This window comes from Hyperoodon ampullatus (genome assembly GCF_949752795.1).
Source record: "Hyperoodon ampullatus genome assembly, chromosome: 5".
In the NCBI taxonomy this organism is placed as follows: Eukaryota; Metazoa; Chordata; class Mammalia; order Artiodactyla; family Ziphiidae; genus Hyperoodon; species Hyperoodon ampullatus.
The window spans coordinates 137,370,328-137,658,685 of NC_136918.1; the positions used below are offsets into that span (position 1 = coordinate 137,370,328).

Genomic DNA, 288,358 nt, shown 5'->3' on the forward strand with positions numbered 1-288,358 from the left:
TCTCCAGTTTTAAAGCTTTTGCTGGAATTTCACTTGTTTCACTTGGTTAAGGATATAAATCTTGGGGGGTAGGGGGCAATTGGTGGGAAGAACCTAGACGTGCCCCATCCAACACAGTAACCGCTGGGTACATATAGCTATTTCAATTTTTTTTAATTAAATAATATTGAAAATTCAATTCCCCAATCATACAAGCCACATTTCAAGTGCTCTTGAGCCATATGTGGCTGATGGCTACCATACCAGACAACACAAGGTAAAACAATGCTATCATTGCAGAAAGTTCTATTATATGATACTAACCCAGGCAGAAAACTGAAGAGGCTCATTATATACCTGTTACAGATCTAAAGCTTTTGTCTTAAATTTACCCATTCTATTGCAAATTATACATTGCAGTGTTTTTAACTGTTACCAATAAAAAGATCACATGTTGCATGAATGTATTTAGGAAAGTTTTCATTAATCCTTCAAAGTCCAGATTCCTAAATTACCATGCATTCTACTCAAAATTTCAGAAAATGTTAAGACTAAGAGCATCCTTGTCTCTACTCAGGCCAATGAAAATACACCAGCCCTCTTACAAAAGTAAGCCAGGGGAAAAAAGTCCAGAACTTACTGTGGGTTGAGAAACAATACAATCTTCCAACCTTTATAATTTGGAAGCCCCTTATGCTGAGGATCCCCCTCACACTGTCCTCAGAAACCCACCCAAAACACAGACCCCCTATAACATAAGCCAGAAAACAGTTCTCAGCCCCCATGTTGGCCTCCGCTCTTCTATGCCAAACAAAACCAACTCTCTCATACCGTCGACAGCTCTTCATAGCTGAAGGGGAATTCAAGCAAGTACAATAAGGGTAAAAACAAAAGAGTAAATAGAATTTGTCAAGACCTACTACAACGGAGGAGAGTGGACCGTCATGAGACAAGGCGCTCAGCCGTGATTTACATCTATTACCCCATTTAATCCTTATTTTCTACTAAGGTTAGATCAGCATTCAAACCCACAACACAAGCAGCCTATTAAAACCTTAAAAATGCAGCTTACAATGAATTAAGAACCAACTTCATAAAACAGAGTAAACCTTTCCAATCATTTCAGATATTTGTTAGCTACATGAAAGGGATGGGTCCTAATGAGCTATGTCTTGGACGACACACTCTCCAACGATATAAACTTTAAAGGAGAAGCACTTGCCCGAGACAAGCAGGGGAGCGGTCACTTACTTAGCAATATACGCCCCTAAGTAGCTTCCAAGCACTGTGTCCGTGGTGAGCAGGCAACTCTCAGGCAATGAGATGATCATCCGTCCCTCCTTGCCAAAAAGAAAGTAAAGTTTAGGACATCCGTGCTTCGGGAAGGACCTGAAAGCGTCTTGAAAGTCCTTGATTCCACAATCATCTAATAAGAACCCAGCAGAGCCCAACCACAGCTGACCGAAGAGCCCTCAGGGGATGGGCTCCCCAGTTTAAGTCAGCAGATGCAGGCAAGGCTGCTCCCACGCCAGGGATAGACACTACATCCCCAGCAAGAATTAAAGGTTAACTGTGTGACTGACACCCACCACCAGTCAACCTTCCACCAGAAAGGAATGTGGAAACACTCTGACAACTCGAATCACATTATCCCTTCGTTTTCTGACACCAGGAAATAGTGCTACCTATAGGCAACAGAGAGAAACCACTCCAAAAACTTCTTCCAGTGAAATCCATGTGTCCAGTGACTATTGCCAGCAATGGCCTACTCGCCCTATAACCTGTGCCAAGTGGCTGAAGAAAGACGGGCAGCCCACCCAGCACAAGGGTCTCATGTGACCACCTGCCGAAATACAGCTTTCAGTTTCTCCCACGGAGACAGAAACGTAGAAGGAAAAATCAAGATGTCAAGGAAGAGACATCAGAAAGAAAGCACTAAGAAGCCAGATATAAGATCCTGCTTTCATCATAACTGGCATCTAAGTTGGTTAAACATCACCAAAAATCTCCTGGGTTCAATTTCTGGTCTCCTCATCTGTGATTCAAGATTGAGTTGGGATGGTCACTACAGTCCCTTCCCGCTTTGACATTCCACGACTTTCTGATTTAAAAAAAGGCACTTAATAAAATGCTCTATGTCTTGACTGGGGTAAATGTCTTCATCATCAAAACTCATCAAACTGGACACTTTAAATCTGTGCATTTCACTATGTGTAAAATACATCTCAATTTTCAAAAAGTTTTCACAAAAAAAGCCACATTTGAAAGTACTGTAAAGCAACTGCCAATTATCATTTCATAATCTAAACAAAAACTACCCATAGTCACTGCTATATTCATGAGAGGTATATTTCTCCCCCCAAATTCTGCTACAGAATGAAGTCACATACGCCCCCTCAAAAAGAAAAATACTGCACAACAATGTTAATGTACTTAATACTATTGAACTGCACACTTAAAAAGGGTTAAGATAGTAAATTTCATGTTGTGTAAATTTAACCACAATTTTAAATGTTTAATAAAAAAAATTAAGATAGCATAGTAGAATTACAACATTAAAAGCTACCATTCTTGGGCTTCCCTGGTGGCGCAGTGGCTGAGTGTTCACCTGCCAATGCAGGGGACACAGGTTCGTGTCCCGGTCCGGGAAGATCCCACATGCCGTGGAGCAGCTGGGCCCGTGAGCCATGGCCGCTGAGCCTGCGCGTCCGGAGCCTATGCTCCGCAACGGGAGAGGCCACAACAGTGAGAGGCCCGCGTATCGCAAAAAAAAAAAAAAAAAAGCTACCATTCTTTAGGCTAAAGATATATACACAGCTGGGTTTTTTTATAAGTTAAATTAAGGAAGTAAAAATAAATTAAAACAATTTTGAAATAGAAAATTAAGATCATTACAAATAAATTAAGGAATTTCTAGCTTTACAGAAAACTGTGCATTAGAGACCCTTTAAGTAGCACAGAGGAACTAAAACAGACCTTGGAGAGCATCCGCATCACTTACCTCCCGCCTTCCAGGTGAGGAGACAGAAGCCAGGAGGGTTAGCAGCCTGCTGGGCTGCCGGGCTGCACTTACTATGGATGCTCAGATTCCAGCAGCTCCCTTCCAGCCCCAGCCCATCCCCAGCGCATTTAAAATATGATCCGATTTACAACACCCGCTGCGGCAGAGACTGCTGGCCACAGCCCCAACACGCGCTCCCTGCTCCTCCTCCCCATGCAGTCCCACCTGAAGGGTGCGGGGTCGTGGCAGCTGGGAGCTGGAATTTCCGGGGAGAGGGGAAGCCTGCCCTTCCTCACCCCTTGCACCGTCCTGCTGCTCGAGCTCCCGGAGCTGCACCCTGGAGCTCAGGGTGTGGGGCTCCCTCTCAGAACGTGGATAAGAGCTGGACAGAGCCCGAGAGACCAGCACACCAGCCCAGGTCTGCCTGTCCACGCTTGTTTACATGACAGCACGAGACACCTGCGCCCTGTTACCTTGGGTTTGTCTCTTATACGCTGCAAACTTAATTCTAACTGACAGAACTGTATTCAAAACTACCCATTAAGTAAAAAAAAAAAAAAAATCTGTATGTCTAAAATATTTTTAATTCACTTGATTGAACCACAAAAACAAAAACAAAGCAGCAAAATCTACTTTGGGTTTCAAGATAAGAGAGAAATTCTCACCCGTAGGGATGTTTTGCTCATCAGCCCTCTTCCTGTACCTAGGAATGCAAAGACAGAAAAAGGGTAAATCCTACTCTTTCTTCAAGGTCTTAGAGATGCTATTTTGCATAAAAGGTGTGGATGAACTTCAAAATTACACAAAGCTGAAGCTGAGTGTCTCGCATCCTCTGACTCCCAGGGGAACCAAAGGATCAAGAAGCTATTCTGGGGCTTCCCTAGTGGCGCAGTGGTTAAGAATCCGCCTGCCAATGCAGGGGACACGGGTTCAAGCCCTGGTCCGGGAAGATCCCACATGCCGCGGAGCAACTAAGCCCGTGTGCCATGACTACTGAGCCTGCGCTCTAGAGCCCGCGAGCCACAACTACTGAGCCCACGTGCCACAACTACTGAAGCCTGTGCGCCTAGAGCCCGTGCTCCGCAACAAGAGAAGCCACCACAATGAGAAGCCCATGCACTGCAACGAAGAGTAGCCCCCGCTCGCCGCAACTAGAGAAAGGCCGTGCTCAGCAACAAAGACCCAATGCAGCCAAAAATAAATAAATTTTTTTTAAAAAAAGAAGCTATTCTGGAAAATGGCCCGACCTCCTTTTGGGTTTATAATCTTGAAGGGCAAAGTCCACTTCAGAGTCAACACCTAAAGATCATCACCTTTAGGCAGATCTGCTGTTGGGTCTCTTACAGGAAACTTGAGGCTGGACTCTCTCCCCTGGGGCTCACCAGCCAGGGTGGAGCCTAACCCTAACGCCCACCCAACCTCAGAGGCTGGACCCGCAGGCCACTTTTACCCACTGCCAGACCCGGCCTTCCTCAGTAATGATGTCGAGTCTTCGACCGAATAACCAGTAAAGCTCACTCAGGTCCCACAAAGCCTGAGGCCTACCCCCTCCCCACCCCAGCCAGGCAAGCCGTTAGCCACGCCCTCCTTGACCGGAGGAGCTCAGCAGGGTAGATCCAGGGCCAGCTGCTCCCGTGAGCCAAGGCCTCGGCCAGAGCACACTCACAACACTAACCTCCGCAGCAGCTCTGTCAACTAACCTCTGTCAGCAGCTCTGTCAGTCCTTCACTGCTCCAATCCATAGACAGATTACTTATTTTCAGGCATTCGATTGAAACCAGATGCCAATTCCTGCTTGACAATTTTAAACCTACCCTTCTTAAGGCAAAGTGATACCCGAGGAGTAGGCAGGCCTTAGGCACAGCAAGTCCACTCCTGACACTACTTTCCCTTGATCATCTCATAAAGAACTCCATCCAGTAAAATCTAAGAGTGTGGTTTATACTGACCGTTCCTTGACACACAAAAACAGAAAGTTAAACATTCTGTTAGAGGCTGATACATATGGTTCACCATCATAAAGAAGGAGCAATCCTAATAGAACTTGGTTCAAATCAAGTATTTTAGCCCAAAGTCATCATGTATAACTGACACATAGGAAACAATTTTACACACATCACCTCACTGGATCAGGGGCACACATGGTAAACCATTTATCTTGGGTGATATATAAGGAAGTTAGTTTGCTCAAAGGTAAATTACCTAATGGGTACTTGAATGATCATTTTAATCGCCAAGTGAAGCATTCAGAGGCATATGATCTAAATATTCTACAAGGTGAAATGTCTGCACCTGCCCTGTGATCCAGAACTTCAAGGCCCTCAGCACATAACTGCCTCTGTGCTACAGCAGATCTGAGGCACAGAGACAGGTGGTCCTCTCTGTGGTTACCGCAAGCCCACTTGTGGACAGCGCTGGGTCACCTTGGATGCAGGCACAAGCCCGTAACAAGCTGCCCAACTTCTGTGAGAGAATGTTCCGGAAGAGAGTGCTAACCCAAACTCCAGGACAAGCTCGTCAATTTTCAGAAAACAATGTCAATCCAACCTTCACAGCAAGCTCCTCACCTTCCAGAAGAGAATGTTCACCCACCCCTGTTCAGGTGACTGTGGACGCCAGGGCCACACAGGGGCTCCTCCTCCAACACTCGGGGGGCAATACCGCTGAGGTCTCCCTAAGGGCTCCTCTCCTGGAGCCACCCCCAGGGACCAAGCACCTCTGCTGGTTCTCTGGAACCCCTCCCCTTAGAAAACTACGGTGATGCTCCTGAGCTAAGGGATAATCCCATCAGCCTGCATGGCTTGAAAATCCCATGAAATCACCACAAGCAGGCTGATGGGGACACCAGTCCCCACATTACACAACGTCCTCCCAGAAAAGCCCAGTGAAGATGTTTCCCTCAGGTCTAAGTTCCAGAAATACCTGTACTTCTGATGAGTAAACAATTTAGCTGTGTTTACAGAACACTAAGATTCAACTAATTGATCATATACATTGGGCTGCTGGAAAGGTGAGTCAAATGTGTAGCTCACCTCTGACAGGGGTACAAAATTTCATAATCATAGCTTTTATGTGTTATCCTTATCCCTGCCTTCGTCTTATTTTTCTATTCTCATTTCCCTTTTCTAACTTTTAATTTTATTTCACCATTTTGGAATTTCTCTCCACAAGCCACTTAAACTCATTTTTAGAATAAGGTCAAGTAAATATTACACCTACAAGGCAGGAAGGCTGCCACACAACAGAAGATGTTAGATATTTTTTTTCGGGTTGAGGAGATGATATGCCCCCAGAAAGAATGCAGCCCACCTGCAAGAATCACCCCTGCTTTCCTACCACCTGGGCCCACATGTCTCTCATGTGAGAGTTGAATGCCAGACCTTACCTGGAAAACGAGCAGGTATTAAGTTTGTATCTTCAAACTTCCTAACCTTCAGCCACTTCTTAAGCTCTATAAATTCAGGCTTGTAGCTCTCATTCACTAATGAAGAGAGGAAAGAAAAACTGGTGATTAAAATCACTATATAATCAGATCACCATTTAAAAAGTAAATCTCTGATGAACTGTCTCAGACAGTCATATCATAAAAGGGAATAAATTTTAAAACATGCACAAATAATGTAAGCTAAAACAGAAAAACCACAAGATCATCTGAAAGATGCAGGAAAAGCATTGGATAAAATCTGGCACTCATTCCTGATAAATACTCCCAGCAAACAAGGATAGAAGGGAACCTCCTCAACACGACAAAAAATATCTAACAAAAAACCTACAGCTGACTTACTTAAAGATGAAGAACTACGTGCTTTCCCCCTAAGATCAGGAGCAGAAGAAGGATGTCTGTTCCCCCCACTACTATTCAACACGACACTGGTTCTAGCCAGTGCAAAAAGCAAAGAAAAATAAATAACAGGCATCTATTATGGGTTGAATTGTGTACCCCAAAATTCATATGTTGAAATCCTAACCCTCAGTACCTCAGGATTTGACCTTATTTAGAGATAGGGTCTTTACAGAGGTAACCAAGTTAAAATGAGGTCATCAGGGTGGACCTGGATCCAGTATGACTGGTGTCCTTATAATAAGGGAAATTTTGGACACAAGAACAGAGGGAAGATGATAGAAGAAACACAGGGAGAAGACAGCCAATGACAAAGCCAAAAAAAGAGGCCTAGAACAGACCCTTCTCTCACAGCTCTCAGAAGGAACCAATCCTGCTGACACATGCTTTATAGATGAATCCTCAGGGCATTATTGAAAGTGAAATAAGCCATTCACAAAAAGACAAATACTGTATGATTCCACTTACATGAGGTATCTAGAATAGCCAAGTTCATGGAAACAAAAAGTAGAGTGGTAGCTGCCAGGGGCTAGGGGGAGAGGAGAATGAAGAGTTATTATTTAACGGGTATAGAGTTCCAGTTTTGCAGGATGAAGAGAATTCTGGAGACTGGTTGTACAACAATGTGAATGTACTGAACACTACTGAAGTACACTTAAAAACTGTTAAAATGGTAAATTTTAGGTTACATGTAATTTTACTACAATTAAAAATTTTAAAAAAATTTTTTAAGATCTCAAATCAATAATCTGAACAAATGGAGAGATACATCTTGTTTATGGGTTGGAAGATTCAACACTGTTAAGAAGTCAAGTTCTCCCCAAATTGATCTATAGATTCAATACAATCCAAATCAAAATGTAAGCAGGCTTTTTTGTAGAAATTGACAAGATGATTCTAAAATTCATATGGAAATGCAAAGAACCTAGAAGAGCCAAAACCACTTCGAAATACTGATTTCAAAACTTTTTATTACTATAAAGCTACAGTAACTAAGACTGTGTGATACTGTCATCAAGACAGACAAAGAAATCGATGGAACAGAAAAGAAAGTCTAAAACAGACCCACACATATGTGGATAACTGGTTTTTCACAAAATGCAAAGGCAATTCCGTAGAGAAAGCATAGTTTTTTCAATAAATATTGCTGGAACAACTGAAGTAAACAAATCATGTAATATGATCAGCAATAAAAACGAATGATCTATTGATACACACAACAGAGAATTATCTCAAAATAATTATGCTGAGTAAAAGAAGGCAGATAAGAAAGAATGCATACTATATGATTAAATAAAACTATAAAACAAACACATCAGTAGTGAAAGAAAGCAGATCAGTGGTTGTCTGAAGATGGAGGCAGGGAGGGTTCAAAGAGGGCAAGGTGAAAGGATTACAAAGCGAAACAAGGAAACCTCTTGGGGTGATGAATATGTTCATATCTTGATTTCGATAATGGCTTCCTGTGCATATACATATGTCAAAGTCTATCAAAGTACACACTTCAAATATGTGACATTCATTATATGTCAATTATACTTCAATGAAAGTGTTTTCTAAAAAAATACATGATCCAAAATCTAAGGCTCCTAAAATACATTATCACAACCTAGAGAACAGAGTTTACAGCAAGAACATTTAATAAGCAACTACTACACTCCCAGCACTATTAACCACTGTGGAGAGCCTTCAACATGTTCCTCACCCTCAAAAAGTTAACATTTTAGTTGGGGAAAGAAGACTTCCATGAAAAACAACTGGAAAACCATAGCTCTTAAAGAATAATACCCAATAAGCATGATAACCCAGTGACGTTAGTGAGAATTGGAAATGGCATTACCAAAAACATAAGATCTCAACTCAGCCTCGAAGGTTAGAGAGAAACTGAACAAGCAGGGAGAAGGGAAGAAAGATGTTTTGGCTGAAGAAAGACTTTGAGGAATGGCAGAGGTGGAAATGTGGGAGGTGTGCTCAGGAAATGGTGAGCAGAGAACATACTGCCAACACGGGGAGTGGGGCGGCGGAGCCACTTAGAAAGGCAGTTGATGTCAGGCAGCAGTTCAGAGAGCACACACAAGAGAATGAGGGGGACATCCCTGGCGGTCCAGTAGTTAAGACTCTGTGCTCCCAATGCAGGGGGCACGGGTTCAATCCCTGGTTGGGGAAGATGCTGCATGCCGTGTGGCAAGGCCAAAAAGAAAAAAGAGAGAGAGAGAGAATGAGGATCCTGGAGGCTCCTAAACCTAAAAGGCTACATCCCTTAAGTTAGACTGACAGTGACAAATGGAACAACCAGCAGGGAAGAAAACAAGAATGTAGTGAATCAGCCAAGAGCTGGCTAAAGTCATCTCTGGGTAGAACAGAGAGGGGGAAGTTAACCTAAGAAAGGCCAGGTGAGAGTTAGGACATGGGCTCCAGAGAGCAAAGAAGGATACATAGTCAAAGATTACCTCCATGGTGCTGACATGCTGGGGGTCAGCTAGGAGGAGTATTATTAATTTTCATGAAAAATAACAATTCCATTTATGTAGTACTCTCCAGTGGGCCAAGCACTTTCACATATGGTATCTCGTTCAGACTGGGTTACACTGAACTTGAAATGATAAATTTACATCCAAACATTGATATCCTATAGGTAGCTAGAGGTCAGCAGAGAGGTCAGGACCAGAAACAGAAACCTGGGAGTCATCCCCAAAGAAGACATAGTTGAAGCAATATATCTGTATTTCTACAAGGGTTTAAAAGAATATAATGGCACTATTTAAAAGAATATTCTTTAAGAAGTATTCTCTATGAGCATTGCTCATGGGCTTCCCTGGTGGCGCGCTGGTTAAGAATCCGCCTGCCAATGCCGGGGACACGGTTTCGAGCCCTGGCCCGGGAAGATCCCACATGCCGCGGAGCAACTAAGCCCATGCACCACAGCTACTGAGCCTGCACTCTAAGCCCGTGCTCCGCAACAAGAAAAGCCACTGCAGTGAGAAGCCGCGCTCCGCCGCAACTAGCCCACGCGCGGCAACAAAGACCCAACGCAGCCAAAAATAAATTAATTAATTAATTAATTAATTAACATTGCTCATGTGCCTCTGAGAAAAGCTATGTGTTAATACCAATCAACAAAGGATTCCTTTTTTTCATCACTGGCACCACAAGAATCAAAACTGTACCTCCTCTTGATTCAGAACTTGTGAAGAGTTTTCGTCTTCTGATTCGGCTTGTTCTTCCACCTCCGTTCTTCATACTAAAACTGCAGTTTCCGCTTAATTGCCCAATCTAAAATAAAAAGCATTTTCTTTGCCTTTCTTTCCAGCTGTATGATAATCACTGTTGTTTGTACCTATAAGGATTTAAATATACACATGTAACTATTTAGTAAACCATTTCTCTAAAAGCGTTTTTCTATATAAATTGTTTATACTCTGAGCTAAATCACATGCAGTAATGGAATGCCCATTATATTGGTCCCTCTAAAACAGTTTTATCTTGAGGTCCTACTAAATGCTGATTAATCATAGAAATCCTCATAACTGATTTCATAATTGTGTGCTTTGGTGACGTGTACATCAACGATAATCAACACTTACTAAGCACCAACCTATCTGTACTGTGAATAAACAGTAGTCCTGAAGCCCCCATCTGCTAGGAAGTCTTAGAGAAAAAAACCAAATCCTCTTTCAGTGTGAAGTAAACAATGATTTGTCCTTAAAACCAGCATCCTGAAATAAATATAAACTAAGCAAGGGTTTTCCACAGATTGGGGAGAAAATGAGAGCCAAGAGAGCAGACAAAACAAAGAGATGATAAGAAAATCTAAAATGACTACAGTTTCTATACGTTACTTCCTTGGAAATATAAAAATGAAATCTATTAAACACACCACCATGATCAGATAATGGAGTGGCCTACTATATGAAGCCATTAAAATAGTAAGTATGCGCTAAGATGTAAAAATGTCCAAGATATATTACATGAAAAAATTAAGTTGCAGAACAAATTCAATGATCCCTTATGAGTTTGATACTGTGCACATTTTATGTTTATAAAACAAGAGGCTTTAAGGAAGGATATTAAAAAATATGCACGGGGAGGGGCCTTTTACTATTACTTCTGTATCCTCCTAGTCTGTGCCTTATGTATGTATGAGTACATAAGTGACATAATATGAATATTACTTACGTGCATATATATGTGCATTTAAACCATACCACTGTTTTTTAAAAACTAAAAGCTACCTAACTGAAATTAATAACAAGACACGAACTCCAAGCCCTATTATACTATCCCACCCCAACACTGGAAGGTTCACTATTTGATCGACCCGAAGTTGCCAAGTCCGGTCCCAGGGCCACCGGCGGCTCGTCCCCTCCGGGTCCCCAGCGCCCCGCCCGCGAACGGGCCGAGACGCGTCCACAATGACCCCCGGCCCGGCCGCAGCGTCCCAGAGTCCGGCGAGCGAGCTGTGCACGTGGCGCCAGGGCGACAGCACGGTTGGCCGCACTGTCTTCGCCCCCAGTCCTCAGCCCCTAGACGTGAGGCCGCCCCACAGCTGCGACAACACCCCGCCCTCCCCCGCCCCCTCCGTTTTCCGGCCGCCGGGTTGGCTGGGCAGAGGGCGAGCTCAGACCCCGACCAGTTACAGACTCGCGACCTTAGGGTCCTTCGCGCCTGCACAGCGGCTTCTCGGGTCGACATTCTCTAAATGAACGATTCCCAGATAACGGGGGGTGGGGGGGTACTGTAATGAGCAGCATCATGCCAGGCCTGGCGGGGGTAGGCCATCCGAACTCAGTTTTTTGTTTTTGTTTTGTTTTGTTTTGTTTTTTGCGGTACGCGGGCCCTCTCGCTGTTGTGGCCTCTCCCGTTGCGGAGCACAGGCTCCGGACGCGCAGGCTCAGCGGCCATGGCTCACGGGCCCAGCCGCTCCGCGGCAGGTGGGATCTTCCCGGACCGGGGCACGAATCCGTATCCCCTGCATCGGCAGGTGGACTCTCAACCACTGCGCCACCAGGGAAGCCCTCAGTTCTCTTTTTGACCCCCCAAAATTAAAAATATGGAAAGCTCCGGCAGGAGCAGGTTCCAGTTACCTGGGCAATGGCAGGCCCAGCCCCGGAAGTCGACCCGCTCACCTTGGCACAGCTTCAAGATGGCGGTGGGCGGGCCCACGTAGAAACCCAGAACAGCGCGCCAGATGCTCGCGAGTTAGAGAAGCGAGCCGCAGCAGCAAGGGGAGGGACAGAGCGCCTCGAGGCCCGCCTCGAGTCCCCAGTGACCCACACCCTCAGTCGCCAGGCGGAGCCCTCTTTCCGCCGCGGGCTTCCGCCTCTCAGTGTGCGCATGCGCATTGTGTTCTGGAGGCGCCACAGCCAAAATCGGCTGGGGTCACAACGCCCCAAAACTGGACCGGGGCGCCGGGGGAGATGGAAACCCTGTGGTCCGCGGACCGGGAACTGCGCTCTGAAAAGCCGACCTACGGAGTCCTTCCGTACTACCAGGGGAGGAACCACCAAGTGCGCGCATCCCAGAGCGGATCCCACCCCGAGCCTTGCCCCGCCAGCTTCCGCCTCGCCCCGGGGCCTTGCAATCCCGGACCTTCCCCCACTTCCTGGCCGAAGTTGCTCGACCCCGCCCTGCCACGGGCCGAAGTCCGGCCTTAACCCGTTGCAGGGCAGCCCAGCCCCACTTCACCCTGCTGTCCCTGTTGGCGTACGTGTCCCAGGATCAGCCTAACAGGAAAATTCCAGTCGTTTATGTAAATACGCCTCGCTACAGGAGATGGGACTCAATCTCTGCCCCACCCACCCCACCTTGATTATCTCTTGCTTCCAAGACAGCCCAGCATGGAAAGGAGGGGAAAGTAACTTTACGGTGGAGAAACATGGCCGACACTGTCTTGGCCAAGTGATAAGGGTTAGCATATCAGCAATAAGTTATGTTGATTGCGGAGTTCCCAGCTATAGGAAGGGTACTTCACCTAACATTTGGAGATGTTACTCTCCAAAACCCATAACCCCAGTTCTGTAACACAGAAGAACAACCTGGCTCTCTATTGGATCTATTCCTTTAACTCTAACGGTTGTGTTGTTGCCTGTGCTTAGTCATGCTGGCTCACAGCCTGAAATACACATAATAGTCTTTCCACAAGGCTCTGCCTCCCAAGTTTGCATTTTAAAGGCATAACACTTTTCATTTGTATAGAGATTTAAAAGTTGCAGAACTTGTTGAAGGTTTATGAGAACATCATGACCAGATCAACCGTGGACAGCTGCAAGAACAAAGGATTATCACACCCCTCTGAGTCTGGCCAGTACCGAGGGATCTGCAACAACCAGCCACAACCCCTCCCCTTTTGGTATAAAAGAAGCCTGAATTCTAACTCAGGTAAGATGGTTCCTTAGGACACTAGTCCGCCAGCTTCTCCGTCTGCTGGCTTTCCAAATAGTCACTGTTCGTTGCCTCAACACCTCGTGTCTCAATTCATTGACCTGTCATGCACCAAGCGGTACAAGCTTGGACTCAGTAACAGTTCTTCCTTGAGAATAACATGAGACAAACCCACAAACACCTGACCAGTACAACCGGCCCTCTGTATCCACATCTGTGGATTCAGCCAACTGCAAGTCCAAAAATATTAGGAAAAAAAAATTGAGAAAGTTCCAAAAAGCTAAACTTGAACTTGCCACACACCTGCAACTACTTACATAGCATGTACATTGTATTAGGCATTATAAGTAATCTAGGGATAACTTAAAGTATATGGGAGAATGTACCTAGGTTATATGCAAATAGTAGACCATTTTATATTAGGAACTTGAGCATCCCAGGTTGTTCGTATCCACAGTGGGGTCCTGGATAACAAGGGACGACTGTACTCCTCAAAGCTGTCAAAGTTTGTGAAAAGCAAGTAAACTCTGAGGATCTGTCATAAACCAGAGGAAACTAAGGAGACATGACAGTTAAATGTAATGTGGTATTCTGGAGAGAACCTTGGACTAGAAGAGGGATATTAGAGGGAAAAACTAGTGAAAGCCACATAAAGCATAGAGCTTAGTTAATACTGTTCCAGTGTTATTTCTTAGTTACAACAAATGTACCATCATAGTGTTTGTTTCCAAACTGAACTTGGGTCCACTCGCCCACAGCAAAACCAATTTCTGACAACAAGTTGTGAAGGAAGGTACAGCATTTATTGCAAGGTCCAGCAAGGAGTACAGGCAGCTCATGCTCAGAAGACCTGAACTCCTCAATGGTTTTCAGGGGAGCATTTTTAAAGGCAACATTTGATGGTGAGGGCTGCAGAGTTCATGACTTTTTTTCCGATTGTTTGGTGGTGAGGTAACAGGGTGATGTTTCAGGAATCTCAGTCATCAACTTTGTGGTTCCAACCAGTCTGGGGTATGGTGCTTGTGCTCAGCATGTAGTCACCATCCTCCACCTCTGGGGGTGGGGATGGGGTCTTAGTTCCCAAAGAACAATTCAATGATATCCATCAAGTTGTTACGTACATACCTTGGGGAGAACTAGGACTCTGTTTTATCACTGAACTGTTGTCGTTAGTTTTCTTATTTAACTGCTTTTCCTTTGTTTCTGCATTCCCTCACTTCCCTAATTAGTAACTGCATGTGCCTGCTCTTTGGAACCCAGGGAAGACCTAGGAGACTAAAACCTTTTACTACAAACAAGAAACAGGGGACATGGAGGAGCTTTTGTACGTGAGAGTGCCTCACAGTGTCCCACTCAGTTTCAATAGTCAGATGTTAATAATAGGGGAAATTTGATGTGGAGTATATGGGAATTTACTGTACTGCATTTGCAACTTTTCAGTAAATCCATTCTAAAATTTAAAGTTTATTGAAAAGCAAAGGGGGGCTGGAAATAGATGGTTCCAGATTTGGACCCATGAGTCAGTGATGTCATTAAAAATCAAAGCTCTTCCTAATTTTCCACAGTACCATCCTTAGGGAATTGGCTAACCTCTTAGTTTGTTTCCGCATGATCTCAAAATAGTTGCTGCAGCTCCAAGCATCACATTCTCATTACAAATGCATTCAAGACAGAAGAAAAGGGGTAGATAAAACAGGTATTTTCCTTTTATGAGGGAGAAAAATCATGTATACTCGCGTTTTCTAGAGGGGAATTGACAATGATTCTCTTCTTGACCAAGCTCTAGCCAGTCTCTTCCAAGCCCTCTTTTCAGTTAGGCCTCAGCCTGGGCCTATAAAACCTACTGACTCGGCACTAATGATTTCATCCACTCCCCCACCAACCCCCACGTTAAAAGACTTAAACACTAACATAGTTTCTAATAGGCTGTATCACTAGCATGACCTTAGTTCCCCCTTAATGAGCTCCAGGCTGCCAGAAGAATTTACTATTTGTTCTAGCCAACACCTGACAAGAGGTCCTTTACTACCCTTTCTTAGAGCGTTTCCTAAAAAAGAACTTAAAATTTGTGAATTCTTCCTCTGTCCATTTGCAATATATATGTATCTCCTACAACTCAGGACCTGAGTCTTTCTCAAGGACCTGAAAGCCATTCCTTCGAAAGGTAATTATCAGATAGGATAGGACCTCTGTCTCCCAGTCTCTTTATAGCCCTGATGGGCATTTACACTCACCAGGCCTTCATATAATTTTCCCCTGACTCTACCCAAGTCCCTCCATTCCCCCTGCCTACTCCCTCAACTTCTCTTTAAAACATCCAGTCACCTCTGTACAAATCCAAGTTGAGTTCAGTTCATGCTGGACACTCTTCCCTACGACAATATAATACTGATTAAAATCTGTCCTTACCACTTGAGGGAAGGTAAGTTGGTGCAGCCACTGTGGAAAACAGCACTGTATTTCACACACTTACGCAGAGTTAAAGTTAATCCGATTGTTAGGTTTGTGGTCAGTTACCTATATCCAGTACTTCTGGGTGATCTTGGTGGATTTCTCCACTCCAGGGCTCTAATTGGAAGGCCCTTAGGCCACAATTGATACGGACTCCCTCACTTGGCCAGTTAATAATACCTGCTCTGACCCTGGCCATAAGTATGAATTTTTCTCTTAGGGTCACTCAAGCTCAATCAGAACAACCGACTGAATCACAGTCGAAAACCATAACCTCCCTCAGTTACAGGATGGATTTATGTGGTTAACACCAGGCTATGGTCATTTAAGTTTAAAGGCTCCTTTATGTTAGAAACAATAAAAGCATACTAAGGATAACCAGCCTAGTAACGCTAGAAAATTGGGCTGGGTGCCTTATGAACAATGCCAATATATCATCTCCCTTAAAGGTAAGGATTGATATGGAACACGACCAGCGATACTGAGACACACGTGATGGAAGTTCTTGGCTTAAATTCTTACCTATGACCTTACTAATACTACTAACTGTATTACTTATATTTTGCATGTTTTACAAAATTGTTGTTTCTTGCATTACCAAATGTGTGGCTAAGCCTTTGATAAAATGATGACAGATGATTTAAAGCAGTTGACCAGATAGACAGTTCTATATAGATCAATGATTGTAATAGTGTAACTCTAAATATGAGAAGAAGCAACCAGGGGGAGTCTTTTCCTGGATCATAACAGACTAATAAGAGAGATGGTCCAGAGACTTTTGACTACTGTTAATAGAACCTAGTCCAGTAATAATACATTGAGTGGCTTATCAACGAAACCTTCACCTGACCTAAGAATGAGCATTCCTAACACTGTGGGACAAAATGGTCATTAAATGTCTCCCAGGGACTTCTCTCGTGGTCCAGTGGTTAAGAGTCCACCTTCCAATGCAGGGGACTCGGGTTCAATCCCTGGTCAGGGAACAAAGATCCCACATGCCACGGAGCAACTAAGCCAGCATGCCACAACTACTGAGCCTGCATGTCTCACCTAGAAAGAGAAAACCTGCACGCCACAACTAGAGAGAAGCCCACACGCCGCAGTGAAGAGCCCACGCACCGCAATGAAAGATCCTGCATGCTGCAATGAAGATCCCACAACTAAGACCCAGCGCAGCCAAAAATAAAATTTAAATTAAAAAAAAAAAGTCTCCCAAACCATGGTCGAATTTATGACCATGAGGGTACCCTGCCAACTAAAAATTTTCGCTTGCTGCCTGGTTCTATAAGAATGGAGTGGGCTTCCCTGGTGGCACAGTGGTTGAGAGTCCGACTGCCAATGCAGGGGACACAGGTTCGTGCCCCGGTCCGGGAAGATCCCACATGCCGCGGAGCGGCTGGGCCCGTGAGCCATGGCTGCTGAGCCTGCACGTCCGGAGCCTGTGCTCCGCAACGGGAGAGGCCACAGCAGTGAGAGGCCCGCGTACCACAAAAAAAAAAAAAAAACAGAAAAAGAAAAAAAAGAATGAAGTCACTAGCCACTGCAGTCACTGACCTTCAACACACCATTTAGGGAAGGAGTTCAGGGCAGAGATCAGGAATGAGGCACTCTGTGCTCTGGGAAAAACTGACAGAACAGGCCTCCAGATAGATATTTTCAGAAGATTTTTGAGCCCAATTTCTTGCATCTTCTCATATCTAGAAAAGCAGTAAAATCTTTAATGGAGACCTCTGCTCCTTGTGACTTGCAGCAACCTCCTTGTAAATAGCAGTAACCTTTTGCCAAAATGTGTGCCTGATTGCACGTACCTCCCTTCACCAAAATCACATCTGTACTGACCTCCCCCCTTACCTATTCAGAGCAGTTCCTCAGAGCTATCTGAGAGGCTGTCTCCCAGGCTATAGTCCTCATTTTGCCTCAAATAAAACTTAACTTACAACTCTCACGTTGTGCTTTTTTTTTTTTTAGTCAACAATAATATGCTTAATTTTTATTACTACATTATACTGTATATTCTGTATTTGCCCCATCGACCTGTCAATCCTTGTGTTGGTACCAGTGCTAAAATGATAAACAAATCAGGCTGAAAATCATGATTTGTAGCCCTCGTAGAATTTGTCTTTTGAAACAGCAGGGCCCTCACCATGCCTAAAGTTCCCTGAGCACCATGTGCTATCGCTGAATGACTCTCTTAATGAATTTAACCCGTCCCACTTCCTTCTGACACTGGCTCACCCCAGCTATAGAAGAAAGTAGCTACTAGTGTGGAAAGAGGAGAGCAAGTGACAGAACAACCATACACTTGGATAAGGGAGAGAAATCCAAAACAAAGCTCTTAATTATCCTGAGTGGAAAAAAAAACAATCCCAAAAGGTTACATACTGTACCACAGCAACTATGTAACATTTTTGAAACAATAAAATTTTAGAAATGGAAAAAAAATCAGTGGTTGTCAGGAGATAGGATTGGGGGGTGAGGAGCAAGAGAGTTTGGTTTGGTTATGAATGGACAACAGGAGGTATCATTGTGCTGATGGAAATGTTTTATATCTTCTTGATAAACAAAATCTGCACATGTGATAAGATTATATAGATCCAGACACACACACACACACACACACACACACAAATAAATAAAACTGAGGAAATCTGATTATGTTTGGTGGATTATTTTGATGTCGATATCCTAATTGTGACATTGTGCTATAGCTTTGCAAAAATATTACCATTGAGGAAAACTGGGTAAAGTATAAGGAATTTCTGTATTCTTACTACTGCACATGACTCTACAATCATCTCAATAAAACTTTGTCAAAAAAAGAAAAAAGCAGAGGTCTTTCCCTGGTTATTAGTTTTGTCTTTTGCAACTGATTGGAAAAATCCCTTGAAATTGCAACGTAATTGGAGACTATCTAAAATATAGCTGTTCAGGAGAACTTTCTGCACTGATGGAAAGAAATATCTGAACTGTCCGATACAGCAGTCACTAACACGTGACTATTCAGCACTTGAAGTGAAGCTAAAACAACTAAAGAACTAATTTTAATTGTATTATTTTGATTAAAATTACATTTAAATAGCCACTAGTAGCTTGTGGATACCATAAGAGTGTGGACAAAGAATGTTGCCTACCATTTCAGTAAACAAAGGATCAAGCCATCAGCCACGGCAGCGGACTGCGCTGGTGCACACGGAAGGGAATTCAGGATGGAGAAAAACAGGATACTGGCTCTAGATGGTTCAGGTGCACATCAAAGGAATAATTTCAGTAAGCCCAGACTCTTGCATCTTCCCATACATTGCAAAGTGCTAAATTCATTAACTTGAGATGTCTGGTTTTCTTTAATGAGCAGTAATTGATGTTCCCACTACCTGGGTTGTTTTGTTTTGTTTTTGCAAAAACTCCTACATATCCTGCCTCCTCCCTTACCTCTTCAGAACAGTCCCTCAGCTATCTGAGAGGCTATATCCCAGGCTTAAGACCCCTAGGTTGTGCATTTTCTTTCAGTCGACAAGAGACAGCACAGAAATGAAAATGATCTTATAGACCCCCTAATTCCTCTGTTTTAAGTGGTAAATAGTAAGGAAGAAAATTAATTTCCCACCACTGAGCTAATTTATGAACTTTCTGAGGATCCATTTCCTCGCTTGAAAATGGAGATAAGAAGATGCATCCTGATGAGTTATTTTGAGTGTGAGAAAGGGCTGCAAAGCCCCTTTGCACCTGTACACTTCAGGACCTGCATACAGGTAACCTGACAACCCTGGAAGTATCTAGTGAGGTAACCCTATGATGATTCAGTAAACACTCCCCACTAACACGTGAGAATTATCCAAGGATAGGGCAGTAGCTTGGCTTTCACAAACTTACGGGAGGAAGCAACACACACTTGATCCCTACCATGTTCTCCCAACTTATTCCACAACTCTAGGTTACAAAGACTTCAGTTCGAGCAATATTTTTCAAACACCAGGAAAAACGAAGTCTGCACAAATGACCCATTTCTTCAAGCGCAACCGCGAAGAGTTGAACATCTGGGTGAAAAGGAGGAGAACAGAGGATAGGGTTCAGTTTAAACACAGGCAACACAGCTAATCAGAACGATTCTCTGACGCCAGGCACAGTCGCCAGCAGCGACTTTTCAGCAGGGCTGTCCGGCAAACTTGCCTGATGGCCCTTCTCTACGTTCCCTGCAGCGCTGGGAGGGCGCCGGCGAGCCCAGCCCTGATGGGGCGGAGCCTGCGCTGCGCTTGCGCGCTCAGCCTGGCGGCTCCGGGCGTAGGACCTTCAGGAGCGGGCTCTCGAAGCTCCAGTTTCCGGGCAGACACTCTGACGCGCAGCGCCGTTGGGAAAGCAGAGCGGACTCGGCTCTCCACCCAAGGGCACCGCACGCCTAGCACCCGGCCATGTCGTCCTGCGCCCGCGTGGCGCTGGTCACCGGGGCCAACAAGGGCATCGGCTTCGCCATCGTGCGTGACCTCTGCCGGCAGTTTACGGGGGACGTGATCCTCACGGCGCGGGACACAGCACGGGGTCAGGCGGCCGTGCAGCAGCTGCAGGCCGAGGGCCTGAAGCCGCGGTTCCACCAGCTGGACATCGACGACCTGCAGAGCATCCGCGCCCTGCGCGACTTCCTGCTCAAGGAGTACGGGGGCCTCGACGTGCTGGTCAACAACGCGGGCATCGCCTTCAAGAGTAAGGGGCTGGGTGCTCCCAGGCGAGGCGTTCACCGCCGAGCATCTGCATCCGAGATGGGCCATATCTGTCGGGGAATCGCTGCGGTGGGGCTTCTCCCGCCTGTGGGGTCCAGAATGACTCCCTAGGGAACGAGAAGGGAAGGGGGGAGGGGTGCAGCGAGAGCGAAGTCTACAGGGAATTGGATGCTTTCTAGCCATAGGGAACTTTGCTTCTTTGGCTCGAATCCTGGGGACCTTTTCTAGGTTGCCCCACAGCCTCTTTCAGATTGGACTTTGGGGCAGTTGGGTTAATTTTTAATGCATTTTGAAATAAACAAGAAAATTGCAAAACTGATGCACGGGCAGCCCCCACCCCCCGCAGTGGTGCCATCTTACAAAACCATAGGCATTATCAAACCCCGAAATTCACACTGGCACAATACTACTAACTAGACACAACTTTTACACAAAATTCAACAGATTTCACATGCACTGTTTTCTTTATATCTTCCTGTAGAATGTTATTTGAGGGCTTCCCTGGTGGCGCAGTGGTTGAGAATCCGCCTACTAATGCAAGAGACACGGGTTCGAGCCCTGGTCCGGGAGGATCCCACGTGCTGTGGAGCAGCTAGGCCCGTGCGCCACAACTGCTGAGCCTGTGCTCTAGAGCCCACGAGCCACAACTATTACAAAAAAAAAAAAAAGAATGTTACTTGATGGCTACTATTTATTCACTCAACTTTTCTTTTCTCCTAAAAGATGTTGATTCCACACCGTTTCATATTCAAGCAGAAGTGACTATGAAAACAAACTTCTTTGGTACCCGAGATGTGTGCACAGAGCTCCTGCCTCTAATAAAACCCCAAGGTGAGTCTGATGAAGAGCCCAAACTGCAGTGTTTCTGGCAGGATCTGGGCCCTGCCTGCCTCTGGTCTCATCTACAGGCCCCCCTACCTCTCCTGCTCAGGTACACTGGCCTCCATCTGTGTCGCCATCCGGCCAGGTGCCCTGAGGCCTCAGGTTCCTCTAAACACTGCCCAGGTCATGGGTGCTCTCTGTCCAGCTGCTCTTTGCACATCTGGCTCTTTCTTTTTCCCATCTTAGCTCAAAGGTCTCCTCTGAAAGGCTCTTGACTTGCTCCGTGCCCCTCACAGGTGGCGTTCCCTTAGGAGCCCATCTCAGGCCTTCTCTCCTCTGACCCCCTCTCAGAGTGATCTTACTCAGGCTAGTGGAGTCTCTACTCCCACCAGTTCATTAGGCCTCACTCAAATCTGTCACCTGCCTAGAACATTCCCAGAACTCCAGGCACACATTTTGTCTTCTTGCCTCTCCATCTTAACCTGATTCCCATCCTTCCTCCCCTGAATCCCCCCACCTAAAACAAATATTTCCAAAGACTCGTCCTTTCCCCAAATCATCTTGGTCACTGATCCCATCATCCATCCACCAGCATCCTGGAGGTCACCACGCCTGCCCACTTATTACCATTTACCAGATCCTAAGAGTTGTCCTACTGATTTTCTTCCCAGGCCTTCACCTCTATCCCAGCTCTACAAACGGGCCCTCAGCTGTCATTTCTAGACAATTGTAAACTCTCCTAAGGGACCCTCCCTGCTTCTTGAGTCCTTTGCTTTCTGGGCATTCTCTATACTGTGCATGCTCACTCCCCCTCCCAAAACTCCTTCAGGAGTGAAGTCCAGGCCCTTAGCATGACCTGTAGGGATCTCCGTAATCCGACCTGCTGAACTCCAGGTCCATTTTAAGTGCCCTTCAATCTGCTCAATGTTTCAAACAAAACAAACTCTCATATTCCTTTGGGTTAAACTACTGTAATACTTACCCCCAAAGTAATGGGCCAGGAGGGGAACCACCACCCATTAAACATACCAAATAAGACAAGCAGATACTTTTAGAAAGGTTAAGAGGCGTGGCTGGAGATTTAGTACATGCATTTACAATTTACACTCAGCTTCTGCTCTGCTTCCCCATCCTGTCCTCCTGGAAAGTTCTTCTAAGAATTGGTTCACTAGGACCTAAAAAGTAAGCTCTTTAGAGTGTCACCTAATTCCTCCACTCGTCCCAACACTTGAGGGCTGCAGTGGAGTTCCCTGTGTCAGCTGCACATGCTGTATTCCTCTTGGTCCTTGTGCTGATGACCTCTGGCCCACCACTTTTCTTACTTAGCTGGGCTGTTTCTTGCTATGTCTGGGCTTCGTCCAGAAGGAGGAATGAGTACCCTCCAGATGTGCTAAGGCAGAGCCTCTGTTTAACAGTTTGTCTTGCCTCACGAAAGCTAGAGTGAATGGAATTTTAAATACATGCTATAGTCTCAGTATGAGTGCAGCAAGGTTTACTTGCCTTTTGAAATAGGAGAATTCTTGTTTTGTTGGGGAAAAGCTACAGCAGTTCATGTTATCGTGACTTAATCGAGCGTGTGATTCTCTTCTGAGTCTACAGTCTCACCTAGTTGGGAGGAGAGGGCTCCAGGTGTCTGGCTCTAACCCCTGGGGATCCAGTCAGTGGGAGGGGCTGGCATGGAACACATTGGGAAGATGAAACAGCCACATCTAGGAGTTTATTACCTTGAGAGAACTTTGGATCTTCTGGTCAAGCTTCCCTAGTACGGTTTAGTATTTTCACCACTGATTCTAGACTTCCTGAGGTAGACTAGTTAACACAGAATTAAAAAGGTTGTCATTTGATTACTGATTATAACCAACCTAGAAGAAGTTAACAGTATTTCTCTGTCTACTGTCCAGGTTGAAGACCCATGAAAAAAATGTCAAGGCCCTTTTATTGATAGTAATATAGCTGCCTTTCCCATTTACCAGTTAACCATTCTGACTTCTGCTCCTGCAGGCTTCTTTTCTTTCTTTATGCCTTTCTATATTTTGCATTTTTAATTCATGAAATATGTGTTATTTTTGTTGTGAGAGAGGCTTGGTCATGCTTTTGAGAGCAAAATAAGTTATCCTAAATATAGCATCTCTGGTGCTTACTCCAACATTTTGACAGATTGGTTCTATTCTATCTTAAGGACAATGTCATTTCTATTAATTTACTAGTTGCTTCTTACTCTTTACATGTTCTAGATTAGAAGGAGGACATGGAATAATTGACCCGTTTCAAAAATGTGTTCATCTTAGAAGAATGCCCAGAAGATTAATACGGCAATTTCTCTAAATCAGTTTATGTATTTCAGAGAATCATTGAATGGGAGTCCTAATGCCATCTACTAATTTATTTGTTGATATTTTCTGAACTTCCAAACCTTTAGTGGGATAGACATCAAAGCTAACTGACTGTGGCAACATGACATGCCATTTCTGTTGCCACATTTTTCCCCATGGAAAAAAAGAGTTTAACATTTTTGTCCATGCCTGGTAATTTTTGGTTGGAAACGGGACATTGCAGAATTTTATAGCTACTCTTGCTTTTAGACCCTACTTCCCACGGGCTTGTGGTTGTTATTTGCTTATTTGTTCAGTGACTGGCTACATTATTTTTTAAAGTTGAGTCTCCGCCCTCCTCCCCTTGCAGTGTGAAGTTTCTGATGTTTCATCGCAGAAAGTACAGCCTAGCTGAGACACACAGTCACACTGGGATAACTGTGGGTTTAGCAGAACTCTCTTTTGCTGTCTTTTTCCTGGACTGCACCCAGCTGTTAAGCTCCACTACTTGCTGGCTGATTACTCCACTGTTTTTTTGTTTTGTTTTGTTTTGTTTTTTAAATGTTGAGCCTTCTTTTAGTTTATTTTTATTTTTGGCTGTGTTGGGTCTTTGTTTCTGTGCAAGGGCTTTCTCTAGTTGTGGCAAGCGGGGGCCACTCTTCATCGCGGTGCGTGGACCTCTCACTGTCGCGGCCTCTTCCACTGCGGAGCACAGGCTCCAGGCGCGCAGGCTCAGCGGCCATGGCTCACGGGCCTAGCCGCTCCGTGGCATGTGGGATCTTCCCGGACCAGGGCATGAACCCGTGTCCCCTGCACCAGCAGGCGGACTCTCAACCACTGCGCCACCAGGGAAGCCCTCCTAATTGCTTTTCAGCACAACTTCCATTGTTTTTGAGAGTGTCCTTAGGGTCGAACTTCCCCACACTCTGTTTCGAATGAAGTCACATCCTTTTGGGAGAGCATCAGACCTCTTGGTTTTTATGTCCTGACTCTTTGCCCGTCTTGTGCAAAATCTCTAAGCCACAGGTCTGAAGATAGAGGCAGGGATGATGACATTTCTCTTTGTGACACTCCTGCTTTAGGAGCTAGGAGGGAAGAGCAGCAGTGGTCTCTGGTCTTCTCAGCTTGCCTCTCTTTGCGTGATACTTCTGCCTTACAAACAAGCTGGGGAAAGGGCGGTCTGGGCCCCAGTATTCTCAGGATGTCCAGCCCAAGGTAGAGCCTTTGTCCCACAAGTGAGGGCTGGGTCACCTCCTAAATGCACTTGTCAGGAACTGAACCTCTGAAACAGGTAGCTGAGGAGCAGCATGAGAAATGCTGATGTCCTACCCATCTTGGGAAGATACAATAGTCTTGTGTTCTCAGATGCACCATCCTAGAGTGAAGTTTCCATTGTTATGGCCAGCAAGGGGGAAAGGAAGGAGCAGGTCATGGTTGAAATACCACAGAACAGACTCTGTTCTTACCTGAGTTGTTGGAGATATTCGGGAATAAAAGTTTCTTCATTTGCTGTATGCCCTCAGGACCATTACCAGAGACTTTAAATAGTTAAGTTTTTAAAATAATTTTCACAAGTTGTTCTGGGTAATAGATTCACAGAATTCTTCCCATTGTCTTTACTTATTTCTTGAGTTTAAGTGAAATAGTCCATTCCTGTAATTTTCAAAATAATTATGTGTAATTTTTAAAAACATTAGAAATAACAGATTGTTACTTATAATAATAAAACAGATAAAACCCAATGAGTAACCCCCTCCCAAAATACATTCTCTTCCTTTCCTAATGTCCTCTTACAAGAGGACATGAGGACATAAATCCTGTCCCAAATTTGGCATTCATTGTTCTAGTGCTCACCTTTCCATGTAATGACTTCTGTTGTATTTTAGGCAGAGTGGTGAATGTGTCTAGCTTTGTGATTATCAGCTCTCTTAAAAAATGCAGCCCCGAACTGCAGCAGAAGTTTCGAAGTGAGACCATCACGGAGGAGGAGCTTGTGGGGCTCATGAACAAGTTTGTGGAAGACACAAAGAACGGGGTGCACAGGAAGGAGGGCTGGCCTGAGACCGCATATGGGGTGACGAAAATTGGCGTCACGGTGCTGTCCAGAATCCAAGCCAGGAAAATGAGTGAGCTGAGAGGAGGAGACAAGATCCTCCTGAATGCCTGCTGCCCAGGGTGGGTGAGAACTGACATGGCAGGACCCACAGCCACCAAAAGCCCAGAAGAAGGAGCAGAGACCCCCGTGTACTTGGCCCTTTTGCCCTCGGATGCTGAGGGCCCTCACGGACAGTTTGTTTCTGAGAAAAAAGTTATACAGTGGTGAGCTCCCTCACAGCTCCACCCATGGGCCCGATTATGTTCCTGTCCCAATTTCACAGAAAGGATATCCCTATGCAAAAAAAAAAACAGAAGAAGAAAAAAAAGAATCAAAATACCCCTATCAAGTCCTCACTGGGAAATGGCTACTAATTCTGTGAAGCCGTTTATGTTTCCTTCTGTGATCACGGGGGAGGAAAAGTGGGATGGATGACAAATAATAAATAAAAGTCAATAGATGAATAAATAGCTCTTTATAAATGTCCATTTATGCAGACCCTTAAAGGCTGAACCAGCTCAAGTACTCACAATTGTTGGACCTACTTTGGAGGACATATGGGTATCCACTCTACTATTCGTTCTACTTTTCTGTTTGAAATCTTTCAAGGCAAACATCTGAAACCAAAACGTCCTGGCTCTGCCGCCTTCCTGCATGACCTTGATCAAAATACTGCATCTACTGTATCCCCTCAAATGTAAAATGGGGGTAATAGTCATAGGATTGCTGTGAAGATTAATTGCCCCTATATAGGTGACAATGTTGAAATCACATTGGAATTGCACAAGTGTCCTCTATCACGAGTCCCTGTGAGAGGGGCCCAACACCACCCAGGGCAGTGACGAGAAGCTTCGTACTGCCCAGCACCACGCCTGGCTTCCCCAAGGCCCCAGGGACTGTCCACCACATTCCCTCCCTTCACAGAAGCACTCCATGTTGTACAGACGCCTCTACTGTCATGTTATTTGTCACTTTTCACATCTGATTCTCAGACTTGGGGAGGTGAAAAGTGACAGCCCCTGAAGGCAAGTGTGGAACCCTTATTTGAAGAGTCAGGTTTACTTTACAAGTGTTTCCCTTCAACTAGGCTGTTAGTTTCCTCTTGTTATTTTATTTTTCTAAACTGCCAACAGAGGATTATCAATGTCTAGATCAACACCATAACATCTGAACTACTAGTTTGGAAATGGACACGGGGATCTTAAAGATTTTTTTGTTAATTCCATAAAATAACACCTAACTCTGTATGCCACTTATTGTCTATGACCTAGGACAAACCAGAATGCAGACACTTTTAGCAATTGTAAGGATTGGATAACCATTAAATAAAACATTCCAATTAATGACTTGGCACACAGTAAGACCTTCGTAAACAACCCTCCCACCTGGGAGCACACTGGGAATCCCACAGGGTTAGGTTCGCTGCCCGCACTTAAATAACAAGGATTGTTGAGGGTGTGGAGAAAAGGCAACCCTCATACACTGTTGGAGGGAATGAAAATTGGTGCAGCCACTATGGAAATAGTATGGAGATTCCTCAAAAAATTAAGAATAGAACTACTGTATGATCCAACTATCCCACTTCTAGGTATTTATCCAAAGAATACGAAAACACAAATTCGAAAACTTACATGCATCCCTGTGTTCATCTTGGCATTATTTAAAATTGCCAAGATATGGAAACAAACTAAGTGCCGATCAACAGATGAATGGATAAAGAAGATGTTATACACACACAAACAGAAACACACAAACGCATAATGGAATACTACTCATCCATAAAAAAAGATGAGAATATTCCCATTTGTGATAACATGGATGGACGTTGAGGGTGTTATGCAAAGAGAAATAAGTCAGACGGAGAAAGGCAAATACTATATGATTTCACTCATATCTGGAATATAAAAAGCAAACAAACAAAAGAAATGAACAAACCAAACCAAACACACAGATACAGAGATCAGAGTAGTGGTTACCAGAGGGGAAGGGGCAGTGGGGAGGGTGAAATGGATAAAGGGGATCGCCGTATGGTGATGGGTGGAAACTCAAATTTTGCTGGTGAGCACGCTATAGAGTATACAGACGTAATACTATCATACACTTGAAACATACAATGTTATAAATCAATGAAAATTTTTTAATTGAAAAATTTTAAATTTTTAAATAAAAATGGCTTCCAAAGATATATTCATTTCCTAATCCCTGGAAATGATTAATATTACCTTATTTGGTATGCTTGCTTATTTTTTGTGTCACCTTTCATGGGCCACAGTACCTAGACTGGTCAAACACCAGACTGAATGTTGTTGTGAAGGTATTTTTTCAATGAGATTAACATTTAAATTAGTACACTTTGGGCTTCCCTGGTGGTGCAGTGATTGGGGGTCCGCCTGCTGATGCAGGGGACGCGGGTTCGTGCCCCGGTCCGGGAGGATCCCACGTGCCGCGGAGCGGCTGGGCCCGTGAGCCATGGCTGCTGAGCCTGCACGTCCGGAGCCGGTGCTCCGCAACGGGAGAGGCCACAACAGTGAGAGGCCCGCCTACCGCAAAAAAAAAAAAAAAAAAAAAAAAAATTAGTACACTTTGAATAAAGCAGGTTATCCTTGTAATGGAGATGGGCCTCATCCAGTCATCTCAAGGCCTTAAGATAAAATAGACTGAGGTCCCCTGAGGAAGAGGGAATTCACTTCCAGACCATCTTCATCAATGTTTCATCAATATATTTATGTGCTGTGATACTGGGTGCATATATACTTATAATTGTTATAGCTTCCTGATGAATTGAGCTTTTTATCATTATATATTGACCTTTTTTGTCTCTAGAGACAGTTTTGGGGTTTTTTTGTTTGTTTGGTTGGGTATTTTTTTGCGGTACGCGGGCCTCTCACTGTTGTGGCCCCTCCCGTCATGGAGCACAGGCTCCGGACGCGCAGGCTTAGCAGCCATGGCTCATGGGCCCAGCTGCTCCGCGGCATGTGGGATCTTCCCAGACCGGGGCATGAACCCGCGTTCCCTGCGTCGGCAGGCGGACTCTCAACCACTGCGCCACCAGGGAAGCCCTAGAGACAGTTTTTTTTTGTTTTTTTTTGTTTTTGCTGTACGCGGGCCTCTCGCTGTTGTGGCCTCTCCCATTGCGGAGCACAGGCTCCGGACGCTCAGGCTCGGCGGCCATGGCTCACGGGCCCAGCCGCTCCGCGGCATGTGGGATCTTCCCGGACCGGGGCACGAACCCGTGTCCCCCGCATCGGCAGGCGTACTCTCAACCACTGCGCCACCAGGGAAGCCCACAGTTTTTCATTTAACCTCTTTTGTTTGATATAAGTTCATCCACTCCTACTGTGTATTGGTTACCATTTGCATAAAGTATCTTTTTCCATCTCTTCCCTTTCAGCCTACACCTGAAAGGTGTATTTCAGCCTTTAGATTCAGTGTGGAATCTAAAGTGAGTCTCTTGTAGACAGCACATAGTTGGGTGCTATTTTTATCCATTCAGCCACAACTGTCTTTTGATTGGAGGGTTTAATCCATTTATATTTAATTATTGAGAGGTAAGGACTTACTAGAGTCATTTTGTTAATTGTTTTCTGTCTTGTAGTTTTTTGTCCCGTTTCTCCTTTCTTGCTCTCTTCCTTTGTGATTTCTTGATTTTTTTGATTTGATTTGATTTGATTGCTTTGATTTCTTTCTCTTTTTCTTTTGTGTTTCTTTTATAGGTATTTTCTTTGTGGCTACTGTGAGGCTTACATAAAACATCTAATAGTTATAACAGTATTTTAAGCTTATAAAAACTTAACTTCAAAAAAAAAAAGCTTCAATCACATATAAAAACTCTACACTTTTACTTCTCCCCCACCACAAACTTTTATATCACAATTTACATCTTTTATGTTGTGTATCTATTAACAAATTTTTAGAGTTATTCTTAATTCTTTTGTCTTTTTAATTGTTAGACTTGAATCGTGATTACATACCATCATTACAGTATTACAGTATAATGTATTTGTCTGTATATTTACCTTTACCATTGAGTTTCTTACTTTCATATGCTCTCGTGTTACTGCTTAGCATCCTTGTATTTCAACTTTAAGACCTCCCTTTGGCATTTCTTGTAAAGCAGGTCTAGAGGTGATAAACTCCCTCAGCTTCTGTTTGCCCAGGAGTCTATATCTCTCCTTAAGTTTTGAAGAATAGTTTTTCCAGGCATAGTATTTTTGTTTGGTAGGTTTTTTTTTTTTCCTTCAACATTTTATATATATCATTCCACTACCTCTGGCTTGCACAGTTTCTGCTAAGAAATCTACTCAAGGGAGTCTTATGGGGGCTCCCTTGTATGTGATAAGTTGCATTTCTCTTGCTACTTTCAAAATTCTGTCTTTTAATTTTGAAAATTTGACTACAGTGGGTCTCCATGTAGGTTCATCCCATCCTGGGTTCATTCTATTTAAGGTCTTTTGGGAATCTGTATGTCCATTTCCCACCCCAGATATAGGAAGTTTGGGGCCATTATTTCTTTAAATAAGGCTTCTCCCTTTTTTTCTCTCTCTTCTACTTTTGGGACTACCATGATGTGTATATTGATTTGCTTTAGGATATACCATAAGTCCTTTACTTTCTTCACTTTTTTCTTTTTGGTCCTCTGACTGGATAATTTCAAGTGACTTTCTTTGAGCACAGTGATTCTTCAGCTTTATCAAGTATGCCCTCTAGTAAATTTTGAAATTCATTTGTATTCTTCAGCTCCAGAATTTGTTTCCTTTTTATAGTTTCTGTCATTGTTGAACTTCTCGTTTTGTTCATGTGTTGTTTTCCTGATTTCATTTAGTGGTCTATCTGTGTTCTATCATAATTCTCTGAGCTACTTTAATATGATTATTTTGAATTCTTTGTCAGGCAATTTGTAGATCTCCATTTCTTTAGGATCAGTTACTGGAGCTTTACTTTGTTCATCCGATTATGTCGTGTGTCCTTGAATCTTTGTCTTCTTTGTAACTTTGCACTGGTGTCTATATTAGAAGAAATAGCCACCTCTCCCCGTCTTTGCGGACTGGCTTTGAAAGGGAAAGGCCTTCACCACTCGGTCTGGCTAGAGATTCTGGGAGCCTCTCTGACTTTTTCTATGGATGGGCCTTCTCTGGACTTGTGTGTATAGATTCCAAATTAGAGGACTTATCGGTTTCTAGTCCTGCCCTCCAGGAACGTGAAATCTCTTCTTTCTCTGGTGTCTGACTGCTGCACTGCTGCCGGCCAGGATATTGGAGGCATGGTCCATGCCTCTTCCTTCTTCCCTGTGGAGAAGCTTCAGGTTCCGCACCTTCTCTCAATCTCACAGAGCTGTGCCAGTCACACCAAATCCCCACCCCTTTTCCTTTGTCCTTAACTGCACCCAGGTGTCCCAACTCTCCTGGTTCCATCAGCACTCCATGTGAGGCAAGGAAAGCCCCTCGGGCAGTGCACTGAAAGAGCAGAACATTTGAGGCACACTACATTCCATCTTCCCCCACAAGGGAGAATTCGAGGGTCATGGCCATCTCGCTCAGCGCTGAGCTGTGCTGGCTTAGGGGAGGGCCGAGGTGCATAAAGTGAAATCGCTCTTCTTATGCATCGCATCGCAGCTTCTCTCAGTTCTGGGCTCCTCTGGAGTATTGAAACTAGATTCTGGTCCTCTGTCAAATTGGTGTTTCTGTAGGGAAATGAGGACTGGGACTTCCTATTCTGCTATGTTACTGATGTCACTCTCAGGCCTGCTGGCTGACCCTGATGATTGTGTACTTGCCAGCCTCCATAATTGTGTGGGTCAATTCCTTAAACGTCCTTAAACTCTCTCCCCACCTCCCTTCCTCCCTCTCTCCTTCCCTCTCACTCTCTATATGTGCACACACACATACACGCACACAAGCACAGACACACATGCACACGCACACACTATTGGTCTATTTTCTTGGAAAATCCTGATTAATTGACTAATACATATGGCAAAAGGACAAATATTACTTTATATTGCAAAAGGTGTGATTAAGTTAGAATTCTGAGCAAATTTATCCTGAATTATCTGGGTGGCCTCTAAATGCCATCACACAGGTACCCTTATAAGATCAAGACAGAGCAAGTTTTGAAAAACAAGAAGAGGAGGCATTGTGACCACAGAGGCAGTGATTGGAGTGATGCAGCCCCAAGCGAATAAACACCTGCAGCCACCAGAAGGCGGAAGAGGCAAGGAAGCGTTCTCCTCTAGAAACTTCAGAGGAGGAACAGTGCTACAGACAATTTGATTGCAGACTTCTGGCCTCCAGAGCTTTGAGAGAATAGATTTCTGTGGTTTTAAGCTGCCCAGTTTGTGACTGTTTGTTTCGGAAGCCCCAGGAAAGTAAGACACTCATGTTCCTTGCATGTTTAGCAAACAGTTTGGCCACATTTGTGATTCAGTGTAAGGTCTGACAGATCACCCCAGCCATCACAGATGTAAAAACCTCTGGCGTCTCTTGGTGACAGCTATCCCTAGGATTCCTGGCTGTACTGAGGTGTTGCTGTTGGAGAACAGAGAACTCAGGAAGTTCCTTGCCTTCAGCCAAGGGCCACAACAACCAGCAATCATGCTTCTTCTTTCGTGTGTGCTTTTGGTGTATGTGGTAGCGTTCCCACGTCTCCCCACAGATGGGACATGCTATCCAGTGGTAGAGAATGCTGTTGGCTCTTCAGGAAGTTCAGGAAAGGAGAGGCTAATACTTATAATGGAAAAGACTCATATATATGTACATATAAAAATATATATATATATATATCTGAATCACTTTGCTGTACACCTGAAACTAACACAACTTCCTAAATCAACTATATTTCAATAAAAACTTTAAAAAAAGAAAGAAAGGAGAGAGTACCACATGGACCTCCTTCCAGGAGCAGGTGACTTGAAGCAGCTGCAGGAAGATGGGCTGATCTCTTGCCCATCAGTGACCTGTGTTATTTCTGAAATGCAGGGCCTAAACAAGGTCAATCCACTGCAAAGAGATCAAGGAGAAAGAATTGTTGGGAACAAGAGAGGTTTTGTGCTCTGCGGGTTGAGTTAACTAACATGCTCTAGTGGCAGTATATTAACTCAGCGTAAAGAGGTTGATGGAGAGCCATGCGGACGACATGGCGATATAACAAAAACAATTCACAAAATTGTTCTGTAACTTCTTCTGGAAATTCTGGACCTCTGGCTTCTGCTTGAGTTCTGCCAGTGGAGCCCAAGCTCCTTCCCACTGGGCTCAGCAACAGCTTGCTTGGTTTTGTGTTCAAGAGAGAAGACTATTGACAAACTGTAAGCCAGACTATTTCAGTAACTGGTCTAATTTACAAATTCTTATCAATCTCTGCCCTCATCCCAGGCTAAATGATTCCTGCCTTTAAATTCCCCCCATGATGGGCTTCCCTGATGGCACAGTGATTAAGAGTCCGCCTGCCAATGCAGGAGACACAGGTTCGGGCCCTGGTCCGGGAGGATCCCACGTGTCGCAGAGCAACTAAGCCAGTGCGCCACAACTACTGAGCCTGCACTCTCAAAATAGAGAAAGCCCGCGCAGCAACGAAGACCCAACACAGCCAAAAATAAATTCCCCCCCGTGACTAACTCCTCACCAAAACAAAACAAAACTTTATAAAACCCAAGTGCTTGCTATTTACAATAGCCAAGACGTGGCTCTACCATCTAGATTAAGATACCAATGCCTGTTTGCCTTCTCCAGGGAAGGACAACAGTTATGCCCCAAGAGTTTACAGAAGAAACCCCTTCTACTTTTTACAAGTTTTAAATTCAGATCTTAAAAACCTTAAATTTCTCTAGGATTTCTCTTCTCCAGTATGTCTGTGGCATTTTGCTATGTTCTAAGGATTAAGATAAGGTCCAAAACAGATTAATTTACCTACTTATTTTTTTTCACAAAGAATATAAAGTTTCTAGAGGTAAAGTATTATCTTGGCAGAAACAAACCACATTACATAAGCCTACCCCAGGAAGGTTCATTATAAGCCCTTCAGAACTGCCCTGTCTTGATAGTAAAAGACAATTAAAGAAGATTTGGGGTCACACTGGCTATCGTAAAGTGAGTTCCTAACTTTTTTTTTTTTTTTTTTTTTTTGCAGTACGCGGGCCTCTCACTGTTGTGGCCTCTCCTGTTGCAGAGCACAGGCTCCGGACGCGCAGGCTCAGCGGCCATGGCTCACGGGCCCAGCCGCTCCACGGCATGTGGGATCTTCCCGGACCGGGGCACGAACCTGTGTCCCCTGCATCGGCAGGCGGACTCTCAACCACTGTGCCACCAGGGAAGCCCGAGTTCCTAACTTTTTTGTGATCACCACATTTCTCTGACTTAAATGAAGTCCTCAATGTCATAGTGCCCTGTTCTCGGGAGCAGTAGTGTATTTAACGGTGGCCCCCCAAAGTTGTAGTGTATTTAACGGTGGCCCCCCAAAGTGATGTCCACATCCCAGAACGTGTGATTGTGACCTTCCTTGGTAAAAAAAAGTCTTTACAGATATAATTTAGTTAAGAATCTTGAGATGAGATTATCCCAGATTATCTGGTTGAGACCTAAATCCAATGACAAGTGTCCTTATAAGAGACACAGAGTATTGACACACAGAGAGAAAAGAAGGTCATGTGAAGGGGGGCACAGATGGGAGTGATGCAGCCACAAGCAAAGGAATGTCTGCAGCCACCAGAAGCTGAAAGAGGCAAGGAAAGATTCTACTCTAGAGCCTTCTGAAGGAACACAGCCAACAACTTGACTTCAGACTTCTGGCCTCTAAAACTGCGGGAGAATAAATTTTTGTTGGTGCAAGTTACTAAGTTTGGAGTAATTTGTTATGGAAGCCATGGGCAACGGATACAGGAACCCAAACATGAGAAGGCATTTTGTAACCTAATGCTAGCCTTCCAACAACTTCCATAATGGCTCTCCATTCATTCAGTCACACACAAAGCCTTCCAAGTTTTACCCAGCATCCTGAGGACTTGAGGCAAAAACTTATGCCAGCCTTTTTCTTGATCCAGTAGCAAAGGCTTATTCACCATGCCTCAGAGCAGCAGCAACAGCAGCCCAAGAATCGGGAGACCCACCAACTTACCCCCAGGATCTCCTTTTACTGTAATGATCCCTCATGCCATACAATTCTTTCTGCTCATTGAAAATAGTCAATATTTCTCAGCAACCACACTCACCTCCCATGAGATTTTATGACTTTCTCCCTCACCCATTTATATCTGCAATTGTATTTTCTTGACCCCTAATACACTTGTCCTTTATCTAATAAGGAGAACCCTCTGATGCTTAACCTCTGCTCTGATGGTTCGGGAACCATCTATCCCTCAAGCAGAATTGTTGGAGACTGCCATAGAAAGTCCATATTTGACATTGTTTGTGGAATTGAAACAGTAAATGCACAGGCTCTATGTACTCTAAGAGATTTTAACTAATCCTTAGAAGAGACCCTCTACTTAAAAGACAGAAGTATCTACTTAAACTTGTCACATCACTAGAGCTTGCCGATTGGCTGTGGATAAAATATATGTTAATACATATACTGAAAACGTGTATGTCTTTGAGTTGGTTGGTATGATTTGGGGATGTTCTGGAAACAGTGAAGGTTCATGATATCTGCAGGAATTCAAATGTAAAATGGTCACTAGTAGATTAAGAAACTCCTAAAAGCCCTGATGTTTTCTATGGAAATGGCTACTAGAAAGATAGAAACATACTCAATAAAAGAACAACCTGAAGCACAAAAGAAAAGCTCTGTATGGACACCATACCGAGTAGGTAGCCCTTACTAAAGTCATGGTCCTTATAGCTTCTCAGAGCCAAATATCTGGACTAGCTCAAAGTGACCAACACACCAAATGTCAGAAAGTGGCTCTGAAATTGGAAAAAAAGATCTCAGGAAAGAAGTGACTGAAGGTGGTTAGAGAATGATCTCTAGTGCCCTCAGGGTAGGCTCTTGGTGCCAGAAGACCTCAAAAGGAACCCTGGGAGGTCTTTACATGAGGTTGGCTACTGTCCTTGGTCAGTGTTGGTAGGGAATTTACTAAAGCGACCAAGGACGTTTGTAGCACATGCCTCATCTTTTACCCAAAATGCTGGGAAACTGCAAAGATGGGACATGGACAAAAGCCCAGGATTTAGCATCCCTCAGAGCACTTCCAAATGGACTTGATAGAATTATTGCCTTCAAAGGGTTTTGGATACATTTGGGTCATATTTTGTTTATTTTTGAGTTGTCTGTTGGCGATAAGACTGTCAGCTTCAGGCAGCCTTTTCTCACCTCCTCCCAATCACTTCCTGGGATGACCTAAAACCTGAGACCTGGGCCTCTAGAAGGGACCTCAGAGGAAGGAGCTCCCAAACCTGATGAAAAGGCTCCTACCGGGTTCTGCCAACCACCACACTATGATCAGATTACAAAGAGTTGATCCTCAGATTCGCGTCACCCAGTTAGGAAGACAAAACGCTACCTTACACCAGTGAAAAGCCATCTGAACTGGAGATCTCAAACTAGATTCTTAAGAATCCTGCAGATGCCAACAACCTGAGGAACCTATGGCCTCAAGTTATGTGAAGTAGACCTTCCACCCTAGACATTAGAACTAGATCGCAAATGCCTAGAACACTGTCATTCATGTCTTCACATGTTTCATTATTTCTTTACCTAGTTATGTTTTCTCTCTCTGCTGCCTTAAGATTCTGGATAGTGAGTAGATATTTGTTGCCTCCTAACTATGGCACCCATTTAGGCCCCTATTCTTAATGCTGTTGTTTGCACCCTAGTCACTCCATGACTCAAACATATAATTCAACCAAACATTGGCTTTATAACCACTTTCCTTTGAATGTCACCCAGTTTCCTATAGTACCAATCCCTTGTAGTGAATCAGTTGATTTCTGGGTGGTAGAACTTAACTCCTGTGTGGTTTTATAGATGGCAAATATTATAACAAGCCAGATAGCCAAAAATCTAAGACCCTCTATCATGTCACCCAAAGAGTGGGAATTTTCTGTCTCCGTTAAAATGAAATATAGGGGGCTTCCCTGGTGGCGCAGTGGTTGAGAATCTGCCCGTCAATGCAGGGGACACGGGTTCGAGCCCTGGTCTGGGAAGATCCCACATGCCGCGGAGCAACTAAGCCCATGAGCCACAACTACTGAGCCTGCGCGTCTGGAGCCCGTGCTCTGAAACAAGAGAGGCCGCAATAGTGAGAGGCCCACGCACCGTGATGAAGAGTGGCCCCCGCTCGCTGCAACTAGAGAAAGCCCTCGCACAGAAACGAAGACCCAACACAGCCAAAAATAAATAAATAAATAAATAAATTTTTTTTAAAAATGAAATATAGGTATCTCTCATAGCAATTAACACTTCAACTAAACTCACAAGTCGAGTATGGTAAGAGACTTATTATGCAAGTGGAGAGATCTGTATCTCTCTTACAGATCCTACAAGGAAAAGCTAGTCTCCTTGACCATGGCTCTACCTTCTGATCTCTGCTGTATATCTCACTGAATGGTACTCAACTACACTGTTGTCTTGTCTCAAAGCTGTAGGACCTAATCAGACAACCTCATCGGGGTATTTTGGCCAACAGTGAGTCATTGGGTGCCCCCAAATGACTGATATTGGATTTGTTCTACCAAAAGAAAAAGCCTATTGGCTACTGCCCACAAATTGGACAGGTACTCACCATCTCAATAAACTAATGCCTACTCTCAGGAAATTCCCTGGTATTACTCTGGGTCCATTTGGCCTATTAATTTCCCCTCTAAGAAAAAGCAGCCTTTAGGCATCTTAATTCAAGAAAGAGAAAAATGTGAGCCTCGATTTAAAACCAGAAATCTTAACCTGTGAGGAACAGTTCTGGGGTGCTTTATTCTGTCCTCAGGCATACCTATTAAACACCTTAAAAAAGGTCCAAAAAGTGGTGCAAAAACCCCTACATACTCTGGTTCAGAGAATGACTGAGAACCAGACAGTGTCACTAAGGCCAAACATCTCCTTGCCTGAGAAATTCACAAGATTGGACTGGCAGTGTGTTAAAAAATAGCTATCCTGGTCATATTAATACCTTCTCAATTTTAGAGAAAGAATGTTGCATTTCCACCCTTATAGTCTTTTCAGTGATCTTTAAGTTTGCTTTAAGAGATCTGGAAAACAGTGGCATGAGAAAATTTGGTAAAAACAAGGCTCTTGGGACTTCCCTGGTGGCGCAGTGGTTAAGAATCTGCCTGCCAATGCAGGGGACACGGGTTCAATCCCTGGTCTGGGAAGATCCCATGAGGAGCAAGTAATCCTGCAAGCCACAACTACTGAGCCCATGCACCTCAACTACTGAAGCCAGTATGCCTAGAGCCCATGCTCTGCAACAAGAGAAGCCACTGCAGTGAGAACCCCACACACCGCAACCAAGAGTAGCCCCCGCTGGCCACAGCTAGAGAAAGCCCACACACAGCAATGAAGACCCAATGCAGCCAAAAAAAAAAAAAAAAAAAAAAAACGGCTCTTCATATTATTTTCTTGGCTTAAATTGGACACATTTGGTTCCTGGCTTAGAAGTAGACTATCAACTCAGTGTTTGTCACTGTTGCAATGGTCAAATATTGGTTCTAAAAAATCTTAAGTATTGCACACAGCTGCTCTTTTATCAAATGATCTTGCTGATAGAAGCAAGAAGGTCTAACATCAAGTGAAACTCCTCAAGTGACCTCCGTCATGACCCTTTACTTAACATCAGTGATCTGATGTAGACAGATCATCTAGACAAGGATGTGGTCTGTCCCATAGACGTGGTTGAAGTATGATCCAAAAATTGTGACTGAGAGATAGAAACATGAAGCAATTACATCTTGTCAACTAGATAAACTACACAGAAACTAAAAACGTAAAATACAGAAAGACTGTTTAACCTCAAACAGCTCAGGCAACAGTTTACATGGCAGAGATGTGTGTTTCTGAAAGATAAGCTCACAGATAAACTGTTCAAATCCAAACCATTTCAGCAACTCTCTAAGTTTACACATTCTGACCAACCCCAGTTTAGATCTCAATTTCTAATTTCTGCCATGTGACTAGCAATTCAAACACATGCTTGTGAAACCCAAGAGTTCAACACTCTAGTGGAGTCCATTGGATGGAATTCATTCAACAGTGGCTTCCTTGGCTGACAATTTCTAATAAACGTAGGCTTTTATTATTTTTTTTAATGACCACAAGTTTCTCTGATGGTCCCATATGGGGTCTTTGACAGCTCATTGGGTGATAGTCAGGAAAAAGTAAATAGGGCTTTTTATTTCCTTAAACTAGCTTTCCTCCATACTCTTTATGGCCAGTGATTCTGGGATGGGGAGTATAAGAATGGGAAAGTGGTTTTCTGAAATAGCATATTCCCTCACTTTCCCCAGTCTCTAACAAGATCCTGCTATGCAGCTCAAAACTGAGAAACACAAGTGCAGTAGCCCCTGTCAGTAATGGAGGCATAGTGCATCTCCTAGTAATGCTGGAGAAAAAGCGTTGAAACCACTGGATTATAAATCACCAATGCAAACCCACAAAAGTAGGAGATACGATAATATAAGTTAAAATAACTGATTTTTTTAAACTATGACTCCTTTTTTAAACTATGACTTCAAGAAGTCATAAACTATGACTCCAAATCACTGCTCCCATCTCTCTCTTTCATGTAATATCACCTGCCTCGTGGGTGGGTGAGAATTGTGTGTGTGTGTAGCAGGGGAAGGACACAGGGTAGAAACACCAGAGGTAGGAAGGTCACTGGAGGTGGGATGAGGCAACATTGTGCTGTGGGACCTGACGCTGCCACCATTATTCCCATTATTGGTGCTGCTGATGCTGGTCCCCACCCCAGTCCCGTGTCCAAGCTCAGTGTCCCTAAAGCACCCCTGCCCTTCAGGCACAGCCACTCCATGCTAAAAGCCTTGAAGAGCAGCTACCCCCAGAAATATAATCAGGCCCTTGGCAGAGCTGGTCTTTGACCAGACAGTAATAAAGGACGCAGAAGCAGACAGCTTCTAGGAAAGTGTTGGTTTGCAAACTGGCCCCGGTACTCAGAGGGCAAGGAGAAACCAAAGAAGGAGGCAAGGCACTCCAGATTGGTAGGTGGCAGATTTAATAAGCAAAGGAGCTTACTTTCAAGGCTTGTCTTGGGCTGTAAGGTGAGTAGATCTCAGCACCCACCTGACAGTATCTTAAAACTTTCTGTAGAGACTTTAACTGGGTTCAATTGTGTGCACAGTCCAGGTGGTCTCCACACCTTTTACTCTCTCAGCTGTGTCCCTGAAAACAGCTCCCACTGTGCGGACGGTGGGCAGAGTGTACATTCCATGGACAGGGGAGGGGGCAGAGGCCCCAGTTGGCCTGGGTCCATCTGGAGGGTCAACTGGTGGTCACATCACCTCAATTACCTCCTCCAACAGAAAGCTGCAAGGATTCTCAAATTCTTGGAATCTATGCATTAACTTGGACCTCTCAGAAGGAGAGGATGACCGAGCACAGGGAAACTCTCCTGGTATTCAGGAGGAAGACCACAAGTTTCAAACAGAAGACAGAAATCCAGGAGGCAGTCTACAGGAACACATACCCTGCAGGATTCAGGCTGCTGATTTTGGAGAACACAGTTCTGAACCCAGCTTATGAAGTCCACCTAATGTTATGGACCGTCATTCACTACAAGGTACAAAAAAAAACCCAACAAGGAAAATTACTGAACTCTCAGTGGTTTTGACCAATATGAACAGAAGCTTCAGAACAACGTTCTAGGCTCCAAAGGAGGCCTGACCCAGCCTGTTGCCATTTGGGTCCGAGAAACATCATCGTTACAGCATTGCGTTCGGGACAGAGTCACCTCATCCTCCAAGACAGGAGCATCTGCTTCAGGACAGGTAACCCAACAGCAGAATTCAGATAGTTGATCTGAATTGCAAGGGTCACTTTAGGTCAGTGCTGTCAAGACCAGCTTTTGGAGGCTTCCACCTCTCAAGCCATTGTCCCTCACAGGAAGCTTCTCATCCAGGTGACCAGTAGACACAGCTCATCTGCGGCCAGCTTCAGCTCGAGAAAGAAGTCTTTGGCCCAGCAGGTGACATGTCACCAAAACACCAGGGTTTGCTGCTGCTCTAGGCCAGCTCGTCTGCGCTATCAAGATGCACAGGCTGACCTGAGCATGAAGATGACCATTCTGACGTTCGCAGGCTCCCTCTCCAGCAACTACTTCCCCACAGACCAGAGGCACCTAGGGGGTTTTCTGCCCAGGTCTCCATGCCAAGCAGGCTTATGTTTTCAGCACTAGCAGGAGATTGGGGTCATCAGTGCCAAGGAGATTCTAGGGGTCAAAGCCAGAAATGAAATCCGGGCCCCAGCTGTGCTAGCCTCTGTGAAGGATGCTTCAGATTGCCCCACTTGCTCCCCTGCACAGTCAGGGTCTCCAGTCCTACGACCGGCAGTCAGGGGCCTCTACCCACTGCTCCGACATTATCTGCCCCCATGACCACCAGGCTACCACCATCCCAGGCACGGTGGCTTGTTTAGAATCAATCTCTTTCAGCCGTTCTTGGATTCCTCCCAAGTCACATTCTCCCAGATCTTTGTGCTGCTGGCTAGGACTCTGTGTTCTTATTGACCCAGGAATTTACCACTCAGCTGGGCTTTGCTCCCATCACTAGCCTGCAGCACAATGAGAGCCATTTTCCAAGGCATCTCCAACATCACTGCATGTTCTGGCTCCAGAGTATTGTGAGGCCAGCCTACCCTCCCCATTAATCAGCTCAAAAATTGAGCAAATAGGGCTTCCCTGCTGGTGCAGTGGTTGAGAGTCCACCGATGCAGGGGACACGGGTTCGTGCCCCGGTCCGGGAAGATCCCACATGCCGCGGAGCGGCTGGGCCCGTGAGCCATGGCCGCTGAGCCTGCGCGTCCGGAGCCTGTGCTCCGGGAGAGGCCACAACAGTGAGAGGCCCGCGAACTGCAAAAAAAAAAAAATTGAGCAAATAAACTGAGTCCTCCCAGAGACAGCCTCAGGATCTGCATGCCTCTAACACAGTGACACCACATGGCTGCGCCAGAACTGGCCCCAGAAGACCCAAGCCTCTCTTGATGCAGATTTCACTGTCACATCTATTTTGACCTATACTTCTGTCGTGCTCATTAGCTCATTTTTATATGTAGTAGCTTTAAGATTTTTTTGAGTCCTAGGAACTGTTTGCCTCAGATTTGATCCATGATTGTCTGAGGCTTCTAGGCATGTGCAAAAATTCTTCCTTGATCGCTAAAATCTCTTCCAGGACCCTTTTTAGAGGCTCCATTTAGAAGTTTTCAATAGATAAAATGATTGTGGTCAGTCTCAGAGAAAGAACTAACTATTTTTGTTGTTGGAATTCTATTTCTCCCCAGTGAAAAATTTTTTCCCCACCTTGGCTGCTTCCATAGAGAATTAGGGGAGAGAAGAAGCATGAACAGCTGTCCTGAAGGAGCTCCGGTTATCAACTCAGGGAGCTTCAAAATGCATGGCAGGAATAAACAGCCTCTGTCCTCAGCTTCATGGCCAGAGGCCAAAAAGCCACATGAGTGTTAAGAATCAGGCCTTTGTTTTTCATGGTCTTTTGGGCTAGTGTGAATGGAGAAATCCAGTTTCCTCAGTTCAGCCTTTTGTAAGCTATGGTCTCAGCCAGCCCCCAGGGGTCCCCCAATCTTCTTTCCCATCACACAGAGCATCTGGGGTTGTTCCCAGGGAGTGGCCTTGGTCTGGGAGAGAGGGCTTTATCTGCTGCATTGAGAGGCCATCATGGTCTGCCTGTGAAGGAAGATACGGTGTTATGTGTCACTCTTTTTGTACAATTCCAACTACCTCTGCAGACCCAAGCTCCCAGGGCCATGGTGTGGGACAGCCTCGCTCACAGGCAGCTCGCCAGGCTGCAAAACATTCTAGGCGGCTTCCCAGCTGGCACCAGACCTCAGCTGGCTGCCCTTGAACAGAGAGGAGGGCTGGCCCAGCAGGGGAAGCCCTTTTTTCCACCAAGGAAGGGATTTACCAAGCTGGGGGGACGGAGGAAGCAGCAGAAGAGAATGGAAGTTTCCCTCTCTTCCAGGCTTTTCCCCATTCACAATCTCTGAAGCATTCAGAGAGTGGTCCCCTCTGTTCTTGGATGCTGAAGAGCCAGTGGGTGGCTGGATGTTCCTCACAGAGCTCGTGGCCCTCTGCCCACTGCCTTCGGGAGGGTCTGGGGGCCCAGCCAACAACCAGAGTTAGCAACAGAGAGATGTTGGCTTGGAAAGGTCCAGTGGATTCTTTTTTTTTTTTTTTAATAAATGTATCTATTTTATTTATTTATTTTGGGCTGAGTTGGGTCTTCATTGCTGCGCGCGAGCTTTCTCCAGTTGTGGCGAGCAGGGGCTACTCTTCGTTGCGGTGTGCGGGCTTCTCATTGCGGTGTGCGGGCTTCTCATTGCGGTGGCTTCTCTTGTTGCAGAGCCCCGGCTCTAGGCACACTGGCTTCAGTAGTTGTGGTGTGCGGGCTCAGTAGTTGTGGCTTGTGGACTCTAGAGCGCAGGCTCAGTAGTTGTGATGCGCGGGCTTAATTGCTTCGTGACATGTGGGATCTTCCCAGACCAGGGCTTGAGCCCGTGTCCCCTGAGCTGGCAGGTGGATTCTTAACCACTGCACCACCAGGGAAGCCCACTCCAGTAGATTCTTGAAGACAAAGTACAAACTCACCCCGATCCTTGGAGCTAAGCTACTGGATTTGTCTTCTTATGCTAGCAACAGAGAATTACATATGAACTTTTCTGTTTGGTTTATTTAACAAACCTCTGTGACAGGCTTAAAAATTCCCCTCCAGAGGTATATTCACTTCCATATTCCCAGACTGCGTATTACCTTATGTGGCAAAAGATGTGATTAAACTAAAGATCTCAAGAGGAAGAGCTTATCCTGGATTATCCAAGTGGGCCCTAGATGCCACCACAGGTGTCCTTATGGAAAAGGGGCAGAGGAGAAAAAGAAGTAAAAGGTATCCAAATTGGAAGGGAAGAGGTAAAACTGGCACTATTTGCAGATAACAAGATACTGTATGTAGACAACCCTAAAGCCTCTACCCCAAATCTGTTAGAACTAATAAACGACTTCAGCAAGGTTACAGGATACAAGATTAATATACAGAAATCTGTTGCATTTCTGGGACTTCCCTGGTGGTCCAGTGGTTAGGACTCTGTGCTCTCACTGCCAAGGGCCTGGGTTCAATCCTGTTTGGGGAAGTAAGATCCCATGCGCCACGCAGTGCAGCCAAAAAAATTTTAATTTTAATTTTTAAAAAGTGTAAAAAAAAAAGGATTTGTATAGATGTTTCTCCAAAGGAGATATACAAATGGCCAATAAGCACATGAAAACATGCTCAAAGTTATTAGCCATAGGGAAACGCAAATCCAAAAACCACAATGAGATACCACTTCATACCCATAGGTTGGCTAGAATAAAAAGACAGACAATAACATGTGTTGGTGAGCATGCAGAGAATTTGGAACCCTCATACATTGCTGGTTGGAAAGTAAGATGGTGCAGCTTCTGTGGAACACAGTTTGGTAGTTCCTCATGTAGCTAAACCTAGAATCACCCAATGACCCAGTAATTCCAGTCCTAGGTATATACCCAAGTGAAATCAAAACATACGTCCACACAAAAACTTTTACATAAAGGTTCACGGTGGCATTATTCATAAAAATCAAAAAGTAGAAATAACTCCAAGCATCAACTCCAAGAGGTGAATGAATAAAATGTGATATCCATGGTATAGGATATTATTTGACAATAAAAAGGAACCAAGTACTGATACATGCTACAACATGGACAGACCTTGAAAACATTAGGCTAAGTGAAAGAAGCCAGTCACAAAAGAGTATGTATTGTACAGTTTCATCTGTGTCCAAAATAAGCAAATCTATCGAGACAGAGAGTAGATTGGTGGTTGCCTAGGGCTAGTGCAATTAGGGGGAGATGGGGAGTGACTGATACCAAGCACAGGGTTTCTTTTCAATGTGATAAAAATGTTCTCAAGTTGATTGTGGTGATATTTCTGAATGTCTGTGAATATACTAAAAGCCATTGAATTGTATACTCCAAATGAGTGAGGTTATATGGGACGTGAATTATATATCAAAACTTTTTTTTATTTCAGTTAAAAGGAAGATTAAATAGGTGAGGAAATGAAGGAAACATTGGTCATGAATTGACAACTGGTAAAAGTCGTTGGTATATAATGAACCCCACATTCCCCTTTGTCTCTGGTTTTATATACATTAGAAAAATCTCCATGATAAAAACCTAAATGAGTTTCTATTAATGAAAGGAAGAAGGAGAGAATATTATTGGAGAGTGTTAGCAAGATGTCACAATAACCGTACTTTTCAATACAAATAAGTTTTTCTTCTTCAAGTAATCACCTAGGCAAGCCATGTACTGATCACAGGACTGCTTCCCCTGGTCAGCTTTTTTGGAACTCCTCTGAGTTTTTTTCTAGGCTTATATCCATCTCCTTAATTTCTCCAAATGTGGGGAATCTATCTTTTAAGAGTGAATTTGATTTTTAAATATGTTTACTCCTTGAAAACATTTAAAGCAGTTATTCTACAGAATGAGATCAAGTAAGAAAGTACTACTATATGAAAGATTAAAATGTTTCATCTAAAACATACTCATAGATGAGTAATTTAACTCCTACTCTTCAATTTTCTCATCTATAAAATGGGAGCAATAAGACTCATCTCCTAGAGCTGAGGATTAAATGAAATAAAATAATATTTAGCCAAAATTACATTATGACATATCATTGATAAATTATTTAAATTACTAGTTCACATCTGGCTGTATTTGACCACAAGACTTTTTCCCTAATGAGTTTCAATATAAAGATAATCTTTCATGTCTAAAATCTAACTTCCCTGTTGTATTAGGAAACTCTGTATTTCTCATTCTGTAGGAAATTATGGAAAATAATTTTTTAAGCTATTGCACGGGTTGTCCATTAACCTTTATAAAGTACGGACTGTAACGAGTTGGAGGAAGTGAAGATAAATTCATATATTTAATGAAAACCAAATCTGCGTGAATCAACTGATAAAATTAGTATTTATTGCTTGGCTGGGTTGAAGCACAATCTAGAAAAAGTTTACTTCAATATGGTTGTAAGTAACATCTCAAGATGGGGCTCCTTTCCTTCCAGTTCCATGTGTTTTACTTTGTTCATCAGTCCACACACTCACATCTGAGTCTGTTGCTCTTATTCTATCACTTGGAACCTCATCCAGGCCATCCTTCCCTTGGGTCCTTCTGTTGCCCTGTTGTTACTTCTCCGGGCACGAGAAAGCCGTGGTGTGTGAATGTGCAGGCAAGCCAGGAGAGTTAGTGCGTGTGTGCTTTACCTACAAGGGGGCTGAAATTATAGGCTGTCTGGTTCATTACCTACTGAAGATTCAGGGGGTATATTCTAATTTAAGATGTCCCAATCATAAATCATGAAAAGAGATAACCAGATATCATGTTACTCCTGATGGAAGTACATATATATTTGAAAGAGTCAGACTAAATAATTTAACCTGAATCTGATTATGCCTATAGATACAGAACTATTAGTTTACAGAAAATAAAGGAAGCCAAAGAATTCTAAGAGCAGCAATCAGCAATCTCCAGACTGTGGGAAATTCTATAGGACAAATGACATGTTTCTCTCTTTTTTTTTTTTTAAGTTGGGGTGGTAGGACAGGAGAGCCATAGGTTAAAGAGACTTAAGAGACATATAGATGAAGCACAATGTGATTATATGAACTTGGATTAAATCCTGGTTTGAACAAAACTCTAAAATGACTGAGACAATCAAGAAAATTTAAGCACTGACTGAATAATCAATACAGAGAAATTACTAACTTTGAGTGTGATCATTGTATTTTTAAGATGAGTCCTTGGGACTTCCCTCGTGGCTCAGTGGTTAAGAATCCACCTGCCAATGCAAGGGACACGGGTTTGATCCCTGGTCCCGGAAGGTTCCACATGCTGTGAGGCAACTAAGCCCATGCGCCACAACTAACTGAGCCTGTGCTCTAGAGCCCACGTGCCACAACTACTGAGCCCGCATGCCACAACTACTGAAGCCCATGCGCCTAGACCCCGCAAGCCACAAGAGAAGCCACCGCAACCAGAAGCTGGTGCACCACAGCGAAGAGCAGCCCCCACTCACCACAACTACAGAAAGCCCGTGTGCAACAACGAAGACCCAAGGCAGTCAAAACTAAATAAATCTATTAAAACAATTACTAAAAAAATAAAAAAGATTTAAAAAAGAAGAGTCCTTATCTTTTAGAGGTATATATTGGATATTTAGGAGAAAACAGCATGTCTTTGATTTTAAAACAAACCTGTGGGATGAAGGAGGAAGGGGTGGAGAGAGGCATTTATGAAACAAGAGTGTCATGTATTAATAGTTACTGAAGCCAGGATGACAGGGGAACAGGTTTCCTTACATAACAGTAAAAGGAATAGACCGTTTTCAAATACCCATAATCTCTCTGCTAAATATGAACCATTAATCAGAGAACTCTGCACTAATTAGCCCATTTTGCTAGAAGAATACTTTTATTAAGCTTATCTAAGTAAGGTAAAACAGTTGAGCCAATAGTAATTACACTAGTCCTTGAGTAAGTCTTAAGAAAAAATAAACGGGGGTGGGGGAGAGTAGGAGTGGGAGTTTGGGATTACCAGATGCAAACTGGTATATATAGAATGGATGAACAACGAGGTTCTACTGTAGAGCACAGGGAACTATATTCAATATCCTGTGATAAACCATGATGGAAAAGAATATGAACAAGAATGTATGTATGTGTACAACTGAGTCACTTTGCTGTACAGCAGTAGTTAACACAACATTGTAATTCCACTATACTTCAAAAAAATAAATTTAAAAAAAACCAAGAGTGTAAAAGTTTTACCATATGATCACTTTCTCACAGATCTGAGGGAGGTAAGGTGAGAGGGTGTGTGGTCCCCACTGCCCACTGACCAGAAACTCCCTTGAGTTTTGCCTGTTGTGGAGTCACCTGACTTTGAAAAATTCAAGACCCAAGATTTTAAAAAGATTCTTTGGGGGCTTCCCTGGTGGCGCAGTGGTTGAGAGTCCGCCTGCCGATGCAGGGGACACGGGTTCGTGCCCCGGTCTGGGAGGATCCCACATGCCGCGGAGCGGCTTGGCCCATGAGCCATGGCCATTGAGCCTGCGTGTCCGGAGCCTGTGCTCCGCAACGGGAGAGGCCACAACAGTGAGAGGCCCACATACCGCAAAAAAAAAAAAAAAAAAAAAAAAAAAAGATTCTTTGGAGACTGAGTTCCTAAAAGATTTAGGTGAATTTTTGGAAGGAATATTGGCAGGTGACAAGAGGACATTTGCATAGCAGAACTGCAAACAATGGGAGCTGGACAAGAAACTATGGATAGAAAGCAAAAGACTGATTTAGTGCACGTACATGTTGGGGGTGTCTATGTATGAAGGAAGCTGCCTAAACCAAAGAAGATACAGATGAAACACTGGGGAAAGCACTTACAGCCTCAAAAATAGGCGTTAATATCCTTAATAATATAAAAAGTTTCACAAATCAGGAAGGAAAGGGTGACTGTGGTGGACTCAGTGGACTAGCACTTAGAATTCCCTCCAACCTCCTTCTGAGGGCCTTCCTGTAACTACCGGACCTGAAAGGGAAAAGTCATTCTACAAATCAACTAGTGTTATGTAACAAACCACCCCAATACTTAGGGGCTTAAAGTAGCAACCATCTATCATAATTATAAAAATCTTTTTTTTAATTAATTTATTTATTTTGGGCTGCGTTGGGTCTTGGTTGCTGCACACAGGTTTTCTCTAGTTGCGGTGAGCGAGGGCTACTCTTCATTGTGGTGCACGGACTTCTCATTGAGCTGGCTTCTCTTGTTGCGAAGCACGGGCTCTAGGCGTGTGGACTTCAGTAGTTGTGGCACGTGGGCTCAGTAGTTGTGGCACGTGGGCTTAGTTGCTCCATGGCATGTGGGATCTTCCCAGACCAGGGATCAAACCCATGTCCCCTGCATTGGCAGGCAGATTCTTAACCATTGTGCCACCAGGGAAGTCCCTAAAAATCTTTTTTTCTGATTGTAAAAATATTTTAGACTGGCATCATATATTTGGTCAAGTGTTAAATATCTCTGACTGTATGCATCTCAAAGCTCTAAACTTGCTTCTCAGGACCAACCACCTGCTGTCTTCAAAAAATAAATTGCTACAAAACAACAAAATTGCAGCTGGAAACATAGCTTAAGAGATTTAAGCAATTGCAATGAATGTACCATATTTGGATCTTATGGCAAATAAAATATTTTTAAATGAGACAGTTGTGGAAATTTAAATGCTGGCTCGATATTTGGTTAGCAACTGTTCATCATTTTAATGTTAGATAAGGTTTTTGTGGTTATACTTTAACAAGGGTTATCTTTTCCACATTAAAACACACACAACTCCCACTAAGACACTCAACAGATATTTCACCATGAGTATGCAGGGACAAAGTGGTGATGTACTTGAAAAAGAAGAAATGATAAAAACTTTTCCCAGGAAGGAAACTATATATTTAGCTGGAATTTATGCCAAGTAAGTTGGATGATCAAAAAGATGATAGAATGTCCTTGAATAAGGATCAGTGAGAACTAAGTCCTAAGACTGACAAAAGTCCCAGAGAACTGGGTGGGGTAGCATTTTTTGAGCACCTACTATGTGCTTTACCTTTGCTTCTGCCTTCAATTTCAGGTCCTGATGCCTGAGCTTTTGAGCTTTTTAAAAACTCTATTTTCTGGTAGATGTCTGATTTTCTGGTATGCCTTAACTTTATCTTGCATGCAAATTAGTTTTGTGGAGCTGGCTCTGATTTAGGGAAATCAGAGTGTAGATCTAGCATGAAGTATTGCCTGTAAAGCTAAATACACGTGGTACAGTTCTTTCTTGTCTGAATCTAATGTTTGAGGCATCCAAAGACTGGTAAACTGGGACACAACTAGGAGAGTTAGTGGGGAAACTGCCTAACCAGGGAGGTGGACGTTAACGTCAACAGCTAACATTTACCCAGTGCTTACTAGCTGTGCCTCTTTAGATATGTTTGTGCAGATTTGTGTTTAGTCTTCCTAACACTTCCATGAGCTGGTACTATTATAACCCCTATTTTACAGAGGAGGAAACAGGCTTCAAATGCAATGGGACTGTAAAGATACCAGGGAAACTGAATGCAACAGGTCTGTGTGCTGAAGCCCACCATCATTCATCCTTGCTGGGTTCAAGATGAGTCAATGCAGGCAAGGTCAAAACCCTGTGACCAGGACTCATCAGAAAGACTGAAAGGGCACCATCGAGTGACCCTCTTGGTGTTTGAAAGCATTTGATTGTTGTTTTTTTTAAATCACTTGGTATTTAAGACACACGAAACAGACAACACAACACTGATGAACCACCACACAGCTTAAGAGCTTTCAATTTTTCTTCACTTATTTTAAATAAACACATGCACATTGATTAAAAATCAAAATGAACAGAAGGATATATATACAGTGAAATGTCAGCCTCCATATCCTCCAGCTACCCAGTTCTCCCCAGAAGCAAGCGCTGTTACCAGTTTCTTATGTGCACTGCCAGAGATAGTCTGTTTAAATAAATATTTTTTATACAAAATGGTGGTATACTATGGTAGGCAGAATAATGCCTCCTCCCCAAGAGGTCCACTTCCTAATGCCCAGAACCTGGGAATAGGTTACTTTACATGACAAAAGGGATTTTGCAGATGTCATTAATATGAGGAATTATTCAGGTGGGCCCAATGTCATCATATTAATCCTTAAAGCTGACAGCTTTCCAGGCTGTGGTCAGAAGAAAAGGTAACTATGGAAGGATGGTCAGAGATGCCATGTTACTGGCTTTGAAGATGTAGGAAACCAAGGAATGCAGGCAGCCCCTAGAAGCTGGAAAAAGAAAAAAGAAAAAGAAAAAATGAAGAATTTGCCCCTAGTCATCAGCTGGGAAGATTGACTCTCATCACAGGAGAAGAGAATGGAAGTGGACACCACACCCAGAGAAACACTGTCACCAACTATCACACCTCCCATCTCGTCTCCTAAGGGCCCCTTCATCTTTCCTAAAAACCATTTACTCTGCCCTAAGAGGCCTATATCCATCTCCCCTTTCCTTATAAGATGGTATTTAATTCTGAATTCTTACTCATTTTTCCCTAAGTATCTCCCGTGTATACATGAGGTAGACATGTTAATAAACTTCTGTTTGTTCTTCTCCTATGGATCTTTTATTACAAGGGTATCAGAAGAGTGGAAGGGAAATTATTTTTCCTCCCTGACAGACTCATGCCTGAACAAAGCTTTTCTAATACAGGTATTTTCTGGGAATTCCCTGGTGGTCTAGTGGTTAGGACTCCGTGCTTTCACTGCAGTGGGCCCGGGTTCAATCCCTGGTCAGGGAACTAAAATCCCCGCATGCTGTGCAGTTCAGCAAAAAAAAAAAAAAAAAAAAAAAAAAAAAAATGTTTAACAGAAGTATTTTCTCCATAAGACACATCAAAGCCTCTTGTACTTAGGGGACACTAGACAGCACTTCAGCTCTGTGCTTGGGCCATTTCAAAGAGCAAAATCAACAACAAAAAGGCAAAAAATATGGCACTAACTAAACCACAATAAGGACACTTATTTAAAGGACGGGAGAAGAAACAAGAAGGCACAATGTTTTTTGACCTCATCTGGGAACCTGAATGTTGGCCGACTCATATTTTGACCACTCTGCGCATGTCTGCAGATGACTGTGACAGCACCTTGAGGATGGATTGGACAAATTCACCAATAGGAATCCACGAATAGTAAGGAACAAGGCAATTCTTGATCAAGATGAATTTTTTTTTTAAGGCTTTCTTCTTTTTTTTTTTTTCCTTAATTGAGGTGTAGTTGATTTACAATGTTGTGTTAGCTTCAGGTGTATAGCAAAGTGATTCAGTTATACATACATATACATTTATATTTTTCAGATTCTTTTCCCTTATAGGTTACAAAATACAAAATTAGTTTACAAATATAGGCTACAAATTACAAACTATTGAGTATAGTTCCCTGCGCTATACAGCAAGTCCTTGTTGGTTATCTGTTTTACATATAGTAGTGCGTATGTTAATCCCAAACTCCTAATTTATCCCTCCCCCTTTCCCCTTTGGTAACCATAAATTTGTTGTCTATGAAGATGACTTTTTAAAGATGACCTCTTCAAATTTTTTAGAGTTATCATTGATGAGAAACTTTATTTGCTCAAGTAGGTAGTAATAAACAGGAGACTTTTTCCCCATTTCCAAAAGTTGTCTGTTCTCACCATTAACCAGATTTCCCAACATTCGATCTCTTTAACTCATAGCTCAAGGGAACAATGTATCCTTTAAATCGAGTGGCTTTTGTTTTTATTCAGAGATTAATGTTTTCTTATGGTATTGCAAATGGATTTTAAATTCCATCAGATTTTTCCATTTCAAATCAGCTCCCGCCAAACGAAAGAGAATGTGAGCCATAAATGCAAGCACATGTAACTTTAAATTTTGTAGTAGCCAATTAAAATTTTTTTTAAATGGATGAAATTAGTGTTAACATTTTATTTAACACAACACAATCAAAACATCATCACTGCAACATGTAATGAGTATGAAAACTGGTGAGATAATTTATAATTTTGTGTACTAAGTCTTTGAAATTTTAACATTTATGGCTCCTCTCAATTTAGACTAGTCCGATTTCAAGTGTTTGATAACCACGTGTCACCAACCGTGACTACCATACTAGACAGCGTAGTTTTATTTCAAACTAATGATGCAGTCTTTCCTCAAGCATGTGCAGATATCACACTACTAACTGAATAATTCTTCAGGATTCAATTTATAAGATTGACTAGGGATTGCTAGTATACAATTTTAAACTCGTTTTCAAAAGTTGAATTTTTGCTTTAAATGCACACACTTTAAAAATATACATACAGGGACTTCCCTGGTGGCCCAGTGGTTAAGACTCCATGCTCCAATGCAGGGGGCATGGGTTAGATCCCTGGTCAGGGAACTAGATCCTGCATGCCTCAACTAAAAAGATCCCCCATACCGCAACAAAGATCTTGCACGCCGCAACAAAGATCTTGCAGGCCGCAACGAAGATCCCGTGTGCTGCAACGAAAACCCGGCACAGCCAAATAAATAAATTTTTTAATTAAAAAAAATAATATATACATACACACAAACACAAACACACACTGTAAACCAAAATCTCAGAAACAAAGACCTGATTGAAATAAAGAGGCATTAATTTGGGGTTTGTTAGGACTGCAGCCAGGAGACACAGATTCAAGAAGTACTTGAACTGTAGGCCACCAGACTACAAAATAGAAGCTTATAAAGGCAAAAAAAACAAGGCCCCAGTTACATAAGTCTGACTGGACTTGAAGGATTCTGATTGGAGCTGGAAAAAAAAAATAAAGGTGTTTGTTAAACAAGGATTGGTTGGGGTCTGATACAGTTACAAAGTTGCAAGGGGCAACCTTGAGAACACAAGGTTGCAGATAGCAGATGTATCCTTGAGTTTGGTACAGTTCAGAAAGTTTCAGTTCTCAGTGGTGCAGGGATGTATCTGAGTCCTGATTCTCAATGGCTGCCCAACCCCATTCTGTGTGCCTGAACTATGATTACTGTGACTTCAATCTGTCATCAACACACACACGTATAAAATATATTTTCATATGGTCCATGCAGTATTCTTTAAGTTCAGATGTTCAAATGTTTTAAAAAAAAAAAAAAAAAGGCGAGTGTCGACCTAATCTTTACCTAATGACTGACTTCAGATTATTCTGGGAATAACTGTCCGTCTGGGGAGTCAGATGACTTTCCAGCTCATAGTAGCCAGCCAAGACCGTCCCATGACACCTGCCTCCTATTCATACCCTTTGTAGTCTTCTCCCACATTAGACCAGAATTGGCCTGTGTGACCAACAGACATAGCAAAGTAATGGTATGTAACTTACGAAACTAAGTCATAAAAGACAATTTGGCTTCTGTCTTTCTCACTGATTCCTGGATCACTTGCTCTGGAAGAAGCCAGCAGCCACATCTTGAGGATGCCCAAGCAGCCTATGGAAAGGTCCACCTGGCTAAGAACTGAAGCCTCTAACCAAAGGCCATATGAGTCAATCATCTTGGAAGGGATCCTCCAGCTTCAGTCAAGCCTTTAAGGCGGCAGCCCCAGCTGACACCTTGACTGTAAACTCACGAGCCTTGAACCAAAACTACCCAGCTAAGCCACTCCCAAATTCCTGATCTACAGAAACTGTGGGAAAACAAATGTTTCTTGATTTAAACCACTAAGTTTGAGTAATCTGCTATGCAGCAATAAGTTACTAATACACAGTTTTAATTTTAAAATTAAAATTGCTAATGGGAATCTATCTGTAAAATTCTATTTAGATATAAATTACTTAAGGTATTGAAGACTTTTACAGCTTCAGAAATTTGATCTTTCAAAAAATATATTTTAAGTCAGCAATTTCTTAGTACTTTAAAACAAATTTTTAAAATTAAGTTAAAAACAGTAAAATAAATTAAGTATAGATGAGCAAAAGAGAATATTGAAATGTTTTAATTAGTTAAAATTCTGAAAATTTGACCATATTTATATTTATTTATAGTTTTTAAAAACTGATTTCTAAAGCCATAAAGTCTATAATGCCTTTATTGTATCAGTTTTACTGTGTTCAATTAATACCTTTAGAAATAAATATTTCTATGAACTAAAAGTTCAGTATAAAATCCCATCAAAAATCAGACTTGCTAAATGTGAAGTTCAAAAGCCAATGAGATACTACAACACAAATAAACCTTGAAACATAATGTTAAGTGAAAGAAGTCGGTCACAGAAGAGTACGTATCTTATGATTCCATTCATATGAAATGTTCTGAATAGGCACGTCTACAGACAGAAATTAGGTTAGCGGTTGCCTAGGGCTCGGGGGGCATGGATGTAACTACAAATGGGTATGGGGTATCTGGGGGGTCATGAAACGGTTCTAAAATTGTGGTGATGGTTGCACAGTTCTGTGAACATATGAAAATCCAGTGTGCTTTAAATGGGTGCATTATTCAGTATGTGAATTATCTCTTAATAAAGCTAGTTTGTTTTTTTTTTTAAGGGAAGGTTCAAAGAACAAGAGTTGCTAAATAGCAGAGGATAAATATATCTTTTGACAGCAGCACAAAGATTCTTTCCCAAGGAATATAATGTCTCTGGAAAATGATTGCTAAACAATCTTCTCTTCTATAGGCCACTGATAACTGGATGTACCCACCACCAGCTGACACAGAGAGGAGCAGAGAGCAGTGAGACGGCTGTGAAAGAACATCAGTGTGACTACCTAGGTGCTTTCAAGTCTGCTTTCAAAAGGAGTCCCCTGGGCTTCCCTGGTGGCGCAGTGGTTGAGTGTCCGCCTGCCGATGCAGGGGACACGGGTTCGTGCCCCGGTCCGGGAATATCCCACATGCCGCGGAGTGGCTGGGCTCGTGAGCCATGGCCGCTGAGCCTGCGCGTCCGGAGCCTGTGCTCCGCAATGGGAGAGGCCACAACAGTGAGAGGCCCGCGTACCACAAAAAAACAAGAGTCCCCCAAGCCTGGCTCTACATTATAGCAAGCCTCATCTTATAATAAAAGGGGGTGCAGTATCAAATGCTGAGAGCAGGAACTCAATAAAGATTAGCTATTATTTTTTTAAAAGCCAGGAAGGGAGAGAAGGAAAAGACAGTTAACAATCCAATCAAGTTCTCTTTAGAGACACCTAATGCCAGATAACAAAAAACAGTGACGATATCATATATAATGTCTATAATGGTAGAAAAAAGTATGACTATAAGAGCAAGTTATAGCAAAAGAAAGCCACATGTTATACATGTAGGCAAGGATCCTTACTTACGATAAACAAGTCGGGAATAAGTTATTGATTATCCTAATCGAAATGAAACAACAGAAAGTTTAAAGATTAGTAGTAGGTTGGATGATGTCCCCACAAAATTCATGTTCACCCACTACCTCAGAATGTGACTCTATATGGAAATAGGGTCTTTGCAGATGTAATTAGTTAAGATGAGGTCATACATACTGGGTTAGGGCAGGTCCTAAATCCAATGACTAGTGTCCTCAGAAGAAGGGGAGAGGACACACAGAGACACATAGGCAAGAAGACCACGTGAGGATGCAGGCAGAGATGGGAGTGATGCTGCCATAGCCAAGGAACTCCACGGAGTGCTGGCAACAACCAGAAGCTGCAAGAGGCCACAAGGATTCTTTGCTAGAGCTTTGAGAGGGAGTATGGCCCTGACAACACCTTGATACAGGTCTTCTGGCCTCCGGAACTGTGAGAAAATAAATCCCTGTTGTTTAAAGCCATGCAGTTTTGGGTACTTTGCTATATTGTAGGCACAGGAAACAGATAAACATGCCATGAAGTGTAGCCACCAGGCCAGCAGAGGGCACTGTCTACCACCAATTATTACATAAACAAACGGGCCCAAAATAATTGCTGAGGTTTACAGAGAAAGCCATACAAACAGTGTTCAAATATAATTTAAACACTTGTACCTTTCCAATGATGATAAACAAATTAAAATGTATCACTTTAAATAATTTACAACCATTATCATCTTACCGGATAACCTGTGACCTTTGCAACAACTTGGCTGGGAGCTGCTTTTCAAGAACATCCTTGTCTGGCATCATTTCACACCCACAGGAGGTTATCTGTAGGATAAATTCCCCCAACAATTTCCCTTCCAGGAAGAGGTGTATATTTTAAATTTCAATAGATAGGGCCTAATTCCTCTCCAAGGAAATAATACTACATTACATACTCACTAGAAATGCACAAAAATGTCTGGTTTTCCCCAGCCTTGGCAATACTGTTCTAGAACCAGCAGTGACGTGGGTCCCAAGAACAGGGCTAAGGGCTCTTAGATCCACATTTCTCAGCGCTGGTGCTTCACCAGCCTGATGGTACTAAAGATCCCCGACCTCCCCCAAACCCTTCTCCAGCCTAGCATGGGCACAGTCGATTCCCTTTTCAGGAACGGAGCCCAGCCTTTCATACACCACACTGAACTGGTTCATACCACATCTGCAAGGAGAATGTCTTGCTCCAAGTCGGCAATGTTTACAATAAACAGCACCCCTTTTTATGTCACTGTGAACACAGAGGCCAGAAACCAATTCCAGGATACCAAAGGGACAGACACTACGGTGGCCTCAAGAATAGTTCTCTCACCCATGCATATACACTTGACTAATGTTTGACAAGAATACTCACCAGAGAAAAGACATTCTCTTCAATACACGGTGCTAGGAAAATTCATGATTCACATGTTTAAAAAAAAATGAAACTGAACTCCTATCTTAACACCACTCACAAAAATTAAAATGAATTAAAGACTTAAATGTAAGACTAGAAAGCATAAAACTCCTAGAAGAAAACGTAGGGGAAAAGCTCCTTGACATGGTTCTTGACAATGATTTTGATGGATTTGAAACCTAGAGCACAGAGCAACAACAACAACGACAAAAAGTGGGGCTTGTTTCAAACTTAAAAGCTTCTGCAGCTTCTGCAAAATAAACCATCAACAAAATGAAAAGACAACCTACAAGGTGGAAAAAAAAATTGGAAACCATTAGCTTATAAGTGGTTAATATCCAAAAATACATAAAGAACTCATACGACTCAATAGCAAGAAACAAATAATCCAATTTTTAAATGGTCAAAGTACCTGAATGGTCATTTTTCCAAAAAAGATATACGAATGACCAATGGGTACATGAACATGTGCTCAACGTCCCTGATTATCAGGAAAATGCAAATGAAAGACATGAGATATCACCTCTCTCCTGTTAGGATGTCTATTATCAAGAAGACAAGAGGGCTTCCCTGGTGGCGCAGTGGTTGAGAGTCCGCCTGCCAATGCAGGGGACACGGGTTCATGCCCCGCTCCGGGAAGATCCCACATGCCGCGGAGTGGCTGGGCCCGTGAGCCATGGCCGCTGAGCCTGTGCATCCAGAGCCTGTGCTCCGCAACGGGAGAGGCCACAGCAATGAGAGGCCCGCGTACCACAAAAAAAAAAAAAAAAAAAAAAAAAAACAAGAAGACAAGAGACAACAAATGCTGGAGAGGATGTGGAGAAGAGGGAACCCTTACAGACTATTGGTGGGGATGTAAATTGGTACAGCCCCTATGGAAAAAAGTACAGAGGTTCCTTTAAAAATTAAAAATAGGGCTTCCCTGGTGGCGCAGTGGTTGGGAGTCCGCCTGCCGATGCAGGGGACGCGGGTTCAGGCCCCGATCCGGGAGGATCCCGCGTGCCGCGGAGTGGCTGGGTCCGTGGGCCGTGGCCGCTGGGCCTGCGCGTCCGGAGCCTGTGCTCCGCAACGGGAGAGGCCACGGCAGTGAGAGGCCCGTGTACAGCAAAAAAAAAAAAATTAAATTAAAAATAGTACTGTCATGTGATTCAGCAATTCTACTCCTGGGTATTCATCCAAAGGAAATGAAAACATTATCTCAAAGAGATGCGTGCACTCCCATGTTCCTAGCAGCATTCATTACAATAGCAAAGACATGGAAACAACCTAAGTGTCCATTAATAGATGAATGGATAAACATGTGGTGTACATACAGTGGAAGATCATTCAGCCACAAAAAAAGAAGGAAATCCTGTTACTGTATTTGTGACAACGTGGATGAACTCGGGGGCATTAGGCTAAGTGAAATAAATCAGAACAAGACAGAAAAATACTGTAGGATCTTGTACGTGGAATCTAAAAAAGAGAACAGATTGGTGGTTGCCAGAGGGGAAGGGAGGAATGGTGAAGAGAATCAAAAAGGTATAAAAAAAACACTGGAACCCATAACTTCTGAATAGGGCACAGAGCCGTTTAGATGGTGGGAATTTGGATATGGCAAAATAGCCTACTTCTGCTCAGATCCACCAACCAGGTCATGAGTCAGATGGTGTCAAGCAGCTTTTTCCCTTTAATTCATTTCTCCTCAACCCTCAGGAAGGTATCAAAGTTTCTTCTAAACCAGTATTTTCTTAAGATTTGTTCACCATTCAAACCCTTTGTGTGATGCCATACTGGGTACAAGTGAAGGGTGTTTTCACTCCGTCCTGGAGGTAAGGGGAGAATCCTCCGTGTTAACTGTATTCGTTTCTGATTGCTGCTGTAACAAATTACCACAAATTTAATGGTTTAAGACAACACAAATTGATCAACTTACAATTCTGGAGGTTCGAAGCCCTAAAATCAAGACATCAACAGAGCTGTGTTCTTTCTGAAGGCTCCAGAGGATAACTCATTTCCTTGCTTTTTCCAGTTTCTGGAGGTTACCTGCATCCCTGGGTCCCTGGCCCCTTCCTCCATCTTCAAAGCCAGCAATGGGAGCATCTTCAAATCAGTCTCAGTCTCCTTCCCTCCCTCCCTCTCCCTGCTTTTATCTTGTATCTCCTTCTGCCTCTGACCTTCCTGCTTACCTCTAATAAGGAGATTTGGGGTTACATTGTGCCCAGCAAGATAATCCAGGGATATCTTCCCGTCTCAAGATCCTCAATTTAATCACATTTGCAAAGTCCCTTTTGCCATACAAAGGGACATCCACAGGTTCTGGGGATTAGGACTGGACATCTAGGAGCGGGGAGGGGACTGTAACCTGTGCCATTTTCGAAACTTTTCTCCTCCTTTCTCTCAAAAACCCCTAGCTCTTTTTTGAAGATTGTGTCACTTTTAACCAATTAACTCTCCTCATTATGAAACCCAATGTTCCCCAACCTTTGCTGCACATTGGAATCAGAGAGCTTTTAAATCTCCCAGCACTTGGGTAACACCCCAGCACAATTAAATCACGATGTCTGGGGATGGAGCCAGGTATCAGCACTTTTTTCTTTTTTTGAAGATCCACAGGGCATTCTAATGTGAAAAGTTTGGGAATGACTGCTATGAGCAACAGACTTTCTCCAAGCCACCCTAAGCACCCCTTCATTGACCTGCTGCATAATTTGCAGGGCCCAGTGCAAAATGAAGATGCGGGACAAGTGTTTAAAAAAAAATCAAGAATTTCAGGACAGTAACAGCAGAGGGTGCAGACCCTGAGGCCAGCACATTGATCAGTATCTTCTTCCGTCCTCATCTCTGAGGAGGTCAGTAGCTATGTGCAGGATCCATCCAGTGTCTTGGCTTCTCAGTCCCTTGACCTCCTTCACACCAACAAGATTTCCCTGTGCCCTTCTTGTGGTTCATCTGTGCAACCTCTGAGATCTGGATCTCAAAGCATCCCACACTGACCCCCAGGACCCGGCTTGGCTCCAGTCTCCAAGCTTCGCCTCCAGGGGTGCCCTGCCCTCGGAGACCTCTGTTCCATCAACCCTACTGTGTTTCCCTTATTATGAATTTCCGACCCTCTCGTGTCCTTTCTTCTGTCCTTAGAGGCCATAGCCCTACACTACAATCCTTTCCTTGCAAACATCTTTCCCTGTGCTGTGTGAGCCTGGCAAAACACCAACCCTCCAACTTCCTCCACCAGTTGCATTAGGGACTGGACGATGCTGGGGGGAAACTGAAAGAGGCCGATTGTGCTGTCTTGACATTTATGACCACATGTCTCATATGGGCCCCCAACTCTGCTGGTCAATGCTGCCTAATTCCCTAATAAATTCACTTTCCCGTTCTGCAAGATGGCTATGCTTCTTTCCTCAAGTTTCCTAAAAGAATCCTTCTTGCTAATGACCTCAAATCACTCATCCTTCAAAGAGAAAATAGTGCCCTCAAGGAGAGCCACCCAACATCCTACAAGCAGACCCACACACGCTGATGTTTAGATGATTACTATTGTATAAAAACATGCTTTCATCTCTCTCTCTCCCAGCTTTAAAAACTCTTTTAAAAGAGTTCAAGTCATACAAAGTATGTTCTCGACTACAACAGAATTAAGAAATCAATAACAGCAAGATATCTGGATAATCCCCAAATAGTTGGAAGCTAAAAAATATACTTCTAAATATTCTTGGTCAAAGAAGATGTCAAAAAGTAAATTAGAAGGTATTTTAAACTGATTGAAATTGAAAACACAACATATCAGTGTTTACGGGATGCCACTAACATAGTACAGGAAGGGAAATTAATAGCCCTTAATGTCTATATTAGAAAAGAAGATCTTAAATCAATGATCTCAGCTTCCATGGTTAAAAAACAAAACAAACAAACAAACAAACAAACAAAAACTCCACAACACAAACCAACTAGAAAACCCAAAATGAGAAAGAGGAAATAAAAATTAGAATGGAAATATAATATAACCAGAAAAAACAGAGAAACATATCAATGAAACCAAAAGTTTCTTTCTTAAGTAAATAAATAAATAGTTCTAACAAGAGAGATCAAGAAAAAGATATGAAAGACACAAAATACCAATATCAGGAATGAGAGAAGTGGCATCACTCTTGATATTAAAAGGATTGATAAGGGCATATAATGAACGACTTCATGTCAGAGTCAACAACTTAGGTGATATACACAAATTTTTTGAAAAACATGAATTAATCTCACTCAAGAAGAAACAAAAAACCTGAATAGCCCTGTATCTTTACAATAGAGTTCCAGGGCTTCCTGGTGGCGCAGTGGTTGAGAATCTGCCTGCCAATGCAGGGGATACGGGTTCGAGCCCTGGTCTGGGAAGATCCCACATGCCGCGGAGCAACTGGGCCGGTGAGCCACAACTACTGAGCCTGCGCTTCTGGAGCCTGTGCTCCACAACAAGAGAGGCCGTGACAGTGAGAGGCCCGCGCACCGTGATGAAGAGTGGCCCCTGCTTGCCACAACTAGAGAAAGCCCTCACACAGAAACGAAGACCCAACACAGCAATAAATAAATAAATTTATTTTTAAAAAAATAGAGTTCCAAATAATCTTTAGGAGAAAAAAAGAAAATACAGGGTGAGCCCCAGCAGGTGCCCACCTTCCTGACCTCACCTGTTGACTTGATGGAGAAAGTGGAGTCAGGGTGACAGACACAGGCAGCTCAGCCAACCTGTGCTTGGGTAGAGCTGAGTCATAATGAGATCGTAGCTCTCCATAAATCTAAAAGTCACTAATCAAACACACTCAGATCAAATGCACTCAGATTACACTAAAGAAGGTGGGTGGGAGAGTTCTAATTGCTTGTCCACACCGTGACACACCTTTGGAGATGCATTTTCAGTTGAACTTTATGGACACAAATTTCACTTAGAGAAAAAAATGCATATATGTATCCTCCTTGGACAAACCTAAAATGCACACACTTAGCACCCGAAGGAGTTGAGTAAGATGAATAAAAACATTCCGGTAAGAGGCTTCACCCACAATGAGAGTTTCATAAACATTCTCTCCCACTTGGGGGCGCACACAGCTAGGATCCCACACAGATAGGTACCCTGCCCACACCAGTAAATCTGTTCTTGGGACCTTTTTTTCTCTCATTCCTCTCTTGAGTTTCTCTTAAGCAAGGAATGGGATCTATGTCCTGAGAAGCAGTTACCGTGTCGAAATAATTTCACTGTAGTCAAGGAAAAAGCGAACATCCTCATTTTGCAGTGGATGACAGACGCACGCCCAAGAAAATTGCTCAGCACTTGTTTTTCTCCTTTTGGGGTTCTCCTACAATAGTTTCTTCAATCCAACTGCAAGGAATCTCTAGACCCTATCGACCCGTCACCGTCCCCCTTTGCTTTAGGGCAACAACGTCTCGACCCCGCAGACCACAGCTTGGCTCAAGAGGCGGGATCAAAAGAGGGCGCATCGCGGGGAGGGGGCGGACCCGGGAATGGGGCGTTACGAAACCTTCAGGAACAGACGGCCCCTCCTCGGAGGGGAGGGACCGAGGACCGGAGCCTAGTTCTCTGCAAGTCACAGCGCTGGATCCTAGAACACAGCTCTTCCTGGCTTCTCTGACTGTGGCCGGGCCTCCGCAGCGCGCTCCGCCCGTGGACCACGGCCCGGTTCGCTCTTCATCCAACGGCCCCGCGCGCCCGGCACCCGGCCATGCCGTCCTACACCCGCGTGGCGCTGGTCACCGGGGCCAACAAGGGCATCGGCTTCGCCATCGCGCGCGACCTGTGCCGGCAGTTCCCGGGGGACGTGATGCTCACGGCGCGGGACGTGGAGCGGGGCCGGGCGGCCGTGCAGCAGCTGCAGGCCGAGGGCCTGAGCCCGCGCTTCCACCAGCTGGACATCGACGACCTGCAGAGCATCCGCGCCCTGCGCGCCTTCCTGCGCAAGGAGTACGGGGGGCTCAACGTGCTGGTCAACAACGCGGGCATCGCCTTCAAGAGTAGGTGTGGGGGGCGGGAGGTCCCCGGGCGCTCCGAGGGTGCGAGACAGTGAGCCGCATACGCCCCCTACCCGCCCACTTAAGTTATGGAAGGCAGAGCTCGCCCCTCGGGATGCACTCAGCTCTCGCCTCCCACGGCTGGTTCTCGCTTCCCACGGAGTCGCGGGAGCGGTTCGTTTAGCTCAAGACCCGCCTGGATGCCGGGCACAGTGCGCCCCGCCCGCCTACCGGCCTGTGCGGGCCCGAGCACGCCAGGGCTCGGACCCTCCCAGAACAGACAGCTGCTGAGGTTTGCAAGAGAATCGGTCTCCTGGGAGGGGACCACGCCCTGCTAAGCTCATCAGCTTTCGAATGCCAGAAACATTTTCTCTGCGAAGAGTCTCCAAACTCACTTTGGGCTTTCACTTTCCTTGAAAGGGCGCATTCATAGATACGAGGAGGCATCTGCTCGGGACAGGAAGTGGGTCTCGGGAGCACGATTCGTGCGCACGTGCACGCGCTAGTGGACTTGAGAGAGCTTTAATGGAGCTTTTTAATGGAGAGCTTTGATAGGCTCTGGCAAAAAGGAAGCGAGCGTGGTTCCCACCCCCAGGGAAGCTTTGTTTGTTATCAAACATATATAAGTGTGGTCTGAAGTAGCACCTTCCTTTGGGGCCGGGGGGCGGGGCGCGGGAGGGAGGAGATCAAGGAGACTACTTACTCTTATTATTCGAGTAAGAAAGTTATCGATCTGCCATGTGCTGCAGGTAGAAATAAACAGGTCAGCCTCACTTACAACCTAGTGGGGAAGAGAAATCCAAGAGGCAGAGAGGATGAAAACGAAGCATTGTGAAGCGTTAAATCTTCATCCCCCTGGCCTTGGGCCCTCGGCAGCGCCCTGCACCTGCAACTCGGTCTGCGGGCTTTCTGGGAGCGCAGGCGGGGGCGGGGGCGGGGGGCGACTGACAGCCCCCGGAGCCGACGGCTGGGGCATTGGTGGATAAATACCCGGCTTCCTGGAGGACATACGGAGGAACACTGACTTCAGCTGGAAGCTCTTGCCCCCAGAGTGTGGGCTGTCGGCCAGCAGCGCCTGCCCCCTTGGACACTCGCTGGAATCGCAGAATCTCCAGCCCCGCCACCACACGTGCTGCATTATAATCTGCATTTTAACAGAATCGCCAGGGGCCTCCTGTGCCCATCCAAGACTGCGAACTTTGATCACTGCTGCTCAGAGTGTGGCTCGCAGACCAGTAGCTGTGGCGTCACCTGGGAACTGGTTAGAAATGCAAATTTTGGAGCCTCACCCCGGACCTTCAGGATCCCAAACTCTGGGGGCGGGGCCCAGAATGCTGTGTTCTAACAGGCCCCGCAGTTGCTTCCCACACACGCTCCAAGTTTGAGAACCACGGATCTCGTGGTTTAAAAATTGTTTTAAAGGTAGCTTGTTTGGGGGACTTCGGGACTTCCCTGCTGGCGCAGTGGTTAAGAATCCACCTCCCAATGCAGGGGACACGGGTTCGAGCCCTGGTCCGGGAAGATCCCACATGCCATGGAGCAACTAAGCCCGTGCGCCACAACTACCGAGCCTGCGCTCTAGAGCCCCCCCGCCGAGCCCGTGCTCCGCAACAAGAGAAGCCGCCCCAATGAGAAGCCCGCGCACCGAACGGAAGAGTAGCCCCTGGTCTCTGCAACTAGAGAAAGCCCTCCCGCAGCAACGAAGACCCAACGCAGCCAAAAATCAATAAATTTATTTTTTTAAAGTTAGCTGGTTTTGTCTTTCATTAGAGATAAGATCCACTTTGTCTTATGAATTTCAGGAGGAAATGCATGACTTTGTTTCCTTCTCTTTTTTGAAAGTTGATGATCCGACACCGTTTGACGTTCAAGCTGAGATGACACTGAAGACAAACTTTTTTGCCACGAGAAATGTCTGCAGGGAATTACTGCCGATAGTGAAACCTCATGGTAAGTCCAGCTTTGTGGACTGTCAGGTTGTCTCTCCTCGGCAAGGCGTGACCCACCCCCTGGGGTGGTGGCCGGGGGGGGCTGTCCCCCAGGAATCACCCAGGGGTGCTATTTCTCTGTAGGGGGAAAAATAGAAAAGTGAATTATTTTCTCATAGTATCTGGCCCCTCATCCGAACATTTCAGCTTTATTGAAAGCTATGTATATCCCACTTCAAGTTTATGGAAGAATTAATTCCCTTTTCCTCCAGAACTTGTATGTTTGTATGCATGCAGGCATGAGTGAACTTAGGCGTGTATAGATGCATGTATGTTTAGATACCTGATTCATTTGAAGTTTATCCTTGTGTAGGAAGGAGATGGATCTAAACGTACCATTTTTCATATGGCTACCCAGTTGTTCCCTCAACATTTGTGAAAAGTTCATCTTCTCCCCCACCTCCAAAAAGAAAGATGTGTATGATACATGGTGATGCTCTTGGGTCCCAAGTCATGAACTGAATCCTAGAAGGATAAGGTGTTTCAAGTCCCCAAAGGCCTCTTGCCTTTGAGCAACTTCAGTGAGACCTTCTCAATTCCCCAAGGTGGCCGGGCCTCACCCAGTTCACCTGGAGCTTGGGGAAAGTGTCTGTTCTCTCATTACTATGAATTTTCCTCTATTCCTTTCTTCTTGCACCAACCTTTGCCAAGCTGGTTCAGAGCATCCAAAAGAAACTTTTCTTTATTAGGAAATATCTTTCCCACACTTTCAAGTATTCAATGAATAACTTTTATTACTTTTCCCACAAACATTTATTGAGCGCCTAGCATAATCCAGGCATTACTCTGGTGCTGGGAATACAGTGGTGAGTATTGTGGGCATAGACAGTCCTGTCCATGGAGCACAGAGTCCGGCGGGAAAGACCACTGCTGACAAACAACCCTAGCTGTGTAAATTACAACTGTGCTGGGAGGTGGGGAGAGAAGCCTTGCTTCCCTGAGGATTTTCTTTCCCAAGAAATCAACTGTGATTCTTAGGAAGAAGAACTCTGTGATTTTTACTAGAAACATGCTTTTCTTAATTTAACATTTTGAAGAAAGATCATCTCCAGTGCAAAAACATTTAAATGTAAAAAGATGCATGGTGAGGGTTCCACCTGTCTGCCCCTCCCCATTCTCCACAGGTGATTCTTGTTACTGGTTTCTTAGTGGGATGGGATCATAGAAAGCTCACAGGTAGAGTTTCAGGTACCGGCTCAAAGAAGCATTGGGTCCAGGGGCATGGAGTTGGTGAGTGTCCAGGGTCAAGGGGATGGAATTTTTAAATGCAAATCTAAGCAAAAATAAATGTGTATATATATATATATATAATATATATATTATACATATATATAATATATATATTATACATATATATATTATATATATATAATATATATATTATACATATATATTATATATATATATTTGCTTCCCTTTTTACAAAAAAAAGGACATTAAGTATAACGTTTGCCACCTTGCTTACTATATCTGGGGCCCTTATTCTTTTTTACAGCTGCATAGTATTCCATTGTAGCTGTGTCTTTTACCAAGTATCATGAAATCTTCTTCCTATGGATTTTAGAATCATAGAATTTGAAAGCTGCAAAGTATTGAAAAAAACTTACATTTTAAAGTACATTTATGGTATCTGTCTACACCTTCACTTTATAGAGAAGGAAACTGAGCCCCAGAGAAGTGAATACATCCAGGTAGTAATAGAGCTGGAAACAGTATCCCAGTTTCCTAACTTCACCCCTCAATCAAACCAGGATAATTAGTTCTAGTTAGGGAAGGATTATAGCGCCAAATGATTGTGAGCCAACAATTTTGAAAGGTAAATAAAGTCTTTGGGGAGGGTGGGGCTCAGGGACCAACCCAGTGCTGGTGAATCGCTGTCTTTAACCAGTTTTCTGTTACAGTAATTCCCAAAGCGGGAATCTTTGGTTTGCAACACATTGAGAACAGTGGTGACTTTTCAATAAACGTCACCCTGGAGGGCAAAACGCTGAGCATCACTGCCCCTTGGTTTGTAGGGAGTCACTTTGTCCACATTCAAAGCTGATTTAAAAGCCACTCTTTTTTTTTTTTTAAAGAAACCAATTTCTTTTTTTTTTTCTTTTTTTAATTTTATTTATTTATTTATGGCTGTGTTAGGTCTTCGTTTCTGTGGGAGGGCTTTTCTTTAGTTGTGGCAAGCGGGGGCCACTCTTCATCGCGGTGCGCGGGCCTCTCACTACCGCGGCCTCTGTTGTTGCGGAGCACAGGATCCAGACGCACAGGCTCAGTAATGGTGGCTCACGGGCCTAGTCGCTCCGCGGCACGTGGGATCTTCCCAGACCAGGGCTCGAACCCGTGTCGCCTTCATTGGCAGGCAGACTCTCAACCACTGCGCCACCAGGGAAGCCCTAAAAGCCACTCTTTATTTAGCTTTATAATATCACTTTAAAGAAAGTTATCCCGCTTGCTTATTGGTTCAAGATTGAGTGAATAGGTTAAGCAACTGTTAAGCCACTAGGGGGAGCTACTTGCCCACTCTTGCCGGAACGCAGTAGGGGTTATTTCCGGACCGGGGAGCCACCTGGACCTCAGCAAAGAGTGGTGGTGATGGTGTGGGCTGAGCCCTTTTCAGGGCTGATTGGGCTCATTTAGCTCCTGTAATTTGTTTTTTCTTTTCTTTCCTCCTTTCCCGTTTGAATTTAATTCCTTGTAGCAGCCAAGCGTTTGAGTACAAAGCTGCTTAGCAAGCAATGAAGAGCATAACTTCAGCAAAGCAGAATTCCTGGCCAAAATATTGAAGTGAATCTAATCATTAAAAAAAAAAAATCATGCCAATCCAAACTGGGGGAAATACTATAAAATAATGGCTTAGAGTTTTTAAAAAGATCACTGTCAACTGCTCTAGTCTAAATAGACTAAAGAGATAGGACAACTAAATGCAATCCATTTATCCCTCCAGGGTCCATGCAATCCATTGGACCCAGGATGAAAACAAACAAAAAACCTATAAAGGAAGATTATTGAGACAATTAGGGATGTTTGAATATGGACTATAGTTTAGATAATAGTGTCGTACCATGATTAACGTGATCCCATTTGCGGTTACGGAAGGGAAGGCCCTTCTGTATACTACAGTGTTTTAAGGTGAAGGTTTATGGTATCTGTCTACAATTAAGAGAAAGAGAAAGCAAATGTGGCAAAATGTTAACAATTGGTGAACTCAGCTGAAGGGTATATATATGGGTGTTTATTAAACCATTCTTGCAACTTCTCTGTAGGTTGCAAAGGTTTTCAAAGTTAAAAGTTGGGAAAGAAATATGTTATTATCAGAGACAGACAGAGAGAAGGAAGGGAGGAAAGAATACACTGAAGAGTCTTGGGTCCCTGCGGGCTATGTGAGATGCTTATGTACAAAGACAGAGTGCGCGCATCTCCGTATGGGGCTGGGCCCCCAAGAATCTCCCAGCATGTACACACCCCACCAACAAACGTGTACCTGTGGTGAAGGCCACTCAGAAAATGAAATAAAATCCAGTTATCCTGTTGGATGCAAAGAATATGGGTTCAGGATAATATGTGAGAAAAGAACCGCCCAAATTTGGTGCTTTTTGATGTTTGATAAAGTGTGTAAATTCACACGTTCACTGGTTTGGGGATTTCTGTCAACGCTTCAAATTATTTTCTAGTTTTTGGCCTTCATATTTTATTTTATGGACAGATCTGTCTCATTAGTAGCTGTGAATCATTGCTAATATGAATATTAACTCACTAATTATATTTAATTATTTGTTAACTATGGGCTAAAAAAAGCAATGAAAATCAAAACTGGGATGGAGAATCAACCCATTCCACATGTGAAAGTATCCATCATTAAGGATAGACAAGGGTCATTGGCAAGGGATTGCTTAAACCTGATTTTGGCACTCAGGGGTACAGAGGTGGCCCCAGGACCCTAGGAAATAATCTAAGGGTGAGGGTGCTGTCCCCTGGAAAACAAGTTCACAAGTACCTGGAAATGTGTGTGTGTGTAGGAGGGTGTGTTTTATAAAACTACCTGGTGATTCTACTACAGACCTACCTTCTGCTCACCTAATGAATCACTGCTCTTTAGCCCCTGTTAATGACAGAAATGTGTTCTTCCTTTTGGGAGAACAAGGGACAAAAAGTTCAAACCCACTGGTGCATTCCTGAGGCATTTTTGAATGCCTTTGGAGGTTTTTTTTCAATGCCTTCTAGAATTTTTTTTTTTTTAAGGGCTTCAAATGCTTGGCTTTTTATTTATTTATTTATTAGATTTTTTTTTTTTTTTTTTTGCGGTACACGGGCCTCTCACTGTTGTGGCCTCTCCCGTTGCGGAGCACGGGCTCCGGACGCGCAGGCTCAGCGGCCATGGCTCACGGGCCCAGCCGCTCCGCGGCATGTGGGATCTTCCCGGACCGGGGCACGAACCCGTGTCCCCTGCATCAGCAGGCGGACTCTCAACCACTGCGCCACCAGGGAAGCCCTAGAGTCATTTTTTAAATCAGCAAGTACACCTGCCCCATGACTCAATCATGTTTGTCAGTAGTCAACCAATGATTGTTTATTTGTGACATGCTTCTATATTTTTCTTATTCTGTTTCAGGCAGAGTGGTGAATGTCAGTAGTTTACAGGGTTGCAAAGCCCTTGAAAATTGCAGTGAAGATCTGCAGGAGAAGTTCCGATGTAAGACACTCACAGAGGAAGACCTGGTGGAGCTCATGAAAAAGTTCGTGGATGACACAAAAAATGAGGTGCATGAGAGGGAGGGCTGGCCCAACTCTGCGTATGGGGTGTCCAAACTGGGGGTCACGGTCTTATCGAGAATCCTGGCCCAGCGTCTGGATGAGAAGAGACAAGCGGACAGGATTCTGCTGAACGCATGCTGCCCCGGGTGGGTGAAGACGGACATGGTGGAGGCTCTCGGCTCCAGGACCGTGGAGGAGGGGGCTGAGACTCCCGTCTACTTGGCCCTCCTGCCTCCAGATGCCACCGAGCCTCACGGGCAGCTAGTCCGGGACAAAGTCGTCCAAAACTGGTGAATGTCTGCTTGGGCACTTGGGGCTTAATAAATGTTTGGGAAATGAATGAATTCTGGTGTTGTAGTCCGATTCTGTTTCTGTCCTTGCGGGGCGCTGATGAGAAAGTGTCTAGTTCTGGGACTTCCCTGGTGGTGCAGTGGTTAACAATCTGCCTGCCAATGCAGGGGACACGGGTTCGAGCCCTGGTCCGGGAAGATCCCACATGCCGCGGAGCAACTAAGCCCCTGCGCCACAACTACTGAAGCCCGCACACCTAGAGCCCGTGCTCTGCAACGAGAAGCCACCGCAATGAGAAGCCCGTGCAACGCAACGAAGTGTAGCCCCTGCTCGCCGCAACTAGAGAAAGCGCGCACACAGCAACGAAGACCCAATGCAGCCAAAAATAAATAAATAAATTTATTTAAAAAAAAAAAAAAGAAAGTGTCTAGTTCTGGAATGGAGCTGAGCAATTTTGTTCTGCCCAAGCTCTAGCCTGAGAGGGAGATGCACCTAGTCCAGTGGTTCTCAAATATTAGAGGGCAGCCAAACCACTTGGAGGGTGTGTTAAAACATTGCCTGGAATTGAGGCCCAAGAGTGGGCATTTCTATCAAGTTCCCAGGTGCTGCTGGTATTGGGATGGCACTTAGAGAACCACTAGCCTCCTGAGAGGTCCCAGGGCTGCACAGCGGGTCCCAGCCACGTTCCAGGTGTTCCTTGCTGTTTCCAGGTTGTCGACTCTATAAGGATGGTAATTTATCCTGTTTCCTTAGTTCTGCAACCCTGCTTTATATCTCTTTCTGTTTTCCCACATTTGAGTACATTGAAATTGGTTCTTACACTTATGAAGTTGTGTGGCTTGAGGGACTTGGGAGGAATGTCCTTATTTTGTTGGGTTAAGGTTTCTTCCGTAATAGGTTTTCCGTTTGGGTTTTGCATCCTGTGTTCTTCCCAGAACGTTTGCAAGGTTGCCCTACCACTCTTCATCTAGTTCATGCCTGGGCAACTTTGTCCAGACCATCTCTTTGCTCTGACACATGCAGATATTTTCTCCTTAACCTATTCTGCTCCCCTGTAAGGTACAGCCCAGGGTGGTTCTTCGGATGCCCCTCCCTGGGCCCCTTTTGCGGCCTTTCTGACAACAGGCAACTCCACTGCTTTCAAATGAGATTGGTTTTGCAACCAGCCTCCTGTGTTCTGGTTATACCCTGCAGAAAAAAGACCTGGCGACCAAAGGATCTTATGAAAGACAAGAAATATACTTGCAAAGAAAGTTTGCTAGGGAGTCAAGACTTCAGAAGGAATGGGTGGCCAAACAACAAAAATGCAACAGGTGCACGATGCACAAAATGCAAAGGAAAGAAACCACAGATTTACCAAGTTGTGATGGGCTGTTCACAGTGGGAAACAGCAATTTTGTCCCTTGATTATGACCACAAGGTTCACGTCATATCTCCTGACAACAGCACTGCAGAAATAAGGGGTAATGGTGTTTTTCATTTGGAGATCAGTAAAGTATGGAAGTGCTGAAGGTTTCACTTATTTGGGGTACCAGGACTACACAGGTGACACTAGTATTTCTGGTCTATAACAGGGTGCAACGTATTTATTATTCTCGACTCTCTGACTTGCGATGGCAGCCTTGCAAAGTGTCTGTTCAGCTCTCACAACGCTCACACCACTTTTCCATCCACTTTGGGTAGAGGGAAGTCTGAACCCCAACCAGACTGCATCGCACTTCCTCTAGCCATCTCTATATTGCCTGATTAAATTCCGCACGCTCTTATATTTGTCTCAGACCATAGCTCCTAAGACATTTTAATGACTTCTTGCCTGGTTCTAAAAACATTTTAATGGCTTTCTATAAGTTTCCTGAATACCTTTCATACTCTGGACTTCTGCAGCCAGGCTCCAGACTCCTGTCAATGACGGGCAGAAGCCCGGGGACCATGGAGCTCTTTCAGGCTCTGCCTGGTGGTGTCACAGACAGGAAATGTATGAGTAAACAGGCCAATTCCTTTGATCTCTTCTCCCTTTTTTGTCTCTAGCCATATCCCACCTTGACATTTTTTGGATCAGCATGTAGCCCACTGAGAAGACCCCTAATTGTAAACTGCTGATCAGAATGGAATTTCTCATTTTTATGGAAAGGTCACTGGGGGCTCTTATTCGATGGTCTGCCCAGCACCCTCTTCCCAAGAATTATCTCCTGGACCCATCCCCCCTGCTCTTTCCCCATGTTTGCAGCTGCAGCAGCTGCAAGATGACTCTGTCCTGCTAGCCTCTGTTGACTGCTCCAGCTGTAGACCCTTCCTCTGAAGAGCAGGGCCAGCTGGACTGGATCAGGGGACACTCAGAGCTGCTACTGTGAGTGGCCATGCCCCACCCCACGTGGTCTAAGGAGGAAGCCGGGCATAGCCAGAGAAGGAGGAAATTGACTCTCAAGAAAAGCAGCTACATTGGGCTTCCCTGGTGGTGCAGTGGTTGTGAGTCCGCCTGCCGATGCAGGGGACACGGGTTCGTGTCCCGGTCCGGGAAGATCCCACATGCCGTGGAGCGGCTGGGCCTGTGAGCCATGGCTGCTGAGCCTGCGCGTCCGGAGCCTGTGTTCCGCAACGGGAGAGGCCACAGCAGTGAGAGGCCCGCGTACTGCAAAAAGAAAAGAAAAGCAGCTACAGAGTGGCCCAAAGAGAGATGGCCCCCATTCTCACAGTGGCATCCATTCCCCAGCTTCAGACCATCCTTGAGATCCTAGGTTCTAAGAGATGCTCTAGGAAACTCTTGTATCCTTTAAAGAAGTTTCCCTTTTCCTTAAGCTGGTTTGAAGTGACTTACTGTAGCTTGCAACCAAAATGAATCTAACTAACAGAAGTGCATGAAAACGTTTCACAGTATGCTGTAAAGGCAAAAATATCATGAAGTGACAACCCATGGCGTGCTAGTCCATATGTCACGCTTAATACTTTCCTGACATTGTTTTACATAATTCTTACAACAGTCCTTTGAGGTAGGTATTAATGTCATTTTTTCAAGTGAGGAAATAAAGGCTTGGAGAGGCTGATTAACTTACTCAAGATCACGCAGCTAAGAGCCAAGAGTCAGAATTGGATCCAGGACCGTCTGACAGAAAAATTCCTTGGTGCCTAGCACTTGGTACATCCAGCTTCACTATTACCAGTCTAAAGACCACAGGCAACTCCCTTGGTGTAAAAATTAAGGAAGATGATACATTGAATCTAAGGGATTTGTAAGTCATATGGTTATTAGATTCCCAAACCAGCCTCTGTGTGAACTTTTCCATAAAGTAGATACATGAAATACGGTTTTAAAGTGGCATATTTTATTATTTATTTATTTGGCCGTGCCACACGGCATGTGGGATCTTAGTTCCCCAACCAGGGATCGAACCTGCACCCTCTGCAGTGGAAGTGTGGAGTCCTAACTACTGGACTGCCAGGGAATTCCCTAAAGTGGCACATTTTAAATGGATTATCTCATACGTGTTTTTAGGCACCAAATGGTGCCAGAGATCCCATCCACATCAGCTTCTCTGTGATACACTTTTCTAGGTTGACACCCGTGTGGGAAACCCAAATACAGCATCAGCTTTAGACCTGGTCTGTAAACTTTGCCCTTGCCTACTGAACTGTAACAGGATTGTGACAGCCCAAGAGCCCAAACAGTGATACAGTGGAGATAAGGCAGGTGATAATGACGATCCTGACAAAGGTTTACTCCTTACTGCAAGTCAACCACAAAGTGGGAACAGCATCAACTACAGAACTATGCAAGATTTCTACACAGATGGGTGGAGAAGAGATGGGCTTGGAGGGTCACCAGTATCTGCACATGGAAACTCAGAATGAGTCTCCCTGGGCCAACCTTCCTAATAGGTGGGCCAGCCTGACCCATTTCCTCTGATTTACAGTTCTTTCTTCACTCTCAAAAGGGGTGAAATTCTGATTTAAATTAAATCTGAAGTGCCCTAATTCGTTTATTATTATGCAAGGAACCTATGCTATTTACATGTCTTAAACAGATGAACACAGCTCAGTACATCAAGGGTGACAAGACAGCTTGACCCAAGTAAACAGATCCTTGTAAGAATAAACTTTTAAATCTTAGTGCTGTACATTTACATATAATCCTGATTATAAATGGAGTTCTTTTAAGGGTTTACACTACCCTTATTTGTCAAAGTTAATTTATATTAACCTCCCACACACCTGGCATTCTTCAGAGCTAGGTGACCTAACTATAAGGCAAGTGTATTATTTTATATAAATGCACTAGGACAAAGTTGTACATGTTGGTTTTGGCACAGACAAACTGATTCTCTCTCCTTAATGGTGGGTATAAGCAGTTCTTTCATCTCTGTTAGTTCAATGCCATGTGCAGTGTGGCTAGGATTTGAGAAACCTAAAAAAAAGAAAAGAAACACCTGTTTGTCAACTTTGTTTTTGTAAAAATGGAGTTTATCGCATCTTCATTAAGAAATCAATTTTCATGAAATTAATTCTTTGTCTTGCAAATGCTCAATCCTTTAGTTTTCTTCTGTTTTTACTTTAAGACCATTCCTAGAATTGACCATTAGAGGATTTACATCTGGGACACTTGGTATATGCCAACTGGGTGGAGATGGAATAAGAATCAGAAGCCTGGCTGGTGAGAGGTCCAGCATCCCAAACTATTAAAACATTCTTGATGTTTGGGGGGAGGTGATAGATCCCCTCGGGAATCTGATACAAACTCTATACTCTTTCTCCAGAAACATACATAAACACAAAATATTCTACACAATTTCAGCGTGTTCATGGACTCCCCACTCCCATCCCCCCAAACTCTTTCATGGATGGCCTAGCATTTATGAGCCCCAAACTAGGTCTGAAAATTCCCAGGGGACAGTGAGGGGTTAAATTGTTAGAGGCTTCCATAGAAATCACAACCTCAATCAACAACAGGTGGCACTGCTTTGGTTGGCTGGGAGCCTGAGCTGGTGCAATCAGGATGCTCAGGTGAAATTTGCCCGAGTCCCGTCATCAGGTGCTTCTTGCTCTGCAGCTGTCAGGCCAGGTTGGGTGCGTCTGGACTGTCCAGGTCCGAAGGCTCCTGAGGATGACAGGAGGGGTTAGAGTTTATCTGGAAACATGAATGCTCTTTAGACTTGATGTGAGGTCTCCTTTCTGAGCCAGAGCCCACAGTAAGAAGCTCACTCCAGGAATTATCCACCTCACCTTCTCAGATGCCAAGGGTCGGAAAAGTGCAGCCTGTGGGACCGGCGCACCTTACCAGGGTCCCCAAACCTCCAGCGGCCCGAACGTGTACAGAAGGGTTCATTTCGCTTCCTCCCCGAGAGTTTGGGTGTAGTCCCGATGGCCAAGTGCCATGGAGCCCACCTTTCTTGGGTCCATCGGTTCTCCTTGTGTGTAACTCCAAACCTCTCCTTGGGCCAGCTGATTCACTGACCGACATCCCCTTCCATTTGGGTGTGTCGGGGGAAGACCCAGATGAGAGGCGGAGCCAAACCTATCCCCAACCTGTGCTATGCCTCCCCAGAAGCAGACCCGCGGCGAGGGCGGGAGCTAGTTGTTCTCGCTGAGAGCGACGCCCACCGCCGGGAAGCTGCGGGAGACTTGAGGTGGGAGCCCCGCGCTCTGGAGTCCGCGTTCAGGACCCGCCCCCGCGCGCTGAGGACCCGTCCCCGGGACCCACCCCGCCAGCCGAGGTACCGCCTCCTGGTCCCGCCCCCCAAGCCAAGGGTCCGTCTTCCGGGCCCTGCCCCGAGCGTCGAGGACACTCCCCGGACTCTGCCCCACTCACCGAGGGCTCTCCCTTAGCCCCGCCCCCCACGCGCCGAGGGCCCGCCTCTCCGCCCTGCCTCGTCCCGTCCGCAGAGAAGCCCCTCCTTTGGCCTCGCCCCTATACGCCAAGGGCCCGCCTCCCGGCCCAGCCCTTCTAGGCTCCGCCCCACGCACCGAGGGCCCGCCCTTGTCCCCGCCCCCAAGCGTCTAAGATCCGCCCCCCGGCCCGCCCAGTGTCCTGGAGCCGCGGCCGCTGTGGCTCGGGCGCTGCGCTTTCTCCGCCGTCCTGGCTCCCGGCCGCGCCGCAGCTGCCGATCGTTTAACCCTTAGCGTCCAGCTCGGCTCCTCCGCGCCTCCCGTGGGCGCGCCCGCCGGGAAAGGCCGCCGCCGCCGGTAAGTCGGACCGGCGCCTTCGGCCGCCAGGCGAAGCCGAGGTAGCCGGGGCGTCTCCTCTTGGGGGTCCGCGAGCGGCGGGTGCGTCCTCCCCGGGTGCACAGGGTTCGGGCGGCGCCTTGGAGGCGGGCCCGGTGTGCAGGTGGCTCCCCCGAGCGCGGCCGGGGCCCGCCGGCGCTCACTGCTGCAGTGCGGGGGCGGCCCTAGCGAGGCCTCTAGTGGGCGTGGGCTCCGGCCCCGGCCCCCCAAGGGGCAGCCCGGGAGGCTGAGCGGGGTCCCCTCCCAGTTTCCCCGGCTCCCTGCAGCGAAGGAAGAGCGGCCTGGCCCGGCGCGGACTCTCGTCCAGCAGGTGGAGGTCAGGTGGGTCACGGCCCGGCCGCCCCTCACCGCGGCCGGCGGATGCCGAAGCCGCGGCTTTGTTTGCTCGCGGTCCTGGTCGGGGAGCAGGGCTAGGGATCGAGACCTTTATAAGATGAAGGCTTTCCTGTTAAGGGAAGACCCCCCCAAGTCTTCCCGACTGTCCGCAGGAGAAGGGATCCCAGCCGCAGTGCGCGCTCAGCCGCCTGGCCCCTCCGTCTTGCAGGATTGCCAGCTGCTGCCTTCCTGGATGGTCTTTTACCAACTCAGTGCCGCTGCTTATGGAGTCTGTTACCCTCAGGTGTTTCCCTAACCTGGGACAGCTGTCCTACACTTGGGAGAATCTTTGCAGGATATTTTGGTAAGGCAGTGGAGGCGCTCCTCTCCCCCCAGAGCCTTCTGCCATTATGTGTCTTACATTTTTGCCACCTCAATTTAATTACTACTCTGAAAGACCCGATTCAAAATCATGTGCCCTACAGTTGATTAAACCACTTGCAGATGAGTGTTTCTGTGCTGTGACTAAGGATCATTATCTACTGATAAGTGTTCTGGCTCATGGGAGGGTGACTCTGACACTTTTCACTCACCTATGTTTTCATCTAACTCAGAAACGGTCCTTCGTGTAAACATCTTTAATACTAACTTCTTTTGGATCTAGACAGTTGATTTTTCACTCAAACTTGTTTTCCTAAGAAATTAAGAATGGTTAAGGTGAGAGATTCCCAGCTGACATTTTCCATTTTCTGGCGGATTCATCTGGTCTGATACGCTTGTTTATACGACTACTCCTTTGGGTGTAATTGTTAGGAGGCTGTAGAACTCTATCAGTCTTACTGAGCTATTGAGTCTCTCACAGAAAAGGTATCCAGAGTAGATTGCAAACACATTGTCAAAAGAGCTCTATAAGGGCTGCACTATTAATTTTACCTGTAGCTTAATGTAGTCGAGGGTCTGTGGCACCTGGCTGGCCTGAGCTGGAATCCTAATTCTGCCAGTTGCTTGCTATGTGACCCCAGCAATTTTCTGGAGGGCCTGATTCCCAGTATCCTCATCTGGAGGCTGATAATACCCATCTCTTAGGACTCTTGTGTGTTGCATAAGAGAAATACACGCAGAAATGATAGATTTGCCAAGCCCCCCCCAGAAGACTCGCTTACTAGCATAGTATCAAGTGCCCCATATTTTGAAATAAAAGAGCTTGCATATTTCCAAACTTCTCACCAGTGCTGTTAGTTACATTGAATAGTACTTTCTTCTTACAACCAACCATAACATTGAACTGCTCCAGTTACCTGCTCTTACCTGGCTGACGCCTTCCTAACCATGAGCAGTGGTACCCCTTTGCCACCTCCCCTCCTAAACACATGTTATCGCTGACCAGGCTCTCTTCCTGCTAACAAGCGCCCACACCTGTGGACTTTGGGGACGTCTCTGCTGGTAGCTGGGCTTCCTCTGCACTTCTTGCCAGCATCACTCTGTTACATCAGCCCACCCTCCGTCACTGTGCCACATTAACTTGAAATTACGTGTTTAGGTATTTTCTCTTTTATTAGGCTCTGAACTGTGAGAGTAGAACCCTGCCTTGTTCATGTTTCTTTCTCCAGTGCGTAGACACCTAATACAGTGAGCAGCCTGCATGGAGTATTGCAGTGGTTCAGAGACACGGGATTTCAGACCTGTACATTTCCTGGAATTAAAAAAAAAACCCAAAAACTTATGGACTGTTGGGATGTACTAAAGTCTTATCTCTTTACTTGGCAAAACAAACTACACCTCTCGTTACCATCCTTGATATTTTCAAAAAGTATGAAGGCTATTATTTCAGAAAAAGGGACAGGCCTTTCCAAGAATGAGCAGGCAGTCTTACTGTGTGCCTGTGCATAGCACAGTATATTTTTGCAGAGAGGCCCAGCATGTGCAAAGGCTCTGTGGTAGAATGAGTTGTCTTAGGACAAGCAGAGTGCCTTGAGGAGAGTCAGGTGGAGCCCTGTAGGCCACAGAGTGGGGTGGGGGGAGTGTGGACTTACTGTAGGCTTAATGGGAAGAGTTTAAACATGGTGGGGAAGTGCTTTATGTTTTAAGAGGACTTGGAGTGCTGTGTGAAAGTACACTGGAGAGGGGCAAGAGTGAAGGAGAACCCTTAGGAAGCTTCTGCAGGCTTGCAGGAGAAAGGTAGCTTGCACAGTGGAGAGTCCACGGGTATTTTGGAAGAAGAGCCAACAGGACTTGGGTTGAGTGTGACAGGTGAAGAGAAGGAAGAGTCTAGGACGATGTTGAAGTTCCCATAGATGGCGGGGCCACTTTTTGAGGAAAAGAAGACGAGAAGGAGCAGGTTGAGCAGATAGAATCAAGAGTAGAGGGTTTTTAAGCACGAAAGCAACTTAAATGTCCATTGACGGATGAATGTATAAAGAAGATATGGTGTATATACACACAATGGAATATTACGCAGCCATAGAAAAGAATGAAATAATGCCATTTTTAGCAACGTGGATGGACCTAGAGATTATCATACTAAGTGAAGTAAGTCAGAAAGAGACAAATACTATATGGTATCACTTCTATGTGGAACCTAAAATATGACACAAATGAACTTATCTACGAAACAGAAACAGACTCACAGACATAGAGAACAGACTTGTGGTTGCCAAGGGGGAGGGGAGGTAGAGGAGGGATGGGGTGGGAGTTTGGGATTAACAGATGAAAACTATTATATATAGAATGGATAAACAATAAGGTCCTACTGTATAACACAGGGAACTATATTCCATATCCTGTAATAAACTACACTGGAAAAGAAAAAACAAAGAGGGTTTTTCAAAAACAGTGTTATTGAGGTATAATTTACAGACCATAAAATTCATTCATTGAAATATACTGTTCAGTGATTTTTAGTAAATTTACAGATGTGTGCAGACATCACCATAATCCAATTTTAGCACATTTCCATTACCCCACAAAAGAACCCTTGTGCCCATTTGCAGATACTCCGCTGTTCGTACTCCCCACCCTAGGCAACCACTATCTAATCTACTTGCATCTCTACAGATTGGCCTGCTCTGGGCATTTCATATAGATGGAATCATACAATATGTGGCCTTTTATGACTGGCTTCTTCCACTAAGCTTGTATTTTCCAGGTTCATCCACCCTGTCACATGTTTCAGGACTGTTCCTTCTCATCGCTGAATAGCGTGCCATCGTGTGGCTAGACCACGTTTTGTTGATGGACACTCGAGTGTCTAGTTTGGGATGCACCTGGTTTGAGACACGCGTGCCATATCTGGGTGGAGAAGTCAAGGAAACATTTGCATGAATTTGGGCCTTGGAGGGGGAGGTCCGGGAGGTTATAAATCTGTGGGTCATGAGCATGAAGGTGGTACTTGTTAGTTAAAGGAATGGAGAGATTATTGAGGGGGGAGAGAGAGAGAGAAGGCCCCAGCTTGGTGCCTGGGAATGCCAGCATTTGGCAGTCGTGTAGAGGAGGATGGGCCTGCCGAGAAGGTACAGCACAGATGTTGGTGGGCCAGAGGAGTGTGGGCAGACAGGAGGCTGTTTGGAGAAGGAGGAAGTGGCCTGCTGCACAGTCCTCCTGAGAGGTGAATGAGGAAACAGGGTCCACTGACGTTGGCAACTGGAAAGTTGTGTTGGCCTTAAGAAGACCGCAATGGGCCCAGAGCAATCGGAAAGTGAAGTAGAAGATATCATGGGAGTCTTACAGCCTCACTGTGGCCAGTAAATGAAAGATTGAGGCTTAAACATCATGTTGTCCCTGCAGGTCAGTTTCTTCCGTCTGTGATATCTGGCTTTTTATCTGACGGACTACATGCAGCTTGGTTAGCCAACTAACGCCAACTCACGGGATTCAATCATGTCACCATTGCTCCGTATTTCTCCTTTCAGACCACGTACTAGTGAGATATTACTTAGGTTCATAAATCAAACAGGATTGCGTTTGGTTGTGAGTAACAGAAAACTTGATTGAACGGCGGCTTAAATTAGCTCTTATGTGCAGAAAACAGTAAGTCCAGGGGCAGAGTGTCCAGGGTTGGTATGGCACCTTCTTAAAGCCATCTGGGGCCTCAACTGCTCTGTCCTTCCACTTATGCAGGGAAGTCATGCCTTAAAGATGGCTCTTTCCTCGTGGTTGCAAGATGTGGCTTCAGCTCCAACATCAAACCTTTGTTTCAGGCAGAAAGAAGGGGAAAGGTGGAGGACAACAGGCCGGAAGAGTCCCCCACCAGCAGCTTCTATTTGTCCAGCACTGTCATACGGCCACCTAGCTGTAAGGGAGGCTGGGTACTATAGTGCCGCCCTGAGCAAAATGAGGGTTCTCTTAGTGTGGAAAAGGGGGCAAGGAATTTGGTGTGGGTGCCTGCCACACTTTAAATAGATCTTAATCAGATGAAGACTAAAGAAGGGAGGCAAGTGGAAACCCTAAGGCATCACTTTTGAGAAAACATTGGAGTATGGAGCTTGGTGACAAGTCAAGGGAACGATTCGACATTTCCACGCCTTGTGGAGTGCTTTTCAGAGCTGTAACTTGTTTGAATAGACTGATGGCTTGACCTTCAGATTTTTTTTGAAATGAAGGAGTAAAAACAAAACTTAAGCATGTATTTCTATATGTTATAATGTATAAATGGTGGATGTTTTCCAAAAGGCAAATCTGCAGCATCTCATGTTGTTTCCTTTTGTCACACTGGGGATGAGAAGAAAAGGAAATGGTTGCTGTTGGCATCAGGCTCGGGTCGTCGATGTCTCAGGCTTTGCAGTAGCTGCAGTGGTTCATATATAATGAATGCATCTAGCCACAGAAAAAAAAAAAAAAAAAGAAAGAATCCATCAAAGAATATACAAGGGCCAGAATAAAATGATGACTGCTTGGGCCCTGGTGTGACACACCTCCGTGCAGACTGCTCACCCAGGGGCATAGAGCTGTCGGGGGCCTGGCAGATAATTGGCACTTAGTAAATGAACAGGCACGCAGTGGGTTTCTGACACCACTGCTGTCAGACGCTTCACCCTTAGGTCCTTTTTTTCCTCCTGGTTTTCTTGTAGAATATTTCCAATCCTCTCTCCGAGTCTAGTTGTAGAGGATTGGATTGCTAAACCAACTGTTCAGTTGAGACCATAGATCTGCTTCTCCTTAGGTTTTGTAAATGCCCTATGCTGGGGGCGATCGCCTGCGTTGAGAATTACCCGTCAGCAACAACATGCAGTTAGCCACTTTGTGACTTTGCTCCCAGAATTCCTTTTGTCCACTGAGTGGAACCCTAGCCTTTTACTTCTTTCTGCTCTGTCCATTTGTCTCCCTCAGAGTCCAGGAGGGCCGGAACCGTTTATGTTTTATCTACCATCATGCCTGGCTCAGCAGCCTTGCTAAATATTTGAGTTGGATCGCCCAGCACGTTTGTGCGTAGGAACGTTTGTGGCCGTGTGTCCTCTGGGACTCTGGGCTGGGAAAGCTTTTCATCCTCAAAGAGCTGCCTCATTTGTTTATTCACTGATTCCCTCTTAGATACCTTCTCTGCTGCGAGAATGGATCCAGAAGAGCAGGAGCTATTGAATGATTACAGATACAGAAATTACTCTTCTGTGATCGAAAAGGCTTTAAGAAATTTTGAGTCCTCCAGCGAATGGGCGGATCTCATATCCTCACTGGGCAAGCTCAACAAGGTATGCGGGGCAGGGAGTGTTTGGATTGCAGGGAGGTGGGGACACAGCTGTCCTTTTATTATTTCAAGGACTTGTCTTTTTAATATTACACTACACACTGATTACAGCCATTAGATAAGAAGAAACACCCATAATTCTGTCACGCAGAGTTACCCACTATTAACCTATTGGTGTACATACCTCCCCTTTCAGCCCTTTTTGTCTGAGCATAGACGTGTAGTGTGGATATAGTCAATAGAACAGCTGAACAGTCTGTTTTCTCAACAATATTTAGGTCTGAACAAGAGAAATTGATAAATTATCCAGTGATTCAAAGATGAATTGTCCTTCGTGTACTGCTTAGGATTTTTATGGCTTTTTCTTCTCCAGTCTACTCTTTTCACCATTTTACTGCAGACTGGTAACTCCTAGAAGAATAAAGGATGAAATAATTACGGAAATCTGCCCAGAAATTGTGCATGTGTTTGGACAAGGGAAAAGGGGTTGCATCTGAGAAAACCAAAACTGTTTGCCTGGGGGCTTGACCTCGTGTTCTGTGTATGGGGACCATTGTATTGTTCCATCCTGCCCAGAAGGAGGGTGACACAGTCATGCCCAAACACTCAGGTAACCACTGTGACCTGTAGGAAGAAGATAGCTGGGCTCGAAGAGGCTGTGCCTGGCTCCGTTACTGTCTGGCCAGGGCTCCTGGCTGTGATACCTGACTTTGGAGCCCGAGTGCCATATGGGAGCTGGGAGATGCCCAGCCTAGTCTGGGAGGTCCCCATTCCCCAGGTAACACACACCAGGCGACTCTAACAAACCTCGCTAAAGAGAAGGAATTTGTCCGTTTACCTCTTCAAGGGACCAGGGTACGGGGAGTGAGAATGTGAGCAGCCTGACCACGGGGGCAGCGCCTGGGCAGCCGTCCAGCACCAACTGCCTGCAAGCAGCTATCAGCACCCACAGATGGCAAAGAGGAGATAGGCAGTTATTACAGGCAGTGGCCGGGAAACTGCACGGTCTCTGCAAAGTGTATTTACAACATGTGAACATCACGGCTGGTGCTGGCTGGGGTGGAGACGTGTAATAAAACAGCAAATAAGAGCTTGAGAGTGCTTTGGCTGTAGAGCTCTGACTCAGGACTTTTTCTAGCTGAAGATAACATTCACTGTCTTAAACGAAGGTGGGTTGCCTTTTCAGGGGAAAGCGAGAAGCCCTGGAATGGGACTTGGACAGATTCGGGTTCTTCTAGATGTTTCTCTGTTTCAGTACTTGACTCTCCTGGAATCTGAAAACAACGTACTTGGGCTTCCCTGGTGGCGCAGTGGTTGAGAGTCTGCCTGCCGATGCAGGGGACACGGGTTCGTGCCCCGGTCTGGGAAGATCCCACATGCCGCGGAGCAGCTGGGCCCGTGAGCCATGGCCGTTGAGCCTGCGCGTCTGGAGCCTGTGCTCCGCAACGGGAGAGGCCACAACAGTGAGAGGCCCACATACCGCAAAAAAAAAAAAAAAAAAAAAAAAAATTCATGTAACATAAAATTTACTGTTCAGCCATTTTAAAGTGTACGGTTAAATGGCTTTTAGTACATTCATGATGTTGTGCAGCCATCACCACTATCTAGTTCTAGGACATGTTCACCACCCCAAAGGAAACCCTCTCCGTTACTCCACTTCCCCTGTCCCTGTCCACCACTAATCTACTTCCTGTGTCTATGAGTATTTCATACAAAAGGACTGGCACAATAATGTGATATTTTGTGTTGGGCTTCTTTCACTTAGCATGTTTCCAAGGTTCATGCACGTTGTAGTGTGCATCAGTACTTCATTGCTTTTTATGGCTGAATAATGTTCCATCGTATGAAGAGACCACATTTTGTTTATCCATTCATCAGTTGGGTTTCTACCTGTTGGCTCTTGTGAATAGTACTGTATGGATATTCATATACAAGTTTTTGTTTGAACACTATTTTCATTTCTTTCGGGTCTATACCTAGGCGTAGAATTACTCAGTCATGTGGTCATTCTATATTCAACTTATTGAGGAACCACCAAACTGTTTTCCTCAGTGACTGCCCCATTTTACATGCCCACCAGCAATGTATGAAGGCTCCAATTTCTTCTCAATCTCAGTAACACTTATTTTCAGGTTTTTTGTTTTTTTGTGTGTGGTACGCAGGCCTCTCACTGTTGTGGCCTCTCCCGTTGCGGAGCACAGGCTCCGGACGCACAGGCTCAGTGGCCATGGCTCATGGGCCCAGCCGCTCCGTGGCATGTGGGATCTTCCCGGACCGGGGCATGAACTCGTATCCCCTGCATCGGCAGGCGGACTCTCAACCACTGTGCCACCAGGGAAGCCCTCAGGGATTTTTTTGATGATAGCTGTCCTAGTGGGTATGAAGTGGTATTTTGTGGTTTTGACTTGCATTTCCCTAATGACTAAAATTTTGAGTATCATTTCATTTGCTTATTGGCCATTTGTATATCTTCCTTGGAGAAATTCCTATTCAAGTATTATGTCCATTTTTTAACTATGCTATTTGTCTTTTTGTTGTGATTTGTAAGAGTTCCTTATATCAATACATTCTGGGTACTGGTCCTTTACTGGATATATGATTTGCAGATATTTTTTTTCCCATTCTTTAGGCAGTCTTTTCACTTTTTTGATAGTGTCTTTTGATGCACAAAATTTTTTAATTTTTGATGAAGTCCAATTTTTCCATTTTTTCTTCTGTTGCTTGTACTTTTGGTGAATATCTAAGAAACCATTGCCAGATCTAAGATCATGGAGATTTACCCCTGTGTTTTCTTCTAAGAGTTTTATAGTTTTAATTCTTACATTTAGGTCTTTGATTCATTTTAATTTGTGTTTTTGTGTTTTGCCTCTGTTTTTTTGTTTTTCATAGATGAATATCAACTATGTAGTAAGGATAAAATTAACTCATAGTACACATGCAATTCAAACATGTAAAATTAAACAATCTACCGTTGGGAAATGCAAACAACATGTGCCAAAACTTCTAAAAAATACATGATAGGGCCTCCCTGGTGGCGCAGTGGTTGAAAGTCCGCCTGCCGATGCAGGGGATACGGGTTCGTGCCCTGGTCTGGGAGGATCCCATATGCCGCGGAGTGGCTGGGCCCGTGAGCCATGGCCGCTGAGCCTGCGCGTCCGGAGCCTGTGCTCCGCAACGGGAGAGGCCACAGCAGTGAGAGGCCCGCGTACCGCAAAAAAAAAAAAAAAAAAAAAATACATGATAAACACAATAACCATATTATTGTATATAACCAGAGATATTAGATATCTCTGGGATGGAAGGGGGGTGGGTTTGGGGCATGTGCATGCATTCTGATGTTCTGGAAACATTTTTTTTCTTTAAATTTAATTTTTTATTTTATATTAGAGTATAGTTGATTTACAGTGTTGCATTAGTTTCAGGTGTATAGCAAAGTGATTCAGTTATACATACACATATATCCACTCTTTTTTAGATTCTTTTCCCATATAGGTTATTTCAGATTATTGAGTCGAGTTCCCTGTGCTATGCAGTAGGTCCTTGTTGATTATCTAGTTTACATATAGTCGTGTGTGTATGTTAATCCCAAACTCCTGATTTATCCCTCCCCGCATCTTTCCCCTTTGGTAACCATCAGTTTGTTTTTGAAGTCTGAGTCTGTTTCTGTTGTGTAATTAAGTTCATTTGTATCATTTTTTTTAAGATTCCACATATAAGTGATATATGATATTTGTCTTTGTCTGACTTGCTTCATCAGTATGATAATCTCTAGGTCCATCCATGTTGCTGCAAGTGGTATGACTTCATTCTTTTTTACAGCTGATATTCCATTGTATATACGTACCACTTTTTCTTTATCCATTCCTTTGTCATTGGACATTTAGGTTGCTTCCATTGTCTTGGCTCTTGTAGATAGTGCTTCAGTGAACATTTCGGTGCATGTATCTTTTCTTTTTTTTTTTTTCTTCTGGCCACGCTGTATGTCATGCAGGATCTTAGTTCCCTGACCAGGGATCAAACCCATGCCCCCTGCATTGGAGAGAACAGTCTTAACCACTAGACCTCCAGGGAAGTCCCCCACCCCCTTCTTTTGCATGTGTCTTTTCGAATTATGGTTTTCTCTGGATATATGCCCAAGAGTGGGATTGCTGGGTCATATGGTATTTCTATTTTTAGTTTTTTAAGGAACCTCCATACTGTTCTCCATAGTGGCTGTATCAATTTACATTCCCACCAACAGCGCAAGAGGGTTTCCTTTGCTCCACACCCTGTCCAGCATTTATTGTTTGTAGACTTTTTGATGATGGCCATTCTGACTGAGTTAATTTTTGTACATGGTGTGAGGTGGGGCTCCAACTTCATTCTTTTGTGTGTGGAAGTCCAGTTGTTTTGCATGTGCAAAGCCATCTGTTGAAGAGACTGTTCTTTTGAAGGGTCTTGGAATCCCAATTAACTCTAGAGAGATGGATTTAATTCTGGACTTTCATTTTTTTCCATTGATTTATATGTTTATCCTTATGCCAGTACCACACCTTTTGATTATTGTAGCTTTGTAGTACATTTTGAAGTGGGGAAGTAAGAGTCCTTCAACTTTGTTGTTCTTTTTCAGAATTGTTCTGGATTCCTTGAAATTCCATATGAATTTTAGGATCAGCTTGTCAATTTCTGCAAAAAAGCCAAGTGGGATTTTGGTAGGGATTGCATTGATTCTGTAGATCACTTTGGGGAGTATTGCTGTATTAACAGTATTGTTTTCTAATCCATGAACACAGAATGTCTTTCCATTTATTTAGGAATATGTATATTTTGAGGTAGGTAAAATTATAAACTTGGAAAGTGCAGTTCTTTTGCATTGAGGTATTCTGTGAAACAGGCTTTGTTTCAGTGTACCTGAAAAACTTTCAGAAATATTTAATCATTTTAACCCAACCCAGGTTACTGAGTACAGTTGAATCTTTCTTTAAGGAGCTTTGAAAGCATTAGCCATTCATTCTTTCAGTGGCCATTTGAGTGCCTAAAATGTGCCAGTACGTGCCAGGGTGCAGCAGAGAGCAAAATTGACAAGACTGTGCCCTCACTCTGGTGGGGATGGGGGAAGCTGGATGATAAAATAGACGCGTTGTTAGGTGGTGATGAGTGCTGTGGGAACCGTGAAGAAGGGAGGGGAGGGGGAGGGTTGCTGAGTCGATGCCGTTTGACCAAGCACAGAGGCTCCGGTGTGTCTGAGGCCAGGGAGGTTGCCACAGAGCAGGTGAGGGATGGGGAGAGTATAGGAAACGAGGCTGCAGAGGAAAGGGGTGGGGAGGACGTCTGATCTTGTCGGTCCTTTAAAGCTGGAGTCTGACAGTGGCCCCTGAGCTGGGGGTGGCTGCCCGGCAGAGTGCCACAACTTGGCTTCCCTCTTAGGTGCTAGAACCATTTCCAGCTGCTCTACTGGGTGGGGCCGGGCAGAAGCTGGGAGACCACTTAGGAGCTGTTGCTGTAACGTAGATGGGCCAGGAGGGACGTGTTTGGATTCTGAATGTACTGTGAAGGTGGTGCTAACAGGCTTTGTTTGCGGAGCCGATGTGGGATATAAGGGGAAAAGAGGAGTCCAGTACGACTTGCAGGTTTCTGCAAGGTTTTTGGCTTGAGAAGCTGAAAGGATGTGATAGGGAAGCTGGGCAGGGAGACCAGGGGCTCCTGTTGGAAGGTGTTAGTTGTTTTTGTTTTTTTTCTTGCTGTACGCGAGCCTCTCACCGCTGTGGCCTCTCCCGTTGCGGAGCACAGGCTCCGGACGTGCAGGCTCAGCGGCCATGGCTCACGGGCCCAGCCGCTCCGCGGCATGTGGGATCTTCCCGGACCAGGGCACGAACCCGTGTCCCCTGCATCGGCAGGCGGGCTCTCAACCACCGCGCCACCAGGGAAGCCCGAAGGTGTTAGTTTGAGCGTCTGGAAGATGTTCCAGTGTGACGTCCGTGGGCTGTGAGATACGAGTTGTATTGGATAAGAGTTTTAAAAAGACAACTTTTTGTTGTCAGCCAATTCCATGTAACCCCGCTCCTGTGTCCTCTTTGCTCCAGCTTCCTGTCCTCTGCTGCAGTGATTAGGTAATGCGGGTGAGCAGCCCCCTTGATGAATTTGCCAGATGTCGGTGGGATGAGGGTGACACCGTCATCTGTCCCTCCGCCAGCCTTGCCGAGGACAGCTGCCATCCGTAGAGAAAGCACTGTGTGCCGAGGGCCTGGTGTGCATCCTTATATAGACTTACAGCACGTCTTGAGGTTGGACCCAGACTAAGCAACTAGTGCAAGATCATAGACGGCAAATAGCAGAGGGAGGACCCAGACCCTGTCTGCCGGCCTCCAACACTGTGCTCTGGAGCAGGGCCCCCAGCTATCTTCATGTCAGTATCTGTGGCTCACGTAAGGGGTCAGGGATGCCCCTCTTTGCTTTCTTCATTAGCCAAACGAGGCAGATCCGATTATTAGCCCCATTTTACTGGTGAAGTTAACTAACTTGCCCCATGTCGTATGGCTGCTCAGTGGTTGTTAGGGGTTGAACTGTGTCCTCCAAAATAGACCTGTCCTAACCCCCAGTATCTCAGAGTGTGGCCTTATTTGGAGATCTGATCTTTACAGAGCCAGTCAAGTTAAGACGAGGTCATTATCCAGTATGACTGTATCCTTATAAAAGGGGGAAATTTGGACACAGACACAGACATGCAGAGAGGGGAGACGCCATGAGAGAATGAAGGCAGAGATCTGGGTGATGCAATTAAAATCCAAGGAATGCCAAAATTGCCAGCAAACTGCCAGAGGCTAGAAGAGCAGCCTGGAGCAGATTGTCCCTCACAGCCTCGGAAGGAACTGGCCCTGCCGACACCTTGACCTCAGACTCCTGGCCTCCATTTCTGTTGTTGTAGGCCTCCCTGCGGGTGGTGCTTTGTTACAGAAACCCTAGCAAACTGATACAGTGGTAGAACCACTGTATACTGAACACTTAGGTGCTTGGGACCCAGCACTGAATACACGGTTCCTGCTCTCATGGAACATAAGGCTTTGCTGGTAGCAGACAGACAGCGAATAAATACGTGCCGTTGGGTGCTGAATGCTAAGAAGAGAAATTAAGGAGGAGAGCTGGTAACGAGGAAGGAGGATGGGATGCTCGCTCAGACAGAGGCGGCTCTCCGATAATGTGACATTTGAGATTTGAGCAGAGGCCTGGATGCATCGAGCTAGCTGGTGGGGAGGCCATCTGGAACACGGGCCTGAGTCCAAGGTCCAGCAGGGGGCGGGCATAGCTGGAGAGGAGAGGTGATAGGGAATGAGGGAGGAGAGGTAGCCAGGGCAGGTCACCGGGCTTCGCCCTGCGATGGAGGGACGCCACTGAGCTTCCAGGAAGGCTTTGAGCAAGGTGACCCATCGCTGCCTTTCTCAGTAGAGGAGTCCCTCTGGCTGATGCATGGGGAATGAGCCTGATCACGGGAGCCTGTGGGTGGGAGTGGGCAGCCTCAGCACCCAGATCAGAGTTACCGGACGTGGAGGGTTTGGGAAGGTGCTGGAGAGAGCGAGCCTTGATCAACTTAGCGATCACTTACTTCTGGGAGACTCGCGACTTCTGCATTCAAGGGTACCTGATAGGAGTTGATGTGAATAAAAAATTTTCTTAAGGCTTTTGTGATGCTTAGACTTCTTGGACTCTTGTGTGGACACAGAAATTCAGTGAGTGAATTAATCACGAATTAGTAAAAAAATGCCAGCAGAAACAATATCGTGGTGTGCAAAGTTAGGTGCAGTTGTGTTCTAATTAAGGTGGACGATTGCAAGTTATAAAACATAAACTGTATACTCAACAGCAGAAGTGCATCTGGCTCAACTTGACAAGAGAAAACTGAGCCCCAAGAGGTTTTGGTTTGTCAGACTACAGACAGGTTCTAATTGTATTATTTCTAAAACTTGCTAAACTTTCAGTATCATTTTTAGAATCTTTCTGTATTATGGAAAAGTTTATCTTTTATAGTTTTATGTGTATCAACCTGAATAGGGTAATTTTTGCTTCATTGTTTATCTGAGACTTCAAGCTGTCACCTTTCACTGATCATTTTTAGATAAATTTTAATCAAGTGCATTTGAGCCCTATGAACCCAACCACTGTACCAAGCCCGGGGTAGAACTTTGATTATAGAAATGAAGGATAGTTTATTTAAACTCTGTACATTTAAAAAACCTTAGCACTAAAGCTTCTTTTTTTAAAAAAAATCATAATGGTTCTGAATGAACCACGTTTTCTGGGGTTTTTTTTGCTGCTTTTATTCAATATCCCACTATTTCACAAAATGGCCAGATAGCAGGTGACATGAGTAGCAAGGGAAATAGGTCTTGGGTATTGTTAAGTGTTTCATCTTCTAAAGTCTTAACGCTTAACGACAAGCATCTGCTTTTTAAAGCAGAGCCTCCTTGTTGTGGCATGATGGGAAGAAGGTGGCCGGAGCTTGGAGACCAGGTGAACTGTTCTGGCTCTTTACAGATCAGCTCCAAGACTCGTCTACCTAAAAACTTGATGAGTCTCACCTGGATCCTGATGTTTACCCGAACCCTGCTAACTGCTTCTCTGTTAAATAGCATTAGTTCAGTTAAAGCCTCTTTAGTGTGGGGTCTTTGTTAGTTTGCTAGGGCTGCCATAACAAAGTACTACAGACTGGGTGGCTGCAAGACCAGAAATGGATTTCCTCGAAGGTCTGGGGGCCGGAAGTCCAAGATCAAGGTGTCAGCAGGTTTGGTTTCCTCTGAGGCCTCTCTCCTTGGCTTGCCGACGGCTGCTTGTCGCCGTGTCCTCTTCTTGTGTGTCTGTGTCCTAATCTCCTCTTCTTAGAAGGCCACCTGTCAGTCATATTGGACACCTATATGACCTCATTTTACCTTGGTCGCCTCTTTAAGGACCCTGTCTCCAAATACATCCACATTCTGAGGTACCAGGGGTCAGGGTTTCAACCTATGAATTTTGGGGACACAGTTCAGCCCATAACAGGGTATGATAACGAACTGCAATTTGTCCCTCACATATCAACTGTTTAAAAAAGTTCATTTCTGGTGGAAGCCCAGGTGGCTTTTCGTCACGTGCCTCATGGAAGAGTGGAGCGTTGTTTATTTAATCTTTTTTTACTGCCTTGGAGCACCATGGAGAACTTCAGCTCTTGTGTGTGTAGTCATACAGGATGTGCCCGGAACTTCCGAGTCCCCCCAGGGCAGCCTTCGGGACTGCCTCAGTCCACTGGGGCTGCTGTAACCATACCACAGCCTGGGGGGGCTTATCAACAACAGACATTTATTTCTCACTGTTCTGGAGGCTGAAGTCAAGGTCAAGGTGTAGGCAGATTCAGTGTCTGGTCAGGGCCCCCTTCCTCGTTCACAGGTGGCTGTCTTCGGTTGTGTCCTCACGTGGTGGAAGCGGCGGGGATCCCACTCTCGAGGAGTCCACCCTCATGACCTAATCACCTCCCAAAGGCCCCACCTCCTAAGACCATCACACTGGGGGACACAGACATTTAGACCATGACCCTGATGACTTGTGCCCCACCTGACTGCACCTCAGCAGCTCTGTACCAGCTTCTTTGTGGGGCTCTTTGTGGGGTGGTGTCTTTTAGGGGAGTTCAGCCCTCCAGGTTGGGCTTCCCCATCTGTCTCCCTGTGAGGACCCTTGCAGCCCTCCTCCCACTGAGACACAGTCAAAATTGCTGCCCGTGATCCCTGCTGGCCCAGACTCTGCTTAGCACGTGAGCTGGAGTCAGGCCATGAGCCCCTCTCAGCCCACGTGATGCCTGCTTCCATCTTGTCGACTCACTTTTGGGACCCCATCTGGCGGAGAAATGGTGTCTCAGTTTAGGGCATTTATTTTAGTCATTTTCCAGCAACCTATGCTGCTGTCTGGGGTGGTGACCTTGAGGGTAGAGGGTGTCAGATAAATGGGGTGTCAGGGTCATATTGGAAAGACATGGGCCTAAATGCCTTCTGAGAAGAGACCAAACTTAAAGGATGTTGCTGGCACTTATTGACTCCTTTCACTTGTCAATAAAGTAGATCCTGTACCTCTGCAGGAGAGTGGTGAGCACAAGGCTCATGTGTTTCTGGCAGTGTTCTGGTTTCCTTGGCACTGGGACTTGAGAGCTGCAGCTAATGGAACTCCCACTCCTAATGCGTGAAGGCTGCCCCATCCTGTGCCACTGTTGTATCTTCCTTCTGTTGGTGGGTGATGCCCTAGGGGGCATCATTGCTTCTTACCCTACCCCGGGTTCTCCAGAAGGAGCTGAGAACTGGCAAGTGCTTTGCTGTTCAGTGTTGAGAGAACGGCCTCACCGTGAGCCACTCAAACACCATAAGGCTGACATGGTCCTTCTGGAAAAGAGCATTTCTTTTTGCTGAAGGGAGTCTGATAGGCTTCCAATAATTGATAGCTAGGATAGTCTATTTATTTTGCATCTGAGCCAAGGTTTTTTTTTTTTTTTTTTTTTTTGCTGGTCTTCCTTTCAGATCTGCTGGAGGGATGGAAATAGTCCAGATTTGGACAGGTGAATTAGTCTTCCAGTAATCTTATGACAAAAGCTCATCTGAAAAAAAAAAAAGGTTCATCTAGCAGAAGTGAGTTTATGGATAAGTAAAAGGGCTGTGGTTTCCTTGCATGTTATAAATACTATCAAAAAAGCTAAGGGCTTCCCTGGTGGCGCAGTGGTGGATAGTCCACCTGCCGATGCAGGGGACATGGGTTCGTGCCCTGGTCCGGGAAGATCCCACATGCTGCGGAGCGGCTGGGCCCGTGAGCCATGGCCGCTGAGCCTGCGCGTCCGGAGCCTGTGTCCTGTGATGGGAGAGGCCACAACAGTGAGAGGCCCGCGTACTGCAAAAAAAAAAAAAAAAGCTAAGAAACCAGAAATATCATGTCAGGGCTGAACTGTGTCGTTCCCCGCAATCCCCGCCTCAGCCACCAAATGCATACGTCAGAGCACCCCCTAGTGTGACCGTATCTGGAGATAGGGTTTTCAGGAGGTAAGGTTAAATGAAGTCATAAGCATGAGGCCCTAATCCAGTAGGACTGTGGACTTAGAAGAGCGAGCTCTCCCCTCCACAGCAGGACACAGCGAGAAGGCACCATCTATAAACCAGGAGGAGAACTGAGTCAGTCGGTACCTTGATCTGGGACTTGCAGTCTCCAGGATGGTGAGAAATACATTTCTGTTGTTTAAACCACCCAACCTGTGGTATTTTGTTACGGCAAACTAATACAGAAGGAAGTAAGTTTAAGCTGGGCTATTTTTCAAAAAGGACTTCTGATTGAACATGAACACCAATATACAAGCTTGCATCTGAGCAGGCATTCCCATTTATTTATCTTTTTAAATGGTCTTCTCTGTTTCCCCCCCTTTTTTTTTTTTACAATTTTGTTGTACAATAAACTACACGTATATAGGGTGTATAATGGGTGAGTTCTGATGTGTGGATATCCCTATGAAACCATCACCATATAAGATAATGGGCATGTATCCGTCACCCCCAGAGGCTTCTTCCTGGCCTTTTGTGGTCCCTCCTCCCTCCCTCCCCTCCCTTCCCCATCCCCAGGCAACTGCTGATCTGCTTTCTATCACCATCGACTAGTTTGCATTTTCTAAAATTTTATATAAACAGACTCATACGGTATATACTCTTTTTTTTTTTTCCTGGTCTGCCTTCTTTCGCTCAGCCAAGCTATTCTGAGAGTCATCCAAGTCCTATGTATTGATAGTTTTTGCCTTTTTACTACTGAGTAGGGTTTTATGGATATACACCATTTATTTATCCATTTGCCTGTTAATGGACACGAATTGCTTCCAGTAGGTATATATTTAACTTTAAAAAACTGCCAAATTGGGCTTCCCTGGTGGCGCAGTGGTTGAGAGTCCGCCTGCCGATGCAGGGGACATGGGTTCGTGCCCCGGTCCGGGAAGATCCCACATGCCGCGGAGCGGCTGGACCCGTGAGCCATGGCCACTGAGCCTGTGCGTCTGGAGCCTGTGCTCCGCAGCGGGAGAGGCCACAACAGTGAGAGGACTGCGTACCGGAAAAAAAAAACCTGCCAAATTGTTTTCCAAAGTGTCATTTTACACCAGCAGTTACGAGAACTCCAGTTCTTCCATATTCTCGCCAACACTTGGTATGGGCAGTCTTTTTTTTTAAATTGAAGTATAGTTGATTTCCAATATTTTATTAGTTTCAGGTGTACAGCATAGTGATTCAGTATTTTTGCAGATTATACTCCATTAAAAGTTATTACAGGATTATGGCTTTAATTCCCTGAACTGTACAATATATCCTGTTGCTTATCTATTTTATACATAATAGTTTGTATCTCTTACTCCCATACCCCTAATTTGCCTCTCACCCCTCTCCTCTTCCCTTTGGTAACCACTAGTTTGTTTTCTATATCTGTGAGTCTGTTTCTGTTTTAGGTATACATTCATTTGTATTTTGTTTAGATTCCACATATAAGTGATATCACAACACTTGTCTTTCTCTCTGTCTGACCTATCTCACTAAGAATAATATTTTCTAGGTCCATCCACATTGCTGCAAATGGCAGAATTTCATTCTTTTTTACGGTTGAGTAATATTCCATTGTGTGTATATATGTGTATATATCATTGTGTGCATGTGTGTGTATATATATATACACACACACACCACATCTTCTGTATCCATTCGTCTGTTGATGGGCATTTAGGTTGCTTCCATGTCTTGGCTATTGTAGACAGTGCTGCTGTGAACACTGGGGTGCATGTATCTTTTCAAATTAGTGTTTTCATTTTATCTAGCTATATACTCAGGAGTAGAATTGCTGGATCATATGGTAACTCTGTTTTTAGTGTTAGTTTAGGGACCTCCACACTGTTTTCCATAGTGGCTGCACCAACTTACATTCGCACTAACAATGTATGAGGGTTCCCTTTTCTCCACATCCTCGCTAGCATTTATTTGTAACCTTTTTGATGATAGCCACTCTAACAGGTATGAGGTGATACCCCATTGTGGTTTTGATTTGAATTTCTCTAATAATTAGCCATGTTGAGCATCTTTTCGTATGCCTGTTAGCCACCTGTATGTTTTCTTTGGAAAAATGTCTGTTGAGGTCTTCTGCCTGTTTTTTTGATTGGGTTGTTTGTGGGTTTGTCTTTTGGTTTTTGGTTTTTTTTGATATTGAGTTGTCTGAGCTCTTTGTATATTTTGGATATTAACCTCTTGTCAGTGATATCATTTCCAAACATTTTCTCCCATTCTGTAGGTTGTCTTTTTGTTTTGTTGATGGTTTCCTTTGCTGTACAAAAGCTTTTAAGTTTAATTACATCCCACTTGTTTATTTTTGCTTTTATTTCTTTTGCCTTAAGAGGCAGATCCAGAAAAATATTGGTATGATTTATGGCAGAGTGTTCTGCCTGTGTTCTCTTCTAAGAGTTTTACAGTTTCAGGTCTTTACATTTAATCCATTTTGGTCTTTAATCCATTTTGAGTTTATTTTTGTAGATAGTGTGAGGTATTATTCTAATCTCATTGTTTTACATGTGGCTGTCCAGTTTTCCCAGCAACACTTATTGAAGAGACTGTCTTTTCTCCATTGTATAGTCTTGCCTTCTTTGTCATAGATTAATTGACCATAGGTGTGTGGGTCTATTTCTTGGCCCTTTATTCTGTTCCATTGATCTATGTGTCTGTTTTTGTGCCAGTACTATGCTGCTTTGATTACTGTAGCTTTGTAGTATAGTCCGAAGTCTGGGAGGGTGATTCCTCTAGCTTTGTTCTTTTTTCCTCAGGATTGCTCTGGCAGTTCAGGGTCTTTGTGGTTCCATATGAATTTTAGGATTAATTGTTCTTGTTCTGTGAAAACTGTCCTGGGTAACTTGACAGGGATCACATTCAATCTGTAGATTGCTTTGGGTAGTATGGCCATTTTCACAATATTAATTCTCCCAATCCAAGAGCACGTGGATTCGATCCCTGGTTGGAGAACTAGATCCCATATGCATGCCACAACTAGGAGATCCTACATGCCACAACTAAAGATTCTGTATGCTGCAACGAAGATCTGGCCCAGCTGAAGTAAATAAATATTTAAAAAAGAAAAAGAAAAAAGAAAGTTCATGATCATTGTAAATTTTTGTTTTGTTTTGTTTTTTTAATTATTTTTTGGCTGCATTGGGTCTTCGTTACTGCGCATAGGCTTTCTAGTTGCGGTGAGCAGGGGCTACTCTTCGTTGCGGTGCACGGGCTTCTTATTGCGGTGGCTTCTCTTGTTGCGGACCATGGGTTCTAGGCATGCAGGCTTCAGTAGTGTGGCACGTGGGCTCAGTAGTTGTGGCTCACAGGCCATAGAGCACAGGCTCAGTAGTTGTGGCACACAGGACTTCATTGCTCCATGGCATGTGGGATCTTCCCGGACCAGGGCTCGAACCTGTGTCTCCTGCATTGTCAGGTGGATTCTTAACCACTGCACCATCAGGGAAGCCCTGTAAATTTGTTTTAATCTTATGGAAATACAGCACAAAGAGAGCTCTGAGAATCTGCACTGTTTCTTTGTATGTAATAGCAAAAAAAATTGGAAATGACCACCCTCAATAGGGGAGTGGCAGTAGGATAAGACATGACACGATAGCGTCCAACTGTAATTACTGACACAAAAGGTGCTCACAGTAAAGTAAGGGGGCAAAGAAAGACAAGTCGAACCGTTCATGTATAGCGGTGTTGTGTGTGTGTGTTTGTGTGTGTGCGTGTGTGTGTGTGTGTTTATATAAAAGAAGAAAGGAGTGAAGGGGGATTGTATAGGAGTGGACAAGATCTGAAGCCCTTTGTTGTTGGCCTAGTTTACTTCCAGTTTTTCATAACTCTAAAGGAGGCTCTAATGAGCATCTTTCTGCCTGTGGCGGTTTTTGTAAGGTGTGTCTCCCGTGGTGGAGCTGCTATGTCAGTGAACGCAGAGTTAAATCCCTGGACACAGAGCTTTATTTTGCTCCACTAATTAAATTGTCTGCACGGTGTCAGAGCCACGCCTTTCTGCTGCTGTGTTTACGTCTTTATCTGGCAGGAACGTGCTCTCCACCCCAGCCTAACCACTCTTCTATTCCATTTTCTACCATTCCCAGGCGGTCTTCTTCCAGATGAACTTCAGAATCATTTGCAAAGTTTTTAAAAATTCTTATGGGCGTTGGTTGGTATTAGGTAACAGTTATTGTACATTTCAGGGAAAAGCGACATCTTCACACAGTTGGGCTCTCCTCCCACAGGGAAATGTGGTGGTCTCTTCATTGATTAAAAAGCATTCACTGGGCTTCCCTGGTGGCGCGGTGGTTGAGAGTCCGCCTGCCGATGCAGGGGACACGGGTTTGTGCCCCGGTCCAGGAGGATCCCACATGCCGCGGAGCGGCTGGGCCCGTGAGCCATGGCCGCTGAGCCTCGCGTCTGGAGCCTGTGCTCCACAACGGGAGAGGCCACAACAGTGAGAGGCCCGCATACCGCAAAAAAAAAAAAAAAAAGCATTCACTTAGGTTCCTAAGCATTGAATTGTTCTTATGTAAGTCCTTCTTGTGTCTTAAATATATTAGAATTTATACATGTATTTCTGCTGTTATCAGTGGGGTTATTTTCTACGATGTATTTTAACTGGTTGTTGCCACGTAGGAAACTATCAATTTATAGAATTTGGAAACCAGCCAACCTAGTGAATTTATTTCTAAGTTTTTTCAGCTAATTGTGTTGAGTTCTTTGGGTAGACAGGTGTACATATCATCAACCAGCCCTGAGTTTGTGTTTTTTCCCAGTGTTTTGTTAGCATTTTCTGGAACAGGGTTCAATAATAATGATACTATCAGTGTATCAGTAACAGTAATGTTAGCTGCTGTAACAAAGAAGTCCAAAAATTCAGTGCCACCATAAGACTGAAGTTTCTCGCTCATGAATCAGTTCTGCATGCTGGTCCAGATTGGGCAGCTCTCTTCCATATGGTCATTCCAGAGACTCGAGCCAGGGACTCTGCCATCTTTAACACGTGCCTTCCAGAGTTGCTCTATTCAGTGCCGCTCTGTCCTACAGTGCTTAGACCTTAATGGCACATGTTACTTCCACTCATATCTTCAAGGGAGTGGTCCAGCAGCCCTGGCCTAGCTGTACCCTTTAGCACAGGAGGGGACTTGATTTAGGTGGGCGGTCCCCATCCCTGCTGCTCCTACCTGGCGTGTACTAATCTTCATGGGAGTGCCTCAGCCCTGCAGATCCATCGTACTGCTTGTCTCATCAGGGATAAGCTTGTTCCTTATTTACTAACCTTAATAACTTCTTATCTTTATATGACAAGAAATATATGTCGTTTCACGACCTCATCCGTCTGTAAGGTATTAATTGTGTTTTTCCCAAGCAGCACAGTTCTGCCTTCCATTTTACTCATGTGCTTTTGGTGATTATTATCTGGCTTAAGCCAGATTCTCCCAATGCCTGAGATGTGTCTTGGAAGTAAATTTGTTGGAAGGTGTGCTGATTCAGATGTTGTGGGGTGAAGGAAGGAACACTGAGCTTGGGGGCGGAGCACCAGGGTTCATGGTCAGACTCACCACTTCTCAGCTTGGGGCAGACGTGCTGGTTGCCACCCACTCACCCCCTCTTCCTTCTTGTCAAAAGAACCCAGGTATGTTTAGGGGTCGGGTGGTAGCCCCCATCTTCCCGCCCCAGTGGTGAATATTATTGTTGGAGGACTTAATCCCAGTCGCTCTGTTTTCCTTTAGACACAGGCACATGACCTTCTCTGACCATGAGATGTGGCCGGCCGGCTTCTGGAAAGGAGTTCCTCTCATACAGAGAGACAAAAAGGGAACAAACTTTTTTTTTTTTTTTTTACTCCTCTCTGTAGTCATGTGAGAATTTAATGCCAGATATGTGACAGATATCAGAGGTTATGGCAGGAAAAGACTGAAGATAAGTCAGTTCACTGCTGGGAGCATATAAGCATGAAAAGGTTTGGGTTCTTTTAGGATGTCGTTGAGCCCTTGCATTAAGCAAATGCAGAAGTAGGCTCCTCTAGACCGGGGTTTCTCAGCCTCGGCACTGTTGACTGTCTCCGATGGGGCTGGGGTGCTGTCCTGTGCGTTGTAGGGTGCTTATCAGCATCCTGGCCTCTGTCCCCCAGATGCCAGGAGCACCCCGTCTCCCCTTCTGTGACAGCCAGAAATGTCTCCAGACATGGCCAAGTGTCCCTTGGGGAAAAAATTACCCCAGTTTGAGAACCACTGGTTTGGACTTTTGGCTGTGAGGTGGTAGATTTCTTCACTGAGACTTGTATAGTCAGATATCCTATTCTTTTTTTTTTTTTTTTTTTTTTTTTTTGTGGTACGCGTGCCTCTCACTGTTGTGGCCTCTCCCGTTGCGGAGCACAGGCTCCAGACGTACAGGCTCAGCGGCCATGGCTCAGCGGCCCAGCCGCTCTGTGGCATGTGGGATCTTCCCGGACCAGGGCACGAACCCGTGTCCCCTGCATTGGCAGGCGGACTCTCAACCACTGCGCCACCAGGGAAGCCCAGATATCCTATTCTTTATAAAGCTTCCTAACTGATCTGCAACCTTGGACCATCCTTAACCCATGGGGAGCCTGCTTCCTCTGCGAGCTGATGCAGGCACACTTGTTTCTCGACAATAGAGGGGTGTGTGTGCCCTTAAAAATGCACAGTGTCCTGTGCTGACCTGTGCCCTTGCTGTTGGCATTCCTGTGGTTCTCGCTGGAATCAGGCTTTTCGGGAGTAGCTGCCAATGACTTCCTGTCTCCCCATCTGCACAGGTTTCCTCCTAAGTACAGAACTTCCTCATGTTTCTGCGGAGATCGTGTTCTTCCAGCACTTGCTTTATGCCAGCCACACGTCTGCCTGTCAGTTCTGCGTGTCCCGGGCAGTTTTACAGCTGCTGGGGTTTGGAGAGGAGAGGCAGCGTTGGGCTTGAGGTGATCTGGAGAGAGTAAGCCAGGCTCTCAGGCCTTGGTCACCGTTCCTGGGCGTGTTGTTAGTGGTCCCCCCACCCAGAGCTGGTTCTTTCACTGTGGCCTGCTTCTGTGCACAGAGCTCATCTCAGGGACGGGGCAGCCGAGGGAAAGCACCGAGGAACGGGACCGCGGGTGGGATTCAGGTCAGATCTGAACGGGCGGCGCCTCATGGGAGAGGTGTGATCTTCGCCTCCCAACTTGAGACTGAATTACATTCCTTGCCGCTGGGCCCGCACGTGCTCTACCGCCAGTCCTGGTGCCTTCCAGTGTCCGAGGACCCCGTGGGCTGGCGGAACCCAAGCACCCGGGGAGGACGCATCCCAGGCTCTGAGCAGCCATTCTGAAGCCCTTCTGCTCCGGCAGTGAGGATCGGGAGATGCCACTGGGACTTTTAGTCCCAACATTTAGTCTCATTTGAGCACGCCGGTTCTGTTCTCCCAGGTGTGAATCTGAAAGAATATCGAGTTCTACCAGTAAAACTTTCGGGACTGAAGCCTGTTTGGAATTTTAATGAGACTCTCTACCCAAAATGTTCTTTCTTCCCTTCTGGCTCTTAACAAGTTGGTTATTGGGCTTTTGGTTTGTTTGTTAAATATGTTATTTGTATGTGGATTAAAATAAGTTCAAAAAGCAGAAGAATAACGTATTTCCAGACATTTTGTCGTCTAGTATCTGAATGGTATGCTTACTTTTATTCATGTATCTATTGTATAGACTGTGGTTATAAATCCTTAATTATTTCAGTATTCACTGCATCGTGTGTGTCTCAGGGTTTAGACTGTACCCTGAAGGGCATGTTTGCCCCACGTGTTCATTTTCCTTTCCTGTGGTTTCCCTCCCTCGCCCTCCCAAGCTGCTGCGGTGGCTCGGTCACTGCCATTTCAGGGAAGGCCCGATGTTCCCCGGCGTGGCCTACTTTAATATGGAAGTCCTGGCCAGTTTGTTATTGCTCAGTGTCTGTTCTGTTTTTATTCTGTCTGAAGGGTGGAATTGCTGTTGCGGTCCTCTGGCAAGTATTAAATGAGTGTTCAAGCTTGTGCCAACTGGCCAGTCTTATTCACTGTTCAGCTTTGTTTTTGTGGCATGAAATGAACATCCTTATAAAGATGACTGACTTCCAGAAGGAAGACATGCCAGTACTTTACCATTTGCTTGATGAGAGCCATGCTGTTAAATTGGCTTCCTTACATCCTTTATAGACAAGCATCAGGCATTCTGAGGTCAGTGCTATCATTGGGAGAGCAGGTCAGGGCTATCTCTTCTGGGAACTTTTATCTATCTATCTATCTATCTATTTATTTAATTTTTATTGGATTATAGTTGATTTACAATGTTGTGTTCATTTCTGCTGTACAGCAAAGTGAATCCGTTATACATATACATATATCCACTCTTTTTTATATTCTGTTTCCATATAGGTCATTACAGAGTGTTGAGTAGAGTTCCCTGTGCTATAAGTAGGTCTTTATTAGTCGTCTATTTTATATATAGTAGTGTGTATATGTTCTCTTCTGGGGACTTTTAAAGGAAACATTTAAAAATTCATTTTAAAGGCTAGAGCATTTTAAAATATAATTTAACACCCCTCACCCATACTGTTAAATTACCCTAAAGTTTTAAAAATTGTGATAAAATACATATAACATAAAGTTTATCATCTTAACCATTTTTAAGTGTATTAAGTTACTTTTTGAGTCCTCGGGCTACCCTTTTGGAATTTTTAATCATGTTTTTTTTACATAGAACCGTTCTAAATCATGCCGAGAGTCCTGGAGAATATCAGACTATCAGACTGTATAATGTCAGAGTAAAACAAAGTGAAACGTAGGCATTGCCTTGGGTGGAGTGAAGTGAGACACTTCCTGGTCTCTATTAGTGGAGCTCAGATGTGGTTCAAACTTTTTTTTTTCAAACTTACATTTTGCATGTGTTTTTTTTCACTTTTTTTTTTTTTTTTTTTTTTGCAATACGCGGGCCTCTCACTGTTGTGGCCTCTCCCGTTGCGGACCACAGGCTCCGGATGCGCAGGCTCAGCGGCCATGGCTCACGGGCCCAGCCGCTCTGCGGCATGTGCAATCCTCCCGGACCGGGGCACGAACCCGTGTCCCCTGCATCGGCAGGTGGACTCTCAACCACTGCGCCACCAGGGAAGCCCCTACATTTTGTATTTTATTACTTTGTTCTAAGGTCAGTCTGCTAAGCCTATGAATACAATGAGGTTAAAAATATTGTAATTATATCTTAAAGAATACTTTTAAAATAGTATAGTGCCTGGGCGAAATAAATAAGGAAGTTTAATTTCCTGTCTAATCATATTTTTCCTTTCTGGTTAGCACGTAAAAAAGTAATTTTGAAAGCATGGCTATGTTTTCCTTGCCAATTCATCTGTTTCCCTGAGATATTTATTCTACAGTTGTAGAAGAACCTTTCTCTCTCTCTTTTTTTTAAAGTATACGTCCTTTTCATTCAGAGTTAAAACAAACAAACAAACAAACAAAAATATATAGGTATATATATGTATATGTATATATATATATATATACATATATATAATATTAAGCTTACTGGCCGGTCACTTTGGGTTTCTGTTTTCCTGAAAAACACAACCCAAACAATGAAGCTTCCCTGAAATATTCCCTGAGCTTTTCTCGCTGGAGAAGGCTCTTGCCAAAGCGAATGCCCAGATGGAGGCTGGAGAGAGGAAGACAGAGTCAGGGTCGCCTTCCCTGACCTGAACCGGGTCCAGTCATGGCAGCTCTTGAACAGCTGGGAGGGGCATGAGGAGGGAATCAGGCATTTTCAACCCCTAAAGGGTGCGACTCAGTTCGAGGGGGCTATTTTGCCAATTAAGGGTTAAAAACTCTCACTCAGGCCAGGCTGGACCAAGTCCCTGTGTCCCTTCAGGATTGTTAAAAGGAGGCCCTTTGTTCTCTGGTCGGGAAAGAGTTTTCAGTTTAGTCCAAGGTGTGGACGTCACTCGGGAATTCATGTTCCTTGCAGCTCAACAAGGCCAGTCCGGCAAGAGCAGCTGGGGGAACACAACATTCATTTTTTTCTTCTTTTTTGGTGGTAAAATATACACAACATATATTCAACGATTTTAACTATTTTTGAGTGTACGGTTCAGTGGCATGCAACGTGTTTCATTGTTGTGCAGCCATCACCGCCATTCATCTCCAGCACTTTTGCATCTTCCTGAGCTGGAAACTCACTCCCCATTTCCCCCTCCCCCAGCCCCTGGTCACACTGCTTTCTGTCTCTATGGATTGACTACTCTAGGGACCTCATGTAAGTGGAATCATACAGTATCTGTCTTTTTGTGTCTGGCTTATTTCACTTAGCACAGTGCTTTCAAGTTTCATCCAGGTTGTAGCACATGTCAGAATTGCCTTCCTTTTCAAGGCTGGATAATATTCCTTTGTGCATATAGACCACATTTTGTTTATCCATTCATCCATGATGGGCACTCGGGTGGTTTCCACTATTTGCCTATTGTGAATAATGCTGCAGTGAACATGAGTGTGCAAATATCTGTTTGAGCCCCTGCTTTCAGTTCTTTTGGGTGTGTGCCCAGAAGTGGGATTGCTGGATCAAATGGTAATTTGGTAAACAAAGCAAATGTTTAACGTTTTGAGACACACTGCGGTTGCACCATTTGACATTCCCACCAGCAGTGCACAGCGCTCAGTTTTGAAATGTCCTAGGACAGGGCTGCTTTGAGTAGAACGTCTTCTTTTTCAAAAGCAGTGGCAGCTGAGGGCATCAGGCTTGACCCTACCTCCCAGAGAGGACACAGCAGAACCCCTCCAGGTTCCTACTGAGAAGTGTCTTTGGGAGCCTGAAGTGGGCTGGCGGCGCTGGCCAGGCACTTCACTCGTGCCCAGGCCTCATGGCTTGGGCGCTGGCGTTGACAGCCCACAGGTAGAAGAGCTTCTGAATCGAGGGCGTCTGCCCGAAGAAAGCCACTGGGCTGAACCAGCACACGGAGCTTTGACTATGTAGCAGCCAGATGGGGAATGAATCATTATATCTAACGATCTCATTCTCTTTTAAGTTTGCCCTAAAAACGTGGAGCTGTTTCCCCCATGGCTGTGCGTTAGTCCCCAGTGAGACAGAGGAAAAGTCTCACGTAGGTAGAATTTGAGATGCTACTTAGTACTACTCAGGTAGAAGGTGTCTTTGAGTGGGACCCACAACCACTTCCTGTGTAAATTAAGTCACACTGGCGCAGGCGGCACCCTGTCTAGGGGAAGCCTTTGTTTCCAAGAGTGCTTCCAATCTACTACATGGAAAACCTTTTCACCCGGCAATTCTGATCTCCAGTCTTACCACATTTTTTTTTAATATTTTTTTGATGTGGACCATTTGTAAAGTATTGAATTTGTTACAGCATTCCTTCTGTTCTGTGTTTTGGTGGTGTGGTTTTTTTGTTTGTTTGTTTGTTTTTGTTTTTTTGGCCACGAGGCATGTGGGATCTTAGCTCCCCAACCAGGGATCGAACCCACACCCCCTGCACTGGAAGGCGAAGTTTTAACCAGCGGACCGCCAGGGAAGTCCCTCTAGTTTTACCACTTGCAAAACATTTCTTTAGAGTTTTTTCATTAAATATCCTTTAAGAAATAATATTTTCTTTCCTTTTTAATCTTAAATATTAATAACTATTTACCTTTTCCTTTGTTGCCTTAAAAAGAAATTTCAGGTTCTCCAACTCCTTGGCTTCAGTGTCTCTTGGAATTCTCATCGTCTGTTGGGTCCGCAGTTGATTTCATCTCCAAATATACAACAGTTTGAGTTTTTCTTTTCTAATACAATGTATTCTTCAAACTTTCTTGTTAACACATCTAACTAGTGTCCTTGTTTACTTCTGTGACAGTAAAGGATATTATTTGTAAATGATTGGATTTCTGTCAGTTCTTTTAAAATACAGTGCATTTTGTCTCCATCTTTAAATCTGGTACTTAACAGTCAGCTTGTCATTATAATAAGAGGAGATGCTTGTTGATTGCTTGCTTTGTGGCAGGCCCTGAGCTAATTTCCTTAAGTGTGGTATCATGATGCTTGAAACTTTGTTAAGCACCATTATCCCTGTGAAACCACAACCCAGAAAGGTTAAGGGATTTACCCAACAGATGATGGAACTGGAATTCCAGGCTCTGACCCCCAAGCTCACAAGCTTAAACCAGGCGTTATAATAGCCTCAGTCTTGTTTGTTTGTTTAACCTTCGTGTTGAAGCACATATTAAGTGCCAGGCTCTGTGGGAAGTGTGTTAACAAAATCACTGTGACCCAGGCACTATTTTAGCCCCATTATTCATGATGGGAATGGTACAGAGGGGAATCAATGTCATAGCTGCTCCAAGGAGCAGCCTTGCAAATCCTGTCCGGCCAAATCCTGACTGTAGGTTGGATGAAACCAGTTCATGATCTCTGGGTGTCTCTGCTGTACTCCTGAACTTGTGTGCTTTGATCTAACTTACCAATCTGATGGGTGAAAAGTATGGCATTTCATAGTAGTTTCTTTGTTTTGTTTTAAAATTTTAATTTTATTTATTTTTGGCTGCATTGGGTCTTCGTTGCTGTGTGCGGGCTTTCTCTAGTTGTGGCGAGCGGGGGCTATTCTTCATTGCGGTGCGCAGGCTTCTCACTGCGGTGGCTTCTCTTGTTGCAGAGCACGGGCTCTAGCCGTATGGGCTTCAGTAGTTGTGGCACACGGGCTCAGTAGTTATGGCACATGGGCTTAGTTGCTCTGCAGCATGTGGGATCTTCCTAGACCAGGGCTCGAACCTGTGTCCCCTGCATTGGCAGGTGGACTCTTAACCACTGTGCCACCAGAGAAGTCCCTCATAGTAGTTTTAATTTGCATCTTTTAAATCAGGAAGGACGAGCATCTTCTCATTTTTCTAAGTATTATCTGGTTATATCCTTTGTTCTTCTCTGCATTTTCAAATCAGACAGCTTCCTTCATCTTCAGTGTACCTTTCCCTCAAGAGGCACTGACTCCCCGACTCAGATATGCTGTGTTGCTTGGATTAACATGGGCAGCATACAATGAACAATCCATTCCACATGTCCTGGTCATGCCCTCAGTTTTTGGTTGTGTTTCTTTTTCTAATTAAATTAAATGGGGTAACAAATTTAAATGAGAAAGAAATAGCAACCGCCTTGTTCATTTGAAATGAATGGTTGTGGTTCCTTGTAATTCCATTTATATGGGAAGAAGTGTATTCATCAGAATAGGAAAGGTTATGCCATGGTAACAAACAGTCCCCAAGCTCAGTGATTTTTACAGTATTGTTGAGTTCTGCCTCAGTGGGTCAGCGGGTGGTTTCTGCTCTCTTAATTCCTCAGGGACCCAAGCTGGGAGGGGCTCCAGTTCAACCTGTGTCTCCGTGATCTTAGAGGCCAGGAAAGAAAGCCCACCGGGCTTTGAGTTGGCTTCTAAAGCCTGTACCAGAAGTGACACATCATTCCACTCCTCTCACTGGCCAGAGTAAGTCATGGTGCCACACCTACATTCAAAAGGGCAGAGAAATGGGATCCTGCTGCTGTACAGCCCGAGTGAGCCAAACACTTTTGGATCCCAGATGACCACCTTAGGAGCTACAGCCCATCTTTTGCACCTCAGTTAGCAAAAGTCCTTAGACTATGCTGAGCAAAAGTGAGATTGTGACTTCAAAAGCAAGAGCTCTGCCTGACAGACATAACAGGTGAGCACAGAGCTTAGTTCTCCTCCTCCGAGATCATGGAGAAAGCCCACAGCTGCAGTATCGGTAAGCCAGTGAGTCACAGACATGGTTCCCTAAAAGCTGTGTCTTCAGGACTGGCCAGCTGATACTTTTTGAAACTGGGTGATGGGTACTTTGCTGTTCTCCCTGCTTTTCTATATGTTTGAAAATGTCCATAATAAAACGCACTGTTTCCTGTGCATTTCCCACAGTTGTTTCCTCTCTTCCTCGACACCTCAGTTCTTACCCGCTGTTACAGCATGTGTTTCCAGGTCACCTCCTCAATTTTTCTTTTTGACACGAGCACATTAAAAAAATTATTTTGTTGGCTCGCCCTTTGTTTTAAGCTCTCAGACTCTTACAAATAATAGTTTAAGGTATTTCTTGACGACCTCTAGGTATAGCTGGTTTTTTAGTTGTAGTTTTATTGAATTTGAGAGTTCCGTTAGACCACATGCTTCTGATGGAAAATATTATTTTGCTTCTTTTCCCTTTATCGCCTACATAACCTCATTATGTAGGATCCCATTTCTCTGCCCGTTTGAACATAGGCGTGACACCGTGACTTACTCTGGCCAGTGAGATGAATGGAATAATGTGTCACTTCCGGCACAGGCTTTAGAAGCCAACTCAAAGCCCAGTGGGTTTTCTTTCCCGGCCTCTGAGATCACAGAGACCCCTCCATGAGCTGAAACCCCTCCTAGCCTGGGTCCCTGAGAAGTTACAGAGAGCAGCGTATGTTTTAGAAGTGAGATCATTTTCTTCGCTTCTAGGAAGAAAGCTGTCATGGCCCTAAGACCACATGGTCCGGGGGCAGCGGTTCTGACACACGTCCTGTGACCGTCTTGCGGGATGCCTGCCTTGTAGGAGGCAGGTGCAGTGAGCTGAGAACAGCAGAGGAAGGAGATCTTGGGTGCGGGCCCCAGGAGCTCACCACCGAGCTCAGCCCGGAAGCACGTGGCCATTAGCACAGCATGCGAGTCGGTGACATGTGCACTTGGAAGCGGGCGGAGCACAAATAAACGTGTTCCCCGCCTAGAGTTGGGGACCATTCTGCCTCGTTGAGCTGGGTGCACAGCTGAGTCTCCCATGGGGAAAATATTCAGGCAGAGCCTGCACGAGGCAGGCAGGAGCCACAGGTGGACCTGTGCTCTTAGGAAGCTTGAAGCTGAAGCATTAATACATGGAGCAGGTGAATGGGGCAGGACTCGCACCGTAGAGGCCGTTGAGCAGCTTTTTAAGAAGCGTGGACTTTACCCTGTCGGCTTTCAGTAAATATTTGTGTGAGTTGTATGGATTGTTTCACTGTAATGACGGCCACTCGGTATAGAAGATTGAGTCATGAGGACCCACCCAGTGCTCTGTGTGTGGTCACTCGATGCCATGAAGGACGGCGTTGACCTACTCCCGACAGGGGGTTGCCCTGTTAGCAAGAAATCCACCGACCGTGTTTCTTAGATGCGGCCAATGCCCAGGGATGCCTTAGCGCAGCCCAGGCCTGTGTCCTGCTGGAGGAGGCCCAGCTCAGGGGGACTGTCATTCCATGCCAACAGGGATCTGACTTCCTCCTGGGGAACTGAATGGTGAGGACGCAGGAGTCATGGCCTACAGGTGTGTCCCAGACACTCAGGGCCACCTGGCTGTGCAGCCAGGCTGGGATAATGATGGGGAAATCCAGGGCTTCCGTGGCACACAAACGAGGGTTTTCTTGGGGCCGGGAGGTCTGTGTTCTGCTTAGTCTCACGTGTAGACTAGAGGCTTCCGCAGACAGAAGCACACGGTTCCATCAGAAAGTGGCCTGACAGGAATAGAGTCCCTTTGAAGGGATGCAGCGTTTCCCTTCAGTGCTGGGGGCTTCCCGGCCCCGTGGCCCTGATGCTGGCTCGTGGCCCCCCCTCCCCAAGCCCTCCTGCGCGGTCCCTCTGTCCTGTCATGTCCCACCTCTTACAGCCACACCGGGGCCTGCTGGTGTCTTCCTGGCCTCGGCAGATGTCCCCTCCACAGTCAGTGTCACTGCTTTCTTCCTTATGTGCTTTTCCTCTTGTTTTCCAGGCTCTCCAGAGTAACCTGAAATATTCCTTGCTGCCAAGACGGCTCATTATCAGCAAGAGATTAGCTCAGTGCCTGCATCCTGCTTTGCCCAGTGGTGTGCACTTAAAAGCCCTAGAAACCTATGAAATTATCTTTAAAATTGTGGGGACCAAATGGCTGGCCAAGGATTTGTTCCTATACAGGTATGATAGCATCCCCACCGTTTTACTTTTTTATTACCCAAGTAGTCCATATTTCAGTTCACAAGATGAGAAAATGATAAACAAGAAAATACAGAGGGGTGTGTCAGGTCACCATAAAGCCATCACAGAGGTAACCAGGGCTCACCTTCTGGAGAACGTCCTCTCTGACTTTTCTCTAAGTCGGAGTGTAACGTGCAGACTGCCTATCACCTGCTCTGGGCCAACAGTTCATTGTGACTGTCTCCTGACAAGCGAGCATCTCTATCACCAGTGTAGATGGCTGGCTGGCTGGCTGCTTTTGAAAACCCCCTTGGGCTGGCCAGTCGCTTGGAGCTTCTGAGCAGGTGTCTCATTTTCCCTCCTCTCCCTTTTTCTGTCCCGAAGCTATGGGTTGTTCCCTCTTCTGGCACATGCAGCCATGTCGGTGAGGCCCGTGCTGCTTGGCCTGTACGAGAAGTACTTTCTTCCGCTGCAGAAGCTGCTCCTGCCAAGCCTCCAGGCCTTCATCATCGGCCTGCTGCCCGGCCTGGAGGACGGCTCGGAGATCTACGACAGGTGGGTCTTATCCAGAGCTGACGGCTGTGCCCATCCAGGTGGGCCGCCCATGTGGTTTGCATTTTATTTCACTGCTGTATAAGAAACAGGGACAGTGGGACTTCCCTGGTGGCGCACTGGTTAAGAATCTGCCTGCCAATGCAGGGGACACAGGTTCGAACCCTGGTCTGGGAATATCCCACATGCCGTGGAGGAGCTAAGCCCATGTGCCACAACTACTGAGCCTGCGCTCTAGAGGCCATGAGCCACAACTACTGAAGCCCGCGCACCTAGAGCCATGTTCCGCAACAAGAGAAGCCACTGCAATGAGAAGCCCGTGCACCACAATGAAGAGTAGCCCCCGCTCGCCACAACTAGAGAAAAGCCTGTACGTTGCAATGAAGACCCAACGCAGCCAAAAATAAATAAATAAATAAAAATTTTAAAAAAAGAAACGGGGACAGAAGTGCAGAGACCCATGAAGCAGGGTGGGTTGATGTTTACATTTCTGTGGTGGTCTCTGCCTGACGAAATACCGTGTGTGCCTGGGAATTACCTCACTTCCACGTGAGGGTCAGAAGGTAAGAAAGTTTCCTGGAGTCGCAGTCAGTGGGCAGCAGAGATGGGATTCTACTCCCCATATGTCACATTCTGAAGTCCTCCCTCCTGTTATACGAGGCTGCTTCCAAATGAAAAAGCAAGGCCACGTTTCATTCATGGATAAGCTCAAAAAGGGGTGAGGCTAAACAGAATAGCTTTTTTTTTTTTTTTTTTTTTTTTGGCGGTACGCGGGCCTCTCACTGCTGTGGTCTCTCCCGTTACGGAGCACAGGCTCCGGACGCGCAGGCTCAGCGGCCATGGCTCACGGGCCCAGCTGCTCCGCGGCATGTGGGATCTTCCCGGACTGGGCCACGAACCCGTGTCCCCTGCATCGGCAGGCGGACTCTCAACCACTGCGCCACCAGGGAAGCCCAGCAGAATAGCTTTTGACAAGTTTCAGAAGCACCTTGGAGAAATTTATCAAACTTATATGCATAAAAGTTCGTGCGGTGGTGTGTGTTTGTTTTGGTCATTACTTAGGAACAGGAGAGAGGAGAGAGGCTGTATCCATTCAGATTGCGTATACAGAGTGTCCTGTTTTTCTGGAGAATCATAATGTAAGAACTCACTTCCAGCGTATTAACTATTCTGGGTGATGCTGCAGTGATTAACTTCTGTTCATAGGACCCATTTTCAGAGCCCACGTGCAGCCTGACTGGGAGGTTTAGAAACCTGTGCGCTTGCAAAAGTTTCCATTTGATTACACAAGAAACTGCTCGAATTTTCTCCATGCCAGAGGCCCCAGCCGTGCCACCTTGGCCTATTTTGTGTCGGCAGTGACTGGAGGGTGCAGGCAGTGGAATCTCACAGTCAGTCCAAAGTCCACTCAAGTGCTCCCCTCAAGGAAACCAGATAATCAGAATGGCTTGTGGGACAGTCGCTGGTGACCAAGGGTGCATTAAAGTCACAAGCATCTGTGCTGGGATTGGATGTGCATTTGACCGTTTGGAGCTTTCACACAGAGCGGGTGGTGGCCATTCACTTCCCAGTGGGGAATCCCCCTCGGCGGTGCACTGAGTCACTAGCATCCACTTCCCTAGGAGGCAGGGTCTGTCTCGTTGCTGTTTTAAACCTCGCACCATACCCTGAGAGTCTGGGTAGGTGTGTGCATAAGGGAACAGTCAGGGTCATATGGGTTCCACAAGAGGACCTTTACCAGACTGTTTCTTGACTCCTAGTCACAGGCTCTTTCTAGAGTTCTGATCCATTCACGTTTTCCTAACAGATGTGTGTATGTAAATGCTTTTTTCCCACCATCTGAAGATGAACACATCAGCACCCAAAGTGTATTGGTTTTTTTTAATCTGTAAGAGTGAATCACACCAGGAGCATGTCAGGAGTTGGGGTGTTGTCATGTGTTCTCCTAGTTGATAAACAGATGTTCATTTGAACAGTCGCTAAAGTTGCTTAACACGGGTGTCTTCTCCCAACATTGTGATTTCTTGATGTTGAACCAAGAGCTGAGCGAAGCTGCGTGAACCACTGAGTAGAGGCAGGTGTGACAGAAAGCCAAGCCCGGCGACTGCAGCCCTCAGAGGTAGGAGTGACTGGCCTGCCGAGGTGGAGGCTGGTCTAGGGTTGTGCGGTCTCAGAGCACAGCAGTCAGGTGACCGCATGTATCCGTGTCAGTTGGAGAGAGTTCAGCAACGATCCTTCCCCAACGTGCATAGGAATTGAGTCAGACACCCCCGACCCCAGCAAATACTCCGCAGAGACAGGAAGGGGTGTCTGGGGGGGCGGGGCGGCGTGATGTCCAAGGCGGTAGAAAAGGCTAAGGAGTGAGTGAGTCAGTTTGGGGCTGGTGAGGACGGGTGACTCAGGGGTCTTGTGGAGGCGGGGACAGTTCCTGGTCTGTTCTTGTCAGTGAACCATAAGGGAATGGAAATTTTGGCCAGTGTTAGGACTCGTTACTCACCCTGGCTTTCTAATAACCCTTTGATGTCTGCAGATCACTCCTGGCCAGAATTCCTTTTTTAAAGTGCCTGAGAAGTAGCCACATAGCTTGCCGTGTTTTGCTGTACGGAGAAAACAGGATTAGTGGTGTTGGGGGCGGGAGAATACTCCACTCCTGTTCTGAGAAGATGGAGGAGAGGCGGAGGTTTTCAGTGGTTGGAAAGCAGGCAAAACCCGGCTCCCCAGAGATGTCCCTTTAAATCAGTGGCTCTCAGCCCGGGGTGGTTTCTGTCCCCCAGGAGACACTTGGCAATATCTGGGGACACTTCTGGTTGTTACACCTGGGGCGGGGAGGGTGCTACTGGCATCTAGTAGGCATTTTTTGTATGAAATGTTTTAATATACACGGAAGTGATTATTAAAAAGTAAGCTGAAGACAGTTTGGCTTATAGTAAAGGGAAAGAGTGGCATTCATCTGACAGTTTTTTCAAATGCCAGCTGTGTGTCAGATGCTTGTCTGGGCATTGGGGGGCGTCAGCCAGCAGAGCAGACTTAGTGGTGACGGTGGCTATGTGGCCTCAGCATCAGCTGTTCTCCTGTGCTGAGTTTTGGCTCAAAGACTCTTAGGTATTTTCACAACATTTGCATCCCTTTTCCTCACCATAGCTGAGAGCTGAAATGCACAGAGGTTTCACTTCTGTGCAAGTGAAATCCCTTTGTGGGAGTTTGCCTCCGCTGTTGTATTGATAGATGCTATCACCCGGCCTGCAAGCTTTGTGTTCGCAGTCGGCGGGAAGGTGCCCCGTCAGCTGCAGGTGCACCCCGAGCGGAGAAGGGCCAGGCCTCGGTCAGTGTCAGTGGAAAAACAAGCCCACACCCACTGATGCTGCTGCTTCTCTTGGAGGACGGTCGTGAAATCGCTGACGTCGTGTCATGGGAGACCTGGATAAAGATAAAGAGACGAATAAATGCTGGTCGTCCGCAGGAGGGCTTCCTGGAGTGGGAGCCGGTGTATGGAGGTGCTGTGGGCAGAGTGATGGGAACTCGGCTCCAGACCTTCTGGAATGTACCGTGCGGCAGGAGGCCCAGGGGAATGTTGTCCCCAGTGTTTCTAAAATCCGGTGTCACTGGGCACATTTTTGGCTGTGCTCAGGTCGGGGGTGTCTTTATCATTACTTAGGTGTTCAATCAGTCACATTAGCCTTTGTTTTTTTTTTAAATGACTCCTCCTACTTTTATACAGAGTGGCAGTGGAACCTGTAAGCACCATGTAAGCACCACGGCATCCACAGCAAGGCCGGAGGCGGAGACGGATCTCTGCCACAGGGTGACACAACCAGTGAGATGCTGCCTCTTGGCCAAGAAGCCGCACCCCTCGGTGACATGTTTGTTTCAGCAAATTCAGTTTCAGTGACAGCCAGCAGGTGGACAGACACAGAAGGGCGAGAGATGGCAGCATCTCAAAATGAGGAGGAAGTTGGTGCTTCCCGGCCAGGGAGAGAGAGCAGCGCCCGTGAGAGCCCGCGGGATGCGCCCTGATTCTGTGATCTCCCGCCCACAGGACGGACGCGCTGCTCCTGAGGCTGTCCCTGGTGGTCGGCAGGGAGGTCTTCTACGCCACCCTCTGGGGGAGCGTCCTGGCGAGCCCGTCCATCCGCCTGCCCGCCTCGCTCTTTGTGGTGGGCCACATCAGCCGGGGCTCGCCCGGCAGGGAGCAGAAGTACATGCTGGGGACCGACTACCAGCTCACGGTGGGTGCCGTGCTCCCGGCGGCGTGGCGGGCTGGCTCCCCAGCACAGGTGTCACCAGGGCCACGGGGTAGGGGTAGGGGGCGGGGCGAGGGGAGGGGCGGGGCGGGGCGAGAGGAGGGGAGGGGCGGGGCAGCGGGAAGCAGAGGCGCTCTGAGGTTGGGCAGGCGAGGAGGCAGCATCCCTGCGTAAGCCGCGATGGCGGCGTTGGCTTTGAACACCTGCGTCCCGTTTGTGTATTCATGCGAGGAGGGCCCTCCGGGAGGCCCCGCAGCTTCCACGTTACGGCTGGCCGTCGACGGCGCTCCGCGGAGCCTGGCTGGGGTCCGCTGTTGAGCCACAGACAGCCTCGTCTTCTTCCCCTACCCCTGTCACGCCGCCCACTGCCCGCACAGTAGGCTCGCTCCAGCTCCGGCCGTCATCCCCGCCGCCCCCCTCTCCTCTGGCTGCTCTCACACCTAGGTTGTCCGTGCCCAGGCCCCTCTTTCCTGGCAGCGACCTGCCTTCTCATGACCTTGAAGAATGGGAACTTCCCAGATCTTTCTCTCTTTTCCCCAAACTTACCATTTGTTGAATGGCCTGCAGTCTGTCGCCACCTAGTGGTGGACCCAAGGCTTTGAAGTTAAAATGTTCAAAAACTGAATCCGTCATTAACAAAGTTGCACCGATTACTTACCCCTCTGAGTCCATTCTTCTTTGCAAAGTGGGAATAATAGAGCTTCCTCACGGGGCTCTCTGAGGAAAAGGGTGATGAAAAGGACCTCTGCTTAGGGCAGAGGAGACCCTCAGTAGTCACGTTCCCTTCTTCCCTGCCTTGTCAGTACCACTTTGTTTCGTTCTCCGTCTTCACTGCCCTGCCTCAGCTTCTTAGGTCTCGTTCCTGGACCGTCATGTAATTTTCTAACCGGTTTCTCCCCATCCAGTCCTTTTTTGGTTGCTAAGAGGTTCACTTTGCTAAAACATAGCTTTGCTCAGGTCTGTACTGTGCTTGCCAAATACCTGTTTCCTGCAGGTAAAATCTATCCTCAAGTGTATTCTAACAGCTCACCAGATGCCTCACTCGCCACTTCAGGCCCATTACACTCCCAGAGCTGGCTGCCTGGCCTGGCCTGGCACGTCTGTGATGCTGTCTTTGCTCCAGCCAGCCCCTCGTCCCGCGCTCACTGCCTGTCACTCCTCTCCCCCGTCTCAGCGTATCTCCTGCCTGTATTACGAAAAACTCAGCTCACCCCCAAAGCTTCACTGTTCTCCCCAGTTGAAAGATCTCTCCCTTTCTTCTTCCCAGTTCTAATAGCTTTTTTTTTTTTTTTTTTTTTGCGGTACGCGGGCCTCTCACTGTTGTGGCCTCTCCCGTTGCGGAGCACAGGCTCCGGACGCGCAGGCTCAGAGGCCATGGCTCACGGGCCCAGCCGCTCTGCGGCACGTGGGATCCTCCCGGACCGGGGCACGAACCCGCGTCCCCTGCATCGGCAGGCGGACTCTCAACCACTGCGCCACCAGGGAAGCCCATCTCATAGCTTTTTGTTACCACTTGTCATATGGCTCTTATCTATTATGCAGCTGTATTACATCTATCTATGCTCAGAAAAGACACCCAAAATGTCTACTTAATTGGTTTGGAATCCATTTGACTGACTGTCTTTGGAGTTTTAGTGTAGCTGAAAGTTCCTATTGGAACCTAAATGTATTCGTTTCTGGGATTATAGAATTTGAGGTCTTAGAATCTGACGATCTGGTCCAAACCCCTCCGTCTCTGAGATGGAGCAGTGAGGGCTGCAGCTGAAGGTGTTCCCGATGTCACACAGCCCCCCTGGCGTCTGGAGCTACAACCAAGTTTCCCGTATTTAGATCTTATTATTCTGTTCCACACGATATAACACGGTGGTTTCAAGATTCCCAGGAAGAGTTATTTTCATTTTTATGACTAGAAAGAGTAGCCTCCAAATGATGTCCAGTGTCTTGGGCACGAAACGTTCGTGGCTTTTTGTCTTTTGTAGGTAAAGTCCTTATGTGCATCCCTGCTGGACTCAAACGTGCTGGTGCAAAGAAATAATCTGGAGATTGTCCTGTTCTTCTTCCCATTTTATACCTGTCTGGTAAGCCGTTTGTGTTTTTGAGGGGAGTCGCTGGTCTTTCCTGAGGCCGTGGGGCGGACGGGAGAGGTCCGAGCCGTCTCGCCTGGAGGGGAGGGCGCCACTCAGTGACCGCTCTTCGCTTTCAGCCATTCAGGGTCCTCGGTCATTTCTGTGAGGGTGGTGTTTCCATAGCGAAAATTGAATAGCCTCTTTCCCTGGGCAGCGTGTGAAAAACCCACCCCTTTTGAGAACCGCCTCTTTAAGATAAAGCTTTTGTAGACTGGTAAGGAGGGGTCACATGTCGGAAAGCCAGCGATTTACTATGTCATCTCCTTGCAGTATAGTTCTCTCTTTCCTCCTCATAGGATTGCAACGAGAGAGCCATCCCCCTGCTCAGATCCGACATGGTGCGCATCCTCTCGGCCGCCACCCAGACCCTCCTGAGAAGAGATATGTCTCTGAACAGAAGGCTTTACGCGTGGTTACTAGGTACTGAGTAATTTGTGGGAGTTGCAAAGTCAGAGCTAAGGTGAAACCTTTGAGTGCTGATGTTTGGAATAAAGTCGCAATCTTGTTGATACATTTCTGAATCACAAAGTGTGGAAAGATAACACGGTGACTGAATTGTCCCTGGTCAGCTGAGTTCTGCTGCCTACCCCACAGCTTTGGTTATTTTGCAGCTGTTACGTAAAAAAAATGGAAGTAATGGGATTTTTAAAATGTTAACCGAATTCCATTTTAAGAAGCTTGAAAGACCACACAATAATGGTCGCTAAGCCTTATTCAGGTAGGAGTTTCATGGGATAAGACTGTGTGTGAGAAACCCCAGAAACATGGAATATATGTAAAAGAAAGTTTTGTCAGGATGGGAACGTTTGTGGCATTGACACGTTTGGGCAGATACTTGGATGACTTTGGAAGAGCATGAGAACCCTGGTTCATGTTTCTGTGAGCATGTGTTCTTGTGAACAGACTGCAGACCTGTAGGAAAAGAGCCGTTGACTGTTGGTTGGATGGAAGGCTTCAGGGGGACAAGTCCAGGAAATCACAGGGCCTAAAATTCCCAAGTCCGTGTACCTAAGAGAAGGTGGTTTACAGAGCGATTGTGAAAAAACTCCGTAGTTTTTTGTTTTAGAAAGACTTTATTTTTTTTTAATTTATTTTTATTTATTTATGTATTTTTTTTGTGGTACGCGGGCCTCTCACTGTTGTGGCCTCTTCCGTTGCGGAGCACAGGCTCCGAGAAAGACTTTATTTTTTTAGTGCAGTTTTAGGGTCACAGCAAAACTAAGAGGAAGGTCTAGAGAGTTCCCATCTCCCCCATCCTCCCCGCCAAGCACGGCCTACCCTGTCACCGGCATCACCCACTGGAGTGGCACGTTTATTACAGTCGAGGAACCTACACTGATACCTTATCGTCACCCACAGTCGGCTGTTTACACAAGGGTTCACACTTGGTGATGTGCATTCCGCGGGTTTAGACAAAGGTATGATGACATGCGTCTACCGTTATAGTGTCACACAGTATTTACCTGCCCTAAAAATCATCTGCTTCTCAGCTTTTTTTTTTTTCAACCCTCATAGATCTTCTCATACCAATGTCAGAAAGTCCTCTTAACCTTTTCTTCCCCTAGTTGTAAAACTTCCAGAAGTCATAGCACAGAAGCTTATGAAGGATTTCCAGAACGATATTTACAGGCTCTTTGAGCATTTTTGTTAAAAGGATGATTTTGTTAAATGCACGGCTGCCTTCCAATGGGGCTCGGCACACTGTATGTAGACAGGACCCTGGACTCAAGTTCAGTACCGGCTCTGACTTGCTTAGCCGCGACCCCAGGAGTCCAGACTCTCTGCTTAGAAAGATGCTGTTCCTTGCCCTGAGGACCTTAGAGACGTAACGAGGCTCAAAACGAGGGCATATAGTTGAGAATACCTTGATTTTTACATAATGCCATACAAATAAATACTGGTTTTTGAAAATGATACTCATTCCATTAGATCCTTGTAATCATACTTGCCAAAGACAATCAGGATGAATTCTTGGGGTAAACTAAATTGATGCCCGTTGAAATGGAGTTCTGCCTGTCTGATCCCTGGCCCACCACTGTCAGAAGAAAATAGGTCTCAGTTTTGCTGGATCTGATTTTGGTTTTCTGTTGGAGGAATTGTATTTTTAAAAATGTCAAAGCAAAAACAAACAAACAAAAAACCAATAGGGGCTTCCCTGGTGGCGCAGTGGTTGAGAGTCCGCCTGCCGATGCAGGGGACACGGGTTCGTGCCCCGGCCCGGCAAGATCCCACATGCCGCGGAGCAGCTGGGCCCGTGAGCCATGGCCGCTGAGCCTGCGCGTCCGGAGCCTGTGCTCCGCAACGGGAGAGGCCACAGCAGTGAGAGGCCCGCGTACCGCAAAAAAAAAAAAAAAAAACTCAGAGCATGAGACGTTTGCACAATAAGATGTACTTTAAATGTATAGTTTTCTTTACAGCTCATGGTGCTTGTTCTTTTATAGGTTCAGATATTAAAGGAAATACCATTGTGCCAGAATCGGAAATCTCAAATTCTTATGAAGACCAGTCCTCGTATTTTTTTGAGAAATATTCCAAGGATCTTTTAGTTGAGGTAAAGGAGCATTTCTGGAAAGTAGATCCCAATTAGGGCATTCCTGACCATGGTTCTTCAGTGGAGTTCCTTGTGGGACCTCAGAAGTAGACAGGGGGCCTGTTCCTTAGTACACGGTTGGGAAAATCTCGTGTATGGTTGTCCCTTGGAATCTGCAGGAGATTGATTCCAGCACCCCCCTACCCCACCCCACCCCCATGGATACCAAAATCAACAGATGCTCAAGTTCCTCATATTTATAACTTGGCCTAGTATTTGCATATAACCTATACTCATCCTCATACCTTAACCCGTCTCTAGATTACTTATGATACCGTCTCTAGATTACTTACGATGTAAATGCTTTGTAAATAGTCGTAGAATACAATGTAAATGCTATAGAAGTAGTTGCTAGTGCACGACAAATTCAAGTTTTGCTTTTGGGAACTTTCTGGAATTTTTTTTCCCGAATATTTTCAATCTGTAGAACCCATGATATGGAGGGCCTACTGTAGTCACCTCGTGCTGCATGACTGCTTTTACGTCTATCCCAGAGCATTTAACAACTAGAACAACCAATAAAGTCTTACTGTACTTTATATAATACCCTAATATGTGGCTTTAAAAAAAAAAAATAGGGTCTGGCTGAGATACTGCACCAGAAGTTCCCTGAAGCTGACGTAGAGGATCGCCACCACATGTACCTGAAGCCTTTCCGCATCCTTACCAGTCTGCTTGACAAGCCAGAAATAGGTAACATTAGATGAGCTTTACCATCATACACCATTAAGTCTCCGGTGAGATACAATCGTGTTATTTAGAATACACTTTAATCTTGGAAGTTCAGAATCTTGAAGTAGTTTAGTCATGCTGTGTGCTTCAGTTTTCATCATCTGGGCACCACTTAAAAGTTTTGCACAATTACTTTGTGCAAATACCTTTGAGCTGTCGTGCTCATCTGCGTGCGTGCCTGCAGGGCACGTACAGTACTGACCTTGTGAGAACGTTTCTTCAATCAAATCATTTCTTCAACTGAGCCTTGATTGTATTCTCAAGCAAATAGGGGACGCTCCTCCATCTTCTTGCCTTGTGACCCTGGGCAAGCCCCTTCTGCTGTTTGGGCCTCGCTGTTTTCCTCTGACAAATGAAGGGGTTTGAACTAGACTCTGGTTCCAAAAGCATCGCCCCTTATATTCCATGGTCCTCTGGGCACCCATTGAGGAATGTGACCTACCTTCTCTCCCTTCCTTTAAAAAAAAGAAACTGGGGCTCCCCTGGTGGCGCAGTGGTTGAGACTCTGCCTGCCGATGCAGGGGACACGGGTTCGTGCCCTGGTCCGGGAAGATCCCACATGCCGCGGAACAGCTGGGCCCGTGAGCCATGACCGCTGAGCCTGCGCATCCGGAGCCTGTGCTCCGCAACAGGAGAGGCCACAGCGGTGAGAGGCCGGCGTACCGCAAAAAAAAAAAAAAAAAAAAAAAAAAAAGAAACTGCCCCAATATCCATTCACTGTAAGATCTCAACATCTCATCCCTTGAACACGGTAACAGGGAAGGAAACCCCCTTCTCTGTGGGATTCATCCCTGAGGGCATCATCTGAGTGCTCAGGACTTGCCCACTGTCTGGGCTCCATTTGCAGAGAACCAGAGCTGAGGGTGTTAAGTTCCTCCTCCCTCTGGCCTCAGGATGGGGACCCTTTGTTTATGCATTCAGAGACGGGCGTGGGGCATCTGTGCAACAGGGAAGTGCTAGGCTCTAGGTATACAAAGGGAAACAAAGGTTTCTGGTCAAGGGAGGCGGAAGGGAGACTGAGGTCTTGGTGTGTTTTCACTGTTGTTAATAATGTGACATTTTTTTGAGCAGTTATTTTGTGCATCGTTAATATGCATCTCCTTGCATACTTCTGTACCTCCAACAACCCTGGGGTAGATTTTCTTACTATACACATTCTACAGAGGGAGAGACTAAGGTTGAGCAAGGCTAAGTCATTTGCCAGGGGCCACCCAGGAACTGGGACTCAAACTCTGAAGTCTGTTTGACTCCAGAGCCTGAGCCCTCTTTGTCAGGACTCTGATGCTTCCTTGATGGCACTCGGACGGCCCATCCCCGAGATGTTACTCATGTAACACCAATGAACTTGGGTACCAGGACAGGTGCAGCTCTGGCTGCTCTTGACCAAAGTCAAAGCACGAAGCTTTTGTGCCTCCAAGCTCCGCCCTTGGAGATGGGTGTTTTACGTCAAGGCCTTGACGTGAGCCAAGTAAAGCATTGAGCTAGCTTGGGCTCCAGGTCATATTTTCTGGAGGGGGGTGAATGGCCGGCTTTTGCCCCATCCCAGCAAATTCATCCTATCTGATAATTTAGTTTTCCCAGGAAAGACACACTTGAAGGGCAAAGGAGTGGATTGATCATGTAGACTAGAAGGCATAGGAGGGTCATAGGTCAGTCTTATGTGTGCCTTGGCTACCAAGCTTTAGCCACTTCCTCACTTCTTCCCCTTGAATCTTGACCACAAGCTTTCCTTCACTAGTAAAAAGCATTTGGCAGTGTTACGCTATAGATAAAATACACCTGGGACTTATCGTGAAAAAGAGACCTTTTGTCGTTGGAAGCGTAAGAGGTTAGATTATGTGCTGATTCCTTGTTTGACGGAGCTTTTGTTTTCTCTGAATCATCCTGTGTTCATTCCTCTGAACACATGAGTGGGAAGTCACGCCCTCCCATCAGGCCTGCTGGTTGATGTTTGTGGAGCAGAAATGTCCAGCCGCCTTCCAACTGCCTGTCTGGCAGGGTCCAATTCTTTTGTGCCATCTGAGGCTTTTCCGGGTTGGTGTTATTTCTTTGGTGTCGTTCTAGCTCATCAGAGAAAGAATTCAGAGTAGGAAGTTGCCCTACTCTGTTGGTGCTTCTGTGCAGTGACGGCCTCTGGCCAGGCAGTTTCTGCACACTTAAAACATTTAGCCCACTCCCCGCCTCCTTCGAGAATCTTCCTGGGGGCGTCTGGGCTTCAGTCCTCTTGTCCCCTTGTAATCAGTACAGCCTCCCTGATTGCATACCTGGTTCTGTGGCTATTGTGAGGATTAAATAAGTTAATAGTTTTAGAATGCTTAGAACAGTGGCCAGCACACAGTAAGCTCTACAAAAATGTTGGCTGTTTTCACAGCTGTTATTCCTCCAGCTAACAGTGTCATTGTCACAACTAAAGTTTCCATACATTTAAGACTATATAAATTATCTATGTGTTAGATAGAGTTACTGTCAATACGCTTTATACATTTGTCACTGGTTTACAATGGATTTTTTTTTAAACATTTTGATGATTAATTTATTTATCTGGACATTTTCTTTTCAATTGCAGGGCCTCAAGTTGTTGAGCATTTGTTTCTCGAAGTCATCCGGGCCTTTTATTCTTACTGCAGAGATGCTCTCGGCTCTGATCTTAAACTGAGCTACACTCAGAGTGGAAATTCACTGATAAGGTACTGGTGGGGCTTCCAACTTCACTCTTCCTCCCTCCCGAATGCCATGATTTTTTTTCTCTGTTTACCATAAATTGTGAAGCGCTCAAGAAAGTGGGGATGCAGAAGGTCAGGCCACGCCTTAAAATAACCTGTGCTCTTAATCCATATGAATCGACTCTTCCCTATTGAATATTGTGATGATTAAAAGGAGTTTGATCTTGTCTCTGCCCCACACTGGGAAGTACAAACCGTATTTACTGATCAAGTGTGAAAAGTTGCTCAACAAAGGCAACTGGGTCTGGTGTACAAGTGGTGAGTGACAGGGGGGAGGGCCGGCGGGAGGTCAGGTCAGGAAGTGGGGCGAGTGGCTGTGAGTCTTCAGGAGACCCGTCAGAAGGGCGGGTAGCAGGGAGCAAGGCGAGGGCACCCCAGGGGCATGAAGGCGCTCTAGGGCCCTGGAGGCGGGGTGAGTGGGGTTTGGGAGACAGTGGACGTGGCGATAACTTAAAGTGTGTCGTTAGCCATCAGCTCTGTGTTTTGTTCCGTCTTTGTACTTTCTAAGGTAGTACAACCTCTTCCTTTTTACTTTACTCTTAATATAATTTCCTTCTCCCTGACTCGGCATTGAGCGTATTAAAAGTTTAAATCGATTAGAAGATTTTTCTGGTTTATTCATTGTACGTGTACCAAGAGTCTTTAGTGTTTGCTTTTTTCTCGCAGAATGAGACTAGTTTATTGTTTTCCTGATATGAAAGTAATACATGTTCATGGTAGAGTATACCAATATTTGAAGGCATCAAGGGAAAAGATACTATCCATAATCCCACTGTCCTTCAGAGAAAAACATAAAACATTTGTATTTCTTTTCAGATTTTCAGTGCATAAGTACACAGGTGCCTATCATTTATTTTTAAGATGGAGTTACAGTACCGGTATAGTTGCCTGTTTGGTTTTTTTGATGCAAGTTGTGAATGGCTCTACACTCTTCTCCTGTGGAGGATAGTGGTTGCCTTTAAGTCCTCGGTAAGGAGTTACACTTATTGAAGAAATCCTGACTGATTGATCACTCTCTTATTGATTGACTTTTGGGCGGTTTCCACTTTTTCAGTATTTTAAAATTGATCTCGGAGAGGCAGCAGCAGTAAGGGGTGGCTTGAAAGGGGTGGCTTGAAGCAAGATCTCAGTTCCCTGCCCAGGAATTGCACCTGGGCAGCCTGGATGAAAACCAGGAAGCCTAGCCACCACTAGACCAGCAAGGGCAAGAGACTAGGCTCAAATTTTCCCTGGCTCTTGCCTCCATTTGAAAGCAAGACTGTTTCAAGGAGGCAAAAACTGTAAAAGCAGGTGCAAAGTTTATTATTAGAGGCACAGCACGACAGGTGGGAGAGCACACAGAGAACCCGATTATTTAAGTTTCTTTTTCCACACCTGACCTGCCCTAGGACCCTCCCCGATATGTGTGTGCAGCTTTTTTGCAGGACGGATTCCAGCCCAGAGGCCCATGGCGGGGGCCTTGGCATCACCTATTGTGGGGTGGCGCCCCCTCCTTTCTGACCCCCAAGGAGCCTCTGCGCACACGCCATGTCTCCCTTGCCCCAAGGATGGGAAATATGTGACCTCTCCATCTTTTACTCAGACAGCGTTTAGCCCCTCTCTGTTCCTGCCATGACTGTTATCTTAAAGTGTCCTCAGGAGACAAAGCCTGGCTATTTACTCTGTTTCTGTTGTTATTTCTCTTTCAAAGTGCAAACAGGAGGCTGGATGTAAATGCCTAACCTGGAGCCCATCTACCTCCTGTCTCAGGAAATACAAACAGGAGGCTAGTTGTAAGTGTCCATCCTGAAGCCCACCTTTTTCCTGCCCCAAGAAACGTAAACAGGAGGCCAGTTGTAAATGCCTAGCCCGGAGCCCATCTATCTCCTGCCTCAAAATGGCATTGTCATGATATCCTTATGCCTACATCTTTTTTTTTTTTTTTTTTTTTTTTTTCCTGGCCGAGCTGTGCAGCATGAGGGGTCTTTGTTCCCCGACCAGGGATTGAACCCATGCCCCCTGCATTGGAAGTGCAGTGTCTTAACACTGGACCACCAAGGAAGTCCCCCTTTGCCTACATTTTTGTGTACCTCTACAAGGATTTCTGTAGGATAAATCCCTAGAATAAATTTCCTGAGTCATAGAAGATGTGCATTTAAATGTTAGCCAAATTTCCCTCCCAAATGGCTGTACTATGTTATTCCACCAATAGCGTATGTAATTACCTATGGTTGGACTAAAACTGGTTTTCCATATAACATTCTTTTTTACAATAGCTCTTTTTTCTTTAATTTATTTTTATTTATGTATTTATTTATTTGTTTTTTGGCTGTGTTGGGTCTTCGTTGGTGCGTGAGGGCTTTCTCTAGTTGCCACGAGCAAGGGCTACTCTTGCGTTGCAGTGCGTGGGCTTCTCATTGCGGTGGCTTCTCTTGTTGCGGAGCACGGGCTCTAGGTGCACGGGCTTCAGTAGTTGTGACTTGTGGGCTCTAGAGCGCAGGCTTAGTAGTTGTGGCGCACGGGCTCAGTAGTTGTGGCTTGCAGGCTCTAGAGCGCAGGCTCAGTAGTTGTGGCGCACGGGCTTAGTTGCTCTTCGACATGTGGGATCTTCCCGGACCAGGGCTCGAACCCGTGTCCCCTGCATTGGCAGGCGGATTCTTAACCACTGTGCCACCAGGGAAGTCCTACAATAGCTCTTAAGCTTACTTCTGAGGGAATGGATCAGTATAAATACTGTTTAGGATGGCACGATGCATTCTATTCCCTATATAAGAACAGTAATACTTTTTATCTCTGACCGAGTTTGTCAGTCTCTCTAGAAATAAGTTGTAAATGGTACAATGAATTCATTTTTCAGACATGGCATTCCCGTAATACAGGGTTTTTTTATAGATATATTTATAAATATCCCTCTTCCTTTACAGTACAATAAAAGAAAACAGAAATGCCTCTGAGATTGTTAAAACAGTGAATTTGCTCATCACATCCCTGAGCACAGACTTCCTCTGGGATTACATGACAAGGTGCTTTGAGGACTGTTTTAGGTAAGCCTCCAGTTCAGGGCTTGTGAACATGTGGGAAGGAACTGAGGGTGTCATGGTTTCGTAGCTGCTTATTGTGGTCAGATTATACTTAACTCGCTAACGCTGGGTCGTCTCTGCTGAGTACACGGTTGAATTCACTTAAAATCCTAACAGAACTAAAAACAGTGCCATTGAGAAGGTTCACATGATACTGAAGCTTCCTTATTAAAGTCGAACTTCAGAAACTCGTCCGTGCATTTTCTGGTTAGGTCGATCTAATCGGCTTTCTTTGCATGGTGCCCTTGGAGCCCTAATCTATTCAAGAAGCTTAGTTTTGTGGTCCTGGGACTGGAAAGTGTTTTTTTGTTTGTTTGTTTGTTTTGAGGTATGCGGGCCTCTCACTGTCGTGGCCTCTCCCGTTGCGGAGCACAGGCTCCGGACGCGCAGGCTCAGCAGCCATGGCTCACGGGCCCAGCAGCTCCGCGGCATGTGGGATCTTCCCGGACCGAGGCACGAACCCGTGTCCCCTGCATCGGCAGGCAGACTCTCAACCACTGCGCCACCAGGGAAGCCCAGAAAGAGTGTTTTTGAAATCATCAGTCATCTTAAATTCTTATTGAAATTAGTGTGAAACTGTTCAGATGAAAGCATTCATGTTCTAAGCTACTATAATCAGCTTTCCCGTCACTTTCAATCTGGTGAATTGTGCCACCTCCAAATGGCTGGCGGTGGCGTGCTCAGGACAGCACACTTTCCTGTGGAGTCCTTTCCCGTGTAATTTTCGCTGTGAAGGAGGACTGATGTAATCTCTCAAACCCCATTTTGTCCCGTGAGTCATGCTGTGAAACTTCGTTCTTGTCACGTCCTTTGGAATGCTCTGTGTTCTCACAATGTCTTCAGTACCTGCAACTGTAATCAAAGCATAACTTATTAACGTTTGCCGCGGGCCATCCCCTGGACACCCGCAGGAGAAGCAGGCCCATCCATCATATAAGAAAGCCGGAGCTCAGAGGTGTGAAGTACCTTGTGTGACATTGCACAGCAGAACATCAGCAGCTGAGATTAGAACCAGGCGTGCCCGACGTCCCAGCTGCTCCTGCCATGCCCTTTGCCTCGTCTGGTGCCAGGCCCCAGCAGGCATTCAAACCTGTGATGAGTAAATTAATTGTAATCGGATCCACGGCAGACAGCAAGGCCGTGTTATACTGAGGCTAGGGTGTATTTTGGTCAGCTTAGTTCCATTTCAGATTTACGAGGAGTGCTTTCTTTAAAAAAATAAATAAATAAATAACTATGAAACATTCCAATGTAAGAAAGGATGGGACATGACGTCAGACACACATGCACCCATTGCTGAAATTATAGACCACACTTGATCATTGCTTTTCTTTTTTTGCGGTACGCGGGCCTCACTGTTGTGGCCTCTTCCGTTGTGGAGCACAGGCTCCGGACGCACAGGCTCAGTGGCCATGGCTCACGGGCCCAGCCACTCCGTGGCATGTGGGATCTTCCCGGACCGGGGCACGAACCCACGTTCCCTACATCAGCAGGCGGACTCTCAACCACTGCGCCACCAGGGAAGCCCCACATCCTTTTTTTTTAAAGGAATAAAATGTTGCTACCCAGATAGAGCTAACTCCCCACCTTCCCAGCCCTTTTTCCTCCTTTCATCCCAGCTTTCATCACTGTTCTGAAATTCATGTCTGTCCTGTGATATCTGTGTTTTTATAACGTGTATCCAGAAACGATATAGTCTGTTTTGTCTGTTCAAATTTTATATAAATACTATCAAGTTGTTTATAACTTTTTGCAGTGTGTTGTTGTGATATCTGTGTTTTTATAACGTGTATCCAGAAACGATATAGTCTGTTTTGTCTGTTCAAATTTTATATAAATACTATCAAGTTGTTTATAACTTTTTGCAGTGTGTTGTTTTGGGGGGTGGGGTGTGGTCCACAGCCCTTTGATTTATATACACCTAGTTCATTCATCTTAGGTATAGTAGTCCTGTGTGTGAATAAACCAGTTTCAGTCTTTTCATTGTTGCAAATAGTACTCCGGTGACCGTGTTGGTCCTGTCTCTTTACACACAGACGCATGGGTGTCTTTAGAGCAGGCACCCAGCAGCAGAATCTCCCAGATGTAATGGATACAGTTCTTCAGTCCCTTACCAAGATAAATGCCAAGATAACTAAGCTATAATTTACAATGAAGAAAATTAACTCAGGTTGAATTGTACTGTGATAGCTAGATGAATCCAAAATTACTGTTTTGGGAACTAGTATACTGACTTTTTAACTTACGTATCCAGTTGCCTACTTATTGAAAAGGAAGAGTTGAGCTTGAGAATAAGATAAGCCCAGTGGAGTTACACTTCTCTGTGGGAGCTGAGACATTCTAAGCAGCTCGTGGGGAGATGAGCTCCTGGTGACATGGAGGGAGCTGTCTCTGGTTGCTCTGACAGCACATTGAACAGCTGTCCTGCGTTCTGTCACCAGGCTCTTTCCCCGGGAACATGCCTTTGGTTTGGGGCTGGGGGCCTGGAATTGTTGCTGTTGATAGCTCCAGATCTGCTGGGTAGGGAATCCCACGTGGGCATGGACCACCCTCACCTGATCTGAGGAAGTTCAAGTCAGAGTGAACCTGTTTTGGAGACAAGCAGATTCAAGACTTATTGACACTTGTCTATATGTTAGATAGTTTTTGGCACCAAAGCTTCATTATTAGAACTGCAGAAGCTGTCTTTCATTATGGTTGGAATAGAATAAGCAACTTTATTGGAAATCATAGGAAACGCTCGAAATTATTATAAGAGAGTTGTTTTTCTTTCCTGTGACTCACACAGACCCGCAAAGCAGAGTCTCGCTGCCGGGAGACGCGTCGGCCCCCCACCGACAGTCTCAGAGTTCTGCTCCCTCCTCGTGTTCCTCCTGGACGTGATCCCCCTGGTACGTCCTTTGCTCTAAGGAGATGGCCCAGTGCTGGCTGTTATTTACATCCTGATTCGTGTTGTTGGCCTTTTTATGAACCTAAACTTACTGAAGAAGTAGTTTTACCTAAATACATAGCACTGTGTTCATGTGTGTTTCAGCATGGAAGATGTAGTTGGATGTTGTCTCTTTTAGGTCCTTTTAATATAAGGGGTTATAACTGTTGAGCCAGTTGTAAGTGGGTTGAGCTGAAGTTATGGAAACCAGATGATGAGCTGAGTGTCACCCATCCTAAATAACAACAGTTATTTAGGAGTGAGAGTTAATGTATTTTTTAAATTTTTTATTTATTTATTTGGCCGCGTTGCGCGGCACGTGGGATCTTGGTTCCCCGACCAGGGATGGAACCTGTGCCCCCTGCAGTGGAAGCACAGAGTCTTAACCACTGGCTTGCCAGGGAAGTCCCAGAGAGTAAATGCATTTCTTAGTTAAAGTCACACCCTTGGCTCATTTTCTCAAAGGAAATTGATTTCTTTAATATAGAAATAAATGTGGCGATTATTTTCTGCTAGAAAGAGGAAAGCCACCTGAAAGAGGAAGAACGTCCACTGATTTATTTAGATCAAAAAGATATTATTTTGTTTTCTGATTTGGGAATTAATGTGAAACAAACTTATGCTGTAAAAAAAATTTGAATTTTCTACTGGTTACACATTAAACCCATGTCTCTGTTTCACAGGAACTTTACTCCGAGGTGCAAACCCAGTACCTCCCTCAGGTGCTTGGCTGCCTGGTGCAGCTTCTGGCCAAGGAAATGGAGGCGCTAAGCCTACCTGAACTCACGCACGCATTGAAGACATGTTTCAAAGTGCTCAGCAAGGTCCAGATGCCGCCTTCCTACCTGGACACGGAGCCTGCAAGTGGAAACTTGGTACGTGCTGGGAGGAGCCGAAGTGGTTCTCTGGGCTGAAGGAACCTTGTACCTTCCCGTGTAGGGATAAAGACTAGAAGATATATCGGTAATATCTAAAACACGCTTCTAAAATCCTCACACACTTCATAAAAACTTTTAGTGTAGGAGCAACCCCCGGTCATTTCACCCTCTGCCCTGCTACTTCCTGCTGAAGCCCATCACTAAGCTAATGGCTAGACATAGCTCACCGTCCAGACTTTTCTATGTGTATGTTTGTATACGTGTAATTTTTTTTTTTTTAATATAAGTGAGAGAGTAGTCCCTGGGGCTGCCGTAATAAAGTGCCACACTGGCTGACAAAATAACAGAAAGTTATTGTCTCACAGTTCTGGAGGCCAGATGTCTGAGATTAAGGTGTGAGCAGGGTGGTTCCTTGTGAGGCTGTGAGGGAGACTCCATTCCATGCATCTTGCCTGTCTTCTGGTGTTTCACTGGCGATCTTTGGTGTTCCTGGGCTTATGGACGCACCTCCCCAATCGCAGCCTTCCTCTTCACACGGCATCTTCCCTGTGCGCATATGTGTGTGTCCAAATTTCACCTTTTTATAAGGACACCAGTCATATTGGATTAGGCCCCACCCTGATGACCTCACTTACTTGATCATCTGCAAAGACCCTATTTCCAAATAAGGTCCCGTTCACAGATGCTGGAGGTTAGGAGTTCAACATCTTTTTAGGGAACGCAGTTCAACCCATAACATACATTATTCTCTGATTCACTTTGGCTTGCATCCAAACACTATTTGGAGGACATCTTTGCATATCTGTGTACACAGAGGTATCTTACTCTTTCCTCATTTCTGCATGAGAGTCTGTGGTATGGCTTTACAATTGCTTCACCTCTTCCCCTATCGAGGTTATTTTGGTTATTTCTAGTTTTTCACTGTTACAGTGCTGCAGTCAGCATCTTCGTACAACCTGTTCTCAGGGCTGCAAGTGTTTCTCAGGGATAAGTTTATAGGAATGGGTTGCAGTCAAACCCATTTCTTACCTTAGAAAGATGTTACCAAATTGTCCCCCAAAAAGACTGTAAGAGTTATGGTTCCACAAGCAGTCTGAGGCCCATGGTCTTTTTTTTTTTTTTTTTTTTTTTTGTGGTACGCGGGCCACTCACTGCTGCGGCCTCTCCCGTTGCGGAGCACAGGCTCCGGACATGCAGGCCCAGCGGCCATGGCTCATGGTCCCAGCCGCTCCGCGGCATGTGGGATCTTCCCGGACCGGGGCACAAACCCGCGTCCCCTGCATCGGCAGGCGGACTCTCAACCACTGCGCCACCAGGGAAGCCCCCCGGCCCATGGTCTTTGAATTATTTTTATTTTCTACTTTGTTTAGGGATTTGAAAACTCTGCCCTTGAAATCCATTCAGTGCAATGGCAGACAGGTGTGCAAACGGACTAAAAGAGCGAAGCATTCCTGAAAGACAGCTGTGCGTGTTGGTTAGTGCTGGGGGCAGATGCCTGCCCGATGGGGCTTGCATCTCAGTTTGCAAACTAATTACAGACTGTTGCTTCATTCTCTAAGTTAGTCTTTTTTTTTTTTTTTTCTTTTCTCCTAGCTCTTACAGCTGTTGGAAAAAAATATCCTCAGAAGGATGTAAGATATAAAGTTGAAGCATGTGTAGTGAACAAATATAAGTAACACTATGTTTCTAAAATTGCATGATACTATCTCAGTCTTCCCCAAAGAGCACAGTGGGTCAAATGCTGAAAAGTTTTCAGTTTAATGCTATATGAGCTGAGTAACAGTATGAGAGGTTGATTCATTAAAGGTTGAAGTGTCATCCTTTTGGAAAAGCCACAGAATATATATACGCATATATATATGTGTGTGTAAAACGTGTACAGGGGTAAACACTTTGTTCTAGCTGTCTCCCCTTATTTCGTTCCTTTGTGCCTTTATTTTACACTCAGCCCAGTTTCCTCATTCATATTTTTACATCTGCCAGAAGCTGTTTTTAAATAACCCTGTTGGACCCTGAAGGGCCTAAATAAATAAAGTGGCCTCAAAGCCAGCCCACCCAAAGAGCGCAGGGCTTGGTCAGCCGCCTCGCTGGGCTGGCCGCCTTTCTCCTGCCCGCTGCGTGCCCTCTCCATTGCATTAGACACGTGTACACAGGGAACCTCTCCGGGTAGAGAACTGTGATTTTGAAAAGCAGGGAGGACGCCTTCGTAGCCTGATTCAGTTGATGTTTGAATCCCTTGGTCTTTCGAGATACACGGTACAAACTTCCATGTTTTGCAGAGTCCAGTCAAAGGTGAAAACAGTGAAGTAATCTTAGGCACAAACGCAGTGCTTCCTGGTGATGAAGACGCTCCATTTCCTCCGCTTAAATCTGAAGACAGTGGCATCGGCCTCAGTGCTTCGTCGCCAGAGCTCTCTGAGCACCTGAGGGTTCCCAGGGTTTCTCCGGACAAAGACGACGTCTGGAAGAAGGGCAGGAGCATGCAGAGGACGTTTCTTTGCCTCCAGGAGCTAATTGCCAACTTTGCCCACAGGAACATTTTTGGAGTACCGCTGACGGCATCCGGAGAAGAAACCAAGCCGGCAGAGCCCGCAGGCCCGAGGGAGGAGGGTGGGATGCGGGGCACGGCGGGCAGCGACTCGGGGAGGAAGAGCTCGTGGGAGGCGAAGCCCCTCGGCGGGCCCCAGTTCAGGCAGATGCTCTCGGACCTGTTCACAGTGCGAGGGTCTCCATTCAAGACAAAGAGCTTGGAGACGCCCTCGCCCCTGCCCAGCAGCCCTGGCCGCAAGGGGGAGGAGGAGTGGGCCGTGGACCAGGTGGTCATCGACCCGGGGAGCTCGAGGGAGGGCTGCAGGGAGGCCTTCGCCGCGGCCTGCCACCTGCTGCTGGACTGCGCCACCTTCCCCGTGTACCTGTCCCAGGAGGAGACCGAGCGGCTCTGCGACGCACTCTTCCAGCTGCCGGGTGAGAGGACGGACCGGCTAGAGTCCCGCGGAGGAGCCGTGGGACTCGGGCAGTGGAGGTTTAGAGACGAGCTAAAATCACAGCGGCCGAGAAGGAACCGTGTGCCACATTTGTTTCCTTCCTGGTTTTGTAGTTAGCCTGTATGGTTTGGATTTGTCTCACCAGCTGGGAAATGGATGAGGCTGGGTCTGTATTTTTAAACTAGGGGTGTCTAGCAAGGCCCGTCAAGAGTTCTGGGACTTCCCCGGCAGTCCAGTGGTTAAGACTCCGTGCTCCCACTGCAGGGGGCACGGGTTCCATCCCTGGTCGGGGAACCAAGATCCCACATGCCACGGGGCGTCGCCACAAAAGAAAGAAAAAAAAGTCTGACACTTTAAAGGTGCTTATGGTAGTCAGTAAATAGACTCTTTCGTGAGACCTGCTCTTAAAGCTTTACATATTAGTTTGCTAGGGCTGCCATAACAAAGTGTCACAAACTAAGTGGCTTAAACAATAGAAATGGATTATCTCATGGGTCTGGAGGCCAGAAGTCTGAGGTCCACGTGTTGGCAAGGCCATGCTCCCTCTGAAGGTGCTGGGAAAGGATGTGTTCAAGCCTCCTTTAGCCTCTGGTAGTTCCTGGGCTTGTGGCAGCCCAACTCTGATCTTTCCATGGTGTTCTTCCTGTGTATATGTCTGTGTTCAAATTTCCCTTCTATAAGGCACCTGTTCTACTGGATTTGGGGCCCACTCTGCTCATTTTAGTTTATTCAGTATTTATTTATTTGGCCATGCCACACAGCTTGCAGGATCTTGTCTCTTCCCCAGCCAGGGATCGAACCTGGGCCCACGGCAGTGAAAGCTCCAAGTCCTAACCACTGGACCACGAGGGAACTCCCCCGACCTCATTTTAATTAGTTACATCTGCATGACCTTTTTCCCAAGAGGGTCACATTCTAGGGGGTTAGGACTTCAACATAAGAATTTTTTTGAGGACACAGTTCAACCCGTAACAGGCAGCGTCTTAGCTTGGGCTGCCATAACGAACTGCCGTAGGCTGGGTGGCTTAACCAAAAGCAATTTATTTTCTCACGGCTCTGGGTCCAGAAGTTTGAGATCAGGGTGCCAGCATAGTCAGTTTCTGGTGAGAGCTCTCCACTTGGTTAGAGACTGCCACCTTCTCACCGTATGTTCACGTCCTGGGTGGGGGGCAGCGGTAGGGGGCTCTCTCTGTTGTCTCTTCTTAAAAGGGCACCAGTCGTATCCTGAAGGCCGCACACCCAGGACCTCACTTAGACCTAATCACCTCCCTAAGCCCCACCTCCAGATACCATCCCATTGGGAGTGAGGGCTTCAACGTGTTCATGTTGGGCAGACACAGCTGAGTCCATTGCAGGCAGTGAGCACTTGAAAGGAAAAGGGGATGGAGGAAAAAGTGGAGAAGAAGAAAGAGGGATTAAGTAGGTGGGAGCAGAGGGTGAAGATTTCTCCTCTTGTCATTACCTTAAACGTCCCATGCAATTTGTCTCTTGGCTCGTGAGCTGCAAATGACAGTATACTTGGAAACGTGCATTTAGAATTGATAGCTTCAGTATATTTTCGGCCTCTTAAAGCTAATGGCATGTGCCCTACCACCAAGAGGGCTTGGAAAACACATTTTGAACTCTGCCCCCCCAAAAAATGTGATTCTGACTCTGTGTAAATTTCAAAAAAAAAAAAAAAAAGTTTTTCAACTCAAATTTTACTATATTTACAAATTTTTTTAATGATATGAAAACAAACATTTTGAATCATTTCAAAGCCCTGAGACCAACCTTTGCAGAATTTGAATAATCTGACAAGCGCATGAAACCAGACTTGGTCTCATTTGTCCTCTGGCCCTGAATGGGGACAGCGTATCCTGTCACCACCAGAAGTTTATCACACTGCTGTCCAGGTGACTTCCCGGATCTAAACGTCTTAGAGACTGGCTCCTGGGTTGGTGAGCGAGTTTCATGAGGTTTTGTCTGTCTCTCTCTCTGTTCTCTCTGGTTGGCTTTCTTCCAGAAGCTGGCGATTCCAGTTTTCCACCTTGGCTGAAATCCATGATGACCATTTGCTGCTGTGTGACGGACGGCTACCTCCGGGACGTGGCCATCTCCACCCTGCTCGAAGTGATAAACCACTCCCTGTCCCTAGCACTTGTCATTGAAGACAAAGTGAAACGCTATAAAAGCTCCGGACACAACCCATTTTTCAGCAAGCTGCAGATGGTGACAGTTCCTCCCATTGCTCCAGGACTATTGAAAGTCATCGCAGAGAAAACAGACTTCTATCAGGTATTTCCCATCCAGAGGAGGGTAGCTGGGACCCTGGGACCCTTTTCCCAGGCTCTTTATTTGAAGTTGTCCCAGAAGTTGTAGCGGTGGTGACAAAGAATATGGTGCCTTGGGTGGCAGCCGGTGAGGGTAGCTGCAGACCTTGCCTGCCTTGTCCATCTCCCTAGCCCAGGCTCCTGGCACAGTTTCTGTCCCCGCAGCAAGGGTTCAGTAATATTTGCATTCAGTTTTAGGCTGACCAGACTCCATCTGGCAGGATTCCTAAGTTATCTAAATATACAGAAAAAGAGACTCCGTCCTAATTTGTGAGGTTAGAGGCTTTGAGGTTATTTAGCCTCAAGGAAAACTTAGTTCATCTCAAGTGTAAGGATGATTGTTGCTGAAGATGGCGAGCAGGTGTTGTCCATCTTTTGGGTGACAGTAAGAAAATAAGGTAGTATAGGGCTCACTTGATTGCAAGAAGCTGAAAGGTACTCCAGCTAGCTCATGAAAAGAAAAGTGAGGTTTATTATAAAGGTAGGGGAGCCCATGGGAGTCCAAGGGCGGGAGTGGAATGCAGCTGGGTCTCACGGGGTCTCACCTGGGAAGCTGTCAGGTCCCGAGGCTGCTTGCTCTGCACTTCTCCCTGCCAACCAGGACCTAACTTGGTTGCCACTTGACCTTCAGTCTGCCTCGGGACCCTCAGGCTTGATTCTCATAGCTAATGACAGTTGCATCACTTTCTTACAATTCTGAACTAACTGGTCAAGGCTATTAAATAGGCAGTCCGTGGGGCACCCTTGGGTCAGGTGCCTTCTGCCGTCCAGTCGACCACAGCACTGATTCAGGCCACGGGGAAGTGGTCGTGTAGGTATAGACAGGGACCAGCCTACTCACTGGGGCCTGTAGATGGAACACATTTCCCCTGCAGGTGGTCAGGACAGCAGATGCCCTGCAAATTCGGGGTTGCTAAGGAAGAGACATTTTAGATGTTGTATGTGGGAAGGAGGTATTGGAATTAAACTGTCCTTTCAGGTCTTGACAGCCCGTCCTCTGAAAGGCTTTCGAAATGGGCTGGCTTTTCACCTATTGGAGATGAGCTCTATCAAGCAAGTCATGTAATTGAGGCCACCTCTCAGCTTTGTTTCCTTTTTTTAAAAAAAACCAAAAAAAACCAGCATCACTTAGGTATAATTCATTCATTTAAAGCACACAATTCAATGGTTTTTATTATATTCCTTGTTTTCTATATGTCGTATCTTTTTTCCACCTATTTCCCTTTTACTACTTTCTTTTTCATTAAGTGAATATTTTCCAGTGTAAAATTTTAATTTCCTTGATGACTTTTTCAGTATATTTTAGGAGTTATTTTTTTTAGTGGTTACTCTAAGGTTTACCATATACATTTTATCAGAATTGACTTCACATTCATACTAAATTCCAGTGAGATATAGAAACATCCCTCTTGAATAGCTCTATTCCTCTTCCAAATGTATGGGTCATGTTTTCTTGTATCTTTGCATGTCTTATAATCTTTATTGAAGACTGGACATTTTAGGTAACATATTCTTGTAAATTTGTACTCTGGCACCTCCCTCCCACCCCACCAGTGACTTGTTGTCTTTTTTGTTTGTTTAGTGACTTGACTGTTGTAGTGATGTCTGTTTCCCCTGCAGTGTGAGGCCTTTGGCGCTGCTGTTAGGAATGTGCAGCCAGTCTGAGATGATAGTGATCTTCGCAAGATTCTCCTTGACTGTCTGCTTTCTATTCTCATTGACTGTCTGGTCTCTATTAAGCTCTGTTGGTATCACACCCAGATGTTAATCTCCACTAGTCACTGGCTGATTGCTCTATTGTTTTCAACATGCCCTGGGGCATAAATTACTCCACAGTCTGAGCCAATGAAATTTACACTCCTCTCTCAGGTAGTTTTTTTTTTTTTTTGCGGTGTGCATGGGCCTCTCACTGTTGTGGCCTCTCCCATTGCGGAGCACAGGCTCCCGGGCCCAGCCGCATGTGGGATCATCCCGGACCGGGGCACGAACCCATGTGCCCTGCATCGGCAGGCGGACTCCCAACCACTGCGCCACCAGGGAAGCCCTCTCTGTTGTTTTTGAAAGCACTCCTAGACTTGAACATATACCTGTGCTCTGTTCCAAATAAGCTCATTTCCCTTATAGAGAGCTATGCAACTCTCTGTTTTATGGCTTGCCTCTCCCGCTGGGCAAATTCTCTGAATACTATTGCACAGGAAGAGCTGCGACTCGGACAGTTGTCTGTTTTTCTTGGTGCGATATCCCTACAGGGTGCTGGGCAAGGGTGCTAGCCTCTGGTCTTCTGAGTGTGCCTCTTTTCCTCTCCTAGCATGTGACTTTTCCCTTACAAGCAAACTGGAGCAAGAATGATCTGGACCCCAGTATTCTTAGCCTGCTGTGCCTGGATAGAGCCTCCATGGCAGAGGAGTAAAATGCCTGTTCCTCCCAGGGAGATGCAGAAGCCTTTGACTGGGAGCTGGAAGCAGGGGGCGCCCATCTTCTTGGCCACACCCTGCGAAGCCAAGCTTGATTGAGAGGTGGATAGGGGTTATGGTTCAAGTGGCATAGACTATTGCTACTTGGACTGGAATGTTCGTAGACTTTCTTGAGTGTTTCTTCATCTCTTTTGAGCGTCCGTCGGATAATTTCCAGCAGCTCTAAATGGCTGGCTGTTTAATTTTTTTTTTATAATTTTCACTGGTTCTGGTGGTTTTGCTGGTAGAGGGTCCACAGTCTGTGCAGTCGAGCCCCATTTACGATGTTGGGTCCTGGCAGATCCTGGATTGAATTGCTCTTCAGCTTCTGCCTCTCATTCTCCCTGTCTCCTTCTTACCAAACTTGAGTCACAGTAAAGATCTTGAATCTGTAGAACTTGGAACCAGGAACAGTGCCAACTGTAAGCACAGTGACTGGGCAGATCTTCCCTGGTCCTGCGTACATCACACAGCTTGACATAATTACCTCGCAGGCACAGAGAAGAAAAGAAAGAATTGAGTCCATGAGTCCTTGGAAAGCTATTAATAGAGTAAAAATGGTGGCACGCAATGCTTTGCTCTTGTTTGGTGTGAAGTATACTTTTATGAGTTCTTTCCAAAGCCTGGATTTTTATTTTGACTCAAATTTAGTTACATACCTGAGTATCTACTACTTGCCAAGCACGGGAGCATACGTTACATATTATCAGGTTCTCAAGAGCTGGGTGTGGCTGGTACCTGCCCACATTGAGATGCTGGAATTAGAAGTGGTAAAGCAACCTGCACACATAGCCAGGATGTGCCCCTGGTTCTTGGATTCCAGGTGTTGGGCTGGTTCCACATCCTCTAGCCTTTTTCTCATTCCCATGGAATGGCTCACCTACCAGCTTTCCTTCTGCACACAGTGCAAATGAGGATAAGGTCAGATATCCCAAGAATCCTCTGCCCTTTCTAGGTTGTAAGGCAGATTGCCAACCACGAATAAAATGTCCAGAACATAGGGATTGAGAAGGCTAAGGCAGGTGAAGGAGCAGGTGTGTTTTTGTGATCCATATCAAGTCTCAGAAACCCTCCAAAAAAAACTTTAAACCTTCCAGGTGGAGCATCTTACGCATCAATTTGCCATAGGGACTGCAAGTAAGGGGACTGCTTTACTTAGTCGAAAGTTTTGTCTCGGAAGTTTACATGTAAGTTGTTAATTGGAAATCATGGTCCCTTAGATAAAAAAATAAATAATGGTTAGTGGCTCAAACCAGTCAGTGGTTAATTTGATCTGTGCAGAGAAGACAGTTTTGTTAAAGAGAAATCAATGAGCCGAAAGAAGTTCTTTGATCTAAGATGTACATTATAAAAAGTTATAATCTGTGAGACATCATCTTTTTCCATGATCTGGAAGAATGCCTTCAGAAATTCCCCTCCCGGAAGTGGGCACCAGCCCTCCTTTTGAGTGTCACCGTGGTTGGGTCAGGCACCCGCCGTGCTCCCTGGGGCTTGGGGAGGGGCTGCAGCCACTTGCAGACCTCATATGTTTAAGGCGCTGAGCTCAGGGCTGGGGAGATAAAGGAGTCTATGTGGGTTACAGTTTGGGCCCTGAAGGTGAGCCAGGGCATCCGCCACAGCGTTGTGCACAGAAATGGGAACAAACAAGTTTGGGGCATGAAAGCTGAACGCCAGTTTGAGCCAACCCTAGGTGGTAAGGTCCTACGGTATCTATCTCAGGACACCGACCACCGCAAATCCACCAAACTTCCTAGAGGGTGCGTCTCTGGAACCCCAATGCTGGCATGTAGGGAGCCTTGGTGTATGCTTGTTGAAAGGGTGCCTCAGCTGATAGGTTCTTGCTTCCAGATGATTCCCCTCTGAAAGTGAAGTTCTGGGCAAGAGCTGCAGTGTTCTGAGCTGGTCTCAGACGTCCAAGTTTAACCTATAACGTTGCCCTTGCGCGGATGACTCCTGAGGGATCTGTAATGTGGTTTAGGTTTGCTTCGCTTTGTGCTGCTTGGTGGTGGTGGTTCTTTGTGCATTGAGGATTCTCCCATAGCAAATGTAGGCAGAAGCCAGTACCTGGGGGCTGGGACGGGGCTGCCACCAGGAGGAAATGGGCGGGAGCTGCCCTGTGTTCACACGGTCTCCCCTCCGTCCAGAGGGTGGCTCGTGTGCTTTGGAATCAGCTGAACAAGGAGACCCGGGAGCATCACATCACGTGTGTAGAGTTGTTCTACCGCCTGCACTGCCTGGCCCCGACAGCCAACGTCTGTGAGGACATCATCTGTCATGCCCTCCTGGACCCTGACAAGGTGAGGCTTTGCAGCCGACAACCTCCCTCTGACATCGGTCCTGACACCATGAGCCCAGGCAGCCTTACCTATAGCCGGCCGGAGCCTTTCTGGGGCTCAGTGGACATCCTGATTAACGGGCAGGCCTATGGCACTAGTAACATTTTTTTTTTTTTTGGCTGTGTTGGGTCTTCGCTGCTGTGCGCAGTCATTCTCTAGTTGCGGCGAGCAGGGGCCACTCCTCGCCCTGGTACACGGGCCTCTCACCACGGTGGCTTCTCTTGTTGCGGAGCATGGGCTCTAGGCACATGGGCTCAGTAGTTGTGGCTCGCGGGCTCTAGAGCGCAGGCTCAGTATCTGTGGTGCACATGCTTAGTTGCTCCGCGGCATGTGGGATCTTCCCAGACCAGGGCTCGAACACCTGTTCCCTGCACTGGCAGGCGGATTCTTAACCACTGTGCCACCAGGGAAGTCTGCATTAGTAACATTTTAATACGTTAATAATTTCAGGACGGGAAGGCCTCCAGAAGCACGAGCCATCCCCTGTGTCATATTAAGGCTCACCAGGGAAATCTGCCCAGGCTTCCATGATGCCTGCAGGGCTTCTAGAGCTCTCAGTGAAGTAGGCAGTCAGAGAGAATGTGTCACCTTGGAAGCCCTGGCTCTGCTTTGCTGTCGTGTCCTGTTCTCTAAGCCATTCAGCCTGGCACTGCCAAAGGCCATGAGAAGGCTGTGCTCTGTGTTTTCCTTCAGCCACAGGCCTAGGTGTGACCCCAGACTCGGGCTGACGCTGAGTCTGGAATACGCACTCTCCGGAAAGCACACCTGTGTTAGTGGGAGCAAGGAAGGCAAGCACCCGAGTCCTCCCTCCTCCGGGCCCCATCGGACACCAGGCACTGATGAGACTCCAGCATCTCTGCCTGGGTTGCTGCCTTTCTGCTGAGCTCTTGTTTGTTATTTAAATGGGGTTTGCTGCCCCTGAGAACAGTGTTCTGCTAAGAAATCAGATTCCTCACTCCCCTTTCTTTCCTATTCAAGGGAACGAGACTGGAAGCTCTGTTTCGATTTTCCGTCATTTGGCACCTGACGAGAGAGATCCAAGGCAGTCGAGTGACATCTCACAATCGCTCCTTTGACAGGTGAGGGAGGGACTTTTTTATAAGTTACCCTTAAAGCAAAGGGACACTTTGCAGAGGTGCCGGGTCAGTGTGTCGGGCTGGGGAGAGGGAGATGCGAGCGATGGAAAACCTGACCCCATGTTCTTGATGCAGAGTGAATGATTCCTGTGATCCCCTAAGTGAATTCCGGCCAGACGGGTGAATACCTGGGAGGAGTTTGCTTAATTTGGCCTTGGAGGGAGGAGAAAGCCTCACGTGCCTCAGACTCACCTGAGGAGCTGGTAGAACCTGCCCCCCGAGAGGGGGCTTGGCAGGGAGATGAAGATGGGCTAGACCTTGACTGGGGTGGCAGCCACACTGGGTGTGTGCGCCTGCGATGTCCTCCACCACATGCTGAAGACGTGAACTGTATTGTAGGCGCATTCTGTTCTACACTGGTTTTTGAAAATCCCCCACCTTATTTCCGGAGCTCTAGATGCGGGGGTCAGACACACAGCCTTAGAGAGATGCCAGCTGATTCTGATACCTCCTCCCCCCTCCATTTGGGGTGAGGCCTGGGCATCGGGATTTTTTTTTTTTTTTTTTTTTTTTTTTTTTTTTTTTTTTTTTGCGTTATGCGGGCCTCTCACTGTTGTGGCCTCTCCCGTTGCGGAGCACAGGCTCCGGACGCGCAGGCTCAGCGGCCATGGCTCACCAGCCCAGCCGCTCCGCAGCATGTGGGATCCTCCCAGACCGGGGCACGAACCCGTGTCCCCTGCATCGGCAGGCGGACTCTCAACCACTGCGCCACCAGGGAAGCCCGGCATCGGGATTTTAAAAGCTCCCCTCCCAGAGACTCTAGCTGCGAGCAGAGTTAATGGTCCTCATCTGCCTGGGTCAGGAAGCCCAGGCCGGGTGAAGCTCCCCTAGGGCGTCCCGGCCGCCCTGACGGTTCACATCCCCCCACAGGTCCCTGTTCGTCGTGCTCGACAGCCTGGCCTGCACAGACGGCGCCATCGGGGCCACCGCCCAGGGCTGGCTGGTGCGGGCGCTCTCCCTCGGCGACGTGGCCCGCATCCTGGAGCCCGTGCTGTTACTCCTGCTCGAGCCCAAGACCCAGAGGGCCTCCATTCACTGCCTCAAGCAGGAGAGCTCAACGGGTGAGCACGCCGTGCGGGGGGCCAGGCCAGCTCTCTGTCCCTGGGGCAGGAAGGGGTGACCTGGACCCCAGCTGCCTGGTGCAGCAGTCAAGGCACTTAGACCTCCCTGGTGGTTTTGCCAGATTCAGAAGGTATGAAGGTACTTTGTGGGGACTTTTAAAATTTAAGAATCAGATGAACCAGCACTTAGAAATGCTAGGTAGTGGGTTTGTTGTTTTCACTGAAAAATATGACTTTTTTATATTAAAAAGGAAAATGTTAGTAACCCATGTTCCAATAAATATAGCTGATTCTTGGTTCTTTTGCTAGAGAAAGCAATTCAAGTGCATCTAAGGTAGGAGGAGAGAAAAACAGACCATCCATCCACAGGTCTCCAAGGCCAACACTTCACTTATGAAAGAAGTCTGAGGTCTGGCGTGAAGTGCAGTTTGGGTTGGCTAGGCTAGCACTTCTCAGGCCTGGGACGGGAGAGTTGAGGTTGCCTCCAGGTATGAATGATCAAGAATGTTGAAATTTGCATGTAACCTACTCAGTTGTACTTTATAAAAATTATTTCTGCTCCAGAACTGTCAAGAACAAGGTAAGTGGTTTCTTTTCTATCTTCTCTACAAGGCTCTTTCCAGCTGTTAACATATAATCAGAAATGCAGAAGAAATAGACCTTTGGGTTCTGAGAACTTTCAGAGGCATCTTTAACATAAATTTAAAAGAATATGGGTAGGAAGAAGAAAAGAAAGGCTAAAATAAAACCGATGAGTTCATTAAATTTCAGTGATTAGTACCTAGAGCAGTTTATGATCTAACATTGCTTCCCACAATAGGTGTATTTTATGACTTCCTGCAGTTTTCTAAGTGATGGTTTTACAAGCTTTGATTAGTTTGTTTAGATCACCGGGTTGTAAGTATTCAGTGTTTGTCACAGTCTTATCTTACAGAGAAAAGCAGCCTAACACCTAAATAAGCAAAGATTCCTAAGGTGGTTTCCTTTCCTTACAAGGTTCCTTGCCTAAAACTGTAACTTCTGGTTTTCCTTTAGGTGCCTTCTCAAAGAAGAGGCATTTTATTACTCCACAATTATAAGAAAGTAAAACGCAAAGAAGTATAAACTAAGCACCTTCTTAAAAGTTTGCTCTTCATTAAGGGAAGCTAGATTTTAAGCATTCCTTTGCTTTAACGAGAAAGTTTTAACTCCACGGCTCATTGGGTTTTAAAAGTCTCATGGCACTTCCTGCTGCCCCCCTCTAATTAACGTTTGCCTGCCTAGTAAGAGAAAATGCGTTTTCTCTGCCTCGTTCTCTCCCTGGAAACAACTAGAAGGGTTCTGCTTACCCTCTGTGCTACCTCTGTGAGCCTGTAGAAATCTACTTTGTAAATACTGTTGTGCACACCAGGCAGCTCCTCTATTTCTAAAATCTTATTCTTCCTTCTTCCCTAACCTGGCTTAGTGTTCATGGAATAGATTTGCTGAAAGCTGCCTATTACAAATGTTTGGCGGTACCAAAGATGTCTGGCTTTTCACTCCTTTTTTTTTTTTAAAGAGACCTGAGCACTTTAAAGTGTTGTGTATTTTCTGATCTCAGAGGTACTAGCGTGCTTATTTTAAGAACTGGATTCTTAAATCAGGAAGTAAAAGCACAAGTGAAAGTCCCTTGCGATGCCGGCTGATAGAGCGCCTTACTGTTAGTGGTTCAGTAGCTATCATTCCAGACTTTTTCGTAGCTGCATATTATAGACACTCTCCCCTAATTGGGCTTATTCTGTACAGCTAGATTCTTCAGCTTGGTCTTTTTTCTTCAATACTTAATATACTCTACACATTGCTCCATATCGTACGTGTAGAAGTATCTTTAAAAAACCCAAACAGTAGCCCTCTGCATTCCTGTGCCATGAGTTTGTTTGTTTTTTTTTACATCCTTATTGGAGTATAATTGCTTTACAATGTGTGTTAGTTTCTGCTTTATAACAAAGTGAATCAGTTATACATATACATATGTTCCCATATCTCCTCCCTCTTGCATCTCCCTCCCTCCCACCCTCCCTATCCCACCCCTCTAGGTGGTCACAAAGCACCTAGCTGATCTCCCTGTGCTACGCGGCTACTTCCCACTAGCTATCTATTTTACGTTTGGTAGTGTATATATGTCCATGCCACTCTCTCACTTTGTCACAGCTTACCCTTCCCCCTCCCCATATCCTCAAGTCCATTCTCTCGTAGGTCTGTGTCTTTATTCCTGTCTTACCCCTAGGTTCTTCATGACATTTTTTTTTTTCTTAGATTGAGTTTTTTCAGTCCTCTTACTGTGGATGCTTTGTTTGCTTTCCAGTTTGTTTTTATTCAAGACGTTTCTGTGATACCCTTTTAGCTTTGAAGACCTTCTGCTGACATATCTGTAAGATACCTTTTTGAAAGGAAACTCCCGGGAGAAAATGATAGGCTTTTTTTTTTAAATCACGCTTCCCCTAAACTCGGGATATTTATATTTCCTATGACAATGTAACTAAATTATCCAATTTCTTGAACACTTTAAAAGACTGTTCACTTTGCTTGTCTGCCTTCCATCTGTAATGTAATCTAGACTCTAGTGTTGTTGTTTCATGCGGGAATTATATTTTATTTTGTGGTTTTTACACTTCATTTTTTTTGTTGAGGTATAGCTGATTTACAATACTAGGTAAGTTTCACGTGCACAACAGTTTTTAAAGGTTATAGTCCATTTATAGTTATTATAACATATTGGTTATATGCCCTATGCTGCACAGTATATCCTGGTAGCTTATTTATTGTATACACAGGAGTTTGTACCTCTTAATCCCCTACCCGTGTCTCCCCCGGCCACCCTGACCCCACTGGTAACCACTAGTTTGTTCTCCATGTCTGTGAGTCTGTTTCTGTTTTGTTACATTCATTCACTTGTTTTAATTTTTAGACTCCACATATAAGCGGTAACATACAGTATTTGTGATTTTCTGTCCGACGTTCCACTAAGCATAATACCCTCCAGGTCCATCCACGTTGTTGCAAAGAATTTATCTTGTCCCTCCCTCCCACAGGAGAATTTTACTAATATTGATCTTTCTGCCTGGCTTTAAGACAAAGATCACTCTAGAACCGACTTGTCATAACCGACCCTCCTGTTCTGAAGTCGTCTGTTCTGTAATTTTCAGAAGACTGGCATCGTTGGTTTAATAGGAAGCGAACCTCATTCAAAGAGGCGTGGGGCGCACCCGAGCTTCAGGAGGGTGGTGGTGAAGAGAGCGCGCCCCTGAGCCACTTCACCACCGTGGACCGCGAGGCCATCTGGGCCGAGGTGGAGAAGGAGCCCGAGGTGTACCCGCCGGGCCGTGAGCCCAGCGAGGAAGACCTTGCCTGCTGTGCGGACCCGCCGGACGGGACGGCCTGCGACACCGCGGACGACAGCGAGCGCACCGAGTCCGCGGACACGAGCCCCACGGACAGCGAGCACACGTCGTCCTTCTCCTCCCCTTCCCACGAGCCCCAGGAGCTGCGTGGCGGCGAGCTCTGCCGCACGCCCCTCCCCGCAGCAGCCCAGGGCCCCCCGAAGCCGGCGGCCAGCCTCAAGACGGCTGTCAAGTGGAGCCTGACGCGCGTGGACTCGGACAAGACCCAGGCTTCGGAGTCGCTGTCCAGCGACGAGGAGGCGGACGCCGAGCTCCAGGCCCTGAGCGCGGCCCGGCTGCTGAAGCAGCAGCGGGAGAGGCAGGAGGCGATCGAGGCCCTGTTTAAGCACATCCTGCTCTACCCGCAGCCCTATGACTCACGGCGCGTGCTGTACGCCTTCTCCGTGCTAGAAGCCGTGCTCAAAACTAACCCCAAAGAGTTCATCGAGGCCGTGTCCCGGACCAGCATGGACACCAGCTCCACCGCGCACCTCAACCTCGTCTCCAACCTCCTGGCTCGCCACCAGGAGGCGCTCGTCGGCCAGAGTTTCTACGGAAAGCTCCAGACCCAGTCTCCCAACGTGTGCCCTCACTCGCTGCTGCTCGAGCTGCTCACCTACCTGTGCCTGAGCTTCCTGCGCAGCTACTACCCTTGTTACCTGAGGGTCTCCCACCGAGACGTCCTCGGCAACCGGGACGTGCAGGTCAAGAGCGTCGAGGTTTTGATCAGAATGATGACACAGCTGGTGTCGGTGGCCAAGTCAGCCGAAGGGAAGAACGTGGAGTTCATCCACAGCCTGCTGCAGAGGTGCAGAGTCCAGGAGTTCGTACTGCTCTCGCTGTCCGCGTCCATGTACACAAGCCAGAAGCGCTACGGACTGGCCGTGGCGGAGCGGGGCCGAGCCCAGCGGGAGGACAGCCTGTTCGAGGAGCATCTCATCAACCTGGGCCAGGACCAGATCTGGAGCGAGCATCCCCTGCAGATTGAGCTGCTGAAGCTGCTGCAGGTGCTCATCGTCCTGGAGCACCACCTGGGGCCGGGGCACGAGGAGGCGGAACACCAGGCGGACCTGTCCCGGGAGTGGCGGCAGACCCTGAACTTCCAGCAGGCCATCAACGCCCTGCAGTACGTGCAGCCCCACCGGCTCACCTCGCAGGGGCTGCTGGTGTCCGCCGTGGTGAGGGGCCTGCAGCCGGCCTACGGCTACGGCATGCACCCGGCCTGGGTCAGCCTGGTCACGCACTCCTTGCCATACTTCGGAAGGTCCCTGGGCTGGACGGTGACCCCCTTCCTCGTCCAGATTTGCAAAAACTTGGACGAGCTGGTCAAGCAGTATGAAAGCGAATCGGTGAAGGTTTCTATCAGGTACGGTGAACCCTTTGATGTGTTACTGTTTCTTTCATGACAGCTTTTGTCACAGACGGCTGATTTCCCCTAGAAGCCAATTGGAGGATAATTTCAACCTAATCAAAAGCCTAGTCAGCATTGTCAAAAGGGGTAAGCAGGAACTAAATGTTCGGCTCCTTTATTTTCAATTCCACATGACTACCCAGGCTAGATGAGTGTTACAGGACAAGTCAGTCTCTCTTCATTAGTTTTGCAAAACAGAAAGAAAAATGTGGATCTTCACAGACATTCTAAAACACCTGGAAAACATTTTTCCAAAACGACCGTATAAATGTAAAAACAGCACAAATGATGCCTGTCCTTTTTGTAACAGTATTTCATTATGAGAGCCCCAGTTTTTTAAGATCGTGATATCTCTGTGGTTTCCGTGTTTATGTGTACGATTAAAAACCTTTATGGCCTCATTCTTAAAGATTCTCAAAACCAGTTTCTCGTTTCTTCACCAAAGCATAACCTCCAAGAGGGAAAACATTTCTCCGGATTATCCACTCACTCTTTTGGAAGGTCTAACAACCATTAGTCATTTTTGTCTTTTGGAACAACCCAACCAAAACAAAAAGGTAAATCATTTTTTCCTGAGTTCGAGACAGTTTTCATATATAGTTTTGTTTTCATTGGGGTTATGTCTATTTCAAATAAGAAATGTATGTATGTAATACAAACATATATGCAAATGTTAATGCAAATGAACACACATGCAAATAATGAAGTGTATGCAAATATACATGCAAACGTATGTATGTAAGTAATACAAATGTGGTTTTGTTCTTGCTGGCGCTCTCTGTGGGCGACTTCAGCCCTCCACCAGTATGGGATAGAAAGTAATCTTTTTTCCGGGTACTTTTTACTTGGCCTCATGGAGTTTGAAGACGTTTCAGCTGTTGGTTGCTCTACCCTATCTGGGATTCAATTGTAGAACGCAGCTAGTGCTTTGGTTGAGTGATTGGAAGAGTTTGTAATGAGGAGCCTCAGATGCGTAGACCTCACTCTTTGAAAGAAAATCATGGGTTTAAATGCTCAGGGAGGCGTTTTACTTCCAGACCACACGTGGGACTTGCTCTGGAGAGTGCTACAGCCCAGACTTTATCCCACCAGCACCACTGTCCTCGCGGAAAGGGAGATGGTGCCACCGCAGACGCAGCCGAGTCTCACATGTTCGTTTTCGTTTTTAGACTGCTGCTGTGAGTGACCCTACCAATTTGAAAAATGCCAAGAATGCCATTCTGGAAGAGCTTCCTCGGATTGTTAACACCATGGCCCTTCTCTGGAATGTTCTCAGAAAGGAGGAGACTCAAAAGAGACCCGTGGATCTCCTTGGAGCCACGAAGGGATCTTCTTCCGTTTACTTTAAAACCACCAAAGTGAGAGAGCTTCCTTTGTGTGTTTACGATTGCCTTTGTCTTGTATTGTCCCACCAAAAAGTAAAAATGTACAGGGTTATATATATAAATAATCGAACGTAATGTGCTCAGAGAAACCTACATTAGAAGTAAGTTGGAAGTAGAAATCTCCAGTTTGTTTATTAGAGTAAGCTTCCTATTCATGGAAAGAAAAGCTTTGTGAGTAGTTTTCAGTTTATGTTTTCCCCTTGGTCCTTTTTTTTTTTAAGCCAAACATAAAGTCTCTAGGGGTTCCAGGTAGGGTACCTAAAGTCCTCAACCTGTTTCTCTTAAGCATCTCTACTAAGACAGCTTAGCTCTTACGTTCTGCTTTCAGTGGTGCCTTGAACAAGTGTTGAGGTGTCTTTGAGTTTTTTATTAAAGCAGAAGCTCACAACCCAGAGCATTTCTAGTTCTGTTACCGAACCAAACTTGGGTCCACTCGCCTGCACGCAGTAAAGGCAATCTACTGACACCAGGTCATGTTAAAGGCAAGTGGGGGGTTTATTTTAAGGCACCAGACAAGAAGTGTGGGCAGCTGATGCTCAAAAAAACCTGAACTCCCCCAACGGGTTTCAGGGAAGAGTTTTTAAGGGTAAGGTGAGGGAGAGGAGTTGCAGGGTGGGTGAACAGCTCATTACAGTTCTCTGATTGGTTGATGATGAGATAACAGGGCCGTGTCACAGGAGTTAACATCATGAATCCTCAGGCTGCAGCGGGTCTGGGGGCTACCTGTTCATGGGCATCATTCAGTTAGCTTCTTCCATTTGGTGGGGGCTTTAGTATCTGTAAAACAACTCAGGAACATGCCTCAGACACTTATCTATGTACTTCAGGGAGGAACTAAAGATTCTGTGACTGCCATATGGCCGATTTACTGTTTAAATTGTTATCAGTTCTCCTCGCCCCACTGCTACTTTTGTCATCATGTGTTCACATCCTTGCAGTCATTAATTCTTGAGCCAGGCTTTTGTGACTCGGGAGGCCTGGGAGACTAAAGCTTTTCTACAAACAAGAGGCAGGCAGAGGACATGGTGGAGAGGGGTCTGTCCCAGGAAAGCCCCCATAGGATCCTGCTCGGTTACAGTTCACTCTCTCTTGGTAGCATCCTGACTCAGTCTCTGGCTGCTGTGTCTGGTGGCTCAGAATTATCGGGCTGTGTCTCATTTAGCTGAGCACCCCTGGTGCCAGGTGCGGCCTCAGAGCTTACACTGGCATCTGGCAGCCCGGGCTGAGCAGAACAGATCAGGACACAGGGAGCCAGATCACCTGGATTCAGCTCCCTGCTCAGGTGCTTTGTGGGACCTTGGGCAAGTTCATTAACCTGTCTATGCTGTAGTTTCCTCAGTTGGAAACACGAAGCCAGGCATCATCCAAGCACGCTTCGTTTATTGGCACATTTAGTCCTCACCTACAAGGTGGGTACTATTATTATTCCCAGATTACAGATGAGGACATTGGGGTGTAGAGAAGAGTGAGTGCTTTGCCCTCAGTTGTGCATCTGATAAGCAGTGATGCTGGGATTAGGGTGAGTAGGGAATGGAGCCCGCCCCTGACTTCTGTTTTCTGATCTTTCTGTAGTGAGTCAGGCAGTTGCACAGGTGGCCTCCAAAATGTTCTGTCGGTTCCAGAGATACCCTCCAAGGGAAATCTGCTGTATTTCAAGCTGCCACAGGAACCTGCTTAATTTAAGCCTAAAAATTAAGCTCTAGAAAGGTTCAGAAAATCCTCAGGCACGCAGCCTGAGCCTCGGTTTCCTCCTCTGTGAAATGAGTCTGTTATTATGAGTCTGTTATTATGAGTCTGTTATTATCAGCCTATCTATAGGCTGATGGAAGGATTCATTTTGGCGACGGCTAACATTTACTGAGCACTTAGCTTAAGCCCTCCCTGAGGGACCCAAGGCCTTGAGCTGGGGCCCCCGTGGTTTCTCTGGAGCAGAAACCTTGGCGGGAGGGAGAGGATGTCTCCATCCCATGGGCAGTTGTATCTAAGGAGATGCTAAACTAAGGCAGTGGGGACAGAGGAAGCCAAGGTAAATTCATTCATTCCACAAACATGTGCATGTCTGCTGCTGTGTACCAGGCCCTGCTTATCCACTAGTGGATAAGATAGGGCAAGTAAGTCCTTGTCTGCCTGGCAGATACAGACGTTAACCATCAATTTAAAAATAATGATGAGAAGTGCTACAAAGAAGGCGGGGCACTCTAACAGGCTGTGACCCCTGGTCAGGGGGTCGAGGAGGCCTTCCTGAGGCAGAGGGGCTGAGCTGAGACCCAGGAAGAGAGGACTTGCCTGGGTAGGGAGGTGTTAGAGGCTGTGAGACCCACAGGATCTATAGAGGAAGGAACATGGAGGTTTCAGGAATGGAGAAAAATCCAGGCGCAGCCAAAGGGAGGGTGATGAGTGACGTCCGGGGCTGTGCTGTGAGTTTATTTTTAGTTGGTTACATAACAAAGTTAGTTAAATGGTACATATTTCTGGAAATTGCAAAACATCCTTCCTTCCTGATGCATATAAGCCCTTCCAGGGCTGGTTGAGACAAGTGAGGCTAGGGGCTTTCAGGATGGGAACAGTGCCGACTCCACTGCTGGGCACCACCCCTGCTTTCTCACTGTGTCTGCAAAGCCTTGGGTGGCTTCCTTCGAGCCCTGCCCTGCTCACAGCTGCTCGAAGGTGGGATTCATCACCTCCCAAGGGTCTCTTCCTGCTCGGCTCCGCTAGCCGTCTGTCCATCCGCCTGGGCTGCCCACCGTGCCTCTCGTCCAGTTCCTCCTCCCACGGCCTGGTACCTGGGATGCTGAGACAAAGGCCCGCCCCGGCTCCCAGGGTTTACAGGCGCTGGTGGTGAAGTGCACAGTCCACCGTAGCCCTGATGCTACCCTGCTCTAACTCTTCGTTTTTCTATTTTTTAGACCATACGACAAAAAATTTTAGACTTCTTAAACCCCTTGACAGCCCCTCTTGGAGTTCAGCTGATAGCAGCTGTTGCAGCAGTGTGGGCCAGGAAGAAAGTGAAACGCCACAGTAAGACAAAGGTAAAGCCAGAAACGAAAGCAGTAGCTAACTTACTCTGACAAGATACCAGAGAGTCCTGTGTGATAAAAAGTGACGCCAGAGGCCAACACGGGAGATTGGGGCAGTGGTTCCACTGTTTTATTTATTTTTTATTCTTTTATTTTTTATAATCTTTTCTTTTCTTTCTTTCTTTCTTTTTGGCTGCTTTGGGTCTTCGTTGCCGTGCGCAGGCTTTCTCTAGTTGCGGCGAGCAGGGGCTACTCTTCGTTGCCCTGCGTGGGCTTCTCACTGCAGTGGCTTCTCATGTTGCAGAGCACAGGCTCTAGGCGCGCAGGCTTCAGTAGTTGTGGCTTGTGGGCTCTAGAACTCAGGCTCAGTCGTTGTGGCGCACGGGCTCAGTTGCTCCGCGGCATGTGGGATCTTCCCAGACCAGGGCTCGAACCCGTGTCCCCTGCATCGGCAGGCGGACTCTCAACCACTGCGCCACCAGGGAAGCCCGTGATAGCTTTCTTTTTTTTAACTAGTCTTTTTAAAGACTTTATCTTTTTAGGGCAGTTTTAGGTTCACAACAAAATGAGAGGAAGGTACAAGGAGTTCCCATATTCCCCTGTCCCCGCACGTGCATGCCCTGCACCCCCCAGCAGCCCCCGCCTGGGGGTTACCCTTGTCACAGTTGCTGAACCTACACTGACACGTCCATAATTTACATTCGCCTTTTTAAATTTATTAAAGTAATGCTTGTTCATGATGGTCAAGAACATTTAAATCATCGCATTCCTGCGCCCAGACTTCAGTGTGCATTTTGTCCGTTCTTTCTCCACTGACTGGTCCATCACGAGGCCCTCCAGGAGCTTGGTTCATGTGCTTCTGCAAAACCAGCACGTACTTCCCTGGTCCCCTCTGTCGACCATGCAGGTTCCTACCTGGTACCTCCCTCAGAGGGTCTGCCCCACCCCCCGGACACTGTCTCAGGGCCCAGCGTAGGCCCCTGTTCCCTGAGGAGGTGTGAGAGGCTGGTGGCCCAGGCTACCCACCTTAGCACTTGTTGGGGCTTCCGGGCGAGAAACCTGATACCCTACACAGACTTCTGTCATCAAAACATGCCTCCCTCACCGGGCCTTGCCTGCCACAGCCAGCTCGCAGGAACCTGATTTACCTGTTTTTCTTACTGTCCTCATACTTCGGGGGCTGTCTCGATATCAACCTGTTTCCTTCCAATTAAATGTATCTGTTTGTACAATGCTTTCTCAGCTTGAACATACCAGAGTGACTGCCCATCATCAGCTACGCGTTTTATTCCTTATTTGTATCAGATACTGATTAGGTTACTGTGATTAAATGCTAACCTCACTCTTCATTCCCGCCAATAGAGTCCATTACCCAGTTTTCATTTAAATATTTCCTTAAAAGATTAAAAACAAATGTCTTTTTCCAGGAGCAGGTATTATAGAGTGCTTTCTGTGCATCATTCTTATTTTTGTTTTCTCCCTGTGAGCCTTAAAGGAATGAATTTTTTCTCAGCAGATCGTCCCGGCGGCCAGCGCGTCCCAGCTGACGCTCGTGGACCTGATCTGTGCGCTGAGCACCCTGCAGACGGACACCGTGCTGCACCTGGTGAAGGAAGTGGTGAAGAGGCCGCCGCAGGTCCTGGGGGATGAGGTCAGGAGCCTGGGGACCCTCAGAGGAACGCAGCACTCTCTCTAACTCCACGTCTTATAAACTGTGTTTGGGAGGGAAACAGAGGTTACCGCAGCAACTAGGAATTCGGGGGCTGTAAAACGAAGGTGTTCTTACCGGGCTCTGCAGAGATCCATGAAATGTGCTTCACGGGCTCCTGTTTTGGGGTGCAAGCCCCTTGCGGTGAAGGACGGACTTCCATCCTTACATCCCACTGCAGGGTGCTCTGCCTGGTAGTGGTTCAAATCGAATAACTCTGTGAGAAGGAAGAAATGGCACGTGCCTCGAGAACTTGCAGCCGAAAACGCGCCAGAGTTAAACAAAGCCAGACACCAGTTAAAGGTGGAAAAGACTGATTTTATTCAGTAACTACTGCAGCAGGGGAAAGAGTTGTGCTCAGTTCCAGTGTGTGCAGAGGTCACTGGGCAGTTTAAGCAGGGAATGGAGAGTAGGGAGGGTGAACAAGCAGGGGCTTCAGCAAAGTCAGGGGAGTGGAGAGTTACAAGCAAGCAGGAAGGGGGTTGGCGGATGTAATTAGGCCCTCGGGGTTTGCTGACTGTAAAGGGCAAGGTAGGTTCCTGTGCTCCCTTGGAGACAGGGAAACAGGGGCCCTGTCTTCCTTGATGATGGTATTTCAGAGGGATGGCTGCCAAGTCCTTGAGAAGGACATTCCTGGGTTGTAGGAGATACATATACATCTCAAAGGGCCAGAGCAAGGATTTATAACTGTAAGCTTTTCTTAATAAATGCTCAAAGAAAGGGAGGTCAGGAACCTATCAGGAGTTGGCTAAACACACAGCAGATTCCTTCAGAAGCCTTGAGCTTTCTTTCTTAGGCATTTTAAGGGGGTTGAGGTCATCCCCCTAGGGACATGGCCTTGAGCTACTGGGAACCTGTTGGGACATCCCTGTTGGCACAGTGGTTAAGAATCCGCCTGCCAGTGCAGGGGCCATGGGTTCGAGCCCTGGTCCGGGAAGATCCCACAGGCCGTGGAGCAACTAAGCCCGTGCGCCACAACTACTGAGCCTGCACTCTAGAGCCCGCGAGCCACAACTACTGAGCCCCCGTGCCATAACTACTGAAGCCCATGCTCTGCAACAAGATAAGCCACCGCAGTGAGAAGCCTGTGCACCACAACGAAGAGTAGCCCCTGCTTGCTGCAACTAGGAAAAGCCCACATGCAACAAAGACCCAATGCAGCCAAAAATAAATAATAAATAAATAAATTTTTTTTTTAAAAGGCTAGGAAATTGTAAATACAGACCCTACAGTCTGACATAAGCATCTCAGGATTTGGGCTTTCCTCAGAAACATAATTCTCAGTTTTTTCTTGCATTTTCAGTGAAATGTTTTCAGGAGGGAAGGAGAGAACGGGGAGAGGGAGGGAGAGAAAGAGAAAGGGACCGTTGAGTAATGGGAGATATTTTAGAAGCTCTGGAATCTAATGATTAACCCTTTGGTTAATCAACTTTGGTCATTGATTACCTCATTCATTGATTGTTAAAAAAATTGGACTGAGGATATTGAGGAATTCCCCAAAATGCCTTGTGACCAAGGGCCAGATTCTTATACCATTTCTTTTACTGTTGGAAAGCAAAAATATTATAGGAGGAAGAAAAACTGTATGATTTAAAATTCAAAAAAAAGAAGAAGAAAAGGAAGAGGGCTCAGAAGAGCCTGACTGGACTAGGTCAAGGAGAGCATCTTTGTCAATGGGCGAGTTAAAAATCTGCATAATTTTTACAAAGGTACAAAATACACGTCAGAGGACTTAACTCATCCTGGACATGCTGAGAAAGATGAGGTTTCATCTGGCTGCAGGGAAGGCAGTGGCCTTTGAAGGGTGACGTGATTGAACCATAAAGCTCTTATAGTTTTTCTGCCCAGTTTCAAGGGGGGCACCTTTTCATTTATGCACAATGATTTTGCAACAGAACAGACTGTGTGGTTTAACAGTTTTCTGCCCGAGAGATTTTTGGTTTTACCAAAGCAGACCTCTTCGTTGAAAGTGTTGGAGCTGTTTTGTCCTTAATTAATTTGATAGAAAGCAGGGATTTGTTCCAACCTTGAAATAATTGCCTTCTTTTAGGCAATTTAACATTATACAGTTAGGAATAATTTAAGAATAATTCCCTAAGTGAAAATTAAGGGAGGGGACCAAGTGATTTTGCTAAAAAATAGTTTTAATCAAACAGATATTTGTACGCCAGGGTTCATAACAGCATGAATCACAATAGCCAAAAGGTAGAAACAACCCAAGTGTCCATCAGTGGATGAATGGATAAACAAAATGAGGTCTGTACATGCAATGCACTGTCTATCATTCAGCCTTAAAAAGGAATGAAATTCTGACACATGCTGTACCGTGGATGAACCTTGACAGCATTATGCTAAGGGGACTAAGCCAGTCCAGAAGGACAGTATTATATGATTCCGCTTATCTGGGGTACCCAGAGTAGTCAAGTCCATAGAGACAGAAAGAAGAATGATGGTCACTAGGGACTGCGGGGGAGGAGGGAATGGGAGTTAATGGGGACAGAGTTTCAGTTTGGGAAGATGAAGATGTTCTGTACATGAGTGGTGGTCATAGTTGCCCAACAATGTGAATACACTGGATGCCCTGTACACTTAAAAATGTTTAAAATGGTAGATTTTGGGCTTCCCTGGTGGCGCAGTGGTTGAGAGTCCGCCTGCCGATGCAGGGGACACGGGTTCGTGCCCAGGTCCGGGAAGATCCCACATGCCATGGAGCGCCTGGGCCCGTGAGCCATGGCCGCTGAGCCTGCACGTCCAGAGCCTGTGCTCCGCAACAGGAGAGACCACAACAGTGAGAGGCCCGCGTACCGCAAAAACAAACAAACAACAACAAAGAAAAACGGTAGATTTTGTCAAGTATATTTTACCAAAATAAACAATTTTTACAGCAAATAAAAGAAATCTTCTTTTTAGATATTAAGGTCATAGAACTAAGGGTGGTGAACAAAAGCTAAACCTTGGAATCAGAGATGTGTTCAGCCATTTTCACCCCAGAGTGGGAAAGCTGACCAAGGATACCTTCAGCAGTTTTGGTTCTGCCTGCCTTGGAGGAGAACTCCCCACTTGAAGCTCTTCCTCTGAAAGGCACGTGGCACAGGGTCACCCTCTGCAGAAACGTCCACACTGGGAAGGCCACTGGGGGCTTCTAACCGGTCAGTTACACTCGGGGCTCTGGTGCTCTTCCTTAATTCCACGTGTTTATTGAAAATCAAGTCTGCATCCATAGCGGGGAGTCCTAAATAGCTGACACTGTTCCTGCCTACGGTCAGCCTGTATTCTCGTTGGGGAAAGAAGATAAGGCAGCCTACAGATTTATACTGTGAGGCCAGATCACGGAACTGGCCAAGTGCTTAAGCAGTCAGATGTAAAATGGACATGGGCAACTTCAGGGCATCTGTCAGACGTCTGCCCCCAGTCTCCCAAATGCCTGGTGGTCTTGTTGCCTTTTACTCTTGAATGTAAATGTTAAAGTAATGGACCCTGAAGAGAAGAAGCAGGGTGGTGGAGGCAGGCAGGGGCAGCATCAGATCCTGGGTGGATTGGCATTTATATCTCCGAGCAAGTCTAGCTGGCAGGAGATTGACCTTCCGCGCTGCCGATCAGTCCCCACGGATGGGGTTACAGCTGCAGCCATGGGGGAGCTGGCCCTGCAACAGCTTTACACACAGAGCAGGCGCTTTTAGGTTTTGTTCCTTCATGTTACTGGAATGTCTGCAAACACCTGCAACTCCTGGGCTTAAAAAAAAAAAAAACCTAGATGTCTGGCTGAGTGGTTTTTGGCTTTTTGAATGACAAAATTACATTTTGTGGTTAGTTTAGTTAATTGGCTCAACTTCTATAACTTCTACAAATAAGCCTTTTACAAGCAAGAAGGGAAAAAATGTGTGTTTGGAAAACCTATTTCTAAGTAGTTCCAGCCATTTGGGATTCAGGGAAGTTGTCTGGGCTGTTGGAGGGAATTCCTGGAGCTAAGAATTCAAATTTGGCTTTGTCTCTCAACTGTAGCTCCCGAGGGCCAACTTTGGCCACCAACTTTGTGTTTGGGGAGGTTCAGTTATAATGCCAAATCTTCCCTAAATACTTGTTAAAAGCCTGGAATGGGAAGTAGGTAAACATAAAGGGAATGACTCTGGGAGTCTGATGAGAGGGGCACTAATGATTTGGGACCTCATAGGATACATTTGTTTTTGTTTCACTTGGGGGATACTTTCTATTATTATATTTGAAAGACTCTAGCTGCAAACATTTGCTTTGTTAGGATATAGAATCTGTTTCATTTCTGTATTTGAATTCTTTTTTAGCCGTATTTCCTACCAACTTGGAGTAATTAGCTTTGCTTTAATTTTCAGAAATCGCCCCTCGTGGATGTCCCTGTGTTGCAGTTTTGTTATGCTTTCATCCAAAGGTAATGCAGCCCCTCAAAGACGTTTCTCAATAATAGATGCTATTGCAATGATCATAAATAATTCCTCTGATTGTATTTCCGTTTTTTCTTTTAATTGAAGTATCATTGATTTACAATGTTGTGTTAGTTTCAGGTGTACAGCAAAATGACTCCAGTATATATATATATATATATATATATATATATATTTGAATATATATATATATATTCTTTTCAGAAACTTTTCCACTATAGGTTATTATAAGATATTGAATATAGTTCCCAGTGCTATTGTTTATTTTTTAAGATTTATTTATTTTTTAATTAATTAATTAATTTTGGCTGCGTTGGGTCTTCGTTGCTGCACGCAGGCTTTCTCTAGTTGCGGCGAGCGGGGACTACTCTTCGTTGCGGCTCGCGGGCTTCTCATTATAGTGGCTTCTCTTGTTGCGGAGCATGGGCTCAAGGCACGCGGGCTTCAGTAGTTGTGGCTCACGGGCTCAGTAGTTGTGGCTTGCAGGCTCTAGAGCGCAGGCTCAGTAGTTGTGGCACACAGGCTTAGTTGCTCCGCAGCATGCGGGATCTTCCCGGACCAGGGTTCGAACCCATATCCCGTGCATTGGCAGGTGGATTCTTAACCACTCTGCCACCAGGGAAGTCCCTTATTATTTATTTTATTTATTTTTGGCTGTGTCAGGTCTTAGTTGAGGCACATGGCATCTTTCGTTGCGGCGTGCAGGCTTTCTCTAGTTGTGACGTGCAGGTTTTCTCTCTCTAGTTGTGGTTCACAGGCTCCAGGGCGCGTGGGCTCTGTAGTTGTGGCGCGAGGGTTCCAGAGCGCATGGGCTCTGTAGTTTGCGGCACACAGGCTCTCTAGTTGAGACGTGCAAGCTCAGTAGTTGTGGCATTCGGGCTTAGCGGCCCTGCGGCATGTGGTTAGTTCCCTAACCAGGGATCGAATCCACATTCCCTGCGTTGTAAGGCGGATTCTTTACCACTGGACCACCAGGGAAGTGCCTGTTTATCTATTTAATATATAGTAGTGTGTACATTTTAATCCCAAACTCCTTGTTCATCCCTCCCTGCCTCCCCCCGTTGTGTTTCTTGATTACTGGAGAGGCTTAGTTCAGAAGGTATCTGAATGGAGCCCTTATTTCCTCTCGAGGCATGGGAATACCCTGATGATTTTACTTTTTCTTCCTGCAGAGATCTCATCTGACATTTTAAAGTCTGGGTGCTATAGCTTAAATCCTTACGTCAGCAAAGCTTTATGTGAGGCCTGGTAAACTTTAGAAGAACCAGTTTGCATTAAATTGATACCAAAAAAGGAGGGGGGATTTTAAGGACCTCTTTTAGAAAAAGGAGAAGGGATTATTTTTGGTGCCGTCCTCAATGCTTTGCCATGTTTTCTGCTGGACGGCTTCTGCGTGGGTTTACTATGTTGAATATCCACATGCGGGGGTCTCAGCCATAGGGGTTCCCCAGGTGTTTCTCCACGGGTAGAAAGGACGCTTTGCTGGGCCTCGTGCAGATCTCATGGCAGGTCCCGGGTGCGGCTCCCGGACCCCTCCATCGTGTGGGGTGTTCTCGGCTGCAGTAATGAGGGTGAAGGGAGTGTAGCCCGGTCTCAAGGAAGCCTCAGTATTCTCACGTATCTCAGGGGGTTCACAATGAGTCTGACCACCAGCTGCAAGTGCCCTGGTTAACAAGTTCACGTTCCGTGGTTATTCCGGCTGACTGTATCCTGAGGCGGCAGGAAAGGTCATAGTCCCAGGAGTCCCTGGGTGTGGGGTTGAGGTCAGACCAGCTGTTCATCCTTCACCACAAGCATCCCTGCACTTCTTCCCTCCAGGAGGTAAAGATGAGCTGGTCCTGTCCCCTCTCGTGGTAACTAATGCCTGTTATATCACTAGCAAGCGCCTGTCGCAGGGGCCTAAGTGATATCTGAGCCTTCCCAGCAGCTGCAGGAGCTGTGGCCTCCTTTTACAGAGGAGGCCCTGCCCAGGTCAGTCAGGAGGCAGTAAGTCAGGGACGAGGACTTGAACCTGGGGCCCTCTGGCTGCGGCCAAGCTCTGCCTTTTGTGCTGTGCAGCCTCGCTCCGTAGCCATAATCCAAGTCCTTGTTTTTCTGAGGCCTGACCTTGCCCTCTGTGACCTTCTGATGGTTGACTCTGTGTTTCCAGAGACGTTGGAGAGGCCGAATGGTAGAGCCAGACAGGCCCAGAGATCAGACAGTCTTCTAGTTCAAGGCTTTCACGTTATAGACGAGGAAACCAGGGGCATCTGACCTGTCAGCAGGGTTGCAGGTCTCCAAACTCCAAGTTCTTGGCAGAATACCAAAATGTAGCTTGTGTGGATTGTAATGTAAAAAAGAGCAAACAGGTCAGGCGGATGTGCCCTCTTCCTGTGCTTTCCAACCACCCGGATCTAAAATGTGCTTATAAGTAACATTTTGTTTTGACCTGTTCAGGGTTGGATATTTTTTTTTCTTTCTTCTTTCTTTCTTTTTTTTAAAATAGGCTCCCAGCAACAGCCTTGCAAGCAAACTTCCCTTCGCTGTTGGGTGTGTTAAAGGAGTCCGTGCAGTTGAATCTCGCTCCCCCTGGTTATTTTCTGCTTCTCAGGTACCGTGTCCCAGCACTCACGTCACCGTATTTTTCTTCGGGAACATGTGTTTATTTCTGCAGCATTCTTGGTCTGAAGCTGATTGTCTCTCAACAGCATGCTGAACGACTTTGTAACAAGAACTCCCAACCTGGAGAGCAAGAAGGATCAAAAGGATCTGCAGGTCTGTATGTGCAAGTCTGGCCGGCTGTCACTGTCCCAGGAGTATCACCCCCCTTTAGAGGGTCTCCCTGGAGATAGTAACCATTGGGCAGAACCAGATCTTAGATTTGCATTTGTTCCCACGTCTGATTCCCTCCGTTACTGTCTTTAGAGGACTCTGGACAATCTCCTGATGAAGGTTCTCATGTTAGACTTGACCAGGCGACCGTGCAGTTTACAAGGCACCCTCTCGCTTCCCACTGTACACAGATGTATGCGGACTTACTCTGCAGCATGACTGGAACAATAAGTCTACCTTTATGCACAGATTCCTTTTCTTAGAACCTTCCTCCGTCTTTTTAAAGCAATATAGACTCACAGGAAGTTTCAGAAACACTGAAACACGAAAGTAAAACTCACCCATAGGAGAAGGAAAATCTTCTCCTTTGAGTAGAATGCCAACTATCAACAGTACATAGAAGTAATGAAGGAGTTAGAAAAATCACTATTTTGCAACCATTATAATCCTTGAGTGAGGAGCTTTTTTTTTTTTTTTTCTTTTTTCTTTTGGCGGTACGCGGGCCTCTCACTGTTGTGGCCTCTCCCGTTGCGGAGCACAGGCTCCGGACGCGCAGGCTCAGCGGCCATGGCTCACGGGCCCCGCCGCTCCGCGGCATGTGGGATCCTCCCGGACCGGGGCACGAACCCGTGTCCCCTGCATCGGCAGGCGGACTCTCAACCACTGCGCCACCAGGGAAGCCCCTAGTGAGGAGCTTTTTGAGTCAAAGCCTTTAAACTGCGTTGTGTAGTTTATGGCTTTGGTGACATCACTGCTAATCATTGTGATCCCTGGTGTCTGTGAAATATCTGTCCAGTTCCTGATTCTGAAGCACTAGAGTTCTACGTAAAGCACAGTGACTCCTTTGGCTCAACCGGTAGAGAAGAAAGCATCATCCAAGGGCAAGTGCTGCAGCCCAGCCCTTGGGTAGCACCTCCTGCACTCACCCGGAAACCCTCCCCCTTCCATGGGCTGTTGCCTGCCGCGGCCCCTCTGTCTCCAGTCCATCGGCGGGACTGTGGCCACAGGCACTACCGCAGCTGGCGCTGCTCCTGTTGGTCAGGGGGCCAGTGGACCTCTGCTTCCGCCCCACGATGTCCCAGCCTCCCTGACACTGACTCCTTCCTGCTGTTTCCAGGCACCCCAACTTCTTTCCCATCCATTCATTGCACTTGAAATGGGAGCTCTTCTAAGTCCTCAACCCCTTTTCTTGATCTGCTTTTAAGAATTTATTGTATTGAAGTCGAGTTGATTTACAGTGTTGTGTTCATTTCTGCCGTACAGCAGAGTGACTCAGTTATACACACATATATATCCTTTTTCATATTCTTTTCCATTATGCTTTATCACAGGATATTGAATATAGTTCCCTTGTTGTTTATCCATCCCGTATACATAATACTTTGCATCTGCTCATCCCCACCTCCCACTCCATCCTCCCCCCACACCCCACCCACCTTGGCAACCACAAGTCTGTTCTCTACGTCTGTGAGTCTGTTTCTATTTCGTAGATAGGTTCATTTGTGTCATATTTTAGATTCCACATATAAGTGATAGCAAATGGTGTTTGTCTTTCTCTGACTTACTTCACTCAGTATGGTCATCACCAGGTCCATCCATCTATTCTTGACCTTCCTCGCCGCCATCATCCACCCCACACCTCTGCCCAGGTGCACCGCGGACAGTTCCCGCGGGTGCACCCCCCTTGCCACCGGCAGGCAGATGTGCTTTTGCTTCCTGCCCGCACACAGCTGCTGGACTCATAGTGGAAGTCAGGACTGTTCAGTTCTCAGACATCAGGGATGTACAGCCCCTCTTAGCTGGCAACACTCGATGATACCCGCTCAGTGTTTCTACCTCTGTCCCAGCTACTTGACCAAATTCGTTCCTCATGGAACTCCTGATACGGATGACTCCTCACTTCACCCTCGAGTCAATTTAATTTATGCAGTTTTGTTTCTTGTATTATTCAAAGATGCATTTCTAGCAAGAATCCATGGTCCTAAAGAAACCGGAAATCTAATCTGCCAAACGCGTTGTGCCGCTGTGACTTCCTATGTCTCTGTTTTACCCAAGTTGGCCAGAGACTAGCCTGAGCCACAAGTGACTGTTGAGCCCTTGAAATGTGGCTTGTCTGAACTGAATGTGCTGTAACTGTAAACACACAGCGGATTTCAAAGACTTAACAAAGAATGCGTAACCTCGCCAATAATTTTATATTGATTATATGTTGATACTCTGTTGGATGTATTGTGTTAAACATTATGAACTTGTTTCTTCTTTTAATGTAGCTCCTAGAAAACTTGGTATTACCTGCATGGTTCACAGCTGCGGCTTGCATTATATTTATATCGGATGGTGGTATTTTAGGCACTTAAGATTCTTTTCCTTAACTAACTTCCTTTCCTCTTTCTCCTGACTACTCTCAGGAAGTCACTCAAAAAATTCTAGAAGCTGTTGGGAACATTGCTGGCTCTTCCTTGGAGCAAACCAGCTGGCTGAGCAGAAACCTGGAAGTGAAGGCTCGGCCTCAGATCTCTCTAGAAGAATCTGATGATGAGGAAGATTCGCACGGTAGGTGTAGAAGCGTCAAAAAGTAATGCCCAATGCCAGCTAGTGGGTCTAGTTTTGCCTTAAAAGTAAACTGGCTTTACTTCTTACAACATACGTTGTATGTTGCACGAACCCGTGTCCCCTGCATCGGCAGGCGGACTCTCAACCACTGCGCCACCCGGGAAGCCCTGGTCTCAGTTTTATTAACATGAGCAAAAAAATTACATCTAAGTTCTCAGTCGGAACTACATAGCGCAGTGCCCACCACAAGGTAAATGATCAAAAACTGCTAGTTCTGTCATATTTTATGACCTCTGTCATTATCGTTAGCAGTAGTTATATCAGCAGAAACAAAGCTGAATTTGTGGTTTTGAATATACAAAGGAAGGCGTGTCAGGAAGTCTGGGCTCTTTTCTCTTGCAGGTAAACGAAACCCACTTCAGGCGTGTAGAAACACAGCAGCACAAAACTTTCTGGCTCATGTACAGGAAAAGCCCAGGCGTCAACATCTGGTTTTAGTCAGAGTGGGAGCTAGGTGTTCAGATGAAGTTCATCAAGTCTCACGCAAAGATTCCGGTTGGGTCTTCTGGGCCTGTGGCTGACCCAGAGGAGGAGAGGAAAGGCTGGTGCCCCGGAGCTCCGAGAAATGGGCTCCCACCCAAGAGGGGCTTCTCTTGCCAGGAGAAGGAAGGATGGTGTTAGACAGACAGGCCATAGTACCCCCCCTCCATTACTTCTGCCATATTTGTTTGACAGCTAGTTTTGTGGTTTACATAAGAAAATAATTATACTTTACTCTGTAATGAAGATCCTATAACTAGTATGCTATCATTTACTAATGTAAACCAACAGTTATGCTTTCTCAGGCTGCGGTTATGATTATAGTTGTGGTTCTAGGGAAAGAAAGCTCGTGCATCTCCTTGGCTCATCTGCCCTCAGTTATTTCTGATGTAGGTACTGATATAGGGATTAAACTGCTTCTCCACCACCAGTGCAGCTGAGCTGTGCTGAGTCAAGTGTCATTGGGCCTGAGTTGCGCAGTAATTAAATTTAACCTCAAGACAATACTGTAGTAAAATGATTACCTGATTTTTATTTAAAAAAAGAAAGCATAGAATTCCAAAGCTGGGGGTGATTTGGGGGCCTCTCAATAAGACTTAATTAGCAAATTATAGAGTACCAAAAGACTCTTTGGATCATACACTATATTTTGTTTCGGTCTTGAGAACAAACTAAGTATGCATACTGGCCATCTAAATCATGAAACAGAATGAGGCTTCCAATGATGTGTTTCTCCACTTAGAGTTCTTATGTGTGCAGTGCACGTGCAGGCTCTTTCCTGTATGTTTGCATCTGGCATGTGCCATGCACTATGTTCTAGATGCTGGTGCTGCAGCAGGAAACAGAATGAGCAGGGGTGACACGGAAGGTGATGGTCCAAAGTAAATTAACAAAGGTATCTTTCAACTCTTCTGGAAATCCAAAGTTACTCCAAAATGAAAGTTTTTTTTTTTTAATGGGAGTGGGGCTGGGAGCCACTTTAGATGTTACAGAACATGTCCCCAAAGAAGTGTCCATTGTGCTGAGAAATACAAGGTAAGGGGGCAGCCACGCAAAGATCTGGGAAGGCGCTGCCCAGAGGGGATGGCGGGTCCTTGAGGTGGGAGTGGGCCAGGCCCAAGAAACCTGAAGATCAGCTTGGCTGGAGCCTAATGCGTGGTCATGCACAAGGTCAGGGCGAGAGCGGGGGCGGAAGGTTGTCGGGCTTGATGCAGAGCACACTTAAGAGCTTGGCCATCAGCCTGCTTGCTGTGGGAAACCAGTAAAGTGTTTGGAGCAGTGACAGGATCTTATCGAGTTTACAGAAAACATCAGTTTGGCTGCCGGGAGCAATATGGGCTGCAGCAACCGAGAACAGAAACTGAAAGTTCAGTTAAAAGCATTTCATGGTGCTTTGGGCAAGAGAAGATGTTGGCTTAGAGGCATAGGCTCTAGAGAAAGGTGGACTGGTGTGAGGGCAGCGTCAACAGAACTTGCCGATGGATTGGAAGTGGTAGTTTAAAGAAAAAAAAAGGCAAACAAGGATGACTTCGGGGTTTTTGTTGTTTGGTTTTTTGTTTATTTATTTTTGGCCACGTTGGGTCTTCATTGCTGCACGTGGGCTTTCTCTAGTTGCGGGTGAGCGGGGGCTACTCTTCATTGCGGTGCACAGGCTTCTCATTGCGGTGGCTTCTCCTGTTGTGGAGCACGGGCTCTGGGCACATGGGCTTCAGTAGTTGTGGCTCGCAGGCTCAGTAGTTGTGGTTCGCGGGCTCTAGAGCGCAGGCTCAGTAGTTGTGGCGCACGGGCTTAGTTGCTCCGTGACATGTGGGATCTTCCCGGACCAGGGCTTGAACCCTGCATTGGCAGGCGGATTCTTAACCACTGCACCACTGGGGAAGTCCCATGACTTTGGTTTTTGGTTTAAACAATTGATTGAGGTGGAAAAGTCTGAAGCAAGAACATTTTGGAGAGGGAGATGGAGCTTGGGTTTGCCTGTGTTACATTTGAGATGTCTGGGAAGGAATCAGAAAAGGTCAGCAGCGTAGGAAGAAAAACCAAGAGAACATGGAGTCATGGAAACTGTGAGAAGAGTGTGTTTGCAGAAGGAGGGCGTAGGAATGCAGCGGAAGGCTGCTGAGAGGTAGTGTGAGGTAAGGACAGAGACTCCCTGGGTTTGATGGGGGTGGGACGGCGTGACTGGTTGGAGAAGAGGACAGGGGTGAGGAAGAGGAGACAGTGGGTGCTGATAACTCTTGGAAGCTTAGTCGTCAATAGGGCAGTAATGAAGTAGTACTAAGGACCAAAGAATATCTTTTATTCGGTTTGTTTTTCAATTGGAGTTAACCAAAGCGTATTTGTATGGTGATGGAATAGTACAGCAGAGGGGAAGAAATTAATACCAAAGAACGAAAGGATAGTTAGAAAGCAAAGTCTTCGACAGCCATAGGGCCAGGATTAATATCGTAAATGGAATTAGCATTCTTTGACAGGAGCCAGGAACATGTCTATCAAAACAGGAGACAAGGCAGAGAACACGGATATAAATGTGCCAGGTTAATAATGCATAGCGGCCAAACTGAGGGCGTTTCTGTTTGTTTGCATTAACTTTCTCAATGAAATATGAGATGAGGTTACCAGCTGAGGAGAGACAGGTATCGATGGTTATGGAGGGAGGAGGTGAAAGAATTATGTTGGCGCCTGGGTAAGCCAGCACAGCGCTGAGGGACATGGGGGAGGGTTATCTAGTAGCATCAGGTCATTTTTGAGTTGCACAGTCATGAAGTAAAGTGAGATCTGTTTCAGAGTAGTCTGGTTTTCTCCAGAGCATTTAGCTGCATGGAACTGCATAGGCAATCATTGGGTTTAGCCAGCTTTGCATTTTTCTAGGTGAGTGCTTCAGAGGGAGAGAGAAGCAGAAAAGTTAAGGATGTTCGCAGGTGGACGATAGACCACGGGTGTGGGTGGGGAGATAGAGAAGTGAAGACCTGGGGGGATTGACGGGTAGTTAAGGAGGTGAACTCAGGGGGTCGGAGGCTTGTGCAAGGATTCAGGAAATGGTCAGAGCAGCATTCCAGGAGTAAGTGAGCAGGAAAGGTAAGAAGTGGTCACGGTAGGGTGCTGGAAATGGAGACTTTGAAATTCATGAGGTCAAGGGTATGATGGTGACAGTGGCTGGCTGAGCTGGAACAAAATAAAAGCTTGCTGGAAAAGAAAAGACTAAGGGGCTCAGAGGCCAGGATGTGAGAGGGATCATCCAAGGGGATGTTGAAGCTCCAAAAATGGTGATGAGAATAGAAGCGGGTAGGAAGACAGTGAGTTGGTGCTGATTTATTTGATCAAAATACCCAGATTCGGGCTTCCCTGGTGGCGCAGTGGTTGAGAGTCCGCCTGCCGATGCGGGGGATGCGGGTTCGTGCCGCAGAGTGGCTGGGCCCGTGAGCCATGGCAGCTGAGCCTGCACGTCCGGAGCCTGTGCTCCGCGGCGGGAGAGGCCACAATAGTGAGAGGCCCGTGTACCGCAAAAAAAAAAAAAAAAAAAAAAAAACCCAGATTCTTAGTTGCTGAAGTTGAACACGTTAGCAGAGAAGAATACGTAACATGTACGTACGTACAGAGTCAGTGTGAAAGGCAGGAGCTCATGACTCAAGTTCATCTGATGCTTTGGGGGCATAAATGGTGCCCTGTTGTCCTGATGAAAACACACACGCCTCTTTCAGCAGATGCTGCCGCCGCCGCTTCAGCAATGGTGTCCGCGTCTGCCCCGTCGGTGTACAGCGTGCAAGCCCTCTCCATCCTGGCAGAGGTACATATGCATCTGGCTTGTCATCCCCCCACAGAAGTGAGGCTTTGCGAGGGCGTTCATTCTCAGGGGCCAGGGCGCACGGGCTGCACCGTCCCGGGTGAGTTCATAAGCCAGTCTTGGCCTCAGGCTGCCCCGTGGAGTTTTCTTGTTAGGCTGTGTATACCCCGAGGACTAAATTTTGTATTGCCGCCTGCTTTAGGAGATTTCCGTTTTCTGGCGGTCCTCTTCTTCTAGGTTCTGGCATCCCTCCTGGACATGGTTTATCGAAGTGATGAGAAGGAGAAAGCGGTGCCGTTGATCTCACGTTTGCTTTACTATGTTTTTCCTTACTTACGCAATCACAGGTAACGCCACCTTCTCCATCGTACCCCACCCACGTGTGGAAAGATAGCTTATGGGGGATGTGTCCAGCGGGGTTCTCGCACCGTCTCTGACCTTGACCCTTTCCCCGTCCCACCCCTTTTCAGTGCCTACAATGCCCCCAGCTTCCGGGCTGGCGCCCAGCTGCTGAGCTCTCTGAGCGGTTATGCCTACACGAAACGAGCCTGGAAAAAAGAAGTCCTGGAATTATTCTTGGACCCGGCCTTCTTCCAGATGGACACTTCTTGTGTGCAGTAAGAAATGCTGTCCTGATAAAAAAATATGCCCTGGATCTTCAAGTGGAAAAGTGTTTGGATTTCTGTAATTAATTCTCATTCCTGAAATAGCAGCAGAGCTAGCATCAACCCAAATCATAGGACACCACTCACAGGTTAACTGTGTATTTCTGGGAACAGAATTAAGTCTTCTAAAAACTACAAAGGTGCCTTTTTTTAACCAGGAGAAGAATTTCAAGTAAGAGACCATATTTTTCCTAAAGAGCATTGCATGGGGTTCCAGTGGTACTTGGTCTAGTACTACTTTATCTTGTAATCACAAAATGCTTGACCAGCATTAAGATGACAGGGCTCCATGGTGACACTGCGGTGTCCTTATCCCACTTCTCGGCTTACACTCCCCGAGTCCTCACTGAGACCTTGAGGCTGGCCAGGCTCTGCGCGGGCAGTGGAGATCCGTGGAATCACAGGCACAGGATGAAGTAGCTGTGCCTTTTTCTTGGAGGTCAACAGAACCCGTCGTAACTGCGCCTGGCTTGACTGAGCAGGTCTTCATTAACGGCAGGGGTAGGCGGTGGAGACTGGTCAGCTTTTTTATATGGGCTGAGGGTTTGCTCAGCCACCACCAGTGGCCATGGCTGTAATCCTGTTGCACTGCAGGGAGCCCGTTGAGAACTAGTGGTATTTGTCTTCACAACCCCAGTTCCTTCCATTAACACAAGTGTATGGACGTCATCTGTGTGAACACATTTAAGGGCAACCCTTGCAAAAGCCAAGGTACCTTGACAATTTGTGTTTTCTTTTATGGTGAGCTGGGAATTATTCATTATTCCCTATGTTATTCATTCCCTATGTTAAGGTTATAAATGAAATCTTTTGCTTAACATTTCCTTATATAAAAACTATTCATCCCTTTCACTAACTTTACAGAAAGCAGTTTTTAATAGATCTTAAAGGGACATGTTCTTTTCTTGATGCTTTTAATCAGACTGTCGCCCTTTGCATGTTTAATTAATTTTGCTTTTTTTTAATATCCAGTTGGAAGTCCATTATTGACCATCTTCTGACTCATGAGAAGACAATGTTTAAAGATTTAATGAGTAAGTTCTTCTGTTATGTGCACATAAGTCACACTTGAAAGGACCAATTCCTTTTGGTCACAATCAGCTTTTACCACGTATTTCAGAGCCCAGCTCAAACCTTTTTTAGTGCCATTTCAGCCACAGAGTGTAATGTGATGTGCAGGATATGTCAAGACTACGTGAATAAGCCTTCCGATTTCCAGTCTATTGACACGAATGCCTTTAACTACCTTTTTTGCAGTTTTATCGTGGAGAAAATACTTTTGAAAGTAATGATAAGTTGACCACAATTGGTTAGGAGTACTTCCCTGTACCTCATATCCTCTTCAAATACCCCATCATTCAGTGTCATGAAAGAAATAAGAACTTTTATAAATGTAAATACCTGAGTAACAACTACATGCCCTTAATCAAGATCATGATCTTTCACCAGGGAAGATAGGAATAGTAGGAATTTCTCATCAATTACCTCTCACTGTAGTGTTCTTGCTAAATGGAACATATTTGCTCTATTTATTCCAGGCATGCAGAGCAGTTCTTTAAAACTGTTCTCAAGTTTTGAGCAGAAAGCCATGCTGCTAAAGCGCCAGGCTTTTGCTGTCTTAAGTGGAGAACTTGATCAGTACCACCTTTACCTTCCTCTGATCCAAGGTAAGAAGGCCTGCCCTCCCCCCCAGCCCCCCCCCAAAAGAGACAGACCCAGAGTGGCCAACATGGCTGGAAACCAGAGGGGCCCAGGGCAGGTGTTGGTGGAATGGTCAGACGTTAAATGAGTACTCAGCAGAGGTGATTGTAGAAGAACTTTGGAAATATATCAGTAAATCTGAAACCTGGTTTTAAAAATCAGTTATTGGGCTTCCCTGGTGGCGCAGTGGTTGAGAGTCCGCCTGCTGATGCAGGGAACACGGGTTCGTGCCCCGGTCCGGGAAGATCCCACATACCGCGGAGCAGCTGGGCTGGTGAGCCATGGCCGCTGAGCCTGTGCGTCCGGAGCCTGTGCTCCGCAATGGGAGAGGCCACAACAGTGAGAGGCCCGCGTAACACACACACACACACACAAATCAGTTATTATGGGACTTCCCTGCTGGTGCAGTGGTTAAGAATCCACCTGCCAATGCAGGGGCCACAGGTTTGAGCCCTGGTCCAGGAAGATCCCACATGCCGCGGAGCAACTAAGCCCGTGCGCCACAACTATTGAGCCTGCGTTCTGGAGCCTGTGAGCCACAACTACTGAGCCCACGTGCCACAGCTACTGAAGCCTGCGTGCCTAGAGCCCGTGCTCCACAACAAGAGAAGCCACCACAGTGAGGAGGCTGCACACCGCAATGAAGAGTAGCCCCTGCTCGCCACAACTAGAGAAAGCCTGTGCACAGCAACGAAGACCCAACTCAGCCAAAAATAACATAAATAAATAAATTTATTTTCTTTAAAAAGGCAAGAGAAAAATTTATTATAATGCTATTAGTTTTTTAAATTTTTTTTAAATTTTATTTTTTTATTTTTGGCTGTGTTGGGTCTTTGTTGCTGTGCACGCGCTTTTCTCTAGTTGCGGCGAGTGGGGGCTACTCTTCATTGTGGTGCACGGGCTTCTCATTGCGGTGGCTTCTCTTGTTGCAGAGCACGGGCCATAGACATGGGGGCTTCAGTGGTTGTGGCTCGCGGGCTCTAGAGTGCAGGCTCAGTAGTTGTGGCGCACGGGCTTAGTTGCTCCGTGGCATGTGGGATCCTCCCAGACCAGGGCTCGAACCCGTGTCCCCTGCATTGGCAGGTGGATTCTTAATCACTGCGCCACCAGGGAAGTCCTATAATGCTATTAGTTTTTATTAGGTTGTTTTTTAAAGTCTGGCAGTGCTTCTTCAGCACTGTCTCCAGCTGGATCCCTCCTGCAGTGCAGATACTAAGTGAGGCCAGTGACAGAGCAAGATTTTGGAGAAGTACCTGATTTTTCCTTAGCGGTTTTTTCTCTTCTTCATACTCGCGGTATTCTTTGTCTGCTTCAAAAATGAATGATTGTGGATATTATACATGGTTTTAAAGGTTTTTCCCCCTCATAAAATGTTGAGTTGGCAAAGTGAGCATTCTGTTTTAATTCATCCTCCTCCGAGATACAAAAGAACTCTCAAACAGGAATGTGTTTTCCTTAAGACACGTAGCCTAAATGGAATATAATAAAATAAACAAAAAAGCTTTCAAGAATTGTATTAAATATCATGAAGACTAGTATAACAAACAGTTTTACGGATATTAGAATTACGGTGTAAATCCTTTTGGGGGGCTCAGACTTATTAAAGTATAATTTACATACAGTTCTGGCTATACAGTTCTATGAATTTTGATAAACACATGTAGTCACGTAACCACCACTGCAGTCAAGATTCAGAACATTTCCATCACCCCAGAAAGTTCACTCGTGCCCCTCAGAAGGCATCTCGTCCCCTTACCCCCTGACCCTATTAACCACTAAATCTTCTTTCTGTTCATATAGTTTCATCTCTTCTGGAATGTCCTATAAATGTAAATGTGATTAGACAGTATACAGCCTTTGAGTCTGGCTTCTTTTGTATTTGAGAGTCATTCATTCTGTTGGATTTATCAATAGCTTATTTCTTTTTATTGCTATTTATCTATAGTATTCCATCCTGTGATTTGTTTACCAGTTCACCAGTTGAACATTCAGGTTGTTTCCACATAGAATTATGATATAAATCTCTTACTCTACCCTCTTAAAAAATGCTCTTATAAATATCTGTTGGCTCACAAAGCATGTGCTTTTCCTAAATATTTGTATTAATTCTCAGCCCATGTCCCTACATGATTAACCACTTGAAAGGTCTTAATTATTTTAGGTCAAAACATTAACAGCTTTCACGGGTATTAATTATGACAGTATTTTATATTTGCAATAATGAAAATACCATTATACTTCTACTGACATAATTTCAGCCTGTAAAGCACGTAAGGAGATGTTCATGACCTAACGTCTTGAATACTTAAAATGTATAAAAGTGAATATTCAGATATTAACAAATCCTTACTTGAATTACTAACAGGAGGCTGCTTAGATCAGAGGGTGACCAGGAATGCCGTTAAAGGTGACGGCAGCCCTCCAGAGACTTTGCTCAGTGCAGAGTCAAAGCTGAACTTTGTTGCATCCTTACAGGATTTAAAGGGGAGAAAGAACAAAGGGAACCACATTTCCTCTAGTTCACAGGCGGCGTCTGTGATGGTGCTTTATGCACCTGGCCATCAGACAGTGGTCCAAAAGGGCAGCGTGAAGTTCGCTTTCTCAGCAGGAGAGCGTGGTAGGCAGTGCATTGGACAATCCTTGCCATGCCTTCTCACTTTGGGAGAAACACCTGCGCCTTCTCTCCCCGATGTCCCATCACACACTCTCCTAAAACGTGGGGTGAGGCCCAGAGAGCCAAAGAGACACTATTAGATGCGTAGAACAGGAAGAGAACAGACAATGGCCTTTTTCAATCAGTGGTATGGAGAATCTGACTATGGCAGGGTGTAAACATCCAATTCTGAGAAATCATGGCTCGGAGAGGGAGAGAGAAGTAGAGGCAACATAATATTATATACATGCAACATATATGAAAGTCAGAATAATGCTGACTTTAAATAGGAGATAGTTTGGGGGCCCTTGGGGAAAGAGGAATTTCTCCAAATAAATACCCTCCACTTTGGATAGCTCAAGTGCTGTTTTTTTGTTTTTTTTTTTTAATACTACATGTTTGAAAAAGTAGAGTGAACTTCCCTGGCGGTCCAGTGGTTAGGGCTTCGCACTTACACTGCAGGTGGCACAGGTTCGATCCTTGGCCGGGGAGCTAAGATCCCTCATGCCACACAAGGCCGCTGAAAAATAAAAAATAAAATAAAATAAAAATACCTGTTTGAGTCCTTGTTTTAAAAAAATAAGATGAAGAAGTAAACATGTTTACCCCCTTCCTTTTTTTTTTTTTTTTTTGCGGGACGCGGGCCTCTCAATGTTGTGACCCCTCCCGTTGCGGAGTACAGGCTCCGGACGCGCAGGCTCAGTGGCCATGGCTCACGGGCCCAGCCGCTCTGCGGCATGTGGGATCTTCCCGGACCAGGGCACGAACCCACGTCCCCTGCATCGGCAGGCGGACTCTCAACCACTGTGCCACCAGGGAAGCCCACCCCCTTCCGTTTTTTACTAACTGACAGTTTGCCAAGCACTTGCCTCTGTATTGTCATTGTCCCCAGGACTGTTGATAGACCCAGCTTCCCTAAGGTCCTGGGGTGATGGGATTCAGAACGTTCTCTGACAGTCTTGGGACATTGACTGGCCCCATGGAGCAGTGACGCCCCAGTCAAGGGAGCGGAGGCATCCAGAAGCTCCTAAGTTGCACACCAAGGTGAATAGTTGAGACCAAATCAAAAGAGGCAGGAATGGGGAAGGCCTGGCATTTCTCCTCTGGGGTCCTCACCCCCAACTGATCACCATCAAGTAGCACTGGAAGAGGTCGATCGATGCACTCAGTGCAGAGCTGAGCAGCTTCTTACATCTTGGCTCTCGTAGTGACATAAATTTTACATTGATCTCCAAAGAAGTAAATCGGCTCAAAGCAATTATTTTTTAAACAGGAGGGACGATAAAATGCTGCTTGTCTAGGATGAAAGGAGGACAGGCTACAAAGGCCCCTGATGAGGGCATCAGAAAGGTCTAGAGGGAACAGTCTGTTCCCTCTAAGCTGATGAGTGTGGCTCATTCCAGGTCCATTGAAGTCCTTCCCATCTTTTAAGTTTTCTTCATTGTCCTTTATTAACTCCATTTTTACATCAGGATACCTGTGCTCAGAGAGATTAACACCTGCGTAAACTTGCGTTGCCACTAACTGGCAAAACCTGGACTGAAATCTGAGCCCTCTGGCTGCCAGCAGCAGGCTGTGTTCTTTAGTAGGTACCCTTTGAGGCAGGTGAGTTTCACAGACGGGAAATGGGCTCAGCAAGATTATGTGGCCAGCCTAAGCGAGGTTCTGCAACCTTGACAGTGGTGCAGGGATTCTGGCTCTGGGCTTTCTCTGGCTCTGCTCACCAGGACTCCTTAAGCTTGTAAGGTTTATCACTCAGCTAAGAAAGGAATATTAGAGCTTCTAAAATAGATCATCTTGGCTGAAGAAGAATCTCACGAATTTAGCTTTTATTTGGAGCATCAATATGAAATATGCCCCGTGTGTACAAACCACTTTTTTTTTTAATACTTTTTATCTCGAAGTAGATTAAGACTCACAAGAAGTTACACAAATAGTACCTGGTGTTCCTGTGTACCGTTCGTCCTGCTTACTCCATGATAACATCTCACATAAGCATAGTCCCTCATCAAAACCAGGATATCGATGTGGGAATATTACCATAACTCAACTTGAGACTTTTTCAGATTTCACCAGTTTCTACAGTGCATTCTTTGTGTGTGTGTCTGTGTGTCTAGTTCTATGAACGTGCCCCACATACAAATTCTTGTAGCCAACACCACAACTAGGATTTAGAGCTCTTCCCTTGCTACAGAGCGACACCCTCAAGTCACTCACTGCTTTGTATAGTCACACCCTCCACCCAGCCCTAACCCCTGGAAACTGCTGATCTGTTCTCCATCACTTTAATGTTATTTAAATGGAATCATACATCATACGTATTATGTAAATGTCACCTTTTGAGATTAGCTTTTTTCATTTAGTACAGTGCTTTTGAGATCCATCCAAAGGCAAGTGGGGTATGTTCATGGGTGTATAAAGAGTTTGATCTTTTTTAATGTGTAATAATACTCCATTTTGTGGATGTACCTCAGTTCATTTATCCATTTACCTGATGGACATATGGGTTGTTCTAGTTTTTGGTTATTAGAAATAAAGCCTAGGGGCTTCCCTGGTAGCACAGTGGTTAAGAATCTGCCCGCCAATGCAGGGGACATGGGTTCGAGCCCTGTTCCGGGAAGATCCCACATGCCATGGAGCAACTAAGCCCGTGCACCACAACTACTGAGCCCGCACGCCTAGAGCCTGTGCTTCACAACAACAGAAGCCACCACAATGAGAGGCCCGCTCACCAGAATAAAGAGTAGCCCCCGCTCGCCGCAACTACAGAAAAGCCCATGCACAGCAACAAAGACCCAGTGCAGCCAAAAATAAGATAAATGAAATAAATAAATTTAAAAAAAAAAGAAATAAAGCCTCTGGCGATCCAGTGGTTAAGACTCTGTGCTTTCACTGCAGAAGGCCCAGGTTCAATCCCTGGTCAGGGAACTAAGATCCTGCAAGCTGGGATAAATGCACAAGGGTTTGATTACTGGGTTCTATGGTAAATGTGTGTTTAACTTTATAAGAAACTGCCAAACTGTTTTCCAGAGTGGATGTACCATTTTGCATTCCCATTTAAACAGTAATTCAAATGTCGTTATCCTTTTTTTTAACACTTTTATTTTTTAATATTTATTTATTTATTTGGTTGCACTGGGTCTTAGTTGCGGCAGGTGGTCTCCTTTTAGTTGCAGCTTGTGGGCTCCTTAATTGCGGCTCGCCGGCTCCTTAGTTGTGGCACATGGGCTCCTTAGTTGTGGCTTGTGAGCTCTTAGTTGCAGCATGTATGTGGTATCTAGTTCCCTGTCCAGGGATCAAACCCGGGCCCCCTGCATTGGGAACGTGGAGTCTTAACCACTGAGCCACCAGGGAAGTCCCTCATTATCCTTTTGATGTCTTTAGAGATACCCCTTCTTTCATTCCTGATATTGGTAATTTGCTTTCTCTCTTTTTTGGTCAGTCTTTCTAGAGGTTTATCACTTTTCTTATTCTTTTCAAATAACCACAACTTAATTTGATTGATTTTTCTACATTATTTTTGTTTGTTTTGTTTCCAGTTTCATTTATTTCTGCGTTTTATTATGCCCTTTTTTGTCCTTGCTTTGGTTTTATTTTGTTCTTTTTCTGGTCTCATGAGGTAGAGGCTTGGATTATAGATTTGAGTGCTTTCTTCTTTTATAATGTAAGCATTTAGTGCTATAAATTTCCCTCTCAGCAATACTTTTAACTGTATCCCTCAAAATCGGATATATTGTAATTTTCATTCATTTCTTTATATTTTTTATTTCCTTTGATACTTCTTCACCCCATATCTAATTTAGAAGTTTGTTAATTTCCAAGTGTTTCTGGTTATCTTTCTGTTATTAATTTCCAGTTTGATTCCATCATGGTCAGAGAACATTCTTTGTAGGATTTAAATTTGTTGAAGTTCAGTTATATCATGGGTCGTAAAGCAGTCTTGGTGAATGTTCCACGAGCATGTAATGAGATGTATTCTGCTGGTGTTGAGTGGAGTCTTCTACAAGTGTTTATTAGATCCTGTTGGCTGAAGGTATTGCTCAGTTCTTCTATATCCTTACTGACTTTTCCTAGGAGTTCTATCAGTCATGGGATAGGAATGTTGAAGTTCAGCTACAGTTTTCAGTACTTATTCTTCTTTGAGTTCTGGCAGTTCTTTCTTCAAGTATTTTACACTTCTGTTGTTTGGTGCACAGACATTTAGGAATGTTATATCTTCTTGTTGAACTGACCTTACCGCTGTGTAATGTCCCTCTTTGACCCTGGTACTTTCCTTTGCTCTGAAGTCTATTCTGTCCTATATTAATAGCGCCACTCCAGCTTTCTTAAAATGTTTGCATATTGTATCTTTTTCCATCCTTTTACCTTTAACCTACTTATATTGTTATATATTTTAAAGTAGTTTTATCTTTTTTAAAATTTATTTATTTCATTTATTTTTGGTTGTGTTGGGTCTTCGTTGCTGCGCAGGCTTTCTCTAGTTGCAGCAAGCGGGGGCTACTCTTCGTTGCGGTGCACGGGCTTCTCATTGTGGTGGCTTCTCTTGTTGCAGAGCACGGGCTCTAAGTGTGCAGGCTTCAGTAGTTGTGGCACGCAGGCTCAGTAGTTGTGGCTTGCGGGCTCTAGAGCGCAGGGTCAGTAGTTGTGGCACATGGGCTTAGTTGCTCCGCGGCATGTGGGATCTTCCTGGACCAGGGCTCGAACCCATGTCCCCTGCATTGGCAGGCGGATTCTTAACCACTGCGCCACCAGGGAAGCCATATTGTTACATTTGAAGTGAGTTTTGTGTAAGCATACAACTGGGTCATTCCTTTTATCCGTTCAACCAATCTCTTTTAATTGATGTGTCATGTCAGGATATATTATGCCATTTTATTTATTTTCTCTTTGTTCCTTGTTTTTCATTCCTTTTGTTTCCCTTTTCCTATTTTCCTGAGGTTACTTGAATATTTTTTTGGCGTTCCATTTTGATTTATTTAAAGTGGTTTGGGGGTATATCTCTTTATATAGCTTTTTGCAGTGGTTGCTCTAGGGATTACAGTGAACATAGAATATACATACTTACTGTGGTCTACTAGTATCAGTATTTTACCACCATTTGCTTTTCTCTTCTCCCATGTTATATAGTTGTCTGAAATACTACATTTACATACTAGAACCATAAGAGATAGAGATACACTTTTTGCTTTCACTGTCCAACATACATACTCAAAAGAGGAAAGGATATTATTTATACTCATTTATTTACCCTTTCTATTGCTCTTTAGTCATTCCTGATGTTCCATGTTTCCTACCGTTACCATTTCCTTTCTGACAGAAGAACATCATTTAGCCATTCTTTTAGTGCAAATCTGTTGGCACTGTTCTCCTTCATTGAGCCTTTTTTTTTTTTCACCTTCATTCATCTTGGTTTGGTTTGGTTGTTGTTGTTTTTTTTTCTTTCACCTTTATTCTGGAAGGATGTTTTCATTGGAAATAGAAAAATTCTGAGTTGAAGTTCTTTTCTTTCAGCACTTGAAAAATGGCAGCTTCTTTCTGACTCTATGGTTTCTAATGAGAAATCTGCTATTATTTGAATTATTCTCCCTTTTAGGTAATGTATCATTTCCCTCTGATTGCTATCAAGGTTTTTTTCTTTGTTTTTAGTTTTCAGAAGTTTGATTATGTGACTGAACATGATTTCTTTGTTTTTATCCCCTTTAGAGTTCACTCAGCTTGTTTTATTTGTAGATATATGTCTTTCACCACATTTGGAAAGTTTTCAGTCATTATTTTTAAAATATTTTTCCAACCTATACTCTTTTTTCTCTTTTTCTGTGATTCCAGTGCACAAATGTTAGATCTTTTGTTGTCCCACTGGTCTATGAGACTGTTCTTTTTTTTTTTCTGATATTTTCTCTCTCCTTTGTTCAGCTCACATAATTTCTATTGATTCTGTCTTGAATTCCCCTCTTCCTCTGTCATCTCCATTCTGCTGTTGAGCTCAGCAGTAAGTTTTTCTATCTTGGTGATTCTGTTTTTTAGTTCTAAAATTTCTATTTGACTTTTCTTTGTATCTTGTATTTTTTTGCTGACACTTTGTATTTCTTATTTGTTTCAAGTGTCCATAATTGGTTATTAGAGTATTTTTAGATAGTGGCTTTAAAATCCTTTTCCAGTAATTCCAACCTCTGTATTATCTCTGCATTGGTGTCTTTTGGGTATCTTTTCTCATTCAAGTTGAGATTTTTGGCATTCCAGGTTACATTCTTTTCAATTGCCTAAGCTGGGATAAAATAAAAAATTTAAAAACCACATGGAACCCAGTTCCGGGTCATTCCTTAAGTCCCAAGGTTCCTACCCAGTCCTGCTACCTTTCCTTCACCTGTTTTCTGATAGTTGGTTTATGTATTTTTGTTCAAGGTGTTTGTTTGTTTGTTTGTTTGCAGTTAAATAAATAGGATGTATTACACTTACTCCATCTTGTCCAGAACCAGAAGCACAAACCACTCTTTAAAAATGCCAACTTGTTTGTCAAGTGTGTGATCTATGCACGATCCTTCATTTGGTCAGAGTATTTTTAAAGGCAAGAAGTAAAAACCCACTTAAGCTACCTCAAGTAAAGAGAAGTTTACTACTAATTTACTACAGCGAATCTTAAGCGGCATGACCATAGTTCAGCTATTTCCTATGGCAATTTGTCATCTTCCTAAGAAACCTTAAATTATGGGAAAAAATCACATTCTGCAAACAGTTATTTCAGTGGAGAAGTGGGGAAGACTGTTAGGGACTAGAGAGTTTACCTTTTTTTCTTTTTCCTGCAGGAATTAAAGTTTTTGTCATGGTCTTCAAATCTAAACTTTACTGAATAATTCTATTTTATTCACGCACTTCACTTGCCACTCCTCACCCCCAAAATATAGTGTCATCTGCCAACCAATCTATATGATCTCATAGGTCCATCACTCGCCAAAGACTCTTCAGTTTCTGTCTCATGTTTCATATTCTTAGAAGAATAATTACATGTTCATTGATCACACACTGGATTTCTGGCTTGAGCCAGAAGTTGATGCCTTTCTACTTAGCTGCAGCAGGGGAATAAGAGGAACTTGATTCACTTCTTTAGCAAAAGCCACAAGCTGCTGTGCCTCACAAAGAACAGTGCTGGGGGCAAACACGGGGCACAAAACCATTCTTCCAACACCCATCTCATGTATGAGGTTCTTGTCAAATGTCAAAGCAATTGCAATTTTATTATTCCTCTTTGTCTAGTGAGAAATTCCAAACTGCCTATTTGTGTGACATCTCTAAAATCTTCTTTCCTTAGAACGCCTGACAGACAATCTCAGAGTTGGACAGACATCCATAGTTGCTGCTCAGATGTTTCTTTTTTTCAGAGTTTTGCTGCTAAGAATATCTCCTCAACATTTGACTTCATTGTGGCCAATAATGGTCTCTGAATTGGTAAGTGCAAATATTTTACTCTTGAAAGCAAAATTGGAGCTTTTAAAAATGCTTTTTCAGGAATAATATTTCATATATATCTAATTTTATCTGCAAAATTTTCAGTCAAGTTGGTAGTGCATAGTCAGCTCTTGCCTAAATAGAGATATTTTATCCTATAATCATAGTTGCTCTCTCAGCGTCAGTAATTCCAATTAATCTGTACAGTTTGATATTATTTGCTTTTTTTTTTTTTTTGGCCGTGCCATATGGCTTTCGGGATCTTAGTTCCCCGACCAGGACATGGCAGTGAAAGTGCTGAGTCCTAACCACTGGACCACCAGGGAACTCCCTATTTGCTATTTTTTAAACTGTTTTTTTTTCCCCCAATTTTATTGAGATGTGTGTCATATAGCAGTATGTAAGTTTAAGGTGTACAACTTGATTTGACTGAAGTATATCATGAAATGATTATCACAGTAAGTTTAGTTAACATCCATGACCAGGGATTGAACCCATGCCCCCTGCATTGGAGGCACGGAGTCTTAACCACTGGACCACCAGGGAAGTTCCTTGTTTTATTTTTTTAGGTTCCACTTATAAGGGAGATCATACAGTATTTGCCTTTCTCTTCTTATTTCACTTAGTATAATGCCCCCAAGGTCCTTCCATGTTGCTGGAAATGGTAGGATTTCTCCTTTTTCATGGCTGAATAATATTCCATTATGTATATATAAAACAATTTCTTTATCTATTTATCTGTTGATGGACATTTAGGTTGTTTCCATGTCTTGGCTACTGCAAATAATGCTGCCCATTTTTAAATTGGATTATTTGCTTATTTTTGTTACTGAGTTGTATGAGTTCTTTATATATTTTGGATATTATCCTATCAGATATTTGGTTTGCAGATATTTTTTTCCATTTCATAGGTTGTCTTTTCATTTTTTTGATTGTTTCTTTTGCTTTATTTGCTATTTTTTATGGACATATAAATTTTAAACATTAAGCTAGGTTTACTCTCAAATAGTAACTTGAATTCACATTTTTTTTAAAGATTCAGACATTCATACAGCTTGAAGAAGATCTGAAAGAGGACGATGAATCATTGAGGTAAGTAGTACAGCAGTCTGCACACATATATGAAGGTTAATGGACATCACCTTAAGACACAGGGCTATCTAACACTAAATACTGTTTTCCTGAAGTAGTTGTGAAGGGACCAGCTATTCTGACCATTTCTTAAAAGGAAAACCTTCTTATGGACATTGCATAGGCAAAAGGACCACAGCAGATGTGAATGAATTTATAACAAGAGTTTCTTTGTAAATTTACAGAAACAGCAACAAAATCAACAGAATAAAAGTTTCAGTCTCTGATGGAAATGAGCCCTCGATGGGGGAGATCCCCCAGAGTGAACTTATCCTATATTTATCAGCTTGCAAATTCTTGGACACAGCACTTTCTTTTCCACCTGACAAGATGCCGCTATTTCAGATGTAAGTCAGAGAAGACCACGTGTCTTCTTTGAAGCAGATGACTTTCATTCCTCTTGAGCACTTTCACTTGCTCTTTCCCGTACAGTATATAAGACAACGCAGCATGGGTTACTAGTGGTGGAGAAACCTGCTCAGAATACCAAGTTTCACATTACTTGCAACATCTGTGGTTTGGGGAATTTGGTTCACAGTAGTGTTTATGTACGGGTTTCTCTTTCTCTCTCTGTCTGTCTGTGTGTGTGTGTGTGTGTGTGTGTGTGTGTGTGTGTTGAGGTGGGTTTTGCTATTGGGTTCTTATAAAACAGAGTCACCCCCTGGTGATGCTCACTGGGTTTGTATAATTTTTTTGTCTCTTTGTTTTTAATTAAATAAATGGAACATGCCATCTCCAATTGGCTCTGCCCTTGTTGGCTCACATTTCCTGTAGGCTTAACACAGCTGCTCATACGTTTAATTTCATGCCTGCCCCCAGATGCCACTTCTCTCTGTCCTATTCCCCTAAAGAGTGAAATCATGTAGAAATGTTTGTGGTTAGAAACACTAAGTGAAAGAAGCCAATCTGAAATGGCTACATACTGTCTGATTCCAACTATATGATGATCTGTAAAAGGCAAGACTGTGGAGACAGTAAACAGCTGAGTGTGTGCCAGGGGGGAGGGGAGAGCAAAGCAGAGCACAGAGGATTTTTAGGGCAGTGAAACTACTTCGTATGATACATGTCATTGCACACGTGTCCAAGCCTATAGACGTTACAGCACCAAGAGTGAACCCTGAGGTAAACTCTGGACTTTGGCTGATGATGTTGAGTCAGTGTCAGTTCATCGATTGTAACAAATGTACCCTCTGGTGGGCGTGTCGGTAGTCAGGGAGGCTGTGCACGGCAGAGCAGGGCCCAGGGCAAGTGGGAAACCTCTGTACTTTCTGCTCAATTTTGGGTGAACCTAAAACTGCTCTAAAAAAGAAAGTTTTTTTTTTTTAAGTGAGTTCCAATGTACATGAGTATGCACAGCAGCATTAATCATAATAGGCAAAAGGTAGAGAAATGTCCCTCAGTTGACAAGTGGATAAATAACATGTGGTGTGTCCATACAATGAAATATTCTACAATACAAGGAAATGTACCGACACACGCTACAGCATGGATGAACCTTGACAATGTTAAGTGAAAGAAGCCAGGCACAAACAACCATGTACGATGTGATTCCATTTATATGAAATGTCCAGTATAAAAAAAATCTGTACAGACAGAAAATAGATGAGTGGTTGCCTAGATCAAAGGGGTGTAGTGGATTGAGGGGTGAGAGCTAACGGGAACAGGGATTCTATTTGGGGTTATGGAAATATCCTAAGATTGATTATGGTGATGGATGTACAATTCTGTGACTATACCAAAAGCTATTGATTTGTACACGTTAAAGCAGTGAATGTGATTTACATCTCAGTAAAACTGTTTATAACTCTTCAAGTGGGCTCCAAGGCAGCATGCCTGACCTCAGATTTTTTTCCTCCAGTTACAGGTGGGCATTTGTTCCAGAAGTGGACACAGAGGGCCCTGCCTTCCCATCGGATCTAGAGGAGAATCACCAAGAATGCAAACCCCACACTGTCAGGATTCTCGAACTTCTAAAATTAAAATATGGGGTAAATGTTTTCCTTTTTAACAGTTATATTTGTGACAGAGGGGAGAAAGACTAGGCAGTGAGTGAAGTACTTCATATGCTATTTGATTTTAATGACTTTGAACAGTTTTCAGAATGCCTCCTAACCGAGTGTTCACACTTGGAGATGGTTATAAATTTCCTCTTTGTTTTAGCATTTATATGTCACTTTCTCATCCCAGTTGCTAAGAGGTAAAGCCTCCTGGGTGACACAGGCCTGTAGAAGTAGTCTTGCCCACAGAGTTCCTCTGTAACTCAGAGGAAGAGCCTGCAGGAGAGGTGACAGTGGCCCCAGCGGGGTGGGCTCAGGGTGAAATCCTGGTGGAAGATGGCAGCTGAAGACCTAGGATCTGAGTTGATGCTGCTACCATCAGCGCTGACAGTGAATTTCATAAAGGACCCATCTCTTAGCTTTCACCGCCTGCACGTGCCTCGTGTGCATCTCTTAACCCTTAGCAAAGCCATGTCGTTGTGGGTTTTTTGCAGGAAATCGGCAGCTCCGGTGAGCTCACCATGAAGAGCGAGTTCCCTCTTCTGCGCCAGCATTCTCTTTCCAGCATTAGGCAATTGATGCCATTCTTCAAGACTCTAAATTGCGCTTTTAAAACCCGGAATAAACTGCCTGCTGACACCCGAGGCCCTCTACTTGTGGAGTTTCCCGTCGCAGATAGCTCAAGGGTCTTGAAGCAACTGGAAGAATGTGTTGAATATGATTTTTTGGAACATCTGGAATGTTAAACTTGTAAGCCAGAACTTGTTTAATCCATTTACTGAGACTTTGAGAAAAACCAGGATATATTCAAAACAAAAAAGGAGCCAGGATAGTGCTTTTAAACAAGTCTGTCTCAATTTTGAAAGTAAATTTCAGATCATTTTTCTGGTGGCACCAAAATACACCCCCCCGAATGCCATGTAATATTTTTAGATCTGATTTTATGTTTCTTCCTCAATTTATGTAAAGAAATAAAATTAATATATCATCTAATGGTGGCACAAAATTTGTAATATAAAGTAAAGGATGAAGAGATTGAAGAGTTGTTCTCTTTGTTGCAGATATATGGGTCTGTGTCAGTACACCTCTCTGAAAATCTTGTTGACTATTATTTTAACCTTTCTTACATATGTCCCTTTAAACATTTATTTTGGTACCACATCTTAAAATGAAAATGTATTATTTTCTGAAAATACCAATTGCCCGTTACCATTGACTATTCAGCAGAGTTGTCAGCTTGAAGATATCTCATTGTATTTAACTCATGCCCATTAAAGTCACATGTTCACACTATTCTGCTGGGTAAGAAATACATAGTTTTCAAACGTCTGACAGCTGTAACCTTAGTTATGGTACCACAGTGTGCCTGGCCAGCACTCTCCATTTAACATAAAGCAATCAACGTGGTCATGGAGCCTCTAATGCCTGAAACTATTGTCAGGGAAACTCACTCTTTGGACTCTTCCTTACTACCCTGTCCTTTCTGGGGTCTCTTTACCTCTCTGCAGACATTGCTGTTGATGAAAATTATCCCTTCCTCGGCACAGACTCCTCCAGGCTGGCAACGTGTCATCCCACTCTTTTCGAGCCTCTTTGTCTCATGCCAACTTCCTTATTTAGACCCCCTCTTGGTGCCCATCCTCTGCGGTGAGCACCCTCACTCTGCGCCAGTGCGCGGGGCTTGCCTGCCAGACCTGCCTAGCTCATGTCCCCTTTTCAGCCACCAGGGCGTTCCATGACCTCGTTTTCTGGGCCAGACGATGCAAACTGTCCTACCTAATGCATGCTCTCAGATCCATCCTTTCTATAGACAAGGGTGTTTGGGAACTTGACCAACATTATTGGTTAAGTTTCTCCTAACATTCTACTACGTATTAGTTTGTGAACGCTGCAGAAGCAATTTGTGTCACTAGCCCCAAGATAGGATGTGGGGAACACAGAACCACTTGGTTCCCTAAATAAGGGCTAAAAGTAAGAATCAAAAAGCACCACCATATATGGGTATTCATACAAATACGTGTTAAAAATTACATGGAGAGGGCTTCCCTGGTGGCGCAGTGGTTGAGAGTCCGCCTGCCGATGCAGGGGACACGGGTTCGTGCCCCAGTCCAGGAGGATCCCACATGCCGTGGAGAGGCTGGGCCCATGAGCCATGGCCGCTGAGCCTGCGCGTCCAGAGCCTGTGCTCCACAACGGGAGAGGCCACAGCAGTGAGAGGCCTGCATACCGCAAACAAACAAACAAACAAAAAGTTACATGGAGGGACTTCCCTGGCGGTCCAGCGGTTAAGACTCCTTGCTTCCACTGAAGGGATCACGGGTTTGATCCCTGGCTGGGGAACTAAGATCCCGCATGCCATGTGGCACAGCCAAAAAATAATAATAAAAAAAATAAATAATTACATGGAAACTGTGTTGTTTTTCTGTGTGTTGGGGGGTATCTTTAAAATCATTTGCAAGTTTGGTCACTGAAATGTTAAATATTGAAGTGTAGAACTGTGAATTCAATGTGACTTATATGATGAGTTCCCTATAATTCAGGTTGTGAGGAGATAACCATATGCTGATTAATAGTTAACATCAAGGTGGGTACCTATGATCATGTATCAAAATTGACAACAAAACTAATAGCTTATTTATATCATCAGTAGCTATTATGCCATGAAAGGTAGTTCTTGTATCTGTACCTAGATTTACAAATTTTGTTTTTTCTTTTTTTCTCTCCAGTATCTAAAACAGCTTAATGGTCTCGGTCAATACCATATATAATTTAATCCTTATTTATTAATAGAAATCTTAAAAGGGATTTAATAGTACATCTCTGTGTATCATAGAACACTAGGAAAGAAGTCTTATAAATGTGATGTATATCTAAGTCTTTTGTCAGTGTACACACCACAGTGGGTGAGGGCATAGGCTCTGAATTCAATTTGGGTTTGTTATTCAGCTTTACCCACATGCTAGGCTGGACATATACTTTGTGCTTCAGTTTTCTCATCTATAAAATAGAAATATCGACTGTAACTACCCCTCAGGGTTATAGCAACTAACCCTCTCTTTGCTCCCGCTGTGGTTTATATAGTTGTTTTTTTTCACTTGACTTTTTTTGGGGGGATCTTTTATGTCTTTTTTTTTTTTAACTTTTTGTTTTATATTGGAGTATAGTTGATTGACAATGTTGTCTTAGTTTTAAAAGAGAAAATGGAGATTTTTTTTTTTAAGTATGAGGAAAAGCAAAATCAGCCGTTCTTTTTTTCCCTTCCTACTGGAGGCGCTTCTGCACCCCACTTGGAAGATGACCGCTGTGACTCATTTCCTCTCAGAGGAAGTTAAGCCACGTGTCCAGCCCAAGGACCAAAGTGCCACTTCTCTGGGGGCAAGCAGTGTGCTGGGTCCCGCGCACTAACAAAGCAGACTTTGGAGTGCACGGAGCTACAGGAGGGTGTGGTGGGGATGTAGCCCTTATGAGCAGGTATGAATGGTCACCACTGGAGTGCTTCCCAGGGGCCAGGCGTAGTGCTGGGCGCGTCACATGGGTGATTTCCTAACCCCCTTGGGAGGTAGGGACTGTTCCTCAGTTCTCCAAAGTCAGCAGAGCCAGGAACCGAAGCCTAGGTCTGTCTTGCTCTAGAGCACTATGTTTTCAAGCCCAGGGCTCAGAAGTTTAAACAGGAAAACCCTGCAAGGGCTGCTGCCACGTGGTGCCGGGTGGGAGACAGCTTCTGAGGCCACCCCACCCAGCGGACTTCCTGCTGAAACAGCTCCTCCCAGGGCCTCGGCACAGAGGAAGTGGCTCCTGCCTCTCAAGGGGTGGTGAGGTGTGTTTTAAAGCAGAACAAGCCTTATTTTCCAGCATTTGTGTTATGCCCAGTTAAATTAGAAGTAGAAGTAGCTGGATTCATCAAGATGGGTGATGAACACTGTAATTAAAAGCTTTGAACAACAACCTGGGAGACCAGACAGAATCTAGGCTTTGGAATTAAATTGAGGTAAGACAATGCCTTCTACCAGGTATCATTTGCAGTTTAGTAGGACACACAAACCCATGAACATGGACAAGTAATGCCATCAAAGAAGAGTCCACCCATTCTACACTAAGGGGCAACTGGACGTTGTGAGAATCACTACGTAGTATCTTACCATGCTTACATGTTTTGTTAAGTTGTATAGTCATCATTCCATAAGCTGAATTCCGATCTTCAGTCGGACTTTGTGCTGTCTCTGAAGTTGAGTGAAGAGACCCCCTTCAACCTTTTTTCAGGATGGTTATGAGGAGCTGGCAGTTGGAAATCTGTCAGTTGTGGTTAGAATCCAGCAAAGCAACTTTACTTAACAGGGGTCCTCTCTCTGGTGTGTGCACAGAATCATCCAGAGAGCTTGCTAACTTGCAGAAGGCTTAGCCTCTGCCCCAGAAAGTCTGAATCAGTAAATGGGGTGACATTCGGGAATCTACTTGTGTAATAAGTTATCTTCGATGCCAGTGCTTTCTGCACCACTCTTGGAGAAACACTAGTTTGCAGAGCCATGAGTTCACAGAGATGATGGCTTGGGTGGAAATGAGGAAACCCGCAAGGCGGAGGCTTGTCTGCTTACTTCTCATCCTATACAGGTAGCTCTTTCCAAGTGGTTCTGCATCTAAATCAATAAGCCTACCTTTAAGCCAAGGCGGAAATGGACTTTAAAATTGGATCTAAGAAGAGAGCATGGCAGTTCCTCAAAGAGTTTAAAATATAATTACCCTATGATCCAGCAATTCTGCTAAAAACGGAAAGCAGGGTCACAAAGAGATATTTGCACACCCATGTTCGTGGCAGCATTATCCACAATAGCCAAGAGGTGGAAATAACCTGAATGTACATCAATGGATACATGTATGTGGTGTAGGCATATGGTGGAACATTATTCAGCCTTAAAAAGGAATGAAGCGCTTCCCTTGTGGCGCAGTGGTTGAGAGTCCGCCTGCCGATGCAGGGGACGCGGGTTCATGCCCCGGTCTGGGAGGATCCCACATGCCATGGAGCGTCTGGGCCCGTGAGCCAGGGCCGCTGAGCCTGCGCGTCCGGAGCCTGTGCTCCGCAACGGAAGAGGCCACAGCAGTGAGAGGCCCGCGTACCGCAAAAAAAAAAAAAAAAAAAAGGAATGAAATTCGGACACGTGTACAACATGGATAAACCTTGAGGACATGATGCTAAGCGAAAGAGATCAGTCACAAAAGGACAAATATGATTCCACTTACATGAGGTGCCTGAATAATCAAATTCATAGAAACAGGAAATAGAATGGTGGTGGCCAGGGGCTGGGGGAGAAAGGACTGATCAGTTAGTGTTTAATGGGTACAGAATTTCAGTTTGGGATGAGGAGAAAGTTCTGGAGGTGGATGGTGGTGACGGTTGCACAACAATGTGAATGTAATTAATGTCGCTGAATTGTACACTCAAGGGTTAAAATGATAAATTTTATGTTTTGTATATAATACCACAATAAAATTTTAAAACAAACCCCCAAAATACTGTGAATTTAAAGTGAGGGTAGGGGAAACAGCCAGGGCTCCCCCTTATCTGGTGAACAAGAGTCTGTGCCATCCTCAGTTTTCCCCCCAGAGTCAACCAGAAGCAGATGGGAGGTAGAATACTAAGGAGAAACTCGCCCTTCAGTGTTTCAGGTTTAGAAAAAGAAATTGCTTGGGCTTCCCTGGTGGCTCAGTGGTTGCAAGTCCGCCTGCCAATGCAGGGGACGCGGGTTCATGCCCCAGTCTGGGAGGATCCCACATGCCATGGAGCGTCTGGGCCCGTGAGCCATGGCTGCTGAGCCTGCGCGTCCGGAGCCTGTGCTCCGCAACAGAAGAGGCCACAACAGTGAGAGGCCCACGTACCGCAAAAGAAAAAGAAAAAAAAAAAAAGAAAAAGAAGTTGCTTAATATTTTACCCTAAATTGAAATTGTAATTATGACTCTTGGGGCCTGATGGGGTTTTCTATCCTCCTGAAGGCCTCAGCTACCTCTCCTGTCTCCTCCAACCACTCAGGGTTTCTCATCTCCTGCATTTCTTTTTTTTTTTAATATAAATTTATTTATTTATTTATTTATTTATTTTTGGCTGCTTTGGGTCTTCGTTGCTGCATGCAGGCTTTCTCTAGTTGCGGCGAGTCGGGGCTACTCTTTGTGGCGGTGCGTGGGCTTCTCATTGCGGTGGCTTCTCTTGTTGCAGAGCACGAGCTCTAGGCACACAGGCTCCAGTAGCTGTGTCACGCGGGCTCTGTAGTTGTGGCTCACGGGCTCTAGAGCGAAGGCTCAGTAGTTGTGGCGCACGGGCTTAGTTGCTCCGCGGCATGTGGGATCTTCCCGGACCAGGGCTCAAACCCGTGTTCCCTACATTGGCAGGCGGATTCTTAACTACTGCGCCACCAGGGAAGTCCCTCTCCTGCGTTTCTTACATATGTTGTTTCATCCACTTGATACTATTTTCTCCTTCTCTTTCACCTGGCGAAGTCCTACTCAAGTCGTTTGTTAGTTTATTTAACAAATATATGGGAGCCCGTCTTCGAGATCCAAACTCCCTGGCCTTGCTTCTTGCTACACCTCACAGCGAGGCACCTTCCCAGTGTGGCCCCATGAAAGCACTGAATAACGTAGTAGCCATCACTGGTCCAAGGTAAGCGCCCTGTTGTGGAAAAGACAGAGCCTGTATCTTCAGTTCCTTCGGTGTCTGGCATCGACGAGCAGCCAGCAAATAGCTAAATGAAAAACATAAATGTTGATTTATCTGCCCAAGGTGGTGCTGGAAGGAAGAAAAAAGGGGAGTAAAACAAAGTTTGAATGAATGGATTTGTAGGACGAGGCAGTGTGGACTCAGGGAACAGTGGGTTTTCTGCCCCAATCTTGGCCTCTCCGTCATGCTAAGAATCCCCTCCCTGAGACTCATGTGGTTTCCCTGACCACCACTTGGGACACGTGAGGTGTTCTGCTTGGCGTGCTTTCCCCACTCTGTCCTGCTGCTCCCAGCACTGCCTGATTACATAGTCAGCCCAACCCATCTGAAGCATCTCTGTGAGAACCAGCCATTCTGTCTTCACGTGGCTTGTCCTTAATTCTTACTGGACCCTTTGACAGCCAAACACTTCCGTACTGTATGGAGAGGGAACACTTGACTCTGTGCACTAACCATACTGCTGAGAGAGCTTTGTGTTGTGTTAAAGATACTACAGTAACTAATAAGTACTTGATTGTATATTGTCCCATGTTTTCCTTCCAATTATTTTCTGTTTGTTTCTGAATCTAAGCCAGCCTATCAATCTAAATTCCCTCAGGAAAAACACAAGTTGTTTGGGGACTTCCCTGGTGGCACAGTGGTTAAGAATCCACCTGCCAATGCAGGGGACATGGGTTCGAGCCCTGGTCCGGGAAGATTCCACATGCTGCAAAGCAACTAAGCCTGTGTGCCACAACTACTGAGCCTGCACTCTAGAGCCCGCAAGCCACAGCTACTGAGCCCCACACACCACAACTACTGAAGCCCGTGCACCTAGAGCCCATGCTCCACAACAAGAGAAGCCACTGCAATGAGAAGCCCGCACACCGCAACGAAAAGTAGCCCCTGCTCGCCGCAACTAAAGACAGCCCACCACGTGCAGCAACGAAGACCCAATGCAGCCAAAAATAAATAAATAAATTTATTTTTAAAAAAAGACAAGTTGTTTAATATGATTGGGGGCAGGGGGTGGAGCTCATGGCCAAATGAAGAGTATGATCGGCCTAAAGGCAAGAAAATTCAATCAGAAGTTAATATGTACACATCAGTATAGTTTTTTTTGACATCTATATCTATCTATTTATGACCAGTTATGAGATAGATGAAATCTCACTACCAATAACAACAACAATAATAAAATAGGAAAAAAAAAAAAAAACTTTATAAGACCTCCTTGAAGACAACACTACCAAAGCAGAAAAGAAGACTTGGAGCTAAAGGGAAGGTATACTAGGTCCTGAAGAGGAAAATTCAACATAATAAAGCTGTAAATTTTAACTTACAGCATAAATTCTAAGTTAAAGAGTAATGAAGAGAATTAACCTCAGATCTTTATATTATAAAGCTAAAATAATTGGTACCAGTGCAGGAATGGACAAGAGGTCAATAGAACAAAATGAAAGTCTATCAATGGACCCAAACACATAGAAAAGTTTAGCATATAATAAAGGTGGTACTTCAAGCCCATAGAGGGAAAGAAAGGTGTCTTATTCAATAAATGGTGTTGGGATAACTGGGTACCCAACAGGGGGAAAATAAGTTGGATTCATATCTCACATCTTTCACCAAAATAAATTCCAAACAAATCAAAGATTGAAACCATGAAGAAACCATGAAAATGCTAGAAGAACTGAGGAAAAGATATTTATATAAGCCAACAATGGAGATGAAATTTCTTAGATGAACATAAATTCCAGAAGCCTAAGAGAAAGTTCTATAATTTTGACTATATAAATTTTCTTTTTAAAATTCTGCACAACAAAAATCATCATAAGCAAAGTAAAAGACAAATGGCAAACAGAAAAATATTTGAGACATATTACAAAGGACTAATTTCTTCAGTACTGAAAGAACTATCAAAAGAAACAGAATAGAAAAGTGGGCAAAAGATTTAAACAGGGAGTACACACACACACACACACACACACACTGACACACACACACATACAATTGGCTTTTACAAGTGTAAAAAGACACACAAACTTACAATATGAGAAAAAAAATTGCTCTGAGATATTAGTCACTGACCATTTCAGGAATATCAGTGAAAGAGGGAAAACAACCTTCCCACTTCCATTCCTACAGAATATACATTGGTACAAGCTCTGTGGAGAAAATGGGGCAATTTCTACCAAAAGTAAAAATGGATGTATTTTTGACCTCACAATTCTACTTCCAGGAATTTATCAGATATACATGCATCTGTGCAAAATGACTTATATACAAGTTATTCATTGTAAATATTGATAATAGCAAAAAGTTTGGAGACAACCTCAGTGTCCACCAGTAAGAGATTGACTACATGAATCGCAATACATCAATATAATGAAATGTTATGAAGCTGTAAAACAATGTGATGAAGTTTTTCATGTACAACGATGGAAGGCTCTCTGAGATATATTCCATGTAAAAGTCGAGATGTGTAACTGTGTAGGATTGTGAAAGCAACCAGTTTTCACGTTGGGTTTTTTTTTTTCTTTTTTTAAAATTTATTTTTATTTATTTATTTTTGGCTGCACTGGGCCTTTGTTGCTGCGCGCGAGCTTTCTCTAGTTGGGCTGAGCGGGGACTACTCTTCCTTGTGGTGCGTGGGCTTATCATTGCGGTGGCTTCTCTTGTTGTGGAGCCCGGGCTCTAGGTGTGCAGGCTTCAGTAGTTGTGGCATGCGGGCTCAGTAGTTGTGGCTCATGGGCTCTAGAGCACAGGCTCAGTAGTTGTGGCTTCGTTGCTCCGTGGCATGTGGGATCTTCCTGGACCAGGGCTCGAACCCGTGTCCCCTGCATTGGCAGGCAGATTCTTAACCACTGCGCCACCAGGGAAACCCCTTCATGTTGTTTTTGATTTAGATCAATCTGTTAGAGATTTTATTTTCTTCAGATATTCTAACTCTTGTATGGAATTTTAAAATTTCTCTTTTCTTGTCTTAGTTTGGGCTGCTAAGATAAAAATACCATAGATTGGGTGGCTTAAACAACAAACTTTTATTTCTCACAGTTCTGTACTAGGGAAGTCCAAAGTCAAAGCACCTTGGGAATTCCCTGGCGGTCCAGTGGTTAGGACTCCGCCCTCTGTCTGCCGAGGGCCTGTGTTCAATCCATGGTCAGGGAACAAAGATCCCACAGCTGCACGGTGCAGCCAAAAAAAAAAAGCACCTTCCTGGTTCTACCTGCTGTGTCCTAACAGAAGGGCTGAGGGATCTCTGTAAGGTCTCTTTTATAAGGACTATAATCGCATTCATGAGGTACCCACCCTCTTGACCTAATCACCCTCCCAAAGGCCCCACCTCCAAATACCATCACATTGGTGGTTAGGATGTCAACATATGAATTTTGGGGGGAGACAAACATTTAGTAAACAGCACTCCCCAAAGAAAGTAGTTTTTACCATAAAAAAATCACATCAAACTCAGCTTTGACTTTTTTTTTTTTAAATAAATTTATTTATTTATTTTTGGCTGTGTTGGGTCTTCGTTTCTGTGCGAGGGCTTTCTCTAGTTGCGGCGAGTGGGGACCACTCTTCATCGCAGTGCGTGGGCCTCTCACTGTCGCGGCCTCTCTTGTTGCGGAGCACAGGCTCCAGACATGCAGGCTCAGTAGTTGTGGCTCACGGGCCTAGTTGCTCTGCGGCCTGTAGGATCTTCCCAGACCAGGGTTCAAACCTATGTCCCCTGCATTAGCAGGCAGATTCTCAACCACTGCGCCACCAGGGAAGCCCAGCTTTGACATTTTTAAAGATAAAGATTTCCAAGTCAGCTTGAGTTTCTCTAACACATGCACCAGAGGTGTGCAGCAGAGCATTTACTTTCCTAAAAAAGCCCCTTTTATACCAACCTGGTTTAAGTTTAGCCTGTACATGTTTGCCTCACATTTCTTCCATATGAGTAAGCCTTGAGAATGTAGAACTCCACAGTGTGCTCAATTGTGTTAAAAAAAGATTAGGAGTGGGGAGGCAAGAATTTGTATGTACAGGTAAGTGTTTGCTTGTACATGAATACACTACTGTCTATTCCTGTTGCTGTTCTAACAAATTACCACAATTTAGTGTCTTAAAAACTGCAGAAGGGGGCTTCCCTGGTGGCGTAGTGGTTAAGAATCCACCTGCCAATGCAGGGGACATGGGTTCGAGCCCTGGTCCAGGAAGATCCCACATGCCATGGAGCAACTAAGCCCGTGCACCACAACTACTGAGCCTGCGCTCTATAGCCCGTGAGCCACAACTACTGAGCCCACGTGCCACAACTATTGAAGCCCACGTACCTAGAGCCCATGCTCCACAACAAGAGAAGCCACTGCAATGAGAAACCCGCGCACCACAATGAAGAGTAGTCCCCGCTCACTGCAACTAGAGAAAGCCCGTGCACAGCAACGAGGACGCAAAGCAGCCAAAAAATAAAAAATAAAAAAATAAAAACCAGCAGAAATGTATTCTCTTCGAGTTTGGAGGCCAGATGTCCAAAATGAACTGAAACCAAGGTGTCTGCAGGGGCTCGTGCTCCCTGTAAATTCTAGGGGCCTTAGAAGGGAGTTTCCTTGCCTTTTCCAGCTTCTGGAGCTGCATTCCCTGCATCCTTTGGCTCATGGCCTTTCTCCACTTTCAGAACCATCCACATAGCATCTTCAAGTCTCCGGAGAGATGCTTCAGTGGCCAAGTAGCCTCCTGTGACCAAATCTCCCTCTGCCTCGGTCTTACAAAGACACTTGTTTTATTTTATTTATTTATTTATTTATTTATTTATTTATCTATCTATCTATCTATTTATTTATTTATTTATCTATTTATTTATTTTTGCGGTAAGCGGGCCTCTCACTGTTGTAGCCTCTCCCGTTGCGGAGCACAGGCTCCAGATGCGCAGGCTCAGCGGCCATGGCTCACCGGCCCAGCCGCTCCGCGGCATGTGAGATCTTCCCAGACCGGGGCACGAACCCATGTGCCCTGCATTGGCAGGCGGACTCTCAACCACTGTGCCACCAGGGAAGCACACAAAGACACTTGTGATTGCATCTAGGGCCCACCCGGATATTCCAGGCTGATCTCATTTCAAAATCAACACTGCTGAACATCACATAGTTAACAAGTGAATAAGTTGGATTTAGGCCCAGACAGACACTACACTATACTATTAAGTTAAAATTCTTTTTTTTTTTCTTTTTTGCAAAGTGCTAGTTGAGACTCACCACATTGATTTCACAACTCACTAATGGGCTACAACTTATTGAATAAACAGCCAAGAGACTGTAGATTCCACAAGAGTGGAATCCTCTATTTTGCTCATCACCGCATTCTTGGAGCCCTCACTTTGATAGACACAAAGTCGGTTCTCAACAAACAGTTGATGAAAGAGCCTCTCACATAACAATACAATCTGAAAGCTGGAGGAAACTGAGAAATTACCCAGTCCAGAGGATTGCAAGTGGTATTAACTAGCACTCTTACTTAGGTGTTTCACATGTCGTTTACCCTGTGGACAAAGAATGTTATCTGCTGTATCAGTAAAGAAAGGATGTTGTGGCCATCAAGCCATCACCCACTGTACGCACTGAGGGGATTCAGGATGGAGAATAATAGGATACTGGCACTAGAGAGTTAAGTGTACATCAAAGGGGTGATTTCAATAAGCCCAGACTCTTGCCTCTCCCCATATCTAGAAAAGCACTAAATTCACTAACTTGAGATGTCTGGTTTTCTTTAATTAACAGTAATCTTTTGATGCTCCGACTACCTGGGTTTTTTGCAAAAACCCCTATATATCCTGGCTCCCCCCTTACATCTTCAGAACAGAGGACAGTCCCTCAGAGCTAATGAGAGCCTGTCTCCTTGGCTTAATCCTCGGTATGTCCACCGAATAAAACATAATTCTCAACTTTTAGGTTGTGCTGGTTTTTTTTTTTTTTTTTCAGTTGAGAACCCAGTGGTCAGTAGCAAGGGTGGCAACAGAACACAGGCTTTTTTTTTTTTTTTTAACATTTCCTCATTCATTTATTCAAAAATATTTGAGAACCTAAAAACCTCAAATTGAAATAATTAGGTAAAACAAAAATGCAAGTTGCAGAGGAGCTAGACTTCCATATTTTAAATAGTATTGGGTTGGCCAAAAAGTTCCTTTGGTTTTTAAAATAAAAGACACATTTTTCACTTTCACCAAGAACTTTATTGAAGTGTATTCACTGTTTTGTTCCACTACCTTCTGCCATTTTTCAGGCAACTTTATAATTCCATCTTCCCAAAGATTTTTATCTTTTTGAGCAAAGAACTGTTCCAGATGCCTTTTACAGTCTTCCAGGGAATGGAAATTTTTTCCATTAAGAGAATTTTGTAAAGACTGAAATAAATGGAAATCCAAAGGTGCAATGTCTGGTGAATATGGCGGATGAATCAGAACTTCCCAGCCAAGCTGTAACAGTTTTTGCCTGGTCATCAAAGAAACATGTGGCCTTGAGTTATCCTGATGGAAGACTATGCGTTTTCTTTTTTTTTGATAATGGCTTTATTTTTTTTGGCTGTGTTGGGTCTTCACTGCTGTGTGCAGGCTTTCTCTAGTTGTGGTGAGTGGGGGCCACTCTTCATTGCGGTGCACGGGCTTCTCATTGTAGTGGCTTCTCTTGTTGTGGAGCACGGGCTCTAGGAACGCGGGCTTCAGTAGTTGTGGCACATGGGCTCAGTAGTTGTGGCTTGCGGGCTCTAGAGCACAGGCTCAGTAGTTGTGGCACACGGGCTCATGCTCCGTGGCATGTGGGATCTTCCCAGACCGGGGCTTGAACCCATGTCCCCGGCACTGGCAGGCCGATTCTTAACCACTGCACCACCAGGGAAGTCCACTATGCATTTTCTGATGACTAATTCCAGACTTTTCGTTGAGTGCTGCTTTCAGTTGGTCTAACTGGTAATAGTACGTGTTGGAATTAATCGTTTGGTTTTCTGGAAGGAGCTCATAATAGAGGACTCCCTTCCAATCCCACCGTATACACAATATCACCTTCTTTGGATGAAGACCGGCCTTTGGTGTGGTTGGTGGTGGTTCATTTCACTTGCCCCACGGTCTCTTCTGTTCCACACTATTGTACAATAACCACTTTTCATCACCCGTCACAATTTGTCGTAAAAACAGAACATCTTCGTTACATTTCAGTAGAGAATTGCATGCAGAAATATGGAAATACGGTCAAGAAGGTTTTTTTTTTGCTTAACTTATGTGGAAACCAAACATCAAAGTGATTAACATAACCAAGCTAGTGCAAATGATTTTCAGCGCTTGATTTGGATATTTTGAGTATGTCGGCTATCTCCCGTGTGGTATAACGTTGACTGTTCTCAGTGAATGTCTCGATTTGATCGCTATCAATTTCAACTGGTCTACCCGACCAAGCAGCACGGTCCAGTGAGAAATCTCCAGCATGAAACTTCGCAAACAACTTTTGACATGTTTGATCGGTCACAGCACCTTCTCCATACACTGAACAAATCTTTTTCTGTATTTCAGTTGCATTTTTACCTTTCTTGAAATAATAAAGCATAATATGTCAAAATGTTGCTTTTTTTATCTTCAATATTAAAATGGCTACACAAAAATTCACCAATTTTGATTTTTTTTTTAATGCACGCTGATATGACAGTTGTCACTATGCAATCTAACAAAATTGTTTCAAAAGAAGTTAAAGACAACTAAGTGCTACTAGAGCCATCTTACAGAAAAAAACAAAGGAACTCTTTGGCCAACCCAATATTTAGCATATAGTAAATCTGGAGTAATGTATGCCAAATTGTTTATATGTTCTGGTAAAGGTATTGGGGTAAATTTTATATTTCTGTATTATTTGAATTTTTACAAAGAAAATGTATTTCTTTTACAATTATAAAAACGCAATGAATATTTTTAAAAACCTTTTAACTGTTTCTTTAACCGCAGTATCTGACAGCCCTTGACTTATTCATTTCTTTCTTTCTCCCTTCCTTCCTTCCTTTCTTTTTTTTTGCCACGCTTCATGGCATGCGGAATCTTAGTTCCCTGACCAGGGATGTAATCCGTGCCCCCTGCCGTCTTAACCTCTGGACCACGAGGGAAATCCCAACTTATACATTTCTATATACTACTAACGTAGCCCAAGGCCCAGCTCCAAGTCGATACTGAATAAATGTGCACGAGCAAAAGGACTCAATAAGTTGCAGTATGAGAAAGGACTCTTTCTATCAGGATGAAGGATGATAATTTTCAAGGTACATCCCAAAAGTACAGTCTTCATTTCATTAATAAGGTTTCAAATCATGTTGACACTGGTGGGCATGTGATGGCTTTCTTCAGTGTAATTCATGTCCAGCCTGGTCAAGCACCTCAAGTGCACATTTTTGGGTCACCAACGCCCATGGCACCCAGCTTCAAACTTGGGGCCCTCAAGCTGCAAAAGGAAAATCAAAAAGGAGTAGGTGTTGCTAAGAGATCTCTCTAAAATGGAGCCAGAGGCCACTGAGGAAGTGTGACTTATGCATGTCTCAGCCCAGACAAAGTCTGACCTTTTGACCGCTTATCTATCGTCTAACAAAGGTATCCAGAACATCTGCACGACGTTCCAGAAATTCAAGGTACTTATCCGGCCCTTACCCTAAATAACTCGTGACAGTCTACCCCTTAAGGACAAATATTTCCTTTTAGCATCAAAGTTAATCATAATTCGTGCAAGACAACTTTAACAACCTAGTGGTTTTTGACTTTATAAGCCTCTGACTCTTTCTCTTTCCCACTCATCCTATTTTGCTGGCACCTGTCTCCAGTTGCAATTCCCAGGATCCCAAATAAAGCTCTTTGCAGCCTCCATGCTGATTACTGTTTGACAAAGCCTCTAGGTTCAGTTACCGCAGTCACCCATTCGAGCCTACGGGTGCCTCACGCATGCGCCCTACTCTGCAGGGCCCTGGAGCTTGAAGCCTATCTCTCCCGCTGTCCCTGTTCCCTTTACCCCTAGGGCGATCTACCTTCCTTACACTCCCAATTCCACAGCGCCGGGAGGCGGAAGTAAGTGGGCGGGGTCACCCGCGCGCTCCGCCCAGGAAGTGGGAGGGGCCTCCGGGCTCCACATTTGTCTCCCGCCGCCTCCCAGTCGGATTGCGGCAGAGGCCGGTCCTGGCTTTGTAACTTGCTCAAGATGGCGGCGCAGCCACCCAGCGGGATCCGCCTCAGCGCGGTGAGCAGCCGCGAGGGGTGGAGCGGGCCGTGTCCCAGGAGGGCGGGCAGGCGGGCAGGCGGGCAAGCGAGGGGGGGCCGGCAGTGGGCGGTGGCGACTCGTCGGCCCGGCGCGGCGGCTGGGGCCGCGGCGGGGCCGGGGGAGGCGGCGGCGGCCATCTCGCTACCGACGGCGGAGCTGCTAGGCGGCGGGCAGGGCAGGGCAGGGCCGGGCGGCGCGCGCCGGGCTGCGTTTCTGTTTTGCCTCCGCGGCTTCGGGGCGGGTCGGGGCCGCGGCCCCTCCTCCTGGCTCCCTCTTGGCTGCCCCGCAGCTGTCGTCCGAGGGCGAGGCCTCGGCGGCCAGTCCGCCCGCCCCTCGGACCGCGGGGCCTCTGACCCATCCCGGCCTGCGGGCCCGCGGGGTGTCCCGGAGGGGGAGGGAGAGGTAGTCTGCTGCCAGAAATGCCCAGCGGCCTTGACCTCCTGGCGGTGGGACGGGGTGCTGCGAGCTGGTACTAGTCTTCCTGATTCATTTAAATTCCTGCCGCTTCCCTCCAGTTAAGCCCTCGGGCCCAAATCGCTACTAGGTCACCACCGAGCTCTCCCGTTTCCCCTCTAGTCTCCGGGTCGTGTCTGTTCCGGAGCGTCTCGGGTTCTTGGGGATCCTTGAGCATTTTTTTTTTTTTTTTTTATCTGTGAGTCTTTTTCGGAGGGAGTGGTCACACAATATGAATTAAAATTTCACAGCCTAAGGTGTGGGCGTGGCCTCCCTACCTGATTCTCCTTAAAAAGTTGGCGTTGTTATGCAAAAATGTACCTCTTCTCTGGAGGGTGTTGGTGCTGGCCAGAGAATGGCTGCAGCAGTCTCATTCGAATGGTAATACCACTGATTTAAAAATGGTATTTTGCCCATTGACTTGCATTCATTTAGCCAGATTCCTGCCAACACCTGGTAGGTATCATTAAACTTTAACGTTTTTCCTGATGAGTGTGAAATAGTATCTGTTTACTTTACATTTACTTGACTGAAGTTGAAAATTTGTCACATTTCACCCTTTTTGGTTTGGGATTTTAAAAAGAAAAAAAAAACAACTTCATATCCTTTGCTCATTTTTCTGTTTTCTTTTTCTTTTGAGATTTTTGGTTTGGGATTTAAAAAAGAAAAAAAAACAACTTCATATCCTTTGCCCATTTTTCTATTTTTCTTTTGAGGGGTATTTTTATTCATTTATGAGTGTTCTTTACATATTCGGAATAAAGGCTCTTTGGTTACCTAACTGGTTTATTGAATGAGATAGTATTTAGTAGATGGAAGACAGAGAGGAACTTTAATCTTTCTTACCACTGGCTTTAAACACTATTTGCTAATTCACCTGGGTGAATCTGGACAGATTCTGATGCTTTCCAATTAGCCTCGGGTACAGTTAAGTCAGACCTTAACTACTTTAAAAGCTCTTATTCATTTTAAAGCTCTGCTCTTTCCCCTCATATTGGGCCAAATTCCGGCCCAGAAAACTGTGGGGAGAAAAAGGAGTGAACTGGGTTTTTTTTTTTTTTTTTTTCTTGCTATTTCTGCACTTTGATTCTCTTCCCCATTCCCCAGCTCCTCCCAAGTTGCTATCTCTGTCTCTTCAAGATTGAGAAGACAGAGGGAGCAAAGATAAGGGTCAGTCTTGAGAGACTGGCATTGTTGTTAGCTGGCTCTCTGGGTGTAGCAGCTGTCCATGTGCTAAATCTTTCTTTTGTGGGTAATAATGGGCCGTTTGGAACCTCATTGACAGAAATCTCCCATCTGCAGCTTCTGGAGTGTATTTATACTGGTCTTTTGCTTTAGGACAGGAATTGGCAAACTGCAGTTTATGGGCCAAATCCAGCCTGCCACCTGTTTTTGTATGGCACACGATCCTTAAATGGTTGGGGGAAAAAAGATAAAAGAATAATATTTCGTAACATGAAAATTATGTGAAATAGACATTTCAGTTTCCATAAATGAAGTTTCGTTGGAATAAAGGCTTGCTTATTCCTTTGGTATAGCTCTCAAATGCTAATACCATTTTGTGACTGAGAGCATTGGTTCTGGAGCTCACATGGCTGGGTTCAAATCCTGACTGATAACTGTATATGTGACCTGAAGAGTGGGAATAATAATCTTACCCACTGGAAAGTTGGTTTAAATGAGCCAGTGCCTGTAAAAGTCTTATAAAGGTCCTGTTCACGCCATAAATACTCAGTAAATATTTGCTGGGTTTTTTTTTTTACTGTTAGCAGTGAAGCCTATCCATTTTTCCAAAAACAGGTGTAGCTTCTTGAGAACAGAGTACATGGGAAGAAAATTTATGTCTTTTCTTGGAAATATGTTTTTGCTACCCTTGCTCTTTACATATAATTTGGCTGGGTTTGTAATTCTAGATTAGAAATTATTTTTTTTTAGAATTTTAAAGGCATGCTTTATTGTTTAATAGAGTCCTATGCATTGTACTGGTACTTAGGCTGGAAACTCAAGTCCATAATATATGGAAAATTTTCTCATTTATTTGGTGACAGTTTTCCCTTTATTTTTCTGTTTTCTTTTGTCTCCTGTTTTCCTTCCCATTGCTTTTTCTTTCTGGGAGATTTCCTCCGTTTCTTCTCTTACCTTTCTCTTACCATATATTTAATTATTATAAACACTGTCTTATTCTCTGAATATCTTTTAAAAATCTTTCTCAATAAAATATTTGTTTTTATCTCTGGGTATATTAATCATAGTATTTTTGAAGTTTTCTTTTGCTCACTGCATTGCCTCTAGTTTCTTTACATTCTTTTTTTGTGTGGTACGCGGGCCTCTCACTGTTGTGGCCTCTCCCGTTGTGGAGCACAGGCTCCGGACGTGCAGGCTCAGCGGCCATGGCTCACGGGCCCAGCCACTCCACAGCACGTGGGAATCTTCCCAGACCGGGGCACGAACCCGTGTCCCCTGCATCGGCAGGCGGACTCTCAACCACTGCGCCACCAGGGAAGCCCATTACTGTGTGTTTTTTATTCTAATTTTACACATTCTCAAATGTCTGGAGATGGTCAGCCTTCTACTTATATCTCCAAGTGAGACACTAAAAAAATGGATGTTCATACCCGAGTAGAGCTAGTCCTTTGGTGGGCTTCAGTGTTGGGTGATCAGGTAGAAGAAGCCAGCGATGTTGTTGGAGCACTCTCTGTCAGTATCTGTTGACCGTAAAGAATGGAAGTGTTAGACCATAAAGTAAGTATGTTTAAAATAACTTTTAAAACTTGTAAAAGAATTTTTTTTCAAGTGAGGGATTAAAAAAAGCTATCCAGAATGGCCTGGCACAATTGTAAAAGAACCAGATAGAAATTTTAGAAATCATTCCGTTTTCCAGAGAGGAATTCTACATCTAGTCTCCTGCATGGCTCATATAATCCTGGCTGCTAGCTCTTCTGAAGTAGGGAAAAGGAGATAGGAGTATCCCATTGTTCAGTTTGCAGATTTGGTTTTCATTTGTTTACTATTATGGTAAAATACACATAACATAAAATTTACCATCTTAACGATATTTTTAAGCGTGCAGCTCAGTACGTTAAGTACATTCACATTGTTGTACAACCAATCTCCAGAACTCTTCATCTTGCAAAATTAAAACTCTGTACCCATTAAAAAACAACCCTCTGTTCCCCCTTCCACCAGCTCCTGGCCGTTTTACCTTCTGTGAATTTGACTACTCTAGGTACATTATATAAGTGGAACCATACATTATTTGTCTTTTTGTGATTGGCTTGTTCCTCTTAGCATAATGTCCTCAAGGTTCATGCATGTTGTAGCATGTATCAAATTTTCTTCCCTTTTTAAAGCTGAATAATATTCCGCTCTATGAATATACTACATTTTGTTCATTCATTCATCGATGGACATTTGTGTTGCTTCCACTTTCGGTTATTATGAATAATGCTACTGTGAACATGGGTGTGCAGATGTCTCTTGAAGACCCTGCTTTCACTACTGTATACAAAATAGATAAATTTTATACAAAATAAAAACAGTAAGGACCTACTGTATAGCACAGGGAACTATATTCAATATCTTGTAATAACCTATACTGGAAAAGAGTCTGGGAAAAGAGTTTGGAAAAAGTATGTGTGTATGCATGTATGTATATGTATATATGTATACACACACATACACACACATACCTTTGTGTGTGTATATATGTATGTATGTATAATGGAATCACTTGGGTATACACCTGAAACTATCACAGCATTGTAAATCAACTATACTTCAATTAAGGAGGAAAAAAAAGACCCTGCTTTCAGTCCTTTTCAGTATATACCCAGAATTAGAATTGCTGGATCCTATGGCAAATGTATATTTAATTTTTTGAGCCCCCTCTATATTGTTTTCTACAGTGGTTGCACCATTTTATATTCCCTCGAAGGGTGCGCACGAGTTCCAGTTCCTCCACGGCCTCCCCAACACTTACTTTCTGCTTTTGTTGTTGTGTTTTTTGTTTTGATTTTTAACAATACCCAACCCTTTGAGTGTGAGGCGGTATCTCGTTATAGTTTTGATTTTCATTTCCCTAATGATTAGAGATGTTGAGCATCTTTGGAGAAATATCTGAGTCCTTTGCTCATTGTTTAATCTGTTTGTAGTCTTCTTGTTGAGTTGTAGGAGTTCTTTGTAAATTCTGCATATTAACCCTTCATCAGATACTTGATTTGCAGATTCCCCCCCCATCCTGTAGGTTGCCTTTTCACTCTGTAGATTGTGTCCTTTGATGCAGTGGTCCACGGCCTGCTAGGAACCTGGCCGCACAGCAGGAGGTGAGAGGCTGGCAAGCGAGTGAAGCTTCATCTGCGTCTCCCCATCGCTTGCATTACCGCCTGAACCATTTCTCCATCCCCCGCCCCTCCCCCCCTTCCCAGTCTGTGGAAGAATTGTCTTCCAGGAAACCAGTCCCTGGTGCCAAAAAGGTTGGGGACTGCTGCTTTGATGTACAGAAGTGTTAAATTTTGGTGATTTCAAGAAGTCATTGCCAAGTCCAGTGTCGTAAAAGGTTTCCCCTAAGTTTTCTTCTAAGAGTTTTATGGTTTCAGCTCTTTGATCCATTTTGAGTTAATTTTTGTTTATGGTATAGGGTAAGGGTACAACTTCATTCTTTTTATGGATATCCAGTTTTCCCAGCACTATTTGTTGAAAAAACTGTCCTTTCCTCATTAAATGGTCTTTATACCCTTGGGGAAAATCATTTGACCATATATGAGAGGGTTTATTTCTGGTCTATTTGCTGACCTGCTTTTAACCCACCTGCTTTTGATTGTCTGTGAGCCTGCCGCTGTCAGTTTCTCCAGAGAACAGACCTCCAGCCTTACATGGTTTGCTGAGGGTAGTTGAAGGGCTGCTCAGGGTAAAAGAAGGAGCTGGGGAATCTTTCTTCTTTTAAAGACTTTCAACCTATCTTGTTTTCATACAACTTCTAGTATCTTTTACTTCAAAGGTACAAAGTCTCATTTCTAAGACTTTCTGGGGTTGCCAAGGTTCCTGACCTGCGTCTGGTTGGTTTTCTCATCTCCTACAGGCTTTGGATTTAGCTTTTTCCAGGCTGTTAAATCAGTTGTCACTAGTCTATGCTTTCCAGTTTCCAAACTACTGACTATTTTGTCTGCTATTAGTAATCACTTCTTTGATTCTTTTTGTTCTTCTGGGTTTATGCCCCTTTTTTCCCTTCATTATAGAGCGGCTTCGGGAGGCAGCAGAGGTAAACACTGTCCATGTGTTCAGGCTTCCATCATATTTAAATGATTTTTTAAATTTGTGACTATTTGTTGACTCTCAAAGTTCTATTGATTCTTTTTTATTTTTATTTTTTTTGCGGTACGCGGACCTCTCACTGTTGTGGCCTCTCCCGTTGCGGAGCACAGGCTCCGGACGCGCAGGCTCAGCGGCCATGGCTCACGGGCCCAGCCGCTCCGCGGCATGTGGGATCTTCCCAGACGGGGGCACGAACCCGTGTCCCCTGCATCGGCAGGCGGACTCTAAACCACTGCGCCACCAGGGAAGCCCGAGGATTACTTTTTAAATGTCTAGTTATTTCAAGGGATTCCTGTTTTATAGGCTGATATTTCTTTTACCTAGTGTTGGGGGGCGATGTCTAATACTACTGTATCTTGTCTGCTAATATTTTCTCCTGGTGGATTGTTTCCTTAAATGTTATTTTAGATTGTGTACGCAAATATTCCCCCAATAATGTCTCTGGGAGAATCCTATGCAGTCTGGTTGAGGCTGTGTCTCCACAGTGGTTCTGCAGGTTATATAAATTGACATGCTTAACCCAAGTGAAGGCATGCCTCTTTACAGAATTTCATGTTACACTTTTTTTTTTTTTAACCTAGAGTCCAGACCAAAACAGAAAGCTTCCCATAGGGCATATTCCCCCACCCCCTTTTTTACTGAGGAGGTAAGAGGGGGCAGTTACTTCAAGTGCGTGCTTCTCTTCTGCCATGTCTCCTACCCCTGAGTCACCATTAACATTGAAACCTTTGTATTCCAGTTCAGCACCCCACTCTAATACACAATTTCAAATTTTATTTTAGTTTTTAATTCCTTCTTTACTCGAGGCCCTTGAGGATTTTCTTTATTTACATATGAGCTCAGTTGTGCCTTTAAGGGTATACTTACTTTTTTAAAAAAACATACACTTATAATGCTTATTATGTCCCAGGTGTTCTTCTAAGCATTTATAAATATTAAGTTTTTTAATTCTCTTCATGTCTTGGTAAGCTGATATTATTATCATCCTCATTTTCACAGATGATAAAACTTGAGGCACAGAAGGTTAAGTTGCTTACCCAGGATCACACATCTCGTTAGAGATACTCCAGAGTCCATGGTGGGTGGGTGGGTGGGTGGGTGTGGGTGTGTGTGTGTGTGTGTGTGTGTGTGTGTGTGTGTGTGTGTGTGTTGGCTGTTGAAGGATGTTTTTCTTTCCAGCTGATGACATGTTCGAGAGATGAGAATTAAGAGTAGTTGAAAGTAATGCTTTTGTTTAAATACCCAAAAAGCCACTGTTTAGCATTCATCTTTTCTTAATGATGCCTTCTTTGCTTTGTTCCCCCGGGACTCTAATTCAAGAACAGTGTGTGCCATGTCAGTTGGGAGTTGGTATATAGGATGAAGTCATTAAATGTAAATTGACAGTCTGCCCACAGTCTGCTGTACATCTAAAATCAAAGTATTACAACATGGACCGAAACACCCAATTTCTAACTCCAGACTTCACACCTAACAAATTCATGAAATAGAGAGCAAAGACAGAAACTATTCTAAGGGTTTCTGGTGTTGATTAATCGTTTTCTCCTTTGGTAGCCAGAGGCTTTACACCCCAAAGCCATGCCCCATAGTAAGATTTAGAATGGGTGAGGAGTACACTATGTATTCTTTTATAAATGGAGGACTGATGATTGTGCAAGGGGAGGGCCTGGGACAGGACTCAGGTAGACTAATTTGACAGAAGGTTTCTTGTAGAAGATGAAGGCCTGGAAATTGACTTTCTTTCTAAAAACTCTTGTTTTAGAAAGTTGGGGAATTCCTTATACACCATTATTACACGGATGTATGCTATAGAAAGTATGCCATAGGAGGTCTGAATTACATATGCTCCAGTTTGAAGACCACTCTTCTACAGAATACTATTTCTCACATGTGTACTTTAACCTGATAGTAAACAAATATGCTTAGGGATTGTCTAAAATCGAGGGTGGACAGAGGAAAAGTAGACCTCTTTCTGACACCTTGTGGCAGCAGGTGAACACTGTAAATGCAGCTGGTTGGATTTATAATCTAATCATATTTCTAGGGCTCTTCACATGAAACACTTAAAGTGCCTCTTTTTTTCCCCCTTAAATATGAGATAATGTGTTCAAAAGGAACACAAAAAAGTCCTCATTTCATGGAAATACTCTGCATATTGAAATTTCCAAGCCTCAGCCTTTTTAACATTTGTACATTTTTAGGCATTTGATATCTGCACTACTCAGGAATTTAGAGTTCCCTGTAGCATGAGGTTGATTAACATACTCTTCCCTACTGTATTACCATGAATCAGACATAAAATCTCTGGAGGTCAAGAAGGTTTGTTGCATTTAAACTGTTATTTGACATTGTTTGAAGGCTTTATAGATGTATACTGCTCCAGTGCTGCAAGTTCAACTGTTGATATAATGAACTTGGAGAGACCATGAGAAAAGGCTGTTGATTAATAAGCAAAGCTAAGTTTATTAAGCTTAATGCACTAAAGGAGAAAACACCCCTTTGACAAAGTCTTAGTTTTATCTCATGGTAATTTTGAGGTAGGTCTTGTAGGGTGGATAGCTTTGGGATTGGGCACTTTATGATACGGCTCTGGATTGGTGGACGCAAGGAGGCAAGGGTTTTGCAGCACAGCTTGATGAGAAACTGTTTAGTTGATTTACAGCCTTATCTTCCAGGAATCTCATTTTCCGGGTTATGTCTTCCAGGTATATCCTGATGCAAGCAGCTAAGTCATTCTTGCTTGGTCTCTCTTAATACTGGGACAGAAAATTATTTTGGCGTCTGTTCTCAAAAGTAAGACCTTAATTAATTTACGTGAATCATTGGTTTATTTCAGCTTTGCCCGAAGTTTTTACATACAAATTCTACTAGTCACACTTGGCCATTTAGTGCGGTTGCTGAATTAATAGGTAAGTAAATTGGTGTTTCGTATATAATCTGTTGCTTGCAATTGAAGTTCTAAAAAGCTTTTTATTGAAAAATAGTATACAGATGTGCTTTTAAAAAAACCAAAGTGTATCTCAGCGATAACATTGGTAAAGGTTACCTAGCATAACAGCTATTCAAACTGATATCAAATTAATCACTGCTCAGCCTTCCCTATACAATTGTCAGAGTATTTCCCTATATTACTATCAAAGTATTTTAATTTGCAAAGTTCCTAAAACATTTATGTTGAAAATATTTTTAGTCCATTATAAAAGAAATACGTCTATTGCCAAAACGTGAGAATTATGTTATTTTTCTTTAATAGTCTGAAAATATTTATAACAGTGGATTCACTTTTCTGGTGTTAGTAACTAGGAGGATTATATTATGTTAGATTTGTGGTAATAAATTCTTGGTTTTTCAGTAGATAGAATGATCAAAGTATAGGATTATATTTAAAAGTGTTTTAATGAACATGAGGAAAGAGGCAAGGTTGTGTTCAGATTTGCATTATGGGTCATGTTTTTTTTTTTTTTCTTGGTAAAATTAGTGCACATGAATTCTTGGGAATTCTTAGATATACTTTAGATTCATTATCAAGAAAGGGTCCTATGTTGGATGTGCAAGGAAGAGAAAAGAAAGAAAATTTGAGAACCCTTCTTTTCTTTGGTGAAGTTAGATTTTCCGGAGTCTCTCAGCTAACATGTGCTGTTCAGATGTAGACTCTGAAGTGCAAATGAGATAACATTGCAGCTCTTCACGGTCATTCTTTTTCATGGCAAGGGGGAGGAGCTACTTAGCCTGGGGTTGTTCATACATAGAGCTTCCCTAGCTTTGGGTTAGGGCAACTGAGAGTCATGGTGCTCTTTGTGGTGTATCGGATTTTTAAGTTTTTTTATGAAGCTAAGGTGGTTGATGAAAAAGATTATTTGATTTTAATTGAAGGCTTACAGAAGGATAGTTTGAGAACCATTATTTATATTATAATGAAGACTTCAAAATATACCTCAAAAGTATTTTTAGTCAGTTAGGGATATTCTGATAGATCTTAGATAGTTCACAAATTGATTTTATTACTGCTACTGTTGAAAATTTTTTCATTTTTCTTTGATATATTCCTCGTACTTACTTATTCTGAGAGAAACACGTATGCTAGGCAAGGGTGTTAAACGGTGAGGTCTACAAAGATGAGAAAAATGTACCAGCCACCAGAAACTTCTGTCAGATTGGAAAGGGCTACAATTTGAAGAACTGGGTAGAAGTAAACCTTCATCTGTGTGTATAGGTTAGCATACTGCTTTCTCATTTATTCAGTAACTGTTGTGGACCTTCCATGTTAACTTGCAGTGCTGTTGACACTCAGCTCTGTTTCCCTTATGATAGCTAGGCTAGTTCTTTGGGCAGAAGAAGACCTTCCTGTCTTGATCATCTCTTCAGTGCAGTGATTCTTCTGGCTTTACACTTTTTCAGTGTAGTGGGTACCAGTCTCTGCTCTCTATATAACAAATGGAGGGCTTTAGATAGAGTTAATTCTGTAATAGTCAGTGAACAATATATAACATGGTACAGTTTAGTTTCATGTTGTCAAATCTTAGGGGTTCCAAAACATTTCAGCTTTTAAATTTTCCTTAAAATATATTATTCCGTTGCTTGTCAAAGTGTTGTTCTGAACTAATTGCTCTTCTTTAAAATGCAAAATCAAAATTTCGCAAAACTTGTTTCTCAGATAATGCTTACGATCCTGATGTGAATGCTAAACAGATATGGATTGACAAAACAGTGATAAATGACCATATATGCCTGACATTTACTGATAATGGGAATGGTATGACTTCAGACAAATTACATAAAATGCTGAGGTATGTAAAAGTGTCACACTCCTTTAAACTCATTGCTTTTACCTAGTTCAGGTGTTTCATGTGTCATACTTAGAGCCTGTAGTTTTTGTTTTTTAAACATGAAATGCTATACCCACAGTGTGCTCTATTCTCCTAAGTTGTCCGTCATTTTCTACTACTGTTAGATTATTATTATTATTATTATTTTTTTTTTTTGCTGTACGCGGGCCTCTCACTGTTGTGGCCTCTCCCGTTGCGGAGCACAGGCTCCGGACGCGCAGGCTCAGCGGCCATGGCTCACGGGCCCAGCCGCTCCGCGGTATGTGGGATCTTTCCGGACCGGGTCACGAAGCCGCGTCCCCTGCATCGGCAGGCGGACTCTCAACCACTGTGCCACCAGGGAAGCCCTACTGTTAGATTATTAAGCAGTCCCTGCCATTCTCATCACCCGCTCCCCATGTCTGACTTATCTAAAATTCCACCATTCCTTTAGAGTTGTAGCACATTGACATCAGTTGTTTGTGCTTTAGTGGAAATAGTTTTAGCTACTATTTCCAATAAAACTTACCACTCTGGGGAATGGGGACTGGTAATTTTAAAGTGACACAGAGGATGAGGAAGTAGCATAGTCATAAGAGCTTGGGCTCTAGAGTCACAGAATAGGATGTCAGGATGAAGCCAAATGTGCCTGAAATAGAAGCTAAGATACATAGTACAGGTATGAGGTAGAGGGAGGATTTGCCTCCGAGGCCTTTCTGCTGTCTCTCAGATACTCCTTACTCTGATAAAAAAGGCAGGTTCACCCGATCAATAATCATAGTACGGCAGGCTTGCTGAGAGCAAGAGAATCATTCACACTTAGGAAGAGATTTCATGGGGTGAAATCTCAAGGTCCCTGGAGCCTAAATTATAATTCAGCTATTTAGCTAGGATGTGCCAGGCAATGAGCTCCTGGTTTAGTATGTGTAATCTTTACATCCCTGTAATGTGGATTTGGTTTCCTTCGTTTCAGAGATAGGGAAACACATCAATACAGATTAAAAGTAATTTGCCCAAGATTGTACAGCAAGGAAGGATAAGGCTAACATTCAAACTTAGGCCCTTTACTTGGTATTACAGTTTTTGAATTAAAATAAATGAAGATTATACATACTTATTAAATTTTTTTTTTTCTTTTTAGCTTTGGCTTCAGTGACAAAGTCACCATGAATGGTCACGTCCCAGTTGGATTGTATGGGAATGGCTTCAAGTCAGGTTCTATGCGTTTGGGTAAAGATGCAATGGTTTTTACCAAAAATGAAGAAAGCATGAGCGTGGGCTTCTTGTCTCAGACCTACTTGGAAGTCATAAAAGCAGAACATGTTGTTGTACCAATAGTGGCATTCGACAAAGACCATATCCTTTTGATGTTGAAATTGAAACTATGAAGAAATAATCTGAACCACTCCATCTTTCTGCCCTCCTCCAGATTCTTGTTTTTTAATCATACCTTCCATTCTAGCTCTTGTTCCTGTCCACTGCCTCTACTCTACATCTGGGCTAAGTGTTTGTCCCTTTGTGTTCTCTGTTGGAATTGTGCCATGGAAATCCTTAGCATAAGGCGATTGCATTTCATGTTAAGCTTCTTTATTTCAGTCTTTTTGTGGTCTGATAAGCTTATGATCTGGCTTGAAATTTTCACCAAAAACCATGAAAAGCAAGATATCCTTAGGAAAATGTCTTCTGTATAAACATTCAAATATTGGAAATAATTAAAGTAGGAATCATAATAAACTTCTTCATATTTCATCCTTCTTGGTGTTCATTTGAAATCACACTGTCATTTTAAAACTTAAAAAATAATTTAGGAAATGGTTTTTCAGTTAGTTTGAGTTGGTTTCCGTATCGTAATGGTGAAAAATACGTCGTTGGTCTAAGTCTTTAACTTTGGATATACGACACATAATTAATTTAACAGAATCAAAAGCGAGTCTTGCTGCAGTTCTGGAACATTCTCTATTTTCTACGGAACAGAAATTACTGGCAGAGCTTGATGCTATCATCGGTAAGAAGGGGACAAGGATCATCATTTGGAATCTCAGAAGGTAAACGGTAGACCTCAACTAGTTGTTAACCATTTGGGAAGTAAAGTGCACATGTGGGAATAATTTCATTACATTCATGCTTTGTCACACAAGAGTGCAAATATATTGGAAGGTCCTCACTTTATGGCATAGTTAATGATTTACCTTTTCCAAGGGTATTTTATTGAGGCTACTTTGGCTTCAATTTGAGATAATTTCATATTACTAAAAATAAATTTCCTAGCCCTGCCATTCTGTCTCCATAGCACTCTATTTTTGCTCTTGGTTATACCATCCCTCTCCTCAAAAAAAAAAAGAGAAATGAAACGAAAAGATAAAGCCCAGCCAACAAGTCCCAACTTGAGTAAGTTAGAGAAATCTTTGTCTGTTTGGTTAATTACATAAAGCTAAGCACAGTTCAGCATCTGTTGAGAAAAATAATATAAATGAGACTTCTGTGTTGCTAAATCTTTGTGAGGATAAAATCCTTTGCAAATAAAGTTTTAAAATTTAGGATAAGTGTGTGATATTGAGAGATCTAAGATCTGTTGAACCATAGGAATAAAGCACAAATAGTGATAATCCTAAAATCCTTTAATTCTTGTGCTTTTCTGACCACCTGTATTCCCTTTTTCTTTTATTTTCTTTTTCTTACTTTCTTCCCTGCCCCTCCCATCCCCACCACCATTTTTTCTTTAACTTTTAGTTCTGAGATAATTGTAGATTCATAGTAGTTGTAAGAAATTTCATGTACTCTTTACCCAGTTTCCCCCAATGATAACTTCTTGGAACACTACAGTACAGTAGTACTGTTGATACTGACACTGATACAGTCAAGGTACAGGACAATTTCATCAATTCAAGGATCCCTTTTATATCCACACCCACTTCTTCCTTAATCCCTGGCAACCTCTAACATGTTCTCCATTTCTATAACTTTGTCATTTCAAGAATATTCTGTAACTGGAATCATACCGTGTGAAACCTTTTGGGATTAGCTTTTTTCATTCAGCATAATTTTCTGATGATTCATCCAGGTTCTTGTGTGTGTCCGTTTGCTTCCTCTTACTTGCTGAGTGGTAATTGCATTATATGGGTGGACCACAGTGTGTTTACCAATCTGGTTGTTTACAAGTTTCAGTTATTACAAATAGAGCTATAAAACAGGGGTTCCCTTTCTGACTTACTTCACTCTGTATGACAGACTCTAGGTCTGTCATACAGAGTGAAGTAAGTCAGAAAGAGAAAGACAAATACCGTATGCTAACACATATATATGGAATTAAAAAAAAAAAAATGTCATGAAGAACCTAGGGGTAAAACGGGAATAAAGACACAGACCTACTTGAGAATGGACTTGAGGATATGGGGAGGGGGAAGGGTAAGCTGTGACAAAGCGAAAGAGAGGCATGGACATATACACACTACCAAACGTAAGGTAGATAGATAGTGGGAAGCAGCCGCAGAGCACAGGGAGATCAGCTCGGTGCTTTGTGACCGCCTGGAGGGGTGGGATGGGGAGGGTGGGAGGGAGGGAGATGCATGAGGGAAGGGATGTGGGAACAGATGTATATGTATGACTGATTCACTTTGTTATAAAGCAGAAACTAAAAAAAAAAAAAAAAAAAAAAACAGGGGTTCCCAACCTTTTTGTCATCAGGGTCCGGCTTCATGGAAGACAGTTTTTCCACAGGGTCGGGGGGTGGGGTTCAGGCAGTAATGCAGTGGTGGGAAGCAGCAGGTGAAGCTTTACACCTCCTGCTGTGTGGCCGGGTTCCTAACAGGCCCGGGGGTTGGAGACCCCTGCTATGAAATATGTGCATAGAGATTTTTGTGGGAATATGGTCATCATTTTGTGGGCTAAATGCCCAGGAGTGTAATTACTGGATCCTATGGTAGTTGCACGTTTATTTTTTTAAGAAACTATCAGAATGTGGCTCTATCATTTGACATTCCCAATGGCAATGTGTGAATGAATACAGTTCTTTTCTGTACCTTCTGGATTTCTTTTCTCCCTCCCTCCCTCCCTCCAACTCCTCTGACCTTAACTCCCACCACATGTTCGTGTTTTGTTTTGCTAACTAAAAGTTATTTGCTTGCTTATCTTATGGTGAAGTTAAAATTTAGCTCTTATAAAAAAATTATTTTTGCAGCTACAAAAGTGCAACAGAGTTTGATTTTGATAAGGATAAATATGACATCAGAATTCCAGAAGATTTAGATGAGACAGCAGGGAAGAAAGGGTACAAGAAGCAAGAAAGGATGGACCAAATTGCCCCTGAGAGTGACTATTCTCTGAGGGTATGTATTCAGCTCTCTTTGTGGGAGTGAGAAAAATCATCAAATAATGGAAATTGTTAACCACTTGTATTATAAAATGCTGCCAGAAATCTCTGAGTATCTCAGACATGAACCAATTTATTAAATTTGTCTTGTGCGCACTGCTTGTTTTATTTGTTTAGAAAAGTTTTTTAATTGTGAAGTCATCAGGTCTAACAGTGCTTGTAAAAGTTCTTTCACTGTGTGGTTAATTATTTGAATTGGGAATACTAGAATCAGTTTGTCCTATGATGGCCATATTGATTGATTCAATCAAAACGCCAGATTCAGAGTGTGTCTTTTAAAATTTAAATTATTCTCTAGAACACACACACACACATTATTGATACCCTAAAGCAATAAATTATGTGTAGCCTATACATAATGCACGTTAGTATAATTTTGTGATAAATATCTTTGAGATTTGACCTTAGAGATGAGAATGTTTTTAAGATTGAAGGAATTAATATCTCAATATAACAGTGTTGATATAATAAGAATATTAAATTTCGGGCTTCCCTGGTGGTGCAGTGGTTAAGAATCCGCCTGCCAATGCAGGGGACATGGGTTCGAGCCCTGGTCCGGGAAGATCCCACATGCCGCGGAGCAGCTAAGCCCATGCGCCACAACTACTGAGCCTGCACGCCTAGAGCCCATGCTCCGCACAAGAGAAGCCACCACAATGAGAAGCCCGCGCACCGCGACAAAGAGTAGCCCCCGCTTGCTGCAACGGCGAAAGCCCACGCAGCAACACAGACCCGATGCAGCCAAAATAAATTAATTAATTAAAACAAAGAATATTAAGTTTCTTAGTCACTATGATAAGACATATAATACTATTCCCTTTTTTTTCCCTCCTTTTTGTTTTTCTTGGCTGCACTGCGGCATGTGGGATCTTAGTTCCCCGACCAGGGAGAGTGGTCCTAACCACTGGACCACCAGGGAATTCCCCTTTTCCCTTTTTTTGTGCTAAAATTATTTCATAACCCCAAGCTGATTCATTTGACGTTTACAAGTATACTATGTAATTTTTTCTGAGATTCTAGCAATTACAATGGCAGCTATTACTATTCCTTGATATACCCCAGTGTGTTAGTGAAGTATGTCCTAGTTGTTAAGAAAATCTTAACTCAAGAATATCCAGAGGTAGCCAGAGCAGATGGTATAATGTTAGTGTACCATGAAAAAAATGTTTTAAAATATCATTAATGAATTTTATAAACGGGCAAAACACCACTAATTTTGAAATCAGGAGTCAGGAAAAAAAAATAAGAGAAATGTTCAAATTTTAGTTTTGTGTTGAACTTTTCATATATCCTTCTTGAGTTGTTCAGTTCATTTCCCTCAGAGATTTCTGATAGCTTGGAGACAGGCACAGGAGATCATATTTTAACATGTTTTAGGATGCAAAGTTTGGTCACAATTCTAAGGTATCTAAACTTCCATGTATTAAGAATTGAAAACACGTTTAGGGAATTCCCTGGCGGTCCAGTGATTAGGACTAGGCACTTCCACTGCCATGGCCCGTGTTCAATCCCTGGTCAAGGAACTAAGATCCCGCAAGCCCCAGGCAGCCAGAAAAAAAAAAAGACTTGAAAACACATTTAGATGACTGCTGATTTTTACAGCTCCATATGGAAGAAGTGCTATTTGTCTACTCTGCTTAAATGTTGGTGCATTATTTATGATTTTTTTCCTTTTCAAGCTTATAATAGTCCCTTTTGTTTATATTAGATTTTGCTTATTTTTGCCCAAATAAAATTTGTTGATGCTTTTAAAATTATAATAGCAATATATAGTTTTGACAGGAGAGTCAGAAAATAGTCCTTTTTGTACACATAAACTTTTTTTTTTTTTTTTTTTTTTTGCTGTACGTGGGCCTCTTACTGTTGTGGCCTCTCCCGTTGCGGAGCACAGGCTCCGGACGCGCAGGCTCAGCGGCCATGGCTCATGGGCCCAGCCGCTCCGCGGCATGTGGGATCTTCCCGGACCGGGGCACGAACCCGTGTCCCCTGCCTCGGCAGGCGGACTCTCAACCACTGCGCCACCAGGGAAGCCCCAAACATTTTTTTTTAATTAAAATAAGACCATACTATGTATACATGCTGTTTTTTAACTTTTTTTCACTTAACACATCAACATCTATGTAGGTCAATAGATTGTTTTCTGTAAGTCATTTTTACTGGCTACAGTATATTGAGCTTGTTTTTAATAAAAGGTATTCAGATATTAACTAATACACCTTTATAGTCTATAGTATTTTATTGAAGAGTTAATACGTCTTTTATCAAAGCAAGGTGGTAGCTTCCTTTTTAAATACATGTGTAAGTAATGTTGAACAAATCCATAGATAATTATTTGGAAAGGACAGATAATTGTGTGTCTTTGCAGGCTTACTGCAGTATATTATATCTAAAGCCACGAATGCAGATCATCTTGCGTGGACAGAAAGTGAAGACACAGCTAGTTTCGAAGAGTCTTGCCTACATTGAACGTGATATTTATCGACCCAAATTTTTAGTATCCTTTATTTTGCTTGTTATGATGCTGTATATAGATATGTATCAGTCAAGTGTATTTCCCTTCCCCCTTTCTCCTTTTATCCTGATAGAGTCTAATCCTCTCCAACTTTTGCCCTTTTTTGCACCTTTGGACTCAAAAAATAACAAAATAGGAAGGGTGGTTTAAAGGGAGTGAGGTGGTGTGTTCAGAATTTTCCTCAACATTTAAGACTAACAAAACTGTGAGAATTACTTTTGGATTCAACTGCAGAAATAAAGATCATTATGGGATAATGATGTATCACAGAAATAGACTCATCAAAGCCTATGAAAAAGTTGGATGTCAGTTAAGGGTAAGTTTATATCTGAAAATGTCTGTATATTTTATAAAAGTTAGGATAACATGTTATTGGGTCAGATGTGAAACAATGTGCTTTTTACCTAATGACTTTTAAATGTCAGTGTTTTTAATAACATTGGTATGGCACTTGACCTTAGAACACTTTTATATTAATTTGAGGACAGAACATTTTATCTCTGTTTTACAGAGGGAATTGGGGCTAATAGGTAACCCGCCTTAGACCTCAGGCACAGGTGCAGATATTTTCTCTACACTTGGAAAAGGAGCCTTGATTTTTTTCATGCTAGAATAAAATTGATTGGTTTTAATTAGTTGTTGACTCAGTAGCCTAAAAAATAGTATCTGATAGGTGATTTACTTTTCTGGAGTTAGTTCCTGAATATATCAGAGTTTTTCCTCCTAAACCACTTCCATTGTTGTAGGATTCAATTTAGGATGGTGAACATTGCCCACTACGTCGATCTGTTTATCTTTTACCTGTTTTCACAGAAAATTTTTTTGGTGTGTGTGGGTGGGTGTTAAGAATTTGTGATAAATTCTGAAATTCAGCTTTGTTAAAGGTTTTAAGTCCAGGCATATTTTGTTTTCCAATTCTATGATGTTCATTTTCTATTCATTTTATTTCATTCTAAATTCTTTGCAACAACATGGATGGACCTGGAGCATAGTATGCTTAATGAAGTATAATATGTCAGGAAAAGACAAGTACTGTATGTTACCGCTTATATGTGGAATCAAAAAAATAAAACAAGTGAATGAATGTAACAAAACACAAACAGACTCACAGACACGGAGAACAAACTAATGGTTACCAGTGGGGGCAGGGGGGCAGGGGGAGATGGGGGTAGGGGATTAAGAGGTACAAACTCCTGTGTATACAATAAATGAGCCACAAGGATATATTGTACAGCACAGGGAATATAGCCAATATCTTATAATGTTAAATGGACTATATAAAAATACTGAATCACTGTCATACACCTGAAACTAATATAGTATTGTAAATCAACTATATTTCAATTTTTAAAACAGCAAATGAACTTTGTTGGGCTCTTCTTTATAACCACTGATTTCAATTAGAAAAATCCAGAAATATGACAACCATGATGCAAGGTATCAATAACTTTTATTTAAAATGCTAATTTTTATTTATAATTGGAATAGTAATTTTTTTTTTTTTTTTTTTGCGGTACGCGGGCCTCTCACTGTTGTGGCCTCTCCCATTGCGGAGCACAGGCTCCAGACACGCAGGCTCAGCAGCCATGGCTCACGGGCGCAGCCGCTCCACGGCATGTGGGATCTTCCCAGACCGGGGCATGACCCCGTGTCCCCTGCATCGGCAGGTGGACTCTCAACCACTGCGCCACCAGGGAAGCCCTGGAATAGTAATTTTTGCCAGAAATACTCTATAATTATAAACTTCTGAATTTCACTGGTAATTGGAAATGTATTTTTGGTAATAGGCCTTATTTCTCAAGTGTTTTGACTTAAGGTACATAATCCATTTTTCCAACCCAGTTAAATTTGCATTATATATAATTTCTGGTTAAGTTTAACCTTGTAAAAAATAAGCTTTTACAGCCAGGTTTTTTTTTTTTTTAATAAATGTATTTTATTTTTGGCTGCATTGGGTCTTTGTTGCTGCGCGCGAGCTTCCCATTGTGGTGGCTTCTCGTTGCAGAGCATGGGCTCTAGGCGCACAGGCTCAGTAGTTGTGGCACACGGGCTTAGTTGCTCCACAGCATGTGGGATCTTCCCGGACCAGGGATCGAACCCATGTCCCCTGAATTGGCAGGTGGATTCCTAACCATTGTGCCACCAGAGAAGCCCTGCAGCCAACTTTTAATGTTTTTCTTTACCAGAAGATGGACTGGTCGTAGTATTTGGATTCAGTAAACATTTATTAAATACTTGGCATGATTTTCCACGCTAGATGCTCAGCATAAAAAGTTGAAAAGGTACAGCACATGCCCCCAGAGCTCTTTCTGATGAGGGGAATGTGGTATATCCTTGGAGCAGCAGAAAGGGCTTCTTGGAGAAAGTGGTGATTGAGATGGGACTAAGTTGATTTACTGTTTTGGAAAGTCTGGCAAGAGCTTTCTAGACAGAGAAAGGAATGTCTGAAAAGGAAAAGAAAGGCCTCTGAGAGAATGGCATCATTAAGGGAGTTGTTATGCCTGGACCAGGTGGTAAGTGGGGAATGGGAGAGAGGAAGATGAGGCCAGAAAGGAGGTGAAAAAGAACTAAGATTGAAGGGTTCTGTGGTTTACAAGTTGTACGAAATGAGGAACCACTGATGGTTTTCAGTGGAGTAGCATTATGATTAGGTTTTCATGGTTTTGTCTATAGTTGCATCTGAAAATTCTCATAAGTCAGTATTTCACTTTTTCTCTTTATACTTGGACTCAGCTATAGTCGTGAACAAAATACATGTGTTAATCACGTGTGGATAATCAGAAAATGACTCAGATACTTGGAGTTCAGTGTTTTAGCTAGCAGGTTTAAAAAATAACCTAGGTCAGTTGAATTAAAGTTTTTACTTCATCACAATAAACAACTGAATGTGTAACTTTGGATAAATGTCTTTAATTTTTATGTAACAAACTTACGGAATATTACGTGCCAAAGCCTTTGCTAGGCACTATGTATGGATACAGGAAGGAGTTAGTTGTGGTTTTTAGTAGCTAAGAAATTGCATCCCAGTAGAGGGGATCTTTTTTCCCTAGTATAAAATCGGGAATGATAATACTTGTCTACATGAATACTTGATAACAGTGGAAATGGTTTTGGAGGAAAGCTGTTGTTACATATTTAGGAGTTAGCTCCCAGAAAGGTAAATTACCTACCAGACACTGTTTTTCAATCTAAATGTCATGAGAATCATGAGATAAAATACAGGACAATGTTTCATACAGATCTTAAATCTTGGTGAAGGGATAATTGTTTGAAGCATCATGTTTCATGTTTAAAATGCCAGTTTTATTTTTCAGGCAAACAACATGGGTGTTGGAGTAGTGGGGATTATAGACTGTTATTTCTTAAAGCCGACTCATAATAAACAAGATTTCGATTATACTAACGAATACAGGTATGTTACCTATTTAAATGACTGACTTCTTACTATTTATTTTGGAAGTACTTTCATAACTTTTTCTAAGCTGGATTTCTTTCTGTTTTGTGGGAAGCTTGCATAGAAAACACATGTAATCATTTTCTCATCCCTGGGGACTGTATTCTACTCCGTCACAAATAGAAATATATTCTCCTCTATCCTTACTGATGAAGAATTTTTGAGATTTGTACTAAATAGAGGAAGTTCCTGCTTTCTTGGTAACATTTTTTTGTGTAATATAAAAATCCAGAAACTTTGATCTTGGATGGGAACTTTAAGATAGCTTAGTCCTATGTACTTGAGACAGAAATGCTCATATCTTTTAAGAGTGATCAGAAGCCATAAAATAAATATGACCATCAATTTTACTTATAAATTTAGGAAGCACAAACAGTTGCCCTAATGAGTGTATATTATGAAGAAGAATGCAAACTTCATATAAAAACAAAGTGGAAGGAGGGAAATGATAAAGAGCAAAATCAGCAAATTAGGAAACACACAATAGAGAAAATCAATAAATATTCAGAGTATAGTCCTGAGACAGAAGCTACCCCTGTTATTTGAACAGGGAAAATATAGGGAGTTGTTAACCAGAATAGTAGAAGGTGATCAGTCAAAGAGGTAAAAGAGGACAGTAGATGTCCAGAACTAGCTGATACAGAAGAGCAGCTGTTAAACCTCTAGGTTGAAAAAGAGTAGACAATAAAGGAACTAGGAGAGGATCCCCGGTCCCTGATGTCGGAGATTCACATCTCTTTGTAGAGGTCATAACAAACAAAGGAACAGGCCACCTGCCATGGCAAGAAGCTTGCCAGAAGGCCTGGCCAGTCTGGGTCTGTAGACATGGCCTGCTGTTGCCAGGGGATGTGGGTGGGCTTGGGCTGGAGCTGTTCTGTAGAGGAGACCTGTCTTTGCACAAGGCTGTGAGTATATGCTGGAACTGGTTCCTGCTGCTGGAGGGAAGAGCGTGGCCTGAAAGCACAGCTGGAGCTCCTTTGGGAGGCCATGGGCTCCAGCCAGATAACAATGGAGCACCAGACCTGAAGGCCGTGTGTCTTGCTGCTCTCACCTGGTAGGTTCATTGCCCCGTTAACCCAGTGTAACATTCCTCAGGCTGGCAAAGGACGAATGTTTACAGGATCAAGCTCCGTTATCACAAAACTGAACCAAAAAAACCTGTTTGGAACTGGAAGACAGTAAGTTGATAATTGACATAATCAAAAGCCCAAAGTTTGTTCTTTGGTAAGATTAACAAAGTCTATAAGCATCTGGCAAGACTAAGGAAAAAGAGAAAACAATGATCATCAATATCAGAAATGAAAAGGAGGACATTACTACAGATCTACAGACAGAAAAACATAGAGGGGTAGCATGAACAGTTTTAGACCATTTTAGATGATATGGACACCTTCCTTTCAAACTGAGTCAAATTAAAAATTTCCCACATACTTTCAAACATTTAAGGAAGTGGCGGTGCCAGCTTACACAATCATTAAAGGTTTTAAGAGACCACATAACTAGTAGTGAACTCATGAATGCATTACAAGAAAGAAAATTTATGTCACTCTCTCATGATTAAGATATAAAAATCTTAATTAAACAGCAGATACCATTTAGTGACTTGTAAAAAGAATAATACATTAAAACCAAGTGGATTGTATTCCAAGATGGCATGGGTGGTTTTTACTATTCAGAATTCAATGTAATTCATCACGCTGATGTTAAAGAAAAATCTCATGGGTATTTTCATAGGTACAGAAAAAGCACTTGAGAAACCACAGTATCAATTTGTGAGGTAGGAGAAAAGGAACTCTTACAAAACCATTAATAGAAAGGGCATATTAGCAATACCAACTATTTAGCAAAGAAACAGCAGTTCCTAATGGTGAATTATTGACAGCTTTCCCCTTAAGAGTGGGAGTAAGATAAAGTTATCAGCTATTCACCATTGTTCTTGAGGAAATAACCAGAACAAATAAGGCAAAAAAAGAAAGAAATGAAAGTATAAGGGTTGGAAAGGAATAAATAATTTTCTGTAGGTGACAATATCAAGTATATAGAAAGTCCAAAATAATCTGCCATGTAATACAGAGTCTAAGGTTGCTAGATAAGAAGTATTCAGAAGTTTGTTTACCAGCAAAAAAAAAAAAAAACCATGAGATTCAAAAACTTTTATACATAATCAAAAAAGCAAGTGCTTTGGAGTAAATAAAATATGCAAAAGACCTCAACACACTAAAAACTATAAAACACTGTGGAGTGAAATTTCAAATCTGAATAAATAGGTATACCAGGTTCAGGAGTTGGTAGGCTGAATATTATAAAATGTCATTTTTTCTCCAAAGTAATTAAATACAATTCCAGGTTAAAAAAAATCCCAGCAGGTGTGTATGTATGTTAATAGGCTTAATTTAAACTTTATGTGGAAAGTCAGAAGACCAAAGATCGTTAAGACAAAGAACAACAAATCAAGAGGACTCATACTACTAAATATCAGTACTTCAAACGCTGTAGTGAAAGTGTGGTATTAATGAAAAAATAGTCTAGTGAAATAGAATAGAGAAGCCAGAAACAGATCCCTGCTTTTTATACATATGGTCAGCTGATGTATGACCAAGGTGTGGTAGGAAAATGATCATCTTTCTAAAAATGATGGTTCAGCTACCTGTGTGAACAAAATGAACGTTAACTTCTCCCTCTTATATGAAGCGAAAAATCAATTCCAGATGGATTTTAAGCCTAAATGAGAAAGGCAAAAATGAAATGAAAACAAGAATAGTTTCATAACCTTTAATTTAGGTGGTTTTTTTTAACAAGATGCAAAAAGTATTGATACATTAGATCAAAATGGAAAAATTATCTAAAATGAATAAGATATAGCAAATGTTGGTAAGATGTGGGGCAGTTGGAACTCCTGTACGTGCTGTTGGTGTGAAAATTGTTGATCATTTTTCAAAGTTATTAGACTATTGAGTAAAGGTGAACATCAATGTCCACCCCTATGGCCCCGCAATTCCACTCCTAGGTATATTTTCAACAGAAATGGGTACAGTCTCATGGATTGAGGAATAGAGGTGATAAGAAAAGGAGAGGAGGAAGACCTGAAAAAGTGATATGAAAGGAGAACCATGTTTGGGAGGGGAGTTGATACCTTCTTATTCGGATGTTTATATGTTGTTATAGTGGGGCTTCCTGGTGGGCAAAAATAGAGATAATGAATGGGGATAGACATGTCTAATATTAACCTGTCAGTACAGAATTTCAAGTCTTGATTTTTATTTATTTTTTAAAATGTTTAAATTTATTGATTTATTTTTTGGCTGCGTTGGGTCTTTGTTGCTGCGCATGGGCTTTTTCCAGATGCGGTGAGCAGAGGCTACTTTTCATTGCAGTGCGCAGGCTTTTCATTGTGGTGGCTTCTCTTGTTGCGGAGCACGGGCTCTAGGCATGCAGGCTTCAGTAGTTGTGGCGCACGGGCTTAGTTGCTCTGCAGCATGTGAGACCTTCCCTGCCCAGGGCTCGAACCCATGTTCCCTGCATTGGCAGGTGGATTCTTAACCACTGCGTCACCAGGGAAGCCCGAGTCTTAATTTTTAAAAGCTTTATTTACTCTATTGAAGTACAGTTGATTTACAATATTATGTTAGTTTCAAGTGTACAGCAAAGTGATTTGGTTATACATATATATGTATGTCTATAATTCTTTTTTTATTCCTTTCCATCATAGTTTATTACAAGATGTTGAAATAGTTCCCTGTGCTGTACAGTAAATCCTTGTTGTTTATTTTATATATAGTAGTATGCATCTGTTAATCCCATACTCTCAATGTATGCCTCCCCACCCGCCTTCCCCTTTGGTAACCTTAAGTTTGTTTTCAAAGTCTGTGAGTCTGTTTCTGTTTTGTAAATAAGTTTGTTTGTACTATTTTTTAGGTTCCACATATAAGTGGTATATAATATTTGTCTTTGTCTGACTTACTTCACTTAGCATCATAATCTCTAAATCCATCCATGTTGCTGCTGATGGTACTATGTCATTCTTTTTTATGGCTGAGTAATATTCCATTGTATATATTGATGTATACACCACATCTTCTTTATCCGTTACTCTGTCGATGAACGTTTAGGTTGCTTCCATGTCTTGGCTGTTGTAAATAGTGCTGCACATTGGGGTGCATGTATCGTTTTTCCCCCTTCACCCCTTGCCATGCCATGTGGCATGTGGGATCTTTGTTCCCTGACCAGGGATCGAACCCATACACCCTACATTGGGAACATGGAGTCTTAACCACTGGACTGCCAGGGAAGCCCCAGGTGCATATATCTTTTTGTTTTTTAATTTATTTTATTTATTTATCTTTGGCTGCGTTGGGTCTTTGTTGCTGTGTGCAGGCTTTCTCTGGTTGCGGTGAGCGGGGGCTACTCTTCTTTGCGGTGCGTGGGCTTCTCATTGTGGTGGCTTCTCTTGTTGCTGAGCACGGGCTCTAGGCGTGCAGGCTTCAGTAGTTGTGGCATGTGGGCTCAGTAGTTGTGGTGCATGGGCTTAGTTGCTCCGTGGCATGTGGGATCTTCCCGGACCAGGGCTCAAACCCGTGTCCCCAGCATTGACAGGTGGATTCTTAACCACTGCGCCACCAGGGAAGCCCTATCTTTATGAATTATAGGTTTCTCCAGATATGTGCCCAGGAGTGGTGTTGCTGGATCATATGGTAACTCTATTTTTGGTTTTTTAAGGAACTTCCATACTGTTTTTCACAGTCCTTCCACCAATTTACATTCCCAGCAGCAGTGTAGGAGGGTTTGCTCTTCCCCACACCCTCTCCAGCATTTATTATTTGTAGACTTTTTTTTTTTTTTTTTTTTTTTCGCTACGTGGGCCTGTCACTGTTGTGGCCTCTCCCGTTGCGGAGCACAGGCTCCGGACGCACAGGCTCAGCGGCCATGGCTCACGGGCCCAGCCACTCCGCGGCATGTGGGATCTTCCCGGACCGGGGCACGAACCTGTGTCCCCTGCATCGGCAAGCGGACTCTCAATCACTGCTCCACCAGGGAAGCCCTATTATTTGTAGACTTTTTTGATGATGGACATTCTGACCGGCGTGAGGTGATGCCTCATTGTCATTTTGATTTGCATTTCTCTGATAATTAGTGATGATGAGTATCTTTTCATGTACCTGTTGGCCATCTGTATGTCTTCTTTGGGAAAATGTATATTTAGATCTTCTACCCAAGTTTTGATTGGGTTGTATTTTTGTTATGGGGTTGTATGAGCTGTTTGTATATTTTGGAAATTAAACCCTTGGCAGTTGTATCCTTTGCAAATATTTTCTCACATTCCATAGGTTGTCTTTTCGTTTTCTTTGCTGTGCAAAAGCTTGTGAGTTTGATTAGATCCCATTTGTTTATTTTTGCTTTTTTTTTTTTTTCCCTTGCCTTGAGAGACTGACCTAAGAAAACATTGCTACGATTTATGTCAGTGTTTTGCCTGTGTTCTCTTCTAGGTGTCTCATGGTGTCATGTCTTATTTAAGTATTTAAGCCATTTTGAGTTTATTTTTGTGTGTGTTGTGAGGGAATGTTCTAACTTGATTGATTTACACGCGACTGTCTAGCTTTCCCAGCACCACTTGCTGAAGAGACTGTCTTTTCTCCATTGTATATTCTTGCCTCCTTCGTCAAAGATTAATTGACTGTAGGTGTGTGAGTTTATTTCTGGGCTCTCTGTTCTGTTCCATTGATCTATATGTCTGTTTTTGTGCCAGTAGCACACTGTTTTGATTGCTGTAGGCTTGTAGTATTTTCTGAAGTCCAGAAGGGTTATGCTTCCAGCTTTTTGCTTTTTTTTTTCAGGATTGCTTTGGCAATTCTGGGTCTTTTGTGGGTCCATATAAATTTTAGGATTATTTGTTCTAGTTCTGTGAAAAACATCATGGGTAATTTGATAGGGATCACATTAAGTCTGTTTTAAATTTAAGATGTTACACTGACTGTATGTTGTGTGTGCAGACAGTTCCTGGCACAGTAGGTACTTAACTCATTAACAAGTGATATTCAATTGTGGCCGTAGTCATGTTTATCTCAGTAGGTCCTGTTGATTTGCTTTTTTACTGACACCTTATTGTGGGAAAAGTGAAAGTCTTAATTGTGACAGAAGCTATTTTGAATTATACTTGCTGGTAATGGCTGCATACTTTTATAAAGCAAACAGCTGCATTCTGGTTTGCATTGAAGCTTGTAAGTTTGTTGGTTGAGGTGAAATTCAGAAAGCCTGTGGTTCTCCCAGTAGCTGGTCTGCAACACACTTCCTCAACAGAGAACCCAAAGTGTTAGTATTGTCCGTCTTATTCCTAGATGGTCCTGGCTCTGTTCTATGAACTTATCTACATCCTTAGAGAAAATTGCCATTACTTTAAGTTTCTTAACTGTGCCTTTTGGAGGCCCCTCCCCCGTGTTCACATGATCAGTACCAGGTTGTTTATGCTTTCACTGTTTGTCAAAGATTTAATCTTTATCTTTTTTTTCTTGAATTGATTTTATAATTTACTTTTTTTTAAGGCTTACAATAACAGCACTAGGAGATAAGCTCAATGATTACTGGAATGAAATGAAAGTGAAGAAAAATGCAGAATATCCTCTGACTTTGCTGGTTGAAGATATACAGTAAGTACATTTAAAAAATAAGTGACTGGGACTTCCATGGTGGCGCAGTGGTTAAGAATCCGCCTGCCAGTGCAGGGGACATGGGTTCGAGCCCTGGCCCAGGAAGATCCCACATGCCACAGAGCAACTGGGCCCGTGCAGCACAACTACTGAGCCTGTGCTCTAGAGCCCATGCTCCACCACAAGAGAGCCCACCTCAATGAGAAGCCTGCACACCGCAACGAAGAGTAACCCCCATTCAACACAACTAGAGAAAGCCTGTGCACAGCAACGATGACCCAATGCAGCCACAAATAAATAAATAAATTTATATATAAAAATAATAATAATAAGTGACTATAATATCAAGATGTGATATTGGAGGGCATGGTGATTCTACAGTGTTCATAAACTTTTGAATCTAATCCATAGTAAGAAATAAATCCCACAACTCGAAAGCCTTTTATAAACTAAAAGAATATGTACGTTTAAGTTATTCAGAGATGTGCTATAATAGAGGATAAAATGTAATACAGTTATAAAAATTGCTTCAATTACAGTAATACAACTTGCCTCTTTTCTGTACTTTGAATGGTTTATTGTGCTAATAAGTATATTAGATTTGACACTGCAGACGCTAACTTAACATAAATTTCAGGGCAAGGCATTTATAGTATTTTCTAAGTTTTTTAGTTTTTATTATAGAAAAAATGTGATAGTATGCTATTAAACAAGACTAAGTCACTTTGTTTAAATTGGTCTGTCACTTTTAACCTTCAGTGGTAGCCAAAATTGTTGTTTTTAAAAACTTACTGTCAAATGTTCCGGAATTTTCAGGGACAGAATTAAATAATAGGGGCATTTTGTGGTAGAAATGATGTGGAGAGTCTAGTGAAGTACTTAGATCCATATTTCCATGCTAATATTTAGTTGCTGTTTTGTTACAGGAAACGTCCTGATCAGACATGGGTTCAATGTGATTCCTGTCTAAAGTGGCGAAAATTACCAGATGGGATAGATCAACTTCCAGAAAAATGGTATTGCTCCAATAACCCTGACCCACAGTTCAGGTATCATATAGTTGGTAGTAGCCTTTTTGGAAAGGCAGAAAGTACTGTTCAAGGTGTATGAATAGGCGCTGGTGACGTGTTATTCCCATGTGATTTTTCTGACTAGAAATTGTGATGTTCCAGAAGAACCTGAAGATGAAGATTTGGTGCATCCCACTTATGAAAAAACGTACAAAAAGAAGTGAGTGTTATATTATTGTATGGTGGGAAAATAATACCCAGATCATCAACAGTGGTGTGTCTGCAGCATTAGTTGATATTTCTCCAAGATAAAGCAGTATAGCCAAAAAAGATTATGACTCCAAAAAAAAAGATATGATGTGGAGTGCATAACATCAAGTCCTTTTAAAGTTTATACTGTGGATACCTGCTGTTTATTGCTGTCCTATCTACAAGATACTTTGAATATACAGTATAGTTTTGTTCTTTTGGACTACACATCCATGAATCAAAAGTGAATACTGCCCTTTATGAGCTCAAGGTCTAACGGGGAAAGTGAGATGCGTGTATTACCAATTTGAAGTTGACGACTCCCGTAAAAGGCATGATCCAGTCCTGTGAGGAAGCCCATAAGGAGAAATTACTTCTGGTTGGGGATGGGGAAATGGATCAGGAAAATTCATGAAGGACAATTTTGTAATAGGCCTTGAAGGAAAGGTAGGATTTGTTGGGTAGGAAGCAAAGGTTTGTTCAGCTTAAGCACAGTAAATATGTGAATGGGGATAATGGAAAATAGAGGTGGGAGAGAGAAGCTGGGGAACGATAGTGAACCATGGTGAACGTTAGGCTTGTGTACTGCACACGGAAGGCTGAGTTGATGAAGATCTTCTGGGTGGTTTTGATTTATAGTGCACTGTTCTTAAAGATAAATCCAGTAGCAGGAGTGGAAGACATTAGGGTGTTGCTGAGATAAGAGGTGGAAAGTACTTGCCTGCCTGAGTGCTGACCACTGATTATAACGAAATTGAAGCAAAGTTCAGTGTACCTATCTTACTGACTTAGTAGTGAAATGGAAGTATGTCATTCGAAAACAGAATTGAAAAATCATAAGTAAATTTAAATACATTTTTCTTTTCTCTCTCTCTTTTTTTTTTTTTTTTTTTAAGAGACAAGGAAAAATTCAGGATCAGACAACTGGAAGTAATCCCTCGGGTAATTAGGCCTTCCATTTTATAACTGTGTCTTGTATTGTGTTGTGATTAATTTAATACTCAATTTTAAGCTCAGGAGTTACATAACAAATTGAAGCAATCTTGTTCATTCAGTTCACGTTTCTCTTCTCTTCTTGGACCCCTTCTTACCCTCTTTCCCAATACTGACTTCTAACCCACAACTTCACTCAAACTTCTCAATTTTATTATTCAGTTGGGCATCTTCTGAGGAAAGGCAGATATTCTTTTAAGAATCTTATTGTTAGGTAGACAGTCAAGGAAAAGTTCATAGGAAGACCCAGGGGGCCACATGGTAGTACTAACCTGGACCAAAGCTGTAGTGTTGACCCTTCAACCATAGTGTACAGTTGATTTACAATATTATATTAGTTTCAGGTGTACAACATAGTGATTCAGAATTCTTACAGATAATACTCCACTAAAGTTATTACAAAATAATGGCTGTAATTTCCTGTGCTGTACAGTATGTCCTTGTTGCATTTATTTATTTGTTTGTTTGTTTATTTATTTATTTATGGCTGTGTTGGGTCTTCGTTGCTGTGCGCGGGCTTTCTCTAGTTGCAGTGAGCAGGGGCTACTCTTCATTGTGGTGTGCGGCCTTCTCATTGCAGTGGCTTCTGTTGCGGAGCATGGCCTCTAGGTGCGTGGGCTTCAGTAGTTGCAGCACGTGGGCTCAGTAGTTGTGGCTCGAGGGCTCTAGAGCTCAGGCTCAGTAGTTGTAGTGCACGGGCTTAGTTGCTCCACGGCATGTGGGATCTTCCCTGGCCAGGGCTTGAACCCGTGTCCCCTGCATTGGCAGGCGGATTCTTAACCACTGCGCCACCAGGGAAGCCCATATCTATTTTATACAAAGTAGTTTTTATCTCTTAATCCATACCCCTATTTTTTTTTTTAATATATATATTTTATTTGGTTTATTTATTTGGTTGGGCCAGGTCTTAGTTGCAGCAGGTGTGCTCCTTAGTTGCGCCTTGCCAGCTCCTTAGTTGTGGCATGCAAAGTCTTAGTTGCAGCATGCATGTGGGATCTGGTTCCCTGAACCCAGGTGCCCTGCATCAGGAGCGTGGAGTCTTAACCACTGAGCCACCAGGGAAGTCCTTCCATACCCCCATATCTTTCTTAACGCTTAATGGTGTTGAGCTTTTCTGAGTATATAAATAGGTAGTTGTACCTCTTGTATCAGAAGTTGTGGTCTACTGCAGTTGTGTATGTGTGCTTATCATTACACTGAAATGTTTTCTTGTATAAAGGCTGAGGGTTTGAGGGTGAGAACAGAACTGGGAGAAAAAGAATAGTGGGCTTACTTTGGTTTTTAAAGGCAGTGTCTTTGTGACTTTATCCTCAATTTCTTTCTCTTAGAAAAATAAGTTTTTATTATATCTCTATACGTTCTATATAGTCCGAGGTCAGCCGATCTTTCAGTAAAAGGCCAGATAGTAAATATTTTAGGCTTTGTGGACCATATACAGTCTCTGTGGCATATTCTTTCGTTGTTTGGTTGCTGTGTTCATGCCTTTAAAAATGTAAAACCATTCCTAGCTCACTTGCAGGCTGGATTTGGCTCTTTGGCCTGTTGTTTGTCACTCCCTGGTCTGGTAGAGCACAAGGAGTGTATGCGGTTAGGATAGTTCTCAGTGCGTCCTGGGACGGGGGAAAGGGGAAAGAATATCTTGTGTTTGGAACATGACACACTTTAAAAATTTCTTTAAGATCAGTTTTTTTTCCTTCAACAGATTCCTGCTGAACTCTTGTTTCCAACAACTCCTTTGTCAAGTCAAAGCTTTCCTCCCATTAAGGAAAATGTTCCAAGAGGACATCTTTCAGAAGCGGCAAATACTTACGCAACGAGACTGATAAATAATCATCGAGGTTCACCCCAGTCTGAACCTGAGAATAACAGGTCAGTGGCTAAAATGTGTTTCTCCACTTGGGGAATGAATATTAAACAGCCTTTACTTGACACTTCAGTGCAGTAATACGCTTCTAAGAAAGTGTAGTTGATATGCATGTGAAAAGTCTTAAGGACAAGTTACTTTGCTTTCATTGTCTGAACTTAACCCCACTCTACTTACGTTACCTGTTTAAATCAATTAAAAGAATATTAATTGTTTTTATTGTGGAGATCAAATTGTCACCTCTTTGAAATTCTGTATAGTATGAAAATTCCTGCTTTTAAGATTATCAGTATCTGAGTAAATAAAAACCTGAAGCAATTAACTGTACAACACTGTAATGTCAAATGTGACCCATACATTCTTAGCATAGCCCATGACGTGCTGTGCACTTCGGATGAGTGGATGGAGAAGGAAGAGGAAGAAAGGTGTGAGTGATACACGAATTGGACAGGCAGCTCTTTTGACGGCAGTGGTCGGGAAGGCTGTATGATGAGCTGGTACTTAGGTTGGTCCCTGAAATTCTGAAAGCAGTAAGTGCTCTGTGCAGTGGCCCATTCAAAGGGGATAGAATGGACACAGGTGAAAAGGCGTGTGACGCCAGTGAACTAGTACATTAGACTGACTCCATCTGATATTTGTTATTGAAAGAGAAACATTGAAACAAGACTCTCTGAAATAGCGAGGCCAGACGTTCCGAGAGGTTTTGTAGCCTTCATTAAATTCTTAAAAGGATTTTTGAAAATTCAGAAAAGATTAGAAATTGTCTTCATGCATATATACATGAGGGAGGGCATGTTTTGAAATAGTTTGCTGTTTATAGCCTACATTTTGAGGTCTTATTTTGTGGCTGGATTGCTACTTAACTGAGAACATGTGTGAATTTCTTTTTAACTGGTCTCCATAATATTGGCTTTTCTTCATAAAGATGGTTCCAGACAAAGTAAGAAAAAGTAAAATTTGTAATGTTACAGATGCGATAATGGAATTTAATTTCGGACGTGACTGCCATCAGAATGGAAGAAGAGATTAGAGTAAAACTTTTCATTAAATTAAAAAAAAATATTTATTTTATTTTTGGCTGTGTCGGGTCTTAGTTGCGGCACGCGGGCTATTTGCTGCAGTGCGTGGGCTTCTCTCTAGTTGTGGCATGTGGGTTTTCTCTCTTTGTTGTGGTGTGGGCTCCAGAGCACATGGGCTCTATAGTTTGCAGCACACAGGCTCTCTAGTTGAGGCACTGGGGCTCAGTAGTTTCGGTGTGCGGGTTTAGTTGCCCCGCGGCATGTGGGATCTTAGTTCCCCGACCAGGGATCAAACCTGCGTCCCCTATATTGGAAGGAGGATTCTTTACCACTGGACCACCAGCGAAGTCCCCTTCATTAATTTTTAAAGCCTGTATTTATTCTTAAATTCATAGAGCCCCAAGGTCTGTGGAAAGGTGTACCTAAACTAAGTCTTGAGAGAGACAAATAGGAATTGGCCTGGTAAGAAAAATAATAGGACAACTTCCAATTAAATGCTTAACTCCATTGATCCCTAGACAGTCTCCGAACTTGGAAGCATTGGGAACTTCTGAAGGTGGAAAATAGGGGTGAGAACAGGAAGCTTGTATGAAAGTTTAAGGAAGAGTAGTTCCCTAGACCTCTTCCCAGCCTGCGAAGTCCAGCAGTGCTGCTTCTCTTCCTCTGTCAAAAGGCAGGGAGTTTACTTTCTGGAGCAGTTTCTACTGCTGAAGATGTGGGTGAGCCACTGTTTTGGAAGCCAAGAAGTAAGGGAAAGTTTGAATACTGAGTGGAAGAAATCCCCCTCCCTTCCTTCCCTCACTGGGCTCCCAAGAGAAAAAGCTCTAGAAGATGATGACAGCCTGAGCATCCTTCACATTCCCAGACCTTACTGCTTCTAGTCTGAAATAGAAATATAGCCAAGGATCCCCAGATGTACAAAACTGAAACAAAGGGAGTAGAAGAAACCATGTGAAATTTATTGAGAGGTGGGTAGATGTTTAACAGGTAAATCTCCTAGAATGAAAAGATAAATGGTTGGAAGATAGAAAAAAGAAGAGACGATGTACTGGAGGGGCCGACATCTGAGTAAGGACATTTCAGAGTGGGAAATCAGAGAACAAAAGGGGGGAAATAATATAAGAAAGACTTAATTGCCACTGAATACACAGCATAGTGGCTGGAAAGGGTAAGAAATATCTCAGAGAGGAAAAACACAGGCTATATTCAAAAGATCAGGAATCAGAATGGCAGGAACAATGAATGGTAGATAACAGTGGATTGATGCTTTTAAAGTTTTGAGAAAGTAATTCCCAACCTGGAAGTCTGTATTTTTCAAGCCAGCAGTGAACTTGAGAGGTGAATTAACATATTTTCACCATGCAAAATTTCACATTTCTTTATGTCGTATGTACCCTTTCTCAAGATTTTATTGGAGATTATGCCCTCTCCATATGAGAGAGTAAGCCTAAGAAAGGGGAAAATCCTTCTTGAGAAATGAGGTCTTAACACATAAGACCCAAATAGCAAATCAGTACAAATATCCCTCTAAGTGGGGCAAAAAGTAATCTATTGGTGATAAATTCACAGAAAACTAAGCAGATGAAGAAAATGAGGCAATTTTTAATGCAGGGGAAATTGTTTTCCATGAAAGGATAGGGCATGCTGGTTTACTTTGTGGTTCACCTTTGATCACTGAATGTTGATAAAAATTCTGATGGGCAAACGGGAATGGCAGTGTCATTCACTGAGCTCTGGAGTTCAGAGAGCAGCCCTGGGGTGGCTGGTGGCATTCTGTTCGGACGTGTCACATTGAAATGCCGGAAGACGTCAGATGAAGAGGTATCTGGCAGTATAAGGATGTGGTACTTTTAAAAAGAGGTCTCAGTAGTTGTTTCCTTATCTGTAAAAGGAGAAAATAGTCTCTCCTTCATTAAATCATTGGGCAGTACTGTGTAATATATCATTTTTTAAAAAAATGAACATGGGCATTTCTTAGAATTTCAAGATAGTTAGATTACTTCAAGGTCGTCTATTTTTTCCATATCTACATTTTATAATCTTGTATTTCATATATAAAATTTTTTCCAGCCTGAAACGGAGACTCTCTACTCGTTCCTCAATTTTGAATGCAAAGAATCGGAGATTGAGTAATCCAGCATTTGAAAATTCTTGTAAAGATGATGATGATGATGAAGATGTCATCATCTTAGAAGAAAACAGTACTCCCAAGCCTGCAGTGGACGATGATATTGAAGTGAAATTGCAACAGAGTCACGTGGAGCAAAGCGGTGTTCAGGTGGAGCCTGTGGGTGATAATGAACCGTGTGGCCAGACTAGTTCAACAGACACCTCATCATCCAGGTGCAATCAGGGAACCACTGCAGCCACCCAGACTGAAGTACCAAGTTTAGTCGTTAAAAAGGAAGAAACTATTGAAGATGAGATAGATGTAAGAAATGACACAGCCATACTGCCATCCTGTGTGGAAACTGAAGGAAAGACACGTGAAACCCAGGAAATCTTTGATAAATCTGCTGGTGATGCTGGTTGCCAGTTAAATGAACTAAGAAATGAGCTGCTGCTTGTCACCCAAGAAAAAGAAAATTATAAAAGACAGTGCCACGTGTTTACTGACCAAATCAAAGTGTTACAGCAGAGGATACTGGAAATGAATGACAAATACGTGAAGAAGGAAACTTGCCATCAGTCTACTGAAACTGATGCTGTATTTTTACTTGAAAGTATTAACGGTAAATCTGAAAGTCCAGACCATATGGTGTCTCAGTATCGGCAAGCTTTGGAAGAAATAGAAAGGCTGAAAAAACAGTGTAGTGCTTTGCAACATGTAAAGGCTGAATGCAGTCAGTGTTCCAATAGTGAGAGTAAAAGTGAAGTGGATGAGATGGTTGTACAGCTTGACGATGTATTTAGACAGCTGGACAAATGCAGTATCGAGAGGGACCAGTATAAAAGTGAGGTAAGTTACGTCATCCAGCACAGTGAGAGTCGTGGGAGTCCAGGGGCATCTAAAGCTTGACTGCCAGTTGCTAGGTGGGCATAAATCACTTAATCATATTTCCATTTACCGACTCCACTGGTACTCAACTGGGAGTGGTCCTCCTGGGGGCATATGGAAATGTGTAGGGCAGTTTCAGTTCTTAAGTGTCTTGAAGGGATGGGCATTGTTGGAATTGAATGGGTGGGAACCAGGTCTGGTAAATGTCCTGCAGTGCGCAGGACACTGCTGTGCCGTGAGGGGTCGTCCCGCTCATTCCCACTGAGACGCTCAGTTACTAACATGCCGGGAGTTCTCCGTCCGTTATTAATAAGCCTGAAAATAACCACACAGGGTAGATGACAATACCTCATTTTATAGAGGTACCCTGTATTAGTCATGATTAGCTTCCTCTGAAGGTGACATAAAACCCCACGTAACAGTAGCAGCTGCACAGTCATCAGAGCCACAGGCTCCTTCTACATCGTTGCTTTGCTTCTCAACCTGCACTTGTGGTCTGAGATGGCTCTTCAGGTCCAGCCAACATATATCTACATTCCGGGCAACAGGAAAGAGAAGGGGTGGGGTTTCTGAAAGCTGCTTATATGCCATCTGTCAGAACTTGTCACCTGGCCAGTGGATGCCTTGGAAATGTAGTCTTTATTTGGGGGTTCTTTTACTGAGGAAGGAGGAGCCCCCAGTTCAGATTTGGGTAGCTCCTTTGAAAACTATTTTACGTATTATATTTACATGGTATTGGAAAGGAGAGTTTCTCTGCTAAAAGGAATTTGGAAACGACAGTATGGTACCGAATTGCCCCTTCTTCCTGGAAATACTGCTGACATAACTGCTCATTCAGACATTCTGCTTGATGTGTTGGCTCAGGAGCTAGATGACAAAATACATAAACAATGTAAGCTTTCTGTTGTAACTTATTGCTGGTGAGTGTGCAAGAAATGAAAGTCACTATGACCTCAACATAATTTGGGCATTTTTATCTTGGTTTTTAGGCCCCATTTGTTTTTTTTGTTTGTTTTTGCGGTACATGGGCCTCTCACTGTTGTGGCCTCTCCCGTTGTGGAGCACAGGCTCCGGACGCGCAGGCTCAGCAGCCATGGCTCACGGGCCCAGCCGCTCCGCGGCATGTGGGATCTTCCCGGACTGGGGCACGAACCCGTGTCCCCTGCATCGGCAGGCGGACTCTTCAACCACTGCGCCACCAGCGAAGCCCCCATTTGTTTTTAGTCATGCTTTAATTAACATTTTGTATTCTTCTAATGTAAAAAGATATAGAACTGAAACTAAACAAATGAAGCTTTATTTATAGAAAGCTATTGTTTTTTGTGTGTGTTCTGTTGGTTTTCTTTTTGGAGCGGGGGAGGTGTCCTAATTTTTTGATGGTAATTTTCATCAAGGAGGATTTTGTACATTTCTTAGCTTAAATTTGCACTTTGACATTAGTATTTTTAAATTGTACAGTTACAAAATTAATTAATTTTTTGTCAGGTTGAATTATTGGAAATGGAAAAATCACAAATCCGTTTGCAGTGTGAAGAACTGAAAACTGAAATCGAACAATTAAAGTCTACAAGTCGACAAATTGGAGATGTGTCAACGTCAAGTAACATCGAGGAGTCTGTAAATTATACTGATGGGGAAAGGTAATATGAAATGAGGCATTTGGCTAGGGCTGCAGTTCTGGTTAGCATGATACTTATTTGCTAGTGCACATCAAACAGATTGTTCTAGCAAAAGAAGTTATTGGCTGCTGTGATCCCAACATTCTGATAGAGGTACAAAAGGAGTACATGTCATCATTCTTCCCTTCAAGGAACTAACAATTTTGTGAACTTAAATGAAATAGGAATTTCAAAGGAATTAAGCTCTGATTGGTCAGAGTGGTTTGGAATGTTTTTTGGGAAAAAGTGAAAATTGAGCCAGATATTGAAGGATGGGCTGAATTAGGCATGACTAGAAGACAAGGGTCCATTTCATGAAACTTACTTTTTCACCTTCTTTAATTTCTGTACTTGGCACTATTTCTTTATGGTTTGCTACCTCATTTTACTACATGCCTTCCCCAAGTTTAACTTTTAGGAAATCACAAAATTACTAAAAATTGCCATTACAGGTGATTCCTAATAACAGGTGATTAATTAGGAAGAAGTTCTGTGAAAATAAGAAAATAGTAAATAAAAGATTACCCTCTCTCAGTAAGATATTAAATGGGCTTGGGGTTCTGACAGTGTTGGTGGTCTGTTGATAACCATTCAAGAGAGGAAAAAAAAACACAAAAATAGTCATTAAAAATAACTCGACTCTTCCTGCTAATATGATAAAACTTGATACCTAAAATGTACTATCGTTGAGAAATAATTTACCATCCTTACTTGACATTAATTATATTATGACTTAGTTTTTTAGCTTAAGGTTTTAAAGGATTTCGTTAAATCTATTCATGGAAATAGAATGAATAGATCAGTACATATAAGCATGGGGGGGCAAGGAGTCAGAAAAAAAAAATCCCAGCTGGTGTTTCTGAAAATGGGAACCACAAGCATCTGTGGTGCTTGTAAAAATGCAGATCCTTGGACCACAGTGCAGTTTATTAAATTGGAAGCTTTTAAACAATCTCCCAGATGATTCACTTGCACACTAAACTTTGAGTAACTGATGATCTTTTAGACCTGTGCTTTCCGAGACAGTATAGCCACATTTGGCCACTGACACTTGAAATCTAGCTAGTCTAAATTGAGATGTGCTTTAAGTATAAAATACATGCTGGATTTTGATGCCCTGGTATGAAAAAATAAATAAATAAATAAAATGCCTCAATATTCTGTTATATGATGAAGTGATATTTTATATGTAACTAAAATTTATTTCATTTTACTTTTTAATGTGGCTATTTGAATATTTACAATTGCATATGCAGCTCACAATATTTCTCTCAGTCCTGTTCGTTGTACTAAAATAGGGATTTGTGATGTGTCCTGTAGAGAGGAGGAATTAGCCAGGACAGTCAAAAGACTTAAAGGATAGGATAGGTCAAAGATGGTTGTAGGGTCATACTGGTCTTTTTCTATTTTTTGTATAGAAATGGGCCTCTGATTGAAGATGTGTGGGAAAGCTTGGACAAAAAACAGCTGGTATGGGGATGATGTAAAATTTTATCAAAGGTCCAATGGAATCTTAACATAAGCTCACAAAAAACACATTTAAAATCACACTTTTATGCGTTGTCAACGCAAGGATGAGCAGCTCGCTCCTTCAGAGATTTCCACCCTAGAAAGATCAGTATCTAAACTAAATGTAGACTTCTTATATTTGGGGAGGGGGCCGAACAGAAACAACTGTAACATCCTCTTGACCCGGGCGTCTCAACCTTCGACACAAAGGCTGCTTGCTGTGTAGTTGTAGAAATTTGAAGTCTAGAATGTGGATATTCAGATAGATACAGTATAGAAAACGGAAGGAATGATAATGATCATTTAATCCAGGGTTTCTCAGTGTTTATAATAAATGCATAGTAAAACGGATAGTTAGTGAACTTTAGCATGTGATAGGTTCAGAGAAATCCTGCATTGTCTTTTTTTTTTTTTTTTTTTTAATATTTATTTATTTGGTTGCACCAGGTCTTCGTTGCAGCAGGTGGGCTCCTTAGTTGCTGCTCCAGGGCTCCTCAGTTACAGCTCACCGGCTCTTTAGTTGTGGCATGCGAACTCCCAGCTGTGGCATGCGTGTGGGATCTAGTTCCCTGACCAGGGTTTGAACCCAGGTGCCCTGCATTGGGAGTGCAGAGTCCTATCCACTGCGCCACCAGGGAAGTCCCAGAAATCCTGCATTTTAAAAAGTCTTTTTACCATTATTTAACCCAAAGTTGTATAAGCTTATTTGACCACAGGACCATTTCTTTTTCCTTTTATACTACTATGGATATCTCAGAACATGTTTTAGGGAACAATTCAATTCACTATGCTAAAAAGGAAGCTGAAATTCAAAGCGATACATTCTTATTCTTAGACCAGTGTTCTCACTAGTGTATCATCATTGTTTTCCAGGTGATAACAAGATTTTCAATTGTAAATAATATCTTGTAATTTATGTATTTTACCAGTTCATCTTTTCTCCAATCTCGAATTAAAATTGTAATAGTTGGAACCAAACAGAGCTGCTAGTGTTTTGAAACACTCCACATACCAACAGATAAATATTATACTTCGTTATTAAATTATGAATTATTAAGTTAAATGAATTGTTAAATCTAGTTCTCTTGAGAAAGTTTTGCTTTTCATTTAGTTTGTATATCATTCTACAGAGATTCCATTTTAATGTTTCCCTTAAATTATAAGGCCTACCTGAATATTAAACGTATTGTTATAATGTTTGTCTAATAGGTGTAATGTTTGTATTTGCAGCCTCAAACTTCGATCTCTTCGAGTTAACGTAGGACAGCTCCTGGCCATGATTGTACCTGATCTCGATCTTCAGCAAGTGAATTATGATGTCGATGTAGTTGATGAGATCTTAGGACAAGTTGTCGAGCAAATGAGTGAAATCAGTAGTACTTAAAGTGTATTTTATGTGAGATAAATAAAAAAATTTGCTCTGTCTTTCTGGTTGTATAGCTTTCAAAATTTAAGCAACTTTGTTATAGATATGATACGTAACGGACTGAAGAACCATAATCTTTTCTGTATTCTATGCATTCAAGTGTGGACACAAATATTGTGGACACATTATCACACCTTTTGAAATGCCTGTGAATCATTGGTATTGAGCAGCTACATAGCTAACTCATGATTCTGCTTTGAAATGTAAATATTTTTAATTAAGTCACACATATTTTTTTATTACCCTAGAGGACTCAAGTGTTTTTCACCAAGAGGTTTTCAGGTTGCCCCTAACCTTTGTGCAGTCTTTTCTGGTTCCCCAAAGTGTATTTTTCTCTGACTTGAGGGCTGTGCCATAATACAAATGGAAATGTTACCTTTGATTTTCTTACAGAGAAGTTTAAAACAGGGTTTTTAAAAATGGAATAACACTCCTGATAAGTTGTAAGTAATTGAGCATTAATGTTTCTTTTCTATAAATTCTTATCTCCTGAAATATTTTATTCATGAAAATAAAGTAAGCAGAAACTCCATCCATTTTGCCAGGTTTTTTTTGTGTGTGCTGAGATTGCCGATCATGGTTATTAAACACAAAGTGTTTTTACAGAAAAAAATAATGATTTTTAGTATAAAAATATAAAAAATATTAAATGCCCCACCACATTTACTCTGAAGCCCATTTTTGGCTGCTTAGTCCGCATGGAGTGGGCACAATAATTGTTTAATATTTCTTTTTGTGAAATTTCCTGTACAGCCTTTTGTAGGATTACTACAGGTTAATCTGAGTTGAGGAAGACAATCTTTCTCCAACAGTACTGCATACCTTTTATTATATTACAAACCAGTACTGCATACCTTTTATTATATTACAAACCTAAGTGTTTTATATCCTGGAGTTAAGCAACAAACAACCTAGGATTATAGTATTACATGCCATAAAAATTATGCTTTACTGGTCCCGTGTTTTGTGCAATTATAAAGAGATGGCTTTCTATTAAGTATAACTGTATATATAATTAAGAATCATATTTTCCACAACTAAAATGTGCATTATTTTTTTCAAAGTTTTATCATTGCTATTTATTTTTACTTTTGTTTCTGAACATTGAATACATGTTCCTTTTGTATGCTTAATTACATGTCTGTCATGTACAATATTAAATTTTTACTGTACATTAACTTCTAGAAGAAGCAAATAAATGAAATTTTTATTTGCTTGATAAAGTAATTGAAAGTGTATTTTTGGTATGAAGCTGGTTTCTGTCACAGTTGTATCTGCTCAAATTTTAAAATATCTTGTAATAAAATAAAAATATATATGATGGCTCACACTTCAGATACTACTTTTAAGGAATTCTGTATTCAAGTTATATTTTGAAAAGTAAGATTGTGTCTGTTAAGACCCTCAAGTTGAGCTCATTTTACGATATTTATTAGAAGTTATATTTAGAAGATACAATTTCTAAAAATTTAGAAGTTATATTTACTTCCATTAAGGCTCTAAAACTGGGCTTACCTTGAGAGTGTGTGTGTGCATTTTACACTCAAAAAAGAAACTTTATTTGTGTAAGTCATTTAATCTAAAGAAACCTTGCCTAAGTGACAGCAGCTGTGTATAGCATGTCTAAGTTTGTGAATATTTATGTAGCACTTATTTCTGGAATTTGCTATTTTTCCCTTCCTTTTGGTCAGCTATATTCTTGCAAAAATACATATTTTATATGGCTGTTAACTGGCTTAATGGCAAAGTTAATCATAGAATTAGAGAAACTTGCTTGCTAAACCGATTCTTTGGAAATACTTACCTAATATTCACTTTAAGTAAATATTGCCAAGATATGACTTTGTGGCTAGCAAATTTAACAGAAGAACGTACATGGGCTTTCATGTCATCTATTGAGGTAGCTATACCTATCTCTTTTTGTTAAGTTAAATTTGTTCCTACCTGTCTTTTTTTGTTAAGTTAAATTTGTTCAAAGGCTAGTGTGGGGGAGGATAGTGTGGCTTAAACTAATTATTTAAAACTTAAAAGCAGTGTGAGGATGTAAACCAGAATAGTCCACAGTCCCTACAAACAGGACCTCAGCTAAGACCACAAAATCAGTAAAAGCTAATTTTCACACAGCAGGAGAGGCATGGCATATGGATGTGGCCTTTATTTGGGCCTCAAATTCCTAATGTGGGCAGGAGGTGCTGGTGACTGCCCATGGTCTCAGACACTTGATTCCTGCTGTCATACAGCCCATTAGGTCGTTATTTGTCATGGAGGAATAATTAAAGTGATATGTACTAATGGTTCTTACCACTCACTGGCTGCATTTTAGAATCACTTGGGCAGTTCCTAGGAATCCCAGTGTGAGGATGCACCCCGTACTAATTAAGAGTTTTGGGGGTTGGACCAAACTGTCAGGCTTCTTTTCTTTAAGGCCTCCCAGTGCACCGTCAGAGCTGAGAGCTATTGATCTATATACCCTCCAGTGATGAATATTTGTAAGTGTTGAACTCAAGTGGTTCCTGAAACAAACTCAGGATCTGCATGACCACTTTCTCACTGCGGTAAGCAAGGACAGGGAGAGGGAAGCAGAGTTGATGCCCAAGTTAGAAATGTAAATACAACAGAATGGTATAAAGTGAAAAGTGTTTTCTTATGTCCTTCCAGAAAATATTAGCTGCCTACATACACACATTCATATATATATATGCATTCAGTTTATATTAAATTTTATATCTTTGTATTTGATTATATATTTGTATCAAATCTACACAGGTATCACACCGTATAATTGGTAACATTTCCATATTGAACAGCCTTAGTAGCATTTTATGACATGAATATGCTACCCAGCCCTCATTTATTTCTCGTCTTTTGATATTACTACAAAAGCTGCTGCTGTGAAAATACACACCACACATACTTTTTAAAGTATATCCAGAATGTAAATACCTTGTAGTGAATACTGATAGGTCAAAGTGTATGCCGTGTTAATCTTAATAAATGTCGCCATCCAAAAATGGTTGCGAGTATTCATACTATGAAAAATAGATGTATGAGTGTGTGTTTTTTCCGATCTCCATCAAGCTTATTGATACGTGGAAAAATGGAAGCTTGCACTTTGTCTCAGGTTGAACATGTTTTCATATATTTTATTGGCCATTTTAATTCCTTTTTCTGAGTACCCTGTCATAGTCTCTGCCTATTCTTTTCTGTTGGGTTCTTTGGTTTATTGCTTTAAAAAAGCTAAATGCCTGTCAATGTGGCCACAAACACTACCCAGACAACTCCTAGCTTTCAGAAGTTGGTTCAGTCTTACTTTGCACAGTGTCACATAGACTCATTGGAATGGAGTGAGAGACCCACTGGATTCATGTCTTTTTATATGCGGCTGCCCCTTGAAAAACTTGGCGCCTGTGGGCTCTGACCCCCATTTAGTCAAAAATCCACGTATAACTTTTGACTCCCCCAAAGTTACTAGTAACTGTTGACCGGAAGCCTTACAACAATGAACAGTCAATTAACATGTTTTGTCTATGTTACAGGTATCATTTGCTGTATTCCTAGAATGAAGTAAGCTAGAGAAAAATTGTTAGAGAATCATAAGGAAAATACAGTACAGTACCAAATTCGTCATCTGTTTACAAGATGGACCATCTCAGTATGTACATCTGTATTGTCTTAAATGATAACACTAGATGTTATGTGTACCCATTGAAAATGAAAAGGTAATAGGAAAAAGAAATTCATTTATTTACAGGTATAATGATTCATGCACTGGTAATGAAGAAGCAGCAAGGAATATTGCTTTTTGGTAGCCTAGTGTAATCAATACAATTGCTTCACGGTTGCCTAGCTTATACACTAATCATGATAAAATTTTAAAAAATTTAGTTTATTTTTGGCTGCATTGGGTCTTCTTTGCTGTGTGCGGGCTTTCCCTAGTTGTGAGCAGGAGTTAATCTTGGTTGCGGTGTGCAGGCTTCTCACTGCGGTGGCTTCTCTTGTTGCGGAGCACAGGCTCTAGGCACGTTGGTTTCAGTAGCTGTGGCACACGGGCTCAGTAGTTGTGGCTCACAGACTCTAGAGTGCAGGCTCAGTAGTTGTGGCGCACGGGCTTAGTTGCTCCGCGGCATGTGGGTTCTTCGCGGACCAGGAGTCAAACGTATGTTCCCTGCATTGGCAGGCGGATTATTAACCACTGCGCCACCAGGGAGGCCCGTTATAATTTATTATTTTTTTGGCTGTGTTGGTTCTTCGTTGCTGCATGCAGGCTTTCTCTAGTTGCGGCGAGCAGGGGCTACTCTTCGTTGCGGTGTGCAGGCTTCTCTGCAGTGGCTTCTCTTGTGGAGCACCAGCTCCAGGCGTACGGGCTTCAGAATTTGTGGCTCACGGGCTCTAGTGCACAGGCCCAGTAGTTGTGGCACGTGGGCTTAGTTGCTCCGCGCCATGTGGGATCTTCCCAGACCAGGGCTCAAACTCGTGTCCCCTGCGTTGGCAGGCGGATTCTTAAACACTGCGCCACCAGGGAAGCTTGTTATAAAATCTTTATGGCATACAGTATTACAGTTATATTCTTTTTTTCTATAGTTTCTTTTTCATAGATTAATTTATTATTTATTTATTTTATTTATTTTTGGCTGCGTCGGGTCTTAGTGGCAGCATGTGGGATCTTCACTGAGGCCTGTGGGATCTTTCGTTGCAGCACAAGGGCTTCTCTCTAGCTGTGGTGTGTGGGTTTTCTCTTCTGTAGTTGTGGTGCATGGGCTCTGTAGTTTGCAGCATGCAGGCTCTAGTTGAGGCACGTGAGCTCAGTAGTTGTGGCATGCAGGATCTTAGTTCCCTGACCAGGGATCGAACCCATGTCCCCTGCATTGCAAGGTGGATTCTTTACCACTGGACCACCAGGGAAGTCCCTACAGTTATATTCTTAATACAGTATTGGAAACGTTACATTTTTTTAAAAACCTCTTACCTGTGATGATATGCAGTTTCTCCCGTTACGAGAGAAGCATACTGTATGGTAATGTAATTCTTTGAAAGCAAAGTTATAAAACAGGAAACTTACATTAATTTTATGTTAAATATCACTCACCTTATACCTATGTAAGGATAGACTAGTATCTACATATATTCTATGCATTCATGATATACCTAAATTTTTCTTATGTTTGTTTATTACATGAAATCGTGCATTTTATTATATATTTATTTTGAAGTATAAATGATTTACAATGTCATGTTTCAGGTGTACAGCACAGTGATTCGGTTATATATATATATATATATTTTTTCAGACTCTTTTCACTTATAGGTTATTACAAAATATTACTATAGCTCCCTGTGCTATACAGTAGGTCCTTGTTGGTTATCCATTTTATATATAGCACTGTGTATGTGTTGATGCCAATCACCTAATTTAACCCTCCCCCCAACTTTTTCTTAAATTTTTAGATATTTCTAGGTTATGCACTTCATCTGCATTTTTATTTATTTTTATTGTTATTTATTTATTTATTTTTGGCTGCATTGGGTCTTCGTTGCTGCACGTGGTCTTTCTCTAGTCGTGGCGAGCAGGGGCTACTCTTCGTTGCTGTGCATGGGTTTCTTTTTTTTTTTTTTTTTTTTTTTTTTGCAGTACGCGGGCCTCTCACTGCTGTGGCCTCTCCCGTTGCAGAGCACAGGCTCCGGATGCGCAGGCTCAGCGGCCATGGCTCACGGGCCCAGCCGCTCTGCGGCATGTGGGATCCTCCTGGACCGGGGCACGAACCTGTGTCCCCTGCATTGGCAGGCGGACTCTCAACCACTGTGCCACCAGGGAAGCCCCGTGCATGGTTTCTCATTGCGGTGGCTTCTCCAGTTGCAGAGCACGGGCTCTAGGTGCGCAGGCTTCAGTAGTTGTGGCTCGCGGGCTCAGTAGTTGTGGCTCGCGGGCTCAGTAGTTGTGGCTCGCAGGCTCTAGAACACAGGCTCAGTAGTTGTGGCGCATGGGCTTAGTTGCTCCGCGGCATGTGGGATCTTCCCAGACCAGGGCTCAGACCCGTGTCCCCTGCATTGGCAGGCGGATTCTTAACCACTGCGCCACCAGTGAAGCCCTTATCTGCATTTTTAAATTGTCGTAATCTCCCCCAAGTTTCCAGTATATTGAAAAAAATCTGCTTATAAATGAACCCATCCAGTTCAAACCCGTGTTGTTCAAGGGTCAACTGTGTTTGTCTTTTTGTTTTTTTATAGATTTATTTTATTATTTTTGGCTGTGTTGGGTCTTCATTGCTGCACGCGGGCTTTCTCTAGTTGCGGTGAGCAGGGGCTACACTTCGTTGTGGTGCGCGGGCTTCTCATTGCACTGGCTTCTCTTTTTTCCGGAGCACGGGCTCTAGGCATTGGGGCTTCAGTAGTTGTGGCTCGCTGGCTCTAGAGCACAGGCTCAGTAGTTGTGGCGCACGGGCTTAGCTGCTCTGTGGCATGTGGGATCTTCCCGTACCAGGGCTCGAACCCGCATCCCCTGCGTTGGCAGGTGGATTCCTAACCAATGAGCCACCAGGGAAGTCCCTGTATTTGTCTTTGGGACATTAGTCACGGCTCACAAAAAGAATGCCATCAATATCCATCCAGTTGGCATAGAGGAAAATATGCATTGCTTTTTTAGCATTAATTTTGTGATCATGAAGTTAATTTACATATACTGGCCTCTAGGGAGAAAGTCAAGACCCGTGAAGACATGTCTTGGTAAATTCAAGCCATTCAAATGCAGATGAAGTTTTTAGGTGAGTGTGGTCATAGAGAATGAATTAACCATTACAGAACTGGAGTGTGAATCACAAGTAAATTTCCTACACAGGCATTCTAATAAGAATGGGCTGAGTAAATACAATTACCTATTTCAAACATGTAAAACAAGTTTAACCTCAAGGTTCAGTATTAATTTCTTGCAAAGCAGTCAGGACTTATTATGGTAATGATATATAGAATAGACTCAAAAGAACTTTTACCCCAACTTGGCTAATATTTAGGTTATGAGTGTCTTCAATTATGTAAATATTATCCAGAATTCAGCTGTATCTTCATAGCAAAGTGTAATGGTGCTTTATATTCACAAAGTACATGAGTCATCAGTCTTCCTCATTCCTGTTAAATGCTGTTGAAAACTGGCCTGTGTTTTGAACTGTGTGGCCTATGTTTTGAAAGTTTGTACTGTAATCTGAAGCAGGGCTGACTGGAAGTAATTTGATGTGGGCTTTTCATTTTCTTTTTTCTGGATAGGCAGTTGTCCCATGTTTTTGCGATTCCCTTGGTGGAGTATCTCTCAAACTGTGGTGTTCATGCAGACCGCTGAGACGCTAGGAAGCGCCCTTCCCAACTTGCTGTGTGACTTTACAGTGTGAGTTGTCTAACCAGCTGACAGCCAGAGAAGTGACGCAGTCTGACATAACTAACTATACCTGTTACCTCTTTTTCTGGACAGAGAATTACAGGGGTCTAGGACAATAATAAAAATCATTACATACTATAATACTTACATATAATTATGTTATATAAAGTATATGATAATAGTATTATATGCCATATTCACCATCATCACTTTAACCAGTAGTTTCTCATTTCCCACTAATTTACTGTGTCCTTAAATTGATTTTTTTCAGTATCAGATATTTTAAGCTCTATAAAGGGATTATTTATTTATTTATTTATTTTTAATTTTTTGGCCATGCCAGGTGGCTTGCGGGATCTTAGTTTCCTGACCGGGGATTGAACCTGGACCCCCAGCTGTGGAAGCTTGTAGTCCTAACCACTGGACAGCCAGGGAATTCCCTCTATAACAGGAATTTTCAATTGCATACAAAAGTAGAGAAACTGTTCATTGCAGCACTGTTAACAATAGCCAGGACATGGAAGCAACCTAAATGTCCATCAGCAGAGGAATGGATAAAGAAGATGTACATATATACTGTGGAATATTACTCAGCCATAAAAAAGAACGAAATAATGCCATTTGCAGCAACATGGGTGGACCTAGAGATTGTCGTACTGAGTGAAGTAAGTCAGAGACATAACATATGATATTGCTTATATGTGGAATCTACAAAAGGGTACAAGTGAACTTATGTGCAAAACAGAAATAGAGATACAAATGCAGAAAACAAACATGGTTACCAGGGGGTAAAGTGGTGGGGGGGAGGGGTAAACTGGGAGATTGGGAGTGACATATACACACTACTATATATAAAATAGATAACTGGGCTTCCCTGGTGGCGCAGTGATTGAGAATCTCCTTGCCAATGCAGGGGATATGGGTTCGAGCCCTGGTCTGGGAAGATCCCATATGCTGCGGAGCAACTAGGCCTGTGAACCACAACTACTGAGCCTGCGCGTCTGGAGCCCGTGCTCCGCAACAAGAGGCCGCGATAGTGAGAGGCCTGCGTACCGCGATGAAGAGTGGCCCCCGCTTGCCGCAACTAGAGAAAGCCCTCGCACAGAAACGAAGACCCAACACAGCCAAAAATAATTAATAAATTAATTAAAAAAAAAACCCAACTAATAAGGACCTACTGTATAGCACAGGGAACTCTATTCAATACTCTGTAATGGCCTATATGGGAGAAAAATCTTAAAAAGTGGATATATCTATAACTGATTCACTTTGCTGTACACCTGAAACTAACATAACATTGTAAACCAACTACTCCAGTAAAATTTTTTTTAAAAAATAGAGGAACTATTATAATGAACTCTCGTGTACCCATCACTCTGCTTCAACAATTTCCAACTCACAATCAATCTTGTCTTATCTATATCCCCATTAACTTATCCCTCCAGTAATATTTATGTGTGTGTGTGTGTGTGTGTGTGTGTGCGTGTTGTAAATATTAACTCATTAATTTTTTTATTGTGGAAATACATACATTACATAAAATTTATCATTTTACCATTTTTAAGTGTATGATTCAGTGGCATTAAGTACATTCACATTGTTGGGCAACTATCACCACTATCCATTTCCAGAACTTTTTCATCATCTCAGATAAATTCTGTATCCACTAAACAATAACTCCTCATTCCCACCTGCCCCCCTGGTGGCCTCTACTTTCTGTCTCTACGAATTTGCTTATTCTAGGTACCTCATAGAAGTGGAATCGTAACATATTTGTTCTTTTTATTTTTAATCTTTATTTTTGGCTGTGTTGGTTCTTTGTTGCTGTGCGTGGGCTTTCTGTAGTTGCAGCGAGCGGGGACTACTCACTGTGGTGGCTTCTTTTGTTGTGGAGCACAGGCTGTAGGCAGGCGGGCTTCAGTAGTTGTGGCTTGCAGGCTCTAGAGCGCAGGCTTAGTAGTTGTGGCGCATGGGATTAGTTCCTCCGCGGCATGTGGGATCTTTCCAGACCAGGGCTCGAACCCATGTCCCCTGCATTGGCAGGCAGATTCTTAACCACTGCGCCACCAGGGAAGTCCCCATATTTGTTCTTTTGTGTTTGGCTTATTTCACTTTGCATAACGTTTTTAAGGCTCATCCATCTTGTTGCATATATCAGTTTCATTCCTTTTTAAGGCTCAATGATATTCCATTGTATGTATGTACCATATTTCGTTTATCCATTCATCCGTCCATGGACATTTAGGTTGGTTCCACTTTTTGCTATTCTTCTATGAACACCGTTGTATAAATATCTAATTGCATCCTTGCTTTTACTTTTAATTCTTTTCGGTACATACATAGGAGTGGGATTTTCCTTTTTTTTTTTTTCTCTTATGTGTGCTTTTCAAACAATCAGATTATCTACAGTACATATTCGTCATTCCCAGTCCAACTTCTAGAAATCCTAGCCATGACTCAAGAGAGAACATCTAAAAACTACATATCTGGATTACATTATCCTATCTTTCTGTAGAAAACAGGCTTAAGGAGCCTCCTGTCATTTTTGTCAACATGAGACATCCATCTGTAGACAATTTCTATACCTTTCATGAAACCGGCTACAAGCATCAACCAGCATTTATATAAGAATCCATGTCAATTCTTTTTCCTAAAAATGCCGAAAGAAAATTGTTTTAAAAAGCCAGGAAGAATTGGCTCCTCAGATGAACCTGTATGTTCCTTTGATCAACTATGCATCACAAGGAATTTTTTTCCTGGCCTTCTGGAAACTCACAGATAAAATGTCACATTTGGAAAATTATCCCATTTCAAAAGGCCTGCTGCATCTATTTCCGCCTTCTGATTTACAGCCTCACTTTAAAATGTTAAATTCTGTTCTTAAAACGTGTATGTAACCACATCTGCTATTTGAGGTGTACTGTAAGCAATCCAGGTACTGAACAATCACATAGCTTTGAATTCTCCAAAACGATCTAGAGCCAATATATATCTTAAAAATATATAAAAAAACCAAAATGTCAGTTTTTGTTTGCAAAAGGAGAAAGAGACCTGGTTGAATTCAGGGCCAAGATATCCAGAGAGAGAGAGGAGGGGAAAGGTGAGGAGGGGGAGAGTCACCTAGGGGAGGCTGGCAAGCTGTCTTCTGCAAGGTTGCACAGGGTAGCACTCATTTTACAAAGCCCCTTGGCCTTGAAGGCCCAGAAACCTGCTGTTAGTCAGCACAAGGAGATTGTCCATTTATCCAGGCCAATCTCATCTCAGGGAAGCTCCCAGAGTAATGTATGCAACCAGGATTCCAGTTAATGTAGAAGGAGGATTGAAACTGCCTTTGAAACTTATGTGCATATGACCTGCTTATCCGTGTCCAAAGGCTTCTGGGTCACTGACCCATCCATCCTTTCCCATTCATTGCCAGGTCCCATTGCTCCTCCTTTGTGCCTCTGTTGTCAATGGTGAGTTTCTTTACCTTCAATTCTCATTTCCCAGAGCTGCTCATCCGAAACTCTTATCACTTGAAGCCCACTTTAAATGCCTCCTTCTCTTCAAACTTCCTTTGAGCCTTCAAATTCAAAATAACCTCGTACTCAGAACTGTAAGAGCACATTGTTCCTTTCACACTCCTTTTCACTTTATTTTTTAATTATAATTATTTGTGTACATGACAGGAAGCCCCAAGACCGTTTCTGGGGTTTATTTATGTTTGAAACACCAGTGACCAAAACGGGGGCCTGATACAGGTTACAGCTGTCAAATATTCGCTGCACCAGTGAAAGACTTGGTAGTCTTGGGCGGGTCTCAAGAGTTACAGCCTCCCCACCTGTCCTACAGGACGGCTCTTCTTTCCCTTTTACCGGACTGTAAATTCTCTTGAGGGTAAGTCTGAGTCAGCTTCGTTCTCCACTGTGTATCCAGGACCGGCACAGGGTTCCGCATATAGCAGATGCTCAGTAAATGTTTGCTAAAAGAATGAATTAACAAGGGAATAAGTGATTGAACGAATGAATCGATGGACTCCCCCTTTCTTCCACCTGTGCATCTGTCCGCAGGGAATTAATAAACCCGCGGGAGCCATCCCAGATTCGCAGGACTCGCGGCGCTGGACCATCCTCTGCGGCGGGGCGGGGCCTCCAGGGAGTCCCGCCCGCGCGGAGGCGGAGAGTCTCGGGAGTCCCGCCCATGCGGAGGCGGAGCCTGCAGCGCGCGGGAAGCGGCGCGCGCGCGGCGGCGGGAGCTGGCGGCCCCTGGGACTGACCGCGTCCCTGCAGGTAAGGCTTCCCCGCCCTGGCTTCTGCGTCCCTGCGGTTTTCCGGCCGGACCTGGGGGGCGAGAGGCTCTCGCTGACGGCCTGCCGAGAGGACCCGGGATAGCTCCCGAGAAGCGCGCGTCCGCGCGGCCGGTCCCCGCCCCGGCCTCGAGCGGCCTCCTCCCAGGCAAGTCCGGTCCCGGCTTCCCGGGCCCAGCGTCCAGTCCCGAGCGGCGGGAAGGGAGCTGCCTTCTCGCCTCCGGCCTCGGTCTGTTCCCCGGGCAGGCCCCTCCCCTGGGCGGCCTCCTTCTCCCAGAGAGCCCCCTCCCCCGCGGCCCTGGCCCCTTCCCCGGGGTAGCCCCCTCCCACGCGGCCCACTCCCCCAGGCGGCCCGCCCCGGCTTTCCGGGCTCGCCCGGCAGCCTCCCCTAAGCGGGGGCGGGCGCCCAGCCAGGCCCGACCCAGGTGCCCTGATTTCCTCTGCCCGGGTGTCCCATTTTGCTTTTCCGGAGGTAGCAGGAGAATAAACTGAACAGCCACGACTCAGCGAACCATTTTAGGTGAAACTTGCTAGGTGTTAACGTCAGAGGTCAACAGTAACATCCTCTCCCAACGCAGCGTGCGTTTTTGACGGTTAGCAGAGTTCCTGGCTCCTACTAGGCGCTCAGTACATCGTCCTGCTATAATATTCACCTCATTACCGACGATTTTCAGCTTTCCTCTGTCTTTGGAGAAGGAACGGTCCCCGAGGAACGGTATTCTGCCCCTTGAAGACCCAGGAGGATGAAAGTCATCACTTGTGAGATCGCCTGGCATAACAAGGAGCCAGTGTACAGCCTGGACTTCCAGCACGGAGCCGCCGGGAGGATCCACAGGCTGGCCTCCGCGGGGGTGGACACCGCTGTCAGGGTAAATGGGGCCGAGGCAGAAAGGCCCAGGGAAGCCCTATTGAAGCAGCATTCTCCACTCTTCTATTTATAATGAGTGTCAGCAGACACACACTACTTAGTTATGTAGCCCAGAGGGCTAAATTCTCAGGGCCTTGAGTCAACAACGAAAGCAAAGGAGAGCACCTTTCTTCCTGGGGTCCTGTTATCTAGAGTGATGTCACCGGATGCCTATTGCTGTAGAACCCTGAGCCAGTTTCCTCCCGGGAAACAGTTTGCACTAGAAAGAGGTGGGAGGCCATGGGACGGACTGTAGGTTTATGTTTCAGATAGGAGTTCCTTCCTCTTACATTTCAAAAGAGAGACTAAATTTTCTTTCTGAAAATCAGCGTAGTGGTGTTTCCGTCGCTACAGTATGGTGCGTGCTCGCTATACGTTTCTCTGAATGAATGTGTTCGTATCAGCAGATCTGGAAGGTAGAAAAAGGACCAGATGGAAAGGCCATTGTTGAATTTTTGTCCAATCTTGCTCGCCATACCAAAGCTGTCAATGTCGTGCGTTTTTCTCCAAGTGGGGAAATTTTAGCATCAGGAGGGGATGGTGAGTATTGTACTTTAAGATTCTTCAGAAACCAGATACCCATGTGTCTCATATTGAAGAGTGAGATTTGAGCTAGACATACTTTGTTCTTTTAGAGGTCGCTTGACCCTCTCAGTCTGTCATTTAGATAGTTGAGTAAAATAATGTGGGGAGTGTGAAGGGGTGGGGGATGCCAAGCGTAAACTGAGAAGACCTGTTTGAAAACGGCCTCTTTCCCACTTGCTCCCACTGGGCTGACTGGAGACAAGCAGGTAGGTGCTTACCGTTCTACGTCCCAAGGCAACTGGCCTGGCCTTGTTTGGCTGGCAGTTCATTTAGCATCTGTAAGTGATCACAGTCCGTTCCGTGTCTCTGTGTAATTAACGAATTAATTGGCTCCGGGAGTATAGTCTAAACAGCCCTCTAGGGCTTCCCTGGTGGCACAGTGTTTAGAGTCCGCCTGCCAATGCAAGGGACATGGGTTCGTGCCCCGGTCCGGGAAGATCCCACATGCCACGGAGCGGCTGGGCCCGTGAGCCATGGCCGCTGAGCCTGCGCGTCCGGAGCCTGTGCTCCGCAATGGGAGAGGCCACAACAGTGAGAGGCCCGCGTACTGCAAAAAAAAAAACCAGCCCCCTAAATTATGTTTCTTTGGTAGGAGTAGATTGATTCATATTTTCTGCTTGTGCTTATTTTATTTATATATTTATTTATTTTTTACCTGCGCCACGCGGTATGCAGGATCTTGGTCCCTCGACCGGGGATTGAACCCGTGCTCCCTGCAGTGGAAGCGTGGAGTCCTAACCACTGGACCGACAGGAAATTCCCTTTCTGCTTGTGCTTAAATGGCATAAAATGATACAGAAGAAGTAAATCTTTTTATCATGCTCTAAAACTAAGATAGTCTAGAAGTCAGAATAAAAGGAAAAAAGACATCTCAGATGTTGTTTGAAGAAGGAGGAAAAGAAGCCTGGTTGAACTCAGTGCCCTGATGTCCAGTGTTTCCGTCGAGGGAGGGGTGGGGAGTGGCAACAGCACGGGGCAGTGGGGAGGCTGGCGGGCCGTCCTCTGTGAGGCCGCACAGGGCAGCCCAGGTCCTTTGGCCTCGAGGGCCCGGAAACCTGCCGTCCGTCAGTCAGCACGTGGAGAGTGCCAGTGCATCAGGGCCAGTCTCATCTCAGCCAAGCTCCCAGGATTCCAGTTAATTTAGACAGAGAACGTGTGTGTCCACACCACCGGCTCCTTCACTCTCCTCCTTCGGGCATTCCTCGAAGGGAAGCCACGTCTTGGTCAGAAGGTTATGTGGTGAGCCTGGCGTCAGAACGTGGGGAGCTAGAGGACTCAGACAATTGATGACATCATGCTAAGGTATCTGACACGTCCATAGTGTTAACAGCTGACACGTGCACGGGCTTACCATGTGCCGGGCATCGTGTGGTACGTGCTTTATGCATTTGCCTCCTTTAATCCTCACGATAGCTGATGAGCTAGGCACTGTTATCCTCCTCATTTTACGGGTGAGGAGACCGAGGCATCAAGATGGGAAGTGACTGGCCGTAGGTTACACAGCTAGGAATGAGTTGCCAACCCTTGCGTTGGTGCCTCTGTTGTTTCCCTGTTCGGCCACTTACAGGTTATGCCTGTGGATTTGTTAATGTAGTCAGTCACTTTGCAGTAGTGTTTTGCTGGCCTGGGGACACTTCTGTTTAAGGTGACCTTGTATAGCTCTGATCTGGTATGAGTTTGATTTTGGAGTTTTTGTTCAGAAGGCAAACTTGCTTTTCCTGCCCGAATTCTTAGACGTAAATCCTTGTGGCCATAGTGTCTATTGAACAACATAGATATTATTTAATACCCTAAAAATCCAGAAGTGAAGGAGCCATGCTTTGTAAAGGGTGGCTTATCTTTAACTGACTCGCTCCACAGATGCTGTCATTCTGCTGTGGAAGGTGAATGATAACAAGGAACCAGAACAGATCGCTTTTCAGGATGAGGATGAAGCTCAGCTGAACAAGGAGAACTGGACCGTGGTAAAAACCCTGAGGTAACCACGGGAGGGGCCTGGGAGGGGTTTATCCTTAGGACCTGGATGCATTAAGCTGATGCGCATTTTGACTTTTTTTTTTTTTTTTTTTGCGGTGCGCGGGCCTCTCACTGTTGTGACCTCTCCCTTGCGGAGCACAGGTTCCGGACACGCAGGCCCAGCAGCCACGGCTCATGGGCCCAGCCGCTCCGCGGCATGTGGGATCTTCCCGGACCGGGGCACGAACCCGTGTCCCCTGCATCGGCAGGTGGACTCCCAACCACAGCGCCACCAGGAAAGCCCGCATTTTGACTTTTATATCTCACTTAAAACTTTTACTTATGCAAGACAGTAATACGGGCATAGTTTAAAAGATAAAAATATGATTAAAATGGATTTTCTTTATCTTATAAAATTTTCCTTAGTAAGCTTGAATCAATTTTAAAGATACAAATATCCTTGAAGGTAGTAGTTTATAGCTATAGCTAATATAGCTCTAGTGGAAATTCCTAAAGTCCCACTGTAATGTATGGTCCCTGAGATTGCTTTTAAATTTTTGACAAGTTTTTCTCTCCTTGAGACAAGAATTGCTTTTTCTCCTCTTTGGATTCTAGGGGCCACTTAGAAGATGTGTATGATATTTGCTGGGCAACCGATGGGAATTTAATGGCTTCTGCCTCTGTGGATAACACGGCCATCATATGGGATGTCAGTAAAGGTAGCTGATGTGTTTTTGTTATTATCGGGGGAAGGACTATTCTAAGTGTCTAAAAAGCCGAACCTTTAAAGGCTTCAGAAGAGTTTTTTTAGGGAACTGAAACAGGTGTTTCGCATGACAGGTTAGGGATTAGCCCCACATGCCATGGATCCACTGCATTTTTAAGGGCCTAGTCAGAATGTATGAGGCTTAGCAGTGGTGTCACGAGTTGCTGGTGCCAAAGCAAGGTAGATCTCACACGCCTGGGGGTGCAGACATGACGGGGCCAGCGGGGCGGGACACGGCTGATCCCTGCCGTCCAGGAACTTAGGATCTCGGGAAGTTAGCAGGTCATAATCAGTGAGGCATTCATTGCATGCTCGATGTTGGGGTAGGTGGGGTCGGGTTTCCATTTTGGGACATCAAGGTGAGCCCAGGACACCTCACTGCTTTGAAAGAACCTGTTCACTAGTTGAGGGGACAATAAACATGTGAGAAGTTACCGTAGGATGAAAATAGCAGTGAAATGCCAAAAGCCAGTGGTGGCTGACGCCTGACCACTTTGACCTCCTGCAGTCCTGTACTCAAGCTTGACGTCTTCTCCCAAATCTCTTCTTCTCTTCTTCTTTATCTGCTGATTCTCCTGCAACCCAAGTGCCCAGGTTGGGAGTCAGGCAGCGGCATTGGCCTCCCCTGTGCTCTCAGCATGGCATCAGCCCAGTTTTCGTCCACGCTGTGGAGGCCTCTGTTCTCCGTTCTGTGCGGTCCAGCTGAAGCGCCCTCTGTCTTGCCTCATTTCTCTCATGCTCTTTCTCATCAATCCCAGACACTCGGCAATGTGGAGGACCAGTGTCACTGTCTTCTTTTACCCAAATCTGGCCGTGGGTTGGATAATTTCAGTGTCCGTTGCCACACTCCATCAGCACCCCCTGAAGCCAGTTGTAACGATCTTGAACACGGCCAGCATGCTGGGCACTCTTGCAGGTGCTGGAGGACGCGTGAATACAATGGCTACGTCCTAGTGGGGTGTCAGATGAATACGCAAATGTATGATGCCAGGAAGTGATAGCGCTCGAAGGGGTCCGGGGATGAGAGGGTGATCTGGGAGGGCTTCTCTGAGCTTGTGGAGTTTGGACAGAGACTGGAATGAAGCCGGGGAGCAAGCCGTGTGCATTATTTCATGGGAACGGCAGGTGCAGAGGCCCGGCGGCCGGAGCTGCTGCTTGTGTCCCAGGATCAGGAAATCGCCGGACGGCAGGAGCAGGAGGGAGGGGGGACCTGAGGCTGGAGGGTGGCGGGTCCAGGCCACGGGGTCGGGTCTCAGATTGTAACCAAGGTGTGACCGTGTGCCACTGAAGGGTTTTAAGCAGTAGACTAATGTGATTTCACTTATTTTTTTAAAAAAATATTTATTTATTTATTTACGTATTTATTTTGGCTGCGCCAGATCTTAGTTGTGGCATGCATGCGGGATCTAGTTCCCCGACCAGGGATTGAACCCACCCCTTGCAGTGGAAGTGCCGAGTCTTAACCACTGGACCGCCAGGGAATTCCCTGGGTTTTGTTTTTTCAAGACTGGCCAAGGCTCCCGAACTCCCTCCTCTTTTTATCCGGGTAATCTCTGTGTGCTACTGGTTTTATCTTCTAAATGTTTCCCCCAAAGCCCTTTTCCCATCCCTAGTCACAGTGCTCTGGTTCAGGCCCTCATCTCTCACCTGGTCTGCTGTCACCTCCTAACTAGTGACACTTTTCTGTGCTCTCTTCGACCCTCAGTTTCATCTTTATAATGCAGGTCACTTCCCAGCTCAGCGTTGCTCTGAGCCACACCATGAACCCCCAGAACCGTTTCCTTGCACACGAGGGTCTTGCACACACCAGCACTCTCGGCTACTTGTCACTGCTCCAGAGGCCTAAACTGACTTTCACCCCGTGGATTTGCTCAGAATACCTTCTTCTCCCCTCATCGGCCCCCTGTATCCTGTCTGACCTGGAGAACCGAACTCTGAGCTCACTCCTTCTCGACCTCACCCCCTGCTTGGTTAGCTGCCCTCTTCCTCTGTGTCGTGTCACAGTGCGCATGCTGGTGGTGGGTCTGTCCCCACCATGAGCTGTGAGCTCCCTGGGAGGAGGGGCCATGTGAAGTCATCTTTGGTCCCCAGAGCTTGACGTGGAATTTGGTAGAGTCTAAGTTACCAACTGCTGAATTATGGAACGGCATAAAGGAACAATACTTAAATTGTAGTTTATACCATTTGTGCATTAGTGGGTTTTGGTAATGTGTGTGTTGTGTGCTTTATTCGTAGGACAAAAGATCTCAATTTTTAATGAACATAAAAGTTATGTACAAGGAGTAACCTGGGATCCTTTGGGTCAATATGTTGCTACCCTGAGCTGTGACAGGTAAGTTAGTATTTGGCAAGTTGTTTTCATCTCTGTTTGCTTGAAATTTTCTTCAGAGGTATTTTTATTACAGCTTAACCAATGTAAACCACAGTCTGGCTTTGATTCTTTCATTCTTGGTTTCATATAAAGCATTTTGTTTTACTGCTATTCTTACAGCATAATAAGAAATTGGCAACTAATTAGGACAAGAGCCTTACACGAAGTTAGTACTTAATAAGTCTTTATTGAGTGGGTGAGTGAATGCAGAAATAGCTTTGAATTAAATTTAAACTTCTTGGGCAACTTTTAAAGAAAAAGTCTTTTATAAATATGACTTAAGCAAGAAGAGGTAACTAGTGGTAGGGTTGGATAGTTATTTCATTTCTTTGATTAGAGTTTACTGCTATAGTGATTTTAACAACTCCATTTAAATTAATATGAAAATAAGATATTTTGTCTTCTCTGAAAGGAGGTCTTGTTGCTGTGTTTACTGGTACATTTAAACACAATATATATTTTTTTAATTAATTAATTTTATTTTTGGCTGTATTGGGTCTCCGTTGTTGCACTTGGGCTTTCTCTAGCTGCGGCTAGCGGGGGCTACTCTTCGTTGAGGTGCGCGGGCTTCTCATTGCCGTGACTTCTCTTGTCGCAGAGCACGGGCTCTAGGCGCACGGGCTTCAGTAGTTGTGGCACGCGGGCTCAGTAGTTGTGGTTCACGGGCTCTAGAGTGCGGGCTCAGTAGTTGTGGCGCATGGGCTTAGTCTCTCCGCGGCATGTGGGATCTTCCCGGACCAGGGCTCGAACCCGTGTCCTCTGCATTGGCAGGCGGATTCTTAACCACTGCACTACCAGGGAAGCCCTAAACACAGTAATTTAATTGTGTTCCTGGAACAAAAAATTAAAAAAAAAAAACCCAGAGGTGCCAAGCATATCACTCACCAGTCATAATAGTCCTTTATAATATTTATCCAACTACTTTTAACTATAACAAACTGAATTTCATATGGCCCTGGAATGAAAGCACTAAGGAAGTGTTTATTTTTCATAGAATCTCCTGTAACTTCCAAATGTCATTTATTTTCTGGTATATGTGGTTGTTTTTGTTTTTTTGTGTGGCCATGCCGAGTGGCTTGTTGGATCTTAGTTCCCTGACCAGGGATCGAACCTGTGCCCCCTGCAGTGGTAAGCACAGAGTCCTAACCACTGGGCCGCCAGGGAAGTCCCCTGGTATATGTGTTTTATGCAGGCAGTCAGGAGTGAAACAATTTGATTAGCTCAGGGAATACTATGAAGTACCAACAACCAATTTACTTGCTGCTGTTTTCCTTACTCTTGCAAATCCCTGAGGGTGAGACCGTTCCACCCAAAATAAACTTCACTGCAGTCATCCAGATGGCCCCTGAGCCAGATGCCCAAGACCTGAAAAACAAGGCCAGGCTTACAAGTTTATGTCCATTGACAAGTTGAAACATTCAATAAAGAATGAAATTGTGACATATTTCCCCACTTAGTTAGTGATATCCTTTTGGTTGTTAATATTTGCCTCTGTCACTCAGTTAAGTGTGAAAGTCATTGGTCAGTGGTTTTGCAGGCCAAAAGTTGCTGAAGCAGTCTTCAGTTCTGGTAATAGATTGTTTCTCTGTGAAACATAATTCGTTTACTAGAAGAGATAAATCAGACTTTTCTTCTTTATTTAGGATCCTGAGGGTGTACAGCACACAGAAGAAACGCGTGGCTTTTAATGTCTCAAAGATGCTCTCTGGAGTAGGGCCTGAAGGAGAGGTACAAGTGTTTGGACATCCCGTCTTAGCCGTACCGGAGCTGGGACTTAGGACGTCGTGAGCTCCTCCGTCGCTCGTAGCTAAACCCCTGGTTTCCAGGACCCGACACCTGAACTGCGATACGACTTCCTCTTAGACCACCAAGTCTCAGTGTGGTGGTCTGGGCTGGCCTGTACGGAGGTGGGGACGTCTGGGGGCCAGGGGAGAGGTGATGGTGGAGGACAGTGTATCCAACCCTGGCTGAACTACGGGGTCACCTGGGAAGCATGTAAAAATATGGGCGCCTGGGCCCGACCCCCAGAGCTGTGATTCACTTGGCTTGAGGCAGGCAGGGCCCCCGCGGTCTGAGGTGCAGTGAGGGTCAGGAACCACTGACCAGGAAGACCCCAGCACTAGGCAACAGGGAGGCAGGTGGGTCCAGCAGCGGCGATACACCTTCTTGGCAGGTGGAGGGGGACTCTGGCCATCGGGCTGGTACTCAGGAATGGAAAGGATTTTGATTTTTGAAAGAACTGGTAAATGAAGATAGCACTCTAATCCTAGTTGGTGAAAGGGAGCAAGTTGGTTACTATAACAAAGCAGATAAACAACAGGGTCCTACTGTGTAGCACAGGGAACTGTATTCAATATCTTTTGATAAGCCAGAAGGGAAAAGAATATGGAAAAGAATATATACATGTATAACTGAGTCACTTTGCTGTACAGTAGAAGTTAACACAGCACTGTAAATCAACTATACTTCAATAAAATTAAAAACAAACAAACAACAACAACAACAAAAACCAAAGCAGAGATGAGGTGCAAATCCAGTCCTGGGACAGCGTGTAAGGCAGAGTGGGTTGTGTGAGCTGGCCGGCGCTGAGAGGTCACGTGTAGTTAGGAGAGTCATGCCTGGTTGAGGATTAAATGCTTAGTGTTCATAAGGTGTCAGTGCATGGTAGCAAAAACTGTTCCACACAGGTGTTCAAGAAATGTTGTTTGAAAAGATGATAGGATTACTGTTTTCTTTTTAAAAAGGGTTCATTGGGTTGGAGATTCTAAATATAAACACACAGATAGCAAGCAAAGGGCTCCTAGTCATCTTCCTGCCTTTTCCCAGTCTCATTCCCCAGACAAACCACTGTTGACAGTGTGGTGTGTGCGCTTACAGAGGGTTATTTGTATAATAATTATAGAGCCACACAAACACGTAGAGAGAGAGAGAGAGAGAGAGACACACACACACACACACACACACACACACACACACACACACACACACACACACACACACACACACACACACACACACACACACACACACAGCTTTCCTTACCAAAAATGGGTGATCAGTTCACGAGTGATTGCCCTTGCAGACTTGCGTGATTATTTGATATGTAATTTATTTCAGTTTCACTTATTATTATGTCAGTAAGAAATGACAACATGTAGAGAAAAAAATAGGAATCGGTAAGCCTGTATTGCGAATGCGAAGGTCTGGAATAACGTTTAGACTCTGTGTGCCGCAGGCGAGAAGTTACCGGATGTTCCATGACGACAGCATGAAGTCATTCTTTCGTAGACTTAGTTTCACTCCTGATGGATCTTTGCTTCTCACACCAGGTGTGTTTAACAAAGCTTTTGATTTAAGGGCATGAGAGCAGAGGCGGTGGTATCTGTGCTCCTGATTTTGTGATGCTCTTTGCAGCTCAGGGAATTCTGATGAAAGCAGTGGTCCCCAACTTGTCCACACGTTGAAACCTCCAGGGAGCTTCAAAAAGTGATGGTACCTGGGTCCCACTCCCAGAGATTGTGTTTTAATTGGTTTGGAGTGTGTGGTCTGGGTCTTGGAATTTTAAAAAGATTTCCAGTGATTTTAATGTACAGACAAGTTTGGGAGCCACTAGACTAGAGGGTTTATATGTTTATATACTCCCTTAGGCAAATTCAACTTAAAAAAATTTTTAATGAGTGCCTTTTCCCTAGATGTATATGGAGGTCGTCATTCTAAAACTAATGATAAAGTGCCTTTATCATTTTTTTTTTTTTTTTTTTTTTTTGCGGTACGTGGGCCTCTCACTGTTGTGGCCTCTCCCATTGTGGAGCACAGGCTCCAGACGCGCAGGCTCAGCAGCCATGGCTCACGGGCCCAGCCGCTCTGCGGCATGTGGGATCTTCCCAGACCAGGGCTCAAATCCGTGTCCCCTGCATTGGCAGGTGGATTCTTAACCACTGTACCACCAAGGAAGCCCACCTGCAGTTTATATATAAGCTAAGAGTCCAGTTTAATTTTTTTCCAGACAGCTGGACACTCCAGAACCATTCACTCAGTAATCCATTCTTCCCACTGAAATACCACTCAGGTCACCTATTAAATTCCCTTTTATCCCAGAATCTATTTCTGGATTCTCTGTCTGATCCACTAAGCTATATGTTTATTCCTATACCAATACCATACTGATTTGATAACAATAGCAATACAGAATCTCTGACATTTAGACAGGCAAATGCCTGCTCAAGTATTATTCTTATCTTTCATACTTTTTTACTATTCTTTGCATTTACTCTCCTAAACAAATCCGAGATGTCATCCAATTAAAAAACCAAAAAACCGAAACAAACCAACAACAAAAAAATCCTTAAATGGGATCCTAATTGGAAATCAATTATCATGTTAATTTTTAGAACACGAAATCTCTCTATTTGTTCAGAACTTGTTTTATAACCATCAATAAGACCTTCTAGTCTTCTTCATAAAGGCTCTATGCCTTATTAAATTTTTTCCTATGCATTTCCATGTCTTCTGGGTTTTGCACTGTTACAAATGGAACAATTATCCTTTTCACATTTCTAAGTACTTATTCTACTGTAGCAGATACAGATTTTATGTATTTTATAATATCTAGCCACCTTATCAAATTCTTTTTTTTATCCTGAGAGTATTTTTTAAATCTCTTGGATTTTCTAGAAACATAGTCCTATCACAAAGTTTTCTCTCTTCCTATCTCTGTAACTTCGTTTCCTGCATTTATTAACACCACCAAGAATAATAATGGTGGCAGCAGATACCCACCTGGTACCTGATTTTAAGTGAAAATATTTTTGGAGCTGCCGTTTAGGAAAGGACCTGCTACTGAGTTTGGTAAACAACTTTCAATATACTTAAGCAACTACTTATTCTTGGTCCTGGGATCCCCCTAGGCCAATGTCATTCCCACATGTTCCCCAATGTCCTTTTACAGCCTAACCCACACGTGTGTATGATTCACACACTCTTGGGGTCTCCTCTGCCCGGCCTGGCTGGGACACTTAGTGGCAAACCTGACCTGTGCCCTCCCGTTTGGCCCAGCCCTGGTCATGTCATCATATCATACACAGGATGCTATCTGCGCCATGGAGAGCAGGGCACAGTCTGCTCTGAGACCATGTTGGCAACAGCACTGCCCTGGCTGACCCTGCTGGACTCAACCTCTCACCCTCCTGCTGACAGTGACCCTGACGTGTCCTTGCTGATTCTGCTGACCTGTCAGCCTTGACCACTACACTCCCACAAGTTATTCCAACCAGACTTGTCTGTGCCTAGGCCCTGTCACAACAGGCTGCTTCATTATTGAGAATAAAAATGATAAAGGGGGCTTCCCTGGTGGCGCAGTGGTTGAGAGTCTGCCTGCCGATGCAGGGGACGTGGGTTCGTGCCCTGGTCTGGGAGGAGCCCACATGCCGCGGAGCCGCTGGGCCCGTGAGCCATGGCCGCTGAGCCTGCGCTCTAGAGCCTGCGAGCCACAACTACTGAGCCCGCGTGCCACAACTACTGAGCCCGCGTGCCACAACTACTAAAGCCCACACACCTAGAGCCTGTGCTCCACAACAAGAGAAGCCACTGCAGTGAGAAGCCCGCGCACCACAGTGAAGAGTAGCCCCCGCTCACCGCAACTAGAGAAAGCCCATGCGCAGGAACAAAGACCCAGTGCAGCCAAAAATAAATAAATAAATATATTTTTAAAATAAATAAATAAAATAAACTGCAGGTGAATTCAATACTTAAAAATGGTAAAAATGTACAACTCTTGCAAGAAAATCTAGGAGGACATTCTAGGACTGGGGAAGACCAAACTAAGACTGGAAACCCAGAAGCTCTTAAATGATAGACCTACTTTGCTGTATTTGAATGTAGAGCTTTGGTATGGCAAAAGACGCAGTAAGCAAAATCAGTAGTCATATGATGGGACTGGAAAATAATGGTTATGGTACAGAAAAGAGAGCGCTAACCGATATCATAGACAATGCCTCTTCCAAATTGGCAAGAAGAACAAAAAGACAAAAGGAGAAAAACCCAAAAGAGAAAAACGAGAGAAAGGTACAAAAAGGCGGCTCATAGAAGAGCAAATCTGTATGCAGAACTGGCACACAGGGAGGTGCTGGGAAACCCGACGGTCAAGGCAACGCAAGTGAATGTGACATCAGTAGGTATCCCTTTATTCATTTCAGGCTGGAAAAAAATGAAAATATCTGTCGCTGATGGGCATGTGTATGGCTGTTGCTGGAGAGAGTGTGGATTGTTAGAGCCTTTTGGGAAGGCAGTCTGGTAACCGTTTAATGCATGTACTCTTCAGCCAATCCGCCCCTTGTCTGACATTCACTTCCTCAAGAAATGAAAACAGTACATAAGAGTGTATGTCCAAGGATGTTTATTGCAAGCATAGCTTTTTTTTTTAATGACACGTTCTTTTTTTTTTTTAATTAATTATTTTATTTATTTATTTTTGGCTGTGTTGGGTCTTCGTTGCTGTGCACAGGCTTTCTCTAGCTGTGGCGAGCAGGGGCTACTCTTCGCTGCGGTGCGCAGGCCTCTCATTGTGGTGGCCTCTCCTGTTGCAGAGCACGGGCTCTAGGTGCGCAGGCTTCAGTAGTTGTGGCGCATGGGCTCAGCAGCCGTGGCTCACGGGCTCTAGAGCACAGGCTAAGTAGTTGTGGCACACGGGCTTAGTTGCTCCGCAGTATGTGGGATCTTCTTGGACCAGGGCTCAAACCCATGTCCCCTGCATTGGCAGGCAGATTCCTAACCACTGCGCCACCAGGGAAGTCCAAGCATGCCTCTTAGTTGTAAAAAATCAAAAACAAAACAATACTCGTTAACAGAATGGGTGAATAAATTACAGTATTTTCAGACCAGTGCATAGTAGGTAGCTACTGAAGAAAGGATGCCTTAGTGTCACGCAGGTTAACTGTCACAAGTAATTGACTGAGAAAAGCAAAATGAGCAAAAGTATAAATAATACCCCATTTTATAAAATAGATTTAAAAAACCCACCATATGAATATACAAGTGATTGAGTTATAGCTGGTTGAAACAATTACGTGAGCATGGAGGAAATATAGAATGACCTGATGGTTTGTTAAAACGGATTACTTGGGGATGGAAGGATGGGGTGAGATGGGAAGAGAGTAGAAAGACTACTGGCTGTGTCTGCTGCCTTCCCCGGCGGGTATGAAATGGTCACATGGAAGATTATATATGTGTGTGTGTGTGTGTGTGTGTGTGTGTGTCAGGAAATGTTAACGTAAAACAGGGAGATGTTCCCAAGAGCAACTGTGTGTGACGGTCATTCTCCAGCAGGATCTGACCTGGTTTTGAGTACAGCCTGAGGTGAGTGTAGAAGGGCTCTCAGATGTGGGCTGCTCCCCAGGGCAAAGGCAGCTTCTGCAGGGGCTGGAGATGTCAGCAGAGGGCTGGTCTCCTGGCAGCCTTTGGGCTCCATCAGGCCGATGGGAAAAGGCCTGAGTCTCAGGTTTTGGGTGGCAACTGAGGTCAGAATCCAGGGGACAGAGAGCCGGAGGTCTGATCATAGCACTTCACTAGCAGGAATTGGCTGGATTCCCAGGCAAAGGTCTGCTGTGGTCAGGGCTCCCTGCTTTATGTTCTTCCCACCCAGGCCTGGAAGGCGCTCTGGGGCAGCTGAGCCCCTTGGGGAGGTGACAGGTGGGTAGAACTGGAGTAAAGGGCTGAGCCCGGGCAGGGACAGGGTGTTTGCATTTGTCCTCAGTTCACAAAAACATTGTCCAGGTAATAATGTTCCGGGGAAAATCTTTTACAAACCAGAACTGATGCGTCTTTGCTGATGAACAGTTTAATAACACATGGCCTTGCCTTCCTCTACTGCTTCCCCAGCTGGATGTGTGGAATCCGGTGAAAACGTAACAAATACAACTTATGTTTTCTCCAGGAAAAATCTTAAAAGGTATGCAATTGAAGAAATATTTACCCTTTCTTTTTGCTTTTGTTGAGTGACAGTGCTTTTTTGCAAAACCGCGATTCATCTTGCAGGCCTATCGCCCATCTTCCGTGTCCTGGGAAGGCGACGCTCGCTGTCCGCTGCTGCCCCGTCTACTTTGAGCTGAGGCCAGTGGTGGAAGCAGGTACCTTAGAGCCACAGGGGTGTGTCACATTCTCTGAGGCAGGTCACCAGGGTGGGTGGGGAGAGGTGAGTATGTGGGTTGGTTCAGTTCGGTCAGTCTTGAGAGCAAAGGCTGATGTTATCAAAATACGTGTCAGATTTTGCGTTGTCTAGAATACACTTTCTTTGCTGCAAGCAACTTTAAAGGACTAAAAATACTAGCTTTGTTTCTCTACTGAAGCAGGTTGAATGTCATTTATTATTGATTTCCTATGCAGTGAAAATTATGGAAAAATTATATGAATTGGATTTTTGTTTAACTTTTTCCACCACTGGCTGCTTTTAAGATTTTTCTCTTTATGAGTGGCTTTCAGCAATCTGATTACGGTGTGCCTGCTGCCGTTTTCTTTATGTTTCTTGTGCTTGGGGTTCATTGAACTTCTTAGATTTACGAGTTTATAGTTTTCATCAGATTCGGAGAACTTCGCCAGTTATTTCTTCAGATACTTTTTCTGTCATCCCCCCACTCTCTCTCCTCTTCTTCAGGGGCTCCAGCTACACATGTATTAGACTGTTTGAAGTTACCCATGGCTTACTGATGCTCTGTTTACTTGTTTCTTTCCTCTCTGCGGATAGTTTCTACAGCTTGTTTTGAGTTCACTAATCTTCTTCCGTGTCACCTGCCCTTGGTGCCATCCAGTGTATTTTCTATCTGTGACGGTGTAGTCTTCATCTCTAGAGTTCAACTTGGGTCTTCCTCACGTATCTATGCTTTACACCTTCCCTCTTGCTTCTTGAACACGTGGAATACACTTGTTACAATAACTGTTTTAATGGCTTTGTGTACAAAGGGTTGGTTTTGATTGATTTTTTCCTCCTCATTATGGGTCATATTTTTCTGCTTCTTGGAATGCCTGATAATTTTTTTTAATTAATTAATTTATTTTTGGCTGCATTGGGTCTTCGTTGCTGCACGTGGGCTTTCTCTAGTTGCGTCGAGCGGGGGCTACTCTTCATTGCTGTGCGCAGGCTTCTCATCGCAGTGGCTTCTCTTTTTGCGGAGCACGGGCTCTAAGCGCGTGGGCTTCAGTAGTTGTGGCTCGTGGGCTCTAGAGCGCAGGCTCAGTAGCTGTGGCGCACGGGCTTAGTTGCTCCACGGCATGTGGGATCTTCCTGGAACAGGGATCGAACCCGTGTCCCCTGCATTGGCAGGCGGATTCCTAAGCACTGCGCCACCAGGGAAGCCCTCTTCTCTTCTTTTTGAACCGCAGGTGCCCATGAGTGTTGAATCATAACACAGTGTCCTCATTGGTTCCTGCATGGTTATCCTTGATTCTTATATTTCTATAGAAAATAATACAAAAAACTGAATTCTTCCGTAAAGCATTTAGTAAAATTACATCACTTACGTCCCTGGGGAGAGGGCTTTTGGGGAAAATTTGTTTTCTTTGGGAAGTTTGCTTTTGCTTGTTTGACTTTCTCTGTTCCTGATTTCGCCCATCACCAGAGCCAGGTGTGGAGCTGGTGAGCCTGCCCTACCGCTTGGTGTTTGCTGTGGCTTCTGAAGACTCTGTGCTTTTGTACGACACCCAGCAGCTGTTCCCGTTTGGTTACGTGTCTAACATACATTACCACACCCTGAGTGATATTTCCTGGTGAGTGGATGGGGGGGACAGTGTACATTCCCCTGGAGTTGCCCCTCGGGTCAGGGAGCATTTCATCCTACAGTTGGCTTTTTTGGCCCTTATTTACCAGTTTTTTTTAAAGGAATCAATGTAAAAAGGAAAGCTGTTTCTAACTTGCTGAAGTACTGCTTCCTGTTGTGACTGCAGTGGGTGTTGATGCCGTGCAGACTGTGTGTGGTTCATCTAATTCTCATAAACCAAGGGGAGGCCCGGGGTCCCTGGTGTTGTGGGGACTCGCCAGGCCCTCCGGGAGGAAGCCCACACACGCGGGCCCCTGCTGCGCAGACAAGGAGGGGCCCCAGAACTGTGCCCGTCCTGAGGGGTCACTTTGCCCTCACCTTTCTGCCTGGCCTGGGCTCCCAGTTGTGTCTACACCGTCTGCTCGGGCCCCGGCTGGGCCTGGCCACCTACCATCTAGTTCTTGCTCTTTATCACTCTTTATCTTCTTTTTTTAAATTATTTATTTATTTTTTGCGGTACGCGGGCCTCTCACTGCTGTGGCCTCTCCCGTTGCGGAGCACAGGCTCCGAACGCACAGGCTCAGCGGCCATGGCTCACGGGCCCAGCCACTCCGCGGCATGTGGGATCTTCCCGGACTGGGGCACGAACCCGTGTCCCCTGCATCGGCAGGCGGACTCTCAACCACTGTGCCACCAGGGAAGCCCTCATCTTCTTTTTATCTTGGAGGGAAAAAAAAAGAAAAAAACCCGATCATCTCACCTTTATTCTGGTGAATTTGATGACGAAGCAGGGGTGGGTTGGGAGGGAAAGGGCGTGAGGGAGAAGCCCGCACAGATCCTTTCTCAGCCGTGTTTTTCCCTTGACGGCTTTGCCTTCAGACAAAGCTTGTGAGTTTGCTTGAACTTCCATTTTCTAACCAGCGACGAGGGCGCTAAGAGTGGCCTGTAGACTTCGGTAAAGTTTCTCGCTTTCTCTTCTGTTTCGGGAACGCAGGTCCAGCGACGGGGCCTTCCTGGCCATCTGTTCCACGGATGGTTACTGTTCCTTCGTGACGTTTGAGAAGGATGAGCTTGGAATTCGCTTGAAAGAGAAGCCAGTTCTGTGCGTGAGAACTCCCGATACAGCGAAGAAAACCAAGAGTCAGACAGGGTCTTCGCCAGGACCCAGGCTGGGAGAGGGAGCCCCCAGCAGCAGAGTCCGGGACCCCAGCAGCCCCTCTGCAACGCCCCCTCAGGCGAAACAGTCTCCGGCCCCCACGGCGGCCAAGGACACCCCTGTGACCGCTCCCGGTGCCAGAGGCTTCCTGGCAGGGCCCTCAGAGGAGAAGACCCTGCAGCCCGGCAGTCAGAATGCGAAAGCCCACCCATCCCGGAGGGTCACTCTGAACACACTGCAGGCCTGGAGCAAGTCAACACCCCGGTGAGAGCTGTGATGGAAACAGAAACTGCCTTGCCTTGTCAAAAGACAGGATAAGCCGAAAGCCCCTCTAATAGGTGAAATCCCACACAGCTGCCAGAGAGATGTTCCCTAACATCAGACCTGAGAGTGCCGCTTCCTTGCTTACAGACCTCTGTTGGCTCCATTTCCGCCCGTCGGGGGAGGTCCCGGCTCTTCGCTCGGCCCGTCGCCGGCTCTGTGGCAGCCTGCCATCCAGCACGGTGACCCCTCACTCTGCTTCGTCCCGCGTGCCTTACCCTCCAGCCCGACTCTGAACGTCGGGTCCCCAGGGCACACTCTGCCCTTGGAGGGCTCTGTGCCTTCACCCTCTGGGGACGCCCTGGACACCTGCTCCCCTGGGTGACATTAGAGTCCTCCCAGAAGACCCATTTGGATGTCCCTTCAGCCCTTTTCTGTGTCACGACACGTCGCATTCGATAGCAGGTGTTTGATTTATGCCTCTGTTTCCCTAGTTAGAGTACAGGCCCCCCAGGGCAGGAAGCGTGTCCCCGTTCTTTACCCATGTTCTCCTGCCCAGACGGTAACAGGCACTTACGATAGGTAGGAAGTCAAAGGAGCATCTCGACGGGGTTTTGGCGCGTCCAGCAGACTGGCTCATGGTGAGCGGCACCGCGGGTCTGAATAGCCTCCAGGTGGCGCTGCTGTCGTTTTCTCCCCTGTTCATGCCCGTCTGGCTGGTGAACGTGCCCGAGCTCACGGCTGGCACTGCAGAGCGGACAGGACTGCCCAGTATGGCCCCTGTCGTCAGGCAGCAGCTGGCCTCCAGGCTTCCTTCCCTGGACACCTCTGATCCTGCACACGGCCTTCTCCCCGGCCCACTGCCCAACACTGGGAGGCGGCCTGGGGAAGGGGCTGGGGGGGCAGGGGGGGATGAGGGGAGCACTGCACCCCCCCACACGCTCTGCCATGTTCACGCGACTTCATTGGCGGATCCATAATGTGGTTTAGGTGGAATGCTGGGCTCTTTCTGTATTTCTTTCTACAGACTAGCAATGTTGTTTTAAAAATTAATTTATTTATTTTTGGCTGCGTTGGGTCTTCGTTGCTGCGTGTGGGCTTTCTCTAGTTGCGGCGAGCCGGGGCTACTCTTCATTGTGGTGCGCGGGCTTCTCATTGTGCTGGCTTCTCTTGTTGCGGAGCACAGGCTCTAGGCACTCGGGCTCAGTAGCTGTGGCTCGCGGGCTCTAGAGCGCAGGCTCAGTAGTTGTGGCACACAGGCTTAGTTGCTCCATGGCATGTGTGATCTTCCCGGACCAGGGATTGAACCAGTGTCGACTGCATTGGTAGGCAGATTCTTAAGCACTGTGCTACCATGGAAGTCCCTAGCAATGTTTTTAAAATTTATTTTTAGGTGGGGGAAGGGAGTGGGAAAGTGTTCTTTGAAACATTTTTGGTATTAAAGTTTTTCCCCTCTTAATTTCTTGCGAGCTTCTTTCAGTTATAATTTAAAAAAAAATAGTTGTTGAGAATTAAGACTGTGAATTTTAAAAAAGAACCATCTAGGGGCTTCCCTGGTGGCGCAGTGGTTGAGAGTCCGCCTGCAGATGCAGGGGATGCGGGTTCGTCTCCCGGTCTGGGAAGATCCCACATGCCGCGGAGCGGCTGGGCCCGTGAGCCATGGCTGCTGAGCCTGTGCGTCCGGAGCCTGTGCTCTGCAACGGGAGAGGCCACAGCAGTGAGAGGCCCGCATACCGCAAAAAAAAAAAAAAAAAAAAGAACCATCTATATTTTGGAGCTTTCCACACTGGAAGCCATGTCTGATAGGCTTATGGAGGAAACATCTAGCAGAGTGTTTAGCATGTCATTGGTAGGTCACAAAACACGGGTTTTGAAACTTAGATGACTGGTTAAGGTTTAAGCTGACTCTTATTTATGTGATGGTTTAACTTAACACATGATCCTTAGTTACTAAGTAAGGGGGCATATTGACATTATATTCAATGCCTTGCATGATATGAGCTGAAAGTTTTACATGTTTCCTTGGACATTTGGTATTGTATGCAAACCATTCCGATGATACTAATGGCCTTTTCTTTCTTTTTTTAATCAAGGAGAATAAACTTGATACCCTTAAAGACAGATACTCCACTGAATTCTATACCAACCAGCGTAATTTCCAGCCCTTCCACAGAAGAAATTCAGTCAGGTAAGTGATACTGTTACTGGTTTAGTATAATTAAAGATAGAATACCATCTCTTTTGGAAATGAACACCACCTAACTTGGAGGCAGTTCTGAGAAAGCAAGGATGCATCTCACCAGGCCCGTCGTTTAAACCCACTGATTGCGTGTGTATTCTCATCCGGCAGCCCACCCTCCCGCCACGGTGCTCCCTGCCCCGCAGACGGTGGGTTTGGAAGATGGGTAGAGCTGGGCCGGTTCTCAGCCTCGGCAGTGTTGGCATCTGGGCAGGTCATTCCTCGCTCTGGGGCTGCACTGTGGATTCAGGATGATGAGCAGCGCCCCTGGGTGCCGGTACCCATCCCGTGCCCCGACTTGTGACGCTCTAAAACGTCATCAGACACTGCCCACTGTCCCTCGAGAGGCACAGTCGCCCCGGGTTGAGAACCACTGGGGCAGATCTTCCCCTTAGATGCATAGAGGACCTGGCCAGGCAGTTCAGTTCCTTGTCTGCGCATGAAATTTACTTTGTAAACATCAGCTCTTAACTTAAAGATGTCTTCACTCACTTGTCCACCCCATGTGTGTTCACATTTTAGAGATGCCTGGAGACCTTCAGGTCAGTCCCCCGGAGCTTAAGCGGCCCAGACTCAGTGAGCACAAAGAAGGTCCCCAAGATCTGGACCCCTGATGAGACCTGTCATGTGCCTGAAGGCTGCTAGGTCTGGGGACCCCCGTGTGCCCAGGGAGGGGCGACACCAAACACACCTGAGACCAGTGGGATCAGATGGAGCCTGACGGACACTAGAAAATGGATTTCTGTAACAGAAGATACGCATGGACCGATTTTCTCCAGAAACATGTTGGCTGTTGTATTTAGCACACATTTTTACCTCAGAGATGTGAACATTTTAATAGACTAAGTTCTCTTTTTGATGAGTTTCTGAGACTGGAACAGTTCAATGTTACCTAGTGTGAAAATCAGTAAATCCCCCCCTTGGAATACTTGTCTGAAAGTACAGACAGTTTATGGGTGGACTCCTTCCACAGCTAGAATTAGAGGAGAAGGTGGTTCAAGAAGGCTTATTCTGTTGAATTTTAGAGTGTTTGATTATTAGATCACCTTAGCTTCTAAATAGTTGATTAACTTTTGGAAGTTTGTTATGTTTGCTTTCTGATTTTAAAGGTGGTATTAGCACATTCTAGAAAGTTAGTAAAGAGTCAAGTAGAAAAAACGGGTTGGAGGTGGAAATCACCCATCTCACCACCAGAGGGAACCCATGTTACTGTTTTGGCATATTTCCTTAAAATTTCTATGTTTTTATTAATGTTATTTTATTTTGGGGAGGGGGGAGAGTTGAGATTTTACTTTAGATACAGTTTGGTATCCAAATAGGTTAACTTCTTAGACTGATTTTTCAAAGCAAAAAAAAGTACCTTTCCTTAGCAGTCTGTGCCTCTGCTCTCGGTCCCTGGGATGCTGGCATGGTCCTTTCCCTCTTGGGAGCAGACCGGACTCCTGGGCTGAGACGTATGAGGTGCTGTCGCTGCAGGAGGCCTCCCACGTTTGGAGTCTCCTCGTAGCGCAGGAGACTCTGGTGATGTGACCAACAGGTGGTGATGGGTGGAGCCCTAGAAGCTGGTGCGGCTGCTTCACGTTGAGGGCTTTACAGATGATTTCGTGGCCCTCGATGCTCTCCCTCTGGCACGATGAACACGGTGAGTCCCGCAGGTGAGGCTACACCCAGGACCCCTTCCCTGTTTGAACCAAATCAGAGGGCAAGCTCGGGACCCGCAGGTCCAGGCTCGGGCAGGGAGCTGCTGAGGATGGAAGAACACACTCTTGTCAGCTCAGGTCAGCAGCAAAGAAGAGAGCTGGAAAGACGCGTCAGCTGGTTGCTAATCCACAACCCAGTTAACCAGAAAAACATTCTGCCTCTCTCTACATGGGAAAGCGGCAAGCGGGGTGATTCACCACGTGGAGAGCTGGCAGGTGGATCCATGCAGAGTTGTAATAATGCAGGTGTGGGTCACGTTCAACATGAAGACATTTAAAAATGTCAAAGAGCAGCTGTTTTGACCAGGGGTTCTCAACCTTGAAGTCACCCAAAGACCTGCCAGACGTCAACACCCAGGTCCTGCCCTCCTTGGTCTGGGGCACAGTCTGAGCATCAGGATTCTTTAAGGCTCCTCTGGTGATGTGATGCGCAGCCGAGATTGGGAAATCATGAGAGGAAAGCTTTCCCCGGAGATGGTCTCTGCTGGTTAAATGCATTTGCACCAAAAGCTTCTTCTGGCTTCTTCTCTGGTTCATCACCGATTGACAGCAAAGCCTCTCTACCCGGGCTGCCAAACTGAAAGGATAACGTGTGAGATGCTGTCAGCTCTTCAGAGGAAAAAGGTCTTTTTACATTGCCTGCGGCTGGAGCACGGTGTGTTTTGTAGGGGTTGATCCCCGTGCAAACAGGAGTCGTCATGGGTCCCTTGTCTCTGTGAACCGGCGGGCTCCCCGGCCACCCCCAGTGGAGGGGCGACGGGAATGGGTGGGAGGGGGCCGGCACCCCTTCAGCGGAAGTGCACGTTGATAGGCACCATTGCCTGTTTGTCAGCCGTCTCCTCGACTGTAAATTACAGACTCGGCAATAAAAGCCCAGGCGGTGTCACCTCCCGGTCCTCGACTAAAGCCACCTGCTTCCATCTGGGTCGTGACTGGGGAAGGGAGGCCTTCTGCGACAGGAGCCTCGCCCGCCGGGTGGGCAGCATGCCCGCCGAGGGCCATCCTGCATCTGTAGTTGGGTGGGGTCGTGTCTGAATCCCGCTGCCAGGTGGGGAGACGCGGGAGGGCTCGGGGGAACTTGATGGAGCCCGGCAGTGAGGGAGGGCCGCCCTGCCCTGGCCGCGCACCCGCGAGAGGAGAGCTGGCAGGGCCGCCGGTGGCAGAGGTGAAGGCTCGTCACGGGCCAGGCTGCAGCCGTGGGGAGAGGGGCGTCCCCACGCAGGCTGTCCACCAGGGCAAGGGACCCCGGTGGAGAGAGGCAGAGGGGCCAGCGGGAGGGTGAGTCGCAGCCAGTCCTCGGGCCCGTTTGTGTCCCCTGCAGCCCCGCCTGTTGTCCTTGCCGAGAGCGCTCACGTCTGCATTTTAACAGTGCTGTTGACCCTTCTCACCAAAATATTGCCGGTGTCCTGTTAAGTAGGTCGTGAGTCCTTGAGGAGACGGGGTGGAATCTCCCGATACTCCTGCATCTTCCCTTTCGGGCTATTTTGCTGTATTTCAGTCTCAGCTCCCTCTCACACGTGTGTGTGTGTGTGTGTGTGTGTGTAAAAGAGAGTGTGTAAATGAGAAACAGAATTAAAGGGCTGGAGGGTAAACCAGATCCTTGCTTACGGAGGTAAGAGGCATCTGTGCTCACATGAACTCCTGTGGCCACTGGAGGGCACTGTCCCCACCGGATCTGCCTGGCGGTAGGGCTGCCTTGGCTCGGAGCCTCTGCTGCCACTCAGCCCCACCTCCCCTGAGGGGTCCACGTCTATGTCAGGCTTGACCAAAGTGGCCTTGGACACCGGCTTCAGCCCCTGGCGGCCAGACACGGAGGGGAGCATCATTCAGCAGATGGTGGGAGAGGACTGCGGAAGTAATCCACGCGTCCACGTGCTCACTTGTTTGTTCATCTGTTCATTCAAGAAATGCTTATCTGACACCTTCTAGGTACGGGCGGATACATCAGGGCACAAAACAGACGAAGCTCTCTGCCCTCCTGCAGCTCACATTCTGACTGGGGGAGACGAACAATAAAGCTAGTAAATATATATTAGAAGATGACTATGGAAAAAAGAAAGGTGAGGGGTGTTAGGAGAGCTGGGCGGAGAGGGGCTGACAACTTAAAAGTGGGAGGACCTCTCGGGAAGGCGGGAACAGAACAAGGGAGGGGACGGGGAAGGCAGGAAGCAGGTCAGGTGTTCTAGGGTTTCCCAGAGGCAAGGAGTCCTTCTCTACTCGTCTCTGATGCATTCTGTGGGTTGGGTTGGGTGTCTGGGGGTTCCCTGGGTGATGGGGGTGAGGACAGCCTGCAGCCCCCGCTGGTGTGGAGCCCCACCAGCTACTCGGCCTCCCTGGCCCCTCACGCGCACCTCTGGGAGTCGGCCCGACACCTGCCTGTGCGCATCTCCGGGGGTGCTGGTCGGGTGGTCCAGACCAGGCTGAGGTTATCATCGGGGTCGGGAAGGCGCCCTGTCATATTCCAGCGGGAGTGAAATCTTTCTGAGTTGTGAATCTCTGGTGCAGCTCGCATCCCAGATCAAAGGCCGAGCCATACATCACCCAGCTGTTTCCTTCCACTTTCTGCTTTTTTTTTTTTTTTTTTTTTTTGCTGTAGGCGGGCCTCTCACTGCTGTGACCTCTCCCGTTGCGGAGCACAGGCTCCGGACGCGCAGGCTCAGCGGCCATGGCTCACGGGCCCAGCCGCTCCGCGGCATGTGGGATCTTCCCGGACCAGGGCACGAACCCGTGTCCCCTGCATCGGCAGGCGGACTCTCAACCACTGCACCACCAGGGAAGCCCCCACTTCCTGCTTTTAAGCAAGATCTACGATGGCTTTAACAGCTAAATCGCGAGAGGCGGTGGCTGTTTTCTTCAGTTTGTGCCCGAGTCCTGCCCTCGTCAGCACAAACTGTCAGCATGCAGAGAAAAGAACTCACGGGCCTGGATCCCTTACAGAAGTCCTGTGCTTTCCCTCTGGTTTAGGCTCTGAGAGACACTGTAGCAACAAGTATGGCCTCTGTTAAGAAGCTGTTTGCATGACTTCCCTGGCGGTCCAGTGCTTAAGAGTCTCTGCTTCCACTGCAGGGGCCACAGGTTCGATCCCTGGTTGGGGAACTAAGATCCTGCACGTGCTGCATGGCGCAGCAAAAAAAGTTTTAAGAACAAATGCTTAGTGATGATTGTCCGGGGTCCACACTCTGGCCTCTTAACACCCCAAATGACTTGTGTCGCCTTCTGTCATAGAAGCTTACCTGGAAAGGCATTTCAGGTGTAATAACAAAATAACAAGTCTCTGTAATAACTCCAGGTCTCTCTGCCTTTGGTCGGCGCCCTTGGCAGGTCTGAGAAGTGCCTGCTTGGGAGGAGTGCAGTGCTGGGTGTCGGCCCTCCAGGCCCTCTTTCCCTCTTCTCTCCCCATCTCCTCCTGCCCACCACGTACACGGAGCTGGCAGCACCCGTGCTTCCCAGCCTGGCCCTGCCCCACATCGCCAGCGGGGCTTTACAGACAAAACAAAATAAAACCAACTCGAGTCTAGGCTCGTGACCCCGGAATCAGCTTCTAAAGGTGAGGGAGACCCCAGCCGGGCATGCGCATTGTAAAAACCCGAGAGGTTCAACGTGCAGTCAGCACTGAGAACTCGTAGGAGTTGTGAAATCTGAAGATACACCAGTGACGGGCAGTTAAAATTCTTTGAGCTCATTGGTTTCATAAAGAACTTCCAGGGCTTCCCTGGTGGCGCACTGGTTAGGAATCCGCCTGCCAATGCAGGGAACACGGGTTTGAGTCCTGGTCTGGGAAGATCCCCCATGCCGCGGAGCAACTAGCCCCGTGAGCCACAATTACTGAGCCTGTTCATCTGGAGCCTGTGCTCCGCAACAAGAGAGGCCGCGATAGTGAGAGGCCCGCGCACCGCGATGAGGAGTGGCCCCCACTTGACGCAACTAGAGAAAGCCCTCGCACAGAAACGAAGAGCCAACACAGCCATAAATAAATAAATAAATAAAAATGTTTTTAAAAAGGCAAAATTCCTTAAAAAAAACCAAAAACAAAAAAACCTCCATATTCAGCTACTCAAGAAGAGGGTGGATCTTGAAGAAAACTTTGCCCCCCAGCTCCAGTGTCACTGCTGCTAACCCATCAGTTACAGGAATGAGGAGACGCCGTGTTACCGGAGCCTCCCCCAAAGCCAGCGCCACACAGTGGCCTCCCGCCTCCTGAACGTGGTTGCGGAAGTGATGAATTTCGATTCCTGATGGAACGAGTACTCCAACCAGCCACTAGAGGGCGATATTGCTAGGCCTTCGCTCCACTGTCACATTTATTAACTAATTTCATGCGTTTTTAAAAAAGGATTTTTAATCCCGTTGTTATGGAAGTAGTGTATTATCTATTACGATACATTTTTCATGTTTATTACTTTCTAGGTAATTAAACGCTATTTTGTTGTTCCAAAGAGTTGTATAAATCCAAGTCGTATGCTGGCAGGCACTCCAGGAGCGTTTCACATACATACAAGCTAGAGTTAGAAGGTGTTTATATTCAGTGTAGTCAAAGGTATAACGCGTTGGAAGACACTAACCTCAAAAAGGTTTTTAAATTTTTGAACCAAAAAAATACACTCTTAATGACATTTCTCTACGTTAGCAACAAATGTAATATCCGTGCCCCACAACTACACAAAGATATATGCACAAAGATTTGTTGCAATATTTTGAAATGGAAAACAGAGCTGAAGGGGCTTCCCTGGTGAAGCAGTGGTTGAGAGTCTGCCTGCCAATGCAGGGGACACGGGTTCGAGCCCTGGTCTGGGAAGATCCCACATGCCGCGGAGCGTCTGGGCCCGTGAACCACAATTACTGAGCCTGCGCGTCTGGAGCCTGTGCTCCGCAGCAAGAGAGGCCGCGATAGTGAGAGGCCCGCGCACCGCGATGAAGAGTGGCCCCCGCTTGCCACAGCTGGAGAAAGCCCTCGCACAGAAATGAAGACCCAACACAGCCATAAATACGTAAATAAATAAATTTTTTAAAAAAAGAAAACAGAGCTGAAAATCATCCAAGTGTCTACCAAAAGGAGATTAATTAAATTACAGTATATCTGGGCTTCCCTGATGGTGCAGTGGTTGAGAGTCCACCTGCCGATGCAGGGGACACGGGTTCGTGCCCCGGTCCGGGAAGATCCCACATGCCGCGGAGAGGCTGGGCCCGTGAGCCATGGCCGCTGAGCCTGCGCGTCCGGAGCCTGTGCTCCGCAACGGGAGAGGCCACGGCAGTGAGAGGCCCGCGTACCGCAAAAAAAACACACAAAAAACAAAAAAAACCCAGCTCTGGTCGTGTCCACACACAGTAGCTCACACCCTCTTTCCAGTATTTCACGGAACACCCCCTTCTTGTTCGGGGCGCTCTTTTCCAGGCTAAACACACTTCAGAAAGGGCACCCTCCATCGTGCAGGTTGCCACACCACTGCCCTGCCCTGGGTGGTGGAAACTGTGGCAGCCATGGAAGAAATGACAGCTTTGTGGAGCAGCCTGGCCTGAGTGACAAAACCGGGTCTGTCTGATCTCAGCTCCAGCCGTGAGTCACTGGCTATTTTTACTTCTAAGTCCAGAGCTTTGGCTTAGTTGGGGGCTCCTGTTTCCTGGCTGATGAAGCAGATGGAAGAAATAGGATCTGGCCATCCAGAGGCCTGGGTGTTGGGGGGATGCTGGCGGTGAGCTCAGCGGGGCGGGCGGACACCACCTCTGCGCTCTCGTGGTCTTGGGCACTGTGTGGCCTTTACCTTCATCTTCTGGTTGGTTTCTTGTGCCTGTCTGCTCAGCAGTGTGGGGAATTGTGCAACCAGAGCTCTCTTTTCCAATGCAACGTGGAGGTGTCATACTGGGCTTAACTAAACGAGAGAATTCAAAGTAGGGCCTCAGTGGAGACACGGCCCAGGCGCCTTTGGGAGGGAAGTCGGTTTCTCTGGGCACAAACCATTCAGGGCTCAGCTCTGCGATGCTGGAGGAGTTGGGCCTGGTCATTCTACGCGGGGTGTCCTTTCTGTCCCTGGCCGTGCCCACTTCAGACCTTAGCGCTGGTGGAATGTGCTGGAGGTCCTGGGGTGAGCTCTGCAGAGCCCAGAATGCTCTGTGAGGACTGTGAACACACTCGGTGGCATCGCAAGGGAGAGATGGAGCTCGCGACCCCCTGCCTGGCCTGGCCAGAGACCCCTTCCCGCCTGCTAGGATGGACCTGCTGGGCTCTCCTTGGCAGAAAGGGGGCGGCCCTGGGCCCAGAGAACTGGTCCCGAGTCCCAGCCCCACCACGGAACAACGGTGGCCGTGGACAAGTTACGTGGCCTCACTGCACCTTGGTTTCCCTCAGGAAAGTTGGGGTTGCAGACAGCTCTTATCTCCTCGGTTCCATAAAGAGGAAATGAGACAGTGCAGGGCTTTCTGTGTAGTAGGTGCTCACTAAGCATCAGTGTTGGTGAAACAAAATTCATATTTTATGGCAAGACAAGAAAATTTAAACATAAAAATTTTCTCTGCCCATTTGGGCCTCTTCCTCTTTAGTGTGTATTATGCTGCATTAACCAGGTCTCCTTAGGAGATAACCTTCCTTCTTAATCTCGTACGGGGTCATGATGACCCACTACTTGCTTTGTATGGGTAGATCTGGATTGTGTAAACTGTCAATAATACATAATTTGATGTAGAAACCTTTGTCTCAAAAACTTAATACAACTGTGCTTTGACCTCTAATGGGTGGAACAGTCCTCGGTACTTTCTGAAAGACTGTCTCCCAGGTTATAAACCTCAGGTTGACATGAATGGAATTTTCCATTTCTTTCTTAGATTGAATACTGATTAATTTTTTTATTGACATAAATAAAATTTTCCATTTCTTTCTTAGATTGAATACCGATTAATTTTTTTCATTGACATCTGCATGGCATATGCAGGATATTAGAGACACCCACCTAGAGGACACCTGGAGTCTACCCCGAATTGGCACTTGGTACCAGCATGGGCCCCACTGGCTTCTCGGTACTTCTCAGGTGTTCTAGTGAGTTCTCCTGATATCCGCATTTTAAGTGATGATCCCCCAAATTTTATTCCAGCTCCTTTTACTTAAGACTTGGAGTCTTGAGGGGTAGCAGTGCATTTCCTTGACTGGGACCTAGGGGGATTTGGGTAGGAGGCCCAGGGAAACATAGGTGGCTGGGTTTTTGTTAAGTTTGGCTTAAATTGAAAAAAAAAAGTTGACATATGGTCTGAACCAAACTTTTGCTAATAAGATGAGAAACTGAATTAATTCAGCTCTGAAGAATAAGAGACATCTGCTCCTTCTGGGCACAAGGTGTTCTCAGGTGGTTGAGAACCTAGTGGAAGTGTCTGAGGATCAATCCTTGTGATACATAGCGGTCCTACAGGCAAACCCCACTACAACCATTAAGTAAATACTGCTCTTCCAGGGACATATAATATAAAGACCACAGCACTTTTAGACCATTGGAGGAAGAAACCAAGTCACATAAGAGAGTCACACTGGGGAATTCCCTGGCAGTCCAGTGGTTAGGACTACGTGCTTTCACTGTCAAGGGTGCGGGTTCAATCCCTGGTCGGGGAACTAAGATCCTGCAAGTCATTTGGCTCAGCCAAAAAAAAAGAGAGTCAGACTGACCCAAAAGTAACTACTTAGGGAGCTGGACTCAGAAGCAGCCCACATCCATCACACTGTCCCCAGAAAGTTGTTCAGATCATATCTCATATCTGAATTAGGCTACCAGCTAGGTTTATGTATGTCTGTGGACAGACAGCCACCTATGGGGACAGACAGCCACCTATGGGGATACCAACTGGGTTTATGTATGTCTCAAATACTTAGTTGGGAATTAAAGAAAATTCTGCCCTGAAATGGCCAAGATGGGGATGTCCATCTCCTGGATCCCTGCCTGCAGAGTCTACTGGAAACTAGAGTGGTAAATTTCTAAAATTAGATTAGCAGGAGAGAATATTTATAGGACTAGCTTCTAGGATTCTCTGAATTGGAAAGAATTCTAAAATTGTTAAAATTTTAGAAGCCTCTCATCTTGAAACATTGTACCTATTTTAATTGGTATGCAGAAGCCCTGAAGCCAAATCTAGCCTCTGTACCCTGACACGGAACTCAATCTCAGAGACAGAGGTTTGGTAAAGTAGAAAAGAATAGCTTTATGGCTTTTCCAGGCAAAGGGGACCACAGCGGGCTGATGCCCTCAAAACTGTGTCCCAACTTGGAGAGGGTAGTGAGAAATTTTATACTAATGGTTCAAAGAGGGTGTGATCAGCTTGGGGACACTCTTCTGATTGGTTGGTGGTGAGGTAAGTGGGAGCCAGCATCACCAACCTTCTAGTTCCAGCTGGTCTGGGGTCTAGTGCTTGTGGGCAGGGTACCATCGTTAACCATTAAATTCTTCCACCTGGTGGGGGGTGTTTATCTGCAAAACAGCTCAAAGATATTGTTGTGTGTATCCCTTGATGGGGAACCAGGACCCTGCCCCAAGACTGCACTATTGTTTCTCTTGACTATTTGTTTCTCTCTTGTTTGGCAACCCCTCCCTTCCCTAATTAACAACTGCTTGAAGCTGCCTGTTGGAACTTGAAGGCTATTTCCTATAATCAAAGAAATGGGGGACACAGAAAGGCTTTGTGCACAGGAGCCCCACAGGGCCCTGCTCAGTGACAGCCCCAAAAGTTTTCAAAGTTCCAAAACAGCCTCATTGAAAGACCTGTAGAAAGCTGATGCAAGATTAACGATACAAAAGGTACTTAAACTTTAATTACTTCTCCCCCTCTATCCTCCTTTATTCAAGTACACATTCTAGTAATCCTCTGTCTGAATTGCCTTTCCACTCTGAAGAGACTATTTAACTAGTTACCTTTAGAAATGGGACCACCTGAAGCTGTAGGTGAGCCTCTTCAGATCAAAGATGGAACTGAGGGCCATGGTTTCTTAACCCCAGGGAGGGTCCTCAAAAACTTTCGTAAATGGGGCTTCCCTGGTGGCGCAGTGGTTGAGAGTCTGCCTGCCGATGCAAGGGACAGGGGTTCGTGCCCCGGTCCAGAAGGATCCCACATGCTGCGGAGCAGCTGGGCCCGTGAGCCGTGGCCGCTGAGCCTGCGCGTCTGGAGCCTGTGCTCCGCAACGGGAGAGGCCACAACAGTGAGAGGCCTGCATACCACAAAAAAACCCCAAAAAAACCCCCAAAAAACAAACTTTTGTAAATGGGTTACTGTTACCCGAAAACTGGGTTTGCCTCTTGGTGGGTGCTGAGCCAAAATACACAATCAAGCCGTAGACGGGAGAAGGAAGGATTTAATATTACTTGCAGCATGTAAGGAGAAGACCAGGGATCTTTCCCAAAGCAGTATCTGTCTGAACAGCAAAACTGGGGAAGTTTTAAGTTAAGGGTACATGCATATTCATGAAGGGGCTCGGGCCGTGACAGTGTCCAAGCTTTATTTGATTGAAGTCATGAGGGTCAGAAAAGGTCAACATCATCCTCCCTTAGCTTCCCGTTGATCTGGTGATTGAGCTTCAGGCTTATCTTTACCATTGAAACAGAACTGGGAGTCTTTACAACTGACATGTTGTTTTTTGCTATTGTTATTTCTCTTGCCTGTCAACTGAAAAAAAAAATGCACGACCTAAAAGTTGAGAAGTATGTTTTATTCCACGGATGTCCTAAGGATTTCAAGCCTGGGATGCAGCCTCTTAGATAGCTCTGAGGAACTGGTCCAAATAGGTCAGGGAGGAGCCAAGATCTATAGGAGTTTCTGCAACAAAGACCAGGTAGTGGGAACATCAAAAGCTTACTGTTAATTAAAGAAGACCAGACATCTCAAGTTAAGGAATTTAGTGCTTTTCTATGTATGGAAAGAGGCAAGAGTCTGGGCTCACTGAAATCATTCCTTTGATGTGCACCTCAGCTCTCTGGGGCCAGTATTCTGTTCCTTCCCATTCTGAGTCTCCTCAGGGTACAGCTTTGGGGGTGGCTGCAGTGACTGGTGGCTTGATGGCAGGCATCCTGGTTCTATCCTGAGTTCTCTCAGGGCTCACCATCGGGGGTGGCTGTAATGTGATGGTTTGATGGCTGCAACATCCTTTGTTTACTGATATGGCAGGCAACATTTTTTCATTCACAGCCTGATAGTGGTCATTTGTTTCTGCATTCTTTTTGTTTCCTTAAGATCATTAGTTACTGAGACCTGTTCAAGGACAAGCATTGTGGCCAGGCTTAGATCACAAAATAGCTTAGGCCAGAAATGGCTTTCCTGTAAAGAAATCCATGCCTGGTTCTCTTTCTCCAGGGACCCCCTACCCTATCTGCTTACATTACCAAGGAGGACACTGGTCTGAGCAAACTGACCAAAGCTGATATCCAGAGCCTGATAGGAATTTTTTTGGTTTTTTTGCCTTCTCGCTTAAAGTAAATGAGAGAAAGTAAAACATTTCAACATAGGTGAATAGATACGTCAGTCTTTTGATATCACTGAGGTGGCGGCCCTACTCTTTGAGGAATTAAAAACAGCTATCCTTGTTTTACAAATCTAATCTTTACAGGACCAGAGGTGTGGCTCCAGGACCAAAAGCCCACCTATTCTTTTACCACTCCCAAGCCCTCCCCTATTTATCTTTTTTAAAAAATATATTTATTGGGCTTCCCTGGTGGCGCAGTGGTTGAGAGTCCGCCTGCTGATGCAGGGGACGCAGGTTCGTGTCCCGGTCTGGGAAGATCCCACATGCCACGGAGCGGCTGGGCCCGTGAGCCATGGCCACTGAGCCTGCACGTCCAGAGCCTGTGCTCCGCAACGGGAGAGGCCACAACAGTGTGAGGCCCACGTACCACACACACACACACACACACAAAATATATATATATATATATATTTATTTATTTATTTATTTGGCTGCATTGGGTCTTAGTTGCAGCACACAGGATCTTTGTTGTGGCGTGTGGGGTCTTTTGTTGCAGCGCCCAGGCTCAATAGTTGCAGCTTGCGGGCTCTCTAGTTGTGGCACTTGGGCTCTAGAGCACATGGGCTTAGTTGCCCCGCGGCATGTGGGATCTTAGTTCCCCAACCAGGGGTCGAACCCTTGTTGCCTGCATTGGATGGCAGATTCTTAACTTCTGGACCACCAGGGAAGTCCCTCCCCTATTTATCTTAAGAGGATTTTAAGTATTGAAAAAAAATTCTGGCCTTAAGAGCTTGAATTTTTCCTCCTATGCCTTTGAGATGCAAATGTACTCTTATCTAGGCCATCTTTTTAAATGCAAATTTCAGGAAGGTAAACTCTTATGGAAAGAAAAAACAAAAGTGGGATAGGCTATTTGGAACTTGACAAGGACAAATACAGATCTTAAGTGTCTTCTCTATTAATACTAGTAAAAAGGATTTAGCCAGCTAAACAGGTGACCTTGATTTGTTCCATCTGCCAGAAACCCAGTTTGAATCCAGCCTCTTGTAACTGATGGGTTTTGTATTACTGTACCTGAATCATGGCTGAAATTATGGACTGGGAACTATGGGGTCTCTGTGTCTGTCTGTATGTTTGTATGTATCTATGCATGTGTGTTGTAGATGTATAGTATTGCCAAAATTAATTTGTAAAAGAGCTCTATTTAATTGACTTAAAGGAAGTTAAGTGCTTATATAAATACTCAGAAATATAAAAGAAATTAACCCAAATGAATTTCAGAATCACATGATCTAGGATTAATTTTAATGAAAGAAAACAAGTTTGTTGGTTTAATTAATATAGACATGTCTTTAGAGTCATCAACATTAAGTATATTACTTTTACTGTAACTACGTTTACTAGAAATCAAATAAGATCTTATTATTCCTGTTTCAAAATTTGTCAGCAAGAAAAATAACTTGGTATAATGAAAATTTTAGGTAAATAAAATAGAGGTAAATGAGATAAGAGCCTATAGGTAAACTCTTTAGAAATAATTATATTTGGGTAATGTCTATCCAAAATAGTCTCTCCAGATTTTGGTAACTCGAGACTTTTAGAGTTTTTCTAAATTAAATAATGGGAATTCATTGAATATTCAGATCATTTTCAAATAAGATACTGGAACATTAGTTACTGAACATAGGCTTCCTTTTACAGAGAAACTAAAAACTTATGAATACTATTTATGGTTTCTAGAAAACATTTACTTCTTTGTTTTTCCAAACAGAAAATGTCTTAGTGTGGCACGAAACATATTCATTAATAGTCCTAAATATTCAGAGAGGGCCCCTGAAGCATCTCAGAGAGAAGAATATTAAACTAATTAGGCTTATTTGGTATGTTAAATTACATGGGAAGCATTGTCAAATGAGTGATGATAAACCTTAGGATATATTGTATGGGTAAGTGCCATTAATATAAACATTCTAGAAATTATATGAAATTTCTAAAAGTTGAAAATGTCCTTGTAAAATGTTATTAGTCATAATTCTAGCAATGATCTTAAATATTTGTCAGAGCAATAACCAATTTTCTTTGTCAATTGTGTTATAATCAGGTAGATAATTATTGCTTCACCTGATGCTTTTGCAAAAAAAAAAAAAAGCCTTCATCTTGAAAAAGATTCATAGAAAGGACTTTTTGACAAGTATGAGTTTCTGATAACTTTCAGATCATACTGCTGAACTGGGTAAGAAACTAAAGAATTCTAATGGAAATACTGATGGCTTCATAAAACTGTTAATAGAAGATTAAGATAAAGAATTAGTCACATAGTATAGCACAGGGAATTATATTCAATATCTTGTAATAACCTATAAGGGAAAATAATCTGAAAAAATATATATAACTGAATCACTTTGCTGTGCACCTGAAACTAACACAATACTGTAAATCAACTATACTTCAATGGAAAAAAAAAAAAAGAATTAGTCACATAAGACTGAGTGAACTGATTAATATGGTTATAATTCTTTGGTTATTTGTCTGAAATATGACTGGTTTTTAATCTGTGTTTTCCAGATAAGGAAATCTTTCCCCTCAAGCTAATTATGACTTCATGGCAATTTGATAAATCATATCTTTGTAAGTGAAACTGAAACATTTATCTTTTCTCTCTACCTGATCCCTCCTGAAATTGGAAACTCTTAGGTTCCCAGCAGTCTTATCAGATAAATGAGAAAGGCCACCTCCTAACAGATACAAGAATCTCAAGATATTATGGGGACCTTGAAAAGAGAGGAATTCATCCATATCCATAGATATCGCAGGTGGGATCTGTGGAAAGTCCTTGGCGTGGCTTTCCTGGCCTTCTAAAGATTCAATCTGAGATTCCTTATGAAAAATTCCAGCACAGACAATTTAAAAGAGTTTATGTGGTCATTAACCAGACTTATTTGCAAACAAATTAGTCTTAATTTGGCTACATTCGGTAGAAATTAGGGTAATTTTAGAGAGAAAAAAGATTATGTTTCAGTGGATATTAAATTCTAGTTTTGATGTGACTGACAGGGGATTAATATCCAAAATCTTTAATTCTATCTATCTATCTATCTATCTATCTATTTATTTATTTATTTATTGGGCTGTGACAGGTCTTAGTTGCGGCACACTGGGTGCTCGTTGCAACGCACAGGCTTCACTCTAGTTGTGGCGTGTGGGCTCCAGAATGTGTGGGCTCTGTAGTTTGCAGCACGCGGGCTCTCTAGTTGGGGCTCGCATGCTCAGTAGTTGCGCAGTGCAGGTTTAGTTGCCCTGCGTCGTGTGGGGTCTTAGTTCCCAGACCAGGGATTGAACCTGCGTCCCCTTCACTGGAACGTGGATTCTTTTTTTTTTTTTTTTTTTTTTTGCGGTACGCGGGCCTCTCACTGCTGTGGCCTCCTCCATTGCGGAGCACAGGCTCTGGACGCGCAGGCTCAGCGGCCATGGCTCACGGGCCCAGCCGCTCCGCGGCATGTGGGATCTTCCCAGACCGGGGCACGAACCCATGTCCCCTACACCGGCAGGCGGACTCTTAACCACTGCACCACCAGGGAAGCCCTGGAACGTGGATTCTTAACCACCGAACCACCAGGGTTAAATTCTAGTTTTGATGCAACCAACAAGGGGTTAGTATCCAAAATATACAAACAGCTCATACAACTCAATATCTAAAAAACCCCAAACAACCCAATCAAAAAAGGGGCAGAAGACCTAAATAGGCGTTTTTCCAAAGAAGACATACAGATGGCCAACAGGCACATGAAAATATGCTCAGCATTGCTAATTATTAGAGAAATGCAAACTGAAACCACAATGAGGTATTACTTCACACTGGTCAGAATGACTATCATAAAAATGTCTACAAACAATAAATGCTGAAGAGGATGTGAAGAAAAGGGAACCCTTGTATGCTATTGGTGAGGATGTATTTAAACTGGTGCAGCCACTAAGGAGAACAGTATGGAGGTTCCTTGAAAACTAATAATAGAGCTATCATATGATACAGCAGTTCCACTCCTGGGTACATATCTGGAAAAAGTGAAAATTCTAATTCAAGAAGACACATACACCCCAATGTTCATGGCAGCACTATTTACAATAGCCAGGACATGGAAGTAACCCAAGTGCCCATCAACAGATGATTGGCTTAAGAAGATGTGGTATCTATATACAATGGAATATTACTCAACCATAAAAAAGAATGAAATACTGCCATTTGCAGCAACATAGATGGACCTAGAGAATAGCATACTAATTGAAGTAAGTCAGACAGAGAAAGACAAATATTATATCACTTAAATGTAGAACCTAAAAAACAGTACAAATGAATCTATATACAAAACAGAAACAGACTCACAAACAAAGAAAACAAACTTATGGTTACCAAAAGGGAGAGGGATCAGGGGAGAGATAAATTAGGAGTGTGAGATTAACAGATACCAACTACTATACATAAAATAGATAAGCATCAAGGATTTACTGTATAACACAGGGAAATATATTCAATATCTTATAATAAACTATAATGGAAAATAATCTGAAAAAAAATATATATATATAACTGAATCACTCTGCTGTACACCTGAAACACAATACTGTAAATGAACTATACTTCAATAAAAAAAGAAAACTTTACTCATTACTTTGTTACTCCTATTGTCAATTTTGATCACATCTATAGTTCTCTATATAATTAATGAACATGCACAGTGCACAGGCAAGGTAAAATTGGCAGAAGTCCTATTGGACAACTTGGAATTGACTGTTAGCCCTTGCCAGACATCTTATTAGTACAACCCCCTAAAAGGAAAGAAAGAACCAGGTTATTAAGGACCAACATCAAGGGACAAGGTGGACCCAGGGCAGGTAAGCAATCATTCTAGCATATCAAGGGACCAAATATTTGATCACCTAGTGCTTTCTATTGAAAGACTAATGATCTAAAGGAGAAAACTGATGAAATAAAATTCATAGTTTATGTCAAGACAAGAAGATTTAAACATAAAACTTTTCTCTGCCCATTTGGGCCTCCTCCCTCCCCTTTAGCATGTATTGATATTATGCTGCATTAACCAGACCTCCTTAGGAGATAACACTCCTTCTTAATCTCATAAAGGGTCACAACTCCTTAAGAAATAACCTTCCTCTTAATCTTTAAGGGGCCACAATGACCCATGACCCACTACTTACTTTGTACGTGTAGCTCTGGATTGTGTAAACTGTCAATAATATGCTGTTTGATGTATAACCCTTTGTCTAAAAAACTTATGTAACTGTGCTTTAACCTATGACAGGGAGAACAGTCCTCAGAGCTTTCTGAAAGACTGTCTCCCAGGTTATAATCCTCAGGTTGGTTCAAATAAAATTTTCCATTTCTTTCTTAGATCAATTAATCTTTTTCATCAACAGTGTTTTGCTTTTATTTTATTTTATTTTTAAAAAATAAGTTTATTTATTTAAATATTTTTGGCTGCTTTGTGTCTTCGTTGCTGCATGCGGGCTTTCTCTAGTTGTGGCGAGCGGAGGCTACTCTTCATGGCGGTGTGCGGGCTTCTCATTGCAGTGGCTTCTCTTGCTGCGGAGCACAGGCCCTAGGTGCATGGGCTTCAGTAGTTGTGACACGTGGGCTCAGTAGTTGTGGCGCACGGGCTTAGTTGTTCTGTGGCATGTGGGATCTTCCCGGACCTGCGCTGGAACCTGTGTCTCCTGCATTGACAGGTGGATTCTTTTTTTTTTTTTTTTTTTTTTTTTTTTTTTTGCTGTACGCGGGCCTCTCACTGCTGTGGCCTCTCCCGTTGCAGAGCACAGGCTCCGGACACACAGGCTCCGCGGCCATGGCTCGCGGGCCCAGCCGCTCCGCGGCATGTGGGATCTTCCGGGATCGGGGCACGAACCCGTGTCCCCTGCATCGGCAGGCGGACTCTCAACCACTGCGCCACCAGGGAAGCCCGACAGGTGGATTCTTAACCACTGTGCCACCAGGGAAGTCCCCAACAGTGTTTTGCTTTTAGATTTGAAAACCATTGATAGGAAATCATCTTGGTCTCTCTTGGAGCTGGCTCTAGCTGTTGCCTGGCCTGGGATTCTTACCTGTCACCACCAGCAGAGTCTCAGGGTGCCTGGGAGCCACCCCTTCCAGCCCTTGTCTAGGGTGGATGCTGTCACCAAGCCCACTCCCAAGGGGCATTTCAGGAGGGAAAGCAGTTCTCCCTCCAGCTCCATCTGTTTACCACTCCCACCCCACCACCCCTCTGTGAGGTCATGGGAAGCAGGAACTAGATCTCCTTTTTTAAAGTTGTGGTAACATACACAAAATATAAAATTAGCCATTTTATCCTTTTTTTTTTTTTTT

At 44.6% G+C, this 288,358-nt stretch overlaps 6 protein-coding genes across 10 annotated transcripts in view; 5 read left to right on the forward strand and 1 right to left on the reverse strand.

Moving 5' to 3' along the window:
* The window catches only part of SETD4 (SET domain containing 4), a 19,868-nt gene extending 9,792 nt beyond the window's left edge, over positions 1 to 10,076 (reverse strand). Inside the window, exons 1-4 of the mRNA XM_079705070.1 lie at positions 9,989 to 10,076; positions 6,366 to 6,461; positions 3,646 to 3,683; positions 1,231 to 1,319 (exon numbers count right to left, since the gene is read on the reverse strand). Coding sequence (XP_079561196.1) covers positions 1,231 to 1,319; positions 3,646 to 3,683; positions 6,366 to 6,461; positions 9,989 to 10,061 — 296 coding nt within the window. The 5' untranslated portion in view covers positions 10,062 to 10,076. The remainder of the gene's footprint in view (positions 1 to 1,230; positions 1,320 to 3,645; positions 3,684 to 6,365; positions 6,462 to 9,988) is intronic.
* Positions 10,077 to 20,059: 9,983 nt separating this feature from the next.
* LOC307053084 (carbonyl reductase [NADPH] 1) lies at positions 20,060 to 26,140 on the forward strand (the record flags this gene model as incomplete). The annotated part of the gene is made up of 3 exons (XM_079704375.1): positions 20,060 to 20,348; positions 21,089 to 21,196; positions 25,386 to 26,140. 3 exons carry the CDS (start codon positions 20,060 to 20,062, stop codon positions 25,820 to 25,822), a joined length of 834 nt encoding a protein of 277 aa, XP_079560501.1. The 3' UTR covers positions 25,823 to 26,140.
* Positions 26,141 to 62,786: 36,646 nt separating this feature from the next.
* On the forward strand, positions 62,787 to 70,165 carry LOC307054022 (carbonyl reductase [NADPH] 3). The gene is made up of 3 exons (XM_079705512.1): positions 62,787 to 63,090; positions 64,930 to 65,037; positions 69,679 to 70,165. Exons 1-3 carry the CDS (start codon positions 62,802 to 62,804, stop codon positions 70,113 to 70,115), a joined length of 834 nt encoding a protein of 277 aa, XP_079561638.1. The 5' UTR covers positions 62,787 to 62,801; the 3' UTR covers positions 70,116 to 70,165.
* A 12,021-nt stretch (positions 70,166 to 82,186) lies between these two features.
* DOP1B (DOP1 leucine zipper like protein B) lies at positions 82,187 to 182,761 on the forward strand (the record flags this gene model as incomplete). 4 transcript variants are annotated; one of them, XM_079704900.1, is made up of 36 exons in its annotated part: positions 82,187 to 82,324; positions 109,113 to 109,294; positions 109,679 to 109,849; positions 113,883 to 114,072; positions 116,067 to 116,165; positions 116,510 to 116,633; positions 118,655 to 118,764; positions 119,382 to 119,496; positions 122,102 to 122,222; positions 125,162 to 125,281; positions 128,106 to 128,208; positions 128,930 to 129,121; positions 131,404 to 132,088; positions 134,114 to 134,385; positions 139,018 to 139,170; positions 140,188 to 140,288; positions 141,216 to 141,406; positions 144,571 to 146,170; positions 146,661 to 146,772; positions 147,385 to 147,573; positions 150,507 to 150,650; positions 152,134 to 152,268; positions 156,672 to 156,727; positions 159,226 to 159,330; positions 159,428 to 159,494; positions 161,960 to 162,104; positions 166,343 to 166,428; positions 166,663 to 166,772; positions 166,896 to 167,042; positions 168,063 to 168,124; positions 168,629 to 168,757; positions 178,751 to 178,887; positions 179,924 to 179,979; positions 180,204 to 180,365; positions 181,877 to 182,006; positions 182,510 to 182,761. In XM_079704900.1, the coding sequence occupies 36 exons, from the start codon at positions 82,187 to 82,189 to the stop codon at positions 182,759 to 182,761; spliced, it is 6,891 nt and encodes a 2,296-aa protein (XP_079561026.1). The 4 variants fall into 4 exon arrangements, with proteins under 4 accessions (XP_079561026.1, XP_079561027.1, XP_079561029.1 ...); XM_079704901.1 differs by having other exon boundaries at positions 150,507 to 150,629; XM_079704903.1 differs by having other exon boundaries at positions 150,507 to 150,629; positions 166,346 to 166,428.
* A 15,133-nt stretch (positions 182,762 to 197,894) lies between these two features.
* On the forward strand, positions 197,895 to 238,217 carry MORC3 (MORC family CW-type zinc finger 3; the record flags this gene model as incomplete). 2 transcript variants are annotated; one of them, XM_079705060.1, is made up of 17 exons in its annotated part: positions 197,895 to 197,933; positions 206,554 to 206,626; positions 208,372 to 208,504; positions 209,664 to 209,859; positions 210,401 to 210,567; positions 212,700 to 212,847; positions 215,257 to 215,385; positions 215,597 to 215,719; positions 218,718 to 218,815; positions 225,394 to 225,498; positions 226,425 to 226,547; positions 226,654 to 226,728; positions 227,654 to 227,699; positions 229,441 to 229,619; positions 232,704 to 233,592; positions 235,117 to 235,271; positions 238,029 to 238,217. In XM_079705060.1, 17 exons carry the CDS (start codon positions 197,895 to 197,897, stop codon positions 238,180 to 238,182), a joined length of 2,832 nt encoding a protein of 943 aa, XP_079561186.1. In that variant the 3' UTR covers positions 238,183 to 238,217. The 2 variants fall into 2 exon arrangements, with proteins under 2 accessions (XP_079561186.1, XP_079561187.1); XM_079705061.1 differs by having other exon boundaries at positions 215,600 to 215,719; positions 229,453 to 229,619.
* A 12,398-nt stretch (positions 238,218 to 250,615) lies between these two features.
* CHAF1B (chromatin assembly factor 1 subunit B) lies at positions 250,616 to 270,704 on the forward strand (the record flags this gene model as incomplete). Its single annotated transcript, XM_079704692.1, has 13 exons — positions 250,616 to 250,741; positions 251,187 to 251,319; positions 253,225 to 253,342; positions 253,936 to 254,039; positions 256,322 to 256,418; positions 258,101 to 258,185; positions 259,693 to 259,786; positions 264,333 to 264,402; positions 264,489 to 264,580; positions 266,072 to 266,213; positions 267,198 to 267,623; positions 269,714 to 269,808; positions 270,382 to 270,704. 13 exons carry the CDS (start codon positions 250,616 to 250,618, stop codon positions 270,471 to 270,473), a joined length of 1,674 nt encoding a protein of 557 aa, XP_079560818.1. The 3' UTR covers positions 270,474 to 270,704.
* Between the last annotated feature and the right edge of the window lie 17,654 nt (positions 270,705 to 288,358).

Excerpts from the sequence above, each read along its gene's own strand:
- LOC307054022 (XM_079705512.1), top strand. The coding sequence starts at position 62,802 with ATGCCGTCCTACACCCGCGTGGCGCTGGTCACCGGGGCCAACAAGGGC. Across the intron at positions 63,091-64,929 it reads CGCGGGCATCGCCTTCAAGA|TTGATGATCCGACACCGTTT; the intron begins GTAGGTGTGGGG and ends CTTTTTTGAAAG. Across the intron at positions 65,038-69,678 it reads GCCGATAGTGAAACCTCATG|GCAGAGTGGTGAATGTCAGT; the intron begins GTAAGTCCAGCT and ends ATTCTGTTTCAG.